This window comes from Cyprinus carpio, chromosome B25, assembly GCF_018340385.1.
Source record: "Cyprinus carpio isolate SPL01 chromosome B25, ASM1834038v1, whole genome shotgun sequence".
Lineage (NCBI taxonomy): Eukaryota > Metazoa > Chordata > Actinopteri > Cypriniformes > Cyprinidae > Cyprinus > Cyprinus carpio.
Window position 1 is genome coordinate 238428 of NC_056621.1, and position 262363 is coordinate 500790.

The 262363-nt window shown below is 36.8% G+C and overlaps 5 protein-coding genes, 1 long non-coding RNA gene and 9 pseudogenes across 7 annotated transcripts; 6 read left to right on the forward strand and 9 right to left on the reverse strand.

Annotated features, from left to right (window-relative positions):
* Positions 1-6634: 6634 nt before the first annotated feature.
* LOC122134581 lies at positions 6635-18348 on the reverse strand (annotated as a pseudogene).
* Positions 18349-21286: 2938 nt separating this feature from the next.
* On the forward strand, positions 21287-41230 carry LOC109063329 (annotated as a pseudogene).
* Positions 41231-44833: 3603 nt separating this feature from the next.
* On the reverse strand, positions 44834-49668 carry LOC109063332 (hyaluronan and proteoglycan link protein 3-like). The gene is made up of 5 exons (XM_042753728.1): positions 49537-49668; positions 48975-49136; positions 46940-47313; positions 46297-46599; positions 44834-45859 (listed from the first exon to the last, which is right to left on the reverse strand). The coding sequence occupies exons 2-5, from the start codon at positions 49091-49093 to the stop codon at positions 45573-45575; spliced, it is 1083 nt and encodes a 360-aa protein (XP_042609662.1). The 5' UTR covers positions 49094-49136; positions 49537-49668; the 3' UTR covers positions 44834-45572.
* Positions 49669-53526: 3858 nt separating this feature from the next.
* Positions 53527-75243, reverse strand: LOC109064616 (lactadherin-like). 2 transcript variants are annotated; one of them, XM_042753726.1, is made up of 10 exons: positions 75041-75243; positions 67116-67241; positions 66872-67003; positions 60331-60444; positions 59936-60117; positions 59677-59832; positions 58942-59086; positions 57477-57661; positions 56506-56661; positions 53527-54475 (listed from the first exon to the last, which is right to left on the reverse strand). In XM_042753726.1, exons 1-10 carry the CDS (start codon positions 75117-75119, stop codon positions 54332-54334), a joined length of 1419 nt encoding a protein of 472 aa, XP_042609660.1. In that variant the 5' UTR covers positions 75120-75243; the 3' UTR covers positions 53527-54331. The 2 variants fall into 2 exon arrangements, with proteins under 2 accessions (XP_042609660.1, XP_042609659.1); XM_042753725.1 differs by having other exon boundaries at positions 57477-57679.
* Positions 75244-77860: 2617 nt separating this feature from the next.
* On the forward strand, positions 77861-87187 carry LOC122133883 (monoacylglycerol lipase ABHD2). Its single transcript, XM_042753366.1, has 10 exons — positions 77861-78060; positions 80026-80258; positions 80465-80640; positions 80908-81075; positions 82230-82413; positions 82507-82599; positions 82750-82851; positions 82936-83005; positions 83088-83172; positions 86152-87187. The coding sequence occupies exons 2-10, from the start codon at positions 80047-80049 to the stop codon at positions 86316-86318; spliced, it is 1257 nt and encodes a 418-aa protein (XP_042609300.1). The 5' UTR covers positions 77861-78060; positions 80026-80046; the 3' UTR covers positions 86319-87187.
* Positions 87188-87666: 479 nt separating this feature from the next.
* LOC109051126 (retinaldehyde-binding protein 1-like) lies at positions 87667-91455 on the reverse strand. Its single transcript, XM_042753416.1, has 8 exons — positions 91240-91455; positions 90660-90696; positions 90111-90239; positions 89473-89677; positions 89198-89376; positions 88828-88986; positions 88431-88541; positions 87667-88334 (listed from the first exon to the last, which is right to left on the reverse strand). Exons 2-8 carry the CDS (start codon positions 90669-90671, stop codon positions 88206-88208), a joined length of 924 nt encoding a protein of 307 aa, XP_042609350.1. The 5' UTR covers positions 90672-90696; positions 91240-91455; the 3' UTR covers positions 87667-88205.
* A 1961-nt stretch (positions 91456-93416) lies between these two features.
* Positions 93417-96134, reverse strand: LOC122142452 (annotated as a pseudogene).
* Positions 96135-97433: 1299 nt separating this feature from the next.
* Positions 97434-102538, forward strand: LOC122142441. The gene is made up of 3 exons (XR_006158604.1): positions 97434-98210; positions 102240-102322; positions 102486-102538. It is a non-coding gene; the product is annotated as an uncharacterized LOC122142441 (long non-coding RNA).
* A 25872-nt stretch (positions 102539-128410) lies between these two features.
* On the reverse strand, positions 128411-132133 carry samm50 (SAMM50 sorting and assembly machinery component). Its single transcript, XM_042752780.1, is given in 12 exon segments — positions 128411-128478; positions 128561-128708; positions 128939-128988; positions 128991-129009; positions 129486-129572; positions 129656-129727; positions 129803-129932; positions 131178-131268; positions 131401-131511; positions 131597-131684; positions 131794-131895; positions 131999-132133. Coding segments are annotated over 12 exon segments (1059 nt in total). The 5' UTR covers positions 132092-132133.
* Positions 132134-132955: 822 nt separating this feature from the next.
* Positions 132956-143321, forward strand: LOC122142476 (annotated as a pseudogene).
* Positions 143322-145336: 2015 nt separating this feature from the next.
* LOC122142362 lies at positions 145337-154462 on the reverse strand (annotated as a pseudogene).
* A 303-nt stretch (positions 154463-154765) lies between these two features.
* On the reverse strand, positions 154766-157789 carry LOC122142407 (annotated as a pseudogene).
* A 2521-nt stretch (positions 157790-160310) lies between these two features.
* Positions 160311-178503, forward strand: LOC122142363 (annotated as a pseudogene).
* Positions 178504-181652: 3149 nt separating this feature from the next.
* LOC122142364 lies at positions 181653-196163 on the forward strand (annotated as a pseudogene).
* Positions 196164-209066: 12903 nt separating this feature from the next.
* On the reverse strand, positions 209067-254461 carry LOC109065121 (annotated as a pseudogene).
* Positions 254462-262363: the final 7902 nt, after the last annotated feature.

Genomic DNA, 262363 nt, shown 5'->3' on the forward strand with positions numbered 1-262363 from the left:
GGGGGGGGGGGAGGGGGGGGGGGTGGGGTGATGGTTAGTCGTGGTAGTTTTCACAAGTGGAACATGCATCTCCTCATTTGAAGAAGTTAAAAAGGATACTTAATTACTCAATAAAGTAAATGACTTATTCTAAAACACAGGGAATTAAAATGTCCCATTTTTATATATATATTAGGTATATATATATTATATAGATATCTAAATTCAATATTATATATGATATATATACATATATATATATATAAAAACCTGTTAACAAGCTTTGTTCGTCTTCGGACACACCAAAATTAAGATTACTTTGGGATGAAAAACAGGGAGGGCTTGTACTGTCACAGAGCTGGCCAAGGAAATTACAGTGTCCAGGTCCAAAGAAAGGTCATGAAAAAAAAGCATCATCAGAATAGTCCTTCTGCCAATCAGGGAAATCAACCGTACGTTGTATGAAGCGGTGTGAGAAGTACTTGTTGTATGCAAAGAAGAAAACAAAAATAATTTTTATTCAATCAATACCGTCTGCACTCTGGTCCTCTTCGGATCACGTGTCAATTCTGAATCTGCCTTTTCATACTTTCAGAACCTTGACAGTGTAATGTACTTGTCAGTCTATGGGACAGTCACAAGCCTCCCAGTTTTCATCTAAAATATCTTAAATTGTTTTCCGAAACTTTTTACGGGTGGGCAAGCGACATGGAGCGTAAGTGATTAATGACAAAATTTTCATTGTGGGGTTGGGGTAGAGTAACCCTTGAATGTAATCTTTAAAATATGTTATTCTAGAATATTATTAAAATATTGTTAAAATATTATACATTTTGACCATTTAAAAAATATAATTTTATTTTTTATAGAATTATTATTATATGTAAAATTAAAATTACAACTTAATAATTTACTGAGTATTGGCCCTTTTAGATGTGGAGCCAATATTAGAAATTTCTATAAAATGCTTGTTTTCAGAACTCATAGATATAGATTGGAGTAAGAATGCAAAACAAAACTGCAGATAACTTTTGCACTAAGCATTTTTAAATCAGATTTTTAAAAGTTTTCGTCTTCTTGGACACTTTTCATAGGTTCACTGACCCGCATATTTGGCATTAATTTTTTGGCTGAACTATTCCCTTTAAGCTCAATTCCAGGCATATAGAGAACTTTTTTTGTTATAGAAAAGCCGGTCAAACTGACGGTCTTCGGCTCCGCTGGGTAACATAAATATATTGCACAGTGCAGGCGGAGGGTGAAAAACAATTACAAATGTAATAAAGGTCCTGAGCTCTAACTGTAACCACCAGAGGGCGATAGACTGAGAAAACAAAAGCACTTCGTTTAAAAGCTCGAAATGAATAAGACATGAAAATATGCAACAATGCAATTAGTTAAAAAAAAAAAAATGTGATCTGCTAATCATGCTTTAAAGGTTTGGTGAGGTGCAAAAACATTAGCAAACAATCTCTAAAAGTTCTGAAACGATTTAGGCACTAAGACCGAAACACTGTGCATTTTGTTAGCCTTGGCATAAAAAGTTTGCTTTGGATGAAAGAAAAATCGCTTAGACAAGGATAGAAACGTGGACTGAAGGCCATTGCAAGCAGCAATATTTAGAGCAAATACTGGCAGCATTGGACCGCCTATTTCACGATGCAAATGATTTTAAAAAATAAACTGAAGAAGCGTCCTTTGAAACTGTGTACATTGGCGAAATAAACAGATAAAGAAGTGCATTTAACGGTCAACAGGGATTGGTCACTTGAAGAGGTTTTTCCAAAGAGACCGATGACAGGAGAGATGTGCTGCATGAAAACAACACAAGTGAAATGTAATTCCCACCTAGCCCGCTGGGTTTGATCTCAGGTGACTGACGAGAAGACGATGGTAAGATGCGATACGCCAGCCCTCGAGAAGAAGTGTTGCTCTCTGAAAGAGCCTGCAAAGAGAGGAAAACATAAAAAATATACATAAACACAAAACAGCATTGCTAATCATTTTTGCACAAACGTTCCTTCTTTCTAAATAAATTCAGCTTGTTATTCAGTTTTTAAATTATACCCGTGTATATAAAGACTCCGGTGAAGGAATATAAATGTTATTTATATATTTTTAAATATACACAACCGTTCAAAGATTCAAACATGATCGTTCAGAAATCATAATATAATGATCTGGTGCTGAAGAAACATTTCTTAATGCTAAAAAAAATTGTGCTGCTTAATATTTTTGTTGAAACCATGATACATTTTTTAAGGATTATTTAAGTAGAAAGGCAAAAATAATAGTTTTTCTTTAAAACTGAATTTTTTGTAACATTATAATTGTCTTTACTGTCACTTTTGATCAATTTAAGGCATTCTTTCTCAATAAAAAGTATAATTAATATATATATAGATGAATATATATATAATATATATATATATAATATATATATATATATATATATACGAGCACACAACATTTGAAATCGATGTATTTATGTGAGGAAAATATTACTGTATGATTATGATCAAATTTTGTAATAAACTACAGCCACTTGTATATTGTTTCCAAAATTAAATAATTGCATTTTATACTGTCAAACTGTTAAAATATCATCCAAAACATTTAATCAATGTCTTAATTTGGTAACATTTTTCTTAAAGCCTTTATGTATGATGCATCATAAAGGGTTATTAAAGGGTATAATGCATTATAATTATTCATAATGCTGTCATCTGTAATGCCGTGATAATCTTATTAAGTAAATGAGAGTGTTAAAATTTTAAAACAATTAATTAACAATTAATATAAAATTTAAATGTGGTTACAATTATTCATGAGATTGTACAATGCATTGTAAGGTGGATTACAAGTGGGTTTTACATAAGATTTTTTAAACTACTTTTTTATAATGGATTATACATAATGTCTGCTGTTAGTATAATTTCACCCATGTATAATTTTCACCAGACTGCCATCAAAAACTCATGGATTAAGAACTATATGGTCTTCACAAAAAGGCTGGCTTGCTAAATTTGCCTTTGACACAGTGGGGACAACTCTAAAAATGAATTTAAATTGCAAGTAAAATGTTTTGTGTCCATTTTTTTGAATTATTTGGCAGCAGACTACTAGAGAGCCTATACTACACGAAGTATTCTGTAACAGATCCCAATAGATCCAGCCTTTCGGGCCGTACCGTATGAGTGGCGACTTCCCTCCTGAATGATGATTGGTCTCAGTCAGTGCGGCTCGTCGGGGTTTCGGTCTGTCTTCGGCCACGCTTACGCGGAATAAGGTCCTCAAGGCTACCTAGGGCGTCCTGTCTGCTTCTACCAAATGGTTCTGTTACATGGGAAATGGAAGTGTTGGAAGGGGAAGTACCAGCTGCGGGGGATATTATATATATATATATAGATTAAACCCACGGGGCGCGTTGAAACAACCAGATCCTCAGGACAGGAGGGTGGCGGCCGGAAAGCCAAAAACACGCCATTGGGTGCATATCTTGCACTTTGTGAGACCCTGGTCACGCCAGGGCACTAAGTCATGCCAACTCACTGGAATACGTTCATCTGAGGAGCAGTCGGTAAAGTAACAGACACGACAATGCAGAATTACTGTTAAGAACGCATAGAAATGAGTACAAAGAGCTTGTGCGCCAAGCGCATCTTGTACTTCTGTTATTGGTCCTCTAGTACACATAATATACCAATCTTTGTCATATAGTTGTAGTTCGTGGTTACAGCGCTGAGCTGGTAGTCCATAGCATTGCTTTACCTGTTCATCTTTTTGCTCCTAAACAAACACAGATAAAGTAGCGAACACGTATTAACCTGCATTATTAAGATGCTGTGAACGAATCCATGTGCATGATTTGATGCTTTTGTTTTACTACACCGTTTTAAAAGGGCCATCCGTAGGCGCCGAAAGATGTAAAGCAGGGATTAAACTCCGTGAGTGGCTATCTCGCTGGTGCAATACAGCCGGGTTCGAACCCGGTCCGACCCACGGCGACATCACGCCCCTGCGAATACCCTGAACCACCGGGAGGACATGAAATACACCAACACTGCTCACTTGGCACGTGTAGTACTGGGGGAAGCTGCCATGGCTTCTAAAAACAAAGTAGCGTGAAGTACTTACCTGCAGTTTGGGTTGTGATTGGACAAAACAAAGTGGAGAACTTTAAGTATGCAGTAAGACCGTTTAGCAATGTCCCAAGTGAGCCATTTTTTAAAAACAGTCTATGATTGCTAATTATATTAAAATCAACAACCAATAAACACACATAAACTACGAGCTAAACTAGCAATACAAATAATTATATATAATCTATTTTGTTTTAAAACATAATGATATCTTGCAGATTTGTGATTTCAATGTTAGTTGAAGTGCCGGGGGGGTTTAGTCAGATTTACAATTAGTAGTTTGCAACAAAAACAATGTGTGTTATAAAAAATGTTCTTTCATGAAATTATATTTAGTCTGTTATGGGGACATTTTAGCGTCACAAGCCACAAGGTTACTACACAATTGTTGACAAAGCAGTTTCATCCTAAATATAAAAAAGTACAAACTATTACTAAACCATCCAAACCAACAAAAAAACTCAAATATCAAAAAATAAAATATTAACCCATCATTATATTGATTTACTTTTTGCAAACTTTTTCAAACTGGTGGTATCATGGGTTTGCTAGCCATAAGTGGTTAATCTAAATATTACAGACTGCATCCGGAACAAAAAATAAAATATGGATGACCCAAACAGGTTTATGCACATTTTAATGCTATGACTAGAAACCTAAAAATATGACTATCACCCTAATAAATAGTAAACAGATCAATCGCAATAAATAATTACTTTAATCTTCCCAATATGGTCAAAAATTGATGGTTAAAGTTGGATTGGTCAAGTCAAAAGCAAAAACTTGTGACGTACAAAATATATAATAATATGCCAACTAAAACAATAATCTAATATTTAATGACAATATTGAAAATCTAATCAAGCAATCTAAAATAGAGATCCCTAATCAATTTGACAAGTTCAATAAATGTCCACCCAAATAATTACTTTGCCAAAAATAAATCTAACAAACATTTAGACTTAAAACATGCATGAATGAAGAAGAATAAACTAATAAAATTAAACTAAAAAAATGAATGAATAATTAAAATGTAATAAAATAAATTTAACGCACTACCGTATACAGGAGTACAGTGTATAGCCTTCATCGGTCAAAGAGTTAGGCACTGTACCCCAGTACAGAGGACTCACATGTGGATGCAGCTTGTTGACGGGCCTCGTCCTCCTGTGTTCTCTGAAGGATCCAGCTGAATCTTCTTGACCAGAGGCAGGGCAGTAGGCAATGGCGATATCCAGCTTCTCTGCTTTAGTGATTCCATACTCTGGAAAGAGGAGCGTGTATGGCAGCTATAACAGCAAGGATGAACGAGAATACATGCAACACTATTCGCCACGTTTAACGATTTCCTCTACTGTGGGAATAATGATGTCTGCAAGTGCTCTGGACAGACGGAAAAGCTCCAGCGTGTTGCTCCAACCCCAGAAGAAGAAGTGGTGTCGGGTGTCGTATTTCAACACAGTCATAAGATGTCTGGGCATCCTCCTGATGTCATAGCGGCCGTTGGTCATGCCGGAAGTTCCCGCTCCAGTTGGCGTACCAGGCGCTGCAGCCATGAGCAGATCGAGGCGTTAACTGTGTGGATAGCTTGATAGCATCGATCAATGGGAAAAATAAAGAAATATACTATATATTATATATATAAAAATATACATTTGCAGTTATATATAACTTTTTTTTCTTCTAAGAAGCCATAGAGGGCATACTGCAGATTTGGGGGTCTTCCAGCCTTCGTGCAAATCTGACAAGTAAGGCTTTTTTTAATGAGGGTGTGAACTCTATCACAAGATTGACGGATTGAAGATTACCCCCCTAGGCGTTCACCAGAGAGGGCTGCCTGTTGGAGACAAATTAAAGAGACAGTGACAAATTTAAGACTAGTTTAGTGAGAGCTAAGATATGATCATTTATAATAAGCAGTTTTAACTCGCTTCACCTTGCTGTAGTACTCCTCATTGAAGCTTGTTCTTCTGCATGTCGAATGTAACGAGCCTTTGATCTCTGCGCACTAGTTCAACAGTGTAGGAGAAGTCACTGATCGCTGTGCAGCAGGGTCCGTTTCATGTTAGCACTATTCACCATCTGAACCGAGGATTGTGGAGTCCACCTCTCCTTCCAAGTGCTAACAGACCCTGAATAACAGCCCACACGTCAAAATTTCAATTGTAAATTCCAATTTTAAAACCTGGATTATAATAAATTAATGATTTAAAAAAAAATAATTTGTTAAGAATGCTTTTACACCAAATAATAGATAATTTATTATATATAATAGTAAAAAAAAACAATAATAAAAGTGCGACAAGACAAAATTTTAAATTTAAAAGCAAGCAATAATAATACAATAAATAAACAAGCAAAAGTTTGAGCACCACCTGTAACAACCGGCCTGTGGTTTTATTTTCACTCCCATCTAAAAGAATTATGTAGTACAAACATACCCAGCAGCCAAAACCACTAACAACCCTTTTGCCAAAAGAGCCCCCAGCTGCAGTCATCTGCACGCGAACCCTTCATCGGATGCGGTAAATTTTGAGGGCATGGCGGGTGGTAAGTGCTGGTATAAACGCGAGAAGGCCCACCACAAACGTGGAAGCCCGGCCATAGTCGCCTGCAAAAAGCAACAGGAGAAACACATGTGAGTTTTCTTGTGAAAAAATTAGAACGGAGAACATTATCTAAGAACAGAGCTCCATGATGCATGTGCATCATCCTGGAAGAGCAAAAATGAAACGAATAGAAGCCGGAGTCTAAACACAAACCTCCACAAAACTCCCATAACGACACTCATTGAACAAACCTACATAATGTGCTGTATCAACCAACTTGGCCTGAAGGAGTTCTTCCACAAAAATCCTAAAAAAATGGTCTGCATTTTCATGCACCCACCCTGTGGAAAAGCAGTCCGGCAATATGTGGGTTTAGGTGCTTACCACTATGGAGTGTGCCGATTGGCACTTATTGAGTAGCCAAACCAGAAATCTCAAAGATGTTTTAAGATTTCCAGAATGGCCCTTTGAGAGATTACAGAATGAGTCCCCTTCAAACAAACCGCCATTCACAGGACAGGAGGCATTCGTCCATTCTTTTTTGGGGGGGTCGATTGTACGCAAGTAAGTCAAAATGGAGATATGACAAGTAATAGAAAATCTTTAAGGACAGTTTTTTTTTTTTGTTTTTTTTACAATTTGAGAGGTACAATGTGCCTTGCATGATGCTCCGGTTGATGCATGCAAAGAAAAATGTCCCCGTAGCATTTTTTAGGTTATATTTCACCATAGACGAAAAAAAAAAAAAAAAAAACAAAGGTAAATTAAATAATTTGGGAAAGAATAGTAGACTAGTATTTACATACTACATACATAAACAAAAGCATTGTAGTTAAACTGTCATAAATTAGGACATTTAAAATATTCACAATTTTATGCAAAATAACGTATAATTTGAAACAGTGGAAATGAGACAAAGAAACCCACCCACCCCCCTTTATGAGAATGAAAAAACCCAAAATCATTACATTTACTCCATAATCCTCAAACTTTACCCTTTTTAATGTCTTATGATTTTTAAACAATCATTTTGACTGTCATAATCTGCTTTTAACAGTGAACTAATTATAATTTGAATTCTGCATCCCCCCTAAATGACTTTTTTTTTATGCCCAAAGCATGTTTTTTTCTCCTTATAGGGTGTTAACTACTAACAGTCTTTCATAAAAACTAGAAAAAAAAAAAAAAAAAGTTACAACTTCTGCATGTCTTATTCCAACTATTTAGAAACAAGATATTGGAACTGACATTCCTTGAATATTGGATTGTCACAGATGGTTTTAAAATAATGACCACAGTAAAAAAAAAAGTTTTATAAAGGTGTTTTAAAGAAAAATCTCCAATAGAAAAGTTTTTAAAACTTTACAATTGTTCAAAATCTCCAGCGCTGGACAAAAATAAACTTACTAAGTACAAGAAAAAAATATAAGGCTCATGACCTATGATATTGTTATCTCAGTATGGTCTAAAGTATGACCATGTCCATATCATTGCAAAGTTTTCCAACACAATAACCGTGGTAAGGTAAAAGCGAAGATATGGAATGGTTTTCCTGTGGCGTCCTTCAGTTTGGATTAAGTTAATAAAAATGAGATGGATGTTCTAGCAATTTAAATTTGAGATGAATGGGGCAATATGATGAGATTAACCCAATATCAAGACCAACACACGCAAACAACCCATATCCAAAATCCCTCTCTTCTTATACCACAGTCAAGAGGGGACCTCACAGCAAAGGGACCTGGGCAGAGCTGTCTATGTTAAACAATTCAGGGTAAAAGAAACACTACATTAACCAGCCCTGCAAGATGCTGCTGACTCATGTTCTGATGAGAGAGAAATGGGTTCGGCCTTTGGTAGTCTGCTGAACTCTGACATTTAAATGAGTTTACACTCATCCTAGTTGCAGCAGGCAAAATATAGACTCGAATTTGAGGTCTGGGGGGAAGTGATAGAACTACACAGGAAAGAGTCCACAGCCTGACTAAAGAAGTTTTTTGTGCTGGCGTACTCTGAAAGTTTAAAGATTGCACATGAGGTAAAGTAAAGTAGTACCATGCCTCCCCGGAGTCCTTGCCTTTATACATGCTTTGGGTATGCCAAGGCCCACTGAAACAAGCAGGTGGAAACAGGTTTTCCTGCCCAAAGCTTGAGCTTTGAAAAAATCTGCATCATTTGCCCACTACCGTAAACAAACAGACACAATATCCTGTCAAAAGCATTCCAATTTATCAGATTCCTCAGGCAAGGGGCGCAAAACAACTGTTCCTTGTAAACACTTATTCTGGATTCATGAAAAGGTTTCTTGAGGCCCCAAAATTAAAAGGAAAGAGCAAGCATGCTTTGGTATGGAATTCTTAAAAAGGTTTTCAATTTTGTCATAACCACTTAATATCTCCCATATTATCTTCCATATTTTATCAACTATTTGTATAAGTTTAAGTAATAATATATCGTCAAGAAAACGCAAGTTAAACAAAAGTTTTTTTGCGCTATACAAGTCAATGCAATTCTGAGTTTATATCGTGTCGCAATTCTGATTTTTCTGCTCCAGACCTGTAAGAATATCTCACAATTCTGAACCCTTAAAACTCGCCATTTTATTGCGTCAAGTATAAGAGAAAAAGGGTCAGCAATGTGAGTTTTATCTCGCAACCTCTGGACTTCCGTTTCTTAGATTGGCAATGTTTATATATCATGCAATAACTGACTTCATAACTCACAACTGCAAGTTTCTATATCATGGCAACTCTAAAGGAAAATTTCAGAATTGGCAAGATAAAAGTCAACAAGAATAACCTTTTTAACTATTCAGTGGCAGAACACAGGCTTTCATAGCTTTCATACGTTATGCGGCGCAAATTATTTTTCATAATACTATTAGGGCCACTGGTATTTCTAATCAGTTTCTTAGTACAGATTTCTGTCCTGGTGCAAGCAATGAGAGTTTCTACCTTGTCCTCCAGGGTACATACAACGCAAAGGCTCCGTCCAAGCTCCTCAGCCTTAACTCCTAAACCCGCATGGCGTCAGATCACCACCCCCCCCCACTCATCAAACCAGGCAATAGGACGACGGGCCCTATCCTTTCAGAGCATCTGTCATAGAACAAAAGAGAGGTCAAAATGTGATGCAACAGCTTTTTTTTTGTTGAGTCCAAAATATCATACTGCACACCGTCAACTTCCCTCCCTCGCTGGATGCTTTGGGCTGCCCATTTGGGAGTGTAGGGGTTCAGCTGCAACACCTTCCTGTTGACCCTGAGAATGGCCATACCTGAAAGACAATACACTGGTGGGGGACAATAATCATCCCACCCCCGCTTAATTAATCATTCCTCAGCTCTGAACAACACAGACAGCAACACATCCGACAAGCACTCTGCACTCTCAAGACCACTAGCAGGTTGCTCTTTGGCCTCCATGTTTTCTTCTGGAAACATTTATCTTGAGTTGGACCTTCCCAGAGCTGCAGGAGTTAATTCCTGTGCCATAACCAGGAACTGGTTCCTCTACAAGGCAGATGACCAGCTTTGGGAGTATATAACGGTGGCATCTGCAAACAGTGTCACGTTTTTTAAGTTGTAAAAATACACGCAGAGAATGGGGAATTCTGGAGGAGTTGGTCGCTATAATTTATTGAAAAATGTTTCAAAACCTAGCTTTTATATAAGCATATTTTCAAAATATGTTCAAGTTTTGGGGTCTTATAAGACATTTTAAGAAGATACTTTTAGATTTGGAAAGGATCTTAAACTGTTTAAAATTACAGTAAAGACATTTGCAAAGACATTAAATTCAGCTTTGGCATGACAAGAATAAATTGCATTTTCCAATATATTTAAATAAAACGCTATTTACCTTGGAATAACTCTCACAATAAAGATACTGTAGCTTTTACTGGATTTCTTGATAAAATATAATAACCTATGGGGAGCAGCACAAGATACTTAAATATTAGTGGCATTGGCATGCTTTTAGGTTCACAATAACAGCGGAGAGTGGTCTCTACAATTTGTCTCCACAATTTATTCCATGAGATCCGGCGAATAACCGATAATTGACCAATACTTTAAATGCTGGTTTTTGTAAAAAAAAAATTTTTTTTTTTTTTTACAAAACAGATTTTAAATTGGTCCCATTAGCGGTTATTAGCCGGATTCAAAATAATTATAGACTCATTAATGTAGGCCAGATTTGGAATATCATGTTCCCAGTAGTTTAGAATATTTCTAATTTGCTACAACTTGGTCTAAAGGTGGTCCCGCTTATCTCACCTGACCTGAACCGGACTCCCTGGAAGTAAATTTGCTACTGCGATGCATTATTTTTAATCAACCCAAGCAAAAGCACCTTTTCCTTTTTATCCATGACCCGGAACACCGATAATAGTGTTGATTGTGGTGCCTCATATGAGCTCGTGTGTGAGTGGTCCTGGAGGAAGTGAGGGGATCGTGAGAGATGTAGAAAACAAAATGGCATGCAGTTCCGGGGGGGCGCACGATTGCAAGGGGAGCATTCAATCTCCAAGTTAACAGTCAATTGTTGGAGCCCTCCGAATTAAATGTGTCAACGATGAATTAGGGCTGTACAAGATTGTTGGGTCATGGAGGTATTATTCACTTTGAAGTTTGCCTGCTTCTAAAGAGTACAGGGGATAGGAGGGTGTCGCACCTGATATATCAGGTTCAGGCTGGGTGGGGGGTTCCCGTTGGAGAGACTGGGCCAAGACACCAAGTAGGCCCGATAGCAGGAGTAGAAGACGAAAAGGAATGATGTTTAGAAACTCATCACAGAGAGAGACACATCTAAGTACAGCAACATGAGTCAAGGTCACACTAACCGTCAGTTTGGCTACATGCAGCTTTGTACATAGATACACATACAATCATTTTTATCTCACTAATAACGTATCCATGTTGCTATAAGACGAGAAGTATGAGTAACCAATTAATTTTGGCTATGTGCGTCATGTTAACAAAACCAAATCCATTATGATTAGAGCTTGCCCCTGATTCCCCAAGGAAGGTCCGTCAAACTGTACAAACTGCGTTTTTCTTTTGTGATTTTGCCTAAAACTCTTCAGGAACCATTAAAACTCAAAATTTAAAACCTAAATTTCACTGCTACATCTAGGAGATGCAAAATCATCGGTATTTTCAGATAGTTTAACTCAGGCAATATGTAAGAGATTTGATTTAAATTTTTTTGGGGTAGCGGTCAAATATTGGACATTTTATTAGTGTACAATGGCTCATTTCCACTATTTTATATGGGGTTGATCTTTTTGACATAAATAAACAGGGAAACGAATCGGAGAGGCAATTTGAACAAATAAAGTTAATCTTAAAAAAAAACCAATGAATCTCAAATAAATATCCATGTCATATTGTAAAGGGTATGGGCAATGTAATGTAACCTTCTATTATAAAAATCAAATTAAAGGTCAAAAACAGTACAGCATTTTAATATTGCAATTTATCATAGTATTGACCAGAAAATAAACAGTTACTTATCACCTTTTTTTGAGGCAAGAACTGAAATATCGGTGCATATCTAGTTACAGTGAAATACATTGAGTTTAGCTTATTTAGCAACCGTTAACAGTGGTGTTAAATCTGAGATTAAAAAAAATTCTATATTTCAAGTAAAGCTCAAAACTGCTTTAACTTGGGTAAAACTGTTTTAATATTTTTTTAAATGGACTTAACAAATAAATTTATTGTACCAATTATTATTATTATTATTATATCATATTATTTTATTTATAAAAAAAATTAAAACTCGAGAGGTCCGTAAGTGCATGACGGTGCCGACATAATATAGTATATATAATTTTTTTCATTTACTTTTAAAAAGTAAACCACATAATTAAATCTATTCCATTTATTCCATTTTGGCATAAACTGGGAGAAGCTGAAGAGATGTGTAGAAAGTATGCACGGGGATTTGTGCACATTCCGTGAGGGCATACTAATATCTATAGTGAAGCTAGTCAAAAATACTACATCTGTCTGTAAAAATTATTATACTTTCAGCAAGACCTTGTGGCCGAAAGATGGTGAAAAGAGAAGTGAGAATTTTCAGTCTGACAGAAGGCATCCAACATGTGTTAGAAATTATTGAGATGAGATGATGGTGGTGTGTACAGTTAGCTTTCCATAAACGTCCATCATCCAGGTTGGAAACGGAGGGTTTTGGTACTACTGAACTTTTGAACAGTTTTACTTACATCTCCAGAACTGTTCTTCATTTGTTCTAGTTTGGATTTCTTCTCCTCAAATCTCACAAGCATTATGTAGGACCGAGTTCTGCCATACCAGCTGACACGAGCAATATCCAGACACTTCCTGGGTAAAACACCAAATAAAGTGTTCCAGGTTTTTATAATGATGTTACAACATCACAACTGCACATTGTCACAGATAGAGATCAAATAGGTAAACGCTTAAGCCAACTGTCGCACATGGTTAATTTTCACACACAAAACCCCAGACAGATGCATGACACGCCGAGGAGTCTCAAGGCAGCAGCATTCCAGACAAAACAACTATCGTGTCTTAAAAAGAAGACGCTCAGATGTCCGCTTTGACCGTTTGACCCCGTGGCGCAAATTGCTGGCCTTTTGAATGTAAATCATGTCGGCTGGAGGCAAGCCTGTTATGAAAACTGAAATATTATGTTTTGTTCTTTGGCATCTCCAGAACAAGTAGCACTTGTCATAAAATAACTTAACCGCATAGATCACATTGTACTTCAAAAAACAGACCCACCTGGAGCCTGTTTTGGTGGTTTGTCTTCAGCTTTAATTTTTTCCAGACTTATAACGCCACCATATTTTCTCAAACAACTCAAAGAACCTGAGAGAAATTGAATCAACACATAACCAGCAAGAAAAATACTTCAATCATAGATCGAACAAACTTTGACCCTCCCCAATGTGACAACCACTTTAAAAATGCAAGTGAGTGAGTCCTCTAAATTATCATTCAGTTCACTTGTGTTAATTCATGTTGGTTTCATTCATGTTGTCTTATGTATGTTTTAGTGAATTTTTTAATTATTTATTTACATTACAAAAGATAAGGCATTCAGATTAAAAGTGATAACCATATGTAGCTGCAGTGTGAAAGCAGTCCTGTTAGAATTTGTCACTTACAGGGCGTTCCTGACCTCCATCGTCACTTCATCTCACTGTTTGGCGGAAAAGAGTAGCCATGGGGGATGGGTGGCGAAGGGGTTACAGGCAATGACACAGGAGGGACAACGGAGCTCCATCACTTCAGGACAAGAGAATGACATGTTCAAAGAAAGCAATAACACACATAGTAAGCTTTTAATTCCTACCTCATTGGTTTTTAATAAAGTCCAAATCCATAATAACAGCTCTGAGACAGAAATATATCCTTAGGACACAAATGGTACACCCACAGCTGGTCCCTGAGGTAGTCGGGACAATAGGGATGTCCTCTGCTTCCATGGGGATTGACCAGGGAATGTGGAGCTGAGGAGCCAGCTCTCGCATCACCATGTTCCTGAAGGAAAGACATCAAATATGAGCTGAAATATTTAGAAATTACCATATACGACAGGAATGAATAAATCTGTGCTGGATAATGACACCACTGCCTTCTATAGAGCTGCTTTGTTGTTGAACTGAGTTCACTTGATAACTAATGAACTTTGCAATATTCACCCTATTAAAGAACTGGACTGAATCAAAACTGGACTAAACTGAACTGGATAATGACACTATTGACTTTTTAGAGCAGCTTTAGAACAGAAATTGTATTAGTTTCATAATTAAAGAACTTTGTAACATTAATACTATTATTTTTTTGTTTACTACTGCTAAGCTGATTTAAAATGACCTGAATTGCATAAAGCGCTACATAAATAAGAATAAAAAAAACTTGCTGTTTTGCTGGTCTTCACTGGCTCAAGCTGGTCTTAGCTCCCAGCCTGCCAAGTATTTAGAAGGTTTAGCTTGGTCAGCTGAAAAGTGCCCAAAACCACCTCTAAAACCAATTCAACCAATCAGCTTTAACAGCATACGCAGCCGACCAGGGAACAAAACAGTGTAAGACTGGTAACAGATTAGATTTTTTCAATAAAGCTGCATTTTTAATTCAAAGCTTAGACCAAAGAGAAATACAATTAAACAAAAAACACAAGTCAAAATGAAGTGTTAGTTTAATGTATAGTGTGTGAATTTTAGAGAAATGGCAAAATATTTTTTGACATTATAATACACAATAAAAAAATATAAAAATGTGGCAATTTACATTCTGAAATACCAGGTAAATTAATCACAAATAATTACAAAGAAAAGCAGCAAGTAACAAATTTCAATTAAAATATGACATTTCGAAGTATAAAGACTCAAAAAATCTTAATTTTATTTACAAAATTGGGGGGAAAAAAATTACAGTTTATGCCATTATGTAGTTGTAAAATGTAAAAAATTGTTTGAAAGTATTCAAGTTACCACAGACAAAAAGACAGTCACACGGTCCTCACCTACCACCAGGACTTTGGCACATCATCATAGTATTTCATGGAGTTCTTTACAAAAGCTGAAGCCATTAACGTCACAAACGAAAGAGTGACCATTATGCTCGGAGGAGGTCAAAGAAACACAGACAGTTTGCCTGGTTTGGAAAGACATTATGAGACAAAAAAAAAAAAAAACATTCATTATCATGCATAACATGCAGCTACTGACAAAAAACTTTGTTTTTTTTTTTTTTGTTTTTTTTCCATGAGAGACTCACCTTAAATGCAAGACACACTTTTCTGGCCGCAAGCTTCTCCATTGCGGTGAGCATCACAGGATAACGGATTTCCTTCCCCTCACTGTCTCTCTCCACTTTCCCATCCAGAGCAGGAGACTTACGGGCTTCGGCGTGAGCGTAATCAGGTCCGGACTGTTGTAAACCTAAAACATCCATCAGGAATAAATAAAGTATAAATAAACTACCCAGCCACACATACAGTAGTGTCTTGACATGAAATACAGGTTTTACCTTAACATCGGTGCCATCTGTGGGCATGAAGAAGGCTCCTCGTAGATGTAAGATCCAGTCTTACTGAACAGTCCCTTTGGCAGGAGAATACAACACTGCTCCGACTGCCGATCTACAGAAAGGACGATTTGAGCTCCACACCACAACAAAACTAAAGTTATTAGAAGTTATCAGTACCGTACCTTTCTGAAGAGACGCTGGCTGCCGCCGCCGGCACCCCCAGAGGTTGAGTAATAGATGTAGACATTGTGGTCCTCAGCAGAGACGGGCTTCTCCACAAAGGGTTTGTGAAACACTTCCCCGTTCCACTTCCTTACAAGCAATGGTCCGTCAGACTCTCCACCAGGTTACATTCTGATGTCACAAAAGTCAAAATGTCACAATCTTGGTCGCAATACAGAGAGAGTATTTATGTATCCACTATGAGGAACTTAAGAGGCACAGTTCAACCCAAAGAATAAAACAGCATACATGTTTGAAACGACATAAGGCAAAGTATGTTAGGGCTACATGATGTTGCGAAAATGCACAATTTAAATTTCTAGGTTCATTCTGCTTGTTTGCAGGGCTACACAATGAAATAATAATCAGTGTATAAAATAAAATAATAATGATGTTTGTTGTTGTAGTGATTTAAGAAAGAAATATTGCTACTACAAAAAAAAAGTATTCAATAACAATAGTAATAATAATAATAATAGTTGTTATTTTATAGTATAGCAGCTGTAAACATTACAACATCAATATCTGTCTTAATTTTTTTATTTTTTAAATGTTAAAAACTTAAAGTTGTATTTTCAATGAAAACGGCAAGGGAGCCATTAAAGCTTTTCTTTTATTGAACATTTTTGTTGCCAGGATATAAGCGCTCCTCATTACAAGTTTGGGAATATGGTTAGTTATTATCATTAACTAAAACTAAAAAAAAATAATAATAAAATTAAATAAAACATAAAAACTTATTTTATTAAGGCAAGTTGCCAAGGCAACCAATGCAACATTTCTCATTTTCTTTTTGATTAAGATGAAGTGCTAAAATAATTAAAACCAAATAACCTAAAACTAAATACTAAAATTTAATAAATATACAGAAATTAAAAAATAAATAAATAAATAAGATGACAAAAACAACAAAATAACTAAAACTTTTACAATTTAAACATTTTAAAATATTAACAAAACAATAACAGCATATCAGTGCTACTGAAATACACAGAGCCACTCTGAGACACTGAAAACAAACGGGATCATGTGCTGCATGCTTGCACATAAACAGTGCCACACTTCACTTCTGAAGCATGCAGCACAAAATATTCTAAATTATGACCACCAGTAATAATCTTTACCCTCTGGTCTGTCGGGGTCCCGGTTCAACACTGCATAGCGTGGAAGGTCAATGGCCCTCTTCCCTGTAGAATCCTGTACACTGTCCCTCCTAAAGCCCATGAGCACATACTGTATGTCCCAGTCAACTCTCATACACAATGTTTACTTGTCAAAAATATTTCAGCAGAAATAATTTACACACACCTGTCTTGAATGAAATACTGCATATTGAGGGTCGTTGACCAAAGGAGGGGGTTTCTTAGTTTGGCATAACTTACAGCTTTGTCAAGGGCAAATCCTTCAAGATGAGAAAACAAAATATTGTATTCATTTGCATCAGTTTACATTCAATTTTGGGGTTGTCAGATTTGAAATGTTTTTTCTATTATTATTTTAAAAACTCTCTCATGCTTACTGAGCTGCATTTGTTTGATCAAAAATACAGCAAAAAAAACTGTAAAATTGCGAAAATTACCACAATTCAAAATAATTGTTTTCTTTTTTTATTAGATTTTTAATTGTAATTCATTTCTGTTTTGAAGGTAGCATTAATAATACTGAGACAATATGGCACATCACGATTTCAAGCTGATTGGGTGTGAGCTGTGTGAAGTCAGATACCTTTGGAATGGAAGGAAATGAGGCAGTCACACAACGGCCACTTCTCCACCGGTTCATTGAGTATAACCTCCTCAGGAAAAATGACCACAGTGATGTACTCAAACTTACAGAGCCTCTCCAGAATCTCAGTCATTGGTTTGGATTTGGATTTCTTCATCATGGAGCAGATCCCCACCACAATCTGACGCTCTGACTGATAGAAGAAGATATCGCATGAGCATCAGTTACAAATAAAAAAAAATCTCACTCGAGTTGTGCATGAATTTTTCTGTACCTGATCCTCATCCTCCTCCTCCTCCTCCCCGTAATGTCCTGAGATCTTCCTCATGTCTGTGTCATCCAGCTCTCTGCTTTCACCACCCTCACTTCCAATCAGGAACCGGGGAAGTTCGCTGGTGCACATCCCCTGTCTGCTTGCCTTCGACATTTCAGTCGAGTCTCTGTCAAACAGCCAAATTCCCAGCACACCATCTCGTGCTGAAGCTCAGTGGTGGAAACATTAGGCAGATGAGGTGCGTAATCCAGTCAGATGAGGGTCCAGAAGTGACTTAATGCCAAGGTTGTCTTAGTTAATGACGGTGTGTTTAATCCTTATAGATTTGGTGTCATCCTTCCAAAACCAGGAACATGTTGTGAGTTAATCCTGAGCCATTTCTCTCACAAACCCAGACCTGTTCTTACCTGCAATAAAGAGCCAATAGACAATAAATGAGAAATTAATACTTTGTAAGTATGCATTAAATAGCTCAAAAGTGACAGTACAGACATTTATAAGATTTCAAATGCAGTCCTTTCAAACTTTTGATTGATCAAAGAGTATTATTTATATATAAATATAAATTTTGTACCACATTCATTCATTTTCCAGATGTTTTAAACAATGCAAAAAACTAATAAACATTCTACACATTTAAACACGGCAGTCTTGCCGGTACACTTGGCTTACCATTTTCCAGAGTGACGCCATGTCTTCCAATATGCTGACTGTCAGGGGAAAAGCCATTGCAGTGTTGGATATATATGCTTTCCATATCACATTTCAATACCCATGCTGGTACAAGGTCATGCTAGCTATGCCTCTAAACAAACACTGCACTGCTGCTTATTCCAAACTATCCCGGGGCCACTTTTTACACAATCTATAAACTCCCATCAAGCCACCCAGATACAGAATCAACGTGTTCATCCGATATGTTTTCACGTTGTCTGTAAGAATACTACAACTACAACTGTTTTTGAATGTAATTAAGGGCCCAATAATAGCCACTGGCCTCTGGCAGAGGTCAATCTGGGGGAGGGGTGAGACTTGGATCCAATGCTGCGGTCTACGGCTTCCAAAGATAACTCAATACGCTGTGGATGTGTTGACAGGGAACATTAAGTTGTAGAAGGAAGCCGTCCCTACAGCGACCCAGTGTCAGGAAAAACACAGTAGCGGATAAAGCAAACTCATAATAAACGCTCCTATCACTTAGCAAAGACATGTATCAAAGCAACCAGAGTCCAATATCCTTGCAAGATAATAAGAAGATATAAGTATTTCGAGGGCTTGTAAAAACATCTTAACTCACACTGATCAGAAACTCATTGCCGCCTTCTGCAAGGCTTCTCCTGTGTTGCATAATCTTGATTTTTGTGTTAAGCAAACATGTCAAAGTAAGTATGTCCAAGTATGTAACATTCAGCATGCCACTATGTAAATGTCTATATTTTGTTATTCCTTTTTCAAGCGTAAGTGGACAGATTTAATTATGTTTTATGGCTATAACGCAGCCTTATGAAACAGGTGAAGTCAGTTCTTGAACCACTGCAAAAAAAAAAAAGAAAACATTTGGGTCTTTTTAAACATGCCCTTCTCTGCTATTGGTCAAAAAAAAGGATATCTCCTCCCTAAACTCATGCCATTGGTTTGAGCCGAAACTGTTTAGGCTGTAATTTGGAGTGGCGATTTACTTGACTCTCATTTCCAACCTGAAGCTTTCCTTTATTCATGTGTGACCATAAAAGTAAGAGATTGAGATTTTTTTTCTGTGGAAAAGCAGTTGTTGTCCCTACAATGCAAAGTCAATGGGGTCCCAGTTGTTGTGTAAAACCCAATGCTTTTCACACTTTCTTGTGCAAAAACAGCTTTTCCACGAAGTGCAACTCATGACGACTTGAATGGTGAACACTTCTTTGGGTGAACTTGTTTCGGTTTCGTATAATCAAGAGCAATGTGGATCCAATTTCCCCCATCTGACCTCATAGGAAACAAATCTGGAGTCCCAGTACATATCAGCAAGCACACCACCATGATCCTGTGATGATGAACCTAGCTGTCCAGCAGCTACCAACGGAGAGAGCAACCTCCAGTTGAGATCATATCCTGTTGAGTAGCTGTTATTATGAATTGAGAGGACTGCCACGATTGAACAGGGTTATTTCTGGTCATAAACATATTATCATTAAGATCAAAGAGGATAAGAGCAGGCACTCGCAACAACCTTGCAAGTGATACCAATGACAAGAAACGTGACTAATCTGAATTGTAATGATCTAATAGGGCAAAATTATGTTCTAGAGAAGGAAAAAAATTATGTTATTTATTTATTTCATTTATTAATTTATTTTATTAAATCATTTTTGTTGCACAAATAGACCACAATTGCACAGGTTTTAGCAAATAAATAAAAAGTTCGACATCATTTTGAAAAGTCATTTTATTTTATTGAAAAAAAAAAAAAAATATGTTTTTCACTTCTTTTTGTGATAAATGCCAAAGTCTTATGCAAAGATGGCAACACCAAACCAATTTACAAACAATTGTGAAAAATAAATGATTTAGTATTGTAAAAAATATAAATTATTTTGTGTGCATTCTGGTTTTTTTTTTTTTTTTTTTTTGTGTCAAAGAACTTAGGAAACCAAAATAAATTTTTCAATAATTCAAAAATAATAACAAAAGTAAGACCAATTATTAAAATTAAAGCCTCAAAAAAAAAACAAATATTAAAACAATAATTAATAATGCATGGCAATAAAACTGAGTCAATCAAAAGAGCTTGCATTTGCAGAATATACATCACACAAATAGCTTGCTTTGGCAAAATATTACAGCCATACTAAACTCCTAACTGGTCCCAAAATGCTAATAAATTAATAGAGGAAAGTTAATCATACACCAGTCCTTCTGTAAAAATCATTACTGAGAGCATTATATCTGCTAAATAAAAAAAATGTTGACGGTAAACTCAAACTAGGAAACATGGTAAACCCTGTCCACGGGAAAAAAAAAAAAAGAAAGAAAAGTTTTCCATCAGTAATCTTCCTCGCCTAGTCAACACAGGAAGACTTACCTGTTCTTCTTCTGTGAAGAAGTGCAATAGAATATGTTCAATATAACCAACAAAAGAAAGTAAGTCATACAGGAAGCCATTCTCTCTCTCGCTTTGGTGTGTGTGTGTGTGGGTGTGTGTTTATTTGAACTTACCCTTTTAGTGCTCCTTTGGACCTCAACTCTGAGAGCTGTAAACATTTATATGCCCACTTGTTCAGTTTCACAGCATGCACTGGCAGAAACAAAAACCAAAGAAAAAAAAAAAAAAAAAAGCAAGAAGAAAAAAAAAGAAAAAAAAAATCATACCATCCTCACAAATAAACCAATAATGAAGCAACAGGCCATGCAAGTAGAGCAGGATCTACAGAAATGGTCAGAACTGTGGAGAGTCGACATCTGCAAGCTGTCAGACTGATGGCTGCATTGTAACACTGCGCTCAAATATAGTCACTAGAGGCCAGGACACACAGAGCCCAAATGCCAGGCTGCTGGGTGGATGGACCAACAGCAGATATGCAGTGCCCTTGCCCCTCAAACCATAACAAATACAGCTCTTATGCATCTTTTTCTATTCAATTAAACCCAGGCAGGAGGAATGCAGAAAGTGGTATATTATATTGGCGCAAAAAACCGCCGTCTCATCGTATTATCAGTCGATTCGGGTGAACGCAAGTCAGACAAAGCATCACCTGAACCGACTTTCTTTAAACTACAACGCAGCGAACTAACGCTACACACACAAGCTTTATAAGCAATAAATGATCTCTACACAGAAACTGACTGTGACAGTCACGGTCCGTTACTGCAGGATACGTCACAGTCGTTCTCGGACAAGAGGTTTGAACTTCCTCATCTGCTGTCCACGAGTGAAACTCAACTCACTCCGCGTGAACGACTACACACCGAGGACTGCCACCTACAGGACGGGCGAGGAAACACGACCCTACTATAGCACATCCGAAGGACTGCCAACCTACGACGGCGAGGAGACGAACGACCCTTTAAGTATTAAGACTTGACCTTTTTTAAATGGACAGTTTACTGTATTAAAATCTAAATCAAATGAGTTTCATGTTTTGCCATTTATTTCAATGCTCACAATTTTTTTTAAGGTCTATATTGGAAATCCATGGGAGCTCAATAGTCCCACCACAGGAGTGAAAAAACACCAAGGACTTATGCAATTTGCTGTATTTTATTGCCAAATAAAAGGATGAAATTCTGAGCTGGTATCTAATCAGAGATTTTATTTTATAATATAGAACACTATGTAGCAGACTACTTAATGAAAAACACAAAATGATATGTCGCATAGAGATATCAGTTGCTCACTCTATACCTCCTGATAATGCGAATTAAATGCGTACCATAATGCAAGATACCTATTATCAAGTATAAACCAGCAATCAGACAACAGAAGGTAATGTACCGAAAATTGTGTAATAACAGGTTTTTTCTATTCAGCATTGGCGATAATGTTGATTATTTAGAGGCCTTAGAAAATTAATTGTATCACATTTGATATACGTAGGCTTTTATACAGTAGATTAATATTGTATTTAATCTGACGTGTGAACTGTCAAGTGGTCAGAAGAGTAACAAATTATGTTGACAGGTCAGTCCCAGCCCCACGCCTTAAAATTCCATGAGTAGCTCCAATTATGCATTTTACAATAAAACTGAGCCATCTATTTAGACAACATTCCATAAAATGTATATCTAAAAAAATTGTATTTTTCTCATGAAAAATTATAATTTACACTGGGGCATGGTGGAATTGGGGCCTTGTACAAAAAGTTTAGGTTTCGATTCTAGCCCGTTTGTATTTGTAAACTGATGTTTAGCGGATAGGAATTTTGTTATAATATACACATAGACATGGGAGGTGTTCTGTACTGGAATATATATTACAGTGTTCATGCTCACTGAGGTGCGGAAGTCCGAGTCCTGATGGAAAATATATATAGAAAAAAAAATATGAAATGGTCATTGAAATGTTGGACTCAAGGTAATAGAAACGCATCTTTAAATGCTTTTCAAAATAGATTTTGTCCCAAAATTATAATAAAGGCTAAATAGAGAAAATGAACGGGAACAATTATGTTTTGATCTAAGGATACTCACCCAAAATGAAAATTTGTCATAATCACTTACCCCATGGCGTTCCAACCGTAAAGCTCAGTTCCTTCGGATACCAATTTTAGATAGGTTGGAGGATGAAAACCGGAGCCTGTGAATGTCCCATGACAGCCAAGTATAACCGTGGTCAAGGTCCATAGAAAGGTATGAAAGTCATCGTCAGAATCTCCATCCTTCCATCAGACTGAATCTGGGTAGATGAAGCGAGGGAACACTTTTTGTAAGAGAAGAAAACAAAATTTATAACGCTTTATTCAACAATTCCTTTGTCAACGGTCTCCTCCTCTGTGTCTCTCCATATCAGTAGGCGGTGTATGCTCTTCTGTTCAGAAAGCGCCATAAGGATGCGCTGTTTTTCTACATGTATTTAGATTTGATTTGAAGGAAAAAGCGCATCCTTGTGGTGCGGATGATAGGCTAGGCAGCATAGTGATAGGGAGAACCCTTTCTTCTCACTTACAAAAAGTGTTTTCCTGTCTCTTCATATAACCCAGATTGCCATCTGATGGCAGATGGTATTCTACGACGACTTCATAACGTTTATGGACCTGACACTGTTATTTACTGGCTGTCTATGGACATTCACAGGCCTCCCTGTTTTCATATCCAAAAGATCTTAAATTGTGTTCCGAATGGAACGAGCTTTTACGTTGGAATGACATGGGTGATAATTAAGACAAAAATTTTCATTTATGGGTGGAGTATCCCATTGAAGTATTGTAAAAAAACATGCACCCAAAAAATAATGCAATAGTTTAAATGTCGACTAATTTTATTGTGTACAGTTTAAATGCAATGTGGAATATTTAGCTTTACAATGAGATAAAAAGTATGCAAATACAATAGTATGCTACTATAAAAAGAAATAAAGATGCTCATAGGCCAAATATGACTTTACCGACTTAATGATTTTATAATGACCTAATGAAATTTATTTATAATTACATATATAAATTCTTAAAAATGAACACTACAATAATGATTATTATAACCAAACGAAGCTGCTTAACTGTGTTGCTTCAATAATGAGTATTTTAATAGCTGTAATATGCAAGTACAGTATGCAAATTACTTTGGTGTGCTACCGTAAGCATAAATGTCATAAACTGACCATCATCATACTAATGGCAATGCGGTACAAATAAACAATTAAATAAATACAAAATTAATAAAACATCAACAACAGTAAAATAGTAATCAATAAATAACTGTGTGTAAATCTTAACCAATTGTGTAAATGTGAATCGTGGAACTTTTGCTGCATAAATGTCACTGCATACGTTTAAATTAATACATAAGTTTAAAAAATAACCTCTCTGCCGAACCCGTCGGTTGGTCACTGGTGCTTATATACAGCAGTAAGGGGTCCGTGGCTGTGACATCTCCATAATGTACCATTCATTTTAAATGAAGCCCAGTAAAAAGACTGCTCTCCCCCCCCTCAGCGGGATGCCAGCTGTGTCCAATACCTGTTTGAGCAGGCCGTGGGATGTGAGTCCAAAGCAAACTTGTTCCGTCCGGGCTCACGTTATGTCGGGGCGAGTGATGAGAGTTTGGGTTGAGACCTGTGCTGGGGTCAAAGAGGACAATCAGTTATGTGTGACTCTCTACAGCACGGCGCGTCAATCAATTCACTTTAAATACTAAAAAAAAAATCTGCCTTCGAACATCTACGCTTATTTCCGAAATCAACACACACACAATGGCCAAGATCGTACTAGAAAATATGATCTCATTTTTTTTAACTTGAAGATGTCAAGAGATGTCAGAACGCTGATCGCTTAATTACATAGTCTCTAAAGCATTTCATAGAGTAAAGAAAAATAGAAATAAAACATGAAGCTGGAACATCAAGTATATTTTTATTACCCCCACTATAGATCAATATTTTCCATTTATCATTTTACCAGAAACTTGAAAATAATGAAGATCAAATATGCTCCAAAACACTGGCGCTGGGACTGACAAGAGGAAAGAATTAATCATAAAATCTGGCCAACAAATTTATAGGTTTATCCAATCAGTGTTCCACTAATATTACCATTCGTGACATGATTCAAATATGGCCAATTTGGGGGCTATTAGTGCACTTCATCTCTTACACTGTGTCCTTTGTGTCAGTGTTTCTCTTTTTTTTGAGTGCTGGACCCCCGTCATATGTCAAGTGATCATTAAGGAACATCTTGATCACCAAAATACAATCATTAATGTCAAGGGCAATCAAGTATGATTCACAAGTTGACTCGAATCCTTAGTCATGTCATTAATTCTGAGCCAATTTCTCTCTCTTTTGTGTCATAGAGGTTCTGAGCCATATTTCAGTAATTTGTGAGCATTAGCCACTAAAAATGTTTCTATCCCATGACAAAAAATGATAAATGAAGCATCAGCAGCCCTTGACTGGCTTGAAATTTGTCACCTCAAAGAAAACGCTACTGTTTTCCGTTCCATCCACACGCTGGTCTGAAAAATAACCAATCCAGCGTGTTCACTCTGATGAATACGTGTTTCTATCACTTTAGAGAGGAATAGTATTAAAGTTGAACAATGAAATACATACTCTTAACTAACTGACATAACATACATCTATTTAATAAATAAAGTTATGTTCTGAGACCCACGGACCAGACCCAATGGAATCAAAATCACAAAGAATTCCCTTTGGGACCCTACATACACGTACATTCAAGGAATTTATAGTTGATATATTAAAAATTTCATTCACATTATTATTTATTTACATTATTACATCTTGTACATATCTTAAAGCAACACTATAAATGTTAAGGCTCTAGGCGGTTAATAAACAGAACTGCACGCATCCCCGCGGAAGAACATTCTAACCGGAGCTACTTCTCCAAGATTATGTCTATGGCGATTCACGCAGGTATGTGTTACTCCGCATCGGTGACGACCCGAACAGGCTACAATAGTTAAAAAATAATCACTTATTATAAATGTACCGTAATGATTTGAGATAAGACGAAAAGGGCGGACATTTGGTAGATTAATTTATGATGTACTGCGCTCATTATATACATTTTAGCAAATTGTGAACACAGAAAAGTTATAAAGTGTTCTTTTAAACAAAATATCAATGTTGTAAACAGTCTTTGCTGCTCCATAGTTTTGTGGAAACGATATATTTTTTCAAGATGCACAGAAAATATTTATTTATCTATTTATTTATTATTATTATTTAATGATTATCTAATTCTTTTACCCGTTCTCTTTACTGTCACTACTTTTGATCAAATCTAAAGTGTACTTTTTTGAATACAATTATTTATTTTCCAAATGTATGAATGGTAGTGTATCACAGTTTCAACAAAAAAATACTAAATTTTACAATATTACAGTTTTTACTCTTTTCTTGATCAAATAAGCCTCTGCGCGGGGTATATAAAAGATTGAATATAAAAATATTTCTTTTAACAAATATTAAAAAACCCTTACCTATTACAAACATTTGACCTCTAGTCTACCTGCCAAGTAATTTACCGTTTTACATAGAATTATTAAAACAATAATTACATTTAAAAGCATTTAAACATGCAGTACAACACACATATATTGATATTGCTATTTAGATGATGTCATCGTTGTAATCCGGTTCATGACTGTTAACTAGTATCCAGGGACGTGTAAAATCCTGGCCCCTGATGACACTCAACCCGCGTCCTCCCCGCTCATCAGGGCTCTCACTGAACTACAACTGTTATAAACTAGTGTGTTTAGGTGCAGCTTTCCACCGTTCAGGGCATACGATCTTCAATTCTCGCCTCTTTTTTGAAAATTATACCTCAATGGTCACTTGTAAGATTTCCGAGTAGGTTGTTGTAGTTATGAGTTCATAATGTACGCACTAAAGCACAAATGTGCTAGATGAGAATTAACGAAGCACAGCTTGTGTGACCAGACACACAGATGATTTTCGTTTGAGCCGGGGTCATAGGTTTTCCTGTGTAGATTAAAATGTCCGTCTAGTGTGTTTACCAACTGGTTTTATAGTTCACACATGTGAATATATTGCATGGGTTTTTTTGATTTATGATGTTGCGCGCTTTGTAACAATTATTGAACTGGTCTCATGTGTGGTGAGGTCCCTTGTTCATGACATTGTATATAAGTCTAGATTTTTTTTTAATTTTTTCTTGTAGAAAGATAACTTTTACTTAGAACAATCTAAATGGTAAATCTGCAAAAAAGGCCGGGAAGAAAAAACATTCAATGTGTAATTTGCTGAATCTATCCTGCTCTGTTAAAATGTCTGAAATGTTGGCCTTGCAGAGTTTTCTCTTCATAATTAGCATAATTAGTCCTATTCACACTTTCTTGTGACACATTCTTGACACAGAAAGTGACTGGCTCACATGGGTTTTTAAAACATATGTACCTATAAAAACTAAGAATGGTATGATGAATAACGCTCGATAGCAGGCAAGTTGAGTTGCGTAACCAGATAATCAACTTGATTGTGTAAGGGACATGAACTGCCTATTGGGGCAATACAGTATGTTTCTTCACATACTGTATAAGGACAGGAGAGTCTTAAAGGTGTATCTCCACAACTTCAAAACGTGCGGAAAAGCAGCTTCTGTTGGTGAGTCATCACTTTAAAGGTTGAAACTGTTGAAATTCCCAGCACCGGATCAGACGTAGACTGAATATTTGGTTTGAGAGATTCTTGCAAGATTCCCAGTGTCTCTAAATATACCACAACCAAAGGCCCACAATAGAGCTATAAAACCTGTACTAAACAGGAAACGTGAAGCACAGACCGATATTTCCACCATAACTGATGCACAACAGATGATGAAGACTGATAAACTTTATGCACATTTCATGATATTCACTACTCTAATTGTAAACAACCACCATGACCCCTATGACCTCTTCTGGTTTCTTGTAGAGTTGAATTAAAAACCTAATTAAAACAGACCTATAGGTAGAAAATATTATGATCTAAAATTACTGGTATTATGGGGTAAGGGGAAACTGGAGTGGGGGTTGCTTGGTACCATTTTCCATTTAGTTGTTGATTATCTTTGATGAAGGCAAACTAACTAACTGCAAAAGAAAATGAAATGAAAATTAAAATGAATAACCAAGACAGATTCAATGACAATAATTTTTCCCAGTTTTTTTTATTTTATGCAAATATATCAAAATATAACAGATTGCTGTATCTATTAATTAACATTGATCTAAATATCTCTCTGTCAATTCTTTTTTAAAAACTTGTTTATCTGAGGGGAAGGTGTTCATTTTTTTATCAAAGCAAAAGTGCCCATAAAAATCAAAAAGTTATCCTCACTTTGACACATTTTGAACTTTTAATGTATTTATAGAATTCACTGATTGTGGGTAAAGAGGACAAAAACATTACATTTTTGTGACAGCCCCTTATTACAACTCATGTGTCAATCAACCCCTGCAACTATCACCCCAGTCTACCCTAAAGTTATGATTTGAACATTCAAAATGCCACTCCAGGGCACTCAATAGTCCCCACTCCCACCTCTCTGCCTCCCTCTGCCCTTTTCTGTCTCTCTCTCCCACTCACTTTGCTAAACTTGTGCCCAATTTGAATTAGATCCCTTTCTGCTCCTGACTCACACAGGGAAGGCAAGCAGTCTAAAAACACAGGATTTGAGAAATTTCCCAGCCAACAGATTAATGCAAGACACAAGGACATTACAAAAAGCAAACAAGAAGAGACACGACTAGTTTGGTAAGTTTTTTTATTTTTTTTTTATTTATTGTAGTTTTATATTGCTTGAAAGCTACTAAATACATACATACATACATACATACATATACAATTTAGAAATTTTGTTTTAACAATTTTATTGGGTACATGTCTAGCAACTCTATTATTTTGTTATATATAATATTATTATTTTCTATAAATTCTATTATTTTAGTTAATATTAATATTCAGCATTTTATAAAGCATGTTAATTAGTTATCATGAAATAATTCAAAACGTTCAAATTAAACTGGATTGAATGGATAGAAAATAGGATATATTTTATTGAGATATTAATTATAAACCAAAAAACCTTATTATATTGGCATGCTTGATTTTTTAGTTTTAGATACGCATCTACTCTTTTCTCATTTTGGGAAAAGTAATTACATTAAAGTTTGAGTAACATGGGTGTTTGAGTAAGTAATGGTTTCTTTCTGTATACAAGGATTCAGTGCAGATGAATGTTGCGGTTTATTAATTTGCATTTCAAAAATTTTTCGTCTTGAAAGTAAAAATTCCTCCTGATAAGGCTGGGCAAGGTGTGTCATAGGTAAAGATACCTTCCAAAATGCTTTGCAAGTGTGCATATGATCGTGATCTGTGACCAAGATGCATGCCTACAGATTACCTGTATATAATCCATGATTACAAGACATACTTTCACCGTACCAATACTGATTACCAGTACTGGAGTTACCTGCCAACTCTGTGTGTTGAATGTTTGACCACCGTGTGTTCTGGTCCTGTGGCTCTAAGCTTGGGGTTGAGATTTTGGTGATTTAGGTGGCCTCCTTTGGAATACAGCAGAGTGTTTACATTGGCTTTAATGCAGTGTACTGCGTCCATGAGCCCAGACCACAGCAGAACAGAACTTCCTGCTTATTGGCCTGTGCCTGATGGGAAGAGAACATACCACAACCCCCTGGGCTGAATAGAGTATACTGACTGTGGAGGAGTCCTCTCTCCACCCCTGCCTGACAAGACCAGAAATATAGCTGTAGACATTCAAGTCACATTTTTTAAACAGCATCTGAAGGGCACATGTGTCTGGGGGTCCATTTTAAAGAAAAGGCGGTTCACTTTCACAGTTCACAGACTAGAACTGTAGCCTAGCCAGTAGACAGATATCTACTTTAGCAAGAAGAGAGCATTTGTGCATTCACATTCAAAAAATGCAGTTGTTCATTTTGGTTGTAAATTTTTTTTACTAGAATGTAATCTTGTCTTCATGTGATCAGAGGGAGATTCCGGTCCTGACTTCACCTCAGACAGCTGAGTTAAACATATTGTTCCGTCTATTTCCAAGCATGATGTTTGAAAATGTGCGCTTCTCACCACACACACCTATTTGCGTGTGTTCGTTTGTGTGTGTGTGTGTGTGATGTAAAACATTTTCTGTAACGAATCTATAAAAAATTTAATAAACAGTATTACATTTTTAAAATATTAGTACTGTTTTTGTCTGAGCACAGTGAAAGCATGTTTAAGCTCTCATTTACTTCTATAGGATAGTGGTCTTTTGTTCTTACTTTCTGATCCTGACTGGCATATAAACCAGAACAACAGAAGTAAGTCAGGCATAGAGGTGGGAGATAAAAGCTACTTCAGGGCCGTGGCCAGGATGGAGGGTCCTCTCCAGTCACTCAGTGCATTTAAAGCAGCTTGATTCAGAAAACCGTGAGCAATAGCATAGAGCCAAGGGAAAATTTCAAGCAAAGTAGTGAATTGCTGCACGGTGTTTATTATCAAACTGAACTTTAGAATTTATAAATCCTACAGGGAAAATAAAAAAAATTTTCCCAAGGGCAGATTTCACAGTAACCATTGAATTAAAATTCAACTTACCAAGCCCAGAACATTGCCTGTGGCTCAAACAGTGAACTATTCTTCTTTAGAGAGAGAACGGGGATAAAGAGAGTGTATGTGTGAACGTTTAAATAGGAGAGTGAATTAATGACGTCATGTTTTCAGTCTATTCCAAATTTCCTCCCCAGGAGTACAGTAGCTCAGTCAGGCTGTGTAAAGCCTCGGAAACAGGGAGAAAAATCCTTTGGAATGGCTGAGTGATTTGCTCCGTCCAGTGTGCCCTACATGTCCACACCTATAGGGGTACAAACAGTGTGTTACTACTGGGCCAGTAGTCTTTAAAGTGACATCTATGTACCTTATTTACCCCTATTGTCACCACTACTGTCTAAGTTTCTAACAGGGGTATTAGAAACAAAGTGTGCCTTTAAGGGTACCACCCTGTGACAATTCTTAAAAGTACGTATAACTTTTGCATATTTTTTTCTGACAGTTTTTAGTTGCTTAGGATTTAGTTCAATGCATCACTGTTGAATATTAGTCAATTGTGTGTGGTACTATAGAATAAAGAATTTAAAGCATCCACTCTTTTTCTATATTTCCTAAGGTGAAACATGTCTTTTGATTTGGCTCCTGTTATATGCATACATCCATGTCTTTTCTGGCATGATACTCATTTGGGGACATGGCTGGTAAAGTGAACTTTTATAGATTGCCAAGATTTACTGCTTTTAAGTGAAAGAGAATTTGAAAATAAAATGATGTTTTTTACAGATCAGGACAGCCCTATTAGTGGTGAGTATCCCTGTGGAACCACCACTGCGTCCCCTATTGGGGGGAAGCATGAGTATACCTTGGCTACTTCCAGGACAACACTGGCCAGGACCCTGGCGCACCAACCACTGCCCCACTGCCCCACCGTAATTAAGTGGAGCTACATCAACAAGGGCAGAATATCTCTTGTATTCTCATTGCTAGTGGGGGCGTGGTGCAGGTGGGAGGGGGGGGGGGACAGACTACGTGGACAGGGTTCATTTGGTAACCTACCCCATGGTGCCACTGACGCCACCATTGAGATCTCAGCTCCACTCCACTCCAATGACTCCCCTCCGGCACCTACCTCTGTGAGGTCATGCAGGGGTTAGAAGATAGCTATGCTTCTGTTTGAAATGCAAGTCCAAGGTAATGCACTTTCAAACTGTTCAGACACATAAAAGTACATTTATTAAGCCACATATAAACAACTGAAAGTAAGAATTAAAAAAAAATAAAACAAAAGTGGGGGTCAAATCTTTACAGGCATTGTGTTTCACTACCCGAGCAATTATCTACCCGATATACCTTGACATTTGAGATGGCAAAGGCAAGCCTGCATCCAGAACAGTGCTGTGTTTATTGCAACACCCGCACAACTGCAAGGCTGCCTATGAGTATGGATACCATCAATGTGATGCTGGTTTGGCTTTCAGACCAACCTGGAGGTAATGTGAAAAGGTCACTATCTAATAAACAACATAAATAAACAGCCCACTCACAAACATGGCTGGCCATGAACAGGTGTATAAGACCAGTGATGCAATGGAAACAATATTAATATATTTAATAAACATTTAGTTAAGTTAGATCTATAATATGATTCTATGCAATTCTCCATAGGTATCCCATTCATGAGCCAAGGGAGCCTTGCTATGGGTCGACCAAATGAAAAAAATTTCCAGGGTGTAGAAAACACACTATGGAGTCAGAGACATCAATGAGACCTAGACGTGTACTGTTTTGCAGAGAAAAAGTCAGGTACCTCAGGCAGTGTTTCCAAACTGAAATGTCACTAGTTGGTGTGTTTTGCTGTGTTTTTCTTTGTGGATTTTCCTATCATCACCCAGGCAGTGTGTTTCTACTCTATGTCTGTGGAGAAAGTTCACCTTTGCAGAGAGGCTGAAGACCAGTGTGCAAAACTGGGACCCAACTGGCCACCACAGGGCAACTCTACCTAGCATGGAAGGCTTGGTATGGATGGTTGTGCAATCTGGCTGGCTAGCAGACAGGAGTGTGAGGTATCCCATTAACATAGCTCGACCCCAGTGTGGTGGGGGGCTTTTTGGGAGTGCGAAACGGTTTAACACCTGTTTCCAAAGCAGACTGGTTTATCCACACCCAGACTCCCCTCTATGAATGCAATCTGTTATGGCAGGTAAGCACAGAGAATGTAATTCCATATTTAAGCTATTTTGTATTTTGTTTGCTAAATCACTCTTCACATTTACAACACCTCAGAACAACTCATCTTATAATGTTCATTAAAGGAACAGAAACGCAAAAAAGAAAAAAACATTTTATTGTTCCAAACTTCAAACCTTCACATTCAAGGATGTCTTTGTGCTCGTTATGATTCAAAAGACTGTCATTCTCACCAACTTTGTTGAATTATTTTTCAGAAAAAGAAGATAGGTTGTAAATTTTAAGACCTCACCATTCCTAAATATACACTACTAACGGATTCCATGTTTCAGTGTGGCCTACATTCACCTCAATAAGCCCTTCCGACTATACGGACAAGAGTTACCACAGAAAGGGGAGGGTTCGTGGGCCAGCTAGTGACCGATGAGCCTCTTACAACCACACACCATAGAAAGTCCCTTCACCTTTACCTCTCCAACATAACTGCTGTTGAGAAATACATTATCAATGGTGTCCACAGCTCTGCCTTACTTGGGAGATGAAATTCCCCATGGACAATGTGGGCCACGTGGCTGGTAGTAATTAAACTGTGCGCGCGTGTATGATATCAAATCCACATCAAAGGGGGGGTGTAGGGGGCAGTTATGAGGAACAACGACCCAAACACAACCCTGAAGGTAACTGAGCCAAAGTAATTTAGCAAAAACCAGGATCTTGCAAGAGTTACAGGGACAAAATCAAGAGTGGTTCAACTGATTTTTCAAAGCAGATGTTTAATAACACTGGCAACAGTAGAGTTTTAAAGTATGGCCAGCCCTAAAAACCTTTCCTCGCCCTAGAACCGTAAGGAGTGGGGGTTATATCCACCTTCAAGCGAGAGGGTAAATGCTGACTTCCGAGAATGGGGGCGGGGGCGTGATGCTTGGGGCACGTTGGAGGAAGCACACGTGGCATGTCCGAAGCTGGAGGTCAGGTTCATATAGCCACGCCCTGAGACTTCTTTCCGTGGCTTATGAAGCTGGCCTTCATCAATGCAGTGCAGGTTGGCTACAGGACCAGAGACCGTCAGGTAGCTTATTTTGTACAAAGTGCGTGCCAGATATGTTTTCTAACCTGCATTTGTTTTTCTGTTGAATTAACTGGAGATCCCTGAATCAAATATTGGTGATACCTTGATTTAGCCTTCAACACTGTTTCAGATATCCAATTGTGCAGCCCCAAAAGGCAAGTGCTCTGGAGATTCAGAAGGACCTCCCTGGAATAAATACTCCTTACATGTTCGGGTTATGAAAGGCCTGGTGCACATGAGGCGGGTATTACGATGTGTGTACTGTTATGTGTACGCAGGCTAAAGGGTGAGTAAAGGTTAATTCAATGACATAAACATTTAACAATTTTAATTAAGAATCGCCTCTATGATCTCACTGTTCAGATGTCTATCCCTTAGGAGAGATCTTCCATGTGAGCTTCTCATTAGCAGCGTCACCTACTATCGACAGCTGTTGCCCTGGAGCAGAAAAATGGGTTTTCCTAACTACTCTTGCGTCAACTGGAGAAACTGTAGCGCTTACATTGAATCAGTGTTTCCACAAGTGCAGTCCAGGTTGGCTGTCTGATCGTCAGTGTTCCTCTTATCCTGTCCTGCAACCCAGGTCTTTGATTGGTGGTGAAAACACGACAGGAGTGGCACACTGATTTTATGCTCAAACCAAAACCAAACAGGCTTTTTTCCTTTTCCCAAAAACCCCATACACGTTCCATATATGATGCATAATTGCCTCAGCGGTATAAGCAGCTTGTATACCAAGTATATGCAAAAACTCTTGGCTAGACCCTCTATACTTATATAACCTCTGAAAGGGCAAGGCTTGGGTGTTGATCTTGGGGATGTCATTGTTTATTTTTCAGCAAATCTGTCTATGCTGCTTTGAATGAAGATATGTTGAACACTACCAAAGATGGGGGACGGATCTAACCTGTTACAGACACATACAAGCTGCTGAGACCTGTATGAGATTGTTTGGATATAGCCACTGGGAAGTGCTACTGGTGAATCTTTACTGCTTATTATTTACAATCCTGATACCCATCCTGGTTATTAAAGAAGCGGGAGTCTCTGAGGTTGTCTACGTTTTCTATGGGGTGGGATGATATTTTCGTGCGGAGTGTTACGTTTATGCGGTTCCATTGGGGTGTGCGGGGCAGTGCCAACTTGCTTGTGGACGTTGTTTCTGGATCTGGATTCTGGATCTGGATCGGGCTCAGGCTCAGCATCCAGCATGAAGGGGGGGGGGGTGGGTGGGTGGCTAGAGGGTGATTGTGGTGGGGGGGGTTTGCTCGGGGAGGGTGGCCTGATTCGCAGTTCTGGGACATTAGCAGTGTCATCCCCATGCTTTTGGTTTGTGAGAGCATAGAGTATCACGTGGGTGTGTTCTTTGTTGGCGAAGGGTGATGGGATCAGGGTGACCCCGGGCTTGTGATTACCAAGAATTATTCAGATAACACTCATGTGGAAGACTTCTGCCTCGGCAGCACTTTTGGAGGCAAGAGAAGGTAGTGGGCAGTGGCAGTGGCAGTGGTGTTATCATTGCTCACTTCAGTATCATCAGGGATCAAGAATCTGGAGAGGAATCTGGACTCTTTATGAACAAAGTGGAGCTAGAGGCCTTCCATCGGGACTTGGCAGTGGATCTAGTGGTTCAGGAACAAGTGGATTCTTCAGTGGTGAGGAATCAAGCCTTCCATCGGGACTTGGCAGTGGATCTAGTGGTTCAGGAACAAGTGGATCTTCTTCAGTGGTGAGGAATCAAGCCTGGTTCTTCAGGAACAAGTGGTACAGATGGTAGTTCAGGAACTTCAGGAACAGACGGTTCTTCAGGAAAAACCTTCCATCATGACATGGCAGTGGATCTAGTGGTTCAGGAACAAGTGGATTCTTCAGTGGTGAGGAATCAATCCTTCCATCGGGACTTGGCAGTGGATCAAGTGGTTCAGGAACAAGTGGATTCTTCAGTGGTGAGGAATCAAGCCTTCCATCGGGACTTGGCAGTGGATCTAGTGGTTCAGGAACAAGTGGATTCTTCAGTGGTGAGGAATCAAGCCTTCCATCGGGGCTTGGCAGTGGAATTAGTGGTTCAGGAACAAGTGGGTTCTTCAGTGGTGAGGAATCGAGTGGGTCAGGCTTCTCTGGTGTATCATTTATAAACACAGAAATGATAGATCTGACTGCAAGTCCTTCTGGAGAACAGGAATTGTCTGGTGTTTCTCCATTTGACTTGACTGATGTTAGTGGTTTCAGCTCTGCTTCCAGCTCTGCTTTTGGATCTGGCTCTGCCTCTGGATTTGGATCTGGCACCATCATTGACTTTGCATCTGGCTCTGCCATTGGCTTTGGATCTGACTTTGCTTCTGGAGCTTCAAGTTATCCCATTCTTCCCTCAGGTGAGGTATCTGGCCACATTCAGAGTCAGGATGGAAAGATTGTTATTCTAACAGATGATGAGGTCGAGTTGACGTTTAGGGCCTACAATCGGAACAGAACAGGGTCGCGGGATCAGTGGAGATCAGTGGAGAGGGCAGTAGTCAAGAACATTATGCGGAGGTCCTCTCCATATCTCTTTCTAATAATAGTTCATATGAAGATTATTGGCGTAAGTCAATGAAACTGTTGATCACCTACCAGAAAGACATAAGCAACTTAATGTCATCACTGAGGCATTTGATCTGACTGATCAGTCACCACTGAGCACAACACCACCCACCACTTCTATACTCATTACTTCACCTTCAGCTTTACTACAAACACCAAAATCTATGGAGGAGCCATCTTTAACTGATGGTAATTACTGAACAAAACTATAATTTTGATGTTATTTAACTGGTGTACAACAACATACTTCTTTTTTACATTTTTAATTAAGATGAATATGTCTTTAGCAGCTTCTTCTAACCTCATGATCCAAACCCCCTGTGGTCAAGGTTTATGCTTTCTACAAGGTGGCATTGCAGTATGTCAATGTCATTTAGGATTCAGCGGGGAAAACTGCTTAATACGTAAGTGAAAAGTCATGGAACATTTTAACAAAGATATCATGCTATGCATTTATTGTGACTTAAGAAGAGTTTTAACCACCTTTGTCTTGCTGCCTTGTTACTTCCTACTGGCAAGTAATGGGATAATCAAACTGGACTTCACAGGGTTTTTGATGGTCTTGCATGAAATTATAAATCGTAGGGTACATTTATGAATGATGATTTTCTAGGCCATTTGAAACAAATAATTTTTGCCAAATGAAGTATACAGACATAACCCTGTTCAGCAGGTAGGGAGCCTGTCAGTCTTGCTAGTCTTCTATAACTAGCCACCCTTAAAGAACACATAATATAAACTAAATAAAATTCATTGTCTCTTCTGTGTCAGCGATACAGGGATGTGCTGAGGGGTGGATGGAGTTCATGGGCAGCTGTTATATCCATTTTGATGAGCGTGAGACCTGGACCAGTGCTGAGCAGCACTGTCAGGAACTAAACTCTCATCTGGTTAGCATATCCTCCCAACAAGAACAAGAGTTTGTAAAAAGTGAGTTTTATCTGATAATCTGAATAAAAGACATGTACCTGCTTGTTGATCTAAATGAAAGTGCTTATAAATTTCTAAATGACCTAGATCAAGCTCGTGATTATCAATGGATTGGACTAAATGACATGGATGTGCAAAATCAGTTTCGCTGGACAGATGGAAGCCCTTTGGTGAGAACACCTTCCTCTGAGATTCTTTCCAAATTGAGCAGCGGACTGTTTTCTGAGGCATTTGCAGTAAGTTGCTGTTGCAACCAGTGCTACTTTCTCTGCAGGAATATGAAAACTGGAGACCCAATCAGCCAGATAATTACTTCAGCACTGGAGAAGACTGTGTTGTAATGATATGGCATGAGGATGGCCAGTGGAATGATGTACCCTGCAACTATCATCTTCCTTTTACTTGCAAGAGTGGACCTGGTAAGAAGAGGTGACAGACATTAGCTTCAGCACCAAGTCAGCCCTACCCAGTTAGATAAGTGAACTATTAGCTTATAACAATAGCTATTTAATTTATTGTGTTAATTTAAGGAAATTATAGTGCAGCTACATCAAGATACTTCTGTTTAATTATCAATGGACCATGAATACTATAAACTTAAAGGAGCCATGTGTAATGTCTGGCAAAAAAAAATCAAGTCATACTCCACATTCCATACCAGATGGGGGCAGTATGCCTCAATAAAGTGAATTGGTCTACTCTAGAGTAACAAACGAGACAGCATAGTCTCTATGCTCGCCTCTACCTTCACAACAACCCTAGAGCCATAGCCGGCCTAAGAGGACGCTTTTGCCCCAGAGGAACGCTGGGTGATGTCAAGTGATTTTGAAACATGACATCTTCAAGCTACTCCCCTTCACCTTTACCAGTGAATATGTTCATATTCGTTTTGTTCATATTACATTTTGAGTTGTATATACACATTATTTGAATTAAATTAATTTGACAGACAGCATTCTGTCAACATCATTGGTCAACATCAGACAGTTGATGTTGACCAAGCTAGCGCCAACCAACGTAAACCAGAGCTGCCAACTCTCAAGCATTCACCGTGAGACACACGCAATTGACTCCTTTTCACATGCTTTCAAAAACTTGACCGCTCTGAATATAGTGAGTGAGTCTTGGCCGCGCCGAGCTCTCTCTCTCTCTCTCTCTCGGGTTCATTATCATGAAGACATTTCAAGCTTCTTAGGTAATGTTACATTTTAGCATCAGCTTGGTAGAGACGGGCTTTGGTAGATAACAGGTGAAAACCGGAACGGATCTGTGGGTAAGTTATAGCTAGCTAATTATCAAATGCAGCTACGGTTAGCCATCGCTAACATTAGCACGTTTATCGAACAGCCTTCGATACATTTCTATGTTATAACTTCCCGAAAAAAAATACGCGAAACATATAAAAACAAACTTCTAGCCAAATACTAACAGCATCTTACTTACCAATCCAAAAGAAAAGTTCGAGTCGAACCTCATTTCACGTCCATCAGTTGTCTCCAGCGATGGAAAGCAGTGCCGATGTTTACTCTGGTTCGCCTCCTTTTCTTATCGGATTTGATTTGTGATTCCGGCGCCGTGGTTTCCCTGTAGCGGGTGGTGGTGGTAGGAGAAATGTTTTTGCTGTTTAACTCTTTTAACTGTAGTCACATGGTACATCGCATCCGCAAGGGAAGAATGCCAGGATGTTAGGCAACAGCAAAGATCGCTACCCTGTTAATTCCATCATTCGATACCAGTGTGACAGTGGATTCACACAGCGCCACCTTTCCGTGGTACGTTGCTTACTGACGGTCAAAGTGGGAGGAGCCTAAAGTGGAATGCATAGGAGGTAAGTATACACCACACACACTAGATGGCACAATTACTATGTTATGCTCTGTAGTGTAAAGTTCCAACAACAAAAGTATTTGTGTCAATGTTATTACCTCCCTCAACAGGCAAAACAAACAACAGGCTACGGAAAAGATCCCTCAAGACACATCCCAAAGCAGTCAATAGTCGAACGTGGAGGAAAGTCCTCTAAACAAGACAAAAAAATACACCTCAAAACATCCAGTGGACTGTTATTAATAAAGATCATCTCAAAGACAAGGGAATAACTTATGTAATGACAAACTTTACTTAGTCCGTCTGGCTGATTGGTTTACAAGTGCTACTCAGAGCTCTGTTTTGGGGAAAAGAAAGATATCTGGGTTTATTTAAATTTATTTAAATAGGATTTTATTCCTCCCGCTTACGTAACTTCTGGGCCACAGGAGATAATCTAATCTAAAAAGAATAGACAAAATTTCACAGAGCTTTCACTTTAATTATTACATAATCACTGCTTAGTCCCTAAAATAAAAGCAAAGCACAGGAATTTACTTTACCATTAATGCAAGTCTGAAAAGGTTTCCTCCAGGCCACAAGGTAACACTAATTCTTACTTATGTGAACATTTTCCCACTTTCTCTCTAACAATTTGCACAATCCAAAACTGTGATGTGGCTATGTATGTTCAGAATGGAAGACTAGCGTACTACTTAGTGAATATGGCTAAGTACTACTGCCTACAATTTAAAAAATAAATAAATAAAATAAGTGAAAGAGTAGGCATTGACATGACCATCACATGACCTATTACTCTGCATATGAGGGCGGTGACAAAATTAGCATACCCTGCACAGTATACATACTACATATAGTACTGCAGCACTAGTACAGGTAGTATAGAATTATGCAGAATAAACATAGCTTCTACAATCCCAATTTTGCCCCTATTTCATACTTAATGTACTACACTGATGATTGGAAAATGCACATTTTTGAATATGTAGAAACACAATAACAGTATTGGGACATTTTTTAGTGTTTAGTTTTGTCGCATACCATTTGCATTTGAATGTAAGTGTTTGTATCGAGCTCCATAATTACCTAAGCTTAACTTTTAGGTTCATACATTTACATGTGGATACATTGGCCTTGCATTTCTTTTTATTTTATACAATTTAACAGGAGGACACAAGGGTTTGTGGGCAATATTAGCCCAAAGAGTATATGAACTTTGGAAATCTACCAGAAATATTGTACCATCCTGGCACCTTTGGCATATTATTTTCAACATATTATGATTTGGGATGCAAAAAATAAAAAATAAACTTTATCTGGCATATTATTTAGGGCAGACAGTATGTGAAGTGAAGATCTGTGCATTAGATAGAACAAAGGTAATACTGTCTGTTTACCTCTGGGTAACAATAAAGTTCAGAACAAGACAAAAGGCTTTAATGACCACAGCTGAACACAATTACATTTAAGTACATTAGTATTTCAAATTATTTCATTAAGATTTGTCTTTTTATGTGTTATGCTGTTTGTTGTAGTTTGTTAAATGTCTAGTTGTATTTCTGTGAAACTGAAATATAAATTCCCCAGCTTTTTGCTTCTGATTCTAGGTCAACTTGCAATAGTATACAAATGTTTACTCAGCTTAGAAAGATTTATTAATTCACAAGTTCATATGATTCGGCTTGGCCTACATAACAGATTTAAGTTCTAATATTGCCTATAGAGACAAACATAAATTTTCAAATGAGACAGGATTACAAGATGGGAATTTTTAAATTGCCTAAAAGAGTTTAAAAATCCATACTAATAAGCCAGCACACATAGTGTGTGCCACAGTGTTGATTGAAAGAGTCAGTCGTTTCCAACAGAGCAATTTCTCATTCATTTTGCACTCTGTCACTGTCAGCTCTTCACTGAGCTCATATCTGTCTTAGTACCCCTAGAATAAACAGACTAAATGTGTGAATAAAGTCTTTTTTAATACCAGAGAGTGGTATTTAAGCTGAAATGTGTAATTCCTTTGCCGCTAGCAACAACAAACTGCATTGCAAAAATAATGGCTGTTTTCAAAAAGCTTTTCCAAACATTCTCTCCCTCTGCCATTGGTCACAAAAAAAAAAAAAAAAAAAACAAAAAAAATTTTTCAAAAAGTTCCAGACAGTTCCACCCAAAATGTCTGTTATTGGATCAGCCAATGTTGCTGTTGTCGGGCTGATCGGGATGCTTAAACACATAGAGCCACACTGTTCACATTTTTCTGGGAAATAAACCTACCAGCAACTTCTTTCTGCATATTAAACTGGGATGGAAAACATTTTAGCATAAAAAACCATGGACTTCACATTTAAGTGGTTGTATGGTGAGTTTGTGTGAGAGAAAGAAAAATGTTAAGAGAAACTTATGCTTGGAACTTAGCCTCTATTAAGTCAATATATAAACAGTAATTCTACCCCAAATTATCATAAGGATTATGTTTAATGTTTACTCTATTCAGGGTTCCCACAACCTGACCAATGTATTTCCATAACTTCTCCATGACATTTTCAATTATTTGTGCATGATTAGAAACACATTTCATGGAGACTGAAAAAACAAGGGCAATATCAACACAAATTTACATGAATTTTTTTTTAAACTTTCATTAATTGTCACTGTTTCCATGCCTGAAATAATATTTACAAAATTAGGAAATGTTAAGTGTTCGTGCTGTAAATTGTACACCCAAATAATGTTTAAACAAGAACATCATTGATTAAGATAGAATATAGCCTATCAAATCATGCATGGTTAATATAAATGTCCAAATACTTTTTGTGGCCACTGCATATATATATTTACACAGTATACACATAGAGCCTTTTATATACTACATAGTATCTATCAAACATATTTTGTTGAAAGACGGTTCAAAAAGGTACAGTTGATGTGAACATGACCCAACATTACTCAGCATCCAAGACCTCAATTATATGGCAAACAAAATAGAGCCTACTTCATAACATTTTCTCAAGGGAAAAAAACACCCTAAAAGCTCATGAATATACCTCTCTTACCTAACACTGTGCATCTTTATGAGCAGTTAGCAGAGTGAAAAAGCCAGACTGAGGAACACTGCTGGCTTTTCATCTGCTCCTCTCCCCCCACCTTCCATCCATGTTTGGGAAGCAGGTGTAAATAAGGAACAACTTTGACACCAAGGGATCGTGAAATCCACCCCCACAAACCTGGCTTAATGCTAAAGAGAAACTCAGTGACACTGACCGGCATGAAGGAAGTTGAGTTGCTCTTGAACTGAGTGTGTGTTGCAGGGCGGTGGGATCAGAGATTATCTTACTATAGGGAGACGAGAGGGTCTGTATTACTTACTATTGGAGAAAGTGTAACAGCTAACTTGGACATGTGTCCCTTAATAACCAATCACATTACAACCTTGATGGCACTGAATTTCAGTCAGAGTTGTGCGACACTCATTCGTCGTTTACGGATACCAAAGGAATGAATGGGAAGTGCCATAAGCTGAATCCCACCTGTCGTAAAAAGTCAGTGACTTCTCTTATAAAACTAATTTTTTTTTTCGTGGTAAACTCTAAAAATAGTTCAATCCAAAAGTATTATTTAGTGTAAAACATGTTGAAGATTAGCAGATAGCTGTCGATTCATTAAATGATAACCGTTTCCTCTACAAAGCTCAGTGGAGTAAAGCCTCTCCTCCACAGAGTGGTGGAACTATGATGTCACTTTGTAGGCGAAAACCTGGAAGCGAGTTAGCATTTTAGCACTTCTGGTTCCAGAGTCAGTGGGTTTTTTGAATGGGATTTTGGTTAAATACCTTAAATAAGGTCCGTGGTTCACACAAGCTCAAGATATTTTTACGTTTTATTCTATGACATAAAACACACCAGTTACACCCTGCTTGTGATTTTTTCTTTAAAAAGAGGGTTGCTAACAAGTTGCTAAATGGGACCACAGGCACTGTCGGAGACATTAAACGTCATCACGCTAAACAGGAACTCATACTAACCCGCTTTTACAGCCTCGTGTTCTTGCAGTTTTGGATTAGTTTGTTTATCAGTTCATAGTGGGTTTTTTTTTTCGATTGTAGTGTTTTCTAATTTGTAGTTCAATCAGTTGTAGAATAACCAATTAGTAATTAATAATACATAATGCCTTCATCACCTGTAGAGGCCTGTGTCATGGCAAGATTAATGTTAATTGTTGACAGAATATAATTTATTTTAATAAAACTATTTTGTGAGAATGTGTCAGGGTTTTTTTTTTTTACTTATGCATCTTTAAACATTTGAAGATACTGGTTGCTATAGTGCATTTATTTCTCTCTGGTCAGCTCCCAGTTAAAAAAATTAAAAATAAAATAAAAAACTGGAGAAAATATATAAAGAGAATAAACTTGAAAAAATATAGTTAATGTTGGGAATTTTTTTTTTTGCTGATGCTATTGGCCACTGGATCATTTTTAAAAATATATATTATTATTATATTAACCTATAATTTTAAGTGATTGTTCAACAGTTTTTCTATATAAATTCAGTTGAACACATTCAACACGTATAACTAATTATTATAATTTATTCCTCCCTCCCTGACGGCATACAGACACTTGATGGAGTTTTTGTCCCTCATGCTAGCCCTGACAACTCTAAGTAGACCAGCATGTGGGCTCTACATGCCCAGACTTATAATGATGCTCGCCACCTCTATGCTCCTTTTATCATCTGTGAAAAAGGACATAAGGATGGAAATTGACAGGTTTCAAAGAAGTTTACGCTTCACAGAAGGTAAGCGCGCTAAGCAGGGGTATGCATCCGCACCATGCAATCATTCAGGCACAATCATAAAACATATGTATTTTTTAAACTTTAATAACAACTGTAAAGCAAAATAAAAATTATTTATTACACAAAAGAAAACTATCTAAAAGCACGTAGGCTATAAACGAATTAATCCACAGAGTAAATAATTATTAGTGGATTAAAATGAATCCACAGAAAAAATAATATTAATATAAATATAAAAGTTTCTGGTATAAAATTAATCCACAGAGTAAATAATTATCATGGAAAATGTTTCTTAAAATAAGTTTAAGAGTTGTGGGAAGCTGGGGGTGGTGACGTAGAAGGCGAGCGACCGTGTGCTGTAGTTCGTTTAGCTTTTTAGTTCTGGCGCTTGTATTTAGGCTTCAGAATTCATATTATTTTGTGAAGATTATCCTCGATGGACGTGTAAGTTACATGAGCTATGGTTGAACACTGAACTTATATTTTTTGCAATAATCCAAAAGCCTATGGAAATATCCCATTGACTTTTTGTCAAGGGAACCAGTTTGATGCCAACCGCCGATCCGCCTACAAAGTGACGTCATAGATCCCCCACTCAAAAAAAGGGGGCCCTTGTCTCCTTTCCCACGTACTGCCAGACCGGAAGCGTTAGTGGCTTTGGCGCGCCTCCTGCTGGTCAGCATAAGAAACTTACCTGAATGTCAAGCTTATCAACGGGGAGAAGGCTGACTTGTTCCAAAACACAAATACGCACTGATTTATTGAGTTGTCTGAACATTTGAAAAGACTTAAGTAAACACGTACAGAATAGTTTACTTAGGAAAAAACATTTATTGACATGAAATTTGGCTTTTTGGATGACGACGTCTCAGATAATAGTAAGAAGTCATGCATTCAAATACCAGAAGATGGCACCGACTAACTGATTATTTGCATTAAAATGCTACATAATACAAGCAATCAGATAATAAAAGCGTATAAAGAATCACCCACCACCAATTTCAGGATTTAGGCCTAAAACATAGAACTGTACATGCTGTATAAAAAGTGATGACCACACAGAGTTAGTTTTAACCTTCATTCTGTTTTAAGTTTTAAAGTGTAAATATCCAAGTTTAACCCAAATTTAATTTTCCAACAGAACATTTTAGACATCTTTACACAGCTGAGCTAGGGCTGTTCTGTGCCTGCTCAAAATTGTGTGTAAAGACATAATGCTGCATCAAACTAAAGACTAAATTAAGCCAGCTCTGACCTACCTCAGCTCCTAATACCAAGCATACAATTGTATTTGCTGTGTAAATGCATTTAAGCCACCTCTGAGCAGCATTAAACTGTGTAAATGCAACTTCAGAAGCACCTCTGTGCCACCTTTGCAGTGTAAATTTGGTAGGAATTACCTGGACATTTAAATCAAAACAAGACACAATACAAACACATTATTATGATTCGAATATCAGTAGTGTAGAAAAAGAAGTACTATTCACTGTGGTTTTCACAAAAGTGTTTATACCTTTAAAATGAATTGTATATTTTACCAGTGGACTTTGTAGCAATACACGCCATGTTTTAAATGCTTTGGAGGGAAGCCAAGGCTGCGTACCCCTGGTCCTGATGTACCACAGTTCATCCTGGGTTGGATGATTGGGTAACGTACGCTACCGTCAGCCAACCAGCCTGCATCACACTGGTCCAGTCCCACAAACCTCCAGGCTGCGTATAACTGGCCAACTTTAGCAATACGAGCTCCGTCGCTCTGACAGGCCTCCAGCGCCTCTGTGAAATTTAGTTTGATGTGATGTTGCAGGAAGTAGACCTCTCCTGACATTGAAGAAAGACATAAAGTAACTTGTCACATCAATAGCCTCAGAAATGAATGCCTATAATTGATCCAAGGTAACAAAACACAACTGGCATTTCAAGGCAATCAGCTTTAAAACATATGCATGACTGATGAAAACAAGGAAGAAGGCCATTTTATAATTAATCGTTGTTGGCTGGTTCACCAAACTTGTCATCCTCAACTTGTTTTATTAAAATAGGAACATTTTCCAGAATGAGCAATTGCAGCCACATGTACTGTATCCTGAGCCAAATTACCATTAATTACCATTAACACCTGTTAAAAGCACAGCTATGAAAAATTTTAAATGTTTCTCTGACAAGATTTCACGGAAACCAATCATCATAAGCCAGGACTAGATGAAGTTATATGAGGATACATAAAAACCCCACTAAATATATACAAACATTATTACCTCTGATGGTCGAAGTGAAGCAGAAGGCATCAAACCGGTCCAGACTTTTGTCCCGAACGCCGTAGCTCCGTACACCAGGTGCCAGGTCGGTGCCACCACAAGCCTCTCGTGGCAGTACGACGGGATATTGTGCCGTCCCGTCCATGAGCCACCCAGCGTTACACCAGTCCAGCCCATCCTCCCAAGAAGCGTAGAGCTGTTCAAAGGTAGCCAGGTGTGCATCCTGCTTCTCACATGCCTCCTTAGCCTCGTGGAAGTTCATCAGATAGCGCCCCCTAGAGGAGTGATAGGGGAACACCATACCTGCGGAGCACAAGAGCACAATACACCACTGAAGAGCAGCAAAATTTTGTTAAAGATAAAAGATCATTAAAGATAATTAAAGATAATTAGAAAATTAAAGATAATTAGGGTTTGCTGATTTTGGGGGGATACATTCTATAATAAATAAATAAAGTAGGCTACAAATATAGGCCTACATAGATTTTATAAATTGTTGATATAAACATTTTATATAAATACTATATTAACACAATATATAATTGATGATATAGGCTAATACTACATCTTAAAATAATAAAATTATGGTGTTTAGGTAACTTTAACGCACTTTCCTTCAGAGAGGAGTTAATCTGTGACGCACCTCGAAACTTAAGATGCACTGTCACGCTCTCGTCTTCGAGACCATCAATAATTTCACACCGGTAACGGCCGGTATCGTCGGACTGTAGCGGGTTGATGACGAGGGACGCATCGCCCGGGGCGCTTCGGCGGAGCCGCACTCGTCCTTTGAAGTCTCCGTAACTCCTGTGACGTGTGCCGATGGCCACCATGACGTCACGCTCCTGTCCCTCGCCGCTCACCGGCTGCCAGAACCACTTGACCCGCGTCCTGCGCGGCGTGCTGAGCGCAGGCTCGTAGCGGTAATGACACGGCAGTGTGGCGTTGCTCCCCTGCACACCCGACACTAGAGTCTCAGGAGACTCAACGGTATTCAAACAAATGACAAAAAATATAAAAATAACGATAAATAAACTATTCAAAAAATAATAGATTAAAGGCCCGTTCACACCAAGGACAATAACTAGAAAGATAACGATAAAGATATAGTTCTAAAAATCGTTTTCAGTATTAAAGAACAGCAGCGTCCACACCACAACTATAACGATAAAGACAAAGAAAAACGATATCGTTGGAATCACTTTCAAAAACCATTTTTTTCCAGCTGATGAACGATAAAAAATTGACAGCCAATCAGAATCCATCCTGTTGTAACGCGCTCGAGAATTTAAAGCGCCAGACGAGCGTGCGCTTAGAATAAACAGAAGATATCGTTCGCTGGTGTGGACGCTAATATCGTTATCTTTATAGTTATCTTTGTATGTTCAACTATGCAAAAGTGAATATCCAATAACGTAGGCTATTATTTGTTTTATTATAGGCTATGCTTGTTTGTTCAACTATGCAAAAGTGAATAGCTTTGACATTTTTTGATGTCTTTACCATCCTAACTGTATATTAAAACTATGTTATAACCAGCGTTGGGAAGGTTACCTTGGTTACAGATTACAAGTTACTCTATTTAAAATGTAATAAGTACTGTAACTATTTCAATTAGCCTACTTTATTAAAATAAAGTAACTAATTACATTTGATAACTTTTCTAAAATAAGAATGTATTTAACTGTTAATTCATCATTTAATGTTCATTTTCAAACATTTAAGTCAGGCAGGGTAAACATAGTATTCTCAACACTCAACATCCTTCATCACTTGAATTAAAATGATAATAATTTAATTTCAAAGCACAGCCACCACAAAATCAGACTTTAGTCACATTTCTTTTTACTTTGAGATTGTTCCAAGGTTAAATACAGATTTAAAAACATAACAAGATATAGTTTAATAGTTATAATTTTTTAAATCAAGTCTTTGTATAGCTTCGGCTGGTAACACTGGCATCTAACAATGCCTTGGAAAAAAATCTTTAAAAATAAAGGATATACATAAACCCGGAAATAAAAGAGTTATCGAACAGTTAAGCATGTGTCCTATTCTCCTAAACTCCTGAAACATTGGTGTCTCGTATTTTAGAGCAGTCACTACAATTTATGGAAGAAATCAATTAAATCTGTGTGTGTGTGTGTGTGTTTATAAGTCACTGTATTTTAATTACACATTTTTTCTCAGGTAACTGTAACTGGTTACAATTACATTTATTTTGTAATGTTATTTTGTATGTAACTAGTCACTCTCCAACACTGATTAATACTATAATAATATATACTATATAACTATAATTCCCACTGAGTTTATAACAAATAAGCTTGTTCAGAAATTTTTAACAATTTTAAAAATATACAAAAAAAAAAATTACATTGTTATATCAATTTTATTCTGTCAAGTGACAAAAGTTAGAATTTTGTTGAATTCTACAAAGGCTACATGTCTGCATGTCATACTATAGTATCAGCAAGCTAGCTTTGTTTGCTGGTTTGTTACAGTAGTCAACATTCGAAGTGGATCAAAACCTTTCATCAATGTCCTAAACCCTAAAACCAAAATGCGTTCTTGTCTTAGTACAGCTTTGATGAACTTTTTTGATCCACTTCAGATGTTGACTACTGTATTTTGCACACATGAAAACATGAAATGATTAAGCTAACTTACTCTCCCCATTTCCATTTCCATTTCCATTAACTATGTCCTGATAATAATAGCCATTGGAGAACCGCTGAGCAAGGCTTCCGAGAAACAGGTGCATTAAAAGCACCAGCAGATGGCGTACAATCCACATATTCACGACGATTCCCTGTATCCCACAGCTTTCCTGCAGCGTCCTTGAATTTTAAGACAACCCAAGATGAATAAAGACCAGTAGTCAAATATAACGCAACATATATTTAGCTTTTAGCACTTTTTAAGTCTTTTATATATAGTTTGACTTGCTCGCCATAAACGACATAATCATCAGACAGGCTAAGAACTGCATTAAGTTGCTTGTTAAACGATTGCAGAAGCGAAAGTCAAAAGGATACAACAAGCTATACAATTTAGACACATAATAAGTAGTTTTACGACAATAGAAAAACATTTATAATAAAAAAGTTATCAAATTCATACAAAAACAGCTTTAAAGGCGCAAACGCGTTTGTTGTCCTCAGCTAGTTAACTGTAGAATGCAAAGAGTCTGCTAATTATGCACATTCATTAAAACATAAAAGCATTTTCGCAACTTACCAATGTAAAACACTTTCTCAGGCTCCTTTTGCTACAACTACTCTGTTCATCGTCCGAGGTGAGGAATAATAGCTCTCTCTCTCTCTCTCTCTCTCTCTCTCGCGCTCGCTCGCTCTGTAATAATGTTGTGGGACCGTGAGGTGACGTCACTCAGGCATCTCTTTTGAAGTTCTCCAGCTCGCGAACAATAATAATTGTGGGGTCTACAAAGCAGTGGAGGGCTGCTGTCCATCATCACGGTATAATTTTACAGAATAAGGTGTGTTGGTCATTTCCCAAAACCGAAACTGGAGCTTATGTTCACGGTGCCAGCGAGAATATATTCCACCCAGGTCTCTTGTTACGAGGGTTTGTCACAAAAACAATAATTCTTAATAGCCTCAGAGGCAGCCTGGCCTAATAACACAGTTGGTAATAATAGATTGTCACATGCCTGTTTTCTTTTACTTAGAGTGTTATAATTTATGTCCTTTTAGGTAGAAAACAAACCCTAAAATCTCTACAATAAAAATATTTGTTAATAGTATGACCGGATATTTTCACAGGCGTTTAAATAAAACAAAAAATTACCACAGCATATGAAATTACACACCAGAAACATGACTTGACCTTTGACCGAAGTCTCAAAAAAGATTACTATGGGAATGTGAGCAGATGAAATTCCTCTTCTCCTCAGCGAAAACCCCCAAAGTGTGCTAATTTTCCAAAGTCAATAGCAGAGGAAAGTATCCATAGCCTTGCAGATGTGAAATTTTCCTCTTACTCGTGACCACCAGGGATTCAAAAGTTTGTTGTTCTCTGTCAGCGCACCTCAGTGCAGCAGCCAGTAGCTATAGTGTTCATCTTTTATCTTTTTCTCCCTGTTATTTAGTGATACAGCTGATGTAAATTCTAAATCGCAATATTTAAAGAGGAAAAGACTGTTAGGCGGCCTTTGGAGGGACCAGGATGTTGTACTGACTGAATCACTCAATATAATGACCCCAAACTGTGCCACCTTTTCTCTTTCTCAGTCACATTTACCTTTGTTCTGAGAATTTTCTCAGGCAAAATCCAGTCATTTCAATAGGAATCATGTTCAAGTTGTTTCTGTGAATTCACCATGTTGACCAACAGAAGGCTGCTTGGTATGAAAGTAACTTCTGCGTGAGCTGTTCTTCATCATACATCATGGACACTTTAAAAGACAAGAGTGAGCACATTTACATCGGCTCTCTCACAGATGCTCACAACATTAGCGACGCATTTGAAGATCCCGTCAATTAGTCCCCACAGCCAAGATGAAAGCCGTCGCCTTAGGCAAGGAACGCAGAGACCCTTTGAATAGCTGTGGGCTTCACAGAAGCATGATTTTGGCAGCTATCGTTGGGAAGAACATTGTACTCTAACTGTTTGCCCAAAATGAATAGGTCCAAAATGGCTGGATGTAAATGTTTTAGATTCTCCTGACGCACTTGTCAGTCTTAGTTACTGCAGCCTGCCTGAGAGAAAACTCTCTTCGGTTTAAAAGGTTATTGGAAATGATCAATTTTTAAGATTTCAAATATTATATCACACAAATAAAGCGTTTAAATGTTAATTAGCTGCACTGTGCATTTTCCAGAATAATGAATGCCTTTTAAAAGTTATACTTTCATATTACATGATCTTTTACTGAGAAATGTACTATTCAAGATTTTGGGGTCAGTAAGATATTTTAATGTTTTTGAAAGATGTTTTTTTTCTTGCCACTGTATTTATTTAAATAAAAATACTATTTTATTTTATTATTATTATTTAAATGTAGTGAATTTTCAGCATCAGTACTCCAGGCTTTAATATGCTGATTTACTGCTCAAGAAACATTTATTATCAATATTTAAAATAGTTTTGTGTTTTTCAAGATCCTTTGATTAATAGAAGGTTCAAAATAAAGTCAAAACTACTTTTGTTGATGCATACTTCCTAAATAAAAGTATTAATTTCTTTAAATAAAAATAAAATGAAGAAAAAGGGTACTTATCGCAAACTTCCGAACAGTAGTGAATCTATATCAAATGTTTTTGTTGTTGTTTTTTTTACAGATATGTACAGTATATGAAGGATACAACTGACACTCAATGTGCAGAATCAGTGGTATATTTTTTATTCTCCAAACATCATCTCCTCAAAGGGTGTTTCTTTGAGATTGTGTTCCCTATGAATTACTGCGCTGAAAGGGCTTGAACAATATATGTAAGTGCCTCCAAACATCATCTTCTGAATGACTGTATGCGTGTGAATGAATGGAATTTAGCCACACAGTTTTGTGGGTTTTTGATTTATTTATGTTGGCAGTTTCCATCAAGAAAAAGCTTGCAGTGAAACTCTAGTAATACTTCGGTTTAAACTGATGATTTTGACAGTGAGGGTGAATTTTAAAAATGTCGACCCAGTTTACAACCCCTCATAAACTTGTCAAGCAATGAGGCGAGATTTCCTTTGTAGAGATGTTATTAGAAAGCAAAGAATGTTTGCTCCTGACAAAATATTTGCCACAATACCTCATCCAAAATAGCCTTGTTTTTCCAGAAAAGAATCCTTCCTGTCTTTGCCCATCGGGTGCTGCTGTTTTCCTGCCATTCTTTAGACTATCACTTGATTCTCTCCTGCCTTCCTGCTTTGAGCCTCTAGAGCTTGTATATTAGTGTGTTCCAGTCAATCAGAACTAAAGGGACTTTGTATGAAGGGCCTATTTGGCACAAGGTACAAATAAATTATAATAATATAATAAAATTCTCAAATATATTTTTCAATATACACACTTAAAATAAAATACTAAACATATTAATAAAAAAATTATATTAATTATTTTTTACATATATTTCATTGTTATTTTATACTATTATTAGGGTACAAATAAATACATAAACACATAATACAATAAAATAATAAAATCCTATTTTTTATTATATTATTTTATATGATGATCATTATATTATTATTGATATCATTATTAATAATTATATTATGATAAATACATCATTATTATAAAATATAATATTATTTAATATGAGAAATATGAATATTTTATATTTAATTTGTGACTTTTTTTGTGGTTAATAGAAGACTAAAGAATGTTGATGATTTCCAGTGTGTTTAGTTGGGAAATATCCAAAGATTTTAACCATAATTGAAAAGCATATTACAGAGGTTTCATAACAAGACACAACATGCTTGATAGGCCATAAGTATCTATTATATTCTTTATTTGTTTCTACAGTGGAAAACATGAGGAAAATATTTCAAGAAATACTAAGGAAATGCATCTAGTCTAAACAATCTGAACACAAGAAGAGAGCTACAGTATGAGGCATTAAAACATTACAAAAGACAAAAAGTTTAAGAGCACACTGAATGGAAATAACAAAGTCAATGTGTCTTTACAGCAATGAAAAATCAAATGCTAACATCAGTACAGAATCCATATCAGAGAAAATCAAAACACATGCAACCTAAATGCAGAAATCATGCTGGATTATTAGAATATTCTTCAGTGTTTGTTACCTCGAATACCACTTCAATTCTTCTCAGAAAATATCTCAGAGAAATACTGCCCATATATTTTCTCCTAAAGCTCTATTAATATTAATTCATATTAATACTCGTATCATATTGCACAAGCCCAAAATTGTAAATTTATTCAAATGGATGGGTTGGGGTGGGGGGTGGAGGGTCACAATGCATCATTTTGAAAACATTATGTAGATTGGATGGTCATATCAGAGATTCAGTGCCACCGTAAAAATTATTCTAAATTAGATTTGCACCCATCCTGAATCTCATTATGCGACCAAGCTTGTGACAGGGTACGTCAAAGCTTAGAATGCAAGTGTGGCCCTATTTAAAATAAAAATATTACACATTTGCTGACATCATAATAAGAAAAACATGAGACCACTTTGGCTTTTAAGTATTTTTGTGCCATAAAAAGGAGGTTTATTAAAGAATTATGATGGGAAAAAAAAAAAATTTAATTCAGTAGCACACTGCAAATGATTGAACTGCACCTGAGATCCGTGGCCATTCAAATTAAACAAAACTAATCAAATAATAATAAATGATTGACTGTCACTTTTTATACTAAGGTTTGATGAGACTGTAAAAAATGCATTAGCCTAGTTAAAAAAAAAATTAATTGATTTAAACCAAATATTTTATACAAGAAACAAATGATCAAATTGCTACTTTCATTACATAATATACAAATTAGCATAAAGCACAACCATATTTTGTGACTTCATCACTTCCTAATTTAAACTACTTCATAAGATAAGATAAAAAACAGCTTGGCTGCATTTACAACCAACCTAACACACTGATTCCTGTGTAAATAAATAAATTGTGACTTATCTGGTATGTACAGTCTTTTTTCCAATTGATTGTAATTGAGTTTGAGTTTTATTTGACATAAAATGAAATAAAATTGTTACAACTCATTTGCAACACAAAGTTATAAAAACTAAAAAAAAAAGCTATTTCCTAATATGGTCATCTAGTGTGAATAAACATTAACACACATTAGCATCGACTTCATTTACAAATGGCCACTGCATCAGACTATAGTTAGTACAAAATATTTAATGCTAAATGCATCACGCTGTGAGTTTGAGCTTCTGTGACATGGGTCCCCAGCTGTGCAGGGTGGTGTGGCGATGGTGCCCTCTGTTGCTAAGAGTGAGGGAGTGCAGGCATGGTTGAGGGAAGAAGGAATGGAGGCAAGTATAAAAGAGGAGAAGGAGAGAGAGAGAGAATGAGAGAGAGAGATGGAGGAGTTCTACTCATCGCAGCCCAGCAGCTCCATTCGCAGGGTAATGTGTTCATGCCACGCCCACGGCAGGATGCGGACGAATCGTGCGTAGAAGGGGGGCTCAAACACGTTCTTTTTGTGCACGTTGTTGTCGCTGTTGCCAGGGAAAATCTGCAGGTGAAGCAGAAGGAAATAAAGATGGGCTGAGACAAGGAATTGACAGACGGATAGGGGGGAAAAACAGAATGTACACAAGATGTGTGGCCAACGCTGTGGCCAGTTCGGAAGTTCGGAGTCTGTTAAAGAAAATTCTGTCATCGTCATGTCGTTCCAAACCTGAGAGACTTATTTTCATCTGTGGAATGCGAAAGATGATATTTTGAGGAATGTTTCAACTTTTTTGTCCATTTAAAAATGGACATTTCCTCAAAATATCTTCTTTTATGTTCCACAGAAGGTCATACATCATACAAATTACAAATAACATGAATAAAAATAAATCTGACAGAATTTTCATTTTTATGGAAACTATCCCATTAAGTTTTATAATAATTGACATATTTGACATATTGATATATTTAATTGATCGGTATATTGATATAGAATTCACAGTTCCATATTAACATACTGAATTCATAGATCCTAAAAGTATACCAGTGCTGAGCACATAAACATAGTAGAGTTGTTTTATTTTATTAGTTAATTGCTGTTATAGTATGTATTTATCGTTTGAAATAGCTTTCCTTTGAATATTTTCAGTTTTTCATTTAAGTAAATTAGTGCTTTTGACATTTTTATTAATTTTATTCTTAAACTAATTTATTTTAGTACTTCAACTTAAACATTTTATTTCAGTTATTTCAATCAAGGCAACATTTCTTAAATTTTATTTCTTAAATCTTAAATTTCCTTTTTTTACCCCAAGTTTTTCATGAAATATTTATATTTTATTTGAATTTAGCTTTATTTTAATTAACAAAAAACATTTTTAATAGTTTAGGTTAACAACACTAAAAACTGGCACTAAAACATACAAACAAATTATTATGAAACATAATATTTAATCAATAGTTCCACCATGGAATTTTACTTGCATTATAATTGGTTCATTCGATTCAATGTTTTCAGCAAATCGGATTTACATACTCATTACTGTTTACCTATATAACCAGGACATATTCAATGAATACTATGTTTGTGTGCTATGTAGGTCCTCATCTTACCCCACCTCTTCCCCAGCACCACCTGTCTAGATCCACTACGGGGGATCTTCCTCTCTCTAGCAGCATCATGTTTCCTTTTCATTTTATGATCCGAATATTTAGCAGAAGCAAGTCTGCTAAATGCTCAGATCATAAACTAAAAGGGATAGTTCACCCAAAAATGAAAATTGTGTCTTTTATTACTCACCCTCATGTTTTTCTAAACCCGTAAGACCTCTGTTCATCTTCAGAACACAAATTAAGATATTTTTGATGGAATCTGAGAGCCCTCTGATCGTCCATATACAGCAAGTGTCCTTACACGATCAACGTCCAGAAACATAGCAAGGAGATCGGTAAAATAATCCATGTGACATACTCTCCAAAATGGCGCTATAGGGTGACGCAGAGGAGACGAATTGTTGAATAAAGTCATTTATTTTTCTTTTGTGCACAAAAAGTATTCTCGTAGCTTCGTAAAATGACGGTTGAACCCCTGATGTCACCTTGTTTCTGGACCTTGATGGTGTAAGGACACTTGCTGTCTCATGGGATGTATAAAAAAAATTCTTAATTTGTGTTCCGAAGATGAATGGAAACTCTTACGGATTTGGAGCAACATGAGGGTGAGTAATTGTTAACAGAATTTTCATTTTTGGATGAACTAACCCTATATGATCAAGTCTGCCAAAACCAAACCTACTTACACTAATAAATCTATCCCAAGAGTTGTCTTGAATAAAATTATGTTACGCAAGTTTTTCCCATCTTATACTTTTACTTAAAATGTTGTTTAATAACAACACTGATCACAGCCACTAAAACATAAAAACAAAAATGTCAGTTAAATCGACATGAAGATTTTCAACCCATTTGTGTTCTGAGTGAAACCTTTAATGTATAGGTCAGGATAAGACTTGATTCAAAAGGAACTAGGTAATTAGGGGTCAATTTTGATTTCAATTCAAGTGAGGAATAAAATCATGGTTATAAACCAACCTTATCTGTTTTTGTCTTGTCGTCTTTGAGTATGGTCCAGTACTTGCCGTCATCACTGTGAGCCACTTTAAAGGCGGACACAAACTGCACGTTGCCAAAGTCTTTGGCCCCTTGCGTGATGATCCCTGTGATGCGCTTTGGTCTGAGCAGGTCCACCTAAAAGAAAGAAAAAAACTGGCATTTAGTTATAATGATCTGTGTTATGACAGATTCATTACTGGCCTCCAGATAATTGTGTAATTGTAAGAGGTTTGCTGTTTGTAAATGATAGCCTCTCAGGATGGTGCAGATTGAAAATCAGGGCGATCTGTTTGCGTACAGCCTCTGAAAGGTCATCCAATGTGTAAATGTGCTAGGATCCCAAAGCAATGATCAAGAATGAATTCATTTCCTATACAAACACTGCCTGACATTAACAGAAGGGAAGACACTCAAACTCATCTCGGACAGTATCCAGGCAATACTCCCGCTTAATAAAAATTACATTGGTTAAAGCTGAAGTGACTTATACACTATTGTTCAAAAGTTTGAGGTTAGTAAAAAAAAACAGTAAAGACATTTATAATGTTACAAAAATATATGCCACTTTTGTTTCACTTTTTGTATATGTATCACGATTTCCACAAAAATATTAAGCAGCTGTTTTAACACTGATATGAATACATTTTTAATGTTCTTGTGCAACAATTAGCATATCAGAATGATTTCTGAAGGATCACGTGTCACTAAAAACTGGAGTAATGATGCTGAAAATTCAGCTTTGCATCACAGGAATAAATTACATTTTAAAATATAATCAAATAGAAAAGAGTTATTTTAAATTGTAAGAATATTCCACACTATTATTGCCTTTGCATTACCTCTTCACAAAATATAAGACTACAAAAAACAAAAAAATTAAAAATCAAACATCAAAAAACTAAATACACACTCCAGATGTAAATATCTGGCTTACAAGTTTGTCATCTCACCTGCAGCCACTCGGAGTGGTTATTGCTGGCTGCTGTCCAGGCGTTGGTCTTGCCCTGCTTGTCCAGACGAGCGTAATGTGGGTGCCAGGTGAACGACTCGATCCCCCAGGTGCGAAAAGTGCTTGAAGCTGTCATCTGCCTGTCATCGATCAGCCGTGACTTGATACCTAGCGGCTCGGAGCAACCTGTCGTGTTCAAATACACTGTGAAGTGAGACAACAGAAAGAGGGAGGGGACGGGACAGGAAGTGGCAGAGAGATGGATGGGAAGCGTGTCAGCACAAGCGGCACAAACCACATCAGCGCTGAGCAAGTTTCATGCAGGTGAGCTCAAGATGCTGTGTGTGATGGGGTGTGTGTGAAGCGCATGCGGGCGAGAGCTGGCGGTGTGTGAAGCGTGCTGTGATGGACAGCCTGAGAGACACAGATGGAAGAGTGAATGAAACATTGACATCTGCAGCATTTCAGTGATTAGAAATTAGACTTTCATGTGGGGATGCATGATATAACATACCATATCGGTTGATACTGGACTATTTAAAAAAATTATTAGTATCATTGATATTCAATATTTAAACTTGCTAATTTCCTCAGTTTTTACATTTAGATGACCATTTCCATGATGTAAAGCTCACTTAAGTTAATCTTTAAAAGTAGTAATCATTTAATAACACTGATAAATGTTTAATCTCAAAGAGAATTTCTATTGTTCATACTGTACATTATAATATAGAGATGCCAATTGAGATCATAACTGTATACAGTGGTTTAGTATATTGTTATAATATTAAACTAGTTATATTTTTTTACATAATATAATATAATTACATAATTTATACATTAATTTGAATTTTATAATTCATTACGCAGTTTTCATTAATTTATTAAATTATATAAATTACAAATAATAATAATAAATTTATATTTATTATAAATAAATATTATCATTTCTAAAATAAATTGTATAATTATTCACTAATTTATTGGCCAAAACATTAAAATAATTATAATATAATATAATAATATAACATAACATAACATAATATAATATTATTTTAAACAAATATTCAAGAAAAGACTTGGATCTTTCTTAAACGCTTGCAGAAAACAAGAACGAAATGTACCAAGCACATACCACACAAATTAACCAGTGCTGTTCATCATCACTATATGCAGCTCAAAACTGTGTCAAATGTGCTAAATAAGTCAAAAGTCTGAGAGGTTTCTGCTCAGAACGTTTACTGGCTAGGGTCCCAGCTTGGGAAGATGTGACTTTGTTCCTTCAGCCAAACAGGCTGCGGTGCTTAACTTCACCACTAACGAAGACGAGCAGGAAATTGTGATTTTTTTCTTCCATAAAACCACAGCAGTACTACCATATTCTAGTGGACTTGTTTTGTCTTTTGGCCTCCATAAACCTATTCTTAAGAATGTATAAACATGCAAAAATATCATTGGGACTTTACCGTTGAGTTCACAGCCCACCAGCTCCAGTCTCAGTGTACAGCCTTTACGGCACACAACAGGAATGATTCGTATGTACTGAGCTATGATTGGAGGATCGAACAAATTAGTCTTTGTCCCATCATTGTCCATATTACCAACAAAGATCTGGAGAACAGAAATGCATACAATCATTAGTTATTTAAAAACTGTAATATAATTACAGGTTATGAAACATTTGACAAATGCTACTGAATGAACATATTTGGGTGTTTTTATGTCCCAGGGATTTATCTCTCACATTAAGACCAACTTGCAAACATTTTATAATTTCTTAATTTATTTTTTTGACAACTTTTCAAATTATTGTATCACTATATGTATTACTAAATATGCAATACATACATATACATTAATCAATTATATAATAAATGTAGTAATACATAATTATTATATTACTACTATTCATCTATTTTACAGTTTTGTCCTAGACCCAACATTTTAATTTTAAACCATGAAAATCCAATTCTAAATATACTAATTACTATTACTTTTAAAATTATGGTGATCCAAACAAACAGTGAAATAATCAGAAACTCTTTTATAATATTTATAATAATATAATATTTACACATTTTTTAAACACTACATCTGACCAAAAGTGCTCACAGTTAAACAAACACCCAAAAAGTTCAAACCAAAACTGTCACTAAAAAAAAAAAAAAAAAAAATAAAGAGAAAAATGAGTGAATCATCACCACATCTTTGCTCTGGCCCTCCAGTCTGTACATGGTGTAGGTTCGCCCATCCAAACTGGATGCCACCTTGAAGGCTTTGATGAACTCGGCTGTGCCCATGCGACTGGCACCCTGGGTAATGATGCCAGTGAAACGCATCTTCCTCTGCAGATTCAGCTGTCATTAAATAAGTCATTAAATGAGTTATTTTTGGGTCAGCACAAATAATAATTGAACTCCAAATATGTATTTAACCAGTAAACCAAACAGACTTGTTTACCTCGATCCAGGGGTTCTTGTCGTGTGTCGCAGAGGTCCAAGCATTAACGAGTCCCTTGTTATTCAGTCGCGCCAATTCAGGCCCCCAGCGCTGCAATCCCAGAATGCCATAGTACACAGAAGAGGAAGAAATCTGAGATTCGGAGATGCCTCCTCCTTCCATTCCCAGCAGAGAGATGCATCCTGGGAACCAGAGCCAGACATTAGCAGATATTCAAGCGCTCAGGAGACAAACAGGCTTACTGTGCGACAGACAGATGGATAAACAGTGTGAAGACCGCATTCACAGGAGAGACGTAGTCACTGAATGAAGTCACCAAATGAAAAGCCAAATATGTGGAGGAAATAAAGTGAAAAACAGTTTGTGGACGTGTGTACTGGCAGTGTCCTACTTACGCAGATTGCAGTGCTTTCCCACATAGGGCGAGGGACATTTACAGGTGAAATCACCATCAAGATCTCGACAGGTGCCTCCATTCTGACAGGGCTGGCCGGCACAGTCATTCACATCTGTGGGAATCATAAGGTTTCTGTAAAACTCATCAAAACTGTTCTGGACAAGCAAAACTTTTCTTTGTGACCTCTAGGTGGCAACATGCAACTTCTACAATGAAGGCACTAAAGTGTGTCTTATTGTCAATATTACTGCATATAAAAGTTAAAAAAAAAATTAAAGGTATTCATTTGTCCAAATACAGTATTTCATTTTTACTCTAAATTTTGTTTTGCTATTTTTATGGTATTCATTTGTCCAAATACAGTATTTCATTTTTACTCTAAATTTTGTTTTGCTATACAGTGGAAACTCACTACTCAATATGAACTACATGTGGACTGAATACATATAATCCCAGCTGTATCATTTGGTTTTGACAGCTACGTGAAGAACTGATCATGGTTTTTGCTTCACATTCACAGTTTTGGAAAATTGTTGTTCTGAGAAATGTTTTCTCATCCAGTTAGAGATGTATCACTCAGTTAAATACACTAATGTTTGTCAAAATTAAAGCCAGAAATACCTGTCATAAGGTTTTTAACTTACGATGGTTATGATGGCGACCCAGAATTGAGGGCACATAAAGGGAACTCACATATGACACCGCATAATGTCCGCACGACTGGATCTTTACAGTCGTTCATTAAAAGGATATAAGAGGCTGAGGCAGACCTGCTGAAGTTTCTAATCCACTTATGAGCAACAGCGCCACGTCAGATCACCAACATGCTTCAAACATAAGTGTGTCAGAATTATTAAAAGGTCAACATGGTGATGCAGAGTAAGGGTGTATTTAGAGACTCATGTGCCTGAAGGCAATATATGTTGTTGGGTAAAAAAAAATTAAACAGAAAAAAAGACAGAAAGACTCTGCAATAGAACATTCCAGCAAAACTGAAGGAAATCAGTGGGATTATCTGGTGTGTGCAGATGGAGCGTGACTGGGTGTGACCGGTCACAGTGGTCCAGTGCCAACGCAGTGCTCAGACACACTGAAACACTTCCAAACCTCCAGAGGTCAGCGAGCAATACTTCCCTATAAGTGTTAAGAGCGGTCACTTTGTGCTGGACTGACCTAAAATGACTGCTGGATGAATCGGAGCTTCAAACTGCATTTTTTGCATAATCCATCTATCCTCTATATTCATAAGAAAGATTAGCACATTGATTTGTTTGGTCTTACCATAGAACATCTCTAAATTTCGGTGGCCCTGTAGTGCACAACACAACGAAATCTCCACAACACAGCGGAAACAAGTCGCAACACAATGAAATTAGCACAACACAATGGAAACAAACGAGCCACAAAACAATGGAAAGTATGTCAGCTATCCAGATGCAAACTGCTAATGTTAACACTGTCAACTATACAATGGGTTAAAGGGGTCATATGATGCGATTTAAAGTTTTACTTTCTCTCTGGAGTGTTTCAAGCTGTTCGTGATTAGATAAGATCCCTAAAGTTGAAAGGACTAAAGACTCAAAGTCAAACCCAAAGAGATATTCTTTATAAAAGTTAAGATTGTCCATGCCCTCCTAAAACACCTCGTTTAAACACCCCCCCCCCACATGTCTACGTCACGATGTGGGAAGATTTGCATAACTTTTATTAACACCGCAATAAAAGAAAGGCCGGCGTAACTTTATTCTTGCTGTAGTATTGTTGCTGTGGCTGTCGTGGAGACGCTGTGTGTTTCGTTGTGAAAGCGAAACCACTTTGTTTGTTCTTCCAAAAGGGGACACGACTAGAAATCAGTGGTTAAGTTGTATTTATAACACTGTTTCAGAACAGTTCAACCCAAATTTTCAGATGTTTGCAATGCATTTTACAGAGGACTGTGTTCTGAACCGGTGAGAGTAGTCAACAATGCAGTCTGTTCTGACCACAGTCTATGGTTCTGACTCACAGCCTGTAAGTATGTTTTCATATGTAAAGGATTTGCCACTGATTATTCAAACGCGAGTTTTGCGCAGTGTAGAGTAGCGCTTGTTGTTTGTTGTTTCTCTGAACATAAATGTAGACATGGTTTCTGTGTACGTTTCACGATGCAAAAGTGTAAAAACACAGTATAATTTATTATTTAATCAGTAATTATTTCCCCACTGGATGCAACAAATGGCTCGTTTGTAATGGGTTTTATTGGTTTTGTCTTGTCACACTGGTGTTCTGACTGGGACATGGCATCACAGTATGGAAAGGGGCGTAACATTTCCGTCACACAATTGAGGTATTCAGCCAATCACAACACACTGGATAGCTGGCCAATCAGAGCACACCTCGCTTTTCAAACTGATGAGCTAAAAATCAACGTGTTTCAGAAAGGCGGGGCATAGAGGAGAAACAAAAATTTACAGTATGTGGAAAATAATGTTTTTTGAACCTTAAACTGCATAAACACATTGCATTACACCAAATACATAAAATAATGTTCTCTTTTAGCAGCATCATATGACCCCTTTAAACCAGTAACAAGCTAATTAACGTTTAGGAGTCAGATATCCAAAAGCATTTAATGTCAACCTCCCAAATAAAAAAAAAAAAAACAAAAACAATAGGAGTTTTATATAGTTGAGTGGCTTTTAATATTTAGCCAGACCCAAAGAACCATCAATTTGTAAATGGTTGTTAAACTGGTTATAATGTGACTTGTAGTTTTATATAAACTGTTGGTCTCTACTGGCTTGGTAACCTTTTATTGGTGGCCATGTTGAATGGTTAAAAGTTTGTAATGTTTGTAATGGTACCATTAGAAGTTTCTGTGGTTAAGCACTTTTTGTCAGCAGGGACCAAAGCTAATAAGCAAGAAGTCAGCTTAAAAAGCATTTAAATGTCAACTACCTAAATGACAACCATTAAACTCTACAACGTTTTTCAATTTATATATTTGGGTGGCTTTATATGAACAGTTATAATAGGCTACAATGGGGTTTAGCACTGAACCAAATATAGCATTAAATAACACCTTACTGTTGCAATTTGGTATTTAGAATATGAACTTTAAGTACTATCAAATACAACACTGCAGTTATATTATAATCATGTACTTCACAAAATACATGTATTTCATCAAAAGCACATCAAAAGATTATTAAAACAATGACTTATAATGTACTTTAAGGTAAAACTTTGGAAATTATTACAAAATGCCCTTTTTAGAAGTGTACTTAAGTGTATAAAGAAACAGTCATGAAAGTAGCTACACTCTCTTTAAGTCAATTTCAATGGTCTTTTATTTCATTAATATTATATTATCTGCAAGTACAGCTTTAAAAAAAAACATGCTTTTAAGATTACACTACAAATGCACATTCAATACAATAAAGCACACTTCTTTTTCACAAGGGCCTGACATTTCAAGTTCCCATTTCAAGCATGGCAACTCAGAATAAAACTGTAAAATGCTAGCGGTTATTCCTAATGTTAATGTAAGAAGCGGATCATTGCTGCCCACCGAGAAGCATTTCAACACAGTACTGCATTGTATTACTCTGGGAACATCAATATCTAGCTACATAATGTGAAATGCAATCTTATGTCAGTTGCAACATCATCCAAATCAATAAAATGCAAGGTAGGAGGTCTCCACTTCCACATGTGACAGTGAAATTGGGGCATCCAAGAGAAAAAAAAAACTGAAGCACACTGGGAAGGAACAAAAGAAAGCTTTTACGACTTGCTGATTCTGTAATGTTGTCTTGAAATACAGCAGCTACACACTGAGTCTATGCAGAAAGCGGTGTCAAAAGAGTCTATATACAATTTACGCTTTTTCTTATTATCTGTTTGTAAAGATGGCTGCACAATATATGTATTTTTTTTCATGTTAGCCTATTGTTGTATAATCTGTAATCTTTACTCACTTGTCACTAAACAAGTAAAAACAAAACTAAATGTTATTTGGTTGCTTTCTATGTTAGTCATACTGTCTCTTCCTGTCTAACTGGGTGATTCTTGACCAAAATAAGGTGCAATTTGGACATTTTGCGAAATTATCTTTCTAAATAAGAAGTTGAGATATGTTAGTTCAATCAAAGAACATAGACAACAAAAACATTAATAAGATGATGATTTAGTCAATAAATCCAATGTTAGTGCTTTTTGTCATTTTATTTTATTTGCCATGATCTATGGACCATGTTGTTACAGCTAACTACATTTATTACTATTTAAATAGTTATTGTTAATTAAAAAAAAAAAAACTTGAAATAAAATAAATATAAACATTTAAAAAAAAAATGAAAGAAAAAAAAAGAAAATTTGAAATGCTGCCATGGCAACTTAATTTATTTACTGAAAACTAAAAAAAGTAAATAAATAAATATGTATAAAAACCCTAATATAATATAACCAAACTCATTTATTAAATTTAAATAGGCTACTAAATTTAAATAAAGTAAGATGAAAACTGAAAATATAAAAATAAAAGTTACTTTAAAATATAAATACTACACTGCTATGGACCAGTTTGAGAAATGCTTTGCGCTTAAGCCATAACCAGCCATTAAAATCCCATGACCGCAATACCGAGAAAGATTAGTGAGAAAAAAAGGAAAATAAAGACACTGGTTGAGAAAAATACAGCAATTAGAGGTGAGAAATTCGAGTGAGAAAACTAGCTCTTATTCACTGGAAAATAGGGAAATTACACCGTAGTGGCAGAAGGGCAGCACCAATTTAGCTAGCAAGCTTTAGATGCAGGAATCAAGCGCTTCGTTAACTCTTCGACTTACTTGCAGACACACAAGAGAGACACTGATTCCGCGTTTAAACCCTCCAGCAGGTTTCTATTTCAATCAGCTCAGCTAATGTGACCAGTGCTCCACTGCGTAAAAGCTTTTGACACAGATTTCACGGCCTCTTGCGGGGCTTTCAGACCAATTTCATGCTGTCAGTGAAACATTTCTGCCAGCTGAGAGCCGAGGATGTGTGCGGACTTCATTTACTTTGCCTCCTCCACTTGTATTTTACCCCAGCAACAGGGCTAGTGTGCGACAGCGTGGGTGTGCTACGCTACACTCATATTTTAATTTGTGCTGCCACTATGTTTGACAGTAAACTATGCAGTTTGTGTACTCCACAATCTTTGCCATCATCTGAGCATGATTTAGACGATTAAGAAGCTTCGAAACAGTCAATTCAATGTCATTGCCGTTCTAATCTAGCCACATTCCCAGCCACATTGAAGATGAGCCCGCATGTTTAACTAAACCCAGTCAAAACATCATAACCCTGCTATCAAGCGCGGGAAAGCTGGCTCCGAAGCCATAATGTCCACCGTAATCAGAGAGAACATGAGGGAGTCTCTGTGGTGAACTAAATCAATGCTGTCTTAAATGTATAGCATGGAAAAGCAATGTTCAATTATGGAGAGATTTCTGGCTTTTATTTGGCCAAATCCATTTGTCAATCAAGTTATAGTTTTTTATTTATTTTAATTTTTGGAGTTAGTCAAATTATCCAAAGAAGCATAAATTTCCTCCTTCTCTAATACAAATTTCCTGTATGCATGACATCACTAAGCCTTAGTTTTTAGACCCTGCCTCTCCTATTATATACTGCTTCCAAAAATCAAGTTCAACACCATGTATTTTCCATGGAATGTGTACAATTATGGAATTAAATCGTTGTGGATGCATGTCATGGATGCATGGAGCATTTTAGCATCATGCTAATGTGATTTATCCTAAATTGTGGAACTATGTGAAGGGCCACGCAGTCATGGCTTGGCTGTTTGTTGTAGTGTTTTGTGCTGAGGGCTGCAGGTCTGTTCAACCCCTCAGCCAACAGCCGACGACAGCAGAGACTAGAGCGGTTCTCTGCTGTCTTAACAGCTGCATCTGTTAAGATAGCGGAGATTTGACCATCTGTCCTCATTACATCCGGAGAGCTCCTGGAATTGACGTAGAGCATGGTACTTGGTGAAACCATTAGTCATGCATTTCTGAAGAGAACAGCTGCATGTGATATGTTGAAAAAAAAAAAACTCTTCTAATAAACACTTTCTGCAATACAGTATCTAATTTGTCCTTGCATGGGAGCTATGGCCAAACACAGTTCATAAGAAACATAAAAGCTAAAGAAAACTTGTATGAATTTATAAAATGTGTCAACCAGCATGCAACATTGAAGTTGCTAATGCAAATTCTTCATGTTGACCAACAGCGAACTGCTTTCACTAATGTGAACACATTTTGAACAGCACTTCTATTCAGTAAATCTGACTGAATCCAGCTGATTTAGGCAGTTTATATCTATAATTGGCCATCTGGGTTCTGTTCTGTGAGAATTAATTACCATTTGGATGCAGATGTGATCTCCATCCTAATGTAAATTTGATTTCACAGCAATTGAGTTTTTCATAATTCTCAGTGGTGTCTCCTGATAAGCACTTATACGTTTGGCGTGAAACAGATCCAACAGTTTGGATAAATGCGACTCACTGTTCTGGCAGTGGATTCCATCAAAGCCTATTGGACACTTGCAGACATATTCACTGAAGACGTCTCCTCTTCGGGAGTTGGTGACGATTTCACAGGAGCCATCGTTTTTACAAGGGTTAGGGTTGCAGGGCCCTGAGAACAAAGGTCATGTGAGAAATGATAAACCTTAGCTGAAATACATACAAGTAACCTTTGCACATATATGTTCACATATATCTACTTAAATAACTGATAAAACGGTTACCAAAATCAGTCTCGTTGCAGGTGGGTCCAGTGAATCCTTCAGCACAAATGCATTTAAAGGGATCTTTTCCTCCTTCGGTCACACAGGTTCCTCCGTTCAAGCACACATTTACTTTACAGCTGTCAGCTGAGAAAAGACAAAGATAGTGTTTTTTTATATTACATCGATTATTAATATTCATTAAATTAGAACAGAATTACTTTTTTATACACTTACATAAATTGTTACATTCTAATCCATGCAACATGAATCTTTTTCACGAAGGATTAAAGAGAAATTATTCATGCTAAGTTGGGTTTAATTCAGTGCCATCAGCAGTATTTTCTGATGGGATGCCTCTGATGGTTTAGAATTCTGTTTCTTTTAAAAAGGGAAGTGAAAAAGACAATGGGTTCACTGTTTGGTCATGTTTTTATTAGGGTTGGACAAAGTGGACACGACCCAAACTGCTGACGAGGCCGCAGCATTACAAACGCTTCTAGAAGTTTCTCTGCAGTCCTGTGGTCTACATTAAAATTGTTTGTGAAGGTCAGGAATGTTTACGTGGGACAGCAATGGACTGAGGAAAAAAGTATGGAAATTCAAATGGAAATTAAGCAGAATAATAATAATAATAAATAAAATGCAATGTTTAATACATTGAGTATTATGCTAAAGGATCAATGTAAGTAATAATAATAATAATAATAAATAAATAAATAAATAAAAAGTGAAGGAAAAAAATAAGCAATATATGGATTTGGAACTACATAAGGGCCGGGGGAGCAAACAAAATGGCAGAATTTGAATTTTTTTTGCAGCATTAAGTTAAAGAAACTGCACTTCTTACATTTTATGTATATGCTGAAATGGAAACCAAAAAACAAAAATATCCCACTTCAGTTTTTGGAGCTGTTACTATCTTTAACTGTTAATTTTATCCTGACACATATAGGCCTTGAATTTGCGGAGTTCCAACTTTCCACAATCTGTGCTGGCTTCCCACCACTCTGTGTAAATGACACCTCTGTGAGAGACTTCCTGCACATCGTTGTGTGCTCCCCTGGCGCCAATCCAAAATACCACAACGGAGACACTCAGCAGAGTTTATTCTAGGTGAGCGGCACTCCAAATGATAATTAGCCCACGTTTCATGCAGCTCCACGGCAGGTTTCAACCGTGTGAACTTGTTTCGCACCGAGACATCATTTGGCGAACAACCTCCACTAATTGTGACAAAAGGCAACAGCCTTCACGCTCAGGGCTGAAGCTGCTGGGATAACGATAAAGCCCCGGCCTGCATAAACAGAAATCTTCTTATCCAAACGATTGCAATGTTTATCTTTGGAATGGAATGCATCCTCCTTTTCACGCTATACCAGAAGGCTGAAAGCACAATTCCTTTCAATCTTCTCAAGGAAACTAATTTTAGTTCTTGGGAAAAAAAAACTAAATAAAATAAAAAATTCCCTTGGAATTGCTTTTGATATAACACGCCAGGAAGAAAATGTTTAGCAACTCAGATCAACCCATCCCAGATAAGCACAGAAAACTCCATGGGGAACAGAAACTGTCTATGGATAGCCTGAAGGATTCGAAGTCAACAAGCTTTTCTTGCCGAACAGTTATTACATTTACATTTATGCATTTAGCAGACGCTTTTAGCCAAAGTGACTTACAGTGCATTCAGGCTAACATTTATTTTTTTTTACCTAACATGTGTTCCTCGGGAATTAAACCCACAACCTTTTGCGCTGCTAACGCAAAGCTCTACCACTGAGCCACAGGAACACAGTTATGACAAAATCAACAAGAAGTTGAGAACTGAAAGTAATTCATTGCGGCTTAATAACTTTAAACACAACTCACTGCTAGTCACAATTCTGCTTTTGTTTCCATAGAAATGGAACTCTGAACAGAAACCATAATTTACCCCATCCTCATTTACCCACCCTCATGTCATTACAAACCTATGTGATTTTCTTTCTTCTGTGGAATGCAAAATAAGACATTTTGCAGATTGTTCAAGCTGCTCTTTTCCAAACGATGAAGGTGAAAGTTAATCAAGCTCAAATAAATGAATAAATGAATGAATAAATAAATACATAAATACAAAATTTGATTGGTAAATGCTCTTCTGAAATGCACTTTGCAAAAAAAAAAGCATTAAAGTTATTTGTTTTATATCAATTATTATTATCAATAAAAATAATAATAATAATAATAATAGCACTGTCAAACAATTAATCGCGATTAATTGCATCCAAAATAAAAGTTTGTTTACATAATATATGTAATGTATGTATTTAAGAAAAATATGTTTATATTTTAAATATATATATATATATAATATATATATATATATATATATATATATATATATATATGTATATATATATATATATATATATAATATAAATTATATAAATATAAATATATATAAATACATAAAATATTTTTGAAATATATACTGTATGTGTGTGTGTGTTTATATGTACATAATAAATGTACACAGTAAACACATATTATGTAAACAAAAACTTGTGTTGGAGGCGATTAATTGCGATTAATCATTTGACAGAACTAAATAATAATAATAATAATAATAATAATAATAAAATTGATTGGAAAATCGAAAAGGAATTGAAAAGGCATTGCATTTAAAAACTTTATTTTTATTTTAAATGTATTCATTTGTTGCTTTAACTATCTTTTAAACATGAATTACATTGTTTTAAATGTGTATTTATGGGTCACAAAATAATTTATTTAATTTTATTGTTATATTTAACTACATTTTAAAACATGAATTTTAACCATTTTAAATGTCTTTTAATTTGCCAGTTTAAAAATTAATTTATCTATTGATGTTTTTATGTTTAAATTATTTTATTTAGCATTTATTGTTTTAGTAGCACTAGTAGTAGTTCTCTAGCCACCATTCACTTTCATTCTATGAAAATGAGGAGCATAAATATCAGAAACTCCTTTTGGGAAGAAAAAAAAATAGGCCTACAGGTTTGGAATGACAGGAGTTTGAGTAATTTTTTGGGTAAACTATTGCTATAACTATACTTGAGATTATATTTATGAAAACTAAACAGGGTGGATAATAATTCATGTCAGGGATTCCACATCATGATGTATTACCTAACATTTACTAGCTATTCTTAACCTAGTTTGGCTGTCAGAGAACTCCATGTTGGCCTAATACGTTCTGGAAGGCCATTAGACAGAACTGAACACTTCAGCTGAACGCAGAGATGTTTGATGAAGTGAAACATTTGATCAGCGTCTCATCAGCTGAGCTGGCCTTTTGATCAGCAAAAGCTCTGAAATGGGAGTGAGAGCAGATTATTCCCACAGGCTTTAAAATAGATGGCTTTATGCGCTATAGTATATCAGTCTTTCTCGGAGTTAAACGTGTAGAGGCAGGCAAATGTGGGAGTGTTCGCTGCTCTCTCACAAATGAGGCACGCAAACAGGGACAAAGAAAGAAAAAAATGAAGTTTGGCCAGACAACTGTGACCCTGAAAAAACAAGCGGGCAGTGCTGAGCCAACTCACAAAATGAGTAATAACCAACGTGCAACTGACCCAATCCCAGTATGGTCAAAACACTCTTACTGTGACTGCACTGATATTAAAAATGTGCAGCCTTAAAGAGATACACCTAAACATAAGAATTTTGGAATAACACCAGTTGAACCAATTGCAATTGAGTTTGGTGATACTAGTGGCACAAAAATGACAAACTTCAACTTTAAATTTTAAAGTAAACAGTCCAATAACAAACACATTTGATGTGCTACTATTATGGTTTGCCAGAAAAATACTAATTTTTTTAACTTAAAGAACCAAAATGAACAGTTCAAAGCTGAAAATAACAGAACAGCTCAAAACCATAAAACCACTCGCTCCTTCATTTCATTTATCTGGAACGTCACTTGAGTCATTTCACAAAGAAGCATGACCTGATCTGCAATCTTATGAGTACAATAATTATATAATAACTAATAACGCTTAAAAAGTAGGGAAGGGCTTTAGAAATGAGTCATCGGCATGAGGAATCATTCAGCTACAATCTGCTGAGCGGATCACGCACACTTGACCAACAAAAGAACCCTTGACTGTCGTATTAAGAACAGGTGCAAAACAAAAACAACCTACTGGAGGATAACCGAAACACTGCACACGTGCATGTGAGGGCACGCAAATGCAACAATACACCTACACACCGAATCCCAGTTTGATAAAACAAAATACTGTAACTTCCACAACTCAAAATGTCCTTCCCATAACAAATAGCATTGAAGATATGCTGCCAGTATTTATTTTCATATTATTGCTGATAACCTATGTATGGACAATGTTAAATTTCTATATTTTGTCTGAATAGAAAATAAATCTTTAAAAACTTTTTTTTTAATTGTTTAAAATGCTACAAGTGTATCACAAAGAAAATCACAACTTTAAAATTAACAGTATGAAAAAGTTTATGAAATTTCTTTTGAGATTTACACATTAAACAGTGTTATTACATTATTATTGGCAATAGTTTTACAGATTATTTGAGGGTTAGATAAAGGCATGGGTAATCTAAATGTTAAAAAAAGTGATAATTAATATACATAATATAATAATAATATAATAATAGTTAATCAAACATAAATAAATGTGCCTACAAGACACAGCAGCACAAAAGAGATAATTTTGACTCTTCTCCCATATTTTATAATTAATGCTGTCAAACGATTAATCGCGATTAATCACATCCAAAATAAGTTTTTGTTTACAAAATATATGTATGTGCACTGTGTTTGTTTTTATGTATATATAAATACACACACATTCAATATATATTTTGAAAATATTTACATGATGTATATACAATTATATATTTATTAAATATATTTAATATATAAACAAAACATATTTTTCTTAAATATATACATGCATGTGTTTGTATTTATATATACACATAATAATTGTTTGAAAGCACTATATAAATATACACATATTATAATAATTTACATAATAACTAATAAACACAAAAAACCACTAATTATAAGTGGGCTTAAAATGAACAATTAAAGAAAAAATGAAGAAAATAAATACTGCATGCCTCTTTTAGACTTGACACTGATAAAATATGTATACAACATCCAAGTTATGTAACAGAACCTTTTAAGTTGTTAAAAATAGGTGATCTGTGTCTATGTGCTGATTTTTGTTACAACCTCTGTGTATATTTAAACTCCTAAAGTGTTAGCTTTAGACTACCATGGAACTTATTTTAAGGCTTATTGCTTCACACTTTATGCTAAAGGTGTCCTGGATTTGTTACTCCACATTACTGCTGGTGTGAATATGCATGTGTGTAGGTGTGTGCTAATGCACAGTGTGTTTTCTCATCTATGCGGTCATTCGCACATCATTTCAGATGCCTTCATACGGCCCTGGAGAACTCAGTGTTCCAAACCTCACATTCCTACGTCACTGAATCCCACGTTAAAACTCCCAGAACAGCTTAATGCACTGAGCCGTGTGGCTTGCACCTCTTAATGACCAAGCAAATGATCCATAAAGACATGGTCTGCACATAAGAAACGTACTGTTCTTTGACCAATAAACTGTTTTTTTTAGTAAACTGTCAGTAAGCTTGCATCTTCAGGTGAGATTTCTGTAAACTAAAGGGATTTCTCTAGAACACCAAAGCCATCTGTTCTTAAAAATAACCCACAAAGACTAAAAATAAACTCTGATGTACAGAGAAAACAGCCATTCTCTAAGGCAACGCAAATATGCTTATAATTAATCTTACTTGGAAATGCTATAATGCAAAGCATAATATTTTGACATGCTTTTACACAGATTCAAAATTGACATAAATTCAGTGCAGTATATTTGTTCAAAAACTGGTAAAGAAAGTTTTCTGACAAGTGTTGGATTATGCGATTTTAAAAATTCAATACAGCAGATTGGAAAATGGAGCATGAGACCAAGATGGAGCGAAATGGGAAATGCCATGTTGCTCTGCCTATGAATGAAACATTGATTAGGGCTTATTGAAAATTAATCACAGGAGAAGCAGTCTCATTGGACCGGTATTAGGAGTGGAGTCAGGACAAATGAGCCCATCCCCGGAGGGGAAGACCCCGCTGCCAGATGGCACGGGCCACGCGACAGCTTTTGAACGGCTCGCAAACACATTCTAGCAGAAGAGAGCGAGTGAAAAGCAGGAGGCTATGTAGTCGCTATAATTAGCGTACTCTCCATCAGCTGACCTGAGAGGCCTGGGTTGTGTTGATAAAAGTCTGGATTTGCTGAATTTAAGCAGTTTTTGCAAGATTTTGATGGATGAGTGCTGATCTTAGATCAGCTTGAGAGTGCAGCTTAAAGCTGTTTACCTTCTCAATCCGATAAGTGAGACAAACAATTCTCAACTTTTAAAGGGAGAGTTCACTCAAAAGTGAAATCATCCTCAAGTTGTTCCATAACTGTATGATTTCTTTCTTCCGTCAAAAGCAGATGTTATGCAGAATATTGACGCTGTTCTCTTTCACACACTGACACTGAATGGTGATCAGCAGATGTCAAGCTCCAAAATGCACCTTAATTCATCAAAAAATAGTCCATATGACTACATCCCAAGTCTTTTGAGGCCATAATATAGATTTGTGTGAGGAAGAGTTGAAATATATTGCAAAAGTCATACAGACACCTTTTACATTGCTCTTTGTCCTGTATGGTCACCATTCACTCAGCTGCTAAACATCTCCTTTTAAGCTCCATGGAAGGAAAAAAAAAAAAAACACACAGGTGTTGGATAGCCATGAAGATAAGTAAATGATGTGCAAAATTCTCTTTTCTCGATGAACTTTTTGTTTAACATCATAGAGCGCCAATTTCATGTGAATGAACAAGATCAAGGAGGCGACAACTGTATCATTTGAAAACTTCACGGAAAATCCTTTAACGTGGAAAACTCTCTGGAACACAAGCACAAACCACTCAAAAAGCAGTCAATATTACAGTAATGAAACTCTGCAGGAAAGAGTATGAATTTTCCAAAAGTTTGCGCAAACCTGTCCTGCTGCACTGGTCATTAGTGGCAGGAAGTGCCCTGGCCTCCGCTGTATATTAAAGTGGCCACATTCATTGGAAGTGACTCAGTGATTTGGTCACTTGAACCACACCTACAGACTGGAGCCAGATCATGGCCTGAGGCTCTACGGCAGATGGGGAAGTGTATTCTTAAACAAGTAACAACATCCGTGGAGGCTAAAATGAGTAATAGGGCCAATTAAATAGTGAATACTGAAATCCAGACATTAAAAACAACACTTGGAAGTACAACAAATGTAATCTCTCTCTTTGTTTGTTTGTTTAGGGTATATGGAGGAAATTAATTTTGATATGCTGTCAAAAAATCTTAACATACATGAGTAGCAAAGGCATGAAATTGGTGTTCAAATGGTCTTCCACATCTGACTATGCAGCTATAAAATCTGTCCAAGCCTGTAGGTCACTGGTAATGGATTGAAATCAGGACATGATGTTTTGTATAGACAACAAAAGGATAAAGCAGAGAGCCCAAGGCGTTAAACGCAAGTACAGACACGAATAATATACATTTTGATCTAAGAGAGACATCAACTAGATGACCAGAGGGACTTTTCATAAAGTGAGGCCGCCAAGACTTGTTTGAGGATGGACACTAAACATCATTCATTCATTACTAAATTTATCAAAGTAAAAACACAGGCTATATTATACACGCAAAATAAAAGTATTAAGAAAAGAAGCCGTTTGGTGTCTTGACATTTTAAACGTTTAGCATCAAACTAAACCGTAGACTTTAACTTGTTTTGTTTATTAATGTAATTTGCCATGCTGTTTCTATAGCGCTCTACGCAACGCACAGACGAAAACAAAAACACTTACCGCTCGCAGTGGAAATTGAAATAGCAAGACACGCCGCAAAAAGTGACAAACTAACAAACAAGCTTGAGAAAGTTCTCATGGTGCCGAACTGCAGGTCTTCGGTGAACTTCTCGTCGGTCTCAGGAGTCGTTCGGTGCGAATCCGTTCGCCGTTATGACTACAGGCAAGATTAGAGGCGAGTGAGGGACAATATGTGCGCTCCCACGTGTATCTCTGCTCTCAGCCAATTACATCCTGTTTTTAAAATATGGCCCCGCCCCTCTAGGGTAGTCATTAGCGCGAATAACAGTGCGCTGCTTGATTGACTTGATACAGTAAACAAAACATTTCGGTTTACAGAACGAGAAAACATTTGGTGGTTTCAGGCATTTGCTGTGTTTACACGGTAAAAATGACAAATACTTACATATTTCGTTTCAAACCTGCATAACTTTCTTTCTTCTGTGGAATACAATAACCTAGTAACAGAGAACTTTTCCAAAACCTTATTTTTTCGGTTCCCAAAACCAAACGGAAACAAATAAGAACCTTTTGGGAACGTTCTGTGTTTGACAGTATTAGTCACCGTTCTCTTAAGCCTAACGTTATATCGTTTTCATATAATGAAAGTGAATGAGGCTGTTTTTCTGATCCACTGTATAAATAACAAACGTGGGGTGAATAAATTATGATGGAATCTTTAGAATCTCTTTAAAGATCTGAAAAGGAGCTGATGTTTCTGAATGCATCATTAAGGCTTCTGCAGATGTTGGGAGTGTTCATTTAAACATCAAGCCCAACTTGCTGTTTAATTATGCAACTGAAGATACAGTAAGTAGGCCTAATAGAAAGCGAGATTGTTGTAACATAAACAAACGCTGCATTCTCGCAAAAGCATAATTGGGCTTTGTGGGTCAAGGTAGTGGGTGTATTGCTCTAGCTAAGATGCATTTATGCATGCGGGTCGGTGCAAAGTGTGGGTGATCAATTGGTGATCATGCTTTTTTTAGTATCTTGTGCTTTTGTGTAGGCCTATATGCAGCAAAATGCAAAGCTGCTGGACAATGTAAACTGGAGGATCCAGTAAATTAGAAATATTGAAAGAGAAATGGTATTATATTAGGCTAGTTAACCCTAAACTTAAAAGGACTTCACAAAGTCAAAACGTTTAAGGAGAAGACCAATTGTTCATGCACCACTAGATTCCATTGTATGCATAATGAAAAATAGCTTATTAATGTCTCTCTTGGCTCTGTTGCTGGGGCCCTTAAGAGCTTGTGTCTAAATGCTCCTCTACAGATACTTTAGCCAGTCCCACTTGATTTGATTGAATATAAAGTGAGGTTGATTTTCCTCCAGCGGAGCCACTAATCTCTAATAATATAATGGATGTCGGCTGTGGGAAAACCATGGAGCTGGATTTTAAACATCAGACATTTAAGATCCTGGTTGTCTCACAAAATATCCATCTTATTTAGCGTCACTTAGAGTGACTAACTGAGTTCCATTTATGGCACTTACGGGAAATAATACAATCATTTATAAGGGGGATCAAATCAGTTGTGCATTACAGAGTGCATTTACTTGGAATTTGCTGTGTAATTGCTATATTGAGTCCTCAGTATGTTCTTGGACTGCTAGCACACTGCTGTTGTCACTTTTGCATCTGCTCTCTCCAGTTCTCTGAATTTCTGTGAGAACATACCACTCTGACGAAAGCACTTGTAATACATGGAAACTATAAACAGCTTGCTCCATGGAGCACTGTGTGTTTTCAGTTGTATCCTGCCATCTTGTGGAAATTATCAATCAGCTCACTGTTCATATTCATATATGAAGCTGTATTAAATCAATCAGTCAATCCATCCATCCATCCATCCATCCATCCATCCGTCTGACTGTCTATCTATCTATCTATCTATCTATCTATCTATCTATCTATCTATCTATCTATCTATCTATCTATCACGTTTTATCTATCTTTTCTCTGTTTTAAGCATTTGATTTCTGGGAGATAAAATATAAACATATAAAGACATTTAAAGGGATCATTATTTATCATATTTATCATAGGATAATGTTATTTTTTCTTATTTAGCCTATTCATTAATTCATTCATCCATTCATTCCTACTTATTTATGGATTTATTTGTATTAAGTATATGCGTTTTTTCCCGTTTCTGGGTGGTTAAAATAAATGTATATGCAACATGTGCAGTAAACATGTTTAAAGGAAAGAAATTATTTCTTATTTCATTTAATTTAGGAGAATCTATTTATTTATTGATTCCACTATTATTTTTTTTCTTTTGCTTGCTTGCTTTAGCATTTTAGTTTTGGGAGATAAATTAAATTATAGGTAAACAAACCAGTTTAGACCTTTAAAGGGATAACATTAATTATCTATCATTTAATTAAGTGAATATCTTTATTCTATTCTGTGAAACAATGCAAAACAAAGGTGATGGAAGTTTATCACGTTTCTACATACATTCCCAATTACAATATTACTTTTACTTTTTAACTTAAGTAAGCGACCTTGTAATGCTTTAAGCGACCTTGAGATTTGTGCAAAGGCTTTATAAAAACAAAGCAACTTCTTCTTAAGTGCAGTTACTTGTTGAACATTTTGTAAACTTTCACTTGAGTTTTTGGCCCAATATTTTGACTTCTCCTTCAGTGAAAATTTAAAACAGTATCCATACTTAAACGTAAGTGTAATTTCTTTGTACTTTTTGCTCACTTCAGGTAACAGCTATTGAATGACAGTGAAGTTGACGCTGTTGTAATTCTAGCGCACAGTGATGGTGCTGGAACCAACTGAATATCAATGGCACTGTAGGCGCGCCGAACCTGATGTCATTGTGACGCTGCTCCAATCAGAGGACACGAATGAAGACGCGCAACAGTTGCTGGGTGTAAAGTGAATGACGATGCTTTATGAATGTTGTGTGTAGTCGTCAGATATCTGTGAGTAACGTTACATTGAAGATGTCAAAAGCAGAGGCACATATGCGTCACTGGACAACTTTGAAGACAAGGTATGCATTGTTTTTATATGCATGTTGTGCATGCTAAGAATTCGATGTTATAGTTATATTCTGTTATAGCATAACGCACAAGCAATATTTAAATTGCTCAACGCGTCCTGAATTGTCTTATAACCAGTGCTAAAAATACGCATAATACAGCAGCTTTATATTGAATAATAATAATAAAAAAAAATTCTAAGTATGTTTATGTCAGAAGTATGATTAACTCTGTTGACAGAGACACTGTAAACTGTACTCACTAAGAGCAGATAGATTAACCCTCTGTAACTGTTGCATGATGCAGGATACTTTGACTGGATGAGACATCCGGGTCAGTGAAGTGCCTTTGTTTTTCTGCTGGACTGAACAATATATTTGCAATTTATCCTATGTTTATATGTGTTTAGCACTTTTTTTTTTTTTACGTTAGATTAATTGTGTCCAGATTTACTCTTTTCTATTACTTATGCATGTGTGTCTGTGTGTATATTCCTTCCTTTTATTAACAGCACTGGAGAAACTTTTTATTCAGCTACAGTCTTTCCTTAGTGCAAATCAGATTTTTGAAACGTTCCATTCTGGTTTTAAGCCTCTGCATTGTACAGAGTCTGCTTTATTACGGGTCTTTAATAATACTTCGTTAGTGACAAACTCTGGTGACTCTGTTATCCTAATTCTGTTAGACTTAACCTCAGCTTTTGATTCAGTTGATCCTAAAATTCTTCTGTCTCGACTAGAATATTTTGTGAGCAACCAGGGAACTGTTCTTAGCTAGTTCAAATCATATTTAACAAATATAAGTTTCTCTGTTAGATTGGGTCATTTTTCTTCGTCGCCTGCTATACTTTCCTGTGGAGTGCTGCAGGGTTCTATTCTCGCACCCATTATTTTTTTTTCTGTGTATTTACTTCCTTTGGGCTCTGTTTTCAGAAAGCATTAGTGTAACATTTCACTGCTATGCAGATGATACCCAAATGTAATTACCTCTGAAACGAAATAAACATGCTGCTCTAGAATCTTTTTTTGCATGCCTTGATGAAGTGAAACCATGGTTCTCTCAAAATTTCTTATTTCTGAATGAATCAAAAACCAAGGTTACAAACTTTGGCCCCAGTGAAAATTCAGGGAGCAGAAGTATTGATCTGGACTACCTTGCTCCCTATACTTCTTCCTGTATCAAGAACCTAGGTGTTTTCTGGGATCAGAATCTCAGATTGATAAACAAATAAATGTGGTTATTAATTCTTGTTTTTTTTCAGCTAAGCTTCTCTCCAAAATTACATCTTTTCTCTCAGAGAAAACTTTAGAGATTGCTATCCATGCACTCATTACATCTCGCTCGGACTACTGCAACTCTCTTTATTTCGGCATTTCTAAATCTGCCATTGCGCGTTTCCAATTAGTACAAAGCCACTGCTAAATTCCTCAAAAAGACAACATAAATTTGATCACGTTACTCCTATTTTGAAATCACTGCACTAGTTAGCTGTCCATTTTAGAATTGAGTTTAAAATTGTTCTTTATGTTTTTTAATCATTAAATAATCTGGCTGTCAGCTATCTTTCTGATCAACACTGTCCATACAATCCTACATGAAATCTGAGGTCTTGTCAGCCTATATCAGATCAGCACAGTCTTTAACTATTTTGAAATCATCTCTTAAAACCTATTTCTTCTTATTGGTTTGAATCTGTGGAAATATATAACAATGTCTTTGTTTGTTCAGCACTTTGGTCAGCTGTGCTTGCTGTTTTTAACTGTGCTATATAAATAAAACAAACTTGAAACTTATATAGGTCAATGAAAAGTAATGTCTGATATTATAAAAAGGAGGAATATTATCTAGTTTAAGACACATGTAGCAAGTTCTTAGATATGTAATCTTTGTGTCCATGTTTTAAAAACAATTATAATATTTTCTAAGTTAAACTATAGTATTAATACATTTCCTTTAATTTTTTTCCTTTAAATCAGCTATTAGTAAACTAATCCATCATGAGTGCCCAAGTGGAGGCAGATGTCCGCACCATATCTCCTGAGATGCCGGCCATGTTTGATGGCATGAAGCTGGCTGCTGTAGCCACGGTGCTGTATGTCATAGTGCGGAGCCTGAACCTGAAGTGTCCCACGGCAGCACCTGACATCACCTGTCAAGACACCCCTCTCAATCGCTACCTGCTCAAGTCTTGCCCCATTCTAACCAAAGAGTGAGTGCTGCTGCTTAGAAGAATTTTTTGTCATCTTATTGCAGTCTTCTCACACATTGCATCATTTTTAGATGGCAAAATACAATAAAATGATGCAAATTTGCTGTGGAATGACTAGAAGAATCCAGGAGTAAATTTTTAGTTATTTAGTTAAATATATATTTAGATACACTAAATAACTATTCGCCACCTGCTCATGTCTCCAGGTACATCCCTCCCTTATTATGGGGAAAGAGTGGACATCTCCAGACTGCTCTTTATGGGAAAATGGGAAGGGTAAAGTCCCCTAAACCTTGTGGGCTGCGTAAGTACCTGCCTATGCCAGATGGAGCCACTGCCACCTTTGACCTGTTTGAGCCACAAAGCATCCACAGTACAGGAGGTGAGCCTGGGTTTTTCAATAGCAAAGTGATTTTTGACCCCAAAGGGGAAATCTTGATCTAAAAATATACACAGATCTATCATATGGTTTAAAAAGACTGGAATATTACTCACAAATAATCTTTTTATGCTGCATTCTTGCATTTTTAGACCTTGACAGCTTGTTATTTTCATCCACTTATAGTGTTTATGATTAAGACGATTCCTCTGGAGAGGCAAAGGTGTTGCTCATACTTTCACTAGTTTATCTTTCTCTGTCCCATCACAGATGACATCACCATGGTGATCTGTCCTGGGATTGGTAACCATAGCGAGAAGCATTATATACGGACCTTTGTGGATTATTCACAGAAACAAGGCTACAGGTGTGCCGTTCTCAACCATCTTGGAGCGCTACCAAACATCGAGCTGACTTCCCCAAGGATGTTCACCTATGGTAAGCAACGCTTGGCAAGCAAGCTTGTTTGTTTTGAAACAAGAATACTTGTGAAAAACAACCAGGTAGTTGGTTAGTCACAATTTCTTTATAATAAGATGAGAGTTTTTAATTAAAAAAGAAAAGAAAAAAAATATATATATCCTGTACGTAAAACTAATATATATATATATATATATATATATATATATATATATATATATATATATATATATATATATATATATATATATACACACTGCCCATCCAAAAAAAAGTCACCACCTGGATTTAACTAAGCAAATAGTTAAGATCCTCCTATTGGATAATTACTGAATGGATGATTATGTTATGTGCCCAAAGAATGAGATCTACCTGAATATACTGAATGACCAGTTTATTCCATCAATTAATTTTTTCTTCCCTGATGGCACGGGCATATTTCAAGATGACAATGCCAGGATTCATCGGTCTCAAATTGTGAAAGAGTGGTTCAGTGAGCATGCAACATCATTTTCACACATGGATTGGCCACCACAGAGTCCAGAGTCAGACCTTTACCCCAGTGAGAATCTTTGGGATGTGCTAGAGATGATGTTGCGCAGTGGTCTGACTCTCCCATCATCAATACAAGATCCTGGAGAAAAATTAATGCAACTCTGGACGGGAAAAATGTTGTGACATTGCATAAGCTTATCGAAATGATGCCATGGCCAATACATGCCTTAATCAAAGCTAAAGACAGTCCAATTAAATATTATAGTGTGTGACTTTTTTTTGGACGTGTAGTGTATATTTGAAATCACAGAAATAAATTACATTTTAAAATATATTCAAATAGAAAGCAGTTATTTTAAACAGTAAAAATATTTCACAATATTACTGCTTTTGCTTTATTTAGAATCAAATAAATGCAGGTTTGGTGAGCAGAAGAGACTTCCTTTAAAAAAAAAAAAAAAAAAAAAAAAAATCTTGCTGTCCAAAACCTTTTGACTGGTAATGTATATATGTGTGTATATTAACAGTGTCTAATTAAATCATATATATTCTTTAGAATTTGAAACTATAATTTAAAAAAAACTTGTCTTTCTATAAAAAATGTACAGCAACCACTGAAATGCTTATTTCTGTTATGTTTAATTATGGTTTATTAACTATGTAACACTGTGTTAAAGGTTGTACCTGGGAGTTTTCAGCCATGGTGGGCTACATTAAACGCACATTCCCACAAACTCAGCTCATCGTGGTGGGCTTCAGTCTGGGAGGGAACATCGCCTGCAAGTACCTGGGTGAGAATCCAGCCAATCAGGAGCGAGTGCTGTGCTGCGTCAGCATCTGCCAAGGATATAGTGCTTTGAGGTGAGAAAGTATTTTTAACTTATGCACTTAATATACAGTTTTAAATATGTAATATTGACAAATTGGTTTTCCGTTTTATTTGTTTGTCTTTAGGGCTCAGGAGACATTTCTACAGTGGGATCAGTGCAGGAGACTATACAATTTCCTCATGGCGGACAACATGAAAAAAATAATTCTATCTCACAGGTTAGTCCTTATTTATGTGAAATATCTGACTCTGATTTATCAATGATAATGGCCACTAAACTGTATGATTGACACTTGTTCCTGGCAACCAAATGCTTTATATCCTTTATTATCCCTTGTGAAATTAAGTTAAGTAAATCTGTCCTCTAGGGCAAGTTTATTTGGTATGAGCTCTAGCAATATGGAGGCTGCCGACCTCAGCCATCTGTATACAGCCACTTCACTCATGCAGATTGATGACAACATTATGAGGTACTTTAAAAGCTTTCATAAGACACTTCTGACTGCATTTTATGTTCCCATGACGATTCTTTTCAAAATGTATGTCTCTATTAGGAAGTTTCATGGACACAACTCCCTAAAGGAGTACTATGAGAAGGAAAGCTGTGTGCATTATATTCACAATGTAAGTAACATTCTTGAAAGCCAGTTATACTGAGTCATGTTGTTCTTTTGAAAACCATAATCTTACATGTCTCTCATATCAGATCAGCGTTCCTCTCCTCTTGATGAACTCTTCAGATGATCCATTAGTCCACCAGTCACTGCTGACGATACCTCGCACACTAGCAGGTATTTATATATTAGATTTTTATTGTCTAATTCTTTCCATTTTTATCCATCTTTAGCAAGAAGAGTTGATGGATATGTCAAGTGGCTTTTAGCAAGCAAAAAAAAAGCCATTAAACATAAAGGACCTACCAAAGGAGTGTAAAAAAAAAAAAGGTCACGCGTCTTCGACACGTATGGCCTAATAGTGCTTTTAGGCATCCATTAGAACTCTCACTGTGTTTCTAAGATCCTGCATTGGACACCTGTGCTGAATTTTTCAGTGCCATCTGATCTTTCCTCTGTGATTATTTATCAGATTACTACCGTCAGCTTCTTCCTTCAGCCTCAGGTGAAGGATCCAACAGAGAACCCCTATTAACAAACCTAACTATCTCACACTAAGGAACTACGCGACACCTAATCTTCTTGAGCTTCAACAGAATTTTAAAGTTGATGCATTTTTAAAGAGGCCACAACAGAAGACTTTGCAGCCTTGCATAAGAATTTGTATGGGTTATTTAGTCTTCTGAGTATATGTCTAATTGATATTTAATGCTGTTAATTAATAATAATAATAATAAGGTGCATTTATAATAGGATAGAGAACCGATTCTTATTCAGGTTCAGTTAACAATAAAATAGGGTGATGTGAACCAAATACCGTTTTAAAGTACAAAATTTCCTGCACTACAGTAGCACAATCTGAATCTACATCGTAAAAGAGCAGCACAAGATGTGCAGCCCCGATTCTCAAATGAATATCTCTTGAATCGCTTTTTTAAGTGAATCAAAAGCATATTCCTCTACTAGTGTAATCTGATTTCTGAACGAATGCTTCACGTGAGTTGGTTCTTTTTAGTGACTCAAAGGCATAATGCACAATCAATGTAGTTTCATTTCTGAATGAATGCCTCTTGTTAGTCTGCTTTCTTTTTAGTGAATCAAAAGGATCTTGCACAACCAAAGTAGTTTGATTTCTACATGAATGTCTCTTGTGAGTCGCATCTTTTTAGTGAATCATAGGCATAATGTCCAGTTACTGAAAGAATTAATTTTATGAGTCAGTTTCGTTTTATCGAATTGAAAACATACATAACGACCAGTGTAGTTCGACTTCTGAATAAATGACTGAGTCAGTTCTCTGTAGTGAAAAACATCTTGGTTACGTATGTAACCCTAATTCCCATTTGGAGATGTCACATCGGTAATGACCGACGAATTGGGATCTCACTTAGAGAGAACACTGGGAAAACGTATCCATTCCACTTGGAACAGGAACGTTGCGGAAGCCCCATTCTTCCTGCAGGAGGTTTCGGAAGCACTTACAAATATGAACAACTGTTTGTTTAGGTGCATATGGAAGATTAGAGGTAGAGATGCACCGATTGCAATTTTCTTGGCAGATTCCGATTTCTGATTTTTTGGAAGTGTGACCTGCCGATACCGATTTTTGCAGATCCCGATTTTCTTTCTATCTAAGAACTATAATTGACAGCATACACAAGCAAAAATCTATTATTAAATTATAAAATAAAGTGCTCTGTGACTGGAAAGAGGAAGAAATTGTTTACTTAAAATGAGTTGATGTATTTTTTTCTCACTTAAACACCTCTCAAAATAAAGTGCTCTGTGACTGGAAAGAGGAAGAAATTGTTTACTTAAAATGAGTTGATGTATCAAAACAGATGTAGGTTTCCCTATTTATATTAAATGGTAATGGTAATTTCCCCTAACCTTATTAAATGCTTCATCTTTCAAATCAAATTATTACTTCATTTCAGTTAATTCAGTTAGAATAATAAGAAACTTTAGAGTTGTTACCATTCAAATGAAATTAGTATTAACAAACTCTGTCTTTCCACTGCTAAGGAAACAGAAGCTGCATCTGAAGTGGCATTATATGCATTTACACTGCATAAATAATTTTATAAGTTGCATATTTCTTTAAACATGAAAAAAAAGCAATGATACTTTTAAATATGACTAAACTACCAGTAGGTGGCGGCAAATTACTGTTTTAATGAGTTATACAAGTACAAATGATACAAGTAAATGGGTTACTAAGGCTCAATCACACATAAACGAGGCAAGTTCCACCACGTCTGGCTGCCGAAAGGATGAAGGAGCTCGACGGGGTCTACAGTATGGACTCTCTGGAGTAGTTTTAGCAAGCCGACATTAAACCGGGGCCTCTTAGTGCTTCTACCCCTTTGAGGTGAGAACACAGGAGGATACCGACTCCACACGAAGGCTATAGAATCTAGCGAACGTGTTGGTGGTCGCCAAGCCCGTAGCTCTTCAAACATCTGTTAGCGAGGTGCCACTGGCCAGCGCCCAGGAGGATGCAACACTTCTAGTAGAGTGCGCTCACAACCTGAACGGGCAGGGGGCACACCCTGTGCCTGATAAGCCAGGGTGATGGCATCCACTATCCAGTGGGCAATCCACTGCTTAGAGACGGCCTTCCCCTTCTGCCGGCCTCCATAACAGACAAAGAGCTGGTCTGAGGTCCTGAAGCTTTGTGTCCAGTCTTAAAAAGGCTCAGATGGGACAAAGCAAAGCTAGAGCTGGGTCTGCCTCCTCCGGGGGCAGCGCTCGCAGGTTCACCACCTGATCCCTGAAGGGAGTAATGCGAACCTTGGGCACATAGCCGGGCCAGGGCCTCAGGATTACTTGGGAGTCAGCCGGCCAAACTCTGACTCGCTGGATGCAATCAATGCATGCCAATGTGTATTGGCTCGTTTAGTTTACACTCGAAGTGGATTGGTCTCTCCTAGCGAGAGCCTAATTTGTTGGTCATTACCGACTGAAAGGCAACATACAGTACGCGTAGCAAGTGTAGTCCAGTTCCTAAAATAATGACTCTTATGAGTCAGTACTTAGTGAATCAAAAACATACATCTAGAATGAAAGGCTTCCTCTAAAAAGATTGTGTAAAGACATTAAAATAGCTTTCAATGTGTACCTAAGATAGGATAAATCTATATTGTTTCCCCACAGAAAAGAAGCAAAATGTGATCTTCGCTCTGACACTACATGGAGGTCATCTCGGCTTCTTTGAAGGCGCTGTTCTTTTTCCTCAACCTCTTTCCTGGATGGACAAAGTCATAGTCAGTTATGCCAATGCTATCTGTCAATGGGAGAAACACAGGCCGCAGTGCCAGTAGGAAAAATAATGCCTTGTGCAACACTTTATGGTGTTCTTGTTTTCTCTGACTTGAGATTAGATGATGGTTTCTAAAGGTCTGACTCACCAGAGTTTGCTCTGATCTTCAAGCAGGAGTTTGAGAGAAAGCACATATGGTAATAAATTACACTTACCATAAGCTGAGTCAGATGTCAGTGGTGTATCGCTACAAAGCCTGACAAACTGTGCAGAGGGATTCATAAAATGTTTTTGAAAAAGGTTATAGTGAACCTTGTGGAAAAAAAACATACTTGGTAAGAGGAGATGGTAAAGAGGTGTAGACTAATAACTGTTGTAACTAACACCAGCTGTCATTTACATACATTTTTCTACACTGTGAAGTCAGCGTATCTCAAATAATAACTCATCAAATCACCTTTGTGAGATGTTAAAATTTTGATTAGTTTAGAAATTGTTAATATTTAGTGATAAAAGTTCAATAGAATTTGAAAATGTGCACTTACATTTGCTTTTGCAAACACTGTCAGGTCGCCTTATGTTTTATTGACACTTTATTCCATGGTACTTTTAATTGTAACTTTTTATTGCTGCTTCAGTGGCACAATTATTTTCATTAAATGTATTTAATAGTTTCCTGTAGATGGAAGCGCAAACAATTGAAGCAATAATCTGACAATGTCTCCCATTTATTGGTCTTTTAAAACTATCTCTCTGTCATTCTTACTGTCATTCTCTGTTGTTGAACAAGACAAACATGGCAAATGATTTACTTTTAATGTAACATTAAACCAAAATAAGAACAATGACCGTTTTATTGCACTGTAGAAGGGGTTTAGGTTTTTCACATCACGTCTTGAATTTTCATTGAATAATAACCAGTTAAAATCCCTTCTTGACAGTATCTAACAACTGGAATCAGACAATATCTAATCTTAACATGTTTATTTTTATTTTAGTATTCTGACTACTTTTATTTTATTTCAATTTATATTAATCATTATTTTAAATTATATTTATATATATATGCTAACAAGGTTGCAATATTATATTTATATATATATATATATATATATATTTACTTGTTTTTATGTTAAAAAAACTTTTTATTATAAAAGCATTGTCCCACATTTTGCTAACAAGGTTGCAATATTTGCAAACACCATATAAAATGAACAGAAAATAGGCTGATTATCATCTGATCAGGCTGATTTTGTCTAAAGGTTAAGCATCTTTCACTGCCTTAATGTTTTTGTTTATTTTTAATGACTTCAGTTTCAAGTCTTTTTCGTACCCAGTTTGTGGAAACTGCCATAATTTGTACATCTTATTTTCTAGAAATAGATAGATTTAGCACTCAAGCACAATGTTTGACATTCCAAAAGGTTTTTATTTGTTTTCTTTTACAGGAAATACATGATAATGTAATAAAGTGTGCACTTGATTTATAATGAAAATGTATGTACTCACTTTAACATTCTATAGAAAGTTCTCCATTCAAAACATATTCTTAGAATTATGTTTTAAACATTGACTGGGTTGAGTATTTTTCCATTCTCGCTTAACAAGAGAAACAACAGAGATGTCTGGACTCTGTCATCTGCCATCTGCTCCAAAAGTATATCTATTTTTTGGGTTAAATCTGAAGATGGGGCCCTGTCTGAGATTAGTAAGGAATGTCAAGCGCTCCAATAGAACGCAGTGTCAGGGAACTAACTGAACGTATCTGTTTCATTCCTCTTTAATGACATCTGGAGACTTTTCCGGTAAGTTGGCTGCTTGGTATGGGAAAATCTCTATGTTGTTGGGTTCACTCTCAGAAAACAAAAACATGTTCGATCATTCTGTAATACAATACAACTACAATAACACAGAGTCGCTTTCTTGTGCGGCAACAGATAAAAAGTGCTTAGTCGAAAAGTTGTGCTGCTGTGGCCTTGCCGTCGTATTTGGCACCTTTCCCATTGAAGTCTGAAGGCAGGATTTCAGCATCAAACTCCTTGAAGTAATTCTCCAGCTCATCACCATGGACAAACACTTCAAAGACACAGAAAGTCAAAACCACTTTCTCATCCATCATAAATAAAATGATTCATCGTCTTGTTTTCCACAAATACTGTCCAACACAATTTACCCTTTCCAACAGTTTGCTCTTCATCAGGGGTTTGACCACATTGTAGGTGGTAGTGAAGTACCAGGGCTGGTGGATGAAGTGCACTGCTTTGAAACGTGCTGGGAAAGAGTCCTGCCAAACACAAGAAAAAGCAACAATTAAGATGTGGAAAGATGAACATTTATGTGTTATCAATAGCTTTATAGACTACAAAGTTCGATATGCCAACTAACTAATCTTCAAATGATGCAAAATCAGTCATGGTATGCTGTCATTTTGACTTATACTGCCACTTGGTGGTGTGAATGCAGCAATTCATAAAAGTACATAATTACTGACTTTTAGCAGGTGATCGTGATTGATAAATTTTATACTAATTTCTTCTGTATTTTAAGACAAAAAAAGATAAATGCGTCACCTGCAACATGTCCACCATTTTTTTCAGCTCTGTGGGCTTGATGCCAGAAGCTTGCTGCATTGTGAAACCTTTAAAGTTTTCGATGATGCAAAACCCGTTGATCTGAGTCTCTTCATTTTCCAGAAGCTTCTCGAGGATCACACAATAGGCTCTGAGGATCTGGAACATACACAATGTCAATACACGTGACAGACTGCATCCTTGCTGATTAAAAGTATTAATTTCTTCCAAAAAACTGACCTTAACATTTTTGATCAGTAGTGTATATTTTTTATTAATATAATAAAAAAAAATGAAAAAGAGAAAGGGACATCAATCAAAATACAAACTTACTACCAGTTCAGCCTATTATTATTTTTTTAAAAATCACCTCATCAAAAGTGATCTCCTCATAATCCCAGTTCTCAATGTTGAAGAGCAGCACCACACGGCCGTATTTATCTCTGCTGGACAGGATCCCTGGGTAACCGGCCTCAATGGTGCTGCGGACAGCCTCTGGGGTCAAGTTTTCAAAGAGTTCAGGGTAATCCCGTCTGAAGCGCACATAACCTTCAGGATAATAAAACCAATAGTAGCATCTCAGGGCGAGCAGCATTCCGGTGGTAGCAACTGTAAAAATAAAAACCCTTTGGCAAAACTATTTACCCTTCATAAGCTCATAGGCCCTGTTAACTTCATATTTTCTGGCACGGATGAACCTCACCAGCACGGTATCGGGTTTGTCCCCAAAAGTGTCCTGAACACCTTTAGCAAGGTCGTCTCCAGAGTCCGCCTTCTCTTTAATAATACCTCTGAGTTCCTTTACGGCTGACACTCGCTTCTCATCTGTCTCATTTAGCTCATCTTTAGCCTACAACAAACATCACAATTGAAAATATTCATAAAAACACAACAATTTCTTTGTAAAGTAGCAGTTTTTTAGACAGTCAGAATGTGCAATGAAGTCTGCTAATTCGACAGGAGATGCCATTGTGTAGTGGGAACTGGATTTTTTATATTTTCTTAAAAAATATTGTGCGAAACTTGCCACAGTGATGCTAGATGGCTGCTAGGTTATTACTGGGATGTTTATTTTGTGTGGTCACTGTGTGGTTAAATAAGCGATATCAAACAAGTAGCAGTGCGATATGGCTGTATATAAATTTATTTATAAATTTAACAATAGCAATGCTTCACTAACTTAATATTAAGTAAGCTATAGTTAATTCATATTTAGACAGCTAAAATGTGCTTTGTTCAGTCTAAATGTGTATATTTTATACTTTCTGAAGACTTGCTCACACCTTCTGTACTGTGTGGTCGGGTATTTGCTCGCAGGGTCCGAACACCGGCCCGTGATCTTTGACTGTGAGGTGCTCCAGCTTAGCCCTGAGGGCCTGCTCCTCCTCGGACACCATCCGGAATGTTCCACTCTATGAAAAGTTATGGAGAAAGACTTATGAAAAGATCCTAATCCTGAGTTTGAGCAAACACTTTAGTTTAGTAGCCCTAATCAATGGAAGCTAGTGTGGGCCAGTGCTAAGCTCACTCACATGAACTGTGTAAAGCCTAGTAAACCCGGTCTGAGAATGGGGATAAGCTGCTAATGTACGTAGCTCTATCCCTAAACACTAAGATCCGCCTCGTTCTTAAACATTTGTTCACCAAGTGAGTAATGGTTTGGAGGAACCTGGGTGAGATATCACGTTGAGTGACATAACAGGGTCTTAAGACTTCAATGGGAAATACTTTGTTTCACTAACGGAAACATTTCTTATAATATCATTTATCCTGTAAGCAAATGAAACACTGAATGTGGTTTTACAGTTAATAAAGACAAAAAATGTACTTACAACAACAGCCATTGCTTCAGATGCTCAGTGCAACTTTCTGTGAAAACAGATAATGATCACAAGAAAAATGCTTCGACTCCAACAACATGTCATGAAATATTGCCAATAAAATCGTAATAAGGCCAATTAAATAACATGGATTAATAGAAAACAGAAATAAAAATATTAAGCATGTTTAAAACCTTGTTAATGTGTTAACTTTGAAGTTTTCTAGTAAAATCATTTTTTGTGGACTCTCAAGAAACACTTTGTGTCCACCTGGGAGTCCCCGAAGTCCAATTTTAAGGGCAGATTACCGAAGGGTAATCTTAGACATAGGGTTGTAAAATTGGGACATTTCTTGCTATATCCCAAGCATTCCAGCAGGATTGTTAAATCTCCATTAGTCTGACATGTTGAGGTGAAAATTGCACCAACTGCAAAAGCTGAAAGTGAAAAAATCTCCCGGATTACTTTAATTCATTCTACCTCATTACAACCACCAACACTTTGAAAGAATAGAGAATTAACCATCATTATCATTAATATTTAAAAAATGACATCATAAATCCCATGCGCTATCCTAGGAAACAACACTTACCTGACACAATGCGGTGCTGCTCAAGCCACCAGAACTGAGTGAGGTGAGGAACAGCGGGCTGCAATAATTTGTAGTGTTACCTGTGATGGATTAACAACGTCATATGGATTATGCAGAACAGATTTGATGTTAATCAGCCAAAAAAGAGAAAAAGAGCAAAGAGAACATTGACCAATAGCCTGCAGCCAATAGTATCATGACTCTCATATTTTAATCAAAAGGAACCTTCCCTGACCCCAAACACATTGTGTAATAAAAAAAAAAAAAATGGAGTTTATGAGAAAGAGTGTGTCAGACATATAAGCGGTTAATAATATTAGAGGTTAAATGTGAGGGAGGGTTTGGCAATACACTGACCAATAAGATTTGACTGGATTCAAGCACCAGTGAAAAATATGTGCTGGCAACGTGAATGGTATCTGGAAATAGACCTTGAACACAAAGCCATGTTCAAATGCCAAGATAGGCATTTTCATTAGAATTAGGTTATAAAATAATGCATCAGTTTAAAACATCAAACCTTTTAGGAACTCGACATATAAACAGCTAATCAGATTTAATTTTTTTATTTTTTTACCATAAAAGCTGTATATGTACAATTTGCTTTACAAAACTTGTAAAAACAACGGAGAAATATGAAAATAAATGTATAAACTATATATTTCGACATTTAAAACTTAAATGATTGCAAATAGTTTTGTAAAAACCAAAATACTAGTTTGCGGAAGCTTTGTAAATCTGCTTTGGAAGGATATTTATAGCTAAAATGCTATACAAGTAAATTAAGAATTATGTAACTGAATTAAAAATCTTTCCAAAAAATTAAATAAATAATAATGTTTGTATATTTAACAATATTCTTATAATGGCTAGATAAAAATAGTCTTAAAATCTCAAGACAGTACTAAAAATTCAGTTTTAGTTGTAAGCAGCCAGCGGTTTGCAGCCAGAAATATCGTATTCCTCCCTCAAACGCCACTGCAATGTTTCCCACTGATACATTGATCGGTGGGGTGGCCATAATCCTGTAAAGCAGGATTTAGCCTTTGAATGTGAGGGGCTGTATTACTAAAGCAGTGATTGCAGCACAATGGTTGTCTCTGTGCTACCAGAGCTGCTCAGCATTCATTTTACGTCTGTTGGGGTAAAGGCACAGTTGACAGACAATAAATGTGAAGATTCATTATTATGTAGGTATATTGTTTCAGCTAAGCCAGAATCTTTAGATCAATAAACATTTACATGACAACTTATAAGACAACCCATTACATCACAATTTCAATCCGACCTCGGTCATGTGCTGCCAAGTAAGAGCTTGCATCACACCGTAGTCTATTAAACACCAAAATACTAGAGTCCAAGTTTTGAAATGTATATCTTGACAATATAACTATTGTACGAGCAAAGAAAAGAGTGAAAGCAGTTACACTTGGCCACTGGGGCCAAGAGTGGCATTACATGGGTTGGACCAAAATGTAGGCCTATTTACTGATAAATGAGGTGATGATGTAGTTTCAGCTTTTCTTTCTTCTGTTGAGCAAAACAGAAGATATTTTTTGAAGAATGTTGGTAACCAAACAAGTGACGGTAGCCATTGACTTCCAGTAGGGGTGAGCGATAAACCAGCAGACACCATCACTGGTAGAAATTTGTCAACCGGTAGAAATTTTGGACCACAGAAATTTCCTGCTTGGTTTGACACTTGTCTTATTTTTTGCAGAAATTTACCTACCTTGAAAGAAATGCTATAAACTGATTTGGAGTTCGAGAACATTTTTTCCATAATCTTTATTTAAACATTTTGTATTTAAAGTTTTCACATGACAGTACTTTTTGGATAAACAGCATTATCAGAATGACAATATATGAGTGTTTAGTGCTAACTAGCAGCATAATGCCATTAACATTACACATTAATAATATTGATCATACAAATTAAGACTCACAATGGAGTTATTCCCTAAAATACAATCTGTGTAAATTTAGAAACCAGTTATTAACTTTAATATTCAAAATCCCTTAATAAACATTATAAAATTTTACAGAGTCAAAGTTTAAGTTATTTAAATAAACTTTTCAAGTGCAAGGTAATGAGCTACAACATTTCCATGTATTTCCTTATTGACCGTTAACATGTTTAGAAAAGTTGCAGGTTTAAATAACATTAACCAAACAAAGACAGTTCCTAGCATTGAGGTTGGCATCATTATCCTAACTCTTGGTCTTAGGGGCTGCAGTCCATTATGCTTTCTGGCCAGTATTGGTCCTGCATGTAGTGCTCAAGATTGTTGTTGTTGGGGTTTGAGGTATGGACGGTGTTTAAATCCTTGGACAGTATTTTCTTTTCCCACTGGTCCTCTACCAGCTTGTACAGGTCCATGGCAGCACAAGCGTCCTCTACAGAGCAGTGACCCATTCTTCCAGACTAAAAGAAATATCCAGTATTTAAACATCAAGCACCAAGTAAAGAGAAAACACAACAAGCTTGATGTTCCAACTTTATCTCATGAAAAAACCTGATCTGCTACACAGTCTTACCTGTATGGTCCTATTGAGAAGTTTCCGAGACAGTTTCTTCAACGAGACATTGCATCTAATGGAGGTTCGCAGCAATCTACAGGAACAGGGGCTAAAAAAAAGAAAAAAAAAAAGAACAAAAAAAGCACAGTGTTTTTCAGCAATATTCTAAGAAATCCAGTAGCAATTATGACCATAGTTCAATAATTAGTATGTAAATATAAAAATGTAAATATTTATTATGTGTGTGCAGTTGCATTAGTAACATCCCATAGTCGGATGATTACAGGAACAGGTATCTCTAATCATTTGTGGTGGGACCGAGATGTCAAGAACCTGGAAATCATTAAATAAGGCGTGGCCCACAATAATCTTCCCTGTGAGGATGTTGACAATCTAAAAAAAAAAAAAAGACAAAAAGCACAGTGTTATTTCAGCAATATTCTAAGAAATACAGTAGCCATTTATGAACATAGTTCAATAATTAGTATGTAAATATAAAAATGTAAATATTTACTTATGTGTGTGTGCATCTATATCTATATCTATATATATATATATATATATATATATATATATATATATATATATATATATATATATATATATATACACACACACAAAACTTTATAATTAAAAACAATGTAACTAGTGTATTAAAAATGTTCAAATGTTTCTCAAAAAGGTTACAACATGATACATAAAAAATACAAATAGAAAATATTATCTAAATCAAACATTGAGTATAATATAGATTTTAGAAAAAAAAAATAATTGTAGTAAAAAATAATGTAACTAATTTAAAAAATTTTTAAAAACACTGTTAATTATATAAAAGTAAACAGATGAATTTTTTTTTTAAAAAGTAGAATGTACCATACTTAAAAAATAATTCTATTTTTTAAATCTACTATTATTTGTTAATCTTTTAATTTATGTTAATATTAATAAAAATGTCAGCTTAAATAATATTAAATAAATGTATTTTTGTAAAAAAAAAAAAAAAATACATATTTTGACTGGACAGTAAAAATATTGGCAGGGCAATTAAACAGCTGAACTAGTGGCTTTTCTGTACCGGCTGGGGAAAAATTCCCTATAGTTTAAAACTACTATAAAATATCAAATTATGGCAGAGCATATAAACCCACTTGAACAGAAACTTTTATATAGAGTGCAGTTAGGTACAGTGCCTCCTCACCTCGTTCTGAGCGTCCTCAAAAGCCACTGCCTGTTGTAAATGATGTTTTCCTAATGCCACTCCATCTTGTGCGGTAGTCTGTGACTGGATTTCGAGGTAAAATATATCTATCATACAAAACACTACCATAATAATTTACTATACTACAGCGTGCCACTATTTCTGCAAAAGAATTCCCGACCAAGTATTGAGTGCGTAACTGCATAGCTACAAGCCTAGAGTGGTCTATTCCCACACATGGCGAACTCCTGCCACTAGTGGGAGGACTGGATTCAGACGAAAAACCACTGTCCACCTCCCAGCTGTTACAGAGAGGTAATGCCGACTCAGCTTCACCAGTCAGTGTATAAGGAGTTAACGTTACTCTGGGCCTTTTGAATTGCACATAATGTGACTGTTCAGATACAGAATCCGAAACATCTCTATGTTTAACACACTCCATCTTGTTTTCCAAAAGCTCATCTGACTTTCTTTTCTTTCCTCGTTTTCGTTCAAATGACAATTCATGGAATTCAGTTGTGGATTTTTTCGGTTTATTCTTTTTCCTTCTTCTTTTAGCTTGATGAGAAATAGTGCTTGTTTCTTCGTTGGTGGCTGACAACATATTTCGGTCCACACCATTACTGGTGGAGTATCTCCAAGGCGAATCAGACATTACGTCACTATGTAGTTTTACATCTGTCAAAAAAAAGAAGATACTTTTGTCAATCAAAGTTACAGTATCTGTGTCCTTATAGAGATCAATGACAAATAATACCCAAGATGCAATATGGAAGAATTAGACAGCTTGCAAGTAACTAAGTTAACATACATGAACAACATTAACTCTATATTTGACTACATAATCCATCTAAGGAAAGAAGATGGTCGGAAAGTGTCAATTATTTACCGCTATATTATATTTAAGTGGTGTTCGTGACCATTCAGTAGTCACTTAGCACTGGCTAGCTAACCATTCAGCAAGGAAACATTACCGTTATCTGTCGCGTTTTGTGTTTATAATAACAACACAAACCCTAAATAATATTACATTCTAAAACATTGTAGCAAAAACGCTTATAAGCGCTGTAAAACTTAGATAACTTAGACATTAGCATATACCTCTGCGTACACGTGGATCCAGTGAGAAGCAGTGCTACGAGAACATGCCGAGACAAGATCCAAATCCAGCGATTTGATTGGTCGAGCCGTTTATACATATTCCAATCTGATTGGTCAAAACAAATGCCAGTGCAGGGGTTCTTCGTTGAAAATATTGATGTACTGTTGTTTTGTTTCGCTGCTGTGTAAATCAATGTGTGGACTGCGGAATTTGGACAGAGACCGTTTTATGAATGGAAGTCAACTGCATTAGTACGCTAAATAAACTGCTAAGAGATAAATAGCAATACAATCTGAAGGAATCTGACAGCTAGCCAGATAATATGTGCAGGCACATTTGATTTTTATTTTTAATTTTTTTCCACTATATTAATGTGATATTGTAATGAATTTGAGCATATTCCTGGAGAGCCTTGGCTGAGAACTGTTTTAAGTGCTTGTTAGTGTGTCTCTGACATTTTATTTATTAATCAATTTATTTATTTAAATCAGTTTGATCATGATGATCTATATGTTGTAATTTGTAAATCTGTATCATTTGTAACATTGTACTTGTTTATCTCTTATTCTTATTTCTTGATCAACAGGAAATCAAGGTATTTTTTCCCTTTGAGGTCCCTGATGACAACAATAAAATGTTATTAAGAGGAAAGATCATCAAAAAATGAAAATTCTGTGATATATTCACTATAAAACATGCATGACTTTCTTTCTACCATGGGTTTCAAAACGAAAAATCATAAATGAAATATTGATTGATCTTCTTATGTTGCCATTTGGATATGTTGCCATTCCTGCTCGTGATCATGGGAAGAACTCCACATAGATGATCTCAGAGTCTTCAAAATTCATTGGAAGTAGACACATTTATATACTGTGGTTCTCATAATGTTATACAATTCAAGGAAATATAACCTTTTGATTTATAGAATAGTTTGCTGCTTAAAAGCTTTTTTCTTTAGAAAAGAGAGAGCAAAAAGTCACACAGCATATGGTCAACTTAGTTCCTGAGCAAAAGTCACATGACAGATAGTAAATAACAGTATACAGTTCACTTAGTGGCCATCTAAAGACCCTTTTATTTTTTTTTTCACATGAATGAATTGGATCTGGAGCTTTTTAGCTTTAAGAAAACATGAAATTATCATGAACTATTCTTCAAAACCTACAGAAAGAAAATCATACAGGATGGATGGCGCATCATGAGAATGCCTGCATATCATCATGCAAAACAAGCGGCTGTCATGTCCCCACTAGATGGCCTTGTCCTTCTACAAACCACAGCTTTTCACTGTTCACTCAGCTGTGGACATAGGCCAACCTCCCGAAATCACTACTAATCCTCTTAGTGACAACAAAACTCTTACTCGCCCAATCCGCTGCGTATCTCAAGTGTGCCCACCCTTTTCTCCTCTCCATCTCCCCTCCCCACGCTTATGAACCCACTGTGTGGGGAGATTGTAATCCAAGTGGATTACACTGTAAATTGGGTGATGGAGGATTGGATGCTCTGGAAGTGAATCTCATCTGTAGCAGTGGGCTTGCCATTTGCTTGATTTATATATTATAACTGGGATTATATCATGCCAAGAACCATGGAACTTTGGAGAACATCTTTCAGGTGGGATGTTTTGCAGATGATGTGATGAGAGCATGCATTATTTGATATCATGTTCACCTGAGTTTAACACGAAGAAAGAAGGACCTAATGATAACTAAGTGGATTACTTGGATTATCTGTATCATCCTGAATATGAGAAGCATTGATTACTTAACACAGCTCAATGAGAATTTGAGACGTTTCTGGAAGATCTGAGCATGATTAAGGGTTCGCTGACTTGGATCATCAGGCCCTCCAAGAACTTTTGGATGTGCAAGTTTAGTTGATGAGGAGCTTGGAAGGGTTGTAAGAGGCGTTTGAAATTATTTAGGCCAGAATGAATGGAAGTAAGTGGAATGGACATTGAATTTTAGTTGTCTAACTGGAGTAGTGGATTCTCAGGACCTTCTTCTTGTGACAGATGTAGCTCTTAAGGATAGATGTCAGCATCATGTATAACATCAGAGGGTCTTCTTGGGTCACATTCCTCACTGTCTACACAGGCTGGCTTTGCATCTTTACACATGCTCAAATGAAGATTCCACCAGAAACGTAAGATTCACTTTCATTTCAGTTGTTTAGCACCTTCATTTTTTAAAGTACCACTGGTTAGATTTTCTCTGTTGATGATGTTTTGTTTCCTACTGTCATTTTATTCAGCCAATGTGGTTTTAGTAGATGCTTGTAAGACCAGACACACTACTCAGAGTCTAATTTGTACTGTGGCGACTTCAGTTCCATGCATATTAGAAATTCTAATAAGACAGGAAGAGAAATTGCTCTGAGAGTTGTGTGATCATTTTTAGTAATTCCCTGATTCCCTGAGTTTGCTGAGGTGTAAAATTCAGTTCTCATGAGGCTTGGAAGTCATTCAGTGCAATAGCAGATGGCAGGCATTCTCGACATACGTAAGCAGCAGTTATACAATTTTAAGGTGGAAACGGAAAAATAATATTATAACCATATATATATATATACACAAAATAATAAAAAAAAAAAAAATATTATTATTATTATTAATATAATTATTATATAACCATATATATATACACACAAAATAATATAAAAAAGATAATAAAATATTTGAAAAAAAATTCTAATGCATTTTTAAAGGGATAATTCACCCAAAAATGAAAATTATGTCAACATTAACTCACCTTAATGTTGTTTCAAACCTTACTTTCCATCTTCTGCTGAACACAAAAGAAGATATTTTAAAGCATGTTGTTAACCAAACAATTGTGGTGACAACTGACTTCCATTGAATGGACAAAAAACTAATTTCCCAAAATATCTTTTATGTTCCACAGAAGATGATAGTCATGCATGTTTGGAACAACATGAATAAATGATAACAGAATTTGAAATTTTTTTTGGGTATTCCTTTAATGTTGTCACAATTCTGACTGGCCCTACAAAAACAAACCAACTGAAACCATGTCAGATTTGTTTCATGAACTTCTTTGGTTATTTTTTCAAGACATTGTGTAAAGATTCATCTGCAGGCGAGCATAGTGAGAACCCAAAATCAGCATTATTTAATCCAAAAAGTGGCCAAACAATTGGCATAACAAGAATACAGACATGAAATAAACTCACCAACCAGTGGTTACAGAGGACAATACTTGACAAGAGACAATGGCAATACGAAGGCTATAAATACCAAACAATAAGGGTCACATGACAAACCAACCAATGACCAAACAGAACTGAGAACCACATGACAAGACAATAACCCATCAGAACATGTCACACAGACAAGAGTAGCACATGACATGATCACATGAGGGGCAAGGAACACATGACAGGACCATGAAACAAAGAAAATATCAAAACTAAATGACCCCTCTAAGGACGGCTCCAGACGCCCTAATCCAAACACCCAATCCAAACAAATCCCAAAAAGTCCAGGAGGGTGGTGGAGCAGAGGTGGAACTGGGGGAGGGACGGAGGACCAGGCCCATACAGGGAAACAAGACCTGGATCATGGCATGACAAAGGACCAGGACTGTGGAGCAATGGTGAACCTGGACCATGGGGCAATGGCAGACCTGGGTGGGGGAGCCATGGTGGACCTGGGCGGTGATGCAGAGGCAGGTCTAGACTGTGGAGCAGTGATGGGCCTGAACCATGGAGCAATGGTGGGTCTAGGCCGTGAATCAGTGGCAGACTGTGGAACAGTAGAAGACCTGGGCCATGGAGCAGCGGCAGAGCCGGGAAGGCTGGGAGCCAGGGCGGAGCCGGCAGAGCAGGAAGCCACCACAGCAGAGCACACGGGACCGAAGATCCCCACGGTGGAGCAGATGACTCCTTCAGTGGAGATGATGGTGCGGGGAACCATCATGGAGGATCAGGCGGGACTGGTACAAAGAGCACTAAGAGGTTAACCACAGCCTCTGCGGCCGTAATAGGACAGGCAGAAAGTTCATGGACTGTCTCTTTGGCCTTGACAGGGCAGACTATGAGTTCATGAACAGCCTCCATGACCATTACAGGACAAGCAGAGAGTTCATGAACGGCATCCTTGGCCATGATAGGGCAGACTGTGAGTTCATAAACGGCCTCCATTTTCTGGAGTAGCTGACATGACATGAGCAGGCCCTGGAGTAGCAGGTATGACATGACCAGGTTCTGGAGAAGCAGGCATGACGTGAGCAGGCCCTGGAGTAGCAGGCATGACGTGAGCAGACCCTGGAGTAGCAGGCATGACGTGAGCAGGCCCCTGAGTAGCAGGCATGATGTGAGCAGGGTCTGGAGTAGCAGGCATGACATGAGCAGGGTCTGGAGTAGCAGGCATGACGTGAGCACTCCCTGGAGTAGCAGGCATGACGTGAGCAGGCCCTGGAGTAGCAGGCATGACGCGAACAGGCCCTGGTGTACCAGGCATGACGCGAGCAGGGCCCTGGAGTAGCAGGCATGACGTGAGCAGGGTCTGGAGTAGCAGGCATGACGTGAGCAGGCCCTGGAGTAGCAGGCATGATGTGAGCAGGGTCTGGAGTAGCAGGCATGACGCGAACAGGCCCGGAGTAGCAGGCATGACAGGAGCAGGCACTGGAGTAGCAGGCATGACGTGAGCAGGCCCTGGAGTAGCAGACATAACATTAGCAGCTCCAGACATGACGGCTGGGAATGGAAACACTCTGGTGTGGTGGGTCCTGTATGATTGCAGGGTTCCTCAACCGCAATCCCCACAGTAAACGAGGAACCACTCAACCGAAGTGCAAAGTCAATAGCCAGAGTCCAGTGAGGCATGTGATGTGGAATTAACAAAGAGATTTCTTTTGTGAGGCCAAAACAGAAAATGTCTTTTGAGGGCCACATCATTAAAATCCACTAAATGGCACAATCCACAAAAGTCCTCACCATAATCCTCTATGGCCCTGTCGCCTTGACGAAGGCAGAGGAGGCAAGAAACTTCTGGATTCATGTTAGCGGTCAAGTATTCTGTTATTCCTCTGCAGGCGAGCATTATGAAGAACCCAAGTGTAGCTTTATTTAAGTCAAAAAAGTGTCCAAACAATAAACAAAGACTTGACTTGACTTGGCTTGGGATAAAAAGAATATAGACATGAAAATAAACTCACCACCCAGTGGTTACAGAGGACAATACTCAAAAAGAGACAATGGCAACATGAGGGCTATAAATACCAAACATTACTGTAAGGGTCACATGACAAACCAACCAATAAGCAAACAGAACTGAGAACCACATGACAAGACAATAACCCATCAGAACATGGCATACAGAACAGACAAGAGTAGCACATGACATGATCTCATGAGGGCCAAGGAACATTACACATTGTCAACTAGTAGGTTAATGTTCTGGCTTGAAGTGGTAACTGTTTGAGCAGATACACTCATTGAATAAATATGCCTTCTAGATACCAGCCAGAGACACATAGCTAGTCCACATGGTCATACACACCAGGTTTATGTGCACACAGGAATATCACAGGCTTTGGGCCCTTCCAAGAGTGCAACTAACATTATTCTCATGCATCATAATTTGACTTTTATTATGCATACTAGGACCCTGCTGAGCATGTAAGACCAAGCATATTTCATAGCAATGTGAGTGCATCTGTGTTTTTAGGGATTTTTATTGCTAAAAGAATAAATATTTTTTTTAGATTTTTATATTTATATAACTACAACAATTCAAGGACAAATTGTTCTCTTGTAGCACCATTCCATTTTAAAAACTCACCAAGGTTGCATTTGATTAAAATTACGTATAAAACAGTAATATTGTGAAATATTATTACAATTGCAAATAACTTTTTCTATTTCAATGTATCAAAAATCATTCTAAAATGCTGATTTGCTGCTCAATAAATATTTCTTATAAATAATTAAAAAATTTTTTTTAAAGAAATCTTTTAAAACATTATACATGCTTTACTGTTATTTTTGGTCAATTTAACGTGTCCTGCTGAATAAAACTATATTATATATTTTTTTTAAATCTTACCTGATTCCAAACCTTTAAACGGTAGGTGTAAATGTAATATAAATCACATTACATTATATTTTTATGCCCTTTTTGTTTCCCTTTTTTTTTTTTTTTTGTAATTCTAGGGTTCAAAAATGGGCCATCACCATTTCAGAGCAAATCACTGCAATTGCATCAAAGATACTCAGGTGCTGTGCTATTACAAAAGGTAAATATAAATTAAAATTATTATGATAATTGTTTCGTGGATTTTTTTTTTTATTTTTTATTTATATTTTAGATATTCATTTTAGGAAAACTGTTTGCACATATTACTAATAAAATTATTCCAGAAAAGCAAAATGCTAAAACTGTTCTCTCTGTATGTCTAGAAACTCAAAGATGTTGAGCCCAATCATCCAGAATAGAGAATGTAGAATGGAGCACGATTAGTGCTGGAATTTGCCGGATGAAATCGAAAGAATGCTTGGCAGCAAAATGAAATCTGTGAAGGGCAGTCCTAAAGTGCTCATTTTAATTAGACGGATGTTATGTTGATGAGGAGATATTGGTTTTAAGTTATAAAATGAGTTCTCTTTGGCTGTGGGCCTCAGAGGCTTGCAGACAACGCTGAGGACGCTGGACCTTTATCATGAGTATAATGCTCTTTACGGGAAAAAAATTTGGGATTTGGGATTTAAACCTGTTTGTTAAAAATCGCAAAAAAAAGTAATGTTTGAATTCAAAAAAATTTGTTGTTTAAACATAGTTTATAAAAAAAAATATTACAAAAAATTATATAATAAAAATAAAATATTTAAATTTTGCAAGATTGTCTTTTTATCAATTTTTGACGTTTGACTACTTTAATGCCTATTTGGGGAATCTATGGATGAAAGGAAATTTCTTTAATTGGGTGAATTTCCACTGGAAGAGAATGAACATTTCAACAAACTTTTGTCAAATTAAAGAGCCTCCAAGTTCCCCTAATTCTACAACAAAAAGGGAGCAAAAAAGAAATCACCATTTTTTCATCGTTTAAACAGATGTTTAATCAAAGAAAACACACTTTTTTATTTTTTTGGATTAAAACAAATAATCCAACTCCCGCAAATCCAAGTTCTGTCTAAAACCTGATGCACAGCTGTATTTTTAACTCAAACTGAAAAAACATCATTATTCACAAAACCCCACCCTTCCCCCGCCCACCTTTTTGTCTGCTTCGGGGGATTTCATATAAAGTTATTTGATATAAGCATGCAACAGTATTTTTTAATCTACAGCAGCATGTTTTTGGATGTATTAGCAGTAAAGCTCGGGACTTTCTCTGCCGCAGGATCATACGAAGTCTATTTCCCCAAGACCAATACAAAAACGGGGGGAGGGGCTTACCATGCAAACTCTCAAAGTTCCAGACAGAATCAAATTACGGGATTTAAATCAGTCTTTTTATAACCTTAAACACTTGATCTACTTTTATTTGGGGCTTAAAAGGGTACTCCCCCCCAAAAAAAATTTTGCATTAACACTTTCCCCCCCTGTCCCAAACCCTAAAGCTTGTTCATCTTCGAACACAAATTTTGATATTTTGGGGAAAAAAGGAGGCTGAGTCCATAGACCCCAATAAAGGCGATGCTCTTCTTATCACCGCCCACAAGGATGGCTTTTCACGATTTTGTTTTTTTGAAAAGAAAAAGCAATATTGTGGGGTTTTTTTTCACAAAGGCATCAAATACGGGGATATGGAGAGAACAGAGGTACTTTGACAAGGAATTTTTAAAATGCTTATTTTTTGTTTTTTTCCCCCCTTACAAATAATACAACACCCCACAGTTATATGAGGTCTATAGTGCCACCTGCTGGCGCAGTTTTGTAAATTCTTAGAGAAATTAAGTCGTTACTAACGAGAAAACGAACTTCGTTATGTCGAGATAACGAGGGAAAATTAAGTCGTTATAACGAGGAAAACGACCTTCGGTATGTCGAGATACTGATAACAGGGAAAATTAAGTCGTATAACGAGGAAAACGACACTGCGTTATGTCGAGATAACGAGAAATTAAGTCGTCTAACGAGCGAAAAAACAAAAAGAAAAAAAATTATAATGCATGCCGCTTAGAACTTCCGTACTTAGGTTTGATCAGCATTGCTAAAATGTTTTTGCCCAGTGCCTCCTTAGTACACTGATTATGTCCGCTAGGTGTAGCCCGTTTCAACGGGAAAAGTTGGTACAGGCAGACTTGGACACCCGTGGAGGTAAGTCAATATCCATTTCACTTGAGCTTGAAGAAAACTAAGCATGACGCCAATTAGCACTGCAGGATACGGCTCTCTCCTCATTTACATAACCTCCCTCCTCATTTACATAATTGTAATTATTTCTTAATTATTTAGTAAGTGTTTATTCAACTGTTTTTTTATTCCAAGTGACTTGATTAATCTTAAATTACATTTAGATATTAAGTTTTTTTTCTAATGTTAAAGTGTGTATTTTTTCACCAAATATTATTTGTAAAATTTATGACTGATTTCAAACTAATTTTCTGAACAATTCTTCTATTTTCCATTGGATGGCAAAACAGGTAATCAAAAATTCACCATATTTATTAAACAATAAAAAAAAAAAAAATAAAAAAAAAAACATTTTTAAGAAAATATAAATAAATATAACTAAATAAAAATAAAATATTATAACATATTAAAATTATAACAAATTAAAAATATAATTCAAAAGTCAGTCAGTTGCAATGTTGGTTGCTTTTGATGGAACCACAGAGCCATGATTTAAAAAAAAAAAATTTAATTTGAATTTGAAAATCAACATTTGAACCATTTACTTATAGCTGGTCATAGTCACTTAAAGAGAAAATATAGACAAAATAATATATGATAAAAAATAAAAATATAAATCTAAAAATTATAACAAAACATTACAAGAAATGTTAAAAATATAAAAACTTTTATTTTTTTTTAATTGTCTGAAAATATAAAGTTCTTGAGCCTTCTTGAGCCAATATTGCAAAACCAGGCTGTTTTGATGGAAACATCAAAAGCATTTTTTAGACTTTTTTGGAAATCAACATTTGAAAGATTTACTTATAGTTGGTTGAGAAATATAAATAAATAATAACATGAATAAAATATAAGAAAAAATAAATAACATCTAAAAAATTAAAAATAGAATAAAATAAAATGAAAAAATAATTATAACACATTTTAAATATAATTAAAAATAATAATAATAGAAATAATAATAATAATCATCGTTTCCTCCCTAAGTAAATGTCATGACTTTTTAGGAATAACTGATGACAAACTTTGCTGTTTCCAGGAATGCTAGGCTGTAGCTGTGACACTAGGCAGGCCCCATCCACATGCTGCTTTAGCTTTTTAGTCATGTGATAGATGAGGCGGCTGGGTGATTTGATCTAATGTGCAGCTCTTTTGCTTGTTATATATTCAGAGAGTAGCAAGTAGGGACTTAATCTAATCTCTGGAATCACAGTCGGTTATAGAATTATAGAGCGAATCAGATGGTGAAATGACTGAAGGCAGCACGTTTCATCTTTCAGATCACTCTCATAATACTGTTTTGTCAGTTTTTTAGACAGTTCTATACATGAACAAATGGAGGCCACATATTTAGAATTTAGAAGACTCGTACATTTCTGATTTGAATAATAATTCACTGCACCCTTGGATTTTGTGTCTGCTATTGTACCATCTCTAATATATATCTTCAAAGTAAGGATGATGTAAAACATATAGGACACTTGGACAGGTCTGCGCAGCCACAGACTGGTACTTAATAGAGGGTGATGGGTCAGCAGAGCTTGTAATGATATTTCAGGTCTAAGTCACTCAGCATCTGCTCAATGTGCTGACACAGATCCGCTAAGAAATACACTGAAAGACAGCAGCACCATGACATCTCTGTCCCACATGCTCAGATGGTCAGCTTGATCCTGAATTTTCTTGTTCCATTTTTGTGTTCATCGTGTAATTGTACTTAAAGGTGCTTTGCTATGTAGGATTGACACCGAGTGGTTGAACTAGGTATTGCAGTCCAAATTCAAAATATTGGAGAGGGGTTTTTCACCAGGCCCCTCCTCCTCAGACTTGACGCACACGCAGGTTGCCAGATTGACGACACCAACAGAAACAAGCGCAATTGACGATGAATGAAATGAAAAACGCTGTTTTTCCCGCAAACTGGCAACCCGCGGTGCCAAAAATACAATTAGATGTAAACTGGCAGTGGGCGGCGGTTTTCACAAACCAAAACAAAGACCGACATTCCGGCCCAGAACACACATAGTAATAAACAACTATGTTAACTTAGCATGTTTCTTAAATATCTGCAAACATATTATGGCATTTTTATGCTTTAGCAGAGTCAAAAACTTACATACATCACCATAAAAAAAGACAAAAAAAGAGATTGTTTTTAATGAAGTATTTCAAGCAATAAAATGTGCTAAATAATTATATTAAGAAATAAAATATAATAAATATTAATATTTTTATCTTTTACATTTTTACTTTTTTGGAAATTTTTTATTATTTTTTTACATTTCTAGTTTAAGGAAATTTTTTATTTTTTTCTTCTCCTGTTTTATACCATTCATGTCAGTGTTATTTTAATATTATTTATATACTATTATATTATTTATTCATATTTTAAAGTTTTTATTTCATATTTAGCTTTTTTATTTTATTTTATTAATTTTGTTTTTAATTGTAAATGATCTATTATTTATTTTTCAGCTTTGTATCAAGTAAAGAACAACACTAGACTAAGAAAAACTAATGACGTATTAAAGAGATATTTTTTTTTGTGGATTTTCCTTAGCAACATGAAGTCTGAAAAAAAAGTACAATCTTCCATCTTTTTGGGTTTTATTGATAGAATATTTAATTTTTTCCCTAATCCCATCTCTCCTTTCAGGCATTTCACGCTGCTTGTTGAAGAACTCCATGTGATAAGGGAGAGGCTAAAAGTAAAAAAAAGCCATGAAGGCAGTCGTTCCGCATCCTCGCTGACGTCAGTATCATTCACACAACTATACAAAAAACTCTGCATGCTTCGTGCCAACCCTCTGCATGTCCTCCATGTTTTCTCTTCCTGTCGATCTAGGGCAGAGCCAGATGGTCAGGCGCAGCCTATGTAAACCAAGCAATTATTGACTGATCACACAGACGGAGCATGGAAAGATTTCCAATCAGCTGTTTGAAGAGTTCAACTGGCCTGACAAGAATTGGTAACACAACAATCTGCTCGCTCTACCAGGGAATGGAGGACATTGCACTATGACGTTACTATAAATATTGTCTGGCATACCGCTCTGTTAAATTGTTGGGAACCTCTTCTGGAAAATGTCTTGTCATGACTTTAAGGACATGTGACTTTCAAGACAATGTGGACTTTATTTGAAAACATGATTTTTAAGACACATGTGACTTATTGAACATGAATGGATTATATTTTCCTCAGTGAGCCATAATTTTAATTAGTTAAGTAACAAAGTGTAATGGTTTCAGGTACGAGTTTTCACTTACCTTATTGGCAGAGATATGACCTTCTCAGAAAACATCAAATGGATTGCCTGCAACAATAAGGGTATGTAGTCAGCCAGTATTAAAAATAATTTACTCTTCCCCATGTGCTATACGTTCTTGCTTCTGTTTAGAACAATTATGAACCATTCAAGCCCCAGGAAAAGGACACAAGGCATCCTACAAAGTATAATTTTCCATATGACTCGTGCCTGTATTTCATATCTTCTGTGAAAACATATGATAATTTTTATGAGGAACGGAAATTTAAATAGTCAATGTTTTTCTTCTCCAGTGAGCTTTAACCGTCTACAACTGGATCAATTCACCGAAACCAGTGAGCTGAACTCGAGAATAGATTCAATTTGATTCAGTAGTTTTGGGTCATTAATGAATCATCCAGTTAATAAATGATTCATTAATGAATCTTTAATGCACCATTCAGATCAAATTATTCTGGTGTTGTGAACCAGATCAATTTGTTCATTGAAAAAACATGATGCATTCAGAATAATCCTGACCCTTCGTTCTCTAAGGTGAAGATTTTCAGTGGTCGAGTAATGACTTAAATTGTGGTTTTTGTTTTGTCTCAATCACAGGCAAAACAAGCTGATCTTACGACTTTAGAAGACTTGGAAAAATAGTAAATAAAGTCATGTGGGACCACTTTTATCGTTGCTTTTTGTGAAGCTTGAAAGCTCCAGATAATCGAGCATCTTCAGTTTGCTAATGGCATCCTTTTCACAACAGGTATAAACATGCAGAAATCTTAAACTTATACTTTGATATTTACAGGTTATTATACTCACATCTTCTACATGAACTGGCTGGGTACATGGAGAACGTCATGGAGTAATCTTCATGTTCTAAGTCGACCGATGGTCATCAACCTATGACCATGACATATCTGGACGAGGCGTATATGGACAGTGTGGTGGAGTGTATGATTCAGACTTTTCTGAAAGGACAGTCAAACTTTTCTGAAATACAGAATTCCACTTTTCATCATTCCCACTACTCATTTTAATGTGATATTTTTCCAATTTTGATGTGATTTTGTTGTGCTGTTTACTCATATATTACTGTTTCTGTACTAATGTGATATTTTTCCATTCATTAATCTTGACATCTCTATCATACAGCTTCCTAACACTAAGGAGGGTAACTTCTTAGAAACAGTAAAACACCACACCACTACTTTAGCATAGACGTTTAGAGGCTATTAAGCCTGAGCTCAGAGTGTAATGTAGTTGTTATCCTGGCCAGCATACCAGGACTTCTTGGGTTTAGTACTCACTATCCCTCTCCTGCTTATCATCATTTATCACATTTGTGCTTGGACATGATGGAGCTTTCACTATAGAATCAACATTAAATGTTGTTGTCCAACCCATTTTACTGCCATAATTTGATGTATTTCTCCGTGAAACATGAAAAAAAATGTTAGAGGACAAATTTATTGATTCATCTGAAATTGTTTTGATCATGAAAAAGTGGGGCATGATGAGATATGGCGGCATTTGGAATCGTAAATAGTGATTCATTTCGATTTCACGGTGATTTTAACTATGCTCTGCAGTTTTAAAGTGTAAGATACTAAATCCTCATGTCTCTCCCATAGCTGTTCAAACACCAAGCTCACCAGTCTTCTGCTCATGACATCAGTGGCCATGCCAGTGTTCAGTTAAGAAGAAAGAAACACTTTCTCATGGCATTCTGCTGGGAGTGGTGGGAACTGACGTTCCTCTGCTGGAGGTCATGAAAACTTGCTCCACGGATATAAGGTCTAAAAAAAAACACACACATGTAAAAAAATTCAATAAAGGGTGCCAACTTCAGCTTGAAGCAGTCATAATATTTTTTCATAATTTCTTTGTACCATCAAGTAACGTTTGTTAAATTAAGTTAAAATGGAGGCAGGGACAACTATGGATTGATTAATTAGACATTCTCTACTTTTTTTTTTTTTTTTAGGACTCATCAAAAATCCGGTATCTCATTTTAAATATTTGAATAGTTACATTTGAGTTCCTAACTTCAAATGAACATCCCTACAGTATGCATTACGGGTATCCCTTGTTCATTTGAAACACCAATAATGGGGAAGACTGCTGTGAGATGGCAGTGGGGCCAGAGGGCAAGTCATTGACACACTCCGCCACAAACGTTACGGGGAAGTCACAGAATGTTCATTACTGAAAGGGATGGCTGTTCACAGAGGGGCTGTATCAAAGCATTCAGCATATAAATTCAAAAGTTGATCTGGAATACCGCAAGAATCCAGACCAATTGGGTACGCGACCAAAGGCTGCACCACAACGCACACAGGTGATGATGTGACAATCGCTGAGCAGATATGGTTCAAGCAAAGCCGATTTAACACACTTGGGAAGAACTTCACAGGGGTGGACTGAGAGTCACCACGATAAGACGGCTTCAGGAAAAGGTACCAGCCACTTTGAAAACAGAAACACGTCAGAAGCATCTTACATGGGCGCTAAGGAGAAAAAGAACGGATGTTGCTCAGTGCTCCAAAGTCCTCTTTTCAGATTAAAAAGTACATCTTGATTCATTTGAAATAAAGGTCTGGAGTCGGAGGAAGATCGGAAGAGGCACAGAATCCAGCCTGCTTGAAGTCTTTCAGTGTGAAGTTTCTGAAGTCAGTGGATGATTGGGGGTCGTGACATCTGCTGGGGGTCCATTGCGTTTTATCAAGTCCAAAAAGTCAATGCTTTATGGCGATGCTGACTTCATTTTCACGCAGGACACAGCACCTGCCCACAGAGCCAAAACCATTTCCAGAGTGGTTTGCTGAAAAATTAAATTACCTGTGCTTGATTGGCCAGCCAACATGCACGACCTATGAACCCCAATATGAAATCTTATGGGATATTTTCAAGAGAAAGATGAGTCCAACAATACAGGCAGGCTGAAGGCTCAATAATGCATCAGCAGAGCCACAGGCTGATTGCTTCCATGCCACATATCACTGAGGATGGGAATCTGTGCTAAAGCAACCTAAACCAAGTATTGAGTGCATAAATGCACTTACTTTAAAGAACTTGAACTTTCTGTTTTGCAAATGCTTATTTTTTATTGATCTTCGGAAATATTCTAATTTTGAGATTCTGGAATTTTTGTGACTTTCCTGAGCTTGTAAGCTCTAATCATCAAATTGAAACGAAAAAAACTTTTTAACTGTTTGACGTTACATGTAATGAATCTAGAAGTATATAAGGTTAACTTTTGAAAGTAAGTTACAAAAAAAAGGAAATTGTTACAAATTCTAATTTTGAGATGCACCTCTCTGTGTGGGGGTGTGTGTGTATCATAATATAAGATTATTATCTATATATATAATAATTATAGATATATATATTCTACTTTATCTATATTATTAAAGTAATATAGATAATATATCATTGATTTATTTCTTTTTTAACTTTTTATTATGAGCATACTGAGTTGATTTGCCTCTTTATTATGATCACTGTTTGTATTCCACAATTTTAAGCCACTTGGATAACTATGCCGGCTAAAATGAATAAATGTAACAATGTAAAATAAATCAGCTTGAATGAAAGGCAGTATACAACAAATGCTACCATGACGTATACATATTTTACAATTTAACTATATTAATATATAACTAGATATGTAATCAAACATTATATCACGTTACTACTTCTTTCTTGGTCAATTATTTATAACACTGGACAAAAACTCATACTGTGGGCATACTAATATGAGCAGTCCTCAAGTTCCAACTTTAAATACTTTTAATTTAAGATATTTAATGAACGTAGCTACATATACTGTGACAATGTCAACAATGATGAATGCTAACTGATTTTATCTTTTAGCTTGGAGCAACATGGGTTATGCCTTTCCTTCTCATTCACACAAACAATGGATACAGTCTGGCACATCCTGATTTAAGACCACTGGTGAGTCCATCTGAATTCCTTCTTACCTCTCCCTCAATCACTCAAACATCTGCTCCTCTAGAATAGACTTAAAAATATAATGAACTCATACTGATTTGTATCACCTTTCTTGCTGTTTTTTCTCTATTTTTGTAACAGTACATGATGGGAAGCGTGGACCCAAGCCCAACTACAACAGTGAGATCTTCAGTTGGCTGCGTGCGTGAGGGACACTGAGGACAGTGTGAGTGTACACATATTAGTACATACACTTCCTTTGTAAGTATATCCTCACTGTTTTTAAGGCTCAGAAAAATCGTAATGATGTCCTGCCTGTCTGTGCAGTTGAAAGAACAGCCACTGGTGAAGGGGCCGAAACTGGCACTCTGACTTTAGATGGGAGAGCAGCTGGGGATAAAGGGGGTGAGTATGTTTGCATCAGCCATATTTTGTGTTAAAAACATTAAATTACTTGAAATACTCCTTTTGGGTGAATTGTACAAGTCCTGACAAGAATGTGTCCATTCCCCCCATTGCATGTTGCATTACCGTAATCATAAAGTGTTTTTATTTTCACACTTAAAATAATATTATGCATGCAAAACTAGTTTGCTCAAATATAGTTTGTTTGCTTTTTCCTTCAGTAAAATGTGACCTGGACATGTTCTTGATAGGTTTCGTAAAATTAATTCTTTTAAGCCAAAAACACACATGGCTCCTAATTGGTGGTCCTGTATCGTGCAGTGAGAGCATGATGATCATTCCACAGCGTGTTTGCTCGTACGATCCACGTTACTGATCAACCAATAAAAATGAAAAACATGAAATCAACCCGACATGGTCTAAAATACAAAAGTGTTTAACTCAAGCTTTTATGCCTTCCTCTTTCGCCGCTTCCAGCACACATAAAAACTACAACTCCTAAAGTGTGATTTATCATGCTCTTTTTGTTTACCACTTGCGCATGCTGAAAGTTTTATTATTTTATTGTAACGTGCATACAAGTCAATAGGTGTCATCATCGTACAGACTACACACATGTTGTAGCCAAGTTTATTAGATCCATGTCGCACATTGTGACATGCAATGATCTTATATGATTGCTAAAATCGTGCAGTGTGTCTCAGGCTTTAATAACATGTGTAACATAAAGTGATAATGTAAATGGGTCATAACTAATAATCTGCCTTTGTGACTGTGTTTTTTAACCCATAAAACAGAAAATGCCCCTCAAAAACTAAAAAATCAACACAACCATCAATGAAACTCCATTTAGGTTTGATATGCTTCTCACATTCTCAATATATTTCCTTCATACGGCACATGTTACACACATGTTGAAATAGCTTATTGAAAAACACATTTTTATTGTTACAGTATTTTTACCCTTCTCTTTCGATATTTTCAGTAATAAGAACCTTCAGTTGACCCTTCATATGATGTTCCTTTAATGCATATTTCTGATGTTGCTTTCAGCTTTGGGATGGTGCTTACAAGAGGTCATGAGGCAGGGCAGTACATGTTCTTTTGGGAATGTTTCGGTGGAGGAGGGTGATACAGCCGCTCCTTTCACCATATGATTTATTAGCTCATGTGATATACAGTCATGGATTGAAGATTGCAGTACTCTTCAAAAGTTTGAGTACAATAAGATTTTTTAAAAGTAAGGAAATTTTGCTTAGCAGGAGGACAGTATAAATGTTTTAATGTTAACACAAAAAATAATATATCAAATAAATACTGTTCTTTTTACATTTCTATTCATTTTTAAAGCATCCTGAAAAAAAATGATCAGTTTCACAAAAATAAATGCAGCACAATCTGTCAACATTGATACTAAAAAAAAAAAAAAAAACAAAACCCACCCCCCAAATAAAAATAAGAAGTTGTTTTGAGCAGCAAATCAGCATATTAGAATGGTTTTTTTTTTTTTAAAGGATCATGTCGACATGAATACTAGACTAATAAAAACAGGTCTTTTAAATTGGAATTTCACAGTTTTACTGTATTTTTTATTCAGATATGGTGAGCATAAGAGACTTACACTTACAAATTAATCTCATTTTACCATAATAAATATGGGAATATTGATATTTATCACTTTGTTTAATAATCATAGATCACAAATTTAATCATTAATTTTTTAATGATGGTTTTTTTCTGTTTGCAACAAGGGTTAAAAACATAAAATTGACACATGATGAGGAAGTAGCAACAAATAAACGTTTTTAACAGAAAATTATAAAAGGTTATTTCATATCTAAAGGGAAGGGAAAAATGATTTAAAAAAAATAAAGCCCCTGGGAAAAAAAAGTCCCTGAATTTGGGAAAAAACACCCTTTTAAGAAATTGTAAAAAACCCCACCGCACAAACAGATAATGAGTGCGTCTGAAAATCCCCTTTTTTCCCTTTCTTTGGGGTTTTCATGCCCCTTTCCAGCAGCCGGCCCCTCCCTATAGCAGATAAAATGGGTAAGTATGTCAAACAAATCAAACGGGCCCAACACCTCTTCAGAGGCACCCTCGGGGGAAAAACAGGCCCCTAAAAATTTAAAAAATTTAAAGGCTCCTTTTTTTGTAATTTTAAATTAATGGTTTTTGGTTCCCCACTCAGGAAATATTGTAAAGACAGGACTTTGGGGACCCCACCCCCGGGAAACTCATTCAGCTAGGTGTGGTCCGATCCCTGACTGGGAAAGAGCCGGCTTGGAGTGGGGGTTTTTCCCAACTGTATTTAAATGTTATTTACGTGGTTTAATTTGGCAAATTTGTTTTAACTAAGGGGTTTTACTTTCAACTCTGTTTAACACATTTTACCATTTTCAAAAACCCCCGGGGTTTAAATAATAACTGTTTGCTATTTTAAAGAAAGGGTTTATTTTTTGAAACAGGTGACGAGAAATTCTTCAGCAAATTTCTTTTCGATGCAGTGGGAACAGCACCCCTGGAGGGGGGTACGGACAGCCAAATAAGGTAAAAACCCCCCCGGGTTTTAAAAGGCTTTGGGTTTAAAACTCTGTATGGTGTTAATTTAAACAACGCCCGAGTTTTTTTTTTATGTCCCTCTTTTTTTTTGAAGAACATTTTGGGGAAAAAAAGGGGTTTTAGTCATTTTTCTTTGCCCTTTTTTTCTGGGAAAGTGAGATGAAAGGGAGGGGGTCGGCCTTTTTCCCGGGAACTCGATTTTGGGCTCATGGTGTTTATAGATATGCAGGAAAATGAGAAACGTGTTGGAAAATGAGGAACTTTAAAAAAAAAAAAATTTTCCAGTAGCAATAAAAGCCATATTTTATGAAAAGGGTAAGATAATAATAAAAAGGGTCAAATTTTAAAAAAAAAAAAAATTTATAAATTATATTTCAGTATATATCAAAATAAACCAAAATTTATTTTGAAATATTTGTAAATTTTTTTTATAATTTTTTACATTTAATTTTTTTGTTGTGTATTTTATAATGAATTTTTTAGTAATAGTCATGAACACGGGTTTCTGGGGCCAGCAAAAAAAAGTTTCATTTTATTTCCATTGTTTTAAAATTTTTTTTCTCATTTGAAATAGGGTTTTTGAAAAAAATAGTAAATTTAAAAAATATCTTTGCAAATTAAAATTTTGAAATTTTTTTTTTATTTATATAAAAAAAAATGAAGCCCCTAAATATTATGAAAAAAAAATTTTTATTTGGATGAAAAATTTTGTTTAATCGTTTGACAGCACAAATTTTTTAGTATTTTTTTAAATTTTATTTGCAAATAGAAAAAAAAAAAAAAAATTTAACATAAAAATAAAACATTACCAAAATTTATAACCCAAATGAAATATGGGACCCCCTGAAGACATACTTTTTAAAATAGAATAATTTAAAATTTATTCTTTTTCTCATTTTTAGAAAAAAATATACTAATTGCAAAGTACAATGATTGATTGAAACTATAAAAAAATCAAACACGAGGTTTTTTGTTAGGAATTCATGGAAAAATAAAAAAGTTTACAAAAAAACATTTTCGGGTTTCTTTTTTATGTTCCTTAAATCTACTTAAAGCTTAGAGTATTTGAAATATTGTCTTTTTGAGGGTTTTTTGGGCCATTTTTAGGGTTTGTAATTGCTCCTGAACTACATTGGGTCATTGCTTTCCAACTCTCGCTCCCAAAAAATTTTTTAAAAATTTATGAACAAGAAAACTTAGCTTCAATAGTTCCTCATGTGCTTAAAAACACACACTTTGGGGAAAAAGCCACCCAGCAAAACCCCTGTGGTTTCCCCCTTTTCGATGTGGGGCATCAGATTCCTTTTCCCCTTTTTTGGTTCTTGCCACCATCAGCGGCGTTGCCGGGGGTGCCCCTCTATCAGTGATGCGTTCGGGCCCCTCAGATTGATAGATGCAGGTAGGGGGCCCGTTACCCCCCTCAAAAACACCCCCTCCAACACCCCAGTCCCACCCACGTGGCAGTCGCCGACGCCACTCACAGGGGGTAGCGTGGGCATGCAGCTGGGCCCGCCCCGGTGGTATTGGTGGCCCTGGCGAGAGGGGTTTTCCTGGTCCCAATAGAGGGGGTAACGTGTCGAACATTCCTAGGGTACTGCGGACCACCATGAAAATTAGAAGAAAGGAGCAGTGGCGGAATCTATGTGCCCCCTTTGGGATGAAAAAAGAGGAAGAAAATTTTTTTTTAGGAAATTTGAAAGAATTTAAGATTTTACTGAGAAAATAAAAATGCAGTTTTTAAATAATGATTTTTTATAAGGGAAAAAAAAAGCTGTCCAAACCTGCCGGCAACGTAAAAATCGAATAAAACTGGTGTCCCCCCAGGCAATTCAAAAGTTTTGCATAACTGGAAATGAGTCTTTCAACGCTGTGGAGGATTTTTTTTTTTTTGGGGGACTTTTGGTTGATGTTTTTATAATGCTGTGTTTTTTTTACGCCGAAGAAAACGGGAAACACCTTCCAAAAAGTTCAACTTTTTTTATCGTCACAGAATTTTTTTTAAAAATATTTTTTTGGCAAATTGGAGTTTGTGTCTTTTTTTTTTGCCCCGTCTTTTTTGTTGTTGAATCGAACATGAACATAATTTGGGGTAGTGAGGGCCGCAGTTCTTTTAAAGTTTCGGGTTTTTTTTACCCCCTGGATGAGTGTCATTTCGCTTTTGGGGTAATTTTTTGGAGGGGGCCACCGGGAGGTTACCATGTTCCAAATTTTCCAGACTGTACATGTCAATTTTTGTTTTTAAAAAGTTTTTAAAATTTTTTTAGATCGGAGTGTGTTGCTTTAAAATGCTTTTCCCTTTTTCAGGGCAGTTCTATTTAAGGTTTTTTGATTCAAAAAAGGGCTGGCAGTAACCCGGCCGGGGGGTGGTGGAAATTAACTTCCCCTTTTTTTAAAAAAGTGGTTAATCGCAGTTTCCCCAGATTTAAAGGAGGGGGGCAATTAATTTTTCACATAGGGCCCGGGAGGTTTTTATAGTTTTTTTCCCCCAGAAAAAGAAATCATCATTTAAAAAAGATTTTGATTTTTTGCATTATTTTGGTATATTAAATTTGTTTGATGATTGAAAGTTTAAGGTGAAAATATGCAAAAAAATTTTTATAAAAAACCTCTCTCACTGGTAGCAATCCCTTCCCGGCCAAGCTTAGTGGAATTAAAAATTTCAGTTAAAATTTTATGGGTTTCCCTCGAGCAGAAGTTTTGTAGAGCAGTTGGGGGTCAAGTGAAGTCCCCTGCAGAGTTTTCGCGTTTCCCATAGCGAGAGCACATAGGGTTTTGGGGACCCCCAGGTGTGTGGGCCGGGGGCAGAGATGTTAAAAGGAAAGATCTGACGCCTAAGTCAGTCGACCTTTAATGTCGGATTTGTCCTTAAACTTTGTCCTTGAACCCGTTCTTTAGGGTGTGAGCCCGAGAACAAGTTAAAGGGGGGCCCCACAAGGAGGTTTTTAGAGAGATCCAGGGCCCGTAGTTTTTTCAGGGGGGAGAAGTTGAAGGGGAAAAAACGGGGGAAAGGGTTTTTGGGAGGTTAATGTAGCAGCACAAAATTTTGGAAAAAAATCCCAGGTTTTCCCGTGGTGAAGTTGTTATTGAGGGGTTTAGGGAGTTGCGTCAAAAGGGGAGTGGCCCGGTGGGCCCAAAGGGAAACCCGTGGTTAAAGGGACGCGTTGTTTTGGTTTAATTCAGGGAAAAGCTGATGGACAACTTGTAGATGTCCACAAAGAGCCAGAAGAAGAAGAGTCATCAAGAGACCCTGAGGAAACAGAGAAAATGGAGAGGGTTAGGAAAATCAAAGAGAGTCGAAGAAGGTGAGCGGATGTTGTTATTGGTAAGGATCATTACGTAATGTATCCTAGACTTGCAGTGTCAACCAAACCTGTGTAACAGTTCCTGAGCAACCCTTTGAGGAGCATCCAAGGTATACTCCGCAGGGACTGCCTTCCTTTACATCATGAGAATCACAGGAAATTTGTTGACTTCACTTGGAATTGCTAGTTGTTGCAAAAAACTTTGGAACATACAAAGCAAACACTGTGGAAGAATGATTAAAAGAGGCGGGTGGGTGCTAAATGCAGTTCTTCTGTGGTACAGATTTATGCAGCGTTACTAGAAGTGACTACAATTAAAATGTTAAATGAATGCCCTGTGAAGGCTGAACATATATTACATATTGAGGGTCTAAACAGCACAGCCCTCAAATGAATCGGAGTCTTCAGAAGGCAAAGAAATAGTGGAAAAGAGGAGTACTTTGTATTTAAAAGCTGCCAGAGGCCATATTGCTTGTTGTGTGAGAGAAGAAAAGGCCAAGTGAAAAACTAGAAGCATTGTGAGGGTGACTTGCAATGGATTTTTTCAGCTGGCTTCACACTACTCATATGTCTCTTTGAATATGTTATAAGTATTTATATTATTAGGTTAAAGAGCTGTATATGTGTGGTTTACTATGGTAATCTATCTATATATATATATAAGCGATATATATCTATATATTATAGATTTTGCACATATATTACTACTTAATTTTTTCTATTTATTATAGGGCTACATTATACTTCGATAGTAAGGTATAATACAAACATACCAGCCATTGCTCTTTCTCCTTATTGCCCATCACATTGTTGCATTAAAACTATAAAGGATTATAAAAAACTGTCCACAACATTGATTAGATAATAAAATCAGAGCTGAGAACAACATCCGCTTTATCAGTTTGGAAAAGGAGGATCACAATGTGCGTGCTGGAATGTGCACGTTTTCATAATACAGTACAATTAATGCAATCTGTTAAAAGAAATCCCAGATATTTCTGTATATGATTAAAGGGGAATGTTCTAGGAAGAGTTCTAGATCTTAGCATATCGAAAAGAAAAACCTAAAGAAAATGGATTACCAAAGCATAGATTTAAGGAATACATTGTATGAATTTATATTATACTAAAATTTTTGTAAAAGAGGCATTATTCTGTCTAACGAAGTCTAACTATTGAATCGCACAAACAAACGACACTGCTTTTTTAACCTAATCCGTGAGAAATGGTCTATTTGGTGATTGCATTTAAAAGCCAACTCAGACCTGAAACATAAACCTTCCAGCTTAGTCCTCATCTAGGGGATCCTCATGATTACTCATCTCAAGGACCAGATGTGAGGCAATATCAACAGAAAATGCAAAGAAACAAGAGGGAAAACTGCGCAGCCTCACCGCTAAAACAATCAAGAGTGTGCTATGAGCGGTGGCTCACATCAGGAAAGTAGGACTAACATTAGATAGTCGGTGGTCTGCCTGCACAGCCAGAGAGGGGGGAAACAAGAGAGAGATGGATGGAATGAGGAGGGGGCCCAGAAGAGATAAAACACCAGCTGTATCCAGCTTAGAAAATGGTAGTCTAGTTCAGTTTTTCATGACTCTTTGTGGTTAGCTTATGATGCATTGCAACATGTACGGATGAATTGCTGTGATATACAGCGTCAAACAGCTGTTGTCAAGCAAGACATAATACAGGTTCGAGGACTCATGGCAAACCTGGAAATACATGTTCTTGTAAACAATGAAGAAATCCAGAGATGGAGAATCATGGTGGAAATTATAGAACGGTTTATGGAGATTGTTAACCACAATAGTATGTGACCTTAATATCGAACCATATGGAATAATTACTTCATTTGAAAATATGAGACAGTCTATGTTAAAAGATATGTCAAATACATCTATAAATATTTAAATATTACAAGTTTTGTCCCAATATTTGATATACATATCTAAATTTTAATCGACTGGAACGTTGCCAGAAACATTGTTATTGTTAAATATATATGGACGTTTGTATCCAAAATATATATATTTTTTTGTAATGCTCTGCACAAAAATATTTAATCGACTGGAATCAAGATGCAACCGCTCCTATAAAATGATTTAAAGTTTCGTGAGTTGCCTCTTTTTCTTCATGTGCAGCTATTGGATGCACGCATCCCGGACTGTGGAGAGAGAGTGTTCCTGTCTCTTGCCAACCACGTGAGTGTTACCTCCGAAAAATATTCATAGTAGATATTTGAGTTTTTAGTCCTGCTGAAAGTGTGTACATTACTGTTTAATTTATGGTACATTTACTTCACCCAAAAAAACATAGGAATGCTATGAGTAATTCAAAATGAACAGCTGTAAAAAATTCAATATGGAAAATCCTTAATATTAAACACCACCACACTGAGCGTATTTATAGACTTTTCTTGCATGTGTGTAGTGTAAAGGGAGAATCCTATTACAACAATCTAGCAAATATTAAGGTTGTGGTAGACTGTAGGTCTTTACTTACGGCGTGTATCAGTTCCTGTCCACCCTACACTGACGAATGAGCAAATGGTGTGTCACTGGAGATTTCTAAGCGTACATCTACAGGCTACACATCTCCAGGCCTCAAGACGAAATTTATCAAAGATGCTTAAAGTTACCAAACACTTTTTTATTCAGTGGGACTTGCCACATGACTTATGGTCCTTCTGGGGTTTTAAAACCCAGGACTTTTCAAACACCACCTCTGTTTCACTCAAGGACTCTTTTCTTTTTTTTTTTTTTTCATCTAGTGCAACACACACAAACAACTCTCCAAAACATTTAACCATTTCCTACTCGTTTTCTTATTTTTCTTCCCTTATTTCCTCTTGTCAGCCAAACAACACAGACGTAAGTATTGCATTGTTATTCTAAGGCATGTTCAAATTATATGGTACACTTTGGTGTCCCTTTATTTTTTTTAAGTACACACAACCCCCACCCAAATTTTGACATGCACCAAATTAGTTGCAATTTTTATTTACAACCACCATTTGTAAGCAAAAAAATATTTTTAGGCCCTAATTTGTACCCCATCATATTGTTGTAATGTAATCTCTATACACTTAATTCAGTAATTTCACTTCTGTAGTGGTTTTCTCAGTATAATGCATTTGATAAAATGTTATTGTCCAAACTAAAGCCCTTGCGGTTGTCTTCTTCCTCTTTGCAGTGCAGTGATGTGGACGGTATATGTCCTCTCAGCTGTGAGAGTGTTGTGAGTGAAGCTAACTGACTCTTCTTTGTGTTATCTTTATGTAATCTGTGAATCGTTGTTCTGAATCAGTTTACATGAACCGATTCACTAGAATGAATTCTAATCCAGATCAACAAGGGAGATTGTTAATTTTTAATCCATCTCTGTTTTTCACAGGATGTGAACTGTTACCTATTGACAATAATGGCTTCACACTGGTCTCAAAGGAAAAAGAGGACGTGAGTATTTCAAAAAGTTCACTGAACACACATTGAGCTTTTGTGACAACATGCCCCAACAGCATTTATTCACAGAAGAGAAGCTGGAAGATGCTGACTTGTGTTAGGTGATGGCTCTAGCTGCACATTTCCAGTGCCCAGGGGGTTTGGTGTGAAGGTGACAAGATGAGGACTTGATAATGTACCACAAGCTTGTCCTTTTAACGAATAGATGGGGTCTCAAACAAGACAGTGATTGAGAGAATGAGAATGGACCTGGTCAAATTTGATTAGCTGGGAAGGTCGCCAAATATAAAAAATTAACATCGAAATTTTATTTATAGGACAGTAAAGTGCATACAGAAAATAGGAGCATCGAAATGGAGAATGATGCCCTTTATGCAAATGAATGTGATGCTTGCATACTATCATTGAACAACAGAAGGCTGCTTGATTTAAAAGTAATTTCTGTGGGAGCATATTGTACATTGATACACTACTGACAATACACAAAGGACTAATCAATGTGACCTTACCTTTATACATTCTGAGTATGTATAAACTTAGTTCAAGTTTACCAAAAAATGAAAACTTCCTGAAAATGTGCTCATCCTCAGGGCATTCAAGAATGAGATAAGTTTGTTTCTTCATTGAAACAGATTTATAGATATTTAGCAATACATCACTTGCTCAACCAATGGATCCTCTGCAGTGAATGGGTGCCGTCAGAATGAGAGTCCAAACAGCTGATAAAAACATCACAATAATCCACAAGTAGCCTGTTCGGTGAAGTGAAAAGTTGCCTGTTTTTATCAAGTGAAATGCTCTGATTTTGTAATTATTTGTGTTTTTACATCCATTAAGTTTTTACTTCAAGCAGTTTGCTTCCAACTAAAATACACGTCCTTTATCCATAATATTGCTTCTCCAGTGAAAAGTTCATCTTGTCTGAATCAGGAGAAGATGGGATAATCAAGCACCATTTACATCAAAGCAATACAAAACAGTTCTAAACAAATATGGTTGGTGATTTTGATGTGAAGGACTTTTTTCCTGGATCCTTAGTATGGTTATGGACTTTATTTTGTAATTTTAGCCAAAGCGAGATTTTTATGTCAAATTGTTTAATGATGTATTTCCTGCTGACAATCATGAGATTAGCCCTTTGCAAGCCATGTAAGTGATGTAATTGTAGTTTTTTATTACTTGGATTACTTGTGGAGTACTGTGATGTTTTTATCAGTTGTTGGCACTCTATTCTGACGGCTACCCCATGCACTGCCAAGAGGATCCATTGGTTGAGTCAGTGATGTAGTGCTAAAATTTTCTTCCAGATATGTTTCCGAAGAAGAAACAACTCCGATAAAAGTCTTCAAATGTGCCTGAGGGTGAGTACATTTTTCAGACAGTTTCTTTCTTTCTTTGATGTGAAACTTTGTTTAGTGCAACTTTAAATAGTAAATTATTATAAAATTATAAAATAAAAACCAAAAACCAAATCTACTTTTCTTCATAAAAAAAACATAGTGCAATTTCAAATATAAATAAAAGATAGATTATTTTTCGTCCACAGTATGTTTTATTTAAATCATTATGATAATTATCATCATTATTGTTGACTTATGTATTACATTAATTGTGTATTAGTGTATTTTGTTGACAATGTTGACAATGGTCTCATACCATAACCGCAGCTGTTTGTAGCACCACATGCACTGTAGCTATGTGAGCAGTAGCCAGGAGATTAATGCTTATGGAGTTTAATTAGCCCCGATTGCCGTGGGCACAGACAGGGCAATTCAGGCATCTGTCTTGCACATCTGATCACTGCACATCAATGTCTGTCTATGAGCGTTTGGGTTGTGGTGTGTTGTGTGTGTTTATTCATCCTGGGATCCAGAATGATTTCATATTGTGTTAATAATGTAGGATAATAACCTGAATAATCCTTCACTGTATGCTTTCGTCTCTGTGTCACTGTGTCTGTTCACACAGGTTGGTAAATTCTTCGGGGAAAGAACGATCTGTCATGGCTAGATTTACTAAAATCGGGCCTGTTTAAAAGGTACACTGGTCTCCTCAGAGACTGTTTTTTCATTATATAAATAATAAGTGTTTTTTTTTTTTCTTTAGTGATATTCCATTTATAGTTTGGTGGTACTTTCAAAATCTGATCATAAAGTAATGCCGGTATATTGTCCTACAAGGTGACTCTGTATGACTACCAGGCCAATGTGTAAGAACGCCCTCCTCACACTATGGAGCTCGTCCACTGCTCAGCGTATGTACCACTAGGCATCTAATCAGCGGGAAACTCATCCTTATAGTGCATAATGCAGTCCTTTAATTGTACTGTACCACTGTTGACAATCCACTTCTGTTCACCTCACCGGGCCTTTTTCTATGGTCTGCTGGCATTAGTTAAAGTGGTTCTTACTCACCATTTTTTGTGATGTAAGTACTGTTTGAGGTTTGTGAAACCAGGAGGGAACATGACGCGTTTTTTTTTATTTTGAGATGTAATTTGATTTGCCCAGCAAAAATGTATCCCCTCGATTTTAAACTTGCGGTTTCTTCTGTTGGAGTTCAACCATCTGTGGTCTTTGTCATAATGACTATGTTGTGGAAGGTAAGTTAGGAAGTTACAAGGATGTAACTTTTTTCCGTTTTTTGTTCAAACTTCAGAGAATCCACAAAACACCCAGGCCTGTAAACCTCATCCGTCCATCCTCAGTTATACTGTTTTGGGATAATTTAATGTATCATTTTATGTAGTGTCAGTCTCTATTTCGTTCATTTTTTCCATTTCCATTGTTCACTCATTTGGCCTGTAGTTGTTTCTCATTGACAACTGTTTCAGCTAGCGCTGGGTTTTCACGCATGTAAGTCTCCACATGTGTCCATGTGCGCAAATGTCCTTCATCTAGTTTTGTGCTTTTTTAGTAGGAGCCAGGACCCACATTAATCCTAATAATTTGTGAAGCTAATGAAATTACTTAGTTTATCTCTGTAGTGACTTTTAGCATAGATCTAGGTTTTCTATGGTGTTCTTGACAAAATAATTAGTCTAGACTGCAAACTTTAGAATATCCTGATTTTAGTATCACAATGAACTCTCCACAACACAAAAGAAACAAGCTGCAACACAATGCAATTAACACAAAACAATAGAAACAAACGTGACAGAACAAAATTAGCACAACACAACGGAAACAAGCCACAACACAACAAAATTTACACAGCACAATGGAAACAAACGCAACACAACAAAATTAGCACAACACAACATGGAAACAAGTCACAACACAACAGAAACAAAGGCAACACAATGGAAACAAATCACAACACAATGGAAACAAACGCCACACAACGGAAACAAGCCCCAACACAATGGAAAAAAACACCACACAACAGAAACAAGTTCCACAACACGATGGGAAACAAACTCAAAACAATGGCAAACAAGGATGCAACACAATGGAAAACAAGTCACAACACATGGAAACAAACGCCACACAACGGAAACAAGCCCCAACACAATGGAAAAAAACACAACACAACAGAAACAAATAACAACACAATGGCAACAAGCCCCAACACAATGGAAACAAAAACAAAAAAAAAATGAAACAAAAAACAAAACAATGGAAAAAAGTTGCAACACAATAGAAACAAACCACAAAACAATGAAATTTGCACAATACAATGGAAACAAGCCACAATACAACAGAAACAAGTCGCAATACACCAAAATTAACACAACACAAGGGAAACAAGTAACAACACAATGGAAACAAATCGCAACAACAGAAACAAGCCACAAAACAACTAAATTTTGCCAAGCAAACACAACAGAAACATTAGGCAACACAATGGAAAACAAGTCGCACCAACACACAACAAAATTTGTCCTATGCCAGTGTTTTTGTGGCAATTTTGTTGTGTTGCTGCTCTACTGGACACCATATTTTATCAGAGATCGCTTAAACGGTTGTCTAATACATTTGTATTGCTTAACAAAGTGATTGACTGATTTACTGGGCCCATACCCGACCAAAAAGGGTTTTTTGAAATGACGGTTAGATGTGAAAGGCCTCCAAGAATTTGATCAAAATATTAAGGCAGTACAAATATATTATGCACACTATGTATTTTATATCCTAAAGGCAACAGTTTTAAAATCAGAAAGATATATCTATAAAATTATTAAAAATAGATATTTCTAAAAGTATAGAAAAGAGTTTGGTAAATATTAGAACCCCCCATGGTCTGTCTAAATTTAGAACATACGTGTATTTTTTTCTTCCATATATATGTATGAAATATTATTTTTTCATATATCTATATACTATATATATATCTATATATCTCTATATCTATATAGATATATATAATCTAGCCTGAAACATCTAATAATAACACATTTTTTTCCCAATTTAAGTGGGCGTTTAGATTCAATATTAGTTTACCAACACCAGCTGAAAAACCTCTGGATTACAGCCTGCTGAAGCTGTGTTCTATCGGTTATAATGAAAAAGCTTGTCCTCTCCATCACACAGACAGAATAAGGGTGGAACTAATGCAGCCTTTTAACACAGAGTATCCCGGCTTCATGTACGACACTTTCCATCAGAGAGACGCAACAGCAGCAGCACATGTGGCCCGTTGTCAGAAGTAAGCCATCAGTCACCGTTCTTTCAGATTGGTGTATTTGTGCCCGTAACACTATTTCAAGTCTCTCTCTTTCTCTGTCATGGTTTCAGGATGGTTTGTTTTACAGCAGGTTCCTAACAGTAACCTGGTCATGCTGGTGGTTCCAGCAGTCAGACCTGCGAATGCTCCCAAAAGCCGACAGTACGCTCCCATTAAGACACTCGCACCCAAAGAGTTCAAACATATATCCTTCCATGATGATGAGTTTTCCTTGTATTTGGTTAAATTTTTGTGAAACTGTGAGGTATCTTAACGCCTGTTGAACATAACGCCACAGTTAAGTGCAACAGGAATGAAATCTCATAAGAATTCGCAGGTAGCCCAGAGTCCTTGTCAACCAGATACCATCATCATGTAGCCACCACAATCATACAGTGCATGAACAGGTGTGTGATATATATGACATAATTTTAACTTAAATGGACTTTTTGGTTGTATTTTTGTTCTTACAGGAAAATGCCAAAGATTGTGGTGGAGTGCATGTGGGATAAGCAGTATTCTCTCCACCTTTCTCTGCTTCATATGTTTGGCCACTTCAGTTGGCTCTCCACTGAATACCAGAATAATACCCCTTCTGCCCATGACCGCTGGCTAAACAGTGTACCCAGGGACCCCACACAGGACCCTTGGATGGTCAACTATGGATTCAGAATTCAATCAAAAAACAGTTTATAACTATTAGTATTTGTTATTATATTTAAAAGGGATAGTTCACCCCCCAGTGGAAAGTGGAATGACAGGAGGGTGAGTAAATGATGACAGATATATATTTTTTTTTTATGTTAGTTTGTTTTTATGAACTGTCCCTTTAATTTGCATCATTCACTTAGTGTCTGCCCCCTATTGGAACTCAATATGACACTGGCACCAGATCTTATTTTTCTCAGTGGCAGCTAAAGCCCGAGATATAATCTTAGATTGTCTCCTGTGGACTTGATGTTATACATCAGATTCTGGCATTGTCTTAATTTTTTTTTATTTTTGGATTTCGATGATGTTTCGAACGCAAATATAGAGCACTCTTTATTTTCATGATGGTTACTACTAAATTTACTAATTAAAGCCACAATTTAAGTACCACCAGTTTTCAGAAACTCTGTAATGAAAAGCATTTCATATGTTGTGTGAGAAGGATACAGTTTAATCATTTTTTTAAAACTTATAAATGTGTGTATTTTAGTATCGGTAAACTTATTGATCCAAGACCAATAGTCTTTAAATATGGCTTGGCAGTGGTTGAGAAATGTTTTGTGAAAGACAAATAGTGAAAGACGATGGAATTACTCAGTGTTTGTATGATTAAAAGTGCAGAAAGTGTGAACAATTTTTTATTTGAACGTTTTGCTGAAATTTGTGTTTATATACAAATAAATACTATATATATATGAATAAATATATATTATAAGAGTAATATAAGTAGAATTAGCTGAATTAGTGAAACTCTGTAAGCCCACTTATTTTTTTTTTTATATAAACACACTGGTTTATTTTTGTATTATTTTTTTTAACTCTACAAGGGCCATTAATTAAAAAAATTAAAATATTAATTTTATATATATATATATGATATATATATATATAGTATATACTTATAAACACACACACATTCAACTGCTGATTTTATTTTAAACTTTTTTATTTTCAATTTTGAATTGATTATATATATTGACTTGATTAATAAAACTGTCAATTTTAGATTATTTAATTTTGTATTAATATTTGTTGACTCTTTTTGTTATATATAAATATGTAGAATTGTATTATATTTGTTATATTATATTATTCACAAAAATATATAGAATTTAATAGTAACTATATATGACACAAAAAGAGACAGCATAATAAAGGCCATAAACTTATTTATTGAACCACTGACTTGCTCTGACAATCAAATAAATATGACAATAAGAGCACTGATGTCCAATATATTCCCCTCTGAAATGCCATAACTTTAAAATGGGCGACTGATACAAATCGTTTTGGACAATTTTCTTCTTCTTTTCGCGGGTTCACCAAACTCTGAGAAATTAGCCAACATTCATTTGCAGATTACTTTGCAGCGCTGGAAATGGAATCGTAGGAATATCCTTGTATCACAAGAACAAAGTGACAGGAAATGCTAACTTTGTTCTAAAACGGGACCTCGTTTATCACAGGAACCGGATTCCATCCCCAAACTGCACTCCATCACATATCCTAAGAGACAAACACATCGGTACATTTACAAATTTATAATAGTAGAAGAATAACACAATCACATTAAAAGTGTAATCACATGTGTATTTGTGATTGACTGTATGAGTGTCTGTGACTGTCTACCTGTCTCCGCTCTGGACACCCATGGGAATGCAATAGTTGAGCTCCAGCCGAGCGTGTGTCCCTAGAGGACGCAACACAATTACCCGCTCCATAATACCAGCGGATACCATTCGGCAGCTTGCTCAGGTGCGCCGGGGTATCCTTCCCCTAGTGGATGATGTCATTATAGGTCAACAAATGTAGCAAAACATAGAGAAAAATAAAACCATTGCAGCTTTCTTTATCTCACCATAGTTGAGGTTACACAGGTTTCCGGCATTGAGAAAGAAATGTGTCCTGAAAAGGTCTCCGAAGCCGCCTCTACCTGGCCTGAATGGGAGAGGGGTGTACAGATGAAGCCCTCGGCATCCAATAGCCTCCCCACCGAGGTAACTCACCTGTCATCAAAGTGAGAAAACAAACCTAATAGTGAATATTGAGATACTGAGCTTCACTGTCGGAGTCAGGTACCTTCACTCTGAGGGCCGATGCTGTACATGCTGAAGCCCCTTACACTGGTCGGACCACCCAGATAAAACCTAAACACACATTTAAATACAAAAATAGCTTTACCCTTGTGTGTTTTGTGGGTTATTTTTTACCAATGAAAAAGAGGGAATTCACTAACCCGTTCAGCGCATACGGAGGGTTTGTCTCCAAGAGGCAGCAACATACCTCCCACAGAGAGGTAGAGAGCACCTTTTCGTTGAAATAAAATAAAATTAAACTTATTTTCAGTGCAGAAAGTGTGTACAAGCTTGTATTTGAACATTGTTAATGTAATTTTTATTATTTTAATTTTGTATTAATAATTATATATCGACTCTTGTTATCCCAGATTAGTTTGCCAAGGAAACATTTCTAATTTTAATTTTTTTAGGGTGAAGGATTAAAATAACTAAAACTAAAGAGAGTCCTCTGAAAGTGCTTAAAACATCAACAAACTATGTTGTTAGTAACTAAAACTATGACTAATAAAAAACATTTATGTTAATTGTAAAAATGTTTTTTGAATTAAAATAAAATATTCCAAATCTATATATATTTTCAGTTAGTTGCCATTTCTAATTTGAGTTTAGTTCAAGCTGGAGTCCCGCAACTACTCAAATTTGAGTAAGTACTATAAATAATACCTTAATGCATACTGAAATAACACTGGCAATAAAGCAGCTCACAGAGTCCCAGAACAGAGTCTTGTTGAGCTGAATTTCAAAGTCTTCCTTCAGGAAACGGACATCTCCTCCAGTGTAACCTGCCAGTTCCTAACAGACCATAAAAATTAAGTAAACAATGACAGTATCTGATAAACTATTTCTTACAAAGACAACAATTGATTCAAACAAACCTGGTTGATCTTCAATAAGGCACCTTTCCTTGGAAGAATGGTAGAATTGCGTGTGTCGATGACCATTGTGTGCTGTGGGGAAAATATCCTATATTAAAAAATCAGATATCAATGACTGTAATAACAAGTTTCAGAGAAGAAACATACAGAAAGTGAGGACTTCAGGGAATGGCCACTCTCCTCCCTGACAGCGAAGGAGGCCGTACGGGCCAAACAGCCCGCAGCTCTCTCCACACGCCCTCCCACTTCAAAGTGTGATGTGTCCCCCAGATGGGAACTGGTGATTATAGACCAAACAATCCATAAATAATTAGATAATATCTTATACATATAGTAAAACTTTTGACGTTATGGGCCAGATTTACTAAACAGGAAAATTAGCACCCTTCCAAAACAGGACGATGGGCGTGGAAATCTCTGCAGGGGATTTACTAACAATTGCGCAAATTAAAGAACATAGATGCATCGCATCTCATTTTACATATCAAACCAACGCAATATACCAAAGCGCAGCACAAATAAGCAGAGCCGATACTCATCTGGTGCGGATAGCTTGAGACATGCTTTTTTGGGCAGTAAATAATGGTGCAAATACCATTAATTTGAAGAGCGCAAACTTTAGTAAATCGCGTTGCGTGATTCATTTTAATACTGTCCTCCCATAAATTTTGCGTCTGAAAGGGAAACTCCTATAAATGCATATTCAATAAGTTCAGGCGCAACAATAACGCACACCTTTTTGGCGCTAATTCTTCACTGCGCGTGTTTAGTAAATCCTGACAGTACTGTTTTAACCCCAAAAGATGGTTTGTGCTGACACAAGCTGTTAGTAAATCTGGCCCTATATCTACTAAAACTAAATTATTTATGATAATTAAAAAAAAAAAAAATACAAATTTAAATAAATAATTGTAATTTTATTAAAAATAATTTTAATAAAATAAATCCTTTACGCTGAACTCTGTGGAGACCCCTCGGTCCGTTTCTCTGAGTGAGCTCCATGGGAACTGCCCGTGACTTTATACAAGTTATGGAGAAGCTGAAGAGTGAGTGAGTGTCAAATATAAAACCTGGGAAAACCAGTTCACAACATTCACAAATAACCACTGAAACATGATTACTATAAATCTAGTAATCACAGCTATACTGTACATATAAACAATTCTGTCAATATTTCAAAAGGTTGATGAATTTTTAGGTAAGGTTTGGGTAGGACATATTGTGAATACGCTTTAGTTGTCATTGCCATGAGCAATGATTGCTAGTTGCTTATTCTAGATATTAACTGGACAAAAATATATATTTTTTGTTTGTTTGGCCCAGACGAGATACATTTTAAAATGTTTACAGTGTTTAGTCAAGTAAACTATGTTTTTTTTTTTTTAACCCTTAATGAATATTATGTCAAGTTTGTTTACTAATGAGAAATGAACTCAACTTTAATGACTAACTAGACATTTTTAACAAATCAAAGTGTAATTTTTTAAAAATAGAATCTTCACCACCAGGCCAAGAAACATACTTGCGCTCAAAATGTCCAGGCTGGGGCTTGAAGAATGACAAGCCATATGAGGTTTCCTTAGTCCCATAAGAGAACTGGAAGGTCAGCTTCTCTGCACGGCCAAAACATTGGGCAATTTCAGACCACAGCACCTGAAACGAGAACCAGAACAACACTTCTATGAATAATTTCGGTTTCTCAATGTAGACACACAGCTAACAGTGATGATGCAGGAGTCAGTAGCTCACCATGCTTCCCTCGTTGTTCCCAACCATGGTGTTGTAACTTCCCGTCATTCTTCTCAGCTCCTTCACCTCGAATGTCACATCTAGTCCATTTGGCAGCGCATCAGCACCTGATGTTTTCAGAGGAATTCAGACTTTGATGCATCACTTTGATTATTGGTTATTTACCACTATTTGTTTGCTTATTTCTCGTACCTTCAGCAGTGTCAATGACAACTTCCACATTTCTGAATATCCCCAGACGCAAAAGTTTCTGTCTGGCCTCATGGGACTTCTTCATTACCTGTAACATAATTATAAAGAATAATTTAGATAATAGTTTAAATCTAGTGAAAAAAAAATGTAATACAATTTTAATAGTGTAATTTATCCACAAGCAGCATGATACTCACATCAATCAAGTTTTTGGCACGGAAAACATCTGCAATCTCATATGTTAAAATGTCTTCCTTCGTTCTTCCAAGACCATCGATGTGCACATGCTGTACTACGACCTAAATGATTGAAATACATATGAAAACACCAAATATGCCTGGTACAAAACCACATTTATGTACAAGCAGTGGGATCGAAAAAATCACATAAATCCCATCTCACATCTTTATTTTCCAGAACTTCCTGTTTCTCTTCATGCTCTGGTTCTCCCAGGTCCATGTCATCTGCTTGAACCCCCAGCTCAGGTCCTTGCATAGGAAGGGGGTCCAGACTCTGGCTCAACAGATATGTAGAAGTGAGTGAGTTATAGTTTTTTTAGATCTATTATGTTTATTAAGCATGCTCAGTATTGTTATGACAGCACTGACGTTAGTTTGTTAATATCCAATGCTATACGAGTGAGCATTATATGTGTCGAGATGTGTAAGATGATTTATTATCATATTGACAGTTAATCTGGATTAATGTGGGTAACGTTACTAAACGTCACCCTGAACTCAGCCTGTCATTCAAAGACTCTGTTCAGAGGTCATGCCTTTAGCTTCTCCATCAGCTCTGGAAAAATACGCTTACCCTGGCATGGCACGTCCCCATGTTTAAGAAAACTATTTACATTCAAATGTCCCTAATATTATAATAAACACAGTTCAGTTTAATACAGAACAATCCGCGGGTCTGTCTCTGGCACACTACAAACAATCTCCGGGTGGCCGCCATGACACTTGGTAACCACGCCCCTTGGGAATGATGATTGGCGCAGAGGGGGACAGAACAAACTACGTCATGCTCGTCACTATTTTCCTTAAAAAATATGGAGACAAATTGCAGTTTAAGTTACATTTCATACGACTTTCAACACTCTTTATCCCTCGGTCCTATCGTTTTTTTAAAATATTTTGTGAGTTTATATTCGCCTTTTTCAGTAGAACATTGTGGACAACCTGATTGCTAATTGGTTAAGCGTTCCAGGCAGGCGGAGCCACACTTCTGATTTTGATTGACAGCCATTTGCCAGACCATATCCATGGGAACAGCAAAGCGTCCTCGACTGGCTGCAGACTCAGAGGTGTTGTGCTCAAGTTTTTAATTTGAACAGCGACAGTGTAAATACGATTTAACACAAGAATGCGTCCGAGGTCCGCTGTGGAGAGCTGGGTAGTATAAAGACACTTTTACTAATATAATTCTGATTGAAAACCTTGCCAGGTGTAAACTGCCAAGGAAACAGTATTTCTTAAGACGCTACTGGTCCTTTAAATCTTTAAAAAAACCGTTTTAAAAGTTTCAAATAAGTTGAAACTTTGTATATTGGAGACTTACATTTCAATATATTATCATAAACATAATAGATTATATCATAATTTTAAAAAATGACAAAGGAAACAACCAATGCAGTATTTCAAAAAAGCTGTTTAACAAAAAGTGTATATATGGTTACATTCAGGTGTCACCTTCCGCACAGAGGCCTCAAATATCGAGCCATATAGATCTGAGGCCTATGACACAAGGGCTCGCCATCATCCCCAGAGCTAAGAGTGCGTCTCGGTCTCTCCTCAGGGATTTCTCAAGGAGGAACACAATCAAGTCTGACTCTGGTATGCTGTTTATTTTCTTGGCAATGGTGGAAAAGCATGTTTGTTGAGGAGATACCTTATTTTATTACTTGTTCTTGACAGCCTCCTCCGTGCAGTCGGTGGCAGACGAGAGTCTTTCTTTGGTGGACATTGAGAACCTACTCTTTGGAGAGAGTCAAGGACAAAAAAGAGGACTTGCAGGCTGCTTTCGAAGCCTTTGACCAGGAAGGCAACAAAGCTGTCACCAAAGGAGAGTTCAGGCGTGTAATCGAGGGGTTTCTTGTTCCACTCACTGAATCTCAGTTTGAGGGTCTGTTGGCAAAGGTGTTTTCATTTAGAATTACAAAAGTCACCCACACTTCCTTCAGTGCACTTCCTGTAATGTTATATTGTGGTACTTCACTCTTAAAAACAAAAAAAAGGTGTGTCACGATGCCATAGAAGAAACTTTTTTGTCTAAATGGTTCTATAAAGAACCTTTCTGTTTCACAAAAGGTTCTTTGTGGCCAAAAAAGGTTCTTCAGATTATAAAAACGTAAGAAAGAGATGTTTCTTTAAAGAACCTTTGACTGAATGGTTCTTTGTGGAACCAAAAATGGTTCTTCTATGGCATCGATGTGAAGAACCTTTTAAGCACCTTTATTTTTAAGAGTGTTAAGCTGTGATTTTTTTTTTATAGTATATGTTTAATATTTTCACTCATTTCAACATCATTAAAATATCTTCATTAGGTTGACTTAAGAGAAAATGGAACAATTTCTTACATGGAGTTTCTCAGAAGATACTGCAAAATGTCCTCTGCAGTAGGCAGGTAATGTATGTTTTTGAGGATGTTTTCTCAATTATTAGATTTCCTTCACACTACATTTTAAAACGTTTGGGGTTACTAAGATAAAAGAATTCTCTTATGCACACCCATGCTATTTGATCAAACATACTGTAAAACTAACAATAATGTGAAATATTACGACTGTTTTCTAGTTCATTATATTTTCCTGTGATGCAAAGCTGAATTTTCAGCAGCCAATACTCCACAGTTACATGATCCTTGAGAGATCATTCTAATATTCTGATTTAGTGCTCAAAAACATTTAATATAAATATCATGGTTAAAACAGGATAAATGTTTTTCACTGTCACTTCTGTGTCCTTGCTGAATTAAAGTAATAATTTCTTTAAATATATATATATATATATCTAACGGACCTCAAAGTTACGAACTGTGTATAATATTTCTTCATATATACGACATATAATTTCTTAACAGAAACAGTAGTGGAAGTTACAGAAACTCGTCACTTGGAGAACTACAGTGTCGTCTGAAAGATAAGGTGTAGAGTATAGCATGTTTTGAATATTATATAAATACTTACCTGTTGAAGTTATTGTGTAACATCCATGATCCTCATCATTTCAGATTGGAGGCAATTTGAAAAACATCAGCAGGGCTTTTCGGCTGTTTTGACTACAACAGCGATGGGCAGATACAGCAACACGAGCTGCGTAAAGTCCTCGAGGGATACTGCTTTCCCATGAGTCAGCTGGAATTCCACAGGTCCCGGTTTTTTCAATTTAATGGAACTCTCCTGAAGTATTATTGTTTTTTTCCTGAAAGCTATGTTTTTTGTGTTTATGTCTTCTCTTTTAGACTATGGTCACATTACAGCGTGAATAATTCTGACACAATATCTTACAAGGAGTTTCTTGAGAAGCTTGGTGTTGACTGTGAAAACGATAGAAAAAGTGCACCAGATTCTATACAACTGGGGTAAAGTTATATGAAATAAATGATGCAATATGATAAGATAGTAATAAAATAATTATCAGTTAAATAGTCTGATTTACACATGCTTTCAGCACTGAATTGGGACACTGTCAGTCGTTTCTACAACAAGACCTAAAAGTAAGACAAGCGTAAGGGCTTTCTCAAGCAAATCCAGGGGCAATGTCAACATGGATGAAGTCCAGACAAGGTTTTTGAGCAAAGTGAGTATGACAGAGATCTTTTTTTTATCTAAAAATATAAGAATTTCAATTTTTTTAAAAAAAAGTTCTGTTTTGACTTACAGATAAAGAAGAATTACAGCCTTGTTGAAAAAGCTCTGCAGGCATTTGACATCACAGACAGTGGATTTGTCTCTCAAGAGGATCTCAGATCTGTCCTCAGTAATTTCCTCTTCCCCATGGATGATAATATCTTCAGGGAGTTATTGAATAGGTATGAGATATCAACATATCGTTTATGAACCTCCCTGAAAGCAATTCTGAAATTCATCTAGTGTTTACTGTCACAGATTTGGAGTGAGCAGCACAGACCCTCTGCAATGGAGAATATTTCTTGGATTGTTCAAAGACGACATAGCTGTACAGTAAGTTGGCCATAAAGTTCTTGTTAGTCTCCTATAAATATTGAAGGATTCTGTGCATGCAGAAGTATCTTCGATTATGCATATATTTTAATGCCTCAATCAGGAAAGATTCTGTTCCAGCAACTCCAGACACATGCAGTATTGAAGCAATTCTACTAAACTTACGTCAGCATGTTTTTGATAATCAGCCTCTTCTGACAGAAACCTTTCTGGACTTTGATAAAGTAAGTTCTGAGACTAGATAATCAAAAGTTGTAAATTGATGCACTTCAAATCACAGCTATTCATAATGATAACTGTTTCTTTTTTCTGCAGAACAGAACAGGGTTTATCAGTAGAGATGAACTATGCAGGGCTCTGAGGAGCCTGAACTTTCCATCTCAGCGATGAGCAGTTCAGCGCTCTTGCTGTATTCTTGGATGTGGAACATACAGATGCCATAAATTATCAACAATTCCTGGACTTCCTCTATCACCAAAGACCAGTCATGGTCATTATTACCTTTGCAGTACTATAATATCATGGTCACATTTTACCTTAAAAGTTAGAAAAATGAGAGAGAGAGAGAAAAAAGAAATATTACATGAAGTGAATAAATTTTAATATTAGAACCTTTAAGATTTTTTTGCATTGTGACATTATTTTCAGGAGATTCAAGCTCATTTTACCCATTTCTCATTACTGCAATATGCAATTTGTCATTACTGAAAAAGGTACATTTTTGAACTGTCATAGATAAAAAGAAAAGAAAGAAAAGAAATTACAAAAAAAAAAAACATTACAATATAAATTATATATTACAATAATAAAAGTCATTACAAAATGATTAAGCCAATAATTACGGTAAGACAATACCGAAATTAGGAGAGTCCAAAACTTTACTATATTTATTTATACAAAATATGACTTATTATTTTTCTTGACAGGTTTTGCCTATACAGTATATGGGTTATTTGCAAATTTAAAATGTTTCAACCTATAAAAACTGTTTTGTGAATTTATTCCAGGAGACAGCAAAGCTCAATAAAAAGGTTTCAGAACAGTTAAACCCATTGCCATCCACAGCAACGACAACAAAGAATGCTGTAAGTAACCTTCAGAGTTTTTTATTTTTACAATTTTACAGTATTCTATTTTTATATATTAAGCTCAAAATTCAGTCTTAGAAAATATATCTAAGGTTTATAAATAAATAAGTCCATGAATCACTTATCAATCCTAGTTCTATCACACACATGATTTTGTCTCTCTACAGGTGGAACAGATTCTTAAGGAGAAGCTCTCTGAGAACTATGACATGCTGATCGAATCTATCATCAACACAACCCAAAACCAGAGAGACACCATCCCCTCAGAAGACCTTGGGAGATTGATCCGACAACACGGACTGCCGCTGTCTGAGCGCCACTTCAGCAAGTGAGTCTCACTTCTCTGCCCTCAGCCTTACCTCTGGATACTGACTAATTCCCTCTGTTTTCTCTCAAAGGCTTTGTGAACCATTCTTGGAGGGTGGAAATGTGAACTACACGCTATTTCTGAAGAGCTTGGGTGTTTCAGAGAAGATTGAGAGCCGCCTCAGTATCACTGAGAGGTTTGTATGTTCAATAATAAGCATGAGAAGTGATACGTGGAACTCAGATAAATGTTTTTTTGTTTTAATATAGAGAGGAAAAGGCACATGAAGCCTCCATAATGAACTTAAAAGCACAAGCAGTGAAGGATGTTGTCCTGAGGAAACTCAAGGACAGGCTTCAGAGACGCGGGATGTCCCTTCAGGACTATCTGGTGTCCAAAAGGAAAAGCATGACAGTAGCGCTTACTCTGAGAGATTTCTGTAAGGTGCGTTATGAGATCAGGTCAGAAAGTCTTAACTGTAATTCTGATCATGTGAAGGCAACATTCAAGCAGTGTCTTAAGCGTTCAGTTCTTTACATTGATTCATGTCACTCTTGCTTTTAGATTCTGGATGACTGTGGTATTTTCCTGGAAGGACCCCAGCTTCAGATGCTTATCGAGTCTCTTGGTTTTAATTTGGGTTCGATTTCTGTCACTGACTTTGTGGCCAAATTTGAAGGTTTGATTTTTCTCAACACACAATCCGTTTTCTTAACACAAACATATGGCACAAAACATAATCGATCAATTTCTCTTCTACACAGAAGTTACAATACCAGAAAAGGACGAAGAAAGACAGACAAAGAATGTACAAACGTCCACTCTTTTGACTGCAGAGGACTGTCTAGCTCAACTTAAAAAGAGGATCGAGGAATATCATGGGGTATCAAAGCAAAATATATTTTTTAATTATTTACTAATTTACTGCTAAAAAAGTGTCTATATACAATACATTGTAGGCCACTCTATATTTAGTCCTTCTCATTGTATCAACAAATAGTGCATTTTTTAAAAGGCTCTAAATGCATAAAAACAACACTTAATAAATCCCACTGCTTCAGACATCTTTACCTCGCTCTTGTTTGCAGGATGCTCTGACCGCTTTCCGTCTCATGGACAAGAACCGAGATGGAGTGGTGAATCGGAATGACTTCAGGGCTCTGTTTGACAGCCTGATGTTTGTAACCACAGAGAAGGAGTATCAGAGACTGCTTGACCTGTTGGGCCTTACGCCTGGCTGCACACTCAACTACGCTGAGTTCTACAACAAAGTTCACTCTGGCAGCAAGACGAAATCACATCACCACGATAACACCTCGTAAAAAACACTCCTCTGGAAGTAATATTTATATTTATCCTAGCTGTTTTTTATAACAGAAATCTTCTTTTTTTTTTCAGAGGAGATGGATACCTTGACACTGCATGTGACCAATTTCATGGCTATTTGGCATCCACTGCACAGAAAAGACCTTCTGAGCTCTCAAAGGTAATCTACATCCAGTCCTAGTCACTTTTTTCAACTATATGGCAGTTGTCTTGAACATACACTTACACCTAGTGGCCTGGATGTATTGGAGAAGAAATACATTATTAGCAGGCAGCCCATGTTTATAGCAAGATGTGTTTTTTTTATTAAGATAAACTGAAAAGTATTTGACCGGTCATGTGATCTCAAAATTATGGCTTCCATGAGGAAACCTTCTACATGTACAAATGTTTTAATGAGGAATTACACATACTTTTTACATAACAATTTGTGTTGGCAGGCCTTTTGTCAGTTGGGTGACGATGTTAAAAAGCATCATGACCAAAAATGGTCTAAAGCAGCTACTTTTTAAATACTACATGCCCATCACACCAAACGAGTTTGAAAAACTCTGGGACAGGTAAGCAACACTGATATTTCAAGGAGTGTATGTGTTCTTCAGTGCATTTGATATTTGAACCACAATCAATATAAAGCATGATGTTAACTAAAATATATATCTGGCAAGCATTCAGAAAATTTCAAATGTCTGATATCTGCTGGAAATAAAACTAAAAACTCTTCTTTTCACTTCACAGATATGATGAAGAGGGGAAGGGCTTTGTCCACTCAGACAGAGTTTTTAAGTAAGCTTAAAATCACATCAGATGAAGACAGCCAATCAGACGCTTTACAAGAACAGCTCACCGAGAGGGTGATTTCCACACCTGACCTGGAAGTTATGCTACAAAATCTTAGGTGAAAATTATCTCTGTATCAACTGACAAATGTAAAAGTGGATGAAAATATTCTCCTCATGCATATGTTGTTACATGGAACTATCTGTGTTTGAAGGAAGTGGATTGGGAATGACTTTGAGAGAGTGAATGGAAGCCTTGTGATTCTGGATAAAAACAAAGATGGTCACGTTACCGTGACAGACCTGCTATCTCTCCTGCACAGACATGGATTTCGACTTCGAGAACAACAGCTCACACATCTACTGAACCTGTAACTCTCAATATCAGACATGTTCAGTTACTCAAAATATGGTCAGTGTTATGAGCTTCTGCATTGTATTTCCTTTTTTCTTTTTGTTTTTCAGCCTTGGCTTTGACGGCAGTCTGAAGGAGCTGCCATACCTTGATTTTCTAAAGCATATCACTGGACCTCCAGTTTCCAGCAGGTCTGCAGGTGAACCTCCTCAAGGTCCGACTGTGTGTTCTCCAGAACCAGTGGAGGATATAGAGGAGCTGAGCCCAGAAAAAACAATACAAAGAGTCAAGGAGCTGGTTACTGCCTCCTCAGATACTCTCTACAAGGTACTGACTGTTTATAAAGTACAGTATATTATGATTGCTATAGAGATGTTTTAACCTGGAATGTGCTGCAATTACAAAGCTGTGTAAAGTGTTTTTGTAAACACTACTGGACCAAAAGTGAGGAGTTGTTTTTTTTAAAGAAATTAATTTAATTATTTAGCAAGGAAAACTTTTAAAATCAAACCAACCCCAAACTGCTGCTGTACTTTGTTTTCTAGGCTTTCTCTGCATTTGATAAGACTGGAGATAGTATGATACCACAAACAAAGTTTCGACAAGTGCTGGACCATTTCTGTATGCGTCTCTCAGAAGTGCAGTTCAGGAAGTTGCTGTCGGAGCTCAGAATAAACGAAGGGGAGGAGATTATGGTTGACTGGAAGAAATTCCTCCAAGTCTTCAACCTCCACAAACAAGAGGTCCAAAGTTTTTTTATGGTTGAGTTTGTACTTTTTGCACAATATGAGGTTGTCAAAATTAAGAATGGTCTAAGTTGCATATGGTGAATTATAAAAAACACTATTTATTTCTTTAACTCCAACAGACAGCAGATGAATGGCTGAAGAAAATCCATAAGCTGTGCTTTCCTAATCAGCCCCGATCTTTAGTAATCAGTGACATTTTGAGACGGATACAGGAGGTTGTGTCAGCCCGCATATACACTATAACAAAGGAAATGGTAGACCTCGGACTACGCCAATATATAAACACGATCTCCAAAACTGACTTTAAGGCCATTTGTGATCGTCACTTCATGAGGCTCACCGACGAACAGGTAATTTCCAGTACCACATGAGTTTCTTTAATAGTTCCTTCAATAGCTTGAAAAACAACCAACTCTTTCAGTTTCAAGACCTGTGGAAAATGCTACCAGTTAATGGCTTTGGAAATCTGGAATATCGAGAATTCCTGAAAAAGTTCAGTGGAGAACCGCAAGGCCTGGAAAAGGTTGCTAAATCACTACCGGGTTCAGCAAGAGCAACGATGTAGAGAGACCAACGTCACTCAGACGCCCCAAAACAGCACCCTGTGCCTTTCGGCGCTCTGCGGTACATTTACTTCATATGCTAATATTGGTATACTTCTCCTTGTATTGGATTTTACAAGTTCCCTAATTTCTTTTGAATCCCACCATTCTTATCCACAGTCATCAGTGTCAGAGCAGCTTCAGAGACCCTCCACTGCGAGCAGAAGGTCCACACCACTGCTGAACTGTGAGGATGTGGAGATGAAGCTACGCTCCAAGATCCAGGACTGTTGGAGGCACATCCAGAGGAGATGCAGGCAGGCCGACCCTGAGAGGACCGGAGAGATAGATGTGGATGTATTCCTAGGTACATTGCTGAGGCCAGATATCTCTCCATTTAACAGTCACTGCACCTTTCAACCATATAAAAAGTCAAAACTAGGGAATTTTCCAAGATTAGAAAAGTAATTGAAATTAAAAAAAAAAATGTCATGTACATTTATATAGTGAATATATATATATTTTTTTAGCTGTGCTCAGATCTAAAATATTCTAGCTCTGACTTCACAAACATAATTGTTCTTTCAAATTGGCTATCTTCAATTAATCAGTAAAACCAGTACAGAAATAGGTCACAATGGGTTTGAATTCTAATTATTTTTATATAAATATAAATTTCTTAATGAAATAAACAAGCACACGCACACCGTACGAGGTGCAGGTCAGAAGACACCAAAATTGCATAGAGAGGACATAGAAACGCATACTTGCAAAAAAGCTTCTTTTTTTTATTCAACGTTTCGACGAAACTTTGTCAAGGTATGATTCCTTGCATGGTAAGGAGAGGTATAAGTAGACAGTTATTAACAGGTGTAAAAATATATTTATAAATAACATCATATAAAATAAATATATATATATATAAATGTAAATTTTTTGTTTTCTTTTTTATGTAATTTAATTTATATATTTATAATATAGAATATTATGTTTAACATTGCATGATATATATATTATATAATTATTGTAAAATTATAATAATGATTAATTATAAAATTATGCATTTTTAAAAACATGAGAAAGTCAAGGAATTATTTTGTCTAAATTATATTATTTTCTGAAAATTTATTAGCAAATGGGTCTGAATTATAATGATTTTTATATAATAATATAATAAAGTATAATTTTAATGTATTTTAATATAACAATATAAAATTACCTTTTATAACTTTTGTTATAATTTATATAATTCATGGAATATTTTTTTTCTGAATAAATTATTAGCAAATGACTGAATTAGGATGATGTTTATATTCTAAATAATATAAAATACAATATAATGTAATCTCTCTTTCTCTCTCTCCCTCTCTCTCTCTATATATATATATATTCATATACATATAAATGCATGAAATGTGTAAAATATAATGTATAATTTGTATAGTTATTATAAAATAATATAAAAATCAAAAGGACAATTATGAGAAAAATCATGGAATTTCATTGGCCAAAAAGTGGAAAGCTAATCATAATGTATTGCAATTGACAATGGAAACATCTCATTTTCCTGTTTGTGTGTGTGTGTGTGTGTATGCAGTAATTGTAGTTACTTTTATTTATATATTATATTTTATGATTGTCACATTGTTGTTTGAAAATTGTTATCAATTGTTTAAATTGATGTTGTGCAGAAATACTCCAGGGCCTCCATATTGAGCTGAGTCCACTTGAGTTTGAGCAGCTGGCTGTCAAATACGACATCAAAAACAGTGGACGTCTCTCTTATCCGGACTTCCTGCGGCACTTTGTGCTGATGTTCAGTCCTCAGGTCAACTCTGCATCGCACAGACTCAAACTGCAGCTCCCCAGGACACCAGTGAGTTCACTGCTGTCATTCTAAATAGGCCAGTATATTTGATGAATTGTGAATATAATCACGCATTTCTCCTTCAGATGAGTCCTGGCCCATTTAGTAGCCAGTGTGCTGAAGCCATGCTGAGAATCTCCAGGCCTATCCAGCTCTTCTGGAGGCAGATGAGGCACAAATTCATCGCATTTGACAAAGAGCGCACTGGAAAGATCTCTCTTCAGGACTTCAGAAAGGTACAAAGCACTGTTTTATACTTAACACTTTCAGTTCATGTCTTGTTTTTAATCATGCAACATTGTGCACGATTTGTTTTTTAGGTTCTGAGACAATACAGCGTGAATCCTGTCAGAGGAGGAATTCTTTCATTTCACTTCTTTTTTTGACAAGAACCTCTCAGGAAGGATTTCATACAATGATTTTCTGCGCATTTTCCTTAAATGAGTGCAGATTCATCTGTTTATTAGTTTGGAGTGTCATATTGCACTTCTTAAGCAACACTGATGTCACAGTTTTAAAAAAAAAATAAAAAAATAAACTGATTATTCTAATCCTTTATTTGTTGTTTTTATTCATACAGCAAGAGAATATGTTTATAATAGGAATTTTATGTAATTTAAATTTGACATTATATATTATAACTTTCATATTTTATATGTAATTCAATTAAAAATAAATTCTGAAAAAATTAATTGTATTATAATTAGTCGTATTTTCTTGCTGAAAAAAGAATTATGCAAGAATTTAATTATTTGGAGTAACCAGTATTTAGCAGTATTATGGCAGCAGTGTTTTGCTCACTAACACAATCAAGGCTTTCAAGATCACTAATGTTTTGACAAAAATATCACTCAATGATCACAGCAATGTCCTCACTATGCAATGTTGTTTTTCCAGTACATGACCTCTGCGATTGCAAAACTCTATTTCGCAATAGTAGAACGTTGCCAGATACTATCAGTGCTAATGACTGACCTTCATTTGGACTCGCTGTAATGTATCGCACTTGCACTGCATAACCTCAGGGATTCATATGCTGAAGAATATGCAGGAATCTTCTAAAGAATGGAATATCTCTTTTGCTGGCTGTGGATTTCTGATGGCTTACTACTGTGGAGTCTATAGCTGTTTATTTGAACGGGCCCCGTTTTTCTTAAGGGGTTTGAAGAAGATTTTGTGGGGCTTCATCTGGGCTCTCATGGGTGCAAATACTAGCATTGCCAAATGTCTCCAGGTATGTTTCAACAATATTATTTCTAGTTTAAAAACTTCCCACCCCCCCCCCCCCCCCCCCCCCCCAGTTTGTAAAAGACAACGAAAAAAAAGGTGTGTTGAAGGCATTTGTCATGAATCCAAATGACAAATCTTTAACATTCACAATAAATGATTAGTGAAATAGTAGTTTGTTGAAAATCTAAAAAGATTTCAGAAGACACATTAAACGGTAGAAAAACCCCATATTTAATTAATTCGATGACTATTACATTGATAAATATCGGTGATCCTAAGGAAATTCCATTTTTTTTTTTTTTTTTTTTTTTTTTCGAAAAGGCCCTCCTTTGACGCCAAATCCTGTGAAAATTTGCTGGAAATGTCTCGAGAGAGGCTCGGAAAGGCACTTGGGTGCTGTGCATCCCTTCTTCGACCTGCTGAAGATTAGTACGAAACTTCCTAAATCATGACTGCCTGAGGATGGCCCACCTACTCGCCAGTGGAGACTGTTTGTTGTCACTCACACGAGTGGCAGATGGGACAAAATGTGTTGGTGTCTGATGTTCGACAGTAAGAAAGATCTCATTCAGGTGAACTACACTTTTTTTGGGGGTTTTTTTCCTGCATTATGAATAGATAAGTGTTAAGAGGATTTATGGTTTACACTTTGCTCTCTGTCTGCAGGCTCTGATTTGGTAGCTGTGCTTTTATCCACTGTACTGTGGTGTGATACCGCCAAGATACATCAGGGAATAGTATGTAGCCAAACACAGCCGTTGGACTGTATATTTGGTGCTAACATTCGCAATAATAGTCAGTTTTTCATTCAATGTGCTCCCTTACTGATATTTTATAGCTTGATGTTTTGCTGGTATATATCTTGATATTACTGACACCCTTATCTAGTTAGTTGAAATCAAAATTAAAGTTGGAACCACTTTTTTAAAGTTTTCCACCGTTTCAGAGGTATGTAGATGGAGCATTGAGTGATAACATGCCTTTCTCTGGTCTGAGGACACACAAAACACATCTCGCCTTTTTTCTGGAGAGAGGTGACATCAGTCCTTATGGCAGCCCTTTTTACTGTCATGACTATTACTACAACTCAACGTCAGCCTTCACATCAACTTCTTAACGCACCACCGAGGTGGTCATTGCATTTTTGTGCCTCCAGAACCAGAGGTACATTTATGAATGCTTAATTTTTCAAAAAAACATATTTAGGCCCACATAACCTTGTTGTGGGGTTTCGTAAGGTCTTGGCTGAGATGTGTCAAAGCTGGATATAAGGATGCTTTCCATTTGTTTTTAACAGAAAATGGTTGAGTAGCCTTACAACTCCTTCGTGAAGATGATATTTGGCGTAATTGTGAGGATTCTAATATTGGTTTTAAGAAACTCAGACTCTGAAGCTTTAAGATCGCCGCGGGTAGAGCTGACCCTAATAGAAGAAGAAAAGGGGAGAATATCCAACAGCCAGTAAGAAATATCTTAGTGAAAAACAAGCTAAGGGTGACTGGGGAATTCTAAAAATGTCCTTCCAGCGAGTCCATCAAAAAAGGGTGAGACAAACATAACTTGCCTCCAACACAATGAATTCCAGTTAAAATCAAAAGATTATGATCTATTTTTCACCTTCGGCTCCAGTAGTTTTGTAAGGCTAGCATGAGGGGAGCATGACGAGAAATAAGGACTGTTCTCTCTCCGTGAAGCTGGTTTACTGTCTATGTGGTGCATTTTGACGGTGGAGATGGCATACATAATGCTCTTAAGGTATATCGTGTTAAAAACAAGTAAATTGAAATATCAAAGTCTAATTTCATGCTAAGACCCTGACTGTTTTTTTAGAGCTTGTTGAGTGCACTACAGAGATGTGGTCATTCATATCTGCTGGGATGTGGCAGTATGACAATGGAGAATGATTGGACAATATTGAAGAATGCTTTCTCAAGGTTTAAAGATATTACATAATAATCCAAAGATTAAGTGTGATGTCCCTAAATACTTTTCGCTGCTGTCAGTCACACGTTCGCCTCGAAATAATCCAAACTCTTCACCAACTCACTTAACCCACACCACCTATTTTTACAAACACTGTGTAATATTTTGAATTAAAAGGGGTTTCAATAACCTTTTGAATCTTGATTTTTTGTAATCGCACTAACTTAAATTGCCTATAAAGTTAAATATGTCAGATCAATTACAAAATGAATGTCAGTGAATCCTTGGGTTTAGTGCTTGTTTGCCTTATGTATAATCTCCTTAAAAAATATTACAATATATAATCAAACATTTTCTACCAGTTTACAAGCTTTTCTCACTAAAATATAATTACTAAATACTAATACGGAAATAAACGCCAAGCAGAACTTAGCTAACTGTATTTAAGAAACAAGAAATTCATGTTTACAGAAAGGGTTAAAAAAAATAGTAGCACCAAGTAAAAGCATGTAGAGATAATCCAATAAATTATGGCATGTTCAGGATTATTTCACATATAAAACAGTCATACTGTGTTGTATTTACAGTACTGAAAGCGGAGAGGTTGCTGTATACATTTTTTTAAACAGTGATGCTGATGCTTCCTCATAAGGAACACATTTAAAGATATTTGCAATGTACAGTCTTGCAGTGGCACCATAGAAGTTCATAGAAGTCCTTCCAACATGTAAAAAAGACCTTATATTGTCACATCAGATAGTAACAAAACATTATTTAAATGTTATCATCACAGATTTGCAATATTAGTTTAAAAATGTGCTCTTTAAAAAGATTTGGGTAGTTACACTTCAAATATTACTACAAAAAGCAAAACATAATACATCCCATCTAAAATATCAAATGAAAAACTAGTGTGTGCTCCTTATGAACAAATCAAGTATCAGTCCCTGATATCGCATACATGCAATAAACCAGTGCCTCAGAACCTCGTACACTACACTACCAAAAATACCGCCATTGACTCTAACCCATTAAAGTAAAAGATGAGTATATTCTCCAGTTCCATAGAAATGCTAATTCTAAAAAGGTCTAATTGAAATTCATAGTACAAAAAGTTCTTTTCTTTAATAAAGAGGCATTTGAGATCTCCAAAAGGCCCCCAAATGAAGTTCAGAGGTTCAGTTTCTTTTAAAAGCACAGCAGCCATTGGATTCCCTTGTGCTTGTGAAGTTGGGGCCACCTTTCCATGATACTGTGATTTCCTCAAACTCGGTCCTGAAATTATAACGTAACCAGACTTGTCACAGCAACGCCACAGGGGATAAGAAACCAATGCCCCAAAGACTCCTGGAATCGACTGAGAAAAGATAAGAGGCACAACAGCATCTTGTTGGAAGAGCACAGGAACCGACAGCTTCGTCTGAAGTCCCTGAGAACGGTCCTTCCTCCCTACACCCCAGCTTTGGGCTTGAGAGGGAGCTGCCGATGTATGGGAGCTGATCGGCAAAAGACTGCGTCATACACTGACCGTCCTGAACCTGGCCAACCGCGTTTGGATTCGTAGGCGCCTTCTCCACTGTGTCAGCTGGAGGTATGAACACAAAAAATTGATTTGTAACATCTAAAGACCTCTTTGAACTGGTCATGGTATGGACAAAAAGTTCCATAGAGAAGAAAGATGGTACCAACCTTCTCCTCAGATGGGAGAAAGTACCAGGGGTATCCATTGCTTTGGACTTCCTTAAGGTACGGGTTCACCGTACGCTCCCTCCGAAAGCGGTCTCATAACCAGGATCGTAATGCCGCTTCCTTGGATGGCCATCCTTTTAGGCGTCCTCTGTAAGTACAGAAGGAAGATAAAAGTGGTCAAGTACAGTTATAATTGTTGTATATCAGGAGCGGCAATCATAATTGGTTTGTTGTACCTTTGGCCAAGCCGAGATCAATGGAGTAGTTGACTTCTTCTATCTCCTTGGGCTTTGCAACCCCCTTCAGCTGATCTCGGAGCTCTCTCAGCTTTGATGTAAAAATGCACTTTTGTCCTGAGCACGTGGGAAACTGAGCACAGCGGGCGCTGGAGGAGGGCATCAGGTACAACGCCTACCAGAAAACCAGTAATATACGACCACCCCCTCATTTTTGACAAAAATGTTCCTTTTTTTTTTTTTTATGAAGTGACACAAAAAAAGGGAATTTTTTTTTTACCGTCTCAGAGTCAGGAACCCTGTGAGGCTGTAGGCCAAATTCAAGTGTTTTTGGCTTCTTCCCAAAAAAAAATCTCCCTTACAGAACATTTCATATATACCTAAAAACAAAAGATTATGGTAAAATGCACACCTTCATATCAGTATGCATTGTGTATTTGTGTTGAATACTTACATTTTCCATTAAAAAAACTGCTATGAGTGGCTTGAAGTTCTTTATCTTTTCCCACTAAGATTTTACCACCTTCTCGACAGCTCCTGCTGCAGAAGGGTGCACGAGTAAAACAGCCTTAGATGAGAGGAACATCACCTATTTCAGTATAAAGAATGAAAGTAGAGTGATAATCTAGCGCACCTAGAGAGATCTTGCTGCCCGGTGTCGCTCTCGCTACCAATATTTGTGAAGACGCTGCGGTATGCTCAGGCAAAACTCTGATTCATGCCATTGTGATTTAGCCGCTTCTCTCGTGAATCAGACAGGAAACAGACACTTCCCTAAAAGATTGAGAGAACGGTGTATAGTTTAACTTATTGAAGATTAGAGATTTTAAAACTAGTTATGTTTTAAAAATAATATATTATAGATATTTTTCAAAAACTACATTAGGCTGCTAACATATTTGTATTTTCTATTATATTTTAAATATATAATAAATGTTATTTTATATTAGAATATTTCTGTAATTACATTATTATATAAATAAAATCTTTTTATATTTGTATACAACCACTTTTTAAAATGTTAAAATAACAACAACAACAACAACAACAATATTAATAGAACTGTTGTATTATTAACAATAAAGACATACTATAAAATACCTCTTTATATTGAAAGATAATAATGTCAACATAACGGTTTTTAAAAATTCCTTAATATTCCTTAATAAAAAATATGAATATAAGTTGTTTATAATATTTGTTCTTTAATTATTTCTATTATATTAAGGCAAGGCAAGGCAAGGCAAGTTTATTTATATAGCACATTTCGTACACAATGGTAATTCAAAGTGCTTTACATAAAAGAAGGTAAAATAATCATGAAGAAAAATAATAACAAAAAAATAAAACAAGCAATTTTAAAAACATAAAACAGGCAATTTTTAAAACATTGGAAATGATTTAAAAATGGCGTATTTAAAATAATTTAAAACAGTTAAAAATAGAAAATGATTTTACATAGAATATAGTGAATATGTAAAATACAGTGCAATCAATTCGGACATAGCACATTGCTCATTCAACAAATGCACAGCTAAACAGATGAGTTTTGAGTCTAGATTTAAATGTGACTAATGTTTTAGCACATCTGATCTCTTCTGGAAGCTGATTCCAACTCTTGGGCGGCATAGTAACTAAAAGGCGGACTCCCCTTGTTTTGTGTGAACCCTTGGTATTTCTAACTGACTCCGATCCTAATGATCTGAGTGGTCTGTTAGGTTTATATTCAGTGAACATATCTGCAATATATTTTGGTCCTAGGTCATTGAGTGATTTATAAACGAGTAAAAGTACTTTAAAATCAATCCTAAATGTAACTGGAAGCCAGTGTAAGGACCTGAGGACTGGTGTGATATGCTCAGATTTTCTGGTTCTAGTCAGAATCCTGGCAGCAGCGTTCTGGATGAGCTGCAGCTGTCTAATGGTCTTTTTGGGAAGGCCGGTGAGGAGACCATTACAATAGTCCACCCTGCTGGTGATAAAGGCATGAACAAGTTTCTCTAAGTCTTGACTGGAAACAAAACATCTAATTCTTGCAATGTTAGTATGATAGTATGCTGATTTAGTTACTGCTTTGACATGACTACTGAAACTAAGGTCTGTCTCAGAATCACACCAAGATTCCTGACTTGATTTTTAGTTGTTTGTCCCCTTGAGTCAAGGTATGCATTCACCTTGAAAACTTCATCTTTGTTTCCAAATGCAATAACTTCAGTTTTTTCCTTGTTTAACTGAAGAAAGTTCTGGCACATCAACTATTAATTTCATCAATACATTGGCAGAGGGAGTCAATGGGGCTGTAGTCATTTGGCGATAAGGCTAGGTAAATATATATATATATTTTAGAATATTTTATTTATATTATTAATATATATTACCTATATTATTAATATATATTTAACCTTTAGAATGTCTCTTTTTTTTATTTGTAAACAACCTTTAATATTAATATATTACAAAGGCAATATATTAGGGCTGTCAAATCGATTAATCGCATCCAAAATAAAAGTTTTTGTTTACTTGGTATGTGTGTGTGTACTGTGTACATTTATAAATATATATAAATGCACACACATACATGCATAGATTTAAGAAATATGTGCACATGCGCGTATATACTCATATTTATATATATGATTTATATTATATAAATATAAAAAATTCATATTTCTTAAATATATACATGTATGTACCATTGCACATATAAATATATACAGTACACACACATATCAAATAAAAATAAAAACTTATTTTGGATGTGAATAATTGATTTGACAGCCTAGAATATATATTTATAATAGCAATTATATAAATAAAATAAACAATATAATAACAACAAAATCTCTTTTTACATAAAAGCATAATATAACAATAGAGATGAGTAAATTGTAATCTACTTACAAAAATGGTTTCCTGGTCAGGAAACCATCTTCTAATGTAGGCGCCATCAACCCTGGATTAATTCCGATCTGTATCATAAATATAAGATTCATTTCAGTCATCTGGGTTCAATTCCATCATTGGTTTAACATTCTTCATTGTTAAAAGGCAACTTCAGAGAAAAGGCAGACCCACTTACAATGACATAATCCAGATTGGTGGTTAGAATGTCAGGAAGGGTTTTCTTCATGACTTCCTCCGCCGACATGCCCTTAAAGCACGCCTTTTTTCTCTGCTACTTTCTTGCCAGGTTTCGTCAACTTCCTCCTTGTCCTTCAGCTGGCTGGGCCGGCTCCTTATCCCCTTGGCTTTTTTGGGTTTGGGTCCAGGTTGCCCTTTGGGTTTTTTAGTTCCTTGCTCTCGTGGGCGCGCCTTCCTCGCTTTCCTTAGCAGGTGCATTACATGTGGGAGAAAAAAAACCCCACTTGTGGCTCAAGCCTTCATGAGAGACTGTAATCCTCAGTCTGCTGAGGCTCGGTTCTAATGCTTGAAACAACACACCTTTTCTGTGCAGAAGCAGGCTTCCAGTTTGGGGCGGGATCCTCTGGGTGTACAGGCATCTGCTGCATGCCCTCTATCTGCTCTGTGTCCCGCCATCTAAAAACCAAGCATTAACCCAACATACACAAATCACTGTGAGGATACTGAGCCTCGCACACAATGTGCAAACAAGCAGGAGATGCTTCGCACTGAGAAACACATGCACGAAACCCTAGTTCAGAAATGAAACAGGGACTGACTGAGGTGTCAGTCCACCTTAGGACTTCTGTAGAAAAAAAGTCCCACTTAAAAGGACATATTTAATAAGAGGCAAAATAGAGAGTCTTAATCAGTTTGGCCAATATTCTATTCCGAAGTAGTGAAGTCATGATTTAACCCAACACAATGGCTGTTTACGCGGCTGACAAGTAACTTTGCATAATAGACAAAACATTTTACAATAGAATAATACAAAAAGAGGAAAATACATTTGCAACTCTTTAGATCGCATAGTTACTTTTTGCATATAATAGAACTGGGATGATATTAATTATTATTAATTGTGGCATTAATTATACACCACTAAATCAACAAAATAGTAGTTCTTAATAAGAATAATTTTAACTGATGTTAACAGACACTTAAGTCTTATTTAACAAGAAACCTTCAAAGTTAACAGACAACACAAACAAAGATGACAATGACATTTGCAATATTTTGATTTCACACCGTTTGATCATAAATGATAATAACGGTATGATGTGAATAATAACACGTAATTCTTAGGACTTATTATTACAGCAATAACCCATAAATTACTTTTATAACTATAAAAACGTGTAATCTTTTTTAAATAAAGAAAATGTAAAAAAACTATAAAAATTGTGATTTTTAGATTCTAACATTTGTTTAAATAATGTATGAAATCAAACATCAATATAAGACTAGTTGAGATAGATTAGAAAACTTTTTTTTGATACAGGTCAGAGTTCAACATATAAAAGCAAAAAATTATTAAAAATTACTACTATTCAACAAAGATTCCAGGATTGCAAATCTTATTTATATGCATGATAAATACTAATGAGCGTATTATTTAATTATTAAACTACAATACATTTATAATGGCTATAAAGCTTGCAATATTTTTAAATAAATCTATAAAATTGAAATACTCATTAAAATGACATTTAAAAATACATAGAATTATACATCACAATCACACTACTCACTACACTTCACTAAGATGCTACCTCTTTACATCAGAGTTTCTATTGTCAACAAGCTTTGCAACTTCCATAAAGAGTTACTTGTTATACCAAAATCATGTGTGAAGTCATTAAATGCAACCCTGCAAAAAGAACACATTAATATTGCAGGAACACATCAGTTTCCAAAACAAACACAAGTTGCAAGTTTCTTTGCTGGCGTTAAGCTGGACAATAACGTGTTTATTTGCGGCGTGTTTCGTGCATGGCGGTACAGGATGTTATGAGCATTCAAAAAACAGCCTTAAATGCTGATAGATAGTAGACAGCATAAGGGAAAACCGTTGGGATCGTAATTAAATCGTGGCGCCAGTTGACGACATTTGGTGACACTCAGCCATTGTTGGAGGTATTACGTAGGGGGCATGAGGCAAAGATCCATAGAGCCGTTCATCCATCTCTAAAAGAATTTACTTAAATAAATCACTATTTGTGTCATTTCAACAGCAATTTCAAGTGGTATTCTCACAGGAGAATATTTATAACCGAGCCCTTTTATAATAAATAGGTTCAATTTATACATAAATGCAATTCTAAATTTAGTGAAATATCAAAACATATCCAGCCTAGTCTGGCTTAAGTGTACAAACCAGATCAGAAAAGGTTCTGTGTGCTGGATTTTAACACACTCCACGTAATCATCCAACACATCTCACTCTCTCTCACTATTTAGACACATCCAGTCATTTAAAAAAACTAATCTAAGGGGGGGGGGGGGGAAAAAAAACTAATCTAAGTTTAGTAACTTAAGTACATATGAATTCAGCAGGACAAATGCAGGTAAACGGCCTAAGATCCTTTATTTCACATCAACATAAAAACCATATGTGATGCTGTTAGCATGGTTCGGCTAATACTGGCCTAGAGTGCAAATTCATTGAGCACAATGACTGATGGTCGCTAGCTAACTGTGCAGAGCGCTTCTATCGGCAATAAAATACATTGACATTGTGTCATTAATTAAAATTACGCATTACTTGTTAAATGAATACCTCCGTTGTGATATGATTAGAAACGATAGTCCACTGAAATGCTGTTTTTTTCTCGTTTTAAGAACAAAACCGGTGAAAGCAACAAAGACGAGAGCAAACAGCGAGAAATCAATTTTTGACAGTGGAGCGTACCAAAAGCACCAGTAACTAGGGGCGTTTTGGGCACAGTACGTCTGTGTCTTAAGTTATATTTAAAAAGGAAACAAAGAAAACAGAAATTAAGTTTTTTTTTTTGGGGAAGTATTTTTAAATGTAAAAACGAAAAACGTACCGGGGGCTATTGGTTTTATCTTAAATTCATTATGGAGATGAAACTACTGCACCCCTCTGAAGTTAATAGTATGACCTCCGTCTCCTGTGACATTTAAACGCTTCAGAGCGTTGCTTCCTATGGCTGCGCTTCAATAAATAAAATACGCCTTTAATACATAGTTCGGTTGTGAGCGATTTGCACCTTGCAAAAACACATTTCTTCATTGATTTAAAAAGTTCTCTCAACAACAAAGATTATAGTCGCGGCTTTATTTTCAGACGTATTAGAAAGGTATTTATTTACTGACATAAACGAATACACATGGCTTTATTTGGCCTTAGTAATACATACATATAAAACATAAAATACAACTTACAAACGACATACATAGTAGCTAATTCTCACAGCAAAAAATGAAGCTGGGTTCCTTATGATTGTAACAGGTATAAATGTTACTAAACAGTTATGCATACTGATTGCAAAATAACAAAACACTAATTCTAAAAAGTCTAAAAATAGCATTCAGAATGAGGGAAAGATGAGTGATCTGTATTTCAATAAGCACCATAACGTGGGACTGAGCTGCCATCTGCAATACTACAATAAATCCATGCACTGAGGACATGCACAGTGATAAACCTCTTCCAGAGTCCAGCCATGGTTTCCATTAGGAATCTGTTGCACTGAAATACTCATATTAAAAAACCTAAAAAATAAAAATATGTGAAGTGAAACCATTTCATATCACGAAAAACACATAACGATCAGCTAATGGGAATACATATTACCAATCAAAAGTTTGGGGAAGATTCTTTTTTAAAAGAGAAAAGTATCTTATGCTCACGAGGCGCATTTATTGACCCAAAAAAATTACAGTAAAAACAGTAATATTGTGAAACATTACAATTTAAATAACTGTTTTCTATTTGAATATAGATGAAAAGTCAATTTATTCCGTGATACAAAGCTGAAGTTTCAGCATCCTAACTCCAGTCTTCAGTGTCACATGATCCTTCAGAAATCTTTTTGCTGCTCGAGGAACATTTCCTATTATTTTGAATGTAGACAAGTGAAAAAACAATGCTGCTTAACATTTTTTTGTGTTTAAATGTACAGTATTTGTTTGAAATGCGTACTTGCTGAACAGAAGTATTAATTTCTTTAAGAAAAAAATCTTACTAACCCCAAACCTTTGAACTGTAGTTTATAACTGAAGTTTACTTAAAAGGATAAAAATAGAGGCACAAAAAGTAACAAAGTCTCAATCAGAAAGTCATTCACGCTTTCACACAGAGATCACGTAAATTAAATAATTCAGCTAACAGCTCTGAATCAATCACTCAGAAACAGGCAAAACACATTAAAATATTAAATAAAACAATAATAAAAAAAGAATGTTTAGCTGGGTCCTTTTCTCAGGCTGTTCAGTTGCTGTTGCTACATCTGATGTCTGGAAATCTGGTCCGCAAATCGGCTGCATTGTCCACCGGTTGTCCCGATACCTGATCTAAAGAATTTTGAATATTGATTACAAGCACCTGACACAAAATGGTTCATATTCTTTCCGTACATGATATTTATATACCGTGTCTGTAGAAGGGCGGACCTCAAATGCTTGCTGTGTGTGCTGCTGTGCTCCATGGGCACAGGTCTCCTCGTATCCAGGGTCATGCTGCTCTTCTTTGATTGACAGTCTTTTGGCATCCTCTAGAATAAACAATGACAACGTACATGACTGGCTAACAACTTATATTTCTGAACCAACACAAAAAAAACGGCTTTCAATTGTAAAAGTCTTCACCTTTGGCCAGAGGCAGATCAAAATGTGTAGCTGGTCTCTTGGATTTCTCTTGAGTCCTCACCACTCCTCATCATCTGGTCCCTGAGCTCCTTTAACTTGATGAAGAAGTGCACTTTGTCCTGAGCACGAGGAAACTGGGCACAGCGTGGGCTTGATGATGGCATCAGATAGCAAACCTGGACAACAGAAGGCTCATGTCTAATCAATATGCAACTATAAACAGGAACATAAAAACTATTAAGAAGAAGCTCCTACCGTTTCTGTTTCTGGCACTTTGTAAGGCTGCAACCCGAACTCTAAGTTCTTAGCCTTTACTCCAAAAATTCTCCTTGCAAAATGTTTAGTAAATACCTGAAATATCAAACAGGATTAACTTTCATTATAAATATGAGTTTAGAACTTAAATCAATAGCAAATCGACGACTTAATTTTCCATTGAACACAGCGATTAAAGGTCTGTACATCTGGAGCTTTTCCAAAAGCTGGTGGCCACCTTCACGGATCTCTTTGCTGCAAACCCAAACACCAAGATATTCGAATGTATTCATATCAAATGCAATCCTTTGAGCATAAGCTCATTTTTAAAGTGTGATCCCATTAGCAAGATGTTGGAGAAAATTGGCATTGTTTCCGACTTTCCAAAAAGATACATTCTCTATCGTCAATAGTTTCTCAAAGTATGAAGCTTGCTGCTCACAAGAAGCCGCTATAAAACCAAGCTGCTTGAATATGTTAGCCAAACCTGCTTGGAAATACATAAATGTGACCCACACCGTTCACACAGATCATGTAAATGTTAAAGTCTTACTTTGATAGGTCTTTACTCCCAGGTGTTGTCCTCTCAACCATATTTGTGAAACCAATGCCATACCGTTTCAGGAAGCGTCTGGTCATGCATGTGGTTGAGCTGTTCATCAGTCAGCCCAGAAAGATATAGGCATTTCCCTATGAGTACATCAACAAACAATCAAAAGATGAGCATAATGTATATATAAACATCCTTTACAAAAAAAAAAAAAGAATAAGTCTGAATAATACATACAAAAGTGGTTCCCAGGATTTGGATTAATGCATTCCCTTGTAGGCTGACAAACGTCTGGATTGATGCCGATCTGTAAAAGTAGCAATGAGTTTACACAAACAAACAAAAATCGTCATTTATTTATCATATGTATTAAATCAGATTAATTATAAAACCCATAATAATATTCATATCAAAGAGCTGTAATTCTTAAACCTTTCCTCCAATTTTGATGTGAATACCCTCAAATTAAATCTCAAAGTGTGCACTTTAAAGCAGCCCATATTCATTATGGGATTGTAACGTGAATATGTTTTGGTCAGCGGATGAAAAAATAAACATTGTGCCGCGTGTCCAAATATATACGGACCTAACTGTACATCTGTACTTAATTTATAGCAGAAATAAAAAACAGATCAAACTTTATAAAACCAGAACAACTTACAATCAGCATGTCAAGATTGTGTGTGATGACGTCTGGCAGCTTTCTAGCCATGACTTCCTCCACTGACATCCCGTTGAACCGATCTAACGTCCTCTTCGCTTTCTTGGCAGACTCTTCAGCTTCCCAATCTCCTTTCCTTCACCTTTTGGAGGCCTTCCCCTTTTCTTTCCTTTTGCCGGAGTCGTCGGAAGGGCTGCAAACCAGATGTTAATAAGCTTGCAGAAACATCCCAGTTAAATTGCACACTGTGAGGATGCAAAAGGTCACTTACCTGGTGGTTGGGCAGAGAGTTGATGAGGCTGCTGAGGTTGATCCAGATATGGCGTCTTGATGCACTGAAAGATCAGTCATGATTTTGTCCTCCACAGGTCTCTCGGCGTATTGACGGCATTAACCATCTGTGGTATGCGGAACCTGCTCTGCCTGGTACTGCTGAGGATGGTGGTTTGATACCTGAGAGAAAACAAAAATTACAGAGACAAAGACACCGCAGCTTACTTCAAAATCTATAATCTAATCTTTTTCTTGTCAGTGTTTTACACCATTCACCATACACCTTCATATCCCATTTTGATAGCATTTGTCGGTATAAACACATCACTAATTTATTTAAAAACATGAGAAAGCAACTCTTTTGGGATCTTTTGGGGGCTGGGCAAATCACCAGTACTGAAGATAATCCATAGGGGCGTCAGAGATGAATACTGCCTTTCTTCCATCTTAATGTGGTGGTCTTACTTTAATAGATAATATTTCATGTTTATGTTACTGATATGCCAGCTGGTAAAACAACACCTCCCTTTGTTTAATCCTCTGTTACTGTCCTATTTTCATTAGTCTTAGCTTATCAATTAAACGTCACAGGATAATTCAAAATACTAATTTTGTCTAAAAACATGCATATTTCAAAGACTAATCAACTTCTGTTACTGTAGGATGCAGCTAACTAGCTCGTTATACTCAATAAGCTAAGAGCTGTGTGTGGACCACTGACGGATACAAGACATTAAAATAACTTCGTTTCTTCAAACACAGATATCATTTCTGCGTTAGGATTATAACTCTACCTTCCATATATATTCTTCAGACCTTTTATGGCACATTTGAGTATTTTTAGTGCGGTAAAGCTAAATGATGCTACACATGATGGATTGCAGCCGGTGTAAGTATTAAAATATCAACAAAGGTTAAAGGCTAAATTCAAAATAAAAGTCCTTAGTTTAATGCATGTTTAACAACAGATCTACCTTAATAGTTTTTGGATTCAACGCTTTTAATTTTTTTATCTAATTCTTATAAATGATGATTTGAAAATTAACATGATAAAACCTTAATACAAGGCAACCAGTCGTGCCGTAATTTAAATCCACACTTCTTATACCACTATATTTCTAATGGCTGGCTTCACATTGTCGGACGTCGACCATTATTTTCAAAAGGATGGGGTCGTATTTTTCTCTTCATACCTTTTATGTAAGTAAAACATCTCATGGCGTGCTTCGAAAATACCGGTGTTCAAATACGTGTAGAACAAAGTATTAATTTAATCAATTTAATAACTTTTTTATTACTTAGAGCTATTACGACAAACCATCCATTTCAGTTTTCCCTATGATAAAAGTGATTTACAAGACGTTCCAAAGCGAACATGTGAGACATGTAACAAGAACCTTTGCTGCCCGAATGTCGTGTGCAACAAAACCCTGGAATGTTATTTCGATTATAGACATAACAAGGTAAGTATATGTCTCTCCAAATTTTATCCATCTTAATGTGGGAATTGTAATACTGTTTTACAATAATCGCACATGTGCTTCATTTGCTGCTACGTTTAACGATTAGCTAGCTGTGCTGAAATGACCTTATTAGCAAGACGTGATTAAACTGACTGATCAAATAAGTGTCTATATGTGGGACACATGGACATGCTTAAGTGTTCGTTCATTTATTTATTTTATTGAGTTGCATTGAAATAAGCTTTGATTGTGCAATATGAAACGGTGTATTTAGACTAGCTGTTATTGATTTAACAAATAAAATAATAATAACGGCTTTTTGTTTTTATTGTCATTTTTGATATAATTTTATAAATACATCTAATAATATTTGGTGGTGTTATTTAAAATAGTCATTAAATAATTACATTTTTATATGGGTTAACATTACCCAGCATTTCCTTGTCTATTTAAATATCAGCAGAGCAATTAGAAGGGCAACTGAAAATAAACAGTTTTTCTTTCTTTAGAGTTAAAATTCTCTGTAATTGTCAGCCAGCTGCCTTTTAAGGATGGCCAGCAGGGTGTATCCTGGCCAAGGTATCTAAGGATGTTTGCAGCCAGTGTGTTGTCAATGTTTGCTGGAGCACAGGTTGTGCATCAGTATTATCGTCCTGATTTAGTAAGGTTTCCAAATTCAGATTTTGTGCTTTTTTTAATGTGTTTAGGTGTTGGTACTACCTAGATATTTATCTATAAATGTGAACTGCATTTTTTTATTATTATAACTGTATAGATTTTATTGCTTGATTGATGTAATTACATACAAAAATTAATTGTTCTCCAATTATATCCAGAAATGTGCATCTGAATACAAATTGTGTACATTTTGTTTTCATGTTGAACAATGTTTTTTCTAACATTATAGACCATTCCAGAGGTCCCACCAAAGCCTGGAGAAACTGCAAACAGAACTTATTGGCTTGAAAGAAAGACAGACAGACTCAGCATCTCAGAAAACAATGACCTGATGATTTGTTATCGTAACTAATGTGTATAGATACACATATAGATATGATTTTTTTTTTTTTAATTCTGTGAATAAAGCTATTTATACAAACTTGTACAGTGTCTTCATTTGTCATATAAAGTACTTTGTAACGCAATGCTCTGTAAACAGTTATTTGGTTTTGTGTTATTATAGCCTAATTCAGAGTTTCTCTAACCATTTCAGATCTTTGATTACTTAATTTCGGGGGAAAAAAATTCCTATATTTTAATATTGGCATTTTTTTGTTGCTCGGACTTTTATTATGCAAATTAGCCTGTCCGCGTGCAAACGGAAGTAAGCGTGTGTATATTTGAGAATGTGTAGCTGCTAGCACTCTTCTGTCAGACAGAAGGCAGCTCTGGTGCGGGGAAACATGCAGACACTTGTTCTTGCCACTTTCAAACCTGCTCAGAAATCAGGAGGGTTTTAAGAGGCTCTTCACGCATTAAAGTGGTTGCACACTAGAAGCGGGATATGGACCGGTCAACACCACCAGCACGCCGTGGGTCTCGAGATCTGCTCTCGTGTCCCGCAGAAGGGAGGTTCCTGTGGGACAGCTGCCAGAAGGGAACATGTGCACCAGCTCCAGCGTCGACAAAGACCAGCTGGCTCTGGTCCGTTTACAATGAAACCAAACAGCACACGCAAGGTTAGTTCAGATAATGCCTGATTCCTCTTAAGACTCTGGTCATCTGTCAAAGGGCAAAAAGGTATTTTAAGAATCAGAAAGAGCTTTATTGCCAAGTATGATTGCGCATACAAGAAATTTTTTTTAGTGACATAAGCTTCCAGCACACAGAGACAACAACACAGACAAAATAAAAAAAAAAAAGACAAATATTGCAAAATAAATAGGAAAATAAATAATTTGTATGAACAGTTGTTCTATAAATGATAATGGAATAGAATAGAGTGAGATGCAGAGATGTACTTGATGGAGTGGGTAACAAATAAATATAAGGATATTGCACATTTTTGTTGCATAAGTGGGGAACGTTTAACTGTTCATGAGGTAGATTGCCTGGGGGAAGAAAACTGGTTCTTGTGCCTGGCTGTCCTGGTATTTTCGGCCCTGAAGCGCCGGCCAGATGGCAAAAGTTCAAAGATGGGATAACTTGGATGTGAGGGATCCAGAGTGTTTTTCTGAGCCCTTTTCCTCATTCTGGACGTATACAGTTCTTGAAGGGTGGGCAGGGGAGCACCAATAATCCTTTCAGCAGTCCGAACCATTCTCTGTAGTCTTCTGATGTCTGATTTTGTAGCTGAACCAAACCAGACTCCAAATCAGCAGCTCCTGTGGCAGGTTAAACTTCCTCAGCTGGCGAAGGAAGTACAACCTTTGTTGGGCTTTTTTAACAATGGAGTCAATGTGATTGTCCCACTTCAGGTCCTGAGAGATGGTGGTTCCCAGGAATCTGAATGACTCCACTGCAGTCACAGTGCTGTTCATGATGGTGAGTGGGGGGAGTGCAGGGGGGTTTCTTCTGAAGTCCACAATCATCTCCACTGTTCTGAGAGTGTTCAGCTCCAGGTTGTTAAGACTGCACCAGACAGCCAGCTGCTAAGCCTCTTGTCTGTAAGCAGACTCGTCACCGTCCTGGATGAGGCCGATGACTGTAGTGTCGTCTGCAAACTTCAGGAGCTCGACAGAGGGGTCTTTGGAGGTGCAGTCGTTGGTGTAGAGCGAGAAGAGCAGTGGGGAGAGAACACATCCCGAGGGGCACCAGTATTGGTGGAACAGCTGTTGGACATGAATGTCCCCAGTCTCACTAACGGTTGCCTATCTGTAAGAAAGCTGGTGATCCACTGACAGATAGAGCTAGGAACAGGAGCTGGGTCAGTTTGGTCTGGAGGGCTTGTTGGGATGAGGTGTTGAAAAGCCGACTAAAGTCCACAAACAGGATCCTCACATAAGTCCTCTTTCTGTCCAGATGTTGCAGGATGAAGTGCAATCCCATGTTAATTGCATCATCCATGGACCTGTTTGCTCGGTAAGCAAACTGCAGGGGGTCCAGCAAGGGTCCAGTGATGTCCTTCAGATAAGCCAGAACCAGTTTTTCAAACGACTTAGATGTTGTACTGTATATTGACTATCTATGTATAATTTTATTTCTATTTTATCCTGGCATTAACCTACTTTATACTGTTTATAGTATTTAGATTTGAGTTATATTTATTGAAATGATATATGCTGGTTACTCTGTCATGATTGGACACCATGCTGTTTTATGACTATAAATACATTTGATTTATGTACTGGAGAACCATTTTTTTTAATAACTTTTTTTTATTTATTCTATAATTGTAATATGTACCTGCGTAATAATATAAAATGTTATATAGAGAGAGAGCTGCTCGGACTATAAAATTAAGTCATTAGTCATTATTATGTTAACATACTCTTGTAGTATTTATCAATATATTTAAAATTCTTGTTTATTTTTATTCTTACATTTTTATTTTAGTTAAGGTTTTGATGATGTTATATGATTTATACTTATTTTTAAAATCTATGTAGCTTTAATACATTTTTATTTCGTTTTCAAATTAAGCAATTTTAGTATTTCAACTACAGCTTACTTTATTACAGTAAGCATTGCTGAAGGCAGCGTTTCTAATTATCGTTTAAGTGCTTTAAATGTATATTTTCATCTAGTGCATTTTATTTTATTACAACTTCATTTTAATATTTTCATTAATTCAATTAAAATATTTTATTTTAAATTGTAAGTTTTTGTTGTAGGAAACGGTAATACTGACGATTACATGAGAATATACACACATACAAAGATTTCCTTTTCATAATTAATGTCTCATTACATGTAAATCACTAATCCTTTTAGTTCCTTCTTAAATCATTATATTCTTTTAAAAAATTGGCAAACATAATAAAAATGTGAATTTAAAAGGTCAATTATTTATTAACATAATTATTTTATGTCCACAAACAGATTTAATTCCTGTGATATCAAAGAACTTTGTGAACCCAGACACCATCTTTGCTAATGATCAGATGAGTTTGCAGGACATTGAGATCTATGGCTTTGACTATGATTACACACTGGCGTTCTACTCCAGTCACCTTCACACACTCATATTCAACATCGCCCGAGACATCCTCATCAACGAGCACAGGGTGACCCAGTGACCCAAGATGTCATTTATGTATATAAATATTGTTAAATTTTGTAAGAATTACTAAGTGGCACAGAAATTAAACACTTAGTTTCAGCAAATTAATGTTTTCTTTCTGTCCCACATAACAGTATCCAGAGGGACTGAGGGAATATGATTATATACCGAATTTTGTGATTCGTGGTCTGCACTATGATGTTCAAAAGGTACGTGTCCAGTCATGATCTACTGTAGATGAAAAATTGTTATAATTTTATAAGTATCCTGGCTAACCTATCAATCTCATCTGGTAACTAGGCCTTACTGATGAAGATTGATGCCTTTCATTATATCCAGCTGGGTACAGTGTACAGGTAGAGTGCAACAAACATCTACTATGATTTTTATACATTATTATTAAAAGGATAGTTCACCGGAAAAAAATGAAAATTCTCTCATTAATTACTCACCCGCATGTCATTCCAAACCTGTAGACCTTTGTTTATCTTAAGAACACAAAATTAAGATATTTTTGATGAAATCCGAGAGCTGTCTGACCCACCATAGACAGCAATGCAACTAACACATTCAAGGCCTAGAAACGTAGTAAGGACATTGTTAAAAGAGTCCATGTGACATCAGTGGTTCAACCTTAATTTTATGAAGCTATTAGAATACTTTCACGTTTTTGTTGCGCACAAAATGTATTCTCGTAGCTTCGTAACATTGTGGTCACAAGGACTGTTTTAATGATGTCCTTACCACCTTTCTGGGCCTTGAACGTGTCAGTTGCATAGCTGTCTATGGAGGGTCAGAAAGCTCATGGATTCATCAAAAATATTCTTAATTTGTGTTCAGAAGATGAACGAAGGTCCTACGGGTTTGGAACCACATGAGAGTGAGTAAATAATAACAGAATTAATTTTTTTTGGGGTGAACTATCCCTTTAATCGCAGCATAGGTTTCGCTTATTGTCATTTAAATGTTTCTGTAGGGGCCTTAATCCTGTGCCGGAAAAGGAGGTCATTGCGATGTATGAAGGCTCCCATGTACCCCTCGAGATCATGAGTGACTTCTATGGCAAGGTCCTGTAAGCTTGGGCTCTTTTGCTTGTCAAGAGTTTTGTTTGTGCTGACATTAGTGTAATTTTGTTGAAATTTTGCGGGAAAAATAGTAGCAATGTAGCAAGCGCAGCTCACACAGAAGTACAGCAGTAAATATGAGCTCCTTTAACAGCTCTTTCAATCTCTCCATACAGAGCTCTCACGGTCACACCATGAAGCAGTTCATGGATATCTTCTCCCTGCCAGAAATGACACTGCTCCTGTTATGCGTTAATGAGCGTACTTCATGAAGCACAACATTGACTACGAGCCTGTTCATCTTTATAAAGACGTCAAGGTACAGTTGTTCCTCAAAACCGTTGTCGTGTATCAGAGCAGGACTCACCTTACGAATCAGAAATCAAGATTTCCTTCACCGATATTAGTATAGAGTGCTGCCGTATTTAGGGTGATGCAGATGTCTGAAAGCACAGAGAGAGGAGTGATCTCTGAGCACAGATTTTGAATAAATATGTAGCTCCTGAAGGTGCTATTTAAGTTCATTGTGAGCAGCATGGAAAGGAACAGTCTGATTTTAGAGGAACCGTTTGGATGCACAATCTGTGCCATGTGCCTGGAGAAAAGGAAGGGCTTACAGATGGGGACTAATGTCTTTTTATTGGTTCTGAAGATCAGTGTAATTAATAAAAGACGCACACCATTGCTCTTACGTTTAGTCCTGCCTGTAATTATGAATTAACAAGTCTCAAAGGACATGTGACTGAGCCCAGATGAAATGACCCTCACGAGAGCTTTCACAGGAGGTGTCTGGCAGTGCGTCAGGGCTTTGTGTGTGGTTTCAGTGCAGAACATTGATGTTACACTGGCTTTGATATTTCTGCATCTGGTCTGTTTCTCCATTTCCAGCGAGGCCATAGGAGACGTCCACGTCAGAGGGATTATGTATCGAGCGGTAGAGGCTGAAACGGTTAATTTCTTTTCTTTTTCTAAGAGTTTTTACCTGTGCCTGCATGAAGACCTCATTATAGCAATATGTCTGCTTGAGAGATCTGAACAAATAAAAGTTTAACATGACATAGTCACGGGAATTGCATATTAATGATAATAAATATGTGTTGTAAAATACTGTATAAAAATATATAACATATTAATATGCAAAAATAACAATAACAATAGTATACTGTAATATACAATATAAAGTGTAATATTATATTGATATGCAGTAATTAAATAAAATCTATTTTTAATTTAAATTTTTAATCTAATTATCGAATTATTATTTAGTAATATTATTATTTATTGTGATTAATAAATAATAACTATGTACTGTACCAAACCCCGTATAAAATTTTATAATATGGATCTTGCAGTTTGCTCTATAATAATAATGCAATGAATGCTTAATCTATTTTATTATTAATAATAAAGATGTACTCTGTAATATTAGTATATAATGTAAACATTTATATAACATATTTATCTAGTTTATCATCAAAATACTACTGTTGTATTATTTATTATTATTAGTATTATTATGATTATTATTTATTAGTATTCAATGTAATAGGATGACAGTGGTGTGTAACCCTCACAACCCTCTTGTGTAATTATTGAAATCACACAATTTGAATCTTCTCTTGTAACACCTTTGTTTTTTCCTTTCTGCAGGCGAAGTATATCTGGTACGGATGAACAGACACATGCTGTGTTACGGAAGCTATCTAAGCACGGAAAAGAAGTGTTTTTGATCACGAACAGCCCTTTTTATTTTGTGTAAGTGCAAACAAGTTACTACATTCAACCTAAACATCAATGCACAGGAAAAAAATGCATCTCACATGGCAGGAGAGCCACCTTACTAAGAATTACTTACACAGCCATTCTGACGACCTGGCTCGTGTTGAAATGCATGTTTGCACATAAAATGTATTAATTCCTTTATTCAGAAATTCGAGGCATGAACTACATCGTTGGTAAAGACATGCGGGACCTGTGTCGATGTTGTCATAGTGCCGGCGACAAGCCAGGCTTTTTTTCATGACAGGAGATAAGTTCCTAAACCCATAGAAGTGCCGCTGAACCTGGCAGCGCTGATCGCTCGCTAAAATCAATCATTCCTTTGTTAAAATCTGACAGATTCGTTGAGGAGGGATTTTATTTAGGCATTGCCAACCCTTTTTTTGAATCCAAAAAGTGTTGTGTTGTATTTTGTATTTGTGTTGTTTTTTTCGCGTTTCTGAAGACCATTCAGACGAGTTACTGATAAAGGCGTGTTTGCTATGGGACAGGGAAATTCACCACCTTGAGAAAGGACAGATCTATAAACAGGGAATATCGGACTTATCCTGCTGTTCAGCTGCGAACTGTTGTCTTAGTCAGTTAAAGATGCTGGAATCTGGATCTGTTCACTTTCTCTCTTTCCAGGCGAAACCTGTCTGAGTGTTTGTGCGGCTCTTACAGGATGGAGGGGCTCAAAGGTTTTGTACTTCGGAGATTCACATTGACAGCGACCTTAAGCCGTAAGGATCCTATCTTGTCCTTTTCTGCGTGTACACAAAACCTACGGATTTTTTGTTTTGAAATAACTCGTACACATTGATACTAGGTAACACAATCCATTTTGAACTATGCTCTTCTCATTCTTTTGATAATTATGTATATGAGTTTAAGGTTATTGTCTAATTCAATCAAAGTTTTATTGCTTTATATGCCGGTGTCGTTTTGGAATGTCTAGGATATGCAGAGTATAGTATTGGCAATAGTTCTTCATAAATATCGAGTGCATGGCAAATAAAACATGTCCTCAACATGCCTGTTACTGATATCAAAGACAATGAATAGATTATGCAAATGTTGATGTAAGTAATATGTCATGAGTGTGTAGGACCTGACCCTGAAACACGGTTGCGAGAACAGGAAGCTATCATTCCTGAGCTGCGTTAAAGAGATCAAACATGAATAATGAGGAGTACGTTTCCACAATCAATGACCTGGCGGCAGGCCCTGACCTGGAATCTGCACTGCTGGACAAAAGGCAGGTCAGACCACCCTGGCGGTGCGCTAAATGGACAAAACAAACTTACCAAAAAACTATTTTAACATGTGTTTTATTTGAGCATTAGTTCATAAAGTTAATTATCCTGTAAAAAAAAAAGCAAACCATTAACATGCAAATATCCAGATTGGACCATTAAATTAAAATATATCTCTAATATTAGCTGGTAACTAATAAGCTACCAATATAGCGTGTGTTTTTTTTTTTTTTTTACTTGATGTCGCCCAACTGAAAAGAACTGCATTGTATGTCATTTCAGCTTTCCACATTTTCATGTCCATATGCTCCCTTTCCACTTTGGCTAGTTTTGGGCGCAGTTATGAAGCTGTATTTTCGTTATGTTGCAGGTCAACCAGGACCCCGCGTCACAAACGGTGATTCAGCAGTGGATCAATGAAAGCGAGGAGAGATGAGGGTAATCCTTAATATTATCTATTATAATATAAATAATGATATTATATATTATAATCTATTATAATATTATCATTAATATATATATATATATATATATATATATATATATATATATTATATGTGTGTGTGTATGTGTGTGTGTGTGTGTGTATGTATGTGTGTATATATATGTATAAATATATATATATATATTTTAAGGTAATTTTTTTTTTAATAATTACAAACAGACCAGTATTTTTTTTTTTATGAAATTGAGATACTATTATATACTATTTTTTAATTATTTTTTAATATACTAAATTTTTTATTTTACTAGAAGTTAAACTAAGTTAAACTAAGTGAAAATAAGAAATGTTGCCCTAGCTGAAATAAAACATTTTTTAGTTTTTCTGTTAATGTTTATTTTTTTTCAAGTAAAATTATTTTCGATGGAATTAGTTAAAGGGATAGCTCAGTCAAAAATTAAAATTCTATCATTAATTACTCACCCTCATGTCGTTCCAAACCTGTAAGATCTTTGTTCATCTTTGGAACAAGATTATAACAAATAAAGATATTTTTGATGAAATCCGAGAGCTTTCTGACCCTGCATAGACAGCAACACAACTGACATGTTCAAGAAACGTAGTAAGGACATCGGTGAAATAGTCCATGTGACATCAGTGGTTCAACTGTAATTTTATGAAGCTACCAGAATACTTTTTGTGCGCAAAGGAAACAAAAAAATAAAGTCTTTATTCAATAAGTAATTAATGACAGAATTTTCATTTTTGGGTGAACTATCCCTTAACTACTATAACCTTTACAGACACACTTTGGGGTTCGTTATAGAGAAACTTGACATTTGAAAATCATTCAGAAATTATTTTCTTCTAACCAATGTAAACAGTTGCTATATTGATGGCACAGAATGTTAAATGTTATAGTGGATTTGACACCTACGGTGTTTTTGAGTTATTGTATTTTATTCGAATTGAGTTTGAAATGGCTAAAAAAGTGTCACGTTTTTGTATCCAGTTTATTAAAAACAATTTGTTTCCAACAGGTTACGGACCAAAGACATCTTCAATGCCCAGTTTGGTAGTCTTTTTCCGTACATACCACATGGACCCAAACCTACTTCACACGCCGTCTCTCCCGCTTTCGTCCGACCTTCTACATGGCGTTCCCTCAGCTGTCCCTCTGAACTATGACCTCCAGCACACCTTCTACCCCAGACGACACCCCCCTGCAGCACGAAGTCTCCCATCTGGCCCGAGCAGACCAGCACCGGAGCCATGAACATCCCCCTTCAGGAGCCAGGAGCACAACCACCCCCAGACCAGAGTAGTAGAGAGGCCACACAAGATACTGCTTTAAAATCTACATATACCATACAGAAACAGTTAATGTTACATCACTTGCTGGTCAGATTCTGCTCTAGTTTTAAAGACACACGCTGGGTGAGTCACTTCATATAAACTTCTGTGCTGTGATACCTTGTTTTTTTGATACCATGTTAAAAAACACTACATGGATGAGAGAGTGCTTAGGAACATTGTGGCGTGTTTCATGTGCCCTCGTAGTGTAGGAGAGCTTTTTATTTTTGTATTTCGGTAGTTAGCCTTTCTTTCATCACTGGCCTTCATAACAAGAAGTGATAGAATACTTGACACTCAAGAAAGTGAATGTATGTATATATGAAAGGGTTAAAAGTTGATTTTGAGCTGAACCTGGTTTCAAGAAGCCTAATAAAGAAGAACTTTTTGTTAGAAACCAAAGGGAAACTCTCAGGAAGGCAGATGGACACTATATTCATTTTGAAATGATCATTAAAAAAAATCAGTGTTTAATGTTTTAAAAAGCCTTACATACTGTGTTTAGCAATGTATGATGATGATGATGATGATAATATACAATTGGCTTCAAAAGTTTGAAACCACTAGTGTTTTTGTTGGCATATTAAGCAGACCAACTGTTTTCAAAATTGATAAGAAGCAGCACCAAATCAGTATATTATGTGACACATGAATAAATAACATTTTACAATTTATTAAATTAGAAATCAGTTGTTTTAAATATTTGAATAATACAGTATTTCATAATATTACTGTATTTATTTTATTAAATAAATGCAGCCATTTGGTGAACATTAGAGAGAACATTAAAAAATCTTACCAACCTCAATCTTTTAAACTGCTGTTCTTTTTATTACAAATTATATACATTAAAAAAAAATGGAGTGAAAAGTTGAACTGTTGCTCTAACGAATAGTTAGTGGGAATTTGACATCAAGTATGTATTTGTATTTAATGTTTTCAAAATTTTAATAAAAAATTGGTTGTAATGGTATTTTGAATCTCCATTTTCCTGGGTGGTTTCATTTTGGTCACCGTGCTGATGTTATCAATTGTGTAAAATGTTTAGAAATCAACATTATAGCTAAACATATAAAAAACAAAAAAAAAATCGCCGTACACTGCGAAGTTTGTGTGTCTCCTTAACAGTAACAAGAGTATTGTATGTTTTTTATTTCACGATTAACCTGTAGGGCATTTCTGCTTGGATGGAACATAATTACATTTTTGATGAGTGTCAGGAACCGTGGCATCATTTTTTGGGAAGAACGGCCAGTACTGGAGGGATTTTGCTTTGTTTGGATTTGAGAACGCACACTAGTTTTTTTGTCTGCCTAGCTTTTGTTTGATACTTAATGAAGGCTTCTGTGACACTTTTGGCGACAGTGTCATTATTTGACATTGTTCAAATGGGCGTATGCGTTAAGCCCTATTTGAAGTGTATTTATTTGGGATATTTAAATTATAAATTGAATCAAATTACTAATTGTTTTGTGAATTTTTTTTCTTCTTTTTTTCCAACATTTATTATCCATATAAAATGATCTTAGAACAAAAATCCCAGACAGGCGGCTTTGATAAAGATAAGATGATTAATTAGCCAGCAAAGAGTAATTTCGGACACATGGCCTTTACCAATTAAGCAGCTGCTTACGATTACTGGTCTGCTGGGATAAAGCCAAAAAAAAAAAAAAAAAAAAAACAAAAAATCAGGTTTAGCTTGTAGACTCTCATTTTAAAGTGATAAACACTGATGGTATGATCAGCTCTCCTCTTCCAATACAACAGAAAAATCACCAACAAAATACAAACTCAATAAAATTCCACCCTGTGGGCTACAGCATGTGGGTACAGCACCATATGTAATACATCATGTTTATAAACACAATATTTTCTTTTGTTTAATAACTACGTTTGGCTGATTGCTGGGATGCTTAAGAAACGTGCATTTCTTCAATGCGCTGAACGTACATCATTCTCAGTCTGGCCGTGTCAGAATCTCATGACTTGCCAGCTGCGGCTCTGCCCTCGTCACCATACACAAAGTACAAGGTCGCTTTCTTTTTAGGTGGATGGCATTCTGTGTTTTTCAAGGTTTTGCAGTGAACATATTTTGGTGAGTTAAAATGGTATTTATTTAATACATATTCCAATATTTGTAACTGTCAAATTAAACATTTATAATGTTCATAAAATGTTTTACTTAAAAAGGGTTATTTTGTTTTACCAAAAATTTTTTTTTTATCATCTTATATAGTTTAAATGTAATGCTTAAATAGCTTTTATATTAAGGCTTTTATTTAGAATGCGTGAGAATTTTTTTTTTAAAATACTTAATTATAGCAGTTTAATTTTTTAAATGTAATGTTAAAAAAATCAAATGTTTAATACTAAAAAATATTATATATTATAATATACAAACATTTAAAAATTGGCTTTTAATTAAGGCTATAAAAAAGATTTTAAATAATTATGTAAGAAATAAATTATACTTAATAGTATATATATGTGTGTGTGTGTGTATATATATATATATATATGTGTGTGTGTGTGTGTGTATGTATATATGTATATATATAATATTAAATGTTTAATACTACAAATATTTATAAATGATTGATGACATATAATAAATGGCCCCCTATTTTTCGCTTTTCTTTTAATGGCTGTGGGGCCTTAACCTCCGGGAAAAAAGGTCTTTTTAAAGCCCATGTCCCCTGGATCTATTTCTACAATGGTAAGCTCCTTTTTTTAAATTTTGTTTTGTGATTTTTATTAAATTTTTTTTTAATTTTGCAAAAAAATGAAACAATGACAACGGTAACAAATAAAAAAAAATTAGTCTTAACAGTTTTTTAAATTTTAAATACAGACCCCCCACGTCACACCATGGCAGTTTACTTTTCCCAAAATCCTGTTTACGTTTGTTTTTCAGAAAAATTGAAGGCCTTTTCATCTTTAAAAAAAAACATTTTAAAATTTTTCCCTGTTCAGGGGACCCCCTTAAATAAAAATCAAATTTTTAACCAAAATTTAATGGGGTATTTTGGGGTTGATGCGTTTGAAGAAGGTCTTGGCAAAATTTTAAAAAATTTCCCTAATGCATTTAAAGCTTGTGACAATGGAGAACATCTTTTTTAAAAAGTTTTTGTAACAAGTCCTTCTAAAAACCAAAATTCTAATTTTTTTATTGGGTTTTAAAAGACAGGTAATTTAATAAAAGGAAAATTTTTTTAGGTTTATTTCCCCCCTTAATTAGAATTCAGTCTAAAGGAATGTACTGACCCAAAAAAATGACTAATTTTTAAATTTGTTCGTGGTGGGCTTTGTTGGGTTTTGGAAACATTGAGTTTACACGGCGAATTTCTGATTGCTTTTTCTCCATTTCCCCCGAGCCAAGGGGTGGGGGGGTTATGATCAGCGAAGGCTGTGGGAAATTTTTTTTCTTTTCTAAGATTCTACCTGGGCCTGATGAAAACCTCATTATAGAAATATGTCGCTTGGAGTTTAAAACAAATAAAATTTTAAAACCATGACATACAGGGGAATTGCTATTAATGAAAATAATATGTGTTGAAAAAACTTAAAAAATTAAAAACATTTATATGAAAAAATAACAATAACAATAATACTGTATATACTTAAGGAAATATTATATTGATAGCAGAAATTAAAAAAATATTTTTTAAATTTTAATCTAATTATGAATTTTTTTTTGAAAAATTTTATTTTTTATTTGTTTAAATAAATAAACATGTATTTTAAACCAAACCAATAAATTTTAAATAGGATCCAGTTTGCTCATAATATAATAAATTATGTTTAAAATTATTTTATTAAAAAAATAAATGTACTCTGAATTAGTATAAATGAAACTTTTATACATTTATCTTTTTATCATCAACTTACTGTGTTATTTATTATTATTATTATATTATATTTTATTATTTTTAAATTTTAATAGATTATTGTGTAAACCCTCCCCCCCTCTTTTGAATTTTGAATCACACATTGAATTTTTGTAACACCTTTTTTTTTTCCCTTTCTCAGAGAAGTAATCGTTAGGGGACCACCTGTTTTACGGAAGCTTTAAGACGGAAAAAAGTGTTTTTGAAGAACAGCCCTTTTATTTGTGTAATCAAACAAGATACAAAACAAAAAAAATAAACATCAATGCCAGGAAAAATGAAATTAATGGCGGAGAAACCCCTTTTACAAATTATTTAAAAAACCCATTCTGACAAAATGTGTGTGAAATGCAGTTTAAATAAAATGTCTTAATTCCTTTATTCAAAAAATGAGGCGAACTACATTTTTGGGAAAAGATGGGGGGGGACCTGTTCGAGTTGCATGTGCGGCGACAAGCCAGGTTTTTTTTAAATGAAGGGGGAATAAGTTCCTAAAACCCAAAAAATCCCCGCTGAACCTGGCAGCGCTAAAACCCCCTAAATAATCCATTCCTTTTTTTAAATCTGAAGTTCTTGAGGAGGTTTTTGGGCATGCCAACCTTTTTAAACCCAAAAAAGTGGGGGATTGTGGGGTTTTTTTCCCGGTTTCCTGAAGCCCTTCGCGAGTTACTGAAAAAGGGTGTTGTTGGGACAAAATTCACCACCTTTGAAAAGGGCGACTAAAAACAGGTAATATTGATTTCTGCTTTTTCAGCTCGAAGTTTCTTTTCAGAAAAAGATGCGGGAATCTGATCTTTTTCATTTTTCTTTTGCCAGGGAACGTATGAGTTTTGCGGCTTACGGCTGGAGGGGCTAAAAAGGGTTTGTACTTGGAGATCACATTTACACGCCTTGCCGAAAGGGGATCCATTCTTGTCATTTTCTGCTGTCAAAAACCTACTGTTTTTTGTTTTGAAAATAAGGTACACATTGTATAGGTAACACAATCCATTTTTAACTTGTCTTATAGTCTTTTTTTATTAGATTTAGTTTAGTTATTTTTAATCAAAGTTTTTATTTCATTGTCGTTTTGGATTTTAGGATGCAGAGTATGGCAATTTTCTTATAAAAATCAGGCATGTCAAATTTAAAAAGTTCAACATGCCCCGTACTGATATCAAAGCAATGAAATTTATGCAAAATTTTTGGGAAGAAAGTCATGATGTGTGTAGGGCCACCCTGAAACCGTTGGAAACAGGATATATTCCTGAGTCGTAAAAAAATAAAATCAGATACTGAGGGGGTACGTCCCACCATGACCTGGCTGCAGGCCCCGGGATGCGGAAAAAAATGAGGGCAGACCACCCCGGGGTGCCTAAAAGCAAAAAAAAATTTCCCAAAAATATTTTAAAAATTTCTTTTATTGACATAGATAAAATAATCTAATGTAAAAAAAAACAAAAAATTAAAAAGCAAATATCCCGTATTACCATTAATTTAAAATATATTCAATATTAGCGGTAACTAAAACTACCCAATATAGCTGTGTTTTTTTTTTTTTTTTCTTTATGCGCCCAACTGAAAAAACCCGCTTGTATGTCTTTCCTTTCCACTTTTCTGTCCATATGCCTTTCCACTTTTTAGTTTTGGGCAGTTTTGAAGCTGTATTTTCGTTTGTTGCGGGCACCGGACCCCGCGCACAAACGGGGATTTTAGCAGGGATCAAAAGAAAAAAGGGGGAGATGGTAACCTTAAATTCTATTTTAAAAAAATAATGAAATTTTTAAATTTAAATTTTTATAATATTATCATTAATATATATAATTTAAATATAATATAAAATTTTTTATTGTGGTTGGTGTGTTGTGTGTGTGTTTTTTGGTTTTGTGTGTGATATATTATAAAAATTATATATATTTTAAATAATTTTTTTTTTTAAACAAACAGACCAGTATTTTTTTTTTTAAATTGAGATACTATTTATACTATTTTTTAAATTTTTTTTTAAAATTAAATTTTTTTTTTTTCTGAAGTAAAAATAAGTTAACTAAGTGAAATTTTAAAAATGTGCCCCATGAAATAAAAAATTTTTTTGTTTTCTGTTAAGTTTTTTTTTTCAAGTAAATTTTTTCGGGGTTAGTTAAGGGTAGCTCAGTCAAAAATTAAAATTCTATCATTAATTACTACCTCATGGTTCCAAACCGTAAGATTTTTGTCATTTGGAACAAAAATTTAAAAATAAAAAATTTTGTGAAATCCCAAACTTTCTACCGCTAGACAGCAACACAACTGAAAATTTTAAGAAATGTAGTAAGGACATCGGTGAAATAGTCCATGTGACATCAGTGGTTCAACTGTAATTTTATGAAGCTACCAGAATACTTTTTGTGCGCAAAGGAAACAAAAAAATAAAGTCTTTATTCAATAAGTAATTAATGACAGAATTTTCATTTTTGGGTGAACTATCCCTTTAACTACTATAACCTTTACAGACACACTTTTGGGTTCGTTATAGAGAAACTTGACATTGAAAATCATTCAGAAATTATTTTTCTTCTAACCAATGTAAACAGTATGCTATATTGATGGCACAGAATGTTAAATGTTATAGTGTAGATGAACCTAGGTGTTTTGAGTTATTGTATTTTATTCGAATTGAGTTTGAAATGGCTAAAAAGTGTCACGTTTTTGTATCCAGTTATTAAAAACAATTTGTTTCCAACAGGTTACGGACCAAAGACATCTTCAATGCCCAGTTTGGTAGTCTTTTCCGTACATACCACAACCCAACCTACTTCACACGCCGTCTCTCCCGCTTCGCCGACATCTACATGGCGTCCCTCAGCTGTCTGCTGAACTATGACCTCCAGCACACCTTCTACCCCAGACGCACACCCCTGCAGCACGAGTCTCCCATCTGGCCCGAGCAGACCAGCACCGGAGCCATGAACATCCCCCAGAGAGCCACAGCACAACCACCAGACCCGAGTAGAGAGGCCACACAAGATACTTGCTTTAAAATCTACATATACCACAGAACAGTTAATGTTACATCACTTCGGTCAGATTCTGCTCTAGTTTTAAAGACACACGTGGGTGAGTCACTTCATATAACTTCTGTGCTGTGATACCTTGTTTTTGATACCATGTAAAACACTACATGGATGAGAGAGTGCTTAAGGAACATTGTGGCTTTTCATGTGCCTCGTAGTGTAGGAGAGCTTTTATTTTTGTATTTCGTGCCTTTCTTTCATCACTGGCCTTCATAAATCTATTGATAGAATACTTGACACTCAGAAAGTGAATGTATGTATATATGAAAGGGTTAAAAGTTGATTTTGAGCTGAACCTGGTTTCAAGAAGCTAATAAAGAAGAACTTTTGTTAGAACCAAAAGGGAAACTCTCAGGAAGGCAGATGGACACTATATTCATTTTGAAATGATCATTAAAAAACAGTGTTTAATGTTTTAAAAAGCCTTACATACTGTGTTTAGCAATGTATGATGATGATGATGATGATAATATACAATTGGCTTCAAATTTTGGGAAACCACTATGTTTTTTTTTGTTGCAATTAAGCAGACCAACTGTTTTCAAAATTGATAAGAACAGCACCAAATCAGTATATTAGGGGACACATGAATAAAACTTTTACAATTATTAAATTAGAAATCAGTTGTTTTAAATATTTGAATAATACAGTATTTCATAATATTACTGTATTTATTTTATTAAATAAATGCAGCCATTTGGTGAACATTAGAGAGAACATTAAAAAATCTTACCAACCTCAATCTTTTAAACTGCTGTTCTTTTTATTACAAATTATATACATTAAAAAAAAATGGAGTGAAAAGTTGAACTTCAAAATATATGGGAATTTGACATCAAGTATGTATTTGTTATTATTATTTAATGTTTTCAAAATTTTAAATTGGTGTAATTTTTATTTTGAATCTAAATTTTCATTGTGGTTTCATTTGGTCCCTGCTGTATGTTTTTCATTGTGTAACTGTTTAGAAATCAACATTATAGCTAAACATATATAGCTGCTGTACAATGAGAGTTTGTGTCTCTTTCAGTAAACAAGGTATTGTACTGTTTTATTTCACGTTACTGTAGGGCATTTCTGCTTGCATGGTAAATATACATTTTTTTTATTGTATGAACATTTGCATCATGTTTTGAAGCGCCAGTATGGATGGATTTTCTTTGTTGAATTTGGAACGCAAAACTAGTTTTTTTGTCTGCCTAGCTTTTTTTTGATACTTAAGGAAGGACTTCTGTGACACTTTTTTTTTCCTTTGTCATTTTTACATTGTTCCGGGGTGTAAGGTTAAACCTTTTTTGAAGTGTATTTATATTTTTTGGGGGGTTTTTTATAAATTTAATCAAAAAACTAATTGTTTTTGTGAATTTTTTTTTTTCTTTTTTTTTTTTAAAAAAATTTATTTCCCTAAAAATGATCTTAGAACAAAATCCCGCCCCTGCTTTGATAAAAAAGATGATTAATTCCCAGCAAAGGAAATATTTTTACAAATGGCCTTTTAAAAATTAAGCAAAGCTTCAGATTACCCCGCTCCTTTGAAGCAAAAAAAAAAAAAAACATGGGGGGTTTGGGTGTTAAACCTTCATTTAAAAACTATAACATTATGGGCTGATCAGCTCTCCCTTTCAGCCCTGGGGGGCATCAATTTCAACCGATAAAGCATGCCCGTGCAACCTAAAAATTTCCCCCTGTGGGGGTACAGCTACTTTCATGTTTTTTAAACAATATTTTTGTGTTTAATAACTTGTTGTTTTTGCGGTGATTCTTAAACGTCATTTCTCAATGCCTGAACTCATCATTCGCATCTGGGCCCTGTCAATCTTTATAAATTTCCAGCTGCGGCTCGCCCTCGTCCCCCCATCACAAATTACCAAAAGGGGTTTTTTTTTAAGGGGGGGCATTCCCGTGTTTTTTTAAAAGGTTTTTCATGAACCCATTTTGGGGAGTAAAAAGGGATTTTTTTTAAAAACAAATTTTTTATTTTTAACTGTCCAATTAAACATTTATAATGTTCATTAAATTTTTTTTTACTTAAAGTTTACATTTTTTATATTTTATAGTTTTAAAAGTAAAGCTTAAATAGCTTTTTATATTTAAACTTTTTTTTTAAAATGCGTGAGAAATTTTTTTTTAAAAAAACTTTTTTTTAGGCAGTTTAATTTTTTAAAAAATAAGTTAAAAAATCAAATTTTTTATACTAAAAATTTTATTTTAAAATTTAAATTTAAAAAACCCTTTAAAATTTTGGGTTTTAAAATTTAAAGGGTTTAAAATTATTTTCTCAAAAAAATTAAAATTTTAAATACTTCAATTTTTTTATTTTTTCTATGGGTTTTTTTGTGGTATTTTTATTAATTATATAAAATGGGTTTAAAACGCCAAAATTATTTTTGAATTAATAAAAAGCTGATTAAACTCAAATTTTTGGGCCATTTTAGATTTCAGTGGGCCTTTTTTTAAACTGAATGAAACCCCGACACATAAATTTTTTTTACTTTATAATCTTTAAAATCTTAACTGCCCCAAAAACATATTTTTAACAAACATTAAAGTCTTTCTTTTCTAGGCCTTGGGGTTTTTTTGTCCTCCTTTACTTTTCCCGGCATAAAGAGCGGTCAAACCCTGGGGGGCAAACCCAAGGAGGTTTTTTGCTGAACCTTTTGCAGGAGGGTCCCCGGGTCTGCTGTTTTTCTGGCTCTATTGCCCTTTTTCTGGGCCGTCCTCCTCTGCTCTTTTGGAGTTGTAGTGGGGGAGGGGGTCCAACCCTCCCGTTTATTAACGGGGGGGAGAGATCCTGAGCAAAATACAGTTTTCCCCCATCTTCCTAACAATTTATGTCCTTCATTCTTTCCCCCCGCTGTATTGTGTTTTTGCAAAAGGGAACTGCTCAGTCCATGGGGGAAGGTAGGGGAAATCGTTCCCGGGGAAATAAAAAAGACTTGTTATAATTTCAGATGAGTTTTCTCATTTTAATCAAAAAAACATTGAACTCCAAAGGGGGAAGAACGGGCTTTGGGGAACGGCAAAGCTTTCGGGTGGTTTCCCGGCCATGAAACATGGCCTTCTTTATCTGCTGGCTGCCCTACAAACCCCATCTCGGGGGTTTTAGTTGGGATCCAAGATCTACATCCCACCTTGGGGGAAACCCCCCTGCCGGTTTCCTTTTTTCCCCCCTTTGCTAAAAACCCCCTCCGTCACAACCCAGCATCTACTTCCTTACAAAAAAGCGGGGTGGGGTTTTTTGGGCGATTTTTTCATTCATGTTTGTTTTACAAATATGATATGTTTTTCTTTCCCCAAAAGGGGAAGCACCAAACTTTTCTCTGAATTATGTTTTTTCCCTTTTGAGAATCGTCTTGGAAATCCTGCCCCGTGGGGATACCCTCGGGCACACTGCGGGGGGTTTTAATAAAGTGCCCCAAAAAGAAACCCCAAGCAGGATTTAAAACCCGGGCTGAAATTTTGGGGCTGTCCCTTGTAAAGGATTTCTTTTTTACTTTTTAAAATACTTATAAGGGAAATAGTTTTTTTTTCCAAGAAAAGAAACCTTCCCTTTTACAAACCACATTATAAACATTTAAAAATTTTTCAAAATGAAAATTTAAATTTTTAAAAAAATTTTTTTTTTTTTAACATTTTTTAAATTATTATGATTTTTCCCCAAATTTTTAACTTAAAATGGGCCCTTTAAAAACGGGGTAAAAAAATTTCTTGAGCAGGAAAAATTGATATTTGGGGGTGATTTGTCATGTGATTTTCCCACTTTAAATGGGGTTTTTTTTTATTTTAATAGTTATTTTTTTTTTCATATAACCCCGTTTTTAATTTCTTTTGTAATTTTTACTATTTTTTTTTTTAATATAAACTTTTTTCTGTTATTTTTACTATCGTTTTAAAAATTAAAAAAATCAAAATTTTAAAATCAAAAAATTAAAACCATTAAAATTGCCGAATGATATTAATTTTGAATGCAGAGCAATAACCCACAAAAAAAAAAAGTGAGCACTTAATTCCCCGATTTTAGAGTAAAACCTTTGCCAAAATTTAAACTCCTCCAAAAAAATAATTACTGATCGCTATTACAAAAAGGCATAACAAAATGCATCTTTAATCAAAGGATCAGTTCTCAATTATGACCATTCTATTATTTGAAAAAAAAAAAGCTTTTTAAAACTAGAATAAATATATATATATATATAGATATTAATATATATATATATATATATAGAGTATATATACTATTATATATTTAAATTAGAATTTGAGATTTTGTTTAAATAAATAAAAATCTCAGTGGCAGAATAAGAGGGGAAATCATTAAAAATCACCCCTTGCGCTGTAATTGGCATTGTTCCAGTCTGAAGAACTACGAGCAAATGGCTATTAAAACAAAAAAGATTATCCCGGGTGCCCATGAGCCCTGCAGGGTGTTAATTGAAAAAACGCAAAACAAATGGAGAAACCATGGTGATGATGAGGGATAGAATATAAAGGGTTTATTACTACAGGCTCTCATCAAAAAGCAGAAGCACCCGATATAGAGGCGTTGAAAGGTAGCTGTGCGACTTATTCCTGGAAATCACTATGGAATTTTGGGATAATTGACTGGAGATGAGAAGTAATTTCACCATTGTTTGGGGGACAGGTGAACAGAAGGGTGCGTGCAGACACTATAGCAGTTGCGTTTAGAAGCTGCTAACTGTCTGTTGCTGGTAACTATTGCACTTTTGCGACCCAGAGACGAAGCCGCGAACTTGTTTGCGTGGCGGGACGGCGTGAATTGAAACCACCAGAAGGCGATCCCAGAAGGTCACACTACTACACAGCTCTGTCTGGTGAATCGTCGGCCCGCTTATGTGACAAGATAGACCAGGTAATATGCTCGCAGCATGCGCTATCTAGATTGTCACAATTGGCTGCTACAAGTTTGGGGTTTTTTTGGCACACCGCTCGATGACACGAGCGAGACCTCCCGGAGCAGTTGTTCAGTGCATTAGCGAGCAGATAGTCGGATGTTTCTCTCAGTCCAGTGTCTGGTGCGTGCAGTTGCTCACAGCTGGCCTGTGTACAGCGCCGAGCGATAATCACGCCTAATTAGCACATCCGTTTTAAAAATGCTAAAGGAGGCGCCGCCGAAAAAACGGTATGACGAGCGTGGATTGCGCGTTGGATTACGGCTGCTTCCCCCTCTCCATATCGGTCAGTTGAAGCTGATGATTTTTGCAGAAGACCGTGCCACACGGTGTACGCGTCAGACGCACAAGTTTGCGCAGTCGGAAAACGTTAGACATGTTCTCGCGGTCGTTAGCAGCCCTCATTATGGGGCGTGGTGCTGTGTTCCTTGACGAGCGCCCAGATCAATTGGGTTCTACAGCGCTACGGTCGGAAAATAAGAAAGCGCACCACCAGAAAGGCTCCACAAGGGTTCGCTACCCACCTCACAATAAGCAAGAACAGAGAGGATACAAAAACCCCAAAATGACGAAAAGTGACTGCTACTAACCGGCTGCGGGTTAAAAACCTAAGCACGCTCGGCGGACGAATACAAACGACAACCATTAGACACAACTGCTAACTTTAGAAAACCCGAGAAACACTGAAACAAAGACGAAGTATGTGGATGAGAATCCACTGGCTTTGCATCCAGCATCGGAGGGGCATCCTGCCCTACCCCATTAGGCAGGCATGACTCATGTGGGTATAAACACACAAGAGTTTGCCCACCAAATACTCAGAGAAACCAACAAGTTTCATTCTTCTAAGTAGCAATGAACATTACTACACAAGGGTCGAGTAAGAGCCACAGGGAGGCTCTAGAAGTTAGCTCTGCGCCGGAGCCAACAGGCACAAATACACCAAACTACTTCCTGAAGAAAGTTCTTCACCATTAACGAAATGAAGAAGACTTGTGCGATGGAGGTCAAGCACCCACCAATAAACGACAGTGAGAGAGTGTATGCGTGTGCCACAGGCTGTCAGCCTAATGGAGCAAGTTCTCAGTCATCCAGCAAAGGAGAAGATGGAGACCAACTAGAGTGTATACTTTCAGAACAACTATGTTCCTAGCCTCCTAGCATGTTCTGAAGAAGCCTGGTACTGCTGAGTCACAGCCCATCACCAGATAACACTGAAGAAAAAAGCACTGTATACACCAGACAACACGTACAGGAGCATACACAATGAGGGATACAAGGTGCTGATACAGAGCATGTGTTGCCTCAAGGAACCTGCTTGCAGAAACTTCCATCCTACCCTCGACACGGAGCAAGCAACCAAGGGTGCTCCACTGGAGGGGAGGAGGAGAAGGAGGAACGAACGTGGGGGAGCGTGCTTACCCCGTGCGTATGATGCCTTCTCTCGCCCAAAGAGAACGAGGAGGAAACAAACCTAAGAAGGCGAGTCATAAATGGCAAGCGATCGGATTACATCTCATTCCCCGCCTCATATTTGATACGCTGATAGCGACGCAAGTGGTTTTTAAATTCAACTTACTTTTACCAAACGGGACAAGTCTAACAGTAGAGCTTTCAAGCTACATGTTTTAATGATTGCTATCAATTACGTGGGAGGGGGAAACCGGTTTCTATGGCCTCGATTCCAAACAGATGAGATCTTTACTCTACCATTCACGCACAGAATACAATTAATAATGAAATGTATTTCAGGTGGAGTTTGGGAGTGGAGGTTTTAACAGGGTCTTGGTCGCATGACATCCTCACAACCGCTCATCTACGCTGCGCGTAACCTCTCCGTTCAAGCACAGAGTTTCACCATCTGAAGACCAAAATGGCAAGCGTTTTTTTTTACACCTTCTGTTGAGTTTTTATATGTAACTTCTCGGGCTGTCGGAGCTGAGATCCAGCTATGGCAAACACTAAATCAGTGTTTGCTTCATAAAACAAAGCTTAACCTATGTTTATTTCAATTAGTCTGACTTATCTTCCAGTTGATTTGGTTCCAAAATTAGTCAGATTCAACTGGAAATAAGCCTCGGATTATTTGTTAAACTTGTTGTATGGAACCAGCCCCCTGATCAGGCGTATATTTGTGGTGTGGTTTTGTATGGTGTGGGCCACACATTGAATTATATGATATTGTCTTAAATCTTAAGGAACTGCTAAGAGGTGCTGATAAGTTTGTAAACATGCTGCCATTTTGGTAACTTGAAATAAAACTATACGATGAGATTGCCTCTGGCAGTGAATTGTCTGATTATATGAGGAAAAAATAAGTGATAGATAATAAAATGTGCAATACATATTTTTAACTATGTATAAAGTGCCCACAAAATGTAAAAAAATTGCCACAGAGCGTTTATAACTTCCATGACTACAACAGCTATATTGCCCAACCAGAAAACTGTATCTGTTCAGTCCTCACACACCAGCTTCCTAGGCTTGGCGAAGATTGTAGGGGCCAAACAACGGGGGAACATTATGGCGATCCCTCGTGTCACAATTGTACTTTTTTACAAACTATGATACAAATTCCAAACTGATGGAAATCAATAAACGGCATTTACTAACATACCATCTACTCTTTTCCCAACAGGATGGGAAATGACCAACCAAATTCCATAAATCTTAGATTTCTGAGATGCATAAATTTAGTAAGTATATTGCAAAATACATATTTGATGGAATTTGGATTAGGTTATGAGTTTATGAATTGCACAATAATACAAATGTTTATAAACCTGCTTTTAAACTTGGTGAGTTATATTTTGTATACACCGCTAATGCTGGGGAACATCATGTAGAAATGTATTTTCACAATGGCCTTTGGTACCAGTCATTTTATTTGAAAATTCGTAGATATTATTTAAATAGTTTACGTTTTATCATTTATAATTTTTAAATAATTTTGCAATTTTGTACAATAATTTTAAGACTATTTTCGGTCCATAGAAAAGAAATAAGGACGATCGACTGTAATGCAAGAATGCAATCTTTTGGTAATCTATTTCATAAGATTTGTGCATCAGGCATTTTTTTTAAGACCGTGCTAAATTAAAACAGAATATTTGTGAGTATTAATTAACTTATGCATCTGTAAATTTTATTTTGTAAATGCGTTAATTTTAAAACTATTTTAGTTCCATTAAAAATAAATAATGACGATCAACTATGTGTTTTGGTAATATGTTTTATAAAAATGTAACAATTTATTTGTACCAGGAATTGTGCAACTTATGACATCAGAAAATCCAACTCTATTTACCTTCTATAATAAAATATAATAATCTTCATAATACATACATTTATATTGTGTGCAAATGATCAGATTTAGTATATAAATTATTATTATATAAATTGATACATTCCTATTTATCAAACTATAAATAATGGGTTAAGTCTTAATAGACTATCAAATGGTTTCAAAAAATTGACAGGAAAAAAAACCAAAAACAAGATGCTTCATCCAAATTGAACTCTGCCGTCTTTTGCTCCTCACATACCATTTACATATGTAGAGTTTTCAATACCTATTTGCTCCAAAAACGCTGACAACACTGGTGACACTGGTGGTCCCTCATTTACACGTGGTTATTATGCATGTAAAAGTATATTATTTCCATTAACTTGCCATCATCGATTACAATCAATCCAACCCTATATATTTCCTACTTTAACAGTGCACTTAAATTGACATATTTAAGTTAAATTGTGTTTGGCTTTAATACTAGAGCAGGAGAGACGTTGCAATAACAATGATAATTTTTGCCCACCGTATGCACATGGACGTCTTACCCCTATAGGATATGAGGAGCGTAGAGAGGCATGACCCCCGCTCGGAGGGGACTGTTAAACCTCTGCTACTAGCTCTCCAGACCCCGGAGAGCCCACACAAAAAATATCACAGTCAGGCATTGCACACTCGGCAGATTTTCGTAAGATCCTCTGTGGTTTGTAACAGCATCTCATACTGAGTATGAAGAGGATGCAGCCCCGTAAGGGTTCACGATCTCCTGCAGGCACGTATTCATGCTGCGAGACCTCTGGGCCAACGCCTTGTGATGTAAAAGGTCAACCGTACGCGTTCACCCCGGCCCCACAAATCCTGAGTATAGAGAGGGACAAACAGTGGTGCTGTCAAAAGTATTTGTGAGGGTTCTGGCTGTTGTTGCTGGCTTGTAACCTGATCACCTTGCAAGGCCCATGTAATAAGCCAGCGAGGAATGAGGGCGATGAGTGCGGTGGGCAACTTGACTTCGGAGCTGACAAATGTTTCATTTGTCCACATAACCACTCACTATTTAAGCTGTCTATTAAACCACTACTCAACTTATGGTTAAGAGATCTATCGTGACTCTCCACTAATTGATGAATGTGACAAAACAACAGCATGTTACAATAATTATCTTGTCATGCCAGACAACATATGTACCTAAATGTGAAAGGATTCTTTGGCTGATCGGCCTGTACCAGTGCCCCAGAGGCCACAACACCAATTTAAACAAGTTTATTACACATGATATAACTAATTACTTCAGTTTGGGATAAGTACTTTTTTCAAAATTAAAAAAAAAAATTAAAAAAAAAAAAAACAAAAAAACCCAACAGTGCTTAATAAATAAGTACTTAAATTCAGCAAGGGATGCAATCAAAAACATACTCCAATCTGCCAATAAGACTGTGTACATGTTACAACAATATGCTATTTTAAATAACTCATGCTCTTCTATACTCTCTAGTTATCAAAAGAGTTCATGAAAAAACTGTCTCAAGGTTTCCACAAAAACATGAGTCGCAGCCACAAATCGTTGTACAACATTGATAACTAATGTTTATTGACGCGAACCAACATCAGATATTAGAATGATGTCTGACGACTTCATGTGCTGTGAGGTATAAGCCTGGGAGTAATGCCGGGAATACAATTACCTTTAACAGTATCTCTGCAAGCCAGGCAAGCAATTCCGGGGGCCACACGCCACTTACAGAAGCAAGCCTCAGCCCCAAACTGCAGGAAATGAGTAATTAAAACCCATTGCAAGATATTTAGTCAAAATGGGCCTGACAAAAATCATAATTCCAACCACTAGTAATAGATTTCTTGGCTTATCACTGTTGACCCATTAGGTGGGCGTGTTACCCAATTAATGTGGACCCATGGTCAGTATGAGGTGACAATGGACATACAAAGTTTTGGTTGTCAATATGTGCAAAATAGTTGCAGAGATACAAGCATCAGATGCACTTTATCTTACACATGGTCTAGGGCACCATTGACCTATGGCCCAATTTGGCATCGCTGTTCTCGCATTGATCCAGGAATGTACTCCAACATCTGTCACATTACAACAAGATCATGTAAGCAACACAATTTCATTATAGCTTTGCCCAAAAGGTGACAAAAAAGAAACCAAATTCGATAAAACACAGGTTGAAAATTTCAATACTTTATTTTAAGAAACTTTCCACAAACCTGACATAAAATTCAGAAACGCATGTCCACAATGAATCATAGCAATCGTTAACCACGTTGTATAGATTGCCTTTATAAAAACAGTCTTCCTTAATGCATAGCTGGCCATGTCGATCTCCTCATCAAGCATCGAAATCCAATGAACACATCTGTCAAACTAAGGTTTCGTGGTCATTACGACATCAGGCCTCACCTGAATAACTTCGTTAGTAGTACAACTCACTTGCATTTATGCCGCACGAAGGTGAAACGTTTTTTCAAGGCATCTAAAGATTTTTAAAACACATGCGCAGATGTTACAAGAGCCTTTCCACCACTGGTCTGGATATCCAAAGCAGCTTCGTGTGGGCAGAAAAAAAATACTCTGCACTCACTTGGCCCAAGAAAAATGTTTGGCAGGGAAGTATGTTCTCAACGGTTCTTCACACCGAGGTCTGGTGGGTGTTCACAACATGCTCTAATTCTATGAAACAAACAAATCGTCTCAAAAGCCCTGAGGGAGATCAGTATTGTCCATTACCAACCATTTCTGAGAGTATACCCTGCCTACCAAAGGGACCACCTCGGTTACCAGCAAGATATCCAACATGTGACAGCAAGGGATTTAAAGTACGCATGTGAGGTTGTTAGTGCAGGTAGCTCTAGCTAAAAAGCTTCTACACATGCAAGAACGGGTCTATTTGGAAAAAAAAGTCTGTACGGAGGTTTATGTGAGGAGTCTGGCCACCTGTGACTTCACCTCCTCATCTGGAGGGAAAGCAGCAGGGGCACAGTTTACGGTGCAGCCTGAGAGAGAGCAGTCCAGTTTTAGAACACCAGTACCCGAGTAGTTCTCGCGCCTCCTGACAGTCCTCAGCATGCACTGAGGAGAGGGTCTCCACGAGGGCAGGTTCCCCTCCAACAACAACAGGTATGACAAGATTAAAGAAGACCAGAAGTGCTTGTGCAGCTGTTCAAACCACACCCCCTCAGGGCCGCTGGACTGTGCACGCTGTACAAGTAAATGGAGGGGGGAGCTTGGTGTGCCACTATAACAGCTACCGTAAATCCTAAGACAGAACAAATTAATGCCAGGCATGTGAATCAAAAACCTGGCGTTAGGGTGATATCAAATCCAAAGATTGTGATTTAAGATAGAAAATACCAACACACCACACCCCATCCACACACCACACACATATATCTACTGTTTCTCGTTTTAGCGCCTATGTGCAGTTTACCAAGATAAATCGAAACTAGCTGCCAATACTGTTGTTAAGGGTCAACACTTGGACAAAACGTTTTATAATCAGCATGCAATTGTATAATCGGAAGAAATTAATAAAATACTAAAATCACATTTTATTTCACAGTTTCTTTTAATAACTATTACTATACAATATATGACTTACACTTCACATCCTGTAACATACTACTCTCATATATTTTTTATTGACTTTATATTTCATGGTGACATGTTATAATAGTTTGTCAATAAAATTTAAGCCACAAACAATATATATCCTAAGAAACACTATTCCTGTTTAAATAAAATAATAGTAAACAAATTAAAGTCATTACTATTCCCTACATATGTCTACTGTGAACTACCAGCAATTAGCTTTAAGCAGCCTCTACATACTCTGATAATTATAATGTGAATTCATGTTATTTTCAAATGTTTCATGTCCAAATTCATTGAAATCTGGACCCCCCCAAAATTGTGTTGTTTTTTGTTTTGGTAAAAAGCCCCCCCTACAACAACGCACAGCGCCCACTTTTAAATATAATCCTTATTTTACACTCGCAACATGCAATTTTTATCTTAACGAAATAACACAATATTTCTTTTCCTCATCAGAGCGTGCAGCTACGGAAATAATTCAGGACCACCAGAGAGTCCGAACCAAATAGACGTACGCAGTAAACAAGCAGGCAATGAGAAACGGCTAGGACACGTTATTTATAGATTTATCTATTGTATACATCATATTGTGGTTGGTATGACAGAATGCGTCACTGAAACCAACTGCACTGGATTTCGACACGTACAAAACAGTGGGAACTCATGTACAGCAGCAAACCAATAACCGACATTGCAATGTTCACCTGAGCTTGCACAGTATCGTCCATCAGATCGGGATTGGAGCCGACGATTTACCCGGACCTTCAGGACTGGGATCGGCAGGAAACAGATTAAATAAATTGCAATCCATCTGATTAGCGAAAAACAATATCATTCAAGACGGGACTCAGGGTAATCCCCGGTAGGACGTCAGTGCTCACTAACATTAGTGACAGGAGGCGGGTGCTGGGACACCTTCATCCCGATGCTGTTGATTTATCTTGACTGAACGAGTAGTGAAGCATATCGAGCGCCGCCAGCGGAAGGTCAGAGGTGCACCGGCGAACAGTCTACAAATCATATTCAGCCACCGACGAGGACATATATCTCCCGCCAACAACAGAAACCAGTGGGTGCCCCAGTGTCACAGGCACGCGCTAACCAGCAAAACCTCTTCAGGAATGGGTTTATTTTAGTAATTTTTAGCTATTATTATAGTAGTTATAAATTTGCAATTGAGGTTTTTTATAGTCTTCCATTTTCACTTTATAGTTATTTTTAGTCAGATGTGTGTTATTCTAAAGTTTTATTTTAATCTTCAATTTCGCTTTAGAATTTTTAGTCTCCACGTAGCCATGGGCAACATTTCTCTTTCACGTTCATTTTTTTCCTCTTTAATAAAGAATCCACACCTTCCGCTGCTCGTGATTGAGGCTACTGTCTGCTCAAGTTGTGAGAAAAGCGTTAAGGGTCTGAACGCGAAGCTCAGGTGAAGGTTGGCGAGGCAGCCTGCAATGATGTGGGGAGACCTCCGTCAATTCCTCGCAGAGATCCTAACTTTAGACAACAGCTCAAACAATTATGTTAAATAGAGGCATCATCAAGTCCAAAAAGTACGGCTAATACATAAAGTCTAGAAAGCAGAGCACCAGCTGCGCGGGGTTATACTGTGTAAGGCAGCCCAGCGTTTCCTAAAGTGACGCGAACTTTCCTCCTCTCCTTCTGGGTTTGGGCTGCTACTGCAGAAGATGAGAGAAGCAACTTAGATGGTCTATGCTCCAGGATGGCAGCAGATTTTGAGAAAAAACATCACCGTATGAGAAGCCAAGCACCCAAAGAACGGTTTGTATGACGTAGGACATCTTAGTACTTCCCCGTTTCTAAATCAAGAACCTAGGACAGCAATGAAGTTGGACACACTGCCTATAGTTACTCCACTGTAAGGTGTAACGTATATGACACACTTCTAACGTACACAGATCAAAGACTTTATACCAACAGTCACAAACCATTGAGATAATCCCTTACAAGCATTCGCCTCCCGCAGTAGGTCCTCGATTATCACCTCTTCATGCACGCCTGTTCAAATCAGACCCTTTGGCCATCATGCTGCCCAGCTGAAATAGTCACACGTTTAGCAGACTTTTTCCTGTTATCTCCTGCATTCTCCTGCGCGATCCAAAGACTAGTTGTCACATATGCATTACTCGAGGATCCGGCTCCTGCAACAATCCCCAGCAGAGCCTTTCATTGCCTGCCGCGGCGCGGATACGACACTGTCGTCTCTCATTCTTGCGGCGGAGTTTCATATGTTTGAATACATGGTGGCTTGTCCGACACGATAACAACCAGATACACACAGGGTCATGATCGATAGAGTCGCCCACTAACGGTTAGACTCCGGCGCGTTGCCGCCATTGCGCCGCAGTGGGACTGACCAAAACATGGTCGCGGGGGGGGGGGAGTTAGTGCTGCTGGTCGAGCACTCTTTACTGTCTATGGTGAGCGTTCATTATCGATTTGGTGGTCTTTTGCACAAATTACATTTCGATCATTATGGAATAAATTCCACCTCGCAATGTGATTTTTTTAACAAAGATTGTGTTTATTTACACTCATCAACTTCTCTATCTCGTATCCCTCACGTCTATATTACACACGTTTCCTTTAGTATCTATTAGCATTACATATATAATATAGGATTAGTTATATTCTATATTAATATGTATATATATAGGTGTTATTATTACGTTTTTGCGATGCTGTCCTTGTCTCTCCTGACCAACCACTGCAGTAGTTGACCAAGCGACATGAATTAGGTAAAATATTGCAAAGATAGCTGCAGGTGTAGCCTGATTTTGGTTGCATTGACTATCCAGGGAATCCATTACATCGGCGCGGCGCCCGTCGTTTTTATGAGACTTCTCTGCAAGATTCAAGATCCAGTTATACGAGGACTACATGATTAAACATTACTTCCAAGATTTACAAGGTTTATCTAATGATCTAATTACTTTATGAATAAGTCGTTTAACTCTGCACGCAGTGTTTGGCTACATATGTTAATAAAATATGTAATGTTAAATATTTTGTAAAATAAAATGATATTTATTAGAGGATTTTTAGATTGAGATGACTTAATGCTACATTTAAAAGATTTTTTTTTATTGATTTTATTTTGCATCTCAACAGGCTTTGCTGCTGGGTTATGCATCTATGCCCATGAGGATCCTTTGCACTTTATAGAGGAGAATGATCCTTTCTATCCTGAGGATCATGATTTTGAGATCAGCTGGTATGTGTGATTTTTTGACATGTGTGGCTCACTAAAATGGTTTTAATACGTAAACAACGTCTCTTAAGATGTAAACTGTTTCTGAATTCCAGGACACATTTTTGACAAAAGACAAACAGATACTCTCCTTGGCAGGAGGCATTGTGTATGATATATTGGGAAACCCCGAATGACAGCCCTGGTAAAACCTCTCTAAGTATTTTCGCGTTCAGAGTGAATGAGGGTTGTGTCTCAAACCTCCGTCTGCTTATTTCCCCTCTCACAGTGTCCTGTGTCACATTTTGTGGAGAAAGCGTACTCCTGTTACCGCATCCGCCTGACCAAAATGTGTTTTCACGTGAGTGTCAAAACTATAGACTGTGAGTTATCAAAGAAGAGTCACACGACAGCAAACAAAAACACAGTGTCTGTATGTCGAGCTTTATGGACTGACGTTTCATGTTAAGGGGTTGGGAAAGGTGTATATTTCAAAGGAAGAGAAACTGAAGGCTGCCAGACTCCTGGAGAGAATCTTAAGAGGCTGAGATGTATCAAAAACAGAGACGGATAAAACTGGCTTTCATCAAGTGGACAGCGTGGGTTCAGTTTCGCAAACAGAGGCAGAATGGTATTTAGCTTTTATGGTTTAGTACCCTCAGGGGAATATTAGGGTTTACATGCAATTCAAAGTTGGTGTAGAAAATCAAGCTCCTTTTTTGTTTCTGTTAATATTATTTCTGACACAAAGGCATATGTATATTTTACATTTTATCCAGATGCCGCGAGGAAACTACAAAACGTGCAGGAGTCTTTTCACTGCAGAAACCATCCAGTCACGGCTTGGCGTCCACGTTGTGCAGGACGCTAAAAGAACAAAGGAACTTACTTTAAGGTAGCTTTTCAAAACAGTCGAACACCAAATGCACCGAAGATGATGAGATGTTTTATGATTTATATGTCTGCTCAGAGGCTAGAGAGAGATATACAAGGAAAGTCAGAACTCAGAGATAACACAAGGCGATGGCCAGGACAGACTATCACTGCTGCCCCAAACAAGCATGTCTGTTCTCTTAAGGTATCACTTAACCTCTGTGATGTGTGGCATTACATAACTGACCAATTACACAAGTCACTGATTTTAATAAAACAATTTGCTGTAGGTCTTCCAGAGTCTAGGTGGGCGTGAGCTTCTGAAATGTGCTCAGGTGTGTCGTTCTTGGAGAGCGAATCGCTCAGGTCAGTCACTGTGGACGTGAGGTCAGTGCAGCTCGCTTAACGAAACTCTTAAATATAAATATAGATAGCGTATAACCTGTAAGATGTGTTTCCGCAGATTGATTTTCCTCTGAGGCCGGCTGGATCACGAGATCAGACTGTGGAGAGAATACTGCGGGTGCATCGCGGGTCGATGTGATCTCTGTCAATCTTGTGCGGTTGCACATGGTGGTGCAGGAGTTCCAGTTTAGGACGCAGCGTAAATTGTATCTTTTAATCAGCCTTAAAACTTCATACATTTGGATGTAATTAAAAATAGGATAAGTATCTTACTTTGTGTTTTTTTTTTGTCAAAGGTCAATGCAGAAATCTTCAAGAACTCGATCTCAGTGAATGCTCACAGTCTTAATGCAAGTAGAATAAAACGGCACACGGCGTTTAAGTTTTTACTACTCTTAAATAAAAAATCGAATTCCTGTTTGTCGTTGTAAAAACACCACTGACAGGATAAATTATGAAGCGGATTTTAGAAGGATTCGCTCTCTCCCTGCATATTCATCTGGCCTTCACTCATATTGCCTAATGCCAGCCCCCCTATAAGCGTCCTGTCAAGGTATTCAAACTTATCGTTTCTCACTTCGTCATCCTTTTGGGTTACACAAGGATAATGACGAGAAATTGCTATATTTTTATGATGCTTTTTGGCTATTGATTGTTGTTTTTAAAGACGCTGTCTAATGCTGCGGTCTCTGAGTCTTGCATACTGCACAACGTTTCTCTGATAAAGGCCTGCCGTATCTGAGCACAGGAAAAGGCTGCCACACAGACTCCACGTATTCTGGACCTCTCCTGGATGTTCTCAGGTTGTTGACAGGTATGGATAGGAAAACTAGTAATATTAGCTAATATTTTATCTACTGTGTAGGTGAATATATTACTATATAATAAAAAGTACTTCTATAGCACACAAATTTTTAGTAGCTACTGTACCAGGTGACTTTTTTGGTGTATGCTCCCGATGAAGGATTAGCAAAAAATGACCGGTGTTATATAAAATGTGACATTACAGTTTTTATTTTCTACTGTTACAGATATCTGTGATGGATTTACAAAATATGTTGCTTTGAAGCTTGCAGCACACTTCAACAGATTGTGTTAGACAATCTACCCCACCATGACTGACAACTGTGTGCAGGTATTGTTATTATATATGTGTTATGTACATTAACATCTATTAGACACTAAGTGTAAAGTAAATTTCTATTGTAGTTTATTGGTGATTTGTTGTTTTTCTTTGCTGCAAGGTCTTAAGTGTCTAAATGTCGTTATTGTTTGACTGCGATTTCCCTATGTGACTCACCGTATTCTCTCTGATGTGGCTTTCCAAAAACGATGGCTGAAGTGATCAGCCTCAACCAAGATCCTAAATCTGAAGGTTTGTATAAAGGCGCTCAAATAACGTGGGATGGCTAGAAAGGCGAAACTTATTAAAACTGCGCATTCTGCATTTCAGGTAATATAATCGAATGACGGACAGCAGCTTGAAGGCCCTGTGCCGGAGCCTCTTGGAACTCAGTGAGGGTCCAGATGTCTGACTGCACTCGCATGACTGATGCAGCTGAAGTCTTTAGGAAGTTGAACAAAACTGTGGCAACTTAAAATCTCAGGCCTGAATCAAGTAAGATAAGGATTCAACATGAATATATAGGAAAATGCAAATGCAGGGTCTCTCTGAGAAACCTTTTGGTTCCTGTGGGGTGGGCGGAAAGAACCAAATGGGCCAGACATATGCTATCTGGCCACCAGGATCTATAACCGCTCCAATATAGTAAAATATCCTAACACACCACATGCAAATCTACAAATCGACAACAGGATGCTACTCCTCCAACAAAAACCCAAAAAAGAAGGAAATAGCAAACCTGAAATCGTTGTAGCATTTCTTTTGCCCATTTTTGTTGCTAAAGACACAAATCCGACTAACATAGCTATATATAATATCTATATCTCTAATATATTATATATATCATAATATGATCTCTCTTATATCTAATATATACAATTGCTAAAAAAACAATTGATTTCTAAACTTTCACATTTAGTCACCCAATCTTGAGTATTTGGTGAACATTCTTGACATGCCATTCTTCAAATATGATTCTTGAACAAATCTGGTTTGTTTAAAACTAATAGAATAGTTGCTTCTAATTTATGGGTGTTGTGTGTGTTTTTTATTACCTGGTCCAGAGTGACTGATATTGGAATCCATTACATCACTGAAGGAGCATCTGCTGTTAAACTGCGAGAGCTTGATCTTCCTACTGCCCAAAACTTACTGACCTGTCACCTGAAGAGAATAAACTCAGAAGTGACAACATTTAACACTTTTTACACACTTTTTAGATTAAATATCAAATTCTCCCTACACGGAGACTGTATGAATGTACATTTCTTTTCAAGATGTAGCAGCTGACCCCACCTGAGCGTGTGTTTCTGTGAAGAACCCAGGACAGATAATGGATTTGAGTGTTCTGGACAATTGTGCTTCTCTCGTCTCTCTGGACATCATGGCTGCAAAATACATGACAAAGTACACTTTAGTATTACGCATATTATATACTGTATAGAAAAATAATTTTACAGCTGTCGTCAATACTGTTTTATTTTAAAGAGGTGTCTTTCACAGGGACTAGCAAGCCTGGGAAACTAAACCACAGTGAGAGAAAACTGACGCGCAAGTGAATGTGTTTTCATAAACAGATAAGTGGAATAAAGGTTTGGGTTCCTTTTTATCACTACACTTGTGCATAAATTGACTTGCAATGTATTTACCGTCTGATTACTCTTTTTGGAAAGTTGCACGTGATGATCTTTTTGTCTTTTGCAGATGTTTTGCCCAAAAAGTAATCGTCCTGGAGCTTTTGGATGTGTGTCAGTGTGTGTGTCTGTTGATCGAGCCATCAAAAAGCCCTCCTTCTTCTGCAGGACCATTGCCACAGTCAGAATAGCTGGATGCCCTAAAGTACTTCTTTAATTCCGTAATTGTAAAACTAAAAACACTTCAAATTTCAAGGTCCTTAATCAAACAAGAAAATCAAACATTTAACTCAAATGGGTGTTATGCTGATAAGGTCCATATGGGCAATTTTTTGAGATTTTTGAACATATATTCCGAAAAGATTCATGTATATTTTTAAAAGCTTTTAAAAATATATTTTGCCCTCCGTATTTTTCAATCCAAGTTTTAAAATATTTTAAAAACATATTTTTCAATCCGTATTTTTCAATCCAAGAAAATACATTTCACATCTGAAGGAAAAAAACATTATGTTTTCTATAACACCAGTAACGAGATCATACTATTATAACCCCCACCCCACCAAAAAAAAAGATTATTATAATTATTATTACATATCATATGCACACTACAGTATATTTACCATACTGGATTACAACATACAGTATATATATAAAAATACAACAGCAACATAATTAAATCTATTTTTGATCTCTAGTATGTTAATCCATCCACATTTGCAGTTTAGTCTAAAATGTAGGCAAAACTATATTTTTTTGGCATATGGAAATATTCATTTGTAATAATAAAAAAAAATTGCATTCAATTGGTCAATAAAAAAAGTGGTTCTCAGATAATTAGAGCATGGTATTCAAAGAGGGGTAAAATATCTTAACTGAACTATATTTTGTTTCTCCAGCTGACAGATACCGCAGTGAAGTACCTGACACGAGTTGGTCACTTCCTGAAGGAGCTGGACGTGAGTGACTGTCCTCTGCTGCACTGACCGCACACCTTCCTTTCTTCTGTGCAGCTGTCCGCAGCTGCGGTCCATCAGCATGCTCTGACTGCAAGAACATCTCCAAGTAGACTCAGTGTTTTGCCCCTACATTACTAATGATCTGGCTTTGGCCTGAAGAGAAATTAGTCCAACACAAAATACACTATAACGAACACAGTGCATATATATAATTTCATGTTGGAGATATTGTAGATATAGTTTAATATATAGTGGGTGATTGGTACCTTTCTCTTCGTCAGACAGGCTGCTCTGAAACTGCAACGCAGCAACGTGTGCAACACTGGGAAACACCAGTAACAGATGACGGCCCCCCTACAGTCAGCATAACTACTACCGCTCAAACCTGATCTGGACCAACTGGAGAAACAAAGACATTACAAACTGACATTACCTACACTGTGGAAAAAAATGGACATATATCGGATTTCATAAGAAATCACTTTTTTAGCCTTTTGCACAAGTATGAATCTTTAGTTAGCAAATATTGAAAAGTACTAAGCCACTGAAGGGGCTGACACAAAAGGTTTGGAATTCCCTTATCAAACCCAAAGTTTTTGGCATTGAAATCTTTTTGGCATTGGCTATGAAAGAGGAAATGTTTATATAAAGAATGGAAATTCATATAAACTAGAAAATATAGGGGACACTTCATATATAGAAATGGAGTGGAAACTATGATATATTTCACAAAACCAATTTAATAAGAAATTAAAGAAAATGGCATCCAGTTTGAAAAATACCAAACTTTAATAATCAGGATCGAATGCTGTATTATTTTTTGTACTCTCTTACCTATTGTTTGGGATTGTTATGACAAAGAAATACTGTGGGACCTTTGTTTTCAATCAAATATACAATATAACATTTAGTATTGAATCACAAAATAAAAAATAAAACAGGTTAAAAAAAAACAATGTGCACAATTCACTAATACATTTTCAAGTTACCTTATATTTTAAACTCTGTTAAGTGGTATCTGTATTCAGTTACGGTTTATTGAGTATGTTATTATGGGTCATGTAAACGCTAAAAATTGTCTGTTGAAAACTTAAGGCACCCTAATACACCAATTTGATTATTGTGTATTTCTATATGTACCCTAAAATTAATTTTAACTTGAAATTTTAATTTAAAATAATAGATCCTAATAATAAGTAATAATACTAACAAATGTATTGATTGGTCAGCTGTTGAATCCACAAGAATATGTTTTGATTAGTTTTATATTTTTGAGTCTCGTTGAATTCACTAGGTGCCCTCAGTAAACTTAAAAAAAAACGATTATACAAAGATTATATTTTCATGCAAATATTTTAAAATATTCAAACAATGAAATGCTGAATTAGGCTACATCTACAAAAAATATCAACCTCTAAAGAAAAACCTGAATGAACTATGCTCTCAGCTCAGCGCATGTCAGTTTAATTAATAAAATTTCAGGGCAGTTATCAGGAGTATAACTTAAGATGATTTAAATATTACCCGTCTGACCATTACCAATAAAAAAAAGGGGAATATTTAACTTACCTGTGGTATGAATCCTTCAAGGATCTGTGTTAGGGCCTGCTGTTTTCATTGTCTTTCTGCCCTTGGAAATATTAGAAAAAACTTTTCAACCCAAGCCCCTTTCCTGCTGAAATGGTTTGTGTTATTCAGTAGCTGCCTGCATTTTTAAAACGTAACTAAACTTTTTATCCAATCTTTCGAAATTTTATTCAGCAATCGTACGATTTACATGTTTTTGATTGCACAACAGTAAGTTAGGCTACTTTGAAAATAAAATTCCATATAACATGCAGGTGTCAAACATCCAAAGTATCCATCAGTATGCTAGAGTTTTACAACATCTACAGTAAAATGTTTAATTGCATTTTGTTGCCGGTGATTCAAAAACTAGGAGGACTGGAGTTAGTTTGGGCCATGTCAGCAGGAGTTTATGCACAGCCAGGGACAGTGCTAGGAGTTTACCCTGTCCTCAGATTTTGAGGACCTGTTAAAATGTTAATTTATTTTAAGTCGGTGTATTCATATCTTCTATGATGAAATTTGGGCCTAAAAAATGTGAAAGGAGTTTTTGGTTTAGGCACTACTGAGAGACTAGAATCGGTTATTGGTTTATCTAAAAAAAAAAAAACCCTGAATAAATCTTGCTGTAATTCTGTGTGCCTTCCCAACTGATTCCCAAGAACTATTCAAATGCCTCTGGACCAAGGTGAAGGACGGTGAAGTCCATGTGATTGTGCGGGGTAAAGTTAGCCTAAATCGAAGTTATTTTTAGCGTGGGGTAAAAAAAAAAAAACAGTACCATATAGACTGGGTGTTCTGAGGGTTGGCCAGTGCCAGATCCTGCTTTTGAGGAAATAACTGCTGGTTTTTGTAATCCCGTTGAGCGTTTGTTATTGTTTTTTTGGTCCTTTCTTCTTAAATATAACTGTATCTCGTACGCCTTTTTAGGATACACATTAATATCGAACAAAATATGTATTAATACAATTTATACATGTATTATAAAGCTAAATAGAATAATAATAAATCAGACGGACGTAATATATTTAGATAGTTTTTGTAACTTTTATTTAAATTACACAGGGTGTTCATGTCAAGCATGCAGTAAAGTGCATTTGCATAGCAGAACACGTTATTGAAATGTAGGCGATTAGTTATATATAGGCTACTTTCACATAGTCACCCAGACCAGGTGTAGCGTGATAGAAATAAAATAAAAAGGAGAGAGAAAAGGAAATAAAATATGATTGTGGAAAATGAAGGACGCATATGCAAAATGACATTCTTCAGGATAAAACCAGCAGGGGACATCCACACCCCCGGAGAAGAGAGATTCTCGTGACGATGTGGAGGTTAACATGTATGGCAATCCTCATATGCGTCAAAGGTAGGGTCTTACAGCTGTTTCCAATTGATTGATACTATTTTCGCAAACTTTCAAACAGATCATAAATCAATTCTAAAAACTAACTGTACACGTCAGTAGTTTGCTTACGACATACAGTAAGCAGCTACACTTGGATCACTGGACTTGCTGGTTCCTGATCTGGGCTGCATGGCGTCAAGTCCAGATCCCATTTTCCCCCCCTTACCCCCTAATACAACAAAGCATATAAAAACGAAGAACCTTAATTTAATTGCTTTTACATAACGATGTTTCACATAATGCCGGTCATGTGCTTCGTTCCTTTTTATTTTATATAACTACGCTTACTTACTAGTTAATGTATAGACAGACTTTAGATATAGAGCTACAGAACTCATTTGATTAATTGTGTGTGCAAAGAATTCAAATAGCCCCCCCCCCCCCCTAATCGTTCAACATACAGAAACAGAAACGACTATATTTTAAATTCTTGTTACTGTAAAGGCTATTTGTAATTTATTTCACAAATTAACACATATTTCATTATGGTAAACATTAATGTATGTGTGCACGTACTTTTTTATATTCTTGAAATTCTTAAATTTAAAAACTGTTGATTCGGATTTAGCAGTATTTGTTTAGACTATATGCCATCATGCCCATAAACAAACAACAAAAAGAGCCTGATGAATGGTTTTTAGCTTGTTCCTATAGTGTTTATGCTATTTATGCATACCTAGGCTCTACAATGGAGATAGAGAGGCCATAATGTAAAAAAAAAACATAGTTTATATTTATGTATTACTCCAAGCCCCTGAAATGTGTGTTAGATTTTTGTGTTGGGGCCTGCTGTAATCTTTACCCACCTCGTGCTGTCTTTTATTGCAGATTCTTTTTCTCATTTGAACGGTTAAGGAGCCCCTTTCCCTGGATGTCTAGAAAGAACAGGCACAAAATTAAAAAGAGACACTAGTGTGATGTGATGATTGTGCACCTTGTCTTGGGTGTCACTGTGAACAACTCTCACCTCTCTTTTCAGTTTTGTGGGCCGTGCCCCCCTCTATACCCCCGTGTTTGGGGTTCGGAACAGACACACATGAGGGGGCTTGGCCATGGATGGTTAGTCTTCACAGCCCCAAATATAAAGGCCATTTTTGCGGAGGGTTCCCTCATCAGCAGTGAATGGGTGTTATCTGCAGCTCACTGTTTCGCTAGGTTAGAAGCACATGATCACACATTTTCCACAGATATTAAACCTGACTGCTCCTTGTAATACTGTTGTTGTTTTTCTTCATTCAGTGTCAACACGTTCAGCGTCTGTGTGTATTTGGAGGGAGGACACAGCACGGGCGATCATGGGCATGGCAAGTCAGCAGAAGTGTCAGTACACTCCTCATTCACCCCGTCCTACAACAATGACACGTACACACACATGACATCGCTCTCTACTTCGTCTGTCCTCTTTCTGTATCTTCACCAACTATATTAGAACCCGTGTGTTTAGCTGCGAGAAAACAGCCACTTCCCTTCCGGCACCCAGCAGCTGGATCACAGGCTGGGGACAAACTGCATTTGGAGGTACCACAATCATACACACACACCACACATATCTGCTAACATCACACATTGATGGACTGTATTTGTGTGTCCAGTGAATTTGTTTTATCCCCCGGGCTCTGCAGGAGACTGTGGTTCCAGTGGTAATTAATTATGAATGTAATAATCTGCTGGTGCCGACCTCATTACAGACAACATGATGTGTGCTGGTTTTACTGCAGGGGGGAAATGACACCTTTGCCAGGTACAGCAACCACATCAATTATTACTACTCATCTAAAAATGTGCGTACACATCAGGGATGTGCTGAATTCAGAATTGCAGCCATTTTATTTTATATTCACAGTCACTGTTTGCTCAGATCACTGTTAAAATAGTACAATAAACAAAAAAAGTCACTGAAAAAACATACCTGCTCTGCTCGATGTAGGGGGACTCTGGGGTCCAATGGTGAGTCATCATGTTCAGTGTGGGTTCAGTCTGGTATCATCAGTAGGGGTCATGACTGTGGTCAGCCCAGTGACCCTGGTGTGTACACCCGTGTTATCCACAATATCAGCAATGGATCACCACCTCAAAATCAATGGCCACAACCTCCCAGGATTTCGTCATCTTCAACCCCCCTAATCTCATGCTCGCTTCTGCCAGCCAGGTTAAACCTACATAGCCTTAAACCGTGTATACCTCACAGATACATTACAATCATTTGTACCACTTTTTTTCTAAGTTTAATTTTTTTTTTTTTTTTTTTTTACCTCTGCAGGTTGAGTGGTATAGTCATATAAAAACTACTTATCTGGCATACTTCCAGGAACTGTCGTATGCCCGAGTACCCAGTGATCATCACAAACTGCACAAGTTCAAGATTTGTTGAACAGGTAGTTTTCTCCAGGACCTTACCATAGTAGTTGTAGGTTGGAACAATAATGCAGTATTTTTGCAACAATTTTCTCTCATCTCCTCACAGTTAACCACTATTTTTTTTTTTGTCCCTTTTCTTCATTTTGCATAAAATTTTACATAGATTAAGCACGATCTTACACATAGATGCAATTTATGATTCAACATATAAAAGGACAGCATGGAAATTTCAACAAATCATTCAATTAAAATCAATAAAATCTGTGTAAATAAAAAATTCAGCCAAGGAACACTTTGTCAACGTGCACAGTAAAAGACAAAGTAAATGTTACAAAATAACTAATATTTCAAATAAATTCCTGTTCTTTTTGAACAGAAAACAAATCATGGTTGCCACAAAAAATACTAAGCTCATTTTACTGTTTGGACATTTACAATTTGTAATGAATATTTTACAATATTAATTTTCCCTGTATTTTTTATTAAAAAAATGCAGCCCTCACAAACCTTTACCAAAATTAAAAAAAAGTAGTGTATGTATTCTGTAATACACGTATGTATGTTGCAATGTGTGTAGAAGCTTTTACCAAAATTAAAAAGTGCTTTAAAATTGCATGGTTTATTTATTTCTTTTGTGCAGTTGTTTCAATGCATTGTGTTTATCAACTAATCTGATATACTGTAACATCTCTCAGGCTGTTCCAGTATAAATCTCCTGTCTAAAACCAGCAGCGAGGTTCTGTCAGTTCTGTAGTTGGCTTCTGTGCAGGTTTTAACTCTGAGCTCCGAGTCTGAGGGGGCTCTAACCAGCTCTGGGTTCTCAGGTTCACAGCACTTTTTCAGCAGTGGCTTTGATCCATCGTTCTTCATGTGTGCCACATTCAAATTAGCTAAATGAATACATACAATGTAGAAAACATTCAGTTAATGTAATTCAATGTACAATCAGGCAGTTAAAAGACATTCGTGGGTCTGGCCCTCTTACTCACCTGTGGACTCGTGATTCCCATCAGCTGAAGTTCGTTCCAGATTCTTGACATGAGCGTAACTATCTCTGAGCTAACTGCCACACAGGGATCTGGACAAGTGGCACCTGCTGCTTCTCCATTTAGTCGGGCGGCACTCGCCCAAACACAACACATACCAAACTATCAACCGGACCCCCAACCTCAAAGTGTTAGAAAAACTAGTTTAACACAAGGGTCAAGTTCTTTAGAAGTGGACTCAAGTCTAGAAGATGTTTCAGCGCTCCCATTAGTTCAGTTGGTGTCATATTCTGATTTGATATCCCTGTGACACTGCTGCGTCCATCCACACAGCTCTGCTTCAATGTTCACAGCAGCAGTAAACTTGACACTTGAGCGTCTGTGATACAATAAGGACATCTAACTAAGTGAACTCACTAAATGTGATGATATGAACATCACATGAATCGTTTGAAGTCCAGTGACAGTTCCTCCTGAGGCATAACTTGAACCTCAGGCCCTAAAACCCCAAACACCGTTAAAACCCAAGATAATCTATCCTTATGATCAAAGACTAAATACCCATTTATGCCTTTAGACATATCAAATCAGGGATTTTCATCTTTTAGAGACCACAGGAAACATTATAAGCATCCTAAAATTCTAAAGGCACCTATCATATTTATACTTCTGCAAATTATAAATATGTAGTAAAATATTTATAAAATGTTTTATTGCAGCACTTACTATAGTAATATTTAGTAAAGTATATTCATTATAAGTATTATTTTATTTTAATAATTACTGGATTATTTTTATTTACTTTTTAGCATTTTGTACTGATTTTACTTGTTTTATTTCTTTTTATTTGACTGCCTAGTACTCCTTTGCGGTCCCTAGCTTGGGAAAACCACCTGCATTAAATGATTAAAAAGCGAATGACTGTTCACCTTGACCTGACTTGAGGCGCACAGTGCCACGTGCTCTCTGTGAGTGAACATGTAGAGGTCACTCTCCATTTTCAGGGACCTTCACATTGCCTTTGTCTTTACTCTTGATGTGCAGAGCTGGAGGAAACGGACAGGAACTAAAAGGATGCATGTGTGATAATCCTATGAATTTCAGAATACTTAATCATACATTACCTAAACTTACTCTAAGTAGAGTTTACCTAGTAAAAGCCCATTCCTTTTAAAACATTGTAATTGGTACTATAATAAAGTAAACTATCAATAATATATTAATAATAATATTAAAAAATAATACAAAATATATCGATTTAATAGTAGCCTTTAAACAGCAGAACTGGCAGCATCCACAGGACCACAGGCGACTTGATAGGTTGCTACCACCAACCACTGATCGCCCACAAATTCATTTACGTTCATTACTTTGATCGTTCCATATTGAACATGAAACCGTTCACTATTAGCAGTTTGATGCGGCATCTGTCACGTTGCACACATATAAATATGCTCGAGGCAGCCTCAGCGGTTATCAAGCATGTCGGATCTAGGTGTTTTTATGGATATTTTATACAGATGCGTAAATGACCAATGTGGCTTTTGGGACAGATTTAACTAATATTTCCCATTGCTTTATAGGTTTGCAAGTTTTAGGACGTCTGTGTAGTTGGAGATGTTTTTGTTGCTGCACAAACACGTTTGGAGAGCACTGAGACGATTAACCGCTGTGTAACTGACCAAACAGTAAAACTTTACTAAAAGATTCACTGAGCTATTGACACTAAGGACTTAAACTCCCCACGTAGGGCCTGAGAACAAAATGCTAAAAGATACTTGACACTAGCGTAAACGCATGCCAGTACATATAAGAAATGTTTATCATCACGAGTCCAAAACGCACAGCAAACGAGAGGCACACGTGAACAGGTTCAGAGTGCGAGTGGAATTATGGAAGTAGAAGTGGATGTTTCTCAACTGTAAAATGACGTACACTCAGTGATACTGATTGTGACAAGTTTATACCCATACCGTATTGTCCCAGGGTATAAGACGACCACACCCTTTTTCCAGGAAGTAGATTTTGGAAAAATGAAAAAGGCTTTTTGAAAACCAAATACTGTGTTTTCTCTCTCTCTCTGTCTCTCTCTCCTCTGCTCTCTGTAATTTCAATATCTGCACTATATTTTCATATTTTATTTTTTGGCTTTTGAAAAAGTATGGGAGAAATACTGGTAAAAAGTACCAATACATTTAAAAATATACACTTTTTGATACTTACCATAAAAATAACAGGGTAGCCCCATTTGAATTATATAACGTTTAGTCCCACCCATCTCATAGCCTGACAAAAAGTTCAATAAACCGTAGAAGAAGAGAAATCTTATTGTAGTCTTCAAAATCTGTGTTTTATGTTTGTAAAAGCCCCTTACAGAGTAAGTTTGGTACCCAATTCTAAGAAAAGAAGCGAAGAAGAAGAGAAGCGACGGAAGAAGAAGACAGAAGAAAAAGAAGAAAAAGAGCAAGAAAAGAAGAAGTTGAAAGAGAAGACCAAAGTGTAAATGACAAAATAAAAGGCGAAATCTTTGGCTTAATTGAATCAATTAATATCAAAATACATTGATATAAAATTTCGGCGTTAAACTATTATAAATGGAGAGTTATGGCTTTAATTAATTTTGATGACCCAACTAGTAAATATAGGCCAATTCATATTTTGTAGTTGTTTATAGTTTTTAGTGGAATTAGACTTAATTTTGTTTTCATAACATACTGTATAATGTCTGAAAAGTACTAACATTTATTTTAGCGAGACAATATTATTGCTTTCACGATGCTATTGCTTTCACCCTACACACGGCTCTCTCCCCCAACCTGGAAAATGAATAAAGAACACCTATGTGAGAAATGCTGTTTGTGGACTACAGCTCAGCATTTAACACCATAGTGCCTGCCGCACTTGTTGCGAAGCTCCAGACTCTGGGACTAAACAGATCTCTGTGCAGCTGGATCTGGACTTCCTAACAGGCAGAAGCCCAGTGGTCAGAAATGGGCAACAACACTTCATCCCCGCTGACCCTCAACACTGGTGCTCCTCAGGGCTGTGTCCATCTCAGCCCGCTCCTGTACTCCCTGTACACACATGACTGTACAGCCACACACAGCTCCAACGTCATCATCAAAACTTCCCTGATGACACAACGGTGATAGGCCTGATCACCGACAACGATGAGGACGGCCTACAGAGGGAGGAAGGTGAGCACCCTGACTAAATGGTGTCAGGAGAACCCACACCTCTCACTCAACATCGAGAAGACCAAGGAGCTGGTGGTGGCGCAGATTTCAGGAGACAGAGCAGAGAACACACACCATCACCATCGACAAGACAGGTTGTGGAGCGGGCTGGCGCGGGTAAGCAGCTTCAAGTTTCCTCGGGTGTTAACATCAGTGAAGATCTCACCTGGTCTACACACACTGATGCAGTGCTGAAGAAGGCACATCAACGCCTCTTCTTCCTGAGGACGGCTTGAGGAAGTTTGGAATGAGCCCCAGCATCCTCAGATCATTCTACACTTGCACTATAGAGAGCATCCTGACGGGCTGCATCACTGCCTGGTTTGGAAACAGCCCCGCTGGCAACCGCAAAGCTCTGAAAAGGGTGTGCGAACTGCCAGCCACATTGTTGGAGGTGAGCTTCCCTCCCTCCAGGACATCTACACCAGGCGGTGTATAAGGAAAATCCCGGAGGATCATCAGTGACTCCAGCCATTCCACTTCCCACAGACCCCTGCTCTCTCTGCTGCCTTCAGGAAGACGTCTCCCGCAGCATCCGATACCCGCACTAGCTAGCCGACTGCTGAGGGATAGCTTTTCCCTCAGGCTATCCGACTTATGAACAGTCTGAACTAATACACCGCTACAGCATACCCCACAATAATGGTATGCCACACACTGCACTTTAACTTCAACAGTTCAACACGCCAAACTATTAATACAATAATCTACCTGGACGTCACTTGGGATCCATCCATTGCACATCCATAAACATTTCTGTATCCAGCCCCACGTACACTCTGTTTGCACCTTAGCATATTTTCATGCGTATATATGTCTACATAATGGTAGAATGTGTACATTCTGTGTATAGTGTATAAATGTGTAGTGCTAACTGTAGGTATGTACATATGGCGTTTAAAAATGGTAGTGCTAACTGTAAAGTATGTCCAATAGTACACTGTGTGTACTGACTATATGTATGTGCATATTGCATATTTTCACCTGTTGAAGTCTGTAATGGTTATATGTTAACTGTTTTCTGCAATTTCTGGTGCACGCTCCCAAGAATTTCACTCACCAAGGCACATGTGCTGTGGTGATGTGACAATAAAAAGTGGACTTGACTTTATTGTGTGCCTCATTTGTTTGTTCACTTTGGATAAAAGCGTCTGCTAAATAGAAATGTGTTGCAAACTTTCCATTGACAGATATTTTCTATAGCCTACGCCAACTCTGTCTAAAAACTGTAAACCTCACATAACATTTTTAGACTTTTGCAGTTAGGCTGTTCATGTTTATTAAGCCCGTTTCTTATGTGAACTATTGTGTGGTGCCCAAAACACATTCAGAAGCTGTTTTCATGTACTATCTTTGTGTGGGACATTGGGTTCTCCCAATATATAGGCAAAAACCTGACCCACCTGTTTTATTAATATTAGCACTAGAGATGGAATGTACAACTATGTTGTAAGTGGCTCATAACTGTTCATCTCAGGATGGTTTTAAACTCTCAGTGCTGGTAGTTTTGGATTGACAGAGCGTCGACAGTGGGGTGGATTTTCCGTCTGTTTTGTCATACCGCGAGCGATATCTTTCATGAAACTAGGCTACCTCACTGCTTGTGGGTAACTTCTCTAAATTACTTCAGTGAAGGCCCAGGTAATTTTTTACTGAAAGTGATTCATAATCCTGAAACAATGGGACCACAGTCAAAAAGCAGTTGCTCTCCTGGCCAGCTATCATAACTCGTCCAGTAGGTGGCACTCTAGTCATTCTACATAAAGCGAGGTCACAGGTTTGGATCTGTCACAACAATAGCGCCCTTTGACAACAAAAAACAGTTTATATCCTCCTCCAACATTAGCTTATGAAGAGTGTTGAGTTATGAGCAGGGATTTAGTAGTTGTCCTCAAGGACAGCCAAGTTCAGAACTAATAAAGCTACAGGTCTGCTTTTTGAAACATTTAATGCATGTTAACCAAATTGTTCTGAAGTGAGGTATAGCCATGCTGTAATACTCATCAAACACTTTGAGACTAGTAAAAAGTGTTAATATCTATGAGAGAATGTGTATTGTATGTGGTATCTGTAAATCATTAATATTTAATTCATTTAGCTGCACTACTCCTTTCAGACAGGTAGTGTCATGCTTCTTTTCTGAAAAGAGACCATAAGAGGAAATTAAAAAGCCTGTCTAGACGCCAGCGGTTGAGGGTTGAGTCAAGAGCATGGAGGGTAATCAGAAGGTCATGGTCAAAGTTCAAACAGAGCCGATGAAATGGAGACTTCAGAGAGGACAACATTTGCTAGATACAGCACAAATACAGTATTTTTCATATATGACACACATAATAAAACTTTATTATCATTACTGGAACGACAGAAATATTGTCATTTGTACCATTTCTGAGTTGGATCTCCATATAGAAATCTTAAGAAGACAGTCCAAGAAAAGAAAGGTTTTCATAAATGGTTGTGAAACCTAAACTGCGATATAAAACAAATCAAGATTCAGCCTGTTTTTTTGATTATTTGCAACAATAACGCTAGAACTTCACTCACATAGGGATTAAATGAAATGCTGATTGACCTCATTTAACTATTATACCAAACTGTCTATATTGTACTGTTTTCATAGGCTATATATACATGTATCACACAGCAAGTCAGACAATAAGGATAGAGAGACAAATCATTTACATCATACAGTAGTCTGTTATGGCAGGTCACATTCATAGTCATCTTCACTACATAGAAACATACAGGCCCACACTGAATCTGCGTCTGCTGTTCACAAAGTCTCACACATTCTTTCTCTCTCTATATATGTTTGTGTGTGCATATGCAGAATTACATATATATGCATGTGTGTGTGTATCTATCTATCTATCTATCTATCTATCTATCTATCTATCTATCTATCTATCTCTATCTATCTATCTATCTATCTCTCTATCTATCTGTCTGTCTATCTGTCTGTGTAAATATATACTTTTAATAATTAAAAATAGATATTAAATATAAAAGCATACATTTTATAATATCTCTATAGATATATGCTTGTGTAGCATATGCACTCAGTCAGTTGTGAAAATGTGACAAAGCTGCGCAGATTCCATGTGAACCTTGTAGTATGTTCACTTTGACACTAAACTTGCAGATTATATAAAAATATAGAACTACTGAAGAAATCTTCTCAGAAAGAATCAAATGGCCAGGACAGAAAACAATCATCTGAACACAAGTACACAAAAACAGAATCAGATCATTCATATATCGGTTCTGAATCAGACGTATAGGCCTCACAAGAACATTGACCAGATTCGAAGTTCCTCAAAAACATCATCAAACATCACGTGAGTCCAGTGTTCTCCTGAAAAACTTCATTATGCTGCATTCAGTTCATAGTATGAAGGCATGCACAACGTTTAATTACACTTTTCACAGAAAATGATTTTGGTCAACGTGCGCTCAGGTAACGTTGGAGAACACAAGTTTGAGGACATCTTGTAGTCGTTTGAAAGCATCTGCCAATAGCATGAATGAATCAGATGGTTACAAACTGCAATAATCATCAAAAACTGCACCCTACAGATGAAATGTTAATGGGATGCCAACGGCAGTGGAGTCACAATCTCTGTCCCAGGAGATCAGGACCATCTCATGCTCGACTGGAGAACCTTCACTCCACAGGAGTCACGGCTCATCATAATCTATTTACATCGATTAAGGGAGTGTCCGTGCCTTTTAAGTCTTTCACAGTGTCCTTGGGCCACTTTCTTCCTCCTTTAATGATGAAAGCCGCCCCTGGCAGCCAGTCCAGTGTCTTTCATGAACAGCAATGGCTTTTTTGTTGTTCTCCTGTCTCTCCCTCCCTCCCTCTGGTGTGTCTTTGTCTCTCAGGATGCAGCAGTCACGGTCCAGGTTACTCTGAGAGGAGATGAGAGAGGGGTAGGGCGTCATCTTATCGATGTTGACGTAGGTGGTGTTAAGGAGGATGTAGTGCTCGCCGCTGAAGCTGGAGAAGATGGCAGCGATGCGGGACACGAGCTCTGAGAAGGTGGGGCGGCGCTCGGGTTTAGGGTGCCAACACTCAATCATGACATTATATCTACAAAGAAAAGAGAGAAAAACGTAAGGAAAACCAAAATTCTTAATAAAAGTTCTGGTCTTATTATGCAGGATTCATCTGCACACATTTTTCCAAGGAAAAAAAAGTTTTTAAATGGCATTAATTATTTAATGTTCATGGCCATTAATAGAAGCAAAATACTTTGACATTAGGGGTTCTTTTATACAATTAACAAACACATCAAATAAAATCCCACCAGATATAATGAAGCCCCACCCTGCATTAATATAAACAAGAATATTCTTTGTTTCAATTTGTTACATTTAATTAATAATTTAAACATGAGTTAAATAGTTTTTTAAATGTCTTTATTTGGCAATTTGATTTTTTTATTTTTATTTTACTGGTACATTTAGCTTTGTTTTTAAATGAAATAAAAGTTGAAGTCAGAAGAGATTTTTTTATATTTTTGAAAGAAGTCTCTTATGCTCACTAAGGCTGCATTTTATTTGATCAAAAATATAGTAAAAACAGTAATATTGTGAAATATTACTACAATGTAACATACCTGTTTTCTTCTTTAATCTATTTTAAAATGTAATTTATTCCTGTAATGCAAAGCTGAATTTTCAGCAGCCATTCAGTCTTCAGAGTCACATGATCCTTCAGAATCATTCTAATATTCAGATTTGGTCCTTAAGAAACATTTATTATTATCAATGTTGTGCTGCTTCATATTTTTGTGGAAAACATTTTTTTTTTGATCTATTTAATGCTTCCTGCTGCATAAAAAGTATTTATTTTATATAAAAATAATTTTATTTAATTTACACACACACACACACACACAAACACAAACACAAAAACACACACATATTGGTTTAATTGTCTTTAAGCAAAATTGCTTCTTTTTATTAAAATCTAATTTATTTTATATATATAAAAAAAACTTATTGACCCCAAACTTTTGAACAGTTTTTAATATTTCTATTTATTTGTCATTTAGTTTTTGATTCATTTTGAGCTAAGAATCACAAGTGTAGTGTAAATTATTCTGCTTCTCCACTTTCCATCCCAGCTGTTTGCTTTGGCAGTTCAAGACACCTTTGCCTTAAAATTTATAACCTTTGGGTGCAAACTTTCATCGCATTTCAGAATGGCTTTCCATTGTTTGTCCTGCAATAGTCTGCTGAGCAGAGGCACAAAGACCTGGGAGGACTGGCTCTTTTGAGCCGTCCATGAAGGAAGGGAGTGATGACCCACATATCTCTATTCAGATCTGCGGCTGGATATTAGACGGCAGCATGTGAAGAATGTTTGGAGGTTGACTCATATCATACAGGCAGGGTGGGGAGTCGATGTGTGCCGAGCTCAGGTAGTCATGCAGAGCTGGGTTGGCCAAGAGTTTTGATGAAACTACTACTGCTTGACTAAGTCTGTGGGTGGTTAACAATGGCTCTCTGTTTTACGCTCGTGTTGATACACTCCCCCTCTGGAGTGCAGAACGGTGGTAATAATGAAGGACCAAGTGTGTGTCATGTGGGTGTGTGTGTGTGCACTTACAGTGCGTCTGGGCAGAACTCTGGCTGTAACAGTCTTCGTCCTTGCAGGAGGAAGATAGTGATGTCGAAGGAGTTTACATCAGAGTAAGGCGGGGCGCCCCGGGTCATGAGTTCCCACAGCAACACGCCGAACGACCACTGCGTGAAGATCAAATTCAAAACAGTGAGTTATGAGGAGGGCAAGTGAGCACCTATCAAAACAAGTGAACTTTGGATGGCTCCAACACTGTCATTTGTTGGAGGCCAACAAAAAGGGAAACAAAGCATAGGAAAGCTGAACTCATAAATCCACTTCAGGGAAACAGCCAGGTCAGTATTTGGGAAATTTTGAGAAATTATTTCCCCCTGAAGTGGCCATGAGTAGTCATCTATTTGATCTGAAATGCATGTAGGTTAGAAAAACAGGACGTGAGTCATGACACACCTTGAGCCCTGACATGTGTGTGCATGTATGAGTCAGTGTGATAGAGAAACATTTCTGCACAAATCTTGTCAAAGTGACCCAGAGACCACAAAGTGTTAGCGTAGCTGGATAGCTTTTGAAATTTTTCCATCAGAAGAACTGGACCAGACTAAAATAGCAAAGTAAAACTTCACTGTACTGCAGTAAGCTGAGGTTGTGATTGAGACACTCACCACATCCGATTTGGTGGTGAACTTATGTGTCTGCAGACTTTCTAATGCCATCCATTTGACGGGCAGCTTGACCCCGTGCTTGTTGTGCACGCTGTAGTATTCTTTATCATACACGTCTCTGGCCAGGCCAAAATCAGCCACCTTTACTGTGTAGCTCTCATCCAACCTGAAAGAGACATTCTAAACATTTATATTATGTACAAAAATACAAAATATTGATCTAAGTCATTCATTTCAGAATATAAACACCCTAATGCAAGTCACATGCACCTAAAAACACGGGTGCTCCTAAACAAAAAAGTAAGTGCCCTGAACATGTTGTACAATACTTCAAAACACTGTTGGTAATTTGTTGAAAAACTCACATGCAGTTTCTGGCCGCAAGGTCTCTGTGTACAAACTTCTTGCTGGCGAGATATTCCATTCCTTTAGCCACCTGCAGCCCGAAACCCATCAGGTCCTTCACTGTGGGGTTCTGTGGGAACGAAAACAAGCACTCCATTTAAAAACAATAACGATTAAAACAACACAAGGCACTGCCACCTGTTTAATTTAATTTCTCCTCACATAAATAGCTATAGAGCAATAGTCATTGCTAAATCACATTGCATTTTTCATTTTAATACTCTCCTTCCATAAATTTTGCGTCAGGGAAAACTCCTACAAATACATATTCAATAAGGTCAGGTGCAAAAATAACTGTGTCCACGCCTTTTCAGCACTAATTTTTCACTGCGTGTCTTTAGTAAAAACTGACAGTACAATTTTAAAGCCAAGCGACGGTTTGCGCTGGCGCAAGCTTTTAGTAAATCTGGCCCTATGATGCTGCCACCACATACGTGAGCTTCATCTCTGATGAAGTTGCGCAGATCTCCGTGCTTCATGTACGGCAACACGACGAGAGGCGAGCCTTCGCTGGGCAGGCAGATTCCCAGCAGAGAGAGTACATTAGGATGGCTGAAATCTTTCATGATGATGCCCTCCTTCAGAAACTGGGACACCTCCTCTATATCGGTGATTCCTGCCACATAAATGCACAATAACAGAAGTTCAAAGATCACCACAATGGTTTTTGGTATCACCCCCAGCTTAGATTTACACATGCAAAATGACTCTTTTAAAATCTATCCTGCTATACGTTTTCTGAGTTGGCAATAAACCTGCCAAACTGTCAGTGAACCATTCACCACGACTGTATAAATTATCCCCAACACTATCAAGTGTTTTTATCACACACAGCCTGATATTTCAGCCGGGAGGTTTTGGAGCGGGGACTTAATCCGCTGTGACATGACCGCACCGTTACTAGCTGAGCTCTGAGATTCTGTTGGTCCTGCCATTTTTGCTGCGCCTCCCTTAATCTTGTTGGTGGAGCTTTCACATTTTGAGGAGATTTAAACAGATGTTTAACCTTTCACTAAGAGAAAGAGAGGCTTATGGGTACACAAAAAAGAAAAGGCCTGTGTGTACATGTCTTACAGTAGACTGATCCTGAGCGATGAAGCATCCTACGCTATAATGACTGCTGTCAGAGTAGCTTAGGATCCTCAAAAGATTAACACTGATCTGGGAACAGCCCTACAGTAGTCAATCATTTCTTCATTATTTATTCATAACAATTTTATGATTCTCTGTTGTGATAAATATAGGAATGCACCAGGGTTATCATAGTTTGCCAAAACCACAGAAACAAAATGAAATAAAGTTTTTTTAAATATATATTTTATTTCAGCTAGTTTTATTTATTTTGCATTGATGCACTATAATAACTTGAACTACATCTGAAATTAAAAATTAATTAAAACAATATAGACATTTTTTAAAAGCCAAAAACTACAACAGTCAACAAAATGACAACTTTTACTAAAATTAAAAGAAAAACGGAAAATGTAAAAATAAAAACGAATATAAAATATTAATAAAAACTGAAATGCCCAACAAAAACACCCCTTTGTCAAAAAGATTATGTAAAACATTATACATTGAGAATCTAGTTAAACAACAGTTCCTGTTGAAAACTGAGACAGGAAATCAAAGCTTGGGTCATAAATCTAAAAGCTCTCAGTGACATGATGTGATTAGAGGCATCTCTAATGCCATATGGCTGCGATATGGCTGCATTCATCATCATCATCTTCATCACAAGGCCCTATTAAAACACAGCCTCAACAGTCATATGTCATATTTCAGTAAAGAGATGTCAAACTGCGTTCAGAATGGATTCATAAATTATGAGTGGAATAATTATGTAGACTAGAGGGGATCCTAAATGTATTTTAACATTTTCTGTAGGATTTAATAGTTTAAGTAATTTTTAGGAAGTTAGGGCCACTCAATACCATGTTATAGCAGTTTTACCATGTTTAAGGGGTGTTAGGCAATATGAGTGCCTAAAACCCTCATGAATATGATTGAATGTGGCTCATCCAGTCAGATTTTAGAGCTTCAGCTCTCTGTGCTAGCAACTGTACCACCTCAACACTCATGTTGTGTCAAACTCACGGTTTAAGGACTTGACAGCGCAGTGCTGCTTCTGGCCATCTGGTTCGAGCAGGGTTCCATGGAACACGCAGCCAAAGTGCCCTGGTGCACACAAAGACAGGAAAAGATGCAGAGATTATTAGCACATCAATCTATCAATGCGCTTCATGCCAGAGCGGAGTGTGGGCATAGCAGGTGCATATCACATCAAGTCCAAAAGCAAAAACAATGGAGTGCTGGGACTACAACTGATATGTTGCTCTCAAACTTTCTCCCCCTGAGTCTCCCTGTCTCACACAGTATGATACTTTCTTAATTACAGGAAGTGATATATGTATGAGGTTCATTTAAGTTCAATTCAGTACCATTTTCCACTGTACATTTGCTTTTTTGGAAAATGTCGTAAACCAGACTCAAACTTGCATTTGCTGGTTATACATTACAGTCAATTTAATAACATGTGAACATTAAAGGCATTTATAATAGATTTCTATTTAAAATAAATGCTGTTTTTTTTCTTTACATTCATCAAAAAATAAAAAACTGAAAAATATTCATGATTTTAATCAGCAAATCAGCATATCAGAATGATTTCTGAAGTGTAAAATGTAATATTTTATTCACTCAAAAGAAACTTCTTTAAAAAACAAATTAAACCCCCTAAAAAAATTTTAAATTCCCTAACTAAAGTTATTTTGAAAACTATGGAAACTGCTACTATAGTTTGAAAAATTTAAAAATGTGAAATCTAATTCTTGTTTCCAATCCACAAGATTTGAGGTACAGTTCATGTCTGTTGCATGGCAAAGTTTAATAATTAGTGCTTTATTGAAATCTGACCCTATGTATAAGCTATAATACTAGTGAGACTGTGCAAAACAGACACATAAAAAATAATTGTGAGAATACTGTGAAATACAAACTCAAACAAGGCGTCTGGAGTGCAGTGTGGTGTGTAACTGAAAGATTAACCAATTACAAAGTGGTCTGGGCAGGGTATTCTCTCTAATGAGGGCATGGAGAATAGAGGGCAAGAGAGAGTTGGGGTGTTGTGTTGAAATAAAAGAGCGTGGAGTGCTGTAATCTCTCTCCAGCTCTGCTATCACGTCTTCCCAGATGGCAGCAGAGTCGGATTACTGGCATGGAGCCCTGAGACGGCCCAACAATGAGCCTGGAATTTAACACGGGAACAAATCACCACACATGCCACCCCGAGCACCCCAACATACTCGCATACACCCACAGCCTCTTCCTCTTTGCTCTATAAATCGCATTGTGTCACATGCACAAACACAGGCATACACACAATTGTGCAACACACACACACACACAGGACTTGGTTTTCCCACAGGGATGGTGGGCTTTAGGAGTATTGTGCAGGGGTTTGGGCAGAACTGGAGACAGTGAATCTGATACACACACTCACACCCCCACTTCTGTAGTACAATGAGAAGACGGGCAATTTAACGTTCAAATGTCCAACCTGCCGGGCTGATTGTCACCGTTTAACCTGATTAACTTTAACCACGTCTGAAACTGATTCACTCTCCTAAATCCCTCATTTGAGATATTGGATTTCTTGTAATGCAGTTTTTTGGCAAGTCTTTGTTGCCAAATATGTTTGCAAGTTACAGTAACAGTACAAAGAGACTAGAATTTTGGGTCAATGACAAAAAAAAGAGTGTCCAAGATAAAGGAAAAACTCTAGTTTAAATTGTGTATTTTTTTAACTGAGACTCACTGATGACACAGAGACAGCTGACTCCTCTATAATATCTTGTCTTATGTTATTTTTTTCTTAATGGTGGTTGCACCACATTACTTTTTTTGGCAGAAAAAAAAAATATTAAAAACTAGAGCTGCCCCCTAATAGTCGACTAATCGTTAGTCGACCAAAATTTTGTTAGTGTTATTATTTTATTAGACTGTTTTTTGGTCCATCCAATCAGCATATTAGAATGATCTCCGAAGGATCATGTGAAACTGAAGACCGGAGACTTTTTAAAAACATATTAAAATACAGAAAACCATTGTTTTGTAAAAATATTTTTTACAATATTTATTGTTTTTATTTATTTTTGATCAAATAATGCAGCCTTGGTGAGCAACAGATACTTTTTTTCAAAAACATGAAATCTTACCAATCTCAAAACTTTGAACGGGTTAGTGCATGTCATGACATTGACCAGATTTTTGTGTCCCCTCACCATGATCTCATTCACATGTAGGAGCAGATCTTCCCGGGCAATGACCACATGCGGCATGCTGCACTTCCTTCAGCAGCTCTGGATGGAGGCTGCCCAGATCTATTGGTGCGTTAGAGGGCAACAGTGGAGACGCCAGGTCCCCTTCCATCGGCCCGAGCATGGGGGACAGATCCACATGGGCATGAGCGTAGAGATGAGGCCGGCAGGACTCTGCCTGAGACAGAGGTAAGTTTTGGTCTGCACAAACATGGGGTCAAGAGGTCAAAAGTCAATGACTTGTTCTCTGAGGCCTGGGGTCACTTGAACAAAGCAGGGAAAGTCTGGGAGGCAGAGTCATTACACCAACTACAAAGAGCTGAGGAAATTCTAAACCAGGCTATATAGATGAGAGGGGATTTTTTTCGTCTTTTCAGACAAAAAAAAAAGGAGGCAGAGGCAAATCAAGAGAGCATGCAATGTCTTCAGAGAGAGAGCAGAGGGTAAGGTCAGAAAGCGTGTTTGGAGAACTGGAAAAAAGTTGCCTGTCAGCAATGATCTAAGACCAGTCTTCCCAATCCAGAGAAAAAGAGTAAAGCTGGTCTGAGATCAGCAGAGAAGGCAAAACCTCCACCCAGCGGTGTGTTTTGAGCGAGAAGCAGCGAAGCGTGAGAACATACCCTCAAGCAAAGTGGTTCTATAGTCCACCGACTCGTGAGAGACCATTTCATTAGTCGGACTGACACTCCTCGCGTTTGCCAACATGTCCAAGTGCGGAATGTGAGCCCGGCCGTCATACCAAACCATAGCCTTAGCTAAAACTACAACCAGAGAGAGACAGAGGGTGAGAGAGAGACCAAGGACAGGTGAGAGAAAAAAAAAGGGACAGATCGCTCCACCACGGACTTCAGCAGTGTCAACTCCCACAAACAACCCAGAAACAGCTCTCTTTCTTTATCTCACGCTCTCATTCCATTCAAATTCATTTAAACAACCATCAGCAAGTTCAATGCTGGAATCACTACAGTGACCTCTGAAAATAAAGCAAGCTATTACTGCAAAAAATCTAATAATAATAATAATTTTCTTAATCTGTATTTTTGTTGAACAGTTGTCTACTTCTTACATAAAAATACATAAAACATCCTTAAAGCGAGATCAATTTAAAACTGCAAACTTGTTAGATTTATGAAATAAATAAATAAATAAATAAATCATATATATATATATATATATATAATATATATATTTTTTTTTTACTTAAATTTTATATACTTTATTTTTTTTTTAGTTTTATGATTTCTTTCTGAAAAACAAGACAACCAAAACTGATTTGACTTAATAAATAGTCTTCCAGCTTGGATTTTATTTTATTATTTTTTTTTTTTTAATGTAAATGCTCTTTAGTTATACAAATGATGTGGAACATCTGTGTGCAAAGTGTCGCTTATTTAACTTTAAAAACCGCCGGAGACGTCAAAGACTGCTAATAGCTTATATAAAGCACACATACATTAAAAGCTGCACAAGAAAAAGCAAAGTCACATACCATCAATATGCTTCTTCCTTTTGATCCAAACAAAGACTGCGATCAGGAGCAGTAGAAGGATGGACACACACACTCCTCCTGTGATCAGTATCCTGTAGTCCTGGTCTTGAGCTAATATCACTCGACCTAGGATCACAGAGGATGTGGCCTGCTTCCACTACAATAGATACACAAAATACTTCGTTATTTTCAGTAAATATCAGTGACCATGTAGCATCTAAATTTTTAAATTTTGCGATTTTTTATATAATTATTTTGGCAAATATTTAAATAATACATACATTATACAAAATAAAAAATATTTTTAAGCATCCTCTTTTAGGACAAATTTTTTTAGCATCTGTTGGCATAATTTGCAGAAATATTAGAAGAAAATATAATCACAGATAAAGGGCAAGCACACTACAATCGCATTATGCAAAACTACAAGCAGGGAATCTCCATGCCATCACATCTGTGGGACATTTGCTTCAGATTTCAAACGCGGCGAAGTGTTTACATTTGAACCTCCAACATCACAACAATCCATCTAGAAACATCCTCAGGGAGCGTTTTACGATCAGAGAGGAGGGCTTCACTGGTCATAAAGCAGCATGGCAAAATAAAACACACACATCCACTGCAGGCAGGAGGGGAAATTGGATCAGAGATAGAGCCTCTCTATGTGGTGCAGTATTATTGAGTTTGGGCTGAGATGAGTTTTACCACACTGTATTGTGATGGGGTCAGATTAGAGCATCGGTCACACGCACCCTGTCCATCTCTCCCCGACAGATAAGCACTTTATGCTGAGGCCCAACATTTCCTTGATCTTTGCACCAATCATATCAGACTGTCTGGGGCCAGAATGGGGGACAGAAATGTTTTTAATGCTCTTATTGAGCTAATGGGGACCAGAAAGGAAATACAAGGACAGCATCTTATCAGGCGGAGCCTGATATATAAAAAAATTACAATATGAACGCCTTTGAGGAAATGAAACTAATTCTCATTTCCAAGAGGAATATGTGTTCAGGAGCTAATAATATGGAAACTATCATGATTTTGGCAACCCAGTCCCTTTGCTAAGATCATAAATAGCTCATGTTTGGTACTTTGAGAGTCTGCTGGAACAAGCAGGGCAGAGCTGGCTGGCTGATGAGTGGCTCTTATGCAGGCCGGTCTGGACTGGAGTGGTCTGAAGTGGAGGAGAGAATGAAAGAGTCTCGTACCTCCACCTCCAGCTCTTTGGCGGCGGACTGGAGCTCCATGGGTACGATGCATTCGAGCGTGTTGCCCACCAAAGTGACGCTCTCACAGGTCCGGTTCGAAACTCTCAGCACCTCGCCATTTTTCACCGCCTCCTGATTCACAGGGGGGACCTGCAGGGGGAAATGAGAGAAACAGAAAGGTTTTCTAAATCGCGGTCTTTAAATTGCCCAATGACCGAGTGTGTATATATGGGGCATATAGATTGTGCAGCGTCTACCCCTCTAAACCCAGCCAGCTCTGGTATACAGAGCAGAGCAGAAGGCAATAAAGACAGCGATCGCATTCCTCACATGACAGCCTGGGTTTTACAGATTGGACACACTCCACTCCTGCACCTGTTACCATACAGCACCGGCCAGCCTGAGATCCAATGCGAACAGACGCACATACACTTACACTTAAGACCCAGCTCCCTGAGGAGATCACAGCCATTCACAAAAAGCCAATGATCACTACTTAAAAATGTGGGGTTTGTTTTAGATAATCAGCAACCGCCAGAATTGAGAACATTGTTTAAAAATGCAATGATAATCTCCAGAAAAAAATTTATGTAACTAACAGTCGATCTAAATGGGATTGAGCGGGGTCCAAAAGTCAGACCAAAAGTAAACCTGAAATGTGAAAGTCACATCAACTTTTCACTTTAGTTCTTATATATATACATATATACACTCACCTAAAGGATTATTAGGAACACCATACTAATACTGTGTTTGACCCCCCTTTCGCCTTCAGAACTCCCTTAATTATATGTGGCATTGATTCAACAAGGTGCTGAAAGCATTCTTTAGAAATGTTGGCCCATATTGATAGGATAGCATCTTGCAGTAGATGGAGATTTGTGGGATGCACATCCAGGGCACGAAGCTCCCATTCCACCACATCCCAAAAGCTTGCTCTACTGGGTTGAGATCTGGTGACTGTGGGGGCCATTTTGGACAGTGAACTCATTGTCATGTTCAAGAAACCAATTTGAAATGATACGAGCTTTGTGACATGGTGCATTATCCTGCTGGAAGTAGCCATCAGAGGAGTGGGTACATGGTGGTCATAAAGGGATGGACCATGGTCAGAAACAATGCTCAGGTAGGCCGTGGCATTTTTAAACGATGCCCAATTGGCACTAAGGGGCCTAAAGTGTGCCAAGAAAAACATCCCCCACACCCATTACACCACCACCACCAGCCCTGCACAGTGGTAACAAGCATCATGATGGATCCATGTTCTCATTCTGTTTACGCCAAATTCTGACTCTACCATCTGAATGTCTCAACAGAAATCGAGACTCATCAGACCAGGCAACATTTTTCCAGTCTTCAACTGTCAAATTTTGGTTTGCTCGTGCAAATTTGAGCCCTCTTTTTCCTGTTTGTAGTGGAGATGAGTGGAACCCCGGTGGGGTCTTCTGCTGTTGTAACCCATCCACCTCAAGGTTTTGCGTGTTGTGGCTTCACAAATGCTTTGCTGCATACCTCGGTTGTAACGAGTGGTTATTTCAGTCAAAGTTGCTCTTCTATCCAGCTTGAATCAGTCGGCCCATTCTCCTCTGACCTCTAGCATCAACAAGACATTTTCGGCCACAGGACTGCCGCATACTGGATGTTTTTCCCTTTTCACACCATTCTTTGTAAACCCTAGAAATGGTTGTGCATGAAAATCCCAGTAACTGAGCAGATTGTGAAATACTCAGACCGGCCCGTCTGGCAGAAAACAACCATGCCACGCTCAAAATTGCTTAAATCACCTTTCTTTCCCATTCTGACATTCAGTTTGGAGTTCAGTAGATTTTCTTGACCAGGACCATTTATTTTATATATATATATATAATAAATGATTTCATTTTAAATTTAAATATAATATGATTTTGTATAATTAAAAATAATAAAAAATAATAAAAAAATGACCACATACAAAAAAGCAAACTTCGAGGCAAACGCTCCACTGGCACCAGTAACACTCACAATCTCTGACATTTTGATAAACCCCTTGAGCATCAGCAGTGCTGCCAAGTGCAATTTTATTTTTCCCTAAAGAAGGCCTTAAGTATCAAGCTGCAAAATCTAAACAAACAGACTGCATGGGAATGAAAGTGCATGATCTGAGTGATAGGGCAGTTTAATGACAATTAAGCTAAACTGAGCCTGCTGTTGTGCCCATTATTGAATATATAGTAGCTTTAAAGGAGACTGAGCGGTACACACAACACTTAGTGTGTCTGTGTGTGCGTATCCCGAGAGGGGTACAGAGGGATTTGATGCTGAGGTCTCGCATGGGAAGAAAAAGGCGGAGAATCTCACGCGACCCCTCTCACCCCTCCTCTTAACAACAGCTGCGTCTGACTATTGAGTGGCGGGGTGTCAGGAAAAAAAGTCTACTCTTATATTTCATTTGTTAAAATGCTGGGTTTTTTTCACCAGCCTACCCTCACCAGGGCAAAGGATCTCACAGTCAATGTGTCAGAGGCTGGAACCTTCAGGGGACAAGAACAATGTGAAAGATGGTGGTGCACGAGGGGAAACAAACTAAACTTCCCTGTTTGTTTCCTTCCAGCTCAATGAGCAACGTGAATCACTCTGCGTATGCATGTCTCACCTTAATCTCCAAAATGCTTTGTTGCCTCTCGGTGTAACTGTGGGCTTCTGAAACTCCTCAAACCTGGGGTCTTCAACATACAGTAGGTCATACTGATCGGTGGAGAAACCATCTAACACGAAGGTCATTTTTGTGGCAACTGGAGGCTGAACACTGAGGCCTTTCAGGGAGGGTGTGATACAAAGGATATTTCGCTTATCCTCATCATGACTTGCAGGTCTATGCACAGAAAAAGACAAACACAAATATTAGCCATCTCTGTGTCATTACAATTGTGTACAAAAGTCAAGCTAAGGCATTTTAGATTCTTCTGTGTGGCCAAATCACTTTATCTTTTGTTTGTTTAGGAGCACAGCATCTTCATATGTTAAGATTTTCATTACATTTACGTTTAGTCATTAGCAGATGCTTTTAATCCAGTGACTTACAAATGAGGACAACAGAAAGCAATCAAAACTAACAAAAGAGCAACATGTAACTGCAAATGACAAGTCTCGGTTAGCCTAACGCAGTACACCATAGCAAGGTGTTTATACACACACACATACACACACACACACACACATATATATACACACACACACACACACACACACACACATATACATACACACACACACACATATTTTAAAATGTAATTTATTCTTGTATTGGCAATGCTAAATTTTCAGCATCATTAATCCAGTCTTCAGAGATCCTTCACATGATCATTAAGAAAATCATCCTAATATGCTGATTTGCATTTCTTATTATTATGGATGTTGAAATCATTTGTTTAGCTTACTATTTTTGTTGAAACAGTACATTTTTGTTCTTCAGGAAAGTTCAAAGGAATAGGCATTTATTTGAAATAGAAATCTTTTGTAACATCCTTACTGTCACTTTTGATCACTTTAATGTGCACTTGCTGAATAAAAGTATTAATTTCTGAAAAAAAAAATTAATCATATAGACCCCAAACCTTTATACTGTTGATATAACCTTTATGAACCAGATGTCAGACCCATCATCTTGCATAGCATACATCACAAACTTTAAGGCCAGTGGACAAGGAGCCTTTGTGAGATTGAAGACCTGACTAAGTGCAATTATGCATGAGTTACAACCCGAAGACTTCACATGCCAGCTGTGGCTCCAGCCCTGCCAGGTCTTGCCACACACCATTTTCATTCCACATTATAACAACACACACAACTGCCCATTTAACAGCATGCCTGTCATTTGCACGTCACCGCTGTTTGATTAGCTGTCCTCAAGTGAACGTTCCACTTCATAAAGAATAACCCTAGAGCAAGAGACACATTCAAATTGTTAGATGCCATTATTTATGAACATAAGGCATTTGAGTTGCTCTGCTCCAAGTCTTCTATCCAGCAAACCTGGGTCTCCCTCTGCACACTTGGCAGGTTTACAATGCTCTAGAGTCTAAAAACAACTTAAAGTCATTCTGACTTCACATAAGTGAGTTAAATCCTGAGTACAGTTTAGGTCACAGTAAATATTTTCAATCTTATAAAAGCGATTGATGTTTCATATTGCCAAAAAGGCAATAAAGGCCATGACCTGGGCGCTTGCATAAAGATCAGACTCTGAAACAAATTTAGAGAGAATGCATGAAGATAAATAACTTTTTAACCAAAAACTGATTGCTATTACTCACTGTTTACTGTAGGCAATATCTTCCCTGTCAACATCTTCCCTTCACTCATGTTCTGTGTTGCGCAATATTCCAGATGGGAAATAAAAATACAGCTCCTAAGCATCATCGCTGAGGACAGCAAGCTATGAAAAAGTCCATGCCTTGTTTATTTGACTAGCAACCCTTTGCATATTTAGAGATCTGAGGACTTATCTGCTGAGACTAGTCAAATAGTTGTAAAGCAGTTTGGCTTGGTGTGCTCCTCACAAACACAACGTTTAATTGTTTAGAATGGATCAAGTATCTCAAAGGGCTTAAAGGGGGGGTTGGATGACAGCTGCTAAAGAAAGCAGCCAAAAGGATGATGGGAGACACCGAAAACACTTCAAATTGGTGTGTTGGGGAATAGATCTTCTCATTGGGAGTCAAAGTGATGTTTTATAGCAGGATTTGGATGGGAAATTCTCTTATAGGTGTTTCAGCTCTGATATAACCGTCGTTGATTGTTCCTTTCGATGTGAACTTTTAAAGAGGGTAAAGATAAGGAAGGAATGGTAACTTTCAGGATATTATGAGGCAAAATGGAGTAAGGTGTCAGTAAAAACATACTAAGATGAGAAAACCAGACTTTGGTTTGCATTGAGAGGGTTCTGGCATGAAAATGACCCCCTTTGAATCCCAAAAACAGGTGTTGTTCTTGCTAGAAACCCCACTGTGGTGTCTGGAGCATGTTAGAGTCCTGTTAACACCCCTCACTTCCCATAGGCAAGTCTAGGACAAAGTAAAACTTGAACATGACCCTTGGTTAGAAACATCTAGAATCTTGGCTAAGAAGATGCCATAGCCATAAACAAATAAAACCCCTCTCAGGTTCACTCCTGGACAGTGCCAATCGCCAGCAACAAGCTGCAGCCCGTAAAAATAAAGATGCTTTTCATGTTGGTGGGAAAGGCGAGATCGGCTGATCCCCAGATTTAGCAGAGATCTCAGAAGTAGATATTCAAGAATGCTCTGAGATTTCATCCACTGAGATTTTCCTGAGCCACCACAATTTGCCTTGGTTCTTAACGCTCATTCGTTTGGCCCGCAGAGCTTGATTGCAAGAGGAAGTGAAATGCAACTGATGGAAGGAATCACAGTATACTGAGAAATTGAGATCCAGTGTTCACTTTTCTTTATTTTCAGGCCTGTCAGCAGTTAGACGGTGAATGCAGCCCGCAAGAAACCTGAGCTACTGACTACGTTTCTGTTTCCGCCATCGCTGATCGAACCTCAGCGTAACAGATGACAGCTCAACTCGGGTTACACAGCCGTAGTCCGTGTGATTTAGAAAAAAAGCTGACAGAAGACAGGAAGTATTCCACCACAATACTCCCCAATAAAAGAGAGAGGGTAAAAAACAATAAACCTCTTGTGCTTCTCAATTTAGGACAGGAATATTGTCCCGACCCACACTGTTTATAAAGAAGAATTTACAGGCTGACAGCTGCGGGACCATCTTAAATCATTTGAAAAGAAAGCCTGCATTTCAAGCAGTCTCTGCTCAAAAGCAGAAATATTTTTCTTTCAAGTGAACTCAAAATCATTGACAAACTCAAAGTGCATTATTTAAAATGGCCTACTTGGTATTAAGTACAAAATATTTGATCTTTGAGACAATGAGATATTTACCTTCAGTACCCTGATGTTTGAGGAGAGAAACTTTAAGTTGAGTGGAAATGAAGAGGTACAATAAAAATAAGAGTAAGAACAAGCCCCATTCTGGACTATGACGGGACTTGTATGCTTAAGATTAGATAGCATTGTTCGCATGTACTGTACCACTGCACGACCACACTCCACCCCCACAGGAATCAGATAAGGGGAAACTGTGTGTAAATGAGTATTTGTCTGGTCTCATTGAGAGAGGAGCAGATCAGGTCAACCCCAGCTCTCAGGAGATGAGGTGTGGAAGTGTTTCCAAAAGGATGAAGAAACTTGGATAGACAAAAAATTGTTTTTGTTAAAGTTATAATCACATATTATTATTATACACATTTCTTCCATCTTTATTTGACCCTCTAAATCTAGCACTCTCTATTATAATTCTATTTTAAAAAAGCCCCTTTTAGACTAGCACACTACATTTATTTACTAACAGCTTGTTTTCTAAAAAAAAAAAAAAAAAACTAACACTAGCTTCTAATCTTTTTGTATTCTATCTATTGGTTTTCTTTTTTATTTATTAAAAAAATAAAAAAAAAAAAAAAACTACCACTATACTACCCTACTCTACCATTCTATCTTCTTATATTTCGTTTTCTTTTTCTTTATTATATGATTAAAAAACCCTTGCTAAACTTGCTACATGTACTGCGTTAAGCTAACTGAGACTTGCTATAGCACTTGCAGATCATTGCTCTTTTGTTGATTTTGATAGCTTCCATTGTCCTCCGATGTAAGTCGCTTTGGATAAAAGCGCCTGCTAAATGACTAAATGAAAATGTAATCATATCGAGAACATTGTGTGTGATTTTTCCATTTCCTCTTCACAACTGCAGTTCTGAAACATTGCTTCCTTTACAGTATTTCTCATATCTGCTTTTGTGTTCAGTAGGGTTAATGATAATAGCATGCCTGTGACATGGTAGAGGAGGTATTTAATGTCTCGACACTCTGTGTGGGCCATCTAGACTCACCACTTGGAAGACTTTGCCCTCTGTGGCGGCAGTGAGAACCATCTGAGGTTGGAGGGCTGAGTGGAGGTAGAAACCATTAACTGTCACTGTGCTTCCTCCGCTGTGGACACACATGCACAAAACAGAAGAACTTGCTGTTAAATGCACATTGATTTACTCTTCCAGTTTAACCCCAACTTCAACTACATTTAAAGTAGCCTCTTTAAGAAAAATCTCTTTATGTATTCCCCAATTCTTAGTCACTTTGGATAAAAGCGTCTAGTATCTGCAAATGACTAAATATAATGTAAAAGTCGGATGCAGGGCTGACCTGATGAAGGAATGCTTTGGCTGGACGCTGGAGATGTGTGGGTTCTCGTTGTAGGTGTAGCTGACAGGAGCTTCACGAATCACTCCATCAATGTGCAGCTGAACCTTGTGTTGGGACGGTGATGGCTGAGGTGGTGTCCGACATGTCAACATTGTGGCTGAAATACTGCAGAAAGGCACACAGAAAATCACACACATAGAAAATGGTTTAAATAGAAACATACATGTATGCGTGACAGTGGTGATTGGCTTATGAACAAATCTCTCTTTTCACTTCCATTTATTGGAAAAATGTCTAGGATGCTGAACATTTTCTGGCTTTAGTAGATTTGTAAAGAAAAGTTAAATGTAGTTTATTTAAAAACAGAAATTAAATGTTGGTGTTTTTTAAATGGATGAATAAACTTGAACAGACGAAAAAATGTAATGGAAATTGCTTAAGCTGCTGCTTAAGTCCAAAAAACATCAATATACATATACATATACAGTCGTGGCCAAAAGTTTTGAGAATTACATAAATATTGGAAATTGCAAAAGCTGCTGCTTAAGTTTTTATAACAGCAATTTGCATATAATCCGGAATGTTATGAAGAGTGATCAAATGAATTGCATAGTCCTTCTTTGCCATGAAAATTAACCTTAATCCCAAAAAAACCTTTCCACTGCATTTCATTGTTGTCATTAAAGGACCTGCTGAGATCATTTCAGTAATCATCTTGTTAACTCAGGTGAGAATGTTGACGAGCACAAGGCTGGAGATCATTATGTCAGGCTGATTGGGTTAGAATGGCAGACTTTACATGTTAAAAGGAGGTGATGCTTGAAATCATTGTTCTTCTTCCCTCGTTAACCATGGTGACCTGCAAAGAAACACGTGCAGCCATCATTGCGTTGCATAAAAAATGGCTTCACAGGCAAGGATATTGTGGCTACTGAGATTGCACCTAAATCAACAATTTATAGGTTCATCAAGAACTTCAAGAAAGAGGTTCAATTCTTGTAAAGAAGGCTTCAGGGCGTCCAAGAAAGTCCAGCAAGCACCAGGATCTTCTCCTAAAGAGGATTCAGCTGCGGGATCGGAGTGCCACCAGTGCAGAGCTTGCTCAGGAATGGCAGCAGGCAGGTGTGAGCGCATCTGCATGCATAGTGAGGCGAAGACTTTTGGGAGATTGGCCTGGTGTCAAGAAGGGCAGCAAAGAAGCCACTTCTCTCCAAAAAAAACATCAGGGACAGATTGATCTTCTGCAGAAAGTATAGTGAATGGACTGCTGAGTACTGGGGCAAAGTCATATTCTCAGATGAAGCCCCTTTCCGATTATTTGGGGCATCTGGAAAAAGGCTTGTCCCGAGAAGAAAAGGTGAGCGCTACCATCAGTCCTGTGTCATGCCAACAGTAAACATCCTGACACCATTAATGTGTGGGGTTGCTTCTCATCCAAGGGAGTGGGCTCACTCGCAATTCTGCCCAAAAACACAGCCATGAATAAAGAATGGTACCAAAACACCCCCCCAACAGCAACTTCTTCCAACAACCCAACAACAGTTTGGTTGAAGAACAATGCATTTTCCAGCACGATGGAGCACCGTGCCATAAGGCAAAAGTGATAACTAAGTGGCTCGGGGACCAGAATGTTGAAATTTTGGGTCCATGGCCTGGAAACTCCCCAGATCTTAATCCCATTGAGAACTTGTGGTCACTCCTCAAGAGGCGGGTGGACAAACAAAAACCCACTAATTCTGACAAACTCCAAGAAGTTATTATGAAAGAATGGGTTGCTATCAGTCAGGAATTGGCCCAGAAGTTGATTTGAGAGCATGCCCAGTCGAATTGCAGAGGTCCTGAAAAAGAAAGGCCAACACTGCAAATACTGACTCTTCGCATAAATGTCATGTAATTGTCGATAAAAGCCTTTGAAACGTATGAAGTGCTTGTAATTATATTTCAGTACATCACAGAACAACTGAAACAAAGATCTAAAAGCAGTTTACAGCAAACTTTTTGAAAACTAATATTTTATGTAATTCTCAAAACTTTTGGCCACGCTGTATATATATATATATATATATATATATATATATATTTTTTATTATTAATTCAATGTAAAACTACATATAACTACAAAATCTATATAAAATTACAATTAATTTAAAAACTCTACAATTTAAAGAAAAACAGTTGAAGTGTTTTCAAATGGACAGATGAAAACTGAGACAACAAATACTGTATATATAGTATATGTGTGTGTGTGAGCGTGTTTATGTGGTTTATGAGGACACAAATTTGTATAATGACCATGGTTATGACATAGGTATTACAATGAGGAGGTGATTCATGAGGACATTTTCCAGTGTCCCCGTAATTCAAAAGGCCTTATAAATCATTCAGAATGAGTTTTTTTTTTTAAAAATCCAAAAAATGCACAAAGTTTCCTGTGAGGGGTAGGTTTAGGTGTAGGGTTGGGGTAGGGCAATAGAAAAATACAGTTTGTACAGAATAAAAACCATTACGCCTATGGAGAGTCCCCATAACACCACATTATACCAAAAACATGTTGTGTGTGTGTGTGTGTGTGTGGTGTGTGTGTGTGTGTGTGTGTGTGTGTGTGTGTAAATTATTTCCTTAAAAACAAAGAAAAAATGCTGAAGTGTTTTCTAAATCAATTAAGACATTTGGAAGAATTAAAATTATGTCATTTATTACTCACTCTCATGTTGTTTCCAAACCCGTAAGACCGTTCATCTTTAGAACACAATTTTTATTTTTTTAAATCAGAGAGCTTTCTGACCCTGCATAGACGACAATGCTACTGACATGTTCAAGGCCCAGAAAGGAAGTAAGGGAGATCTTTAAAATAGTCCAATGTGACGTCAGTGGTTCATCTTTATTATTGGTACTCTCATGAGCGCATGCCAAAGACTGACATGGAAGAGAAGAAATTGTTGAATAAGTCGTTATTTTTTTTGTTTTCTCAGCACACAAAAAGCTCTCGTAGCTTCATAAAATGAAGGTTGAACCACTGATGTCACATGGACTATTTTAACGATGTACCTTTTAACGAACTGCCTTTCTGATGAGTAAATAATGACAGAATTTTCATTTTCTATGAAGGGTCATAAAGAAAATGAAAAAAATCAAAAACAGGTTTGGAATTGCACTAAAGATGAACAAAGGTCTTACAGTCTTACAGAACGACATAAGGGTGAGTAAATAATGACAGAATTTTCATTTTTGGATAAACTATCGCTTTAATAGAAACACCTAATAGATTTGTAGACATACGAACCTCTGCAGTGCACAGGTAGCATTACCCATGGTAACCAGTTGCACATTTCCACTATCCAGGAATGAGCCTGTGATAGTGAGCACTGTTCCGCCAGACTTGGGTCCAAACTCTGGGAAGATCTCTGTGATAACTGGATTCTAGACAGATAAAATGTTGTGTTAGTGAAATAAAACTATAGCACACGTTGAAAATGTTTGACAGAAATCACATCCATCATATTTTTTTACAAATTTGTTTGCATCATGCTAGGTAGACCCAACCAGAGCTGCTCTAAAATCCTGCTCCAAAGTCTACATATCTTTATAGTACATCTTACAAAAACATGCTGATTGGTTGATATTTTGTGACTTTATGGCAGCATTTCCCTTACAGCACGGATAGAAAATGCACTTGGTGCTGATTAGGACACCGTGTAACTCTAACCCAACTCAAAATAACTGGGAAAATAGAATATTATAACATCCTTGGGTCCTTGTGCGCTATGAAAACTGCCAATACTGGAAGAACGTCAAAAATACATCACTCGAATGTGTGTTGAAACACTTATACTGAGATTTGTGAGGATTCTTACCACAAACGAGAAACCGTCTTTCTGGGCCTGTTCTTTGCCACTGCGCACTCTTACCACAGAGTCAGTGCTGGATGCGTTCACATGATCTAGTCCGCAGACCAACCTGACATACAATACAAAGACATAAACATCTCCCACCACAAAAAACAGCGAACAAGACGTGGTTGTAAACCAGTGGAGTAAGCAGGCTATTAGTCTACGCTAATTTAATGAGAACCGTACTACTCGGCAGAAACTACACAGGAGCTATTCTCCAAGGGAATTTTTCCATTCCTCTCACAATAGGAGGGCTGTAGGGTGGTATGTCCGGGGGCACAAAATCTCATGGGTTTTGTGTCTTAATGGTACGAAAGTTTGACATGGAAGGCCGGGATGCACAATAGAGCACTTTTGCAGACCAATTTAATGTTCTGCAGGGTTGCAACATGAGCACTATGTTGAGAATGTGACCTAGCGTGTTTCTGAAGTTGTATTTACACAGAGTGCTAGAGGATTTGCTTAAATTCAAGAACAAGGTTTATCTATTTCTTTATTAACTTACCGATTATTGCTGCTGTCTTTCCTTTCCAATTTACACTTTGTTCCAGCAACCACCACGTCAATCAGCTTGGTATCAAAGCGAATTTTCTTACTGAAACCAAAGTTTTTGCCACAGATGGTCATGTTGGTATGGCCTCCGAGTGGAGCAGAGGAAGGAGAAATCTAGAAAAAGAAAGAAGAAGCTGTGAGGTCAAACTGTGACAATACTTTTCTTTCAGTGTCTAAACCTCCTGCTGTGTTTCTTTATGCCAAGCATTTTCTCCGCTCATGAGTGGTTGGTAACCACTGACAATAATTTGTTTTGGGTGTAGGGACACTGAAGGCAGGGGGTCTTCCAGTAAATGGTGACAGAGACAAAAACTGAGAACAAAACCTTCCTACTTTCCTTTGTACTTTAGTCTCTTGGGTTATAAAGTGCCCTTTATGTTGAGTCACCAGCTGAGTACCTTAAAGGTGAAGTGTGTCATTTTTTTCTGTGGTAAAATACTTCACGTATCCCAGCTTAACGTGCTCAGAAAACTGTAAGTAAGCCATTTATTGCTTAATTTAATAAAAATAATAATAAAATATATTAATTAAAAAACATTTATTTATATATTCACATTTATTTATTTAAGTTACTAAGAGCTGTCTCTTTGTCACCATCTCTGTTTGAAACCTGCAATTGCAGTTATTTCCAGAATTATTTTCTTTGCATGGGTTGTGCAACGGCACGGCTCCTCAGAGCGGATGAAATCTAATGTTTTGATGTGTGGCTCTCAGTCACTCCACTGGTATGGATACTGTACTTAGGAAATCACAGATTCAAATAAGAATTTCTACCAGATATTGTCATTGAACAAGTAAGTAACAAGTTTGCCACTTTTGTTCTGACCAACTGAGGAAAAAAGCATTACAATAAATTGCGCTACCAATGGTGATTAAATCTAACGATCGGTTAGCTCATATCACATCAAACCGTGTAATCTGTTAACAAACCGTGTAAATTATTAATTTATTGTTTTACTTTGTTTTTAAATTGTTAACAACATCAGCATTTGCGTGACTGATTAGTGTTACATGTAGCATTACATGTAGATTTTCAATTTCTGTTTCAGTCATTCAAATTTCATATATTGAAATTCTTTAAACCCAAAAAGCTAAATATTTTTTCCATAGAACTGGCTTTCTTTAAAATACAAAACTTGTGTAATCTCACGTAGGCTATCTGTAATCAGGTGCACATTTAAAACTGGAATATAATCTAATTTCAGTAATTTACATGTGTTTCATAAATACATAAGACTTTCTGGATTACAATCTGCCATCAAAATGATCAATTTAATTATTCCAGCTGCTGTGAGATAATGCTATAAACGATCCGCCACCTGCAGGATCCTAATATGCGATATAGCCTACTAGCCAGAACAACTTCTTTACGCTTACAGAAGTAATGTAATGATGCTGCAGCATTATTTCTTAAGTAAATTTACTTAAGAAATAAGTAAACAGAAATGTGAAAAATAAGTAAATAAATTGAAATAAAATAAATTAAAAATTTAATAAAATTAAATAAATACATTTTATTGTTAATTTATTCATAATAAGTGTTTACAATGTGTTTTCTAAGTGTCCTGTTTCTGAGATGTTAGTTCTTTATTGATAAGCAGATGGTGTTGCTTTGAACACATGGAGGACAAGGCCTCATTTTGGCTCTGAGTTAATAATTAAGTGTTCAGAGCACCACTTATCATAAGCAAAGAGATCTTACACAAATACAAATATAGTTCTGGCTGCTCTGCAGCAATGCACAGATTTAGAGAAGGCACAGAAGGGCAAACGAATCCTTTCTGATATTTAGAATCAATTTACGTCTTTAAAAGAAGCCAAGAGGTCCTTGAATCCATGCTATCCCTTGAAAATACTGCAAAACAGACAAAATCAATGGAGGTCAGAGTTTCGTATGTGCTCTCTGTACTTAGAAAGCACTTATTCTATTAGCTATGTGCTATTAGCTGCTTTAAAACCATGGTAATGTTGTTTGTGATGGGCCAGGGTGGTTACCGTGGTGATAAGGAGGGGGCAAGAGTCCTGGATCCAATGGGAGGGGGAGCACCGAGGAGCCCTCGTGCAGCGATCACTGGTCTTGCACCATCCGCAGCCCATGAAGGCTGGAGCCAGAAGACAGGAGCTACAAGTCCACAGCTGTTCACATCCAGGGCCTCTCAGAGGAATCTTAGAAACCTGAGGAACATGATATTAGATTTTAAACTATATTTTAGCAGATGATTTTAAACAAAGCGACTTGTTGACAACATTTTTTCAGAGAAGGCGACTTGTTTAGTGATGTCTCTTTGCTTCTTTATTGCAGTCATACACTTTTTACTATATCAGTTAGTCTTAAGTCACCAGTGTGTTTGCAATCTATTCACAAGTGATTTTCCTGAAAATGTTGGACCTGTTTCCCAAAAGACACTTTTAAGAATGGCCGTGTCGTTCACGCACTTGTTTTCCTGTTACCAACAATAAGGAGCCGTCGTGACGCTGGGGAGACAGCAGGGGTATCTCGGAAGACACAGGGAGAGCGTCCAAGCGGAAATCCACATGCGGCTCTGTCTTGCCAAAGCGGGAAACCACCACCTGCGGAGGATGCCAGCAAAAATGGGTGGCCTTTTACATCTAAAGCCTAAACAGTAAATACAGGACCATAATAGAGAACGTGTATGGTTACAAAAAGACCACAACAGCATGTTTATCGTTTACTGGAATAAGTCTGCATTCCACAGTGATGATTAAATGCTGCTATTGAATGATTTAAACCTTGTGGTTTCTGGTGTAAGCTATTTAAAGAGGACACAATTTGGATCAGGTCAACAGCAGGTCACATGACATTGGTCTAATTTGTCTTAAAAGTTTTTTTTTCCATATAAAGGAGTCCTATTTAAGGACCATTGTGATATTTTGCAGTATGAACTTATTTTCATGACAAAAAAAGGATATTTTACCAATGAATCCAGTAATGTTTTTTTTTTTTTTTATAAAATAAAATAAATGTTCTTATGGTTTTAGGGTAAAATACCTCTTCCAAAAACCTGTGAATACACAAGATCTTATTCCTGAAAAACAAACATTCTGCATGGAGTTGGTGCAAACCTGTTATTTCTTCCTTCCAGGTTATAAAACACTAAATTACAGATCATGTCTGGAACTTTCCTTGGGAAAGAGGAAGCATCAAAGGAGGGTGCAATCCAGAGGCAGTCTTTGTATGGGGACAGCCTCTGCTTTGCCATGGATACTGTAATAACCAGTGTCTCTGCCTTTCAGGTGTAAAAGAAGACAGATTGAACTGCGATGACTGCGGTTGATGTCAAGGAGTAGAAACAGACAAAAGCTTAGGCCTAGGGCAAGTGCAGACGTAAAGTCCTCTGTCTATCTGGCATGTTGGTAGTGTCAGAACAGAGACTCCGTCCACACACCTGGACTAACATTTATCATGGTTACATTGCAATTACAGGCCTCCAAGACAGCCTAGGACTGAATAGTGCTTGTGCTCCATTAGCGATCAGTGGATCACATCATTAATAGCCCTGGGCTTTGAGCATGGGGCATCTGGTGGTAGAGAGTATGTCATTACTGTGGTTTTAGTGATTTTAGGATGGTGTGCGTGACATATCTCCATCTCACTCAATACAGTGCACTAATGTGACTCCTTTTGTGGTTTGTTTTAAAAGCTCAGTCTTTAGATTAGTAACATATCAGATCGGACTGTAGAAAGTGTCAATGTTCAGTTATTACCTTAAGGAGCTATTTCTTTTTTTATCTTTCACTGGAGTAATACATGTAGCCAGGGCAATTCACAATACTGTTTTATTACATGAATAAGGCAAGTTGAGAGGGGGTGCATTACCTGACAATATACAATGTAGTCCATGAAAGCTCTAAGTACAGAACTAAAGGAACGCAATTTTCCAAAACCTCCTACGGTGTGGGAGGGAAATTCCTCTTGTCACATATATCTTTTACAGACATTAAAACTTTATAAATATATATATATAATATATATATATATATATATGAATATATTTAATATTTATTTAATATTGTAAGTATTTCTGTTCTATGTAAAATAGTACAATTATTTTTAAAATAATAGGAATTTAATAAATTGTAAACTATATATATATTATAATATAATATTATATATATATATATATATATATATATATATATATATATATCAAAACACTATAATATAAATAGCAAATTATATTTATTTAAAAAATGTAAATATAATTATTCTGTGCCTTGGTGCTGCACAAATACAATGTGCTACATTCATGATTCCAAAACAAGAACCCACAGCTAAAACTTGGCGAGTTTTCACATGGCACAGAAAGTTTCCAATAGCATTAAACCATAAAAGGATTTCGAGTCCCAGAAGCGACCAAGCTAAGCCAAGTTTAATTAAGCTGGGCATGGCAGAAAATGGCTACAAATGGACCTGTTATTGAAGGAGGAATGTTACGCACACTGGGGAAAAATACACACCGCGAAGCCCTAATAACCGTGTGAATTACAGCTCATTGTGTATGTAAGGGAAGTCCTACTCACAAACACAAGGCAAGGTGTTGAGTTTTTCTCACCGAGAGTGTGGGCAGAGTGTGAGCACTTCCTCATACAGAATAAGGGACCACTGGGACTGTTTACTGCCCTGCGCCCCCCTCTTCCCACCTTTTAAAAAGCTTGCGGGGCTCTTGAAACTTCTCCACTTAACCACTACTCACTGCATTCCATATTTTATTTAACTTCATCAGTCTTTCTCACATCTCTTTTTTTTTTGCATTCTCATTGTCAAGGCCTCTTAAAAACTCACCCACTCTCTTTGTCTTTGAAAAAAAAACTCTCTTCTCTCTAATGGGACAGCTGGACTAGCACTCACCCCTTACCAGGCCTCCCTCCACATCCAGACAAAAGAGGCGAGAAAAGTTGAGAGGAAAAAATTGTAAAAAAGGAAGAGAGAAAGAGAGGGAACGACAGCTGCAGCCGTTCCAAGAAAATGCCATGCGAGGACGTGTCATCGAAGCCCATACTTACTATTAACGTAGCATTCGGTTCCTCCTCTATGCTTCCGTGCAGCTGTCACCCTCTCTCTCGCCACTCATTTCTCAAACATTTTCCTGTGGTATTTACAAAATACCACAAGTCTCTATCTAACACTTCCATGAGCAAATAGTCTCATTTTTGGTGCTCAAGCCGGACAGATTCAACATTTGGGTGGGTGCCACTCCTGCACAATGAACATGTTGAGAAAACATTGATAGGCAGATTTTCACCTTGTGTGCTTTTAGATTGGAGAGCTGGTACAGTGCTGCTCAGAGGTCAAAGGTGACACAAATGCAAACAGGAAAAGACCATATTTCCCAACCTGCCACTGGCACCTGCATTTTCCTTCTAGTTTTCACTAGTCACGTACTTACATCCTGTCTATTTACATGCACAATAAAACAGGGAAATAGTGTTGGCAACAACAGGACTTTGACAAAAAATATTCTGATTTAATTTTAGATTCTGCAAATGCTTCACCATTTCTTTTCCCAGAATGAGGTCAGCCACATTTCTTCTAGCACTACAGCACATACTAAACTCATAAATTCAATCTAAATGCTGATTTGCTAATCCAGACATTATGTAAGTTTAGCTTTAATAGTGAATAAATAAAATAAATGTCTCACCTGGATGACGCGGCCCTCAGCTGTACCAAGGCTGACCACAGTGTGGTTTTGGATGGGCACCACGGCTATGGAAGTGAGAAGAACATTCCGGAAGCGTCCATGGAAGTAGTCCCGACGCGGATTGGTGCTTGTAACCTCTAGCCGGTAGCCTCTTTCGTGTTTGCCACAGCTGAAGGAATCTCCTGCAAAGCTCTGGTAACAAAAACAGAAACACATTGACAACTTAGACAAGTGGTATTCTACCTGGCAACAAGGAGAAGCTCTCAATAGCCTATTGGTGTGGATAAATTCTGCAGCGCTGCCATTTTTCCAGGGGACGACTAGCCTCCACCATGCCAAACTGCAATTTGTGGGTTAGATGCTTGTGCAAAAGAGTGACTTAGGCCCCACACAGTAAATCTCCATCTAAGCTCGGCATCTACTGTTTTCATCCTGGCCAATGCAATTCATGGGGCGTGTTTTCTCCCATGGTGCTTGGATCATCCTTGCCACAATCTGATGGCTGTGCTCACAGATGGCAGGAATTCATGGGAAACTGTGAAGAACGTTGGGCTTTGCTGTTGCTCTGTTAGAGCTCCGATTGAGGCCAGCTTTGTTTGGCTGGGATCTTTACAACCTGTGGAGTTTTGGAAGTTGCAGAGTGGCTGTATGGTCCTGGAGATATTAAAGGGGCCATATTCATAACACCTCTGTAGCATTTAATTCTTTCCACCTGAACAGAATTAGGTTTTTATGAAACTCAGAATTTATCTATTTTTGCGATTGTACCTTTAAGAGTGTATTGTTTATGTGCTGTATTGTACAATGATCTCTGTTATGATTGGCTGTACCTGCATAGTTTGCACAGGGCAGGCCAAGCTGATGAAACCAAATAGGCACTGAGGGAAGGAACTTTGTGTTGTGAATATTAGATCATCTATCATCTTATTATTTCAAAAGAAAATGAAAAAGGCTTTTTCCCTGACATGCCTTTAAGAAAACTATACTTACATTTTTGACTATATCTTATGCTCAACAAGGCTGCATTTATTTACACCTGAATACATCCATGCTGAATAAACTTATTTATTTAAAAATAAACTTTTGAACAGTAGTGTAGATCAATCCAGGAGATCATTTGTGAAAAAAAAAAAACATTTAGACTGTCAACCTATTCATTACAATTCTGAATCAAAAGACTGATTCATTTATGAATTGGACTTCTCTCATGAGTGCTCAAGAATATTTTTGAAAATCATTGAAACAATGTTTTAAATTTCAGTTCCTTATAAAACAAGGTCTTGGAAAATAGTGCACAAGACGGAGACTACGTTCATGATACACAGAGAGCTTGACAATCCTTATTCATTTTCATTACTTTAAAAAAAAAGATCAACCTTTTGTGTTCCACAGAAGAAGAAGAAAAAAATTAGGGATAATTAAAAGGATAGTTCACCAAAATGAACATTCTATTATCATTCACTTAGTTTCATGTAGTTCCAAACCTGTATGACTTTCTTTATTCTGTGGAACATAAAAGAAGACAATGGTGCACAATGGTCACCAAAACTGTTTGGTTACTAACATTCTTCAAAACATATTTTTTGAGTTCTGCAGAAGCAAAAATATCATAAAGATTTGGAATGAGGGTGAGTAATCAATGTCCAAATTTAAATTTTAGGTGAACTATTCCTGTAATTATCATAGTTTATCCAAGTTAGAGATTACCTCAGTGTAACCTGAAAAGAAACAGGGCACCTGAGGCCTACACAGTGGTCAAGCTCAAAGGGTTCACAGACCCTAGTATGAAAGTAAAGAAGTCATTAATAATTAATGAAACCAGACCCGGGCACCACAGGCCATGACTAAAATGTTGGAGTACAGAGAACAGGCGGGTAATTATTAACACCGTGCTCACTCAAACTCTTCTCAGATGGTGTTTTGTTACACTGTATGGTGAAGGCGCCCTGACAAAAACACTAAAAAGACACCCATGAAAAATCAGACAGGCATAAAAAGGACACTCCATCCTGTGCCAGAAATGTTCTCACACTTTCTACCCCTCTTTTACTGGCGATGTGAGTAAGACGCATGAGTCAGTGGCATGACTGCGGTTGCAGCTTCATTTTGAGGGCATGTCTCAAAGGGCTGCTTTGAAGATGCGGAGAACAATACAGGTAGATGATAAATCAGGCCAAACGAGCGCTGGGCCCTGCTCTCATTACAGGGCAGAGCGGGATGGCTCAGAGGCACAGAATCAGTATACAGGTGAAAAAAACAGGGAAAACGAGGGGGATTACAGGCCAGTTTATCCCAACCCCTGAAGGCAGAGGAGGACTTCTGCCTATTGAGGGAGCAACAAAACAAGAGAGAGTGAGACACATGTAGCATGAAGCGGCCAGTGAAATCATCCAACTGTGTACAAGTCTGCCTTTGATGTGTCTTCAGCAGGGCACGTTTGCTTTGCCGGGTTATATAAGCCCACCGCGATCCATCTTAATGGTCGAGCTGCCACATATCTCAATAGGACTTGTGTAAGAAAGCACCATGGTTTGGAATTGATTTGGGGGGCTCTCTGAAGCCTGACCTATCAGCAGCTGAGCACAGCCCTAAGAGCATGTTTTAGAGGAAGAGAAAAAAGGTTTGTGGGATTATTTTCATAGCAAATAAACTTCACGTTTCGCCATGTGTTTGAAAAGGAAGACATTCCACTACTTAGCTCATGGTATTGCAAGGATCAAGGGTAGAAATTGAAAAAACCTAGACAGTGTTTTGACAAGCTTCGTTGTTCTGATCCCCAGGCTCCTCGAGATCTTCGTTCTCGTCATTTCTCGCTTCATTTATTAAAATGAATATTCAGGGTTCAACACAAGTTACACTCAATCAACAGCATTTGTGGCATAATGTTTATAGAGTGCTGCAAGGATGACGTATTTTTGTAGGCCAACCCTGAAGTCAGCATTACTCCGGTCCCATCAACAAACAGCCTATAGGACTTTTCCATTGGCCTCTGGATTATGGGAGAAAATATGATCTGTGACCAACTAAAGTTTCTGATTCTCATATGCTTTGTTTATCAAGACAATCTTCACATATTATCATGACTTTTATGAATTTTGAAGCCTAAATACAACTGACAGAAGTAAAAGTTAGGCTATAAATGCACCAAAAAAGCATCGGTGACAGAATGGAGAAAAAACCTTGGGAGAAACCAGGCTCAGTCGAGGGGCCAGTTCTCCTCCGGCCAGACACAAAAAGTGAACAAAGGACCAAGTTCTTACTAACACGGTCTAGAACTTCATTAAAAATAAAGTTCATCCACTATTTTCTAACACTGGGATCAGAAGGAAGGCAATGCAAAGACTGTTTTTTTCCACACCTTGGCACTGAACAGAGTCTTCCATAGACCGGAGCCATCTTTATCATTTGGTTTCTGCATAGACCTGTGTTTACCTCTCTTGTTATTCAAACTGCATGCGCGAATTGGGTGAGCGGGACTAAACAAGCAGTGATGTAGAAGCAGACGATGATCTTCTTCTGTGGAGGTGGTGTTTAGCCACACTAATACATCATAGTGTAGAACATTTCAAAAGCTGTCGTTTTGGCAGATTGGCTTCAATATAAGCTGTTTTTAGGCTAACAAGAAAGTTTTGAGTTCTTAAACTTACAGAATGTTTTTATAGCACAATGACCTCTTATATGTCAAAAGATCATGGGAATTTTGGTTTTTCAGTTCATGACCCCTTTAAGCTTGTGTTAACCATTGACTTCATGTCATGCGTTTAAACCCCCACCCCCCCCCCCCAAAAAAAAAAACAAAAAAACAAAAAAAAAAGAACCCCATTAAAACACTGAATTTAGGACAGTGGAAAACCAGAAGTGCTTGTTTTAGGGTTTTAGGACTCATTCCTGCAGCACTCTATACTGATTAGAACAAAAAATAATTTAAACTTGCCCCAAGCTTCTTTTAAAAAACATATAGAGAGATTACAGTAACACACTTACAGCAAGAGCAAATAGTAAATAACAAAAAATAAAATTTTATGAAAGGACTTGTACATGCATGAATTCTTCGATTCAATTTTGAAATATTATATCAACCTGTAAAGCTGTTTAAATCAACATTGGGTTAGCAAGTGATTTTATCACATTGTGTTAAAATCTTGTAAAATGCATACTGTTTGCATCTCGTGGCTATACTATTGAAATGGGGAGAATTTTAACATTTAAGCATAGGCCCCATTCACTTTTTACTGTAAGCTTTAAAGATTCGATTTTTAAAAAAAAAACATTATGCCACAAGTGCTGTCAATTGAGGTAAACCTGTATTGAACACGGAATTTTACTTCATAGTTGAGTATTTTAAGTATAATTTCAAAGAAAGCAGAAAAATATCCCACAAAAACATCCCGCAAGAATGGCAGGGACAGTGCGTAGCTCCTCTTTGACACATTAAGCAGCTCTCATTGTGTGCAGCACAATGCTGAAGTGATAGAGTTACTGTGCCCCACCTTTGGTGCTTTTTAGCTTTGTGGCCTTTGGCGTCACCTCCAAAATGCTTGATATGAATGAAAGGAGATCTGTATGACCAAATGTCACCTTCACAGACTTTCTGTTAATCCTCTGGCCCCGGTACAGTTGTGACCACTTACAGCGTACGTGACGATTTCTGGAAAGTCATTGCTCCATGCTGCCACCCTTCAGCTGCTTCTTGACGAAAATAATGTGACCTTTGACCTCATAAAGTTTTCACTAATGTTGTATATGTTTATATGCATGTTTGTAGGATTGTGGTGTGCCCCACCTGTGCATTTAAAACGGCACGACGCAAAGCAAACCCGATTCTTGTGTTTATGTGCCTTTCTTGGATTACTAGGTCATGAAGGTCAGTGGTCTGAGGAGAATTAGAGAAGCTGACAATAATGTGGGATTAGAGGCTGGCAGTCACCACGCAGTCCCTGGTGCCTGGCTGCTGGTGTGTTAATACCTGTGGACGTCTGTGAAGAACACACTTGAAGAGCCTATTGGCAGCACAATACATGAAAATTTAATTGATATTGCAATATGGTCTAATGCGATAATCAAATTGTGAAAGCAGATATTAATTATATAAATATATACACTGCCAATTTCAGATTGTTCCCATTTACATGAATGCAGCTCATGATATGAAGTTTCAGAATTTTAGAAGGAATTAGTTCATTTAGCTTGTCTTGAGCTGCAATACCTGTAAATGAACACAGTGCTGCGTTTCACTCTGATACCAGAGCGTATATTTATTCAAATAGAAACTTGATGGGTTAACATCTAAAAATTAAGAAATTAAGATGTTAATATCAGTATTGTAATTGTACAGTTGTACTGTAAATAAAATCTTTTATTGTTTTATTAATATTTACATTTACATTTTACAGTATTTTACAATATTTCTTATTATGTATTTAGATTTGTTATTTATTATTAATAAAAATTGAAATAAAATCACACTTACAAAATAACACAATCATTGTAGAATTTTTTTTCAAACATCAGTTGGTGAAAATATCTGTGCTTTTTCATATCTCAACACAAATGGCAGAAAATCAAAAATCTCCATATAATTTCTGTCAGTATCAGGCAGTTTGGTTTATTGTACTCTATTGTAGTTTATTGTACAAGTCACATCTCGGTTTTTTAACAGCTGTTGTGTGAGAATTTGCTTGCTGTTATCATATTAATTGAAGATCCTGTAGACTCCTATTCAAGTCTTTTTCTTGTTTTCAGTTTTATTCTCATGGTGCTTTGCCTCACATTCCTCTTTCTGGTGTTATCTTGTCTTGTTACTCAATTTTTACTTCTTTTTACCTGTCAGCTTGCTCTCTCAATGCAGCAGTCAAGTGATCTGTCAGCAGGGGACTTTGTTCCTCACTCAGGTTTCCAACTGGGAAAATAATACACATACCCAGTAAAACCGCTTGTATGTTTGCTAAAAAATTAATCGGTTTATTCAACTGCTCATGGTTAAATCCCTGCTCATCTAGTGAACTTGAACTTGTTGCTGCATGTTACAATACAATTCACTTAAAGAGCATCATGATTAATATGCCTGGACCAAACTAGTTAAATAAAGTATATTTCGGCACAAGTCATTAATCAAACTAAAATCATGATTAAAATACAATTAATCAAAGAGATTTGTTAAAACAACAAGACATAATACTTGAATATTTTTCATCGTTCCTTTGCAGTTAATGAGCCATGAAGCACAGATTGGGCCAACGCTACACAATTTACACTATCAAAAATAGTGACAAGCTAAACATAAGCGAGAGAGAGCTATCATTCTATTGACAATGACATACATTATGGAAGTACTTATGAACCCATGCTCATTCATTCAATTAGACAAACAGACATGAGCAATCGGGAGAAAATAATTATTTACTCATGCAGCATGGATCTATTCAAAGCATTAGCGGAAAATGTCCAATTCATTATAGCAGACAAGATGAGCACACTCAAAACACATCGCTCTCTGCCACAGTCCACAAGCATGCTGGAATAAAAACCTCCACCCTTATGCAAGAAGCATGGATCTGATAAAAGGGTAAAGAGCACGGCTTTAAAACCATGAAGCATTGAGACCCTTTAAAAGATCAAATCCAGCCCTTTATGGAAAGAAAAGAGAGGCAGAGCATTGAATGCCTGGTTTGCAGTTGGCCAGAATAATCAATTCCAATCTTGACTGTAAAGGCTTGGCAAGGCCTGCTTTTCTGTGATGATCTTACGCTTTTTCACATGTCAGAGGGAGCAAAACGTGCCTCTCACGGACAGATCAGACACAAGAGTTTTATTTTGGGAGCTGTTAAAAGAGTTTGCAGATTCTCTGTTCCTAATTTCAGCTAATTTATTTCCACGCATGACATTCTGCAAAAAACTTTGCTCCATAGTAATGCCCTCAAACTCCTAAAAAGCTGAGAATGAACGTGTTAAGCCCATCTTGACACATTTAGTATGCTAATGCTGTTAGAACAATAGAAAGAGGCTATTTGATGATAATCTATTGTTAGAAGAGGCATAGTGTCTTAGAAGGCATTAACGCACAGTTAAATGGCCTCTTATCAGGAGGTTTATCAAGGTCTTTCCTGTAGTTGACACTATGAGGCAGATATGATGAAATCCTTATGTTGATGTGGGCTTTTGCAAAAAACATGCCCTTTTTTTTGCCAGAAAAAAACACAACTAACGTGATAAGAGCATGAACAGGCAGCAAATTCTGACCTTCATAGTCATATTTCTCAGCACTATGATTCAAAGCGAGCAGGTGGCATCCTTTTTATGACACACAATTCCAGTGCCAGTCAGCTATTATACTAAGTGTGCAAAACCACGCAACAAATGGAAAACAAACAATCGAGCGTGGCGGCAATATGTAAAGCATGACCACATGGTAGAACAATGCATCATTGTGCTATCTTTTGGTAAACCACTAGACGCTGGCATGTATTTTTATTGCCTTTTTTGTGCAGATACCTTCAGGGATTTACGGTCACTCTAATGCATTAATAAAAACACATCTGTTTATTTTGAAGTCTCAAGGAGGAGAAGGGGGGGCACAGACCACAGGCAGAGGAGACGGATTTGTTAAATAGAATAGTGAGAGATGATAACACTTTGTCCTACTGTTTAGCTACGCAGCCTTTGATTATTACATAAGTAGAATAGTTTCCTTTAAAGGGGTCATATGATGCTTCTAAAACGAACATTATTTTGTGTATTTGGTGTAATGCAATGTGTTTATGCAGTTTAAGGTTAAAAAAACACATTATTTTCCACCTAATGTACATTATTGTTGCTCCTATGCCCCGCATTTCTGAAACGCATTGTTTTTACAAAGCTCATCATTCTGAAAAGTGAGGTGTATGCTGATTGGCCAGCTATCCAGTGCATTGTGATAGGCTGAATACCTCAAGCTTGTGACAGAACTGTTAAGCCCCTTAACATACTGTGATGGCGTCTCTGGGCATGATGAGACAAAACCAATAAAACCCATAACAAACGAGGCATTTGTTGCATCCAGTGGGGACATAATTACTGATTATAATGACTTTATACTGTTTTTTATGTGTTTGCGTATTGTGTCACATAAAACATAAAAACCTTGTCTGCATTTGTGATCGGAGAAAGAAAAACACAAACAACTAGCGCTACTCTACACTGCTCAAAACTTGCATTAGAATCATCAGTGGCAAATTCTTTAAATATATAACATGTACTTACAGGCTGTTAGTCGAGAAGTGCCAGACTGTCCTTGCAAAGTTGGAACTGCCCCACTTTATAGAAACATTCTTTGAGCACAGACCCATTGTCTACTCTGCAGGTTCAGGAAAACAGTCCTCCATAAACAAAGCGTCACACAGTTGTCACACACGGCGAGCTTGGGAACGGCGGGCTTGTGACAACCACATGTGACGACCCCGGGCTGGACTCCGCTGTGTCCACAGTGAAAGCTGATCCAGTGTTTCACAGTGCAAAGTTGATGTATTTCCTCAGCGACCAGCATCGATCAGCTATAGGCATGATGAAGTGGATATCATCCTTTTTTGTAGGGCCAAATAAAGTAGTTTTGCTTTCACCATGAAACACACAGCGTCTATACGACATGGCAGTGGCGGGCAACAATACTACAGCAAGAATAAAAGTTACACCTTTCTTTCTTTGCATGAACATTTGTGCGCGTTATGCAAATCTTCCCACATAGTGACGTATACATGTGGGGGCGTGTTTTAAACAAGGCATTTTAGGAGGGCATGGACGAGTCTTAACTTTTATAAAGAATATCTTTGGATATGAGACTTTAGTCTTCGCAACTTTACAGATCTTCTTTATGCACACTCCAAAGAGAAAGGAAAAATTTAAATCACATCATATGACCCCTTTAAACCATGGTCTCTTATGGCATGCTCAATGCATGCATCAAATTTTCTCTCTACAATAAGAGAACCAAATAATTTTCATGAAATTTAGTTCCATTGACGGATCACAAATTTGTATTCTGCTGTTTGTGCTTTTTTATGACTAGAAAACATGCTGTGCGACCAGCATATTCTGATGATACTGATATTCTGAAAACATACAGAATTATTAATGAAGTCTAGTTCCTTAATGACTCTCTAAACAGAAACAGCTCATAAGAATCATCAGAAAAACCTACAATGTGACCAAAGAAGTCTTATTCTCAAGTGAATGAACCAGATCTTTTCAGTGAATCAAAATACTTTCAGTATGAATCAGTCAGCAATTAAATACTTGACCTGAATCTTTTACTGTTACTACAGTAAATGATGGTTCATATGATAATGAATATGATATATGATAATCATTGGTATTTTGTTAATTTAGTAAATAAATTAATTTAAAAAACACTGAACGTGGGAAGCAAATAAATAGTCTGTGTAAATGCACATTTTGACAAACGGTATTAAACTTACTTCTGATTTATTGAAATCTGAAATGATCATTTGATGACAGAACACTGCAGTAAGCATTGAATTAAATTTTTTTCAACTGTTTCCTCACTTGTTCTAAAAATGGTAATTAAAACCATTAATTAACAGGAATCATTACCTGAATCTGAGAAAGAAATCATACAGTTCTCATGTAAAAATCATACTGCTACAAACCCCTGCATGACTGACACCTTTAAGTCCACTCCATTAGCTGACCAAACACTGGGTGTCATGCCCCACAAAACTCACAAGTCAGGTATCAGGTAAAAGCTTGCTGTCTTTTCACACGATCACACAGGCCGTGTCTACTAAGGGATAAGCTTGAGAATATCTGACTGACGTGCTGAATGAGGTGGAAGGGCAGTCGCAGATAAGCTCTTATTTGCGGTGCATTGTTGAGTTCTCAGCAGGTGATAAAGTAGAATAGTTCCTGGCCAATCCAATCCATTCCATTACTTAAGCACACATTCATTCAAGACTGCATCCCACGGAACCATTGTGTCGGCATTAGCATCAGGGCAGTATAGCGTAATGGCTCTTTTGACCTAGTGGGGGAGGTTGAGTCCTAGCAAACCCCGAAAAGTTTATTTGTGGTCCCCGCTGTGTAAGCCAAAACAATTAGTAGAGGTCTTGAACTGCACACAAAACAATTAGTCTGGATCAGTCAACTCTAGCTGTCTAGTGGTGTGCGCTGATTGAATATCCGACCTGACCCGGCTCATTAAATGCTTCAGCGGGTATTTGATTTACACCTGGTCAGGATGTCTTTAACCTTACATGAAGGTTTCAGAATTGAGCTCTTTGACGAAACCTCATGCTCACAGACCCGGAGAGCTGGAAATTACCGGAGGGAGTAAAAAAATGAGGAAGTGAAGGTATGGTGGATGCCAGAGATGGATCAGCATGCCTCTGGGCCACTGACTCATCAGCCTCACCAAAGCAATCTCTCCCTTCACCTGACACTTACACATGTTTCTGAATTATACCCAGAGAGCACCGACAAGTTTTTCAAACCTGAAGGCTGTGTTAAATATGGGCCAGTCATCACAATAATGAAGAAGAAAGCTGCAGTGCAATAAACCTGGAGTAAACGGTAGAGTACTGGCCAATCGTATGTTTGTTTGCATGTGAAGTTCCTCTCAAACAAACAGATTGTGAGCGCAGCTGTTTATCAGTTGTGTGCTGCTTTATGGGAGTATTTAAGACACACAAGCACATCAGAGCAGAAAAACTGTAGCTTCTTGGAAGAGAGTTATTTCAAAAAGACCAGTAATATAATAATATATAGTAATATATTTTATAATATAATAATATAAAATTTTATAAATTAATATGTAATATGATACTCATAAAATGTAGGGAAAAATCATATACAATATATAATAATAGAAATACTAAATATTATGTACATTAACAAATATAAATATGTATAAAAATTAATATAATATATAAATAGTATATATGACAATTAAAAAAGTAATCTGTTTACATATACATTTATACACACACATTTTTTTAATTGTTATATTTTACTTTTATATTATATTTGAGTTATATTTTATAAAATAACTGAAATAATTTTATATAATTAAAAAAAAGTATAAATTTTTACACATACATTTTTATATTTTATTCATATTATTAAATTAATATTAATTGTATTATTCTACAATATTAATATAATATTAAGTAGACTTTTTAGCTTGAGAAAAGTTGGCACAGCAAAAATAAGGACATAAAAGTCAGATACATTCCCATAGGTGCTCTCATCCCCCAGATGTAGATGAGAGGAACAGTTCACACCTGGATGCCAGCTGTCCGGTCTCCTCTAGCTAACATTATGGTCCAAAGTCACGCAGGTTTCCCGCCAGGGCAAGGCTGCCAACATGAGCTCACTGCAGGGGATTGACATTTTGAGAAAGCACACAGCTGCACATCTCCACCTGCCCCCTGGTCAGAGCTGTTTGTCTGTGACGTGTACGTGCCTGTGTTTTTGTGCTTTTGCCAGGAATGATTCAGGGTGACTTAATTCCTCAGTACAAACCTCAACTCACCCACATAAAATACATTTCTTATACATGTGTATATACACATAGAAACGCAACCATGCAGGTAGCTTATCGCAGCTTCTCAGACAGGATACAACAAAGTACTGTTTCTTTCAGCATGATTTTACACCTCCCAGAGCTGAGACCGTGGCCTATAAATGATCTAGGTTTTGCCGTATTTGCACAAACACATCTTGCATAAGCAGGCAGCAGCATGTACGCTTTTTATACATGCTAAGTACAGTGCATTAGCGTGTCACCCTGTCCTTACATGACCAAAACACACTATAATGCAAAAGACTGACTGAGGTACAAAGAGCTAAAAATATCTGATTTACATTGATATTTGCTTATTCACAGTCAGAAAGATGTGGGGAAAAGTGCACAAAGTTAAAATCAATGTACTGCCTATTCGTTTTTCCTTACACTTTAAGACTTGCCATCTCAAAGCATGTTCATTTAGCCACAGTGGCAGTAATAATTAAAACGGCTGTCGATCAAAACTCCCTCCTCTGGAATTATATTATAGGCGGCAATCAATCAAGCTTCAGATTCAATTTTAAAGTAATCAGCATTTGCCAGTTGTTCCCCTGATCAATTGTAATCTAATGATAATTTTGACCTTAAATGTGGTTGTTTGTTATTGCCGGTCTCAAGTGTCCCCCTCCCCTCTGCTCTTTCAAAAAAGGGGGAGCTGGGTTTATTGGGGTGGTTCCAACTCGGATATATCCATTATTCCAAACAATAAAGACTATATTTCTGTCTGTTTTATTAACGAATATTGCTGAGCTCGAGCAGACTGGCCAATCGATAATTTTAAGAGCTTGGGTGAAGTCTGAAAGCTGTGGTGTCTTTTCTCATTGGGTAAGAGTCTATTACGGACTTTGGCGATTTATCTGATATGATATTCAAATAACTTTGGCTCCACATTAACAAATAAAACAGGAAAGCAAGGCTAAATTCAATCAAAACTGAAGCACAGTGTCAGATGCCCAATGTTTCCACATAAAGGCAGGAGATGTTGGAGTCCGGTTTGTGGAGTAGGTTGTCTAAGAGCAAAAACAAGATATTGGGATCAATTTATCATGCCTTTTTACAATGTAATTGTTTTATGACACTGCGTCAGTTGCCCCTTTATGGGATGATAAGACAGACTCTGCATAACATATGCTACTGGTATCATAATTCTCAACGATGGCACCATGATTTGTCGTCTCAGACACACACACCCAAAACAAACAAATGCACACATTCACACACTTATGGATAAAAACCCGTACTGAAAACAGGCACACATCCTTTTCAAAAGATGTTCAGAGCTTTCAAACATTTCTTCGAAGATGCCTGGGGAAATATCTTCCAACTGACTCGTTGCTTTTAAAAGCTATTTAAGCTATTGTACGTCCGCTTAATGAAAACTGATAGAAAACGCAGCTGACTTTGAGCAGATGTTTGGATCAAGGATCCACAGAACAAAAATATTTAAAATGTCTTGAGTGCTTCAGTCTGCAGATCTACTCAAATAAATGACTGAGTGCACTTTGTGAGTTTGGCCAGATAAAGTTCAGGGCACTGAAACAACCACACCAGATTGGAGGGCTGTGTGACTCTGAGAAGAGGCCAGCCACTCTGGTCTGGCCCATATGAACTGCTAAAGCGACCAGTACAAAGACAGTTGACAGTTAGAAGAACACCTGCTCAGTAGTGATCTGGGCTTCCCCGTTATATGGACTCTGATAAGACAACACTCAAGCAAACAGAAAAGTGTATAGAATAGGCATAATGAGTAAAACTTCATGTGAATCGAACAAGTCTGATCCACATGAACCTCAAGCAAATCTAGGTTTCCTATCAAAGGAAATTATACAGCTATCTGCAAATGGATATACATCTACAAATCAATATAATTACCAAATACACTGATTGTAAATATTAGCTGATTGTTATGCAATAAAAAGTTTGAGTGAACAGAAAGAAAAAAACAAGCAATGGAAGGTCATGATAAGGATTATCAGAGTTTTTGACTGAAGAGCTCAAGAGTTTATCGATTTATATTTTTTATACACTGACATTGTAAGGGTTTTACACAAGAAAGAACATTTAAAACTGACCTCATTTCACAGAGCAGAGAGTTCTGACTGAGAATTCGGATTATTATATCTCTTAAATAAGCACCATAGCTGAACTGCACAGTTTACTCTTGTTAATTTTTAAAATAAATGTAATAAATAAATGTTGTTTTTCATTATGTAGGTTACAGAATTTTTTAGGTAGCTTACAGAATCAGACTCTTTTCCTCAGAAACTGACAGAAACTCCTTTCATATGCAAGTAAAATGAACATTTAAACTGAATTATATTAAATGAAACATAAACTGAATCAAATCTGATTTGAATTAATATTTTTTTAAGTTAATTAAGTGCATAATCTGGACTGCACTTCTTTATGGAGTTTTCAGTGCACACTATTTATACTCAAAAAAAGGACAATAGTGCATAACGACAAAATTCAGGACACACCTTAAATTTGTACTGATACCCAGCCTAAGTTTGTTCCACAGCTTTGGACAGATTTTCCCATTCACCTACAGTGTGCCACGCTATCCAGCTTTAGTAGTTCTCTGTATACTTTGCCTTTACGTTTTCAAATCATGTGTCTTACTATGCAGATCTGAGCAATGTATGAGCATGTTGTGTAATGAACTCTGGGAAGTAATAGCCCTGCATTATCGACGGGTCCTCAGGGAGTCGTCAGCAGTTCAATTTGTGTCATTTATTGATCAGCATGATTTACCGATTGATCCAACGAATGGTGATGGATAACTAAAAAAGACGAGGAGGGTCAGTGATTTATGATGGCCATGCAACTGGGCTGACAAGAAGTCAAATTTGTTCTTGGGCAACATTTTGAAAGGGTCAGCAAATATCCTGTTAGCTAAAACTGACTGAAGAAAATGCATGATTTGGTTGAAACCTCTTACCTGGTTAAGGTTTTTCTCCTCTGATCCTGGAAAGTGACTGAGCTTCCTCGTGTATCCCTTCTGCATGAAATCCCTGAAGAAGTTATTGATGTCTGTGATGGAGATAAGGCAAACAGCAGAGCTTGCTGTAGGCTCCGGTGAGTCAGGTTTGCTCCGGGCAAAGGCAGCAAACAGCACGTCCTCTCCTTCTTTCAGGCCCATCTCCTGCTGAAAGTCATAGCCGACTTTTGCCACATGTGCAGCCTGGAGAACATTGAAAACCACCTGAGCCGAGCGCTTCTTTCTTCTTCGCTCGGAGTAAATACACTCGAAGGGCATTTCAACGTAGCGCAAGATCTCAGGATCTGAAGAGCACATGCGTACGATCCTCGTGTGGAAGGCGTTTGAGCTGCCACCTTCTCGTTGGACGGTGAGGAAATACACATATGGGCCACTCTGGAAGGAGTAGACGTAGTGCAGCGGGTAGTTTCCACGCAGCCCTGGTGCCAAGTCCATGTAGGATTGTTCAGAAAAGAACTCAAAGCCGTCTTGAGTCTCTCGCATCTTCCTAACGGAGATAGTGTGGTGGAGACGCGGGATGGTCGAGTCAAGAGTCTCAGAGTTTGCGACGAAGAACCTCACGACGCCGCTGCTCATCACGTTTAGGATCTGAGTGCCTGAAGGTCCTGCCAGGCAGTCGGGGCAACCGTGGCTGCTATCTTTGTTCTTCCTTGAATACATGCAACTAATTTCCGCATCCAGCGGTCCATCCTCTAACAGGTAACGACGGCAGACGCCGTTCCCAACCGAACCACAGCTGAAGAGCTCAAGATCATAGAAAGTCTCCATCAACAGGGCCATATTGGTGTTGTTCTTGTTGAGGGGTTTGTTTTTGCAACCACTGCATGGATCTGGTGCCCTGCAGTCCTGACCCTCATGGACAGGTCCAGTATTATACTCGTGTATCTTCTTGAGGTCTTTCGACAGAGCATACAGCTTGTTGACGGCACCTACATACACAGTTTCATTGAATTCCAACAGCTTCTGGATGGGAGTGTCAGACACAAAGTGAGGGAGGTCATAGGTCACAGAGAGATCGAGTTTGGAGCTTTCTATTGGTTCCTCACATTGACTATTCAAGCCCCACCACAGCATCTGAAGGATGATGAGGATGGAAGTGGCTTCAGAATAGTGAATTCTCATCTTTGTTCTTCTGCAGAGTAAAAAGACAACATTTATTTAGCACATTAAGCATGTAAAGCCTGATTTATGAAATAATGGTCAGAAATTTATTTTTCAGAAGTTTATTGAATCTTTAGACAATAGTTAAAATATTTTTTAAAAATCTACAAAAAAAAGGTTGCATAAGTGCTTTATGTTTTGTATCATATTTCATATATCATGCTTTTATGGCTCACATGGTAAGAATATGGGGCTCATACTTGGGGAGGAAAAAACATAAATTTTATTTAAATGCCCAAACAAAAATGAGCATAAATATGCAATTTGGTGTAGCTGCTGTTATTTATATAAATAAAAAGTAAGATTTCTGAAAGGAATTCTAAGAAATTCTTGTACTGTAAATCAATTAGTTTATAATGTAAATCCAGTGAATGTTCATCTTGAAATTTTACTAAATAAATGTTTTCTTACTTTTACATTATGAAAAGCTTTTATAGCAAAAAGACATGTACCATGACCTGAAACTGGACATTTTCGAATTACGTGTATGCAACAAGTTTTGATTATCATCTTCATCATCAAATTTGCATTGCATATAGAATAAAATATTGTAGGGTTTATGGACTTTAAGCATATTTAAAAGACTTCTGATTCTATACACAGAACCCGTTATTAGTGCACAAAACACAAAGATACAAATACTTTATGAACCAAGACAAGCTACTCAGAACAAATGGCCCTTGTAAATCACAGCCAACAATGATATCACTAGTTTCCTTGCACTGTAGAAAGCCTCAATAATTCACCACTCACTGTGTATGACAAAGCCACGGATAAAAGAAAGAGGGCAACTCTCCCCTGTCCTCGTGCCTCTGACTTAGACAGCACTTTTTGTGGCGATGTACCAGAAGAGGCGAATCATCAAAGAGTCAGCCTACACTGAGTGCACTGCGGTGACAAGTCTAACTTTAGACAGCGTTCTCAAGGGAGTGGTTGATAAACTCAATTAAGCCTGGTAGGCTGCGGACGCCGGAGAAGTGATTTATTGTTGGTGTACTTAAACGCTACTCCTCTAGGAGGTCGCTTTTAAGGTTGAGAGGGAGAGAGCGGCAGAGCTAGATAATATGGGATTTACCCTTACTGTTATCTAAGCAATTGAAGTGCACTGAGCAGCACTATAGGTCACTGCAAACAATGAGAGAGACTGAGGAACTGTTGCACTTGCTGCCACTCTCTAGAAGGATTCAGTAATTGTAGTTTGCTGTTTACCTACATACAGCATCTCCTCTTTAAAACACCTGATAAACAGACTTTTACATTGCCTTTCATGTTCATTACATGCACTTCTACAGGTAAACACTTAAGTACAGCAACGAAAACACTTGGCACACTAAGGGTCCTCACTCATAGTCCTTAAAAACCTTTCTTGGATATCTCTGGAACATACCTCAGAAAAAAAAAAAAACTGTTTATTAATTAACACACTGGGATTCGCATAATACATTTCCAGGTTGTTCTTATATAAATAAAATACATTTACCTGTCAATTTCACCCTTTGTGTCTTATGAAATTGAGCATGTAAAATATATTAACATTTGCCTCAAGATGGTGAGTTTTACGCCAAGTTTAAGTCCCTGCAGACCTTTTTTCCATATCTTTCTCAGAAATTAAGCCCACTCACCTTACTGTCAAATCTCTAAAATGGATGTATCCCAAGAAAAAAAAAAAAACCTTTACAGTGTTTAGAGATAAACGGGCCCACGTTTCCAAACAATTACGTTACTAAGCTGAACAAATACCAAACATAAGTTTTTTTTTTACCCGAGTTTCATGGAAACCTACATATTTACAATGACTCATAGGCTACTGTCAACAGCTAAACGCACAGCGTCCTCATATTTCCATGAAACACACCTCAACTAACATTCTTAGTAAAAAAACAAAAAAAAAAAACCGTATGTTTCTAGTGTATAGTGTATATATATGTAATTATATATATTTTTGGTAACAATTTTTCCAAAGGAAAACCTGAACCTAAGTGTTATCAAACTCTAAACGCTCAGAAATAAAACAAATGCTCACTCACCTGTAAAATAAAGACACCTGTCGGAGACAGAAAGGGAAAATAATCACATCTTTTATCGGTCCGTTTCGACGGAGACGCGCGCGCTGTTTCTGGCGGATGCCAGCAGTCTCGAGATGCGGCGAGGAGTTTCTGCGCGCTTTCTGCTAAAAAAGTTGCCGTTGCTCTCTCTCTCTCTCTCCGCAACCCGGTATTCACTGAGTGAGAGAATGTGCAGTCGGGTGACTCACGCTCGAAATGGGTCGCATCAGTTTAAAGAGCTTGTTGTTGTGCTCTCCGCAAACGCTGCGGGTCGTTACTCCAGGGCGCGCGTGCCTTTGGATGGAACGGGTCTCTCAGGTGAGCGCAGAAAGAGCTGTGGCTGTTACGTCACTGGCGGTGGAGGAACGGAGTTCGAGGATTGGCTGCTGACATTTTACAATTAATTATTATTGGGGAAGTTCCATGAACATAAAATAAAAGTGTTAATATTTGTAAACATTCTAATGTTTTCTTGTTATGTCAATTTCGATTTTCATTTTCTCTCTCTCTCTCCTGTTCATCCTTATGTAGCCCTTGGCTGTATTTATAAATCTTTAAAGCAATAATGAATATAATTAAATAAAATAATCATCAAATAAAATGGCCTGACTCTAATTTTTTTTTTTTTTTTAAACAATACTGTAGCATTGTGTTGAAATGTAAGTAAAGGTGAAAACTATTTTGGTTTTATTACTGTTTTTTATTTCAGTGGTTTTTATTTTATTTTAAGCATAATCACTTATATTTTTTTAAATATAATATAAATACAATTATAAAATAAATCATTATAAAATACTTTATTCAAAATCCAACATAAATATAAATAATAATATATTTTGTGATTGAACATTTCATTCATAATAAGAAAATACTTTATAAAATTTACTGAAATTAATATTAATGATAACGTGAAGAAGAGAAAGAAGAGAAAAATAGAAAATTAATATTCTTTTATCACTTCCGTTCTTCATTTAATGAATCCACCAAACACTGCATTTGATGCCAGGATGAATAAACAGTATATCATTTTTTGGTTGCAGTTTTGATTTATAGTGTCATGAATTACCCTAATGACCAAACTGGTTAATTGCTAGTACACTTATTGCATTGTGTAGCATTAAATTCATATACATCGACCTTCCATCAGTAACTAATAAGTGAGCTCAAAACATCAATAATTAAAAGCAACGACTCAATACTCCGCATTCAAAGACTTTACGAAGTCTTACCGCATTAGACTGCCTTTCCATATGTATCAGGCTATTTATAAGCTTTATTGTAGCGTGAAGTTTGTGGTTGGGCAAATATGCTGCTAATTGTCACATTGCTTCTCAAAAAGCAGATGGAAGGAAGTTTACTACTGTGGTCAACTTTACACTGCCTACCGGTAATCACTAAACCCGAAGTGTGAAATTCTGAACCTATGACTTTCTCTTCAGCTATGCAGGATCTTCATCCACCACCTGCCATGGGACGTTACTGCTTTTTTTAAAAAAGGCCCCGTGAGCGTGACACATTTGACAGATATTCTGTGGTGAGTCTTTTTTGAGTGGAGGATGCTTATCATGATATTATGAAAAAAAAAAAAACATTTTTAAAATGATTTGGTCAATGTGTCATTTTAACAATAGGTTTGTGGTAATGTGATAATGTGTTGTTTATTTGTCGTCCTCTTGTGTTTGCGCCACAAAGTTCATATACAGAACAGCTATTTAAAGTGTCCCAACGCCACCTAGTGGTGACCTAGTCCTGGTTCCCCTGTTCCAGATTTATGAACTCATCAATAAAAGGTGTGATCTGCTGTTTGACACCTGAGTGAGTGGAGGGAGGACACCACAGATAATCTACAAAACTGAGCCGTATAGATTTACTACCCACTCTAACTTAGTCTCATCTTTTATTTATGACCTAAGGTCAATAAAATCCAGGTTAGTGCTGACCTGGTCATTCTCCTACTGTTAAACCTCATTGACGACTGATCATTTAAACCTGCCACGGTTCATTTGGAAAGGGGCTCTTAGCTGTTGTGCACATTAGCAGCTGTAATTTAACTATTCTCTTGACATCAGTATATGTTGTGATGAATGACTGCTGACATGAAGGGATTTATGATTTTATTGCATTTTATGATTTTTAATGCCTTAAAGAAATACACAGATGACTTTTCAGTCACACTATAGATCTGAATCAAATGTAAAGAAAATAAAAAATAAAATAAGACACGGTTTCTCTTGCGAAAAGCAACCTGGATTTATATTCCTCCACCTTGGGCCGTCTCAAAACTATAATATATTGCGAATTGGATTTGACAGTGTTATTGCAGGAAAGTTTTAAAAGGGTAAATACAGAGCTGCATTTTAAAAACTTTACTTTTAGAGATACATTCAAACCAGTTTTACAGCACTTAAGCTGATTAGTTCACCCAGCTGGCATTGTTTTCCTCTGGGTCATATGACCGCTCACAACTCCATTTCAGATTCATTTCATAATCATAATAATATTGATTTTAAAACCTCATCCGTGATAGACAACATAACAGGTTTTGTGATGTATTCAAATCAAATAATCTAATTTTTTTTATTTTGTTTTAATGCAATGAAGTTTTGGGTCCCTTGTGAAAAAGCACACTTATATATTGTGTGTGTTGTTTTTATTTTTTTCCTTCATTCACTCAGCATAGTTGGTTATTTATCCCAGGAGGCACACGTCCTGCTTTCTTTATATTTTTACAAACAGCATTAGTCACTAAAATCACTCCTTTGTTCATTTAGTAGGTCATTGTCCTGAAAACCTTTGCAAAACAAACCAATTTTACCCCCAGGTTCAACAAACAAAGTTATCTAAAAAAGACAACACAGACAAAATACATTTATTTCCTTTAAAACAATTGAAATTTGGACAAAAATTTAGGGCATTTCCCTGATTAAAGTTTTCCATGCAGCTGAATATATAGTGCACAGGAGGTACACAGTTTTTTTTTAGTGTTTGTTTCTACAGTGACGATGATTCAACTGTGCTGCCCGTGGAAATGAACACCTGGTGGTGGATGGCTGCTCAGACAGTTCCGTTCTGTGTCATTTCTGTTCAAACAGCTGGGATTTTAATGAACTTGACTGGGTTTGTGCTTTCTGAGTTGAGATATCTAAAAAAGGTGAGGGTCTGTGACTCAGTGCAATGTTTCGTGTTTATTAACGTTACAGTATTTGTAACGTTACACCCTGCTGAAAAAACCAACATATGCTGGTTAGGTTTGTTTTGATGCTGGGATACTGGTTTATGCTGGTCCTTTGCCAGCACATGACCAGCATAAACCAGCAAAGGACCAGCATAAACCAGCAAAGGACCAGTATAAACCAGCAAAAGGACCAGCATAAACCAGCAAAGGACCAGCATAAACCAGCAAAAGGACCAGCATAAACCAGCATAAACCAGCAAAGGACCAGCATAAACCAGCAAAAGGACCAGAATAAAACCAGCAAAAGACCAGCATAAACCAGCAAAGGACCAGCATAAACAAGCAAAAGGACCAACATAAACCAGCAAAGGACCTGCATAAACCAGCAAAGGACAAGCATAAAACAGCAAAGGACCAGCATAAACCAGCAAAAGGACCAGAATAAACCAGCAAAAGGACCAGCATAAACCAGCAAAGGACCAGCATAAACCAGCAAAGGACCAGCATAAACCAGCAAAGGACCAGCATAAACCCAGCAAAGGACCAGCATTAACCAGCAAAAGGACCAGAACAAACCAACAAAGGACTAGCATAAACCAGCAAAGGACCTGCATAAACCAGGAAAAGGACCAACATAAACCAGCAAAGGACCAGCATAAACAAGCAAAAGGACCAGCATTAACCTACGGAAGTTCTAAGCGGCCATCCATTATAATTTTTTTCCTTTTTGTTTTCTCGTTATAACGACTTAATTTTCTCGTTATCTCGACATAACGAAGTTCGTTTTCTCGTTATAACGACTTAATTTTCTCGTTATCCCGACATAACGAAGTTCGTTTTTCTCGTTATAACGACTTAATTTTCTCGTTATCTCGACATAACGAAAGTTTGTTTTCTCGTTATAACGACATGAAAGTTTTACTGTTGCTATAGTAACGAACTCAACTTTGACAGGCATCTGATGGACAGCCATGCAGGCGCTCTTACTGTAGCCTATATTTCAGCAAATTTTGCTTCGCCTAGGTAATAATAACGTCTACAATACTGTATAAATAAAGGCTGATCAATCACTGTTGATTTTTTCCAGAGACAGTACAACGAAAGTTTTTTTTTTTTTTGTAATCAACATGTTTAAATGGCAACACCGCGCCATTAGAGCTGCTTGGATTAAACTCACTTTTAATTTTCCCTTTATATGAAATAAAATTATATATAATTTGTAATTTGTAGTAGTCATTATGTGGCAGATATCATGTGTGTTATAAGCTTCTGTTTGAAAAGAGCGTTCATGTGTACGTGTAATGTATGTGTGTGTGTAAAAAAAACCCATTACCAATAAAGATTAGTAATAAGGAAAAGAAGCACATATGGATTTTACATATACATCACATTTCTCATCAATATGGTTAACAATAAAGATTAGTAATAAGGAAAAGAAGAACATAAGCCTACATCGTTATCCCGTCCTACTGTAGATACACAGAACATCTCCGCTTATTAACTACCTAATCATTAAATTAAAATTAAATTTAAAATGAATCATGAGCCTAAAAGAAGCACAAATATAATATATATTGGTGCAAACAGAATACAGTGATGTCAACCTTGGTTTTGATAAGCAGTTATTGATGAAACAGAATGCGTTGGTGAAACTCATGCATCTAGCAGGAACTTAATACACTAAATATTCATATTGATTCAAGCATTTAAACATTTATGAATTAATTAAATGTCAGTAATAAACAAGACTGCACAAATTATAGCGATCACGAGAAAGGTCCGCGTACAGTAAAGTGGATAGTATACAGCACCCCATCAGTTATATTCAGGTCTATAGTGCCACCTGCTGGCGCAGTTTTGTAAATTCTTAGAGAAAATTAAGTCGTTATAACGAGAAAAACGAACTTCGTTATGTCGAGATAACGAGAAAATTAAGTCGTTATAACGAGAAAACGAACTTCGTTATGTCGAGATAACGAGAAAATTAAGTCGTTATAACGAGAAAACGACCTTCGTTATGTCGAGATAACGAGAAAATTAACTCGTTATAACGAGAAAACAAAAAGAAAAAAAATTATAATGCATGGCCGCTTAGAACTTCCGTATTAACCATCAAAAAGGACCAGAATAAACCAGCAAAAGGACCAGCATAAACCAGCAAAGGACCAGCATAAACCAGCAAAGGACCAGCATAAACCAGCAAAAGGACCAGCATAAACCAGCAAAAGACCAGCATAAACCAGCATCCCAGCGTCAAAAACATACCTAATCAGCATATGCTGTTTTTTTTTTTTTTTTTTTTGCACTATAAATAAAATTCAAAGGATTTCTTTGCGATTAAAGACCTTTACAAGTCTTTTTCAGACTATTTTAATGTTCGAAATGATTCACAAATCAGATTTTACGAGTCTTGAATCGAACTCGTGCTCTATGAACAATTAACACTTCCGGTCATGTCCAAGAGTCGATTCAAAGAGAAGCTGCATATGATGTTCTCTAAAAACCCAAACAAATTCTAAAATAACTAAAAAAAGAAAATTCTTTCACCCCTAAACTTCTGGAGTTCTTAATTTTTATTAAATTTTAATTATTAGGCTTCATTTTTTTTTTAATCTATGGACACTTTTAATAATAATAATAAAAACAAATCTAATTCAAGGATGGTATCACTTCTGACGGTCCACCAGGTGATTCTGCAGGGGGTGCTAATGTTCCTTTAAAGCATTATACAGATTTAAATATAGGCATTTTTCCTATCAAATGTAGGCTATCCTGCAAGGCTTTCCCATTATTTATGTAAAAATGAAAGGAAATATTTTCAGATGTTTTTAACGTCTTCATTGTGCTTATGATAGCCTATATATATGAAGACATAGGCCAGAATTATCAACTAAAACGAAATCCATAAAAAAAAACTTGCAATAAAAAGAAATATACAAAAACTTATTACACAATTATATATATATGTATATGTATATATATATATATATATATATATATATATATATATATATATATATATATATGTATATGTATATATATATATATATATATATATATGTATGTACATGTATACGTATATATATATACGTATATATATATATATATATATATATATATATATATATTCTGCAAAAAAAAAAGTGAAAGTTGTGACATTTGTCAAGTATGGTAACCCATACTCGAAATTGGTGCTCTGCATTTAACCCATCCAAGTGCACACACACAGCAGTGAGAAATGAACACACCGTGAACACACACCCGGACCAGTGGGCAGCTATTTATCCAGCGCCCGGGGGGAGCAACTGGGGGTTCAGTGCCTTGCTCAAGGGCACTTCAGCCATGGGTATTGAGGGTGGAAGAGAGCGCTGTTTATTCACTCCCTCCCACCTACAACTCCTGCCAGCACCGAGACTCGGACGTTACAAGTCCAAGTCTCTAACCATTAGGCCACAGCTGCCCCCTTATATATATGTGTGTGTGTGTATATATACACATGTATATATACTTATATATATATTACACAATTACTAAAATCGAAACTAAAAATGAAATGAAAACTGAAAATCTAAAAATAAAAAATGATAAAACTATAATAGTATCTCAATGAAACTAAAACATAACATTGATATAGGCTAATTTAATAAAAGAATAAAAAAATTCATTTCATTAGAGGATCGATGAGCCACTGAAATGTATAGCAAAAGAAAAAGAAATGTTTTGATGTTCAATACACAGTCCAAATACTCACTATTGGAGAATGAATAAGCATTGTGATTCATTTCTCTCCACTTTATTTCGGTAACCATGAGCTTATTTCTGGCTGCTCTTTAAATACTGCATTATTAATTGCTGTGGGTTCAAGGACTGTGCCTTTTTTGAACACAAATAAAGTAAGTCTTAAAATGACCACACAGAGGTTAAAGCAGCCCAAAAGAGCTTTAAACAAAGCCCTAAAAGCCATTTAATCAAATACTTTTTATTACCAGAAAGCACTGTTGTGAGTCTCTATCACAAATAAAGATGTTGAACAAACCAGACAGATAAAATCAGCTTGTTTTATATGAAATTTTCTTTAATGTGCACAGCATTATGTGAATTTACAGTAAAAGCAAGGAAAAAGAATTTTCATATAAAAATATGAAGAAAAAAACGATCTCATCTACAGAGGCAGACTCTTTGAAGCAAACGCGTCACAATAGATACTAAGACAGCAGGCAGACGAACAGGTGACCGAATCAAAGCAAGTAGACAAAAGGTGAGAGAAGTGAGCTTAATATCAGTACAAAATACTATAAACCCCACATAAGCAGCAGCCTCTGATGCTGGAAATGTTAGTTTGCTGCCCGTCCCTGCCAGTGTGTGTTTGTGTGTGTGTGTGTCTGACAGTGAATAAACAGAAAAGCAGACAGTTTTGTTTACGGGACAAAACTCCAAACCAAATGATTTCACTTCGTCCTGCAGAAACAACATGTAAAAAAAATGCAAAAAACAAGTTCTTCATCTTCAAAGACTGCAAATAAAGTTTAAGTATATGTTAAGGCTTTGATAACATGCTTAAAAAGTTCAATCTTCACAACCTGCTAGAAGACCTCGCTAGGTTATCCTATAGTTGCTAGCTTCATGTGACGTCTCTCTGGAAGTTGTAAAGACATTTTCTGCCACTCAAAAAGCTGTTGCCATGATGGCCGCTTCGAAGCGTTACATGTCAGGGCCAGGAACAGTCTCTTTGTTAGTATATGCTGAGCTGGCAAAGGGTTCAGTGAGGGCACCTCTTGCCCCGTGTTTGGGCCGTCCACCATATTCAGTGGCAACATGCAGTGTGACGGGCAGTCTTGACATCAGCAGGGCCACGCCTACTTTTTTAAACTCTAAAATTTGTTCGGTTTCCCCCGAGCCCGATCCTAAAAACAAACATAAAACTTTTGGATCACATAAACCCCAGTGATGATGACACCATAGGGTGATAGTACCCAAATGAAAGGATGCACATAGCAAAACTATAAGAATCTACTTTATATTGTTTACACACCACAATGGAACTATTTTGGAACAGCTG

Excerpts from the sequence above, each read along its gene's own strand:
- LOC109051126 (XM_042753416.1), bottom strand. Across the intron at positions 89,377-89,472 it reads GGCCTATGAGCTTATGAAGG|GTTATGTGCGCTTCAGACGG; the intron begins GTAAATAGTTTT and ends ATTATCCTGAAG. Across the intron at positions 88,335-88,430 it reads AGAGCAAACTGTTGGAAAGG|GTGTTTGTCCATGGTGATGA; the intron begins GTAAATTGTGTT and ends TGTGTCTTTGAA.
- LOC109064616 (XM_042753725.1), bottom strand. The coding sequence starts at position 75,119 with ATGAGAACTTTCTCAAGCTTGTTTGTTAGTTTGTCACTTTTTGCGGCG. Across the intron at positions 67,242-75,040 it reads TTCAATTTCCACTGCGAGCG|CTGACAGCTGTAAAGTAAAT; the intron begins GTAAGTGTTTTT and ends GTCTTTTCTCAG. Across the intron at positions 54,476-56,505 it reads ACAAGACAAAAACAGATAAG|ATTTTCCCTGGCAACAGCGA; the intron begins GTTGGTTTATAA and ends CTTCACCTGCAG.
- LOC122133883 (XM_042753366.1), top strand. The coding sequence starts at position 80,047 with ATGAGTGCCCAAGTGGAGGCAGATGTCCGCACCATATCTCCTGAGATG. Across the intron at positions 80,259-80,464 it reads TGCCCCATTCTAACCAAAGA|GTACATCCCTCCCTTATTAT; the intron begins GTGAGTGCTGCT and ends TCATGTCTCCAG. Across the intron at positions 83,173-86,151 it reads GATACCTCGCACACTAGCAG|AAAAGAAGCAAAATGTGATC; the intron begins GTATTTATATAT and ends GTTTCCCCACAG.
- LOC109063332 (XM_042753728.1), bottom strand. The coding sequence starts at position 49,093 with ATGTGGATTGTACGCCATCTGCTGGTGCTTTTAATGCACCTGTTTCTC. Across the intron at positions 47,314-48,974 it reads AATGGAAATGGAAATGGAAA|TATATTTTTTGTCATTTGTT; the intron begins TGGGGAGAGTAA and ends TATCGTTATTTT. Across the intron at positions 46,600-46,939 it reads AGTGCATCTTAAGTTTCGAG|GTATGGTGTTCCCCTATCAC; the intron begins GTGCGTCACAGA and ends TGTGCTCCGCAG.